This window comes from Eumetopias jubatus, unplaced genomic scaffold (assembly GCF_037043125.1).
Source record: "Eumetopias jubatus isolate StellerSeaLion01/CBP00866 unplaced genomic scaffold, mEumJub1_p1.0 scaffold_6, whole genome shotgun sequence".
Taxonomy (NCBI): Eukaryota; Metazoa; Chordata; class Mammalia; order Carnivora; family Otariidae; genus Eumetopias; species Eumetopias jubatus.
Genome location: NW_028274812.1, coordinates 132321351 through 132583523, shown reverse-complemented (window position 1 = coordinate 132583523; position 262173 = coordinate 132321351). Strand labels below are relative to the sequence as shown.

Here is a 262173-nt window from a genome sequence, read left to right as displayed (position 1 = left end):
GCAGTCGGATGTTGCTCCATGACAATAGGAGGGTTAGTGGCAGGTCAGAGCCAATGTGCCTGGCACCTTCTGCCAGCCATTAAAACGTTTTTAAAAAATTGGCAGCTGCTTCATTTCTGCCTCCCAAATAGCATCCAAAATGTCTCTGTTGGCCAACACGGACCCAGAACCATACCGGAAAGGAAATTCTGGGAAATCCCAGCTTAGCTAAATTGACATAGTACAGAGTCAGAACTCAGTAAGTCATTGAGGACTTTTTTTTTTTTTTTTTTGGAACAGGGAAATACCGGAAATGTTTTAAAAACATTGATCTAGGACGCCTGGGTGGCTCAGTTGGTTAGGTGTCTGCCTTTGGCTCAGGTCATGATCCCAGAGTCCTGGGATGGAGTCCTGAATCAGGCTCCCTGCTCAGCGGGGAACCTGTGGTTCCCCCTGCTTGTGCGAAATCTCTCTCTCTGACAAATAAAGAAATAATGTCTTAAAAAAAATTGATCTGGGGGCACCTGGGTGGTTCAGCCGGTTAACATCTGACTCGGTTTCACCTCAGGTCACGATCTCTGGTCAGCTCCGCGCTCAATAGGGCATCTATTTGAAGGTTTTCTCCCTCTGCCCCTCCCCCCACTTGTTCTCTTGCTCTCTCTCTCTCAAATAAACAAATAAATAAATCTTTAAAAAAACATGGATCTGGCAGCAGAGGGGAGGAGAGATTGGGGGGAATGAAGATGTTAAAAGATCGTTGGCATAATCTAGGAGTCTCTAAACTCTCTTTGATTGTGCTTTTGGTAATTATAGATGAGATAAATAGGGCCAACCCTCTGGCAGAATACAACTTAAAAATCTGAATTGAGAAAAACTCTAAATGTCAAAAGAACTAATAAGATAATGAAGAATAACTGGCCCAAGATTGGAGAAGAGACAGACTTGGAAATCCAGAATCAAGCACTAGCATTTAGGGGCTCCTTTACCCAGAGGTGCATCCAGAGGTCCTGAAGAGAATGCTGAGTAGCTCTGGCCACCACCCTGGGTGGGCAAAGCTGGAGTCCTGGGCTCAGGGCCCTGGAAGACTATCAGGCCCATGAGGCTGAGACACCAGAGAGTCACACTATAGGAGTAAGGGGGGAACCAAAAATAAACAGGCAGCCTGGATCAGCTTTGCCTGATCCGGGCTGACCCAGAAAAGTTCAAATCCTGAAAAGGGATTAAGGAAATCCCCAAGGCCTGGCAGAAACAAATTAAGAAACTCAACATTCTTGGACTCAAATTATTTTTACAAATAACTTTTCAAACACAACTTCCAGCACATACTCAAGCTTTTTTCCTCCTTTTATTGCTTGCCATTCTTAGTTAAAAAAAAAAAAGAGCTCCCCTTTAACACACGTGTATTTGCTTCCAAAGATGAGAGAGACAAAACAAAATATTTAAATTTTTAACATTTTATGTCTAATGGTTAGAAAACACTTTAATATCACGGTTTCATTTACAAGGACCGACGTAACATAGTACCACAAACTGGGTAGTTTAAAATGACAGAACAGTAGTCTCTCACAGTTCTGGAGGTCAGAAGTGCCAAATCAACACGTTGGTTGAGCCTGGCCCCCTTGGAAGCCTCTAGAGGAGAATCCTTCCTTGCCTCTTCCAGCCCCCAATGTGCATTAGCTTCAGGCAGCATAAATCTAATCTCTGCCAACTCTTCACAGGGCTCTTTTCCCTCTTGCCTCTGTCTTCTCTGGTAGGGACTCGTCATTAATTTAACTGAAGTTTATCTTCAACAACCCTATTTCCAAATAAAATCATTGTGAGGTACTAGAGGTGAGGATTTCAAATTATATCTTTGTGGAACACAATTCAACCCATTAACAATCACCAAATAGTCCTCACTGCTATAAAAAAAATCTTTTGAAAATGGTTAATGCTTTGAGATGCAGCAGCTCTATGATCTAAATTCACTTCATCTTACAATTAATTTTAATGTTTGTCATAATTGTAAAAGATGCTACCAAAAGATCCGGATATCCAAATGAAAGCAGAGCATCTCTGCCTGACTTTCTGAATTGTGATACACGTTTATCAACCCCATCCACGTAGTATACAGAGATTTTCATAAATATTCGGTTAGCAAATTTCCATCTTTCCTATGTTCGTTATTCTTGAACATTCATTGGAAGATGTTGCATTTTTATCATTTTTACAAATAAGTTAAAAATCCATGAGGACTCTTTGTTTGGAAAATTTTGGACAAGTGAAAAAAATTCTGGTTTCAAGTTTGTGTGTGACACAACTGTGTAGTTTTTGACAATTAAGTCATATAACGGTGGACATGTTTTCAAAATATCCTCTCCATAGCGTGCATTTCTTTTAAAAGTAACTACTTTCTCCTTTATTAAGATATCTTCTTTATCCTGAGGTAACAGATTAAATGTGGTTATTTTCCCAAACCGTCAACTACATACTATGCCACAGAGAGCCACTCTATCATTTCATTGCAGAAAAGACCAGCAAACTTTGTATAGTTGGCTTCTGGGATGGACACTGATCTACCATCCATATTCACCCACCTCCCAGTGTCACCCAGTGGCTCCTGCTGTAGGGGTTGCTGATCCACCGTTCACTTCAGGGATTGACTCTCCCACACCCTTCCTGGGGTGGCCACATCCAGGGCCTGATCCACATAGGAACACAAAGATATGTCCATCTGAGCACAACTCAAGACAACTTGGAAGGGCCATTCTGGCTCCGGAGCTCCCATGAGGTCAGCCCCAGAGTCACTGGCCTGCAATGCAGCTCGACTTCTCTCTCTGATGTCTCCTGCCTCCCTTTTTCTGCCTTCTACTCTGGTTGAAACCAAGGCCACGGCCTTCATAATCATCCTACAGGCTGTGTCTCAGGGTTTCCTTCCCAGGATCCCAACCTGGACACCATCATTTAAGAGAAAAAAAGAATGCATAATACTTTGCAAAGAAAAAAACCAGAAAACTCCTGTGTGGTACAAAAGATTTGCTGGCCATTCTGGTGATGACATATTTTTAAAGTCTTATTTTTGCAAAATTAAGCCCATAGAAAACCACTCCTAGCAAGGAAACACCAATTCCACTGAGAGTGGAACCTCTAAAATGCGCTCAGGATACTGGCTGTTACTCTATCTGATGCGTGACCATATAGCATAAGGACAAGTCAGGCCCTCAGTGTCAATCCTTATAGTAAATATTAGGAAAGCTTACCTCTCTTTTTTTTTTTTAATATTTATTTATTTGAGTGAGAGAGAAAGAGAGAGAGAGTGAGGCAAGGAGGGGCAGAGGGAAAAGGAGAAAGAAACTCAAGCAGACTCCACGCTCAGTGTGGAGCCTGATGTGGGGCTCACTCTTACAACCATGAGATCATGACCTGAGCCAAAACCAAGAGTCGGACACCCAACCAACTGTGCCACCCAGGTGCCCCACTTACTCTCTTATTAAAATAAAAACATACACCTTCTTGTATTTTCTTGTTATGTTCTTAATGTACTATATTTCACATTCCACTCATCTGGGCAAAAAGCCACAAGAACTGAACATAGGGTTCAGCAAAGGAAGGGCAGAAGGGGCCGACAATGAGGAGACAGGATCCATGAGTTGTCTGTACTGCCAAGGACACAGAAAGAGCCACTGGTAACTTCCAGATAGTTAGCCCAAGTAACTGAATGGAAGTCAGCACCCTGAACAGAAATCTTTGACTTGGGGAACCAGGTAACATTCGCCATGCTGGCTTTCAATCATGGTGGTGGGACCTCTGGATAAAGTCGTTCAGCAGGAAGATCTCCAGGGGCATCTGGAGGCTGTTCATGAGAGCAGTCAGGCCTTGTTGGAAATGTGAAAGCTTAAGGAGGAATGAAAGTCTGAGAAGATGACAAGATCAAAGCAGTGTTTTGAAAAGATTATGCCTCAAAAAGGGGCAGGGGAAGAAATCTTGGGAAAAAAAGAAAAAGAAAGAGAGAGAGATTAGGTCTAGCAGTGGAGTTAAGGATATGTTGGAAAGACCTTAGGTCTTATAGGGCTTCCAAGCATGTTACCCCCAAATAGGCCACTTTGGCATATTGATATTTTGAATTAAAGGCACATGAGAAACAGCATGTACAGGGGAGGCACTCTGATTTTCCTTTTTCCTCGTGAAGCAGAAGAGAAAATTCCCATGGGAGAGGTGCCCTCCCTGTACCAGGAGGAAGGAAGCCATTCCTATCACCAGAGAGGAGAGTTGAGGTCAAGAGAAATCTGAACAAACAAACCTGGTTCAACGAACCCTGATCTTCTAGATACTTCTCCACCATCAACTGCCCTGGCCCCAAACCCTTTGTCTTGTCACATTTTCAGAACTGACTGCTCTTTGTCCACACTGTAAGCTTGGACGCTAAGTGCTCTTTGGGGTCTTGATTTTTCTCACAAAAGCTCCCATGTACATCACTAGACAAAATTTGTATGCTTTCCTCCTGTTAATTTGTCTTATGTCAGTTTAATCCTTAGGCCTATCTGGAGACCCTAAGAGAGCAGAGGAGAAATTTTCCCTCACCTACAAGCCTCAAGGCGACCTCAAGGAGGCTGCAGAGGTACAGCTGTGGGCTAATGTAGTCCAAGGCCAGGGCATGGGGAGGGAAAGGAGAAGATGGGTTCAAGAGATATCACTAAGAAGGGCAAACTGTATGAGTAAAAGCAGTGAGGAACGGGGGAGAGGAAAAGAGTTCAAATCTTCCCTCTAAACATTACTTGGAAAAATATCTTCATTTCAAATACACTGTCCCCTACTCTCATCCTAACCTCCTGGGAATCCACATAAGAATGGTTGAATTTTTAGAAGGGGGTGAAGTTATAGTTAGGCACTGAACACACACCAGTTTCTCTATGGCAACTAAACACAACTAACTCTGGTAACAGATTTTTGTCTATGCAGATAGCAGCAAATTGTCACAAGCAAGAAGGTGCATATGGCTGATACTCATTTCCTTCCTTGGTCTAATCATTCTCATGACAAACAGAATATGTGGCTTTAGAGATTATCAGATTAAAAGATTATATTGTCCCTGATTAGGTTATTTGTTAGTTGTTTTCTTTTTTTAAGGAAAGCCTAAACAATTTAAAACTTTAAAAGAGAGCTATACTATTATTTTCACAATGTAATAGATTGAACATTTATAATGTTCAGTCTGTTTGGGCTGCAATAGCAAAAATTCCACAGACTGGGTGACTTAAACAACAAATACTTAGTTCTCACAGTTCTGGAGGCTCAGAAGTCCAAGACCCAGATACCAGCAGATTCAGTGTCTGGTGAGGGACAACTTTCTGGTTTATAGAAGTCCATCTTTTGGGGCGCCTGGGTGGCTCAGTCATTAAGCATCTGTCTTCTGCTCAGGTCATGGTCCCAGGGTCTTAGGATCGAGCCCCGCATCGGGCTCCCTGCTTGGCGGGAAGCCTGCTACTCCCTCTCCCACTCCCCCTGCTTGTGTTCCTGCTCTCGCTGTCTCTCTCTCTCTCTCTCTGTCAAATAAATAAATAAATAAAATCTTAAAAAATAAAAATAAAAAACCAAGTCTGTCTTTTCATTGAGTCCTCATATGGCAAAAAAAGAAAGAGAGCTCTCTGGGGTCCTTTTTACAAGGGCACTAATCCCATTGGTGAAGGCAACACCCTCATGATCTGATCAACTTCAAAAAGCCCTGTCTCCAAATACCATCATTTTGGGGGTCAGGATTTCAACATATGAATTTGGGGGGACATAAACATTTAGTCCACGACATACCATGCTTCTTTCCTTTGGCAGCTCAGCCTAGCCTATTTCTAAAGTACCACAGCCATTTCTACCTACCAGAAAAATGGGCATTGACAGAGCGAGGCATTAATAAAAAAGAAACAAATTCCTAAATCATGTCATGTTTTCTTTGGTGATACATTGCCTGGAGTTTGCATCCTTCAATTTGAACAATAAAGCCCGATTCTTGTGTTTCCAGAGAAATGTGACATTTTACCAGATCTCTCTTTTTTAATACACAAATTTTCATTTCTGGTAGAATCTTTTTTCCCCCAGGATAGATTTAGCATGTTAATCAGTTGAATAACTAAGTTATTGCAGGTCTATTTGAATCAGGACTGGGGAGAATTGCCTTGGGTAATTACTGAAGACACGCTTATTGGACTTATCATGGCTCAAGTCACTATTTTCAAGCCACTGTTTAAAAAGTACTTGTCAAGGGGGGGCGGAGCAAGATGGCGGAGGAGTAGGAGACCTAGATTTCGTCTGGTCTCAGGAATTCAGCTGAATAGGGATCAAACCATTCTGAACACCTACGAACTCAACAGGAGATCAAAGAGGAGAGTAGCAACAACTCTCTGAACCCAGAAGTGACCACTTACTGGAAGGTAGGACGTGCGGAGAAGTGAATCCGAGGCGATATTCGGGAGGATAGACGGCGGGGGAGGGGCCTCCGCCGGCCGCTTCTGGCAAGTGCTAGAGCCGCGGAGCACAAAATCGGACCTTTTAGAAGTCGGCTCCGCGGAGGGACGTCGCTCCAGTGGCTAAGCGGGGGTGGAACCCTCGCGGGACAGTGGGGTCTCAGGACCCTTGGGGTCACAGAAAGACCGGGGGAGCCTGAGTGCGCCAGAGCTCCCAGATATCAGAGCAGGGAAGCCGGCTGCAGAGACAGAGCCGAGACGCGGGCTCTCAGCTCGGGGTGGCCATAAACTGTGATCCGCGGCCCAGTCAGGCCACTGCTCCTGCAGCAGGGACCCAACAAGCGGCAGAGCCGGGGAGACTCCCCTTCCTTCCCGGGGCGGAGCGGTGCGGGAACGCACCGCAGGGATCTGCTGGGTTTGGAGACTCCACACGGGGTCAGGTGCCAGAGATACAAACGCTCGGTCACAGGCCGGGTGAGCACGGAGTGCGGCCGGAGACCGGGGACAAGGGAGTGACTGCTTTTCTCTGGGGGCGCACTGAGGAGCGGGGCCCCGAGTTCTCAGCTCCTCCGGGTGGAGATTGGGAGGCCACCATTTCTGCCCTGGTCCTCCAAGGCTGTACGGAGAGCTTGCAGGGAACAAAAGCTCCTGAGATCAAACCGGAGCAGCTTGCTTAGCCCGGACCGACAAGGGCGGGGCAATTCAGCCTCCGGCAAAGACATTTGGAAACCACAGCAACAGGCCCCTCCCCCAGAAGATCAGCACGAACAGCCAGCAAGCCAAGACCAAGTTTACCGATCAAGGAGAACGGGAGAACTCCAGCCCTAGGGGAATACTGCACATAGAATTCATGGCTTTTTTTTACCATGATTCATTAGTTCATCAAAGTTAATTTTTGTTAACTGTTTTTTTTTCTTTTTCTTTTTCCCTTTTTCAACCAACATCTCATCAATCTCTTTTTTTAAAAAAAAAAAAACAAAAAAAACACATTTTTTATTTTTCATTTTTAGAGTCATATTTTATCCCTTCATAGTAGTTACCCTTATTTTTGGCATATACATATAAGTTGTTCTCTCTTTAAAATTTTGAGATACAGTTTCTTCTAACAGATAAAAATATACCCTAAATCACTAGTGTATGGTTCTGTTCTAGTCTCCTGCCTGATCACATTCTCTCCCTTTTTTCTTTTTTTTTTTAAATCTTCTTTCTTTTTTCAAACAACTTCTTATCAAGTCCTTTTATAAAATCTTTTATAATTTTCATCTTTACAGTCATCTTCTATCCCTTCATTGTATCAACCCTTATTTTGTACATATATGTCTTTCTTCCTTTAAAATTTTAGGAGGCACTTTTTTCTACCAGACCAAAATACGCCCAAAATCTAGTGTGTGGCACTGATCTATGCACTAGCCTGATCATATTTGATCACATTCTGCTTTTTTTTGTATTGTTCTGTTTTTGTTTTTATCTTTTTTTCTTTTTTCTTTTTTCTTTTTCTCTTTCTTTTTTCTTTCTTTCCCTTTCTTTTCCCATGGTTTCAGGTCTTTTCTGATTTGTATACAGTATATTTGCTGGGGACGTTGTAAACCTGTTAGCATTTTGTTCTCTCATTCATCTAATCTCCTCTGGACAAAATGACAAGACGAAAAAATCACCTCAGCAAAAAGAACAAGAGGTAGTACCGTCAGCCAGGGACTTACTCAATACGGACATTAGTACGATGTCAGACCTAGAGTTCAGAATCATGACTTTAAAGATACTAGCTGGGCTTGAAAAAAGCATGGAAGTTATTAGAGAAACCCTTTCTGGAGAAATAAAAGAACTAAAATCTAACCAAGTCGAAATCAAAAAGGCTATTGATGAGGTGCAATCAAAAATGGGGGCAGTAAATGCTAGGATAAATGAGGCAGAAGAGAGAATCAGTGATATAGAAGACCAAATGATGGAAAGTAAAGAGGCTGAGAAAAAGAGGGAGAAACAACTACAGGATCACGAGGGCAGAATTCGAGAGATAAGTGATTCGATAAGACAAAACAACATTAGAATAATTGGGATCCCAGAAGAAGAAGAAAGAGAGAGAGGGGCAGAAGGTATATTGGAGCAAATAATAGCAGAGAACTTCCCTAATGTGGGGAAGGAAACAGGCATCAAAATCCAGGAGGCACAGAGAACCCCTCTCAAAATCAATAAAAATAGGTCAACACCCCGACATCTAATAGTAAAACTTACGAGTCTCAGAGACAAAGAGAAAATCCTGAAAGCAGCTCGGGAGAAGAGATCTGTAACCTACAATGGTAAAAATATTAGATTGGCAACAGACCTATCCACAGAGACCTGGCAGGCCAGAAAGGACTGGCAAGATATCTTCAGAGCACTAAACGAGAAAAATACGCAGCCAAGAATACTATATCCAGCTAGGCTGTCATTGAAAATAGAAGGAGAGATAAAAAGCTTCCAGGACAAACAAAAACTAAAGGAATTTGCAAACATGAAACCAGCCCTCCAAGAAATATTGAAAGGGGTCCTCTAAGCAAAGAGAGAGCCTAAAAGCAGCAAAGATCAGAAAGGAACACAGACAACATACAGTAACAGTCACCTTACAGGCAATACAATGGCACTAAATTCATACCTTTCAATAGTTACCCTGAATGTAAATGGGCTCAATGCCCCAATCAAAAGACACAGGCTATCAGATTGGATTAAAAAACAAGACCCATCCATATGCTGTCTGCAAGAGACTCATTTTAGACCCAAAGACACCCCCAGATTGAAAGTGAGGGGGTGGAAAACAATTTACCATGCTAATGGACACCAAAAGAAAGCTGGGGTGGCAATCCTTATATCAGACAAACTAGATTTTAAAACAAAGACTGTAATAAGAGACAAGGAAGGACACTATATCCTACTTAAAGGGTCTATCCAACAAGAAGATCTAACAATTGAAAATACCTATGCCCCTAACATGGGAGCAGCCAATTATGTAAGGCAATTAATAACAAAAGCAAAGAAACACATTGACAACAATACAATAATAGTGGGGGACTTTAACACCCCCCTGACTGAAATGGACAGATCATCTAAGCAAAAGATCAACAAGGAAATAAAGACTTTAAATGACACACTGGACCAAACGGACTTCACAGACATATTCAGAACATTCCATCCCAAAGCAACGGAATACACATTCTTCTCTAGTGCCCATGGAACATTCTCCAGAATTGATCACATCCTAGGTCACAAATCAGGTCTCAACTGGTACCAAAAGACTGGGATCATTCCCTGCATACTTTAAGACCACAATGCTTTGAAACTAGAACTCAATCACAAGAGGAAAGTCGGAAAGAACTCAAATACATGGAGGCTAAAGAGCATCCTACTAAAGAATGAATGGGTCAACCAGGAAATTAAAGAAGAATTAAAAAAAAATCATGGAAACCAATGAAAATGAAAACACAACTGTCCAAAATCTTTGGGATACAGCAAAGGCAGTCCTGAGAGGAAAGTATATAGCAATACAAGCCTTTCTCAAGAAACAAGAAAGGTCTCAAATACACAATCTAACCCTACACCTAAAGGAGCTGGAGAAAGAACAGCAAATAAAGCCTAAACCCAGCAGGAGAAGAGAAATAATAAAGATCAGAGCAGAAATCAATGAACTAGAAACCAAAAGAACAGTAGAACAGATCAACGAAACTAGGAGCTGGTTCTTTGAAAGAATTAACAAGATTGATAAACCCCTGGCCAGACTGATCCAAAAGAAAAGAGAAATGACCCAAATCAACAAAATCATGAATGAAAGAGGAGAGATCACAACCAACACCAAAGAAATACAAACAATTATAAGAACATATTACGAGCAACTCTATGCCAGCAAATTAGATAACCTGGAAGAAATGGGTGCATTCCTAGAGATGTATCAACTACCAAAACTGAACCAGGAAGAAATAGAAAACCTGAACAGACCTATAACCACTAAGGAAATTGAAGCAGTCATCAAAAATCTCCCAAGAAACAAAAGCCCAGGGCCAGATGGCTTCCCAGGGGAATTCTATCAGACATTTAAAGAAGAATTAATACCTATTCTCCTGAAACTGTTCCAAAAAATAGAAATGGAAGGAAAACTTCCAAATTCATTTTAGGAGGCCACCATTACCTTGATCCCAAAACCAGACAAAGATCCCATCAAAAAGGAGAATTACAGACCAATATCCTTGATGAACATGGATGCAAAAATTCTCACCAAAATACTAGCCAATAGGATCCAACAGTACATTAAAAGGATTATTCACCACGACCAAGTGGGATTTATCCCTGGGCTGCAAGGCTGGTTCAACATCCGCAAATCAATCAACGTGATACAATACATTAACAAAAGAAAGAACAAGAATCATATGATCCTCTCAATAGATGCAGAAAAAGCATTTGACAAAGTACAGCATCCTTTCTTGATCAAAACTCTTCAGAGTATAGGGATGGAGGGTACATACCTCAATATCATAAAAGCCATCTACGAAAAACCTACAGCGAATATCATTCTCAATGGGGAAAAGCTGAGAGCTTTTCCCCTAAGGTCAGGAACGCGGCAGGGATGTCCACTCTCACCACTGCTATTCAACATAGTATTAGAAGTCCTAGCCACAGCAATCAGACAACAAAAAGAAATCAAAGGCATCCAAATCAGCAAAGAGGAAGTCAAACTCTCACTCTTTGCAGATGATATGCTACTTTATGTGGAAAACCCAAAAGACTCCACCCCAAAACTGCTAGAACTCATACAGGAATTCAGTCAAGTAGCAGGCTATAAAATCAATGCACAGAAATCAGTGGCATTCCTATACACCAACAACAAGACAGAAGAGAGACAAATCAAGGAGTCGATCCCATTCACAATTGCACCCAAAACCATTAGATACCTAGGAATAAATTTAACCAAAGAGGCAAAGGATCTGTACTCAGAAAACTATAAAATACTCATGAAAGAAATTGAAGAAGACACAAAGAAATGGAAAAACATTCCATGCTCATGGATTGGAAGAACCAACATTGTGAAGATGTCAATGCTACCTAGAGCAATCTACACATTCAATGCAATCCCCATCAAAATAGCATCCACTTTTTTTCAAAGAAATGGAACAAATAATCCTAAAATTTGTATGGAACCAGAAGAGACCCCGAACAGCCAGAGGAATATTGAAAAAGAAAAGCAAAGCTGGCGGCATCACAATTTCGGACTTCCAGCTCTATTACAAAGCTGTCATCATCAAGACAGTATGGTACTGGCACAAAAACAGACACATAGATCAATGGAACAGAATCGAGAGCCCAGAAATGGACCCTCAACTCTATGGTCAACTTATCTTTGACAAAGCAGGAAAGAATGTCCAGTGGAAAAAAGACAGTCTCTTCAACAAATGGTGTTGGGAAAATTGGATAGCCACATGCAGAAGAATGAAACTGGACCATTTCCTTACACCACACACAAAAATAGACTCCAAATGGTTGAAAGACCTAAACGTGAGACAGGAGTCCATCCAAATCCTAAAGGAGAACACAGGTAGCAACCTCTTCGACCTCAGCCGCAGCAACTTCTTCCTAGAAACATCACCAAAGGCACAGGAAGCCAGGGCAAAAATGAACTATTGGGATTTCATCAAGATAAAAAGCTTTTGCACAGCAAAAGAAACAGTCCACAAAACCAAAAGACAACCGACAGAATGGGAGAAAATATTTGCAAATGACATATCAGATAAAGGGTTAGTATCCAAAATCTATAAAGAACTTCTTAAAGTCAACACCCAAAGAACAAAGAATCCAATCAAGAAATGGGCAGAAGACATGAACAGACATTTTTCCAAAGAAGACATCCAAATGGCCAACAGGCACATGAAAAAGTGCTCAACATCGCTCGGCATCAGGGAAATCCAAATCAAAACCTCAATGAGATACCACCTCACAGCCGTCAGAAAGGCTAAAATTAACAAGTCAGGGAACGACAGATGTTGGTGGGGATGTGGAGAAAGGGGAACCCTCCTACACTGTTGGTGGGAATGCAAGCTGGTGCAACCCCTCTGGAAAACAGTATGGAGGTTCCTCAAACAGTTGAAATTAGAGCTACCATTCGATCCAGCAATTGCACTACTGGGTATTTACCCCAAAGATACAAATGTAGGGACCCGAAGGGGTACGTGCACCCCAATGTTTATAGCAGCAATGTCCACAATAGCCAAACTGTGGAAAGAGCCAAGATGTCCATCGACGGATGAATGGATAAAGAAGATGTGGTATATATACACAATGGCATATTATGCAGCCATCAAAAGGAATGAGATCTTGCCATTTGCAACGATGTGGATGGAACTGGAGGGTGTTATGCTGAGTGAAATAAGTCAATCAGAGAAAGATATGTATCACATGACCTCACTGATATGAGGAATTCTTAATCTCAGGAACAAACTGAGTGTTGCTGGAGTGGTGGGGGGGTGGGAGGGATGGGGTGGCTGGGTGATGGACATTGGGGAAGATATGTGCTATGGTGAGCGCTGTGAATTGTGTAAGACTGTTGAATCACAGATCTGTACTTCTGAAACAAATAACGCAACATATTTTAAGAAAAAAGAAAAAGAAGAAGATAGCAGGAGAGGAAGAATGAAGGGGAGTAAGTCAGAGGGGGAGATGAACCAGGAGAGATGATGGACTCTGAAAAACAAACTGAGGTTTCTGGAGGGGAGGAGGGTGGGGGGATGGGTTAGCCTGGTGATGGGTATTGAGGAGGGCACATTCTGCATGGAGCACTGGGTGTTATGAACAAACAATGAATCATGGAACAGTACACCAAAACAAATTATGTAATATATGGTGATTAACATAACAATAAAAAAATTTAAAAAAAAAAGTACTTGTCAAGGAGCACCTGGGTGGCTCATTCAGTTAAACATCTGCCTTTGGCTCAGGTCATGATCTCAGGGTCCTGGGATTGAGCCCCGTGTTGGGCTCCCTGCTCAGTGGGGAGTCTGCTTGACATTCTCCTTCTCTCTCTGCACCTCCCCCTGCTCATGCTCTCTCTCTCTCTCTTTCAAATAAATAAATTAAATCTTTTTAAAAAAAAGTACCTGTTCACAGTACTTTTCTACCTTATTATGAAAATGTGAATTTAGATTCAAACTTTTTACATTATAACTTAAGCCTAACAGTAGCTGATAACGTTCCTGCTATACTCGTCTACAATATTAACTCATTTAATCTTCACCCATATTCTTTTAGGTAGAAGCTATTATTAATCCCATTTTATAGATGAGAAGCAGAGGCAGGAGAGGTTAAATGCCTAGAGCAAAGTTACCTTGCTGATAAATGAGAGAGTCAAGATGCAGACCAGACCGTCAACTCCAAGTCTGTGCTCCTAACCACTCTACTATCCTGCCTGTGTGAGTGAGGGGTGCCTGGTTACAGGGGAAAAAACATTCTGGCTTGCCTCCATAAAGTTCTAAGAATCAGACATCAAAAAGCCCTGAAAAACATCACAAGTCTTGTCTGCCATCCAGCCTACCCTGGAATCCCACGTCCAATATTCCATCACACACACTAAGAAAGAAAAACACATGAGTTAGGAACCTAAAGACAACACGGACTTAGGACCTTTCTTTGGTGAAGAGTCATCAAAAACACAAAGACAGAAAGAAAGCTGATAGTGTCCTCGAGTTCAAACTTCAAGTCACCACCCATTCATGAGTTGTGAGAAGCATTTTTTGAATGGATTGCAATAGAATAAACATATCAGAGTATGTTTTGTAAAGATACTGTTTTATTTATGAAATTTTAATTTTTATACAGAATCACAACTTAAAGACATATTTCTTACTGTGGATTGCAAACAAAAAACTTTGATATCTACTGATCTAGTCTATATTCCCTTTTCTGAGACTAGGAGCAAACCTTCACTTAACAATGGCTGTTCATCTGATCTTAAGAGCACTCTTAAAAATTCAGGCCTAGCACTTACCACTTAGTTTGGCAGTTTTTATTGCCTTAAGAATAACTCTAGATTTATATTTAAGACTGTTATTTTAACAGTTGAATCTTCTGCCTTGCAATGTTTTGTTTTGTTTTTACCTAAAACTCTATAGATTAAGCTATAAGTGATTTATAGTTGAGTACTTACAAATAGTAGAGTTTTTACAACAAAATAATTGCCAAAGAACCGGAAAGGACTATCAGAAATCAGCCAGTTCCTTGCTATTCTAAGTGTGGTCCATAGACCACCAGAACTAGCATCAACAATCTCAGGTCCAACCGCAGACCTACTTAATCAGAATCTGCAAGATCCCCAGCTGATGTCATCCTTAAGCATCCCTACAAATCAGGACTTTTAGGTATTAGCAGGAAGAATATTCATCAATTTAGATTTAATAGAGCTTTTCCCCAAATCAGAAAATGGGAAGAGAGAATAGTAGGCACAAGTTATATCTTGCCACATATTTATGATTTTACAAGATACATCTTGCCATATATACATACATATATGTATGTATATATCTGTATATATATGTGTGATTTTAGCTTTATAGACAGGCACGATTATTTATGTCCTCATTTTCTGGGCACCTCACTCACTACTTACTTACCATCTCAACTTCTTGCCCACATGCTCTAATTTGCCTCCCTATTCATTCCCACCTCCTCTTCCTTTATCTACTTTCTACCCCTCTCAACCTAAGCAAAACATTAATTTTGCCCTTTCTGCTCTTAGGATTGCGTGTCTAAATGTATTTATGTGTGTAACTATATCCCTATGAGTGTGTATCTATAGATTTAATAAAATTTATTAGGGGGTCTAATGAAATGTATAATGAAATTTCACTTTAAAATGCATTTATCGAGTTTAGCCCAATGATCCAGTAACTATGGGGAAGAAGTACAAAGATGAGGAGGATATCGTTCCTATCATACTTTTTACAGTCTCGTGGAGAAAGAAGTGTGAAATGTGTTGTGTAGAAATGCAGATCCTATGTTATGGAAGTAGAAGCAGAATTCATTTTGAGGGACTCAGAGAAAAGTTCCCCCAAAGAGGTGGTTTTGCATTGGTCTTTTAAGAATGATTGGCATTTCAGGGTACCTGGCTGGCTCAGTCAGTAGAGCAGGTGGCTCTTGATCTCCGGGTCATGAGTTTGAACTCCAAGTTGGGTTTAAACATTACTTAAATAAACAAACTTTTAAAAATGATTGGCATTTCTATAGGTGGAGAAAGGAGAGGGGAGAAGAAGAATGTGCATTTCAAATGAGCGTGGTGGGTGTTCTCAAGGAACAATAAGCAATCATAGAACCTATGAAAGGGTGAGATTGGAAAAATAGACAGTGACTAGTTGTAGAGAAGTCTAATGCATTGCTCAGCCACTAGGCTCAATTCTAGAGTCTAAGGGAAGCCATTCTTGTTATAGCCAATGTTATTCCTTCTCCAAAACCCAAGGGGAATAATTTCATTTTGAGACACAGAGCCGATGGTGTCCTGCCAGTAGCATCTACCCTACTCACCCCCAACCCCCATTCACCAGCCCCTAGCATTCTTAAGTCCAAGAGCAAAACTCCCTCCCTTGACCCGCAAGCCCTTGGTCTGACCCTGCCACCCGTCCCTCCCCTCACCGCCCTTGATCTCTTTACTGGAAACTTACTGTCTTTCACTACTACAACCAGCCAGGCTCCCTTTCTCAACATGGAGTATTACACCTGCTGCTTTCCGTTCCTGGAATGCTCCCCCACCTCCTGCCCACCCTGCTCTTCAGCTGGCTGGCATCTGCCCATCGACTTCTGTTCATTTCAACCCAATCACTGCTCCGTGACTTAGCGGGTGTAAGTTGGGTCCTTCTGCTGCTTAGTCACAGGAAACTGTATCCTTTGAAATCACATGTTACAGTCCATAATTAAACACTATCTATCTCTTCATTTGGTGAAAAATCAGCTCTGCAATAAGATTGTAAACTCTCAGAGGACAGATTTAACATCCGTTTAGCTGACAATGGAACTCTTGCTCTTAGCACTGTGCCTGTCACATAGCCTGTTGAATGAATAATTGAGAGTGACATAATTTGTAGGGGGATTTGGCAAATAACTCAGAAGACATTATGGAGAGATTGGAAGCTCATAAGCCCTATGTGAGCATGGGAGGCAGGGGTGTTGCCAGGGAGAGAGATATGGTATTACAAATGTCTAATTTTCACCAGGTATATTTTTACATTGTGAAAGTGTAAATTATATACACATTAATGACTGCATGTCTATCTGCATTTCCTTTGCTCCATGATCTGCAGAAGACACATGCCATTGGTAGATGAATAGCTTATTAGAAGGGCATTTGTTTAAAGGAGAAACTTCTTTTAGTACAGAGTGTAAATAATATATTCTCCAGAGCCTCTATTTGAAAAGCACAAGTCAAAAAAGATCACCGAGGCAGGAATCACCCATAGTGATCAAAGGTGCACATAATTTCTTCAGTAGAGGGTGCTAAAATATAACTTTGGCACAGTGAAGCTTGCTTAGCAAAAGTTTGTTTAGTTGAGTCATAGATTTGCCTATTCTGTTCTGTCACATACAGCAAATATATCTGAAAAGGGCTAGTCTTATAGAATATGGGCCTAGGAGATCTTAAGAACCAAAGTTTAAAAGTTTTTTCAATATTAACTACAAGGTTAATTTCCTCCATGTTGTCTTGTCACTTCATAAAATGTTTAATGCTCCGGGGGAAAAAAAAACTTGTTGTAGGGTACCATATTATACATGTTATATAACATATAATACAATATATATTATATATATTATACCTTATGCAAGTTACCAGAAGGTTGGAAAATGAGCCTTTTTGGAAAGTTTGGCAAAATTATCATTAGTCCCTCAAATTTGTAGAGGGTGTTTTATCACATCCATCAACCCAAAAACTTTTTGAAGGTTATCTTACAGGTTATCTGGAGGCTCATTTGTTTAATCCTCAGAAGCTTTTAAGAAACCCTATGTATCAGTCAAGCAAGGCTGGATAACACTGCCGTAACAATCTCAGGGTCAGTGACTTCGACAGCAAAGGTTTATTTCTAGCTCATGCTTTGTGTCCATCATGCTGTTGTCCCGGGGCTCCGGCCACTGTTGTCATAAGGGGAATCAGGTTGATGGAGCAGCCATCACCTTGAAAGTCACCAGTCACCATGGCAGAGGGAAGGAAAAGCATGGGCAGTCATGCATTGGCTCTCAAAGCTTGTCTGGAGGTGGCACTTGTTATCTTTGCTCACATTTTCTTTTTAAAAAGATTTTATTTATTTATGTGACAGAGAGGGAGAGCGCGCACAAGCAGGGGGAGCAGCAGACAAAGAGAGAGGGAGAAGCAGGGAGCCCAATGTGGGACTCGATCCCAGGACCCTGGGGTCCTGACCTGAGCCGAAGGCAAACACTTAACTGACTGAGCCACCCAGACACCGCATTTGCTCACATTTTCCTAACTAAAGCAAATCACATGGCCGTGTCATCTAATGTAGAATTTGGGGGAAAGGATAGGTGCATAGGGGGAGGAAAACCAGAAATATTGGATAGATAGCCTTAGTCACTACCACATGCTACAAATGTTATAATAATAAAAGTCACTGGAAATAATTTAGCCACATTGACTTTGAAGTTCTTTGATCTTCCAAGTAAGGGATTGTAGGCAATGATGTTAACTTTCCTCCCTAATTATAGGAACCGCTAGCATGGATAATTAAACTACTTTGCTTTCGGCTTTTAAATTCATTGCCACATATGATTTGGAGGGGAGGAGTGGATGGTAGATTTACTTCTCTACTTAGGATTTGCTTTGATTAATATTAAAACCTATTTGTCTTTTCTGAGAACACACTCACCCCTGTAGGTGAGAGGAGATGAGAAGGGAAAAGGAAACAACCAGGCTTGGGGAAAAAGGGTCCAGGTGCTGGAGGCTAACCGTTTGCAGTGGATGGGTCACAAAACGAATGAAAATTTGCTGCTCAGCTATCCCTTTTCACTTAACCTTCTAGAGCCAGAAAAACAGGTTTCTCTAATAAAGATGTAAAATGAAGTAGTCCTTCCAAGTGCTGGAATAAGGAGTTCTGTTCCCTAATGTAACAGACCTAAGGGAATCTTGGATGGATCTGCCACTAAGCAGAGGGTTTGACAGCCTCCCACTGTGACAGCCGTCACCCCTCACCAGGAACAATCCAGCGCTGTGATCAGGTTGTAATCAGAGAGGCACAAAACTAGCTCTCCCGGGAACCCAGGCTCTCCTTCCAAGGAGCTGGCAAGTTGCCTGACCTCAGCAAAAGCTGAAGGATGCTTTAGGTCAGATGCAGGCTGAGAAGCTAAATGGCAGCCCAGGACACAAAGGCCACCGCCACTAGTAATCCTAACACAGTCCTGGGCTTTCTAAAACGGACCAGCAGGGGCGCCTGGGCGGCTCAGTTGGTTAAGAGACTGCCTTCTTCTGCTCAGGTCATGATCCTGGGGTCCTGGGATGGAGCCCGGCATTGGGCTCCTTGCTCATTGAGGGGTCTGCTTCTCCCTCTACTCCTCCCCCTGCTCATGCGCTCACACTCGCTTCCTCTCTCACATGGGCTCTCTCTCAAATAAACAAATAAAATCTTAAAAAAGGGGACCAGCAAAGAGTTGATTAGCAGTTGATATGGATGATCAATGTGCCCTTCCTATCATCACCCTAACCTAGATCCTGCCTAGAAAGAGGGTGGAAGCAGGTGAGGAGTTAGCTCCCACCTACCTATGGTGCAAGTTGCTGAGTTGTCGGAAAAGCTGCAAGGAATGTTTTATGCATCTCCACCAAATCAACAGGGGGAAACAAAGGCCCCAAGTAAACGTCATTAGAATGCAGTATTATTCTTTAGTATTCATCCTCTTTAGTCTCCAGCCACCTAAACTTTGTTTGCTAATATCCTACTCATCATTCAGGGGCACTGAAGCTCCCATGTTCTACAAAAGCTTTTTCGAATCTCCCAAGTTAGAATTCTTTTTCTCTCTCTGTTCTGCATCACTTCTCGCTGGTAGCTCCGTGATAGCACGTACCACAGGCCGCTTTTCACGGCATCTGCTTGTGTCTGTCTTCTTCCGCCCCAGCCTCCGGATTGAGAGCATTGGCAAGGCAGTGATCAAACACAGTTTACGGGCTGATTCTGCCCAGCTCCCACCCAGTTCCATGAATACAGAAGGTACTCAGTACATGCCTGCTGATTTGGATAGACCACGGGGACATTTTACCATGGCGTTCAGTTTCTGTTAACCTAAGAAATATTTTGAACATCCACGGAAGTACCGGAATCAGAATGATATGGTATTAAGCCTCAGCAGTTTCTTATTAACTATGTGTTCCCAGGCAAATTACTTCATTTCTTGACCCCTCAGTGTTCTGTTTATAACATGGGGCTGAGCTAACTTGCTGGCTTAGTGTAAGGATTAAGTGGGATAATATATGCAAAGCACTTAGCACCATGCCTGGTTCATAACAAGGCTTCAAAAGGCAGCTGTTGTTAGTATGAATGTATTACCACAAGCTCTTCTAACTCCAAGCATAGGAATCATGAAAGTCAAAAACTATACTGTTTAAAAACTGATGAGAATCACTATATTGTACACCTGAAACTAATAGAACACTGTATGTTAACTACACTGGAATTAAAAGAAAAACTAAAAAAAACCTAAAAAATTTTAAAAATTAAAAATCTCATCAATCAAAACTAAATCAATAAAAAATAAAAACTGATGAGAGAGAACCTCTAGACCAAAAGAGAATTAAAAGGTATATCAATCAGTTGCAATGCAGGGCATCTATTATATAGATCCTAACTGAAACTACCTGAACAATGACTTTGTTGGTATTAGGGAATTATCATTAATTTTTTAAGATGTGGTAATGGTATTGCACTTATGGTCTTTAAAGAGAAGAATTCTTACCTTTTAGAGATCTGTCCTGATACAGGTCACAGATTAAAACTTACAGTTTTGGGGATTGGCTTCAAAATAAACTAGGATCGGGGGGAGGGCGCCTGGGTGGCTCATTTGGTTAAGCGGCTGACTTGATTTTGGCTCAGGTCATGATTTCAGGGTCATGAGATAGGTCCCCTAAAGTGGGCTCCACCCTGGGTGCAGAGTTGGCTTGAGATTCTCTCTCCCTCTCCCTCTGCCCCTCCCCCTGGCTCTCGCTGGAAAAAAAAAAAAAAAAAGCTAGGATGGGTTTAGGGCAAGTCAGTGAGGGTTCAGGTGAAATGCAATTGGCTATTGGTTGATAATTGTTGAAGCTGGGTAATTACTTGTTGTCCATTCTTTGAAATTTTGGAGTTTTCCATAAATATTCAGCTACTCCTTCCCATGGGTCAGTTTTCCCCTGGGAAGCAGTCTCTGGGGAGAAAATTCTCTGGGGAGTGTTCTTGGGATCTGAGTCTGTGAGGGTGTGAAGGAAGGAGCACCAGGCAGTGGGAGGAGGATCCATTCACTTGATCAAGGATAAATATTGGTCAATAGCAACAAACAAACAAAAAAAACCCTTTTTATTCCATTTGAAGTACAGTACCTGCATCTTTCACATCCTTAACAAAGGATGTGAAACATCCTTTGTGTGAAACAAAAAAACACCTTCATAGCAGGTGTTTTATTTTTGTATGTTTTTCTGGAAGTCATTTTTCTCTTGATCATTCTACTTACCAGTTATAGCCTGAGGAGGACATTTCTGTCATTCCATGGAACAGATGCAAGTAAGAGACACATGTCCGCTTATACACTTCTTCGGGTTGATGTGTAGCTTTCTCCTGAAATCTTCCTTGAGAAGGAGCCAGAGGAAGTAAATAAAAGCACTGAAAACTCCTAAATAGTCACATTAATTAACACATTATCGCAACCAGTTTTGGTTTCTACTAAGGCTGAATGGCAGGCTTCTGATTTCAACTCACAAGGGAGTGTCCTCTCACCAAAGCCCAGACACAATGCCCTGGCCCTCTGTGTGCATAACCCGCTAAAGGTGTGTGGCCAGAGAGCAGGGACTCGGTTTCAATGAAGGATAAAGATTAGTCCTTCCTCTCTTGTGCTGCAGTATACTTTTAAAATTTGAATGGAGAAAAAAAATGCAAGTTTTTGTTCAAGATTTTATTTATTTATTTGCCAGAGAGAGAGAGAGAGAGACGGAGAGCACAAGCAAGGGGAGCTGCCGACAGAGGGAGAAGCAGGCTCCCTGCTGAGCACGGAGCCCAATGCGGGAATCCATCCCAGGATTCTGGGATCATGACCGGAGCTGAAGGCAGACACTTAAACGACTGAGCCACCCAGGCGTCCTGCAAGTTTTTTTAACTGACTAAAAATGTTAGGTAGATCCTGAATATCTTGGTGAGTGTAACTAAAGAGGAGGTATAAACTATATTTAATGAAACTCTGTTAGTTGCATATACATAGGAAGATTATTATTGCTAGCTAGTCTATGCAATTTGCTAGTAGACACCTGATCGTCATGAATTACTAGAAAGGAGGAGAACCGGTGCTATGTAATTTTAAGTTTTTCACTCTTATTAAGTAGTCCGTCAGCGGAGTGGGGAGCCATTCTACCTGGGTGCAAGCAATAGGGGGGCGTACTGACAAGAATGAAAAAAAACATTTTTTAAGTGAACTAAACATCTTGACTTTTGTTACCACTATGTGAAAGTATTGGGAACCTGGGCAGGCAGGGATAAGATGGGTGGCTTTCCAGCCGTGTGGAGAATCAGCTGAGGTCACTCAAATGAATTTAGCAGGTAGCTGGGCTGGGATGGAAGGTCCCAGTTTCACTTACACGTCTGGTGCCTAGTGTTCCTCCATATGGCTTTTTCCTCTTCACATGGTATCTCATAATTCAGTAGTATGCTTGAGCTTCTTTACATCCAGATGGCTGGTATCTTCGAGCAAATACAGAAGTTGCCAGTCTTTTTAGAGGCGAGACTTTTAGAGGTGATCACTCCTGCCATATTCATTGGTTATAGCAAGTCACAAGATCAGCCCAAGTTTAAGGGGAGGGGAAATAGATTTTACCTCTTCATGTGTTTACAGGAAAAAAAAAGTAATTAATGACATTCATCTTTAGACACTTCTACCTCAGGCAAAATATTTAAAATCACACATAAATACAGAACAAATGAAAACATAGAATTCATTACCAGAAGACCTGTCCCACAAGAAAAGGTTAAGGAAATTCTACAGGCAAAGGAATATGATGCTTGACAGAAAGGTGGATTTACAAAAAGACATGAAGATCTCCAGAAATGATTAAACTGAAAGTAAATTATAAAAGACATTTTGCTTTTAATTGCTCTAAAAGATAATTGATTATTTAACAATGAATCGTAGAATTGTCGCATATGTAGAAGAAAAGTCTATGCCAACAACAACACAAAAGATAGAAATGGGGAACTTACAATTTGGGAATTTCCAGTGGGGCGTTGGAAGTATACTGTCATAACATTCTTATACTATGTAAGAAGCAGTAGAGTATTATTTAAGGGTAGCCTGTGGTTAATGAAAGATTAGGGCAAACTAAGTATTTCGAACATGTAATACTATGAACCAACTTGCTTAGCTGACACTGGGTGAAGCCAACATTCCACCTCAAAATGCAGAATGCACATTCTTTTCAAGTACAGGCAGAACATTTTCACCAAGATAGGCCATATCCTGGGCTAACTGAATAAATTCATATTCTGAAATGCTTCCATAAATTTAAAAGAATTAAAAAACCACATGAAGTATATTTTCTAGCCGCAACAGAACTAAACTATAAATCCATAACAAAGAAATATCTGGAAAACCCCCAAATCTTTGGAAAAGAAAGATTACTAAATAATACATGGGTAAAAGAGGAAATCATAGGGGAATCAGAAAATATTTTGAATTGGATAAAAATGAAGTCACAATAAATCAAAATGTATGGGGAGTGTAGCTAAAGCAATGCTTAGAGGAAAAGTTACACTATATATGCCGATATCAGAAAACAAGAGAGTCGTAAGTCAATAATCTAAGTTTCTACCTTAAGCAATTGGGAAAGAAAAGTAAATTAACTCAAAGCAAGAGAAGGAGGGAAATAATAAAGGAAAAGCAGAAATCACTGAAATGGAAAACAGAAAAACAATAGAAAAAATAGTGAAACCAAAAGCTAATTCTTTGCCTGTTTTTTTATTTGTTATTTATTTATTTCTTGATATTATTTTTTATTTAAATTCAATTAACATATAGTGTATTATTAGTTTTAGAAGTAGAGTTCAGTGATTCATCAGTTCCATATAACCCCGAGTGCTTATCACATCAAGTGCCCTCCTTAATGCCCATCACCCAGTTACCCCATCCCTCCACCCCCCTACCCTCCAGCAACCCTCAGTTTGTTTCCTATGATTAAGAGTCTCTTATGATTTGTCTCCCTCTCCGATTTCGTCTTGTTTTATTTTTCCCTCTCTTCCCCTATGATCCTCCGTTTTGTTTCTTAAATTCCACTTTTGAGTGAGATCATATGATAATTGTCTTTCTCTAATTGACTTATTTCGCTTAGCATAATACCCTCTAGTTCCATCCATATTGTTGTAAATGGCAAGATTTTTTTTGATGGCTGAGTAATATTCCATTGTGTGTGTGTGTGTGTGTGTGTGTGTGTGTGTGTGTGTGTGTGTGTATATGTATATATATACATATACCACATTTTCTTTATCCATTCATCTGTTGATGGACAGCAGGGCTCTTTCCATAGTACGGCTATTGTGGACATTGCTGCCATAAACATTGGGGAGCAGGTGCCCCTTTGGATCACTACATTTGTATCTTTGGGGTAAATACCCAGTAGTGCAATCGTTGGGTCATAGGGTAGTTCTATTTTCAACTTTGAGGAACCTCCATACTGTTTTCCAGAGTGGCCGCACCAGCTTGCATTCCCACCAACAGTGTAGGAGGGTTCCCCTTTCTCCGCATCCTCGCCAACATCTGTCGTTTCTTGACTTGTTAATTTTCAAAAGCTGGTTCTTTGAAAAGATCCCATAAAGCTGATAAACCTCTAGCCAAAATGACCATGGATATGAGAGGACTCAAATTACCAATATTAAGAATGAAACAGGGAACATCACTGACGACCCTGCGAACATCTAAGGGATGAGAAGGGAACATGATCACGTACAACATTATGCTTATAGACTTGACAATTTAGATAAAATGGACAAATATTCTGAGAGATGCAAATTACCAGAAGAAATAAATGACTGAATGGTCCTAGGTCTTAAAGAAATTGAATTCAAATTTGAAAATTTTCTAAGAAAGAAAACTTTGGGCTCAGATAGGTTCAATGTTATATACTACAAAATATTTTAAAGAAGAAATAGGACCAGTTCTACACAAACTCCTGCAGGAAATAGAAAAGGAGGGAGGGCCTCCCAACTTATTTAATCAAGCCACCTTCATTCTGATACCAAAACCAGACAAAGACATTAGAAGAAAACAACAGAATAATAAGTCTCAAAAACACAGATGTAAAAAAAATTCCTTAACAAAATATCAGAAAATGGAATTCAGCAATGTAGAAGACCAACCGAGCTTTATCCAGGAAATGAAAAGTTAATTCAACATTCAGAAATTAGTCAAGGGGCGCCTGGGTGGCTCAGTTGTTTGAGCATCTGCCTTCGGCTCAGGTCATGATTAAGCCCGGCATCGGGCTCCCTGCTTGGCGGGAAGCCTGCTTCCCTCTCCCACTCCCCCTGCTGTGTTCCTTCTCTTGCTGTCTCTCACTCTCTGTCAAATAAATAAATAAAATCTTTAAAAAAAATTAGTCAGTAAAATTCACCATATCAACAGATATAAAGAAGAAAAAATATATGATTATCTCAATAAACATGGCAAAAAATTTTTACCAAATTCAACATCCATTTGTAATAATAATGTAAATTGATTCTCAGCAAACTAGGAAACTAGGGCATTTCCTCAACCTGATAAAGAACATCTACAAAAACTCCAACAACCATCATTATTCTTAATAGTGAAAGATGGAAAGCTTTACCCCTCATATCAGGTACAAAGAATGAATGTCTGCTGTCATACTCCTATTCAACATTATATTGGAGGTCCTAGTCTGTATAATAAATCAAGAAAAGGAAATAAAAGGAATATAGATGGGAAAGGAAGAAATATAACTGTCTTTATTCACAGATGACATGATCATATATGTAGAAAATCTCAAAGAATCTACAAAAAAGCCTCTAGAACTAATAAGTTTAGCAAGATACAATGTCAATGTACAAAAATCAGTGGTAATTCTCTGTACTAGCAACAATCATAAATTGAAATTTTAAGAAGTCATTTACAATAGCACCAGTAAACATTAAATACTTAGGTATAAATCTAATGAAATACTTGCAAGATGTGCTTAAAATTACAAGACAGTGAAGAAAGAAGTCAAAGAAGATCTAAATAAATGAAAAGAAATACTAGTTCATGATTGAAAAATTCAATATTATTAAGGTGTCAATTCTCCCCAAATTGATCTACAAAATTGACACAATCCCAATTGAACTTTCTGCAAGAATTTTGGTGTAAAGTTAATAAGCTGATTCTAACCATTTATATGGGAAAGCAAAGGCGCTGAAATAGCCAAAACAATTTTGAGAAAGAGAGTGGAAAACTTTCAAAACTTGATTTCAACACTTACCCTAAAGAAATGGTAATCAAGACAGTCTGGTATTGGTGAAAAGGTAGACACATAGATCAATAGAACAGAATAGAAAGTCCAGAAATTTACCCACACATATATGGTCAATTGATTTTTGACAAAGGAGCAAAGCAACTTGAAAGAAAAAAGGATGATCCTTTCAACAGAGGGTACTGGAATAATTGCGCATCCATATACAAGAGAAAAAGAAAGACAGAAAGACAAAAAGAAGGAAGGAAGGAAGGAAGGAAGGAAGGAAGGAAGGAAGGAAGGAAAAAGAAAGAAAGAAAGAAAGAAAGAAAGAAAGAAAGAAAGAAAGAAAGAAAGAAAGAAAGAAAGAGGAAGGGAGGGAGGAAAAAGAAAGAAAAAGAAAGAGAGAAAGAAAGAAAAAAAGAAACGAACTTTGACTTATCTCTTGCACGAAATAGAAAAAGTTACTGGAAATGAACCACATAAACCTAAATGTAAAACATAACACTAGAAAATTCCTAGAAGAAAATAAAGGGGGAAATGTTTGTGACCCTGGGAAGGCAAATATTTCTTATATACAACACCAAAAGCACAATTCATAAAAGAAGAAAAACTTGGCATTCATCAAAATTAAGAATTTCTTCTCTTTGGAAGGCATTGTTGAAAAAAGAAAAAAGAAGCCATAGGCTAGAATGAAGTACTGTACTATACATATATGATAAAGGATTTATATCCAGAATATATGAAGAACTCTCAAAACTCATTAATAGCGAAACAGATAATGCAGTAAAAAATGGGCAAAAGATTTGAAGAGACTTTTTACCAAAGAAGGCACTATGGTGGCAACTACTACACATGCAAAGTGCTCAGAAAAAAACCATTGAATGGATGGATGAAGGAATGAATGAATGAGGCCTGGCTTTCCTGAATGCATTTGCTACATGATTAACTATTTTTTTAAAAGATTTTATTTCATTTATTTATTTTAGAGAGAACGAGTGGGGGAGGGGTGGGGGAGAGGGAGAGGAAGAGGGAAAGAATCCCAAGCAGACTCCGTGCTGAGCAAGGAGCTAGGACACGGGGCTCAATCTCAAGATCCTGAGATCGTGACTGACTGAGTCACCCAGGTACCCCTTGATTAACTGTTTAGAATTCATTTTGATGATTATTCTAGTAACTAGAACAAGTGAAGATTATTCTAGTATAAACATACATACTAAAGCCAGATAAAAACAAGTTGTATCTTTTTCTCTGGACCCTTCTAGTAGGAAAAATAATTTTTAAAAACTTAGCTACATTAAGGTAATTTGGTCCATGTCCTAAGCTTTCTACAAATCTGGCTTAAAGCAGGAGTGGATGTAGACTATTCAAATAAGACTACAAAAATGACAAATCTCCATTAGAAAATTCCTCTCTCAATCAAGCTTTTGATAGATACTAGGTATCAGTGAGTCAAGATAATACTACTAGACAAACAGAGTGTAGATGTGTCCCAGAAGACGCCCCCCCACGACCACCATAACTTGGCCATAGTAGGAGTTTCTGCTTTGTTTCAAAGCTAACAGTTTATTTCCTCAGCTCTCCTCTGCAGAAAGTAGACAAAAATTAGAAGTTGCTATTACCTTCTTCCCACGAAGACTTTATTAGATATCCTTCAGAGGTCTCTGAAATTATGTACTTCTCCCTTGGTCTCTAGTATTTCACATGTTACATTTTGACTTGCAATCTATCTTCTGGCAGAATAAAGGATCTTAACTTAGTCCCATTAAAACATTTTTTTTTTCTATTTGGTTTTTCTTTTTCCTGAAGTAAAGGCATTGACCTGTTAACTCAGCCAGTTCCAAAGGATATCAGTTTGTTTTAAACTATTTGTTTAAGGACTTTTAACTATTTGTTTAAGGAATTCAAAAGGTGATCAGGCCTTTCTGTTTATTCCTATGCTCTGAGTAGTCATATGAGAGAGCATGCTAACGTCCCAGGAGATAGTCTGGCTAATGAATACAGCTTAGTCTGGATGATAAAATCATGTGTAGTCAGTGGTAGAAGTCCATTTAACAAGGTCCAAAGCTATGCAGGACTTGCTAGAGAGTTTGGAGGTGAGGGCGAGGGTTGGGGGGGCAGGATTAATCCTCTATGTGGTAAAAGAGGCCATCTTCCACGTATAGGGTCCTTAATGACTACTCTGTATCAAAGGTAAGAATATAGGGACTTTGGTTCCCTAGAAATGATAGAAATTGGTGTACCAGGAATTCTAACTACTGGCATACTGTCTTTTGAGGCTGTAGAGCTTAATGCAAAAGGGCAGATGAGCACAAATTCAATTGGACCCATCGCCATGCTTCATTCAATTTCCCTATGGGGCAGATGATTGGCACAGGTACACATGAACTGAAGTATGTATCTTTTTAAGGACCAAAAATAGAGAGAAATGCAAAAGAGGTAAATTTTTACCTATTTCATTGGTAAAATTTCTGGGCCACACACTTGCTAGCTAGCCTTATCTCATGCGCTAAAGTATGTAAGTTTCTTGGACCCCTATTCCTAGTTCACTGAATTGCAGCTGTTATTAGAACTCAACAGGCCACCTGGGCACTAGTTCAGGTAGGGTTTCTTCACTGCTTGCACAATGTTCAGGTTCCCCATCAGATAATGGGGAGATAATACTAGAACCTGTGAAACCCCAACTCCTAATGCAGCTGTCATATCACATACATATGTGACAGCTAGAACTATGTCTCCCGTTTTTTTTTTTAAGATTTTATTTATTGATTTGAGAGAGAGAGACAGAGCAAGCACAAGCGAGTGAAGGGGCAGAGGGAGAAGCAGACTCCCTGCTGAGCAGGGAGCCCGATGTGGGGCTCCATCCCAGGACCCTGGAGATCATAACCTGAGCTGAAGGCAGATGCTTCGCCCACTGACCCACTCAGGCGCCCCCCCCCCTTTTTTTTTTGGTAAACTCTTCAGTGTTGGCATGGTACAGGCCTTGACAAAGTAAAGACCACATTTTTTTTTCAGGGTATTGCTTATATCAATGGTATCATTTGCTCAGGAGCTGCATTTCCATTAGCCAATAATAATAATATATTTTTCAAAGGCCTTTGGATCTAATGAGGTTCTCATTAGAATGTCACAGAAACCCTAGGTGGCATGCAGTAACAAAAAAAAGGGAGGAGGGGCAGGTCTGCATTAAATATTAATTGAATGCTTACTATGTGACCAAAGCTAAAAAGACAGTTGAAATGAACATTTTCAGGTAAATTCTGATCTAAGCTGAAGTATTTGTAGAACTAAAGTAATTAAAAATTACCTTTAACAGAACTAGTTACAATGCTGACCAATTATAATCAAGATTATTGTTAAGGGGTACCTGGGTGGCTCAGTCGGTTAAACATCAGGTTGTTCATTTCAGCTCAGGTCATGAATTCGGGGTTGTGAGATTGAGCCCCACATCAGGCTCCAAGCTGGGTGTGGAGCCTGCTTAAGATTCCCTCTCTCCCTCTAACCCTCCCACCTCTAAAAAAAGGTAATTGTCATATGTACTTTTCTATTCAACTAATTCAATGATGGAACCAAATAAGATTCAAAAAAATTCTTCATGACTCATTCTCCTGAATACTGACCTCTTCCCTTGGAAAGGATCAATCACATTAAAGTCTTCTGTTAATTTTTTTCCTTTTCAGAGCTTAGATAAATAAAGAAATCTGTGAAAGTCACTCTAGTTAAGATAGAACACGGTATATTTTAAAAAGCAAGTTGGGCAACAACAGTAAAGGTGTCTTTGTTGACACTGGCAGCTAGCCTGAGTATTTCCAAATGCTATTTATTCTTATCTTCACATTTAAATTTTGAGCCAACTCTGAGTTTTTACATGGGCAGTGAACCAGCTTTTCATTTCAAAGTTTTAATACATTTTGTCTTTCCCGTATGAACAGCCCCGTAGGTAACCAAAGAATACATATGGCCAAATTTCTGGAAGTATTTCAGCAAATAAACGAAGAAGGAATGAGAGTTAGAATGTCACAATTTTGCAACCCCTAATGAATTACTAGATGTAGGCACTGAGCATCACCTGATGCCTAAGCATCACAAAAAGAGTGACAATTGGATGTCATATGCCTCCTGATGGAAACACACAATCACCTCTGAAGTATTCTTGCCAAAAATTTCTAACCTGAGTCTGATCAAGCCTCTAGAGCTAGTTACAGTTAACAATTTACAAAAACACAGAGGTCAGAGCACATGTGAAACTGTACCCTGGGGGTGTGGTCAACAAAATCCAGACTGCAGGAAATGCTACAGTACAAATTGAAAGAAAATGAAAAGAGATGGAGGGGGAGAGTGGAGATTAAAGAAACATAAGAGATGTAGCAACCAATTGCTATGTTAAAAAAAGACAAATTTTGGAAATTTGTGTACTCTGTGTCCATAATTAATGCTGTTTATAAGTTATGGTTAATGTTTAAGGCATTACAATGGCTTTGTCACTTTTTGTGTTTTTTTTGTAAAGTAGGCTCTGTGCCCAACTCTTGACCCTGAGATCAAGACCTGAGCTGAGATCAAGAGTCAAGACACTTAACAGACTGAGCCGCCCCGGGGCCTCTTATGTGTGTTTTTTAAGAGATTTCTTCTCTAGTGATATATACCGACATATATACAGACAAACTACTGTATATGGGATTTGCTTCAAAATGATAGAATGGAAAAAAAAAAACCCAAAATAATAGAACAGGGAAAAGTAGGTAGGGGTATTGATGAAACAAGATTGGTCATGGGTAGATAATTTTTAAAGACAGGTGATGGATGCATTGGAGTTCATTAATCTGTGTACTTTTTTAGATGTTTGGAGTTTTCCATAATTAAAAAAAATTCTGTAAAGTTCATACTCTTTCAAACCACAGAAAGTGAGTTTCTCTGCCAAGTTTATAAGGATTCTTAAAGATAGGATTATTCAAAACAGCATAGTGTCACATGGTGTCATAGAAAAAATCCAACAGGCTTCAGGTTGTATTCTGGCTTCCCCATTTTCCAACTGCCTGACCATGTGACCCTAGGTACACCATTTCCCTTCTTTGGGCCCCGGGTTCCTCATCTGTACAATGGAGCTAGTCACAAATGAGCTACTGCTGTAAGTCATTCAGCATGGTTTATGTTAGATAACCAATGGTTACCTGCAAATACCATATTTGAGCTAAAAGAATGATGAGCTTATAAACTGAGGCTGCCTTCTATAGCTTCTGGATTAATATTAGGATCCCTTTGGTCTGCTTCCCAGACGTAGGAGTTGCTAGGTTGCAACAGTGCATGTGGTTGAAGTCTGGGTCAAGGAAGAGGCTCTTCAAGGCATCTGAACCTCATTTAGGTTCTTCTCCATTCCCTCTAGAAGGCCCATTCATCAATTAACTGCTGAAATAAAATGTTAACTATTTCAGGGTACAGGTCTTTCACCTCCTTCATTAAGTTTATTCCTAGGTATTTTATTCCTATTGGTGCAATTGTAAATGGGATTGTGTTGAATGAACAAAGTGAATGAATGAATGAATGGAACTGACATCAAGTTGTATATTTGGTTTCAGCCTTATGGACACCCTTTATAAAAATATGCCAGCATTAAGTAGAATATAACTTTCTGATTTCCATGGGCATTAGGTCAATAACAATATCAATAATTAGTACTGTTGCTCCAGGCATTTTTCTAATATTTTATTCATACTAATTTAATCCTAATAGCCATATATAATGTGTCATTTTATCCCCATTTTATAGATCAAGAAACTGAAGCCCAGAGAATTAGGTAACTAAGCCAGTATCACATAGCCAGTATGTGGTAGGGTTGACTCCTGAGCCCACTAATGGTGAGATTTTAAGAGACTTGGTTAACAAATACCTACCTGTTCGTGGTACAAGCTATCCACTCCTTATAAGCAAATATGTAACTGATTTTAACACTCCAACTACAGGAAACTCCAAATATTAGGTAATTATATGACAATTAGGAGTTAGCTCGACATCTATGGTTACTCACTTTGCTACTTCACAAAACTGCAAATACATCCGCACTCCTTCAGGTGGGGAATGCTAAGAGTATGTTGCAGGTACCTCCGTGTACAACCGGATGTGGTGTTTTGACTCTGAACAAACACGTTTACCTTTGCTTGCCTTTCAGTTTACCACATCAGCCACATAAAAAAGCAGACATTCTTAATGCTAAAAAAGAGGAAAGGTCATGCAGCACACATAAATCTTCAAAAAATTAAAAGCACAGGATCTTAATTAAGATCCCATACTTTCTGTTCACGATTAAGTGTTCAACTAACCATCGGTGGTATTAGCTAAGAAGGCCCTGGAATAAGATCCTCTGCAGGCAGCGCCTTGTGGAACAAGGAGTCAGTCGCCTGCTCAGACTGATCCGCTCCTGACATTAACGCCAAAAAAACCCTACTGATCCCTGGATCTAAGACACCCACGTCCCGCAAAGCCGCATGAACACGAGCCATCCTCCCCAACCCCCCCCCCCATGTGTGCTTGAAAACCGCGGAGCCCAACGAAGAGAAGGAGCAGGGTCCTGGCCCTCTACAATCCCCAGGTCCTCGCAGCTCCCGCAGCCGCCGCAGCGTCTGGGGGCAGCGGACAGAGGCCAGAGGGGCGGTCCTAGCGGAGGCTCTGCGAACGTTAGGCCACGGCACGCGACGGGAGGCTGCTGGGCCTGCAAATCGCCGCCCGGCCGGCAGGGGGCGCCGCGGGCGGAGCCGGGCGCCCGGGAGGGGGCGCGCGAGGCCGCCCGGGGCCCCGCCTCGTCGGCCACCGCCCCTCCCCCGCCGGCCTCCTCGCGCCGCGGCCGGCGAGCCCCCGGCGAGGGGCGAGCGGCAGGGGGGGTTGGGAGCGGCGGGGCCCCGAAACGGCCCTGGAGCTCGGAGCGTCGCGCGGCAGCAGCGCGAGCCCGAGGGGGCGGGGAGGCGGGCGGGCGTGCGCGCGCCGGGCGTGGGTGTGGGCGTGGGTAAGTAGAGCGGGCGCGGCGGGAGCGCGGGGCAGAGGGACGCTGGCTACCCTGGACAGCGCATCGCCGCCCGCCGGGGTCGCCGCGCCGCAGCCGCCGCGGATCATGGTGAGTGGGCGCCGCGCGCGCCGCCGCCGCCGCCGCCGCCGCCGTCGTTCTCCTTTCTGTCCTCAACCAACGCACTGGGCGGGAAGGCGCCGGGCGGGCAGCGGCGCGGGAGCTGCGGGTTCGACCGCTGGAACCCGTCCTGCTCGGCGGGCCTGGGGAGGGGGCGGTGAACGTTTGGGCGGAGGGGTGGGGGGGCGCGCGGGCCGGGTCGGGGCCGCGGTCTTGGGATCTTTGTCCGGGGCCGCGGTCCCGCCCCAGTACCTCGGGGCACCCGCTCGCGTCCAGCCCCCTGTTGCAAGCACGCGGCCGGCGGAGCGCCCGGCATGCCCGACGAAACCGTCCCCCGTTCCCGTGGCGGCCATTCCGGGTTGCCTCCCACACCCAGCTTCCCGCTCACCCCCGCCCGACCCCCGGCGTGGGGGACGGCGTTTTCCTCGCGCGGTCCCGACCCTGCCTCCGGAAATTCTGGGGTTTTTGTCTCTAACGGTTGAATCCGTGCCTCCTCTCCTCCCTGCACCGTGCCTGCAATCCCGGGGGTGTGTCTGTGTGCTTGCCCCGGCCTCCCTCGGTTTGCATCGTGTCGGGGAGATTCCCATTTGTTTACGGAGACTGGGGCGGGGGGGTCTGTTGTGTTCTTTCCGACAACTACTCTTTCCCAGTTTCCCAGGCCAGTACTCGACTCTGAATTCATACCGCTTTCTGCTGTCCACGGGGCTCTGTCCTGGAGAGAGAGGGGTGCGTGTGTGGCGTGTGTGTCCCCGTGCGTCCGTATCCCATGAACTGCCTGAGAGTTTTGGCAGAAGAACCTGGCTCTGTGACTACAAAAAGAGAAAGTGATGTGGTTTCCATATGGTTCCTTCTCCACTATGGGGCTCGTTAAAATATGCTAATCTCCTTTCTTTTCCCCACTCCAGCTGACACTGATCAGTCCCGGATTTTGCTCTCTCTCCACCCTCTCAGGCACACATCATCTACCTGATTATACGTGAATCCTTCTGTGGCCGCCCTATCTAACATTTCAGTCTTTCCTACCCCACCCACCACAGTTCCTATCACCCTTCCTGCTTCATTTTTTTTTTCTTTATAGCATTTCTTATTTAACATACTCTTTTGTTATGTTTACTGAACGTGTTCCCCACTATGTAAATATCAGCACAGAGATTTTTTCATTTTGTTCACTGCTGTATTTCTAGTACCTACAACAGTGCCTGGCACATAATATGTGCTCTATAAATTAAAGAGAAAACTAACCCAAAAAACCAGCATACTGTTGCTGATGTAGAAATGGGAAGTAGCAATGCAACTATAAGGATTATCCAGTTGACGGTTATAAGGATGAGAATTTCAAGGGAAGATTGAGAGGAGGAATAGTCTTGGAAACGAGGGACTTAGTGTGGTGACCCTCAATGAGAAGAGTAGAGCGGCCATCTCTTAATGCCTGGGTCTGTCACTTCATGCCCTTGACACCTTTGCACTTGGATGGATAAAGCATTTTTAGAGCTAACTGGCTCTCTCCTTGGGGGCCTGAACCTTTGTTACAAAGAATTATAATGGGTAAGAAAAGAAGTCCAAGGATATCACCTTAATTGGAATGGAAGAGTCATGGGAATTTAAAAGTCAAACTAAAGGGCTTGCACTTATTAACTCTACCCTGTACTATTGTGATACTACCTTTTTAGAAAAGCGTTTTCAGAAACTTTGGGTTTTCTGAGGAGATATTTTTATGCATATGTCCACATACAAGTCCTCTCACTTTAAAAAAATTATGCTGGCAGTGGGAGGTTAAATTCCAAAATAAGCTCGTGGGTCAGTTCAGAGAGACAGTGCTTTGGATCCAAGTCCAACATGAATAGTCTCTCACGATGTCTGCTAATTAGTTTTATTCCAAAGCCTGTTTTTCCTTCAAATTCCCCTTTGCTTTTCCATTTCGCCAATATAAATGTATTTGTTTTAAGCCTGGGGACGTGTGTTTTTATAATCTGAACCTAACTGCATAGTAAAATTTACATGGGCAAGTTCCTGAAAATGATGTAATTATAGCCGTCACTCTTCAAGTGTAGCACCTCTGTAATTGCTGTTCTGGCCAGACAGGTAGTAAAGATGAAAGATGGAAAGGAAGGCATAATACGACTGTCTTTGAAATTAAATCCAACCACCAAAAATAAATGCAAGATACCTCATTCTTTTGATCCCAATTTGTATTTGTAGGAGATCTTATGTTACGATTCCAGCCAAAATATCAAGCCATTTTTTTTCTGTCTATTCCTCAAAGCATAGTATTTTCCAAGAAATATAAATCCCCTTTTAAAGTTATCCAGTTGGGTAAGCTTAATTCTCGTTCTTTCAACAAAAAGTTACAATTTCATCCAGCTCCTTTGAAAACTTTTTTTTTTTTTTAATTGCAGTATAACTGACCCCTTCAAAACATTTTAATCACAGTTTGGGAGGTTCGGGTGCTTTCATAGTCTGAAAGAAGGTGTTTAGAATTTAAGTGGCTCCATATCGTAAATTTGTTCTAGTCAGAAAACAGGGTCCTTCTATTGAGGACTCTGCCCAAGATTATCTCCCTTGGACAGTCTACCATCTAACCTGAAAGTTTTGGATATTTAGGGGTAGATGTTGATAAGAGATGAGAGGTTACACCAGTAAGCTCTTATTTAAGCTTAACATGGTGAAAATATGCCAACATGAGTAGCTCAGCAAAATTCTGAAGTTACAAATTTTACACATTTGTATCTTAATCGAATTAGGACATCACTGATATGTCCCTGACTCTGACAATGAACCATTCTAATAAATTGTTAGTTTAAATATAACCATTTAAACTCTAACAATTTAAGAGTTGCAGAGTATACATTGTTCTGGAATTGATGTGGCAGTTTAAACCTTGAGATCTGGAGTGAGTCATGTATTTGAACCCCAACACAAGATTTAACTGTGTGACCTTGGGCAGGTTAACTTCTTTAGAACTTAGGTTTTTTTCTATAAAAGAAGACAGTGATATCATTTCATAAGGTTGTTGGGAGGAACAAAGAAGATACTGAACTAACTGTGGCTAGTGTACTTCTTCGAGCATTCATGAATATTATCTTTTATAATGATGTGCATTCTTTCTCCTATATCTGGCTGTTTTCAGTTGAAATACCTCAGAATAATATCTGTGATTCACTCCTGGATCTCATCCCCTTATGTGATCCTGAAATGGTTCTAGTACTGCTGTATATCAGCACCATCCAGGGGAAATATGCAAACTGCATATGTAATTTAAAATTTTCTAGTGGCACTGGGTATTTACCCCAAAGATACAAATATAGGGATCTGAAGGGGTATGTGCACCCCAATGTTTATAGCAGCAATGTCCACAATAGCCAAACTGTGGAAAGAGCCAAGATGTCCATCGACAGATGAATGGATAAAGAAGATGTGGTATATATACACAATGGAATATTATGCAGCCATCAAAAGGAATGAGATCTTGCCATTTGCAACGACGTGGATGGAACTGGAGGGTGTTATGCTGAGTGAAATAAGTCAATCAGAGAAAGACATGTATCATATGACCTCACCGATATGAGGAATTCTTAATCTCAGGAAACAAACTGAGTGTTGCTGGAGTGGTGGGGGTGGGAGGGATGGGGTGGCTTGGTGATAGACATTGGGGAGGGTATGTGCTATGGTGAGTGCTGTGAATTGTGCAAGATTGTTGAATCACAGATCTGTACTTCTGAAATAATGCAACATATGTTAATAAAAAAGAAAAGATAGCAGGAGGGGAAGAATGAGGGGGAGTAAGTCGGAGGGGGAGACCAACCATGAGAGACGATGGACTCTGAAAAACAAACTGAGGGTTCTAGAGGGGAGGGGGGTGGGGGGGATGGGTTAGCCTGGTGATGGGTATTAAGGAGGGCACATTCTCCGTGGAGCACTGGGTGTTATGCACAAACAATCATGGAACACGACATCAAGAACTAATGATGTAATGTATGGTGATTAACATAACAATAAAAATTAAAAATAAATTCTGTGAAGTCCTCACCAAAAAAATAAATTTTTTTTCTAGTGGCATTGAGAAGTAAAAAGAGAGGTGAGATTAATTTTAATACTAGATTTTATTTAGCCCAATTCATGCAAATATTTCAACATGTAATCAATGTAAAAAAATTAGCTTTCATATATATATATTTTTTCCCCATCTGAAAGCTTCAGCATCTGGTTATGTGTTTTATACTGACAGCACATTCAGTTCAGGTGGGAACCACAATTTCAGGTGTGCAGTAGCCATACCTGGGACAAAACAGCCCCAGATGACACACGTCTTCCAAATTTACCTCGTTGCTAGACCGTTCCCTCTCGTGAGAACCTCACTGCCGCTTTAGACCTAGTGTTACCAAAAGTCAGCTACTCACCTTTCCGACTGTCTGCTCTGTTCCCTTTGGCTGTTAGTAATTCCACCAGCTCTTAAGTCTACTGTGTCTGAAATTGGATTCTTACTTGCCTCTTTTATAGTGTTCATTGTATAATATTCCCACATTTTGAAAATCTCTTTGCATCTTCTCTCTCCTCCAGGGCCCTCTCCACTATTCTTGTCTTTCTTATAGATTTCCTCCTTTGTGGTCTCTTAGTTTTTAACATTTTTACTTGAAGCTCATTACTTTTTCAAGGCCAGAGTCCTCATTTTCCTGTAGTAGCTTAAAGCTGGGGGCGCTCTGGTCCTGATGTTTCCAAGACCTCCCTCTTGACTTCCTCCCTGTGTTGCGCTTCCTTCCTTCTGCAACCCCCCCCCCGCCCCCACCCGGAGAAAGGGAGTTCTCTACCTCCCAGCCACTGGGCTCCACATTCTCGCCATTTTCTCATAGCTCTTTTGTATGTTAAGTTATAAATGCTTTCTATTTTATACCTTATTTCTGTGCTTCACACCTTTATCAAATATCCAAAGAAATAGAATTCCTTTAACTGAAAATCTGATTTTGAAATGACCCACCCAAAGAAGAAAGCACAGATAAAGAGAAAAACCATGGGAAAGGAAAATGAAATTATTCTTTCAGCTTTAACTACCTTTTAAGAAATATGAGTGGACCTGATTAATAATAATAGCAACAGGGCGCCTGGGTGGCTCAGTTGGTTAAGCAACTGCCTTCGGCTCAGGTCATGATCCTGGAGTCCCGGGATCGAGGCCCACATCGGGCTCCCTGCTTGGCGGGGAGTCTGCTTCTCCCTCTGACCCTCTTCCCTCTTGTGCTCTCTATCTCTCATTCTATCTCTCTCAAATAAATAAATAAAATCTTTAAAAAATAATAGCAACAACAACCACAACTATGGTGACCCCTTACTCAGGGCTTTATAGGAAACAGAACACTTTCCTTTAGCCTGGTGGACAAAGGTACGAAACAGGTGCTGGACCAAGAGTCAATAAATCCAGTTTCTTTCTAGTCCTGGCTTTTTTAATTAACTAGCTCTATTGCCTTAATCCCATCACTCAGAAACACTATTTACTCATCTGCAAAATGGGGTATTCTCCTTTCACAAGATTGTTTTGGCAGAATCAGTGGAGCCTTTACACTGGCTCTTCTCTCTGGCTACCTCGCTGGATCTTTCTGCCAGAGAGCTGTATGGCTGTCTTCTTTTTTTTTTTTAATATATATTTTTTTATTATGTTAATCATCATACATCATTAGTTTTTGATGTAGTGTTCCATGATTCATTGTTTTCATATAACACCCAGTGCTCCTTGCAGTAAGCGCCCTCTTTAATACCCATCACCAGGCTAACCCATCCTCCCCTCCCCTCTAGAACCCTCAGTTTGTTTTTCAGAGTCCGTAGTCTCTCACGGTTCATCTCCCCCTCCGATTACCCCCCTTCATTTTTCCCTTCCTGTTATCTTTTTTTTTACATATAATATTTGTTTCAGAGATACAGATCTGTGATTCAACAGTCTTGCACAATTCACAGCGCTCACCATAGCACATACCCTCCCCGATGTCTATCACCCAGCCACCGATCCCTCCCACCCCACGCCCACTCCAGCAACCCTCAGTTTGTTTCCTGAGATTAAGAATTCCTCATATCAGTGAGGTCATATGATACATGTCTTTCTCCGATTGATTTATTTCACTCAGCATAATACCCTCCAGTTCCATCCACGTCGTTGCAAATGGCAAGATCTCATTCCTTTTGATGGCTGCATAATATTCCATTGTGTATATATACCACATCTTCTTTATCTGTTCATCTGTCGATGGACATCTTGGCTCTTTCCACAGTTTGGCTATTGTGGACATTGCTGCTATAAACTTCAGGGTGCATGTACCCCTTCGGATCCCTACATTTGTATCTTTGGGGTAAATACCCTGTAGTGCAATTGCTGGATCATAGGCTAGCTCTATTTTCAACTGTTTGAGGAACCTCCATACTGTTTTCCAGAGTGGTTGCACCAGCTTGCATTCCCACCAACAGTGTAGGAGGGTGCCCCTTTCTTGTATGGCTGTCTTTTTAATACCTTTTTTTTTTTTTCTTTTCTCGTAAGTGTTAAAAGAGAATACGATCTTGGGATCAAAAAGTTTTGGGAAGCAGTAGACAAGACAGGTTTCTTTCTCTCTCTTTTTGAGGTACAGTTGACACACAGTGTTACATTAGTTTCAGGAGTACAACGTAGTGATTCAACAAAATCTATACCTTACACTCTGCTTGCCACAAGCATAGCTCCCATCTGTCCCCATACAGTGCTGTTACAGTACAATACGAACTGACTGTATTCCCAGGCTGTACCTTCATTCTGGTGACTCCTTCATCCCCTAACTGGGAGCCTGTATCTCCTACTCTTCATCCATTTGTCTGTCTTTTTATCCCCCCTTTGCTCTGCAATCACCAGTTCTCTGTATTTATGGATCTGTTTCTGCTTTTCTTTGTTCATTTGCTTTTTTTTTTTTAGATTCCACATATATTTGAAATCACATAGTATGTGTCTTTCTCTGTCAGACTTATTTCACTTAGCATAATACCCTCTACCTACCATATTGTCACAAATGACAAGATCTCATTCCTTTTTTCTTGACTGATCTTGTGAGATATATATATATATATATATCTCACACATCTTATTTATCCACCTGTCGATGGACGCCTGAGTTACTTCCATAGGTTGGTTATTGTAAATGATGCTGCAATAAACATAGAGGTGCATAGATCATTTCAAATTAGTGTTTTCATTTTCCTTGGGTAAATACGCAGTGGTGGAGTTGGTGAATCCTATGATAGTTCTATTTTTCATTTTTTAAGGAGCCTCCATATTCTTTTCCACAGTGGCTGCACCAATTTACATTCCCACAAACAGTGCGTGAGGGTTCTGTTTTCTCCACATCCTCGCCAACACCTGTTTTTTTTTCCATTTTGATACTAGCCATTCTGGCAGGTGTAAGGTGATAGCTCAGTGTGGTTTTGATTTGTATTTCTCTGATGACTAGTGATGTTGAACATATTTTCATGTGTCTGTTGGCCGTCTGTATGTCTTGTTTGGAAAAAATTCTATTCGGGTCCTCTGCCCATTTTTTTGATTGGATTATTTGGGGTTTTTTGGTGTTGAATTGTATAAGTTATTTATATATTTTGGAAATTAACCCTTCATCAGGTGTATCATTTGCAAATATCTTCTTCCATTCAGTAGGTTGCCTTTTTGTTTTGTTTCCTTCATTGTGCAGAAGCTTTTTATTTTGATGTAGTCCCAATAGTGTATTTTTGCCTTTGTTTCCCTTGCCTGACAAGACAGATTCAGAAAAATATTACTAAGGTTGATGTCCAAGAAATTACTGCCTGTGTTTTCTTCTAGCATTTTTATGGTTTTGGGTCTCACATTTAGGTCTTTAATCCATTTTGAGTTTCTTTTTTTGTATGCTGTGAGAAAGTTGGCCAGTTTCATTCTTTTGCCTGTAGCAGTCCAGTTTTCCCAGCACCATTTATTGAAAAGACTGTCTTTCCCCCATTGCATATTCTTGCCTCCTTTGTCCTAGATGAATTAACCTGTATAAGCATTCATTCATTTCTGGGCTCTCTCTCCTGTTCCATTGATCCACATGTCTGTTTTGTGCCAGTACCATACTCTTTCAATTCCCGTAGCTTTGTAGTATATTTTGAAATCAGAGCATGATGCCTCTAGAGAGCTTTGTTCTTCTTTCTCAAGATTGCTTTGACTATGCAGGATCTTCTGTGATTCCATATCAACATTAGGATAGTTTATTCTGAGATGTGTGAAAAATCCTGTTGTATGTTGATAGTAATTGCATTGAATCTATATATTGCTTTGGGTAGTATGGACATTTTAACAATATTATTCCTCCAATCCATGAGCATGATGTATCTTTTCATTTGTGTATGGTGTCTTCAATTTCTTTTATCAGTGTTTTATAGTTTTCAGAGTATAGGTCTTTCACTTCCTTGGTAAGGTTTACTCCTAGGTATTTTATTCTTTTTTGGTGCAGTTACAAGTGGAATTGTTTTCTTAATTTCTCTTTCTGCGTTGTTATTAGTATATAGAAATGCAACAGATTTCTGTATATAAATTTTTTATCTTGCAACCATACTGAATGCATTTATTCTGTTTTGGTGAAGTCTTTAGGGTTATCTATATACAGTACCCTGTCATCTGCAAATAGTGAGTTTTCCTTTTTCCCTACCCATTTGGATACCATTTATTGCTTTTCATTGTGTGATTGCTATGGCTGCGATTTACAGTTCCATGTTAAATCAAAGTGGTAAGAGTGGACATCCTTGTCTTGTTCCCGACCTTAGAGGAAAAGCTTTCAGTTTTTCACCATTGAGTATGATGTTAGCTCTGGTTTGTCATGTATGGCCTTTATTATGTTGAGGTATGTTCCCTCTAAGCACACTTTGTTGAGCATTTTTTATCACGAATGGTTGTTAAATTTTGTCAGATGCTTTTTTGCATTTATTGACATGATCATATTATTATCCTTTGTTTTGTTAATGTGGTATATCACATTGATTTGCAGATATTGACCATCCTTGCTCCCCAGCATAAATCCCACTTGATTGTGGTGATCCTTGTAATGTGTTGATGGGATTGGTTTGCTAATATTTTGTCAAGGATTTTTGCATCTGCTTTCATCAGGTATATTGGCCTATAGTTTTCTTTTTTTGTAGTGTCTGGTTTTAGTGTCAGGGTAATGTTGACCTCATAGAATGTATTTGGAAGCTTGCTTCCTCTTCTGTGTTTTGGAATAGTTTGAGAATTGGTGTTAACTCTTCTTTAAATGTGTGGTAGAATTCACCTGTGAATCCATCTGGTCCTGGGCTTTTGTTTGTTTGGGAGTTTTTTGATTACTGATTGAATTTTGTTATTAGCTTGGTCTGGTCAGATTTTCTATTTCTTCTTGACTGACTTGTGGAAGATTGTACATTTTTTAAATTAACATATTTGTTTCAGGGGTACAGGTCTGTGATTCATCAGTCTCACACAATACACAGTGCTCACCATAACACATACCCTCCCCAGTGTCCAGCACACAGCCACTCCATCCCTCCCACCCCCCGAAGATTGTACCTTTCTAAGAATTTATCCATTTCTTCTAGGTTGTCCAGTTTGTTGGCATATAATTTTTCTTAGTAATCTTTTAATTCTTTTGTATTTCTGTGGTGTTCATTGTTATTTCATTTCTGATGTTATTTATTTGGATCCTCTCTTTTTTTCTTGATGAGTTTGGCTAAAGTTTTATCAATTTTGTTTATCTTTTCAAAAAACCAGTTCTTGGTTTCATTGATTTTTTTTTTTAAGTCTCTATTTCATATATTTCTGCTCCAATCTTTATTATTTCCTTCTATCTGTTGATTTTTCTGCCTGGATGATCTATCCATTGTTGTAAGTGGGTGCTAAAGTCCCCTGCTGTTATTATATTACTGTCAATTTCTCCCTTTATATTTTTCAGTATTTACTTTATTCAAGTGCTCCATTGTTGGGTGTGTATATAATCACAATTATTACATCCTCTTGTTGTGTCGATCCCTTTATCATTATGTAATGCCATTTTTTGTTACCTACCCTAACCACTCTATTTAAAACTAAAACCCGCCCTGTCGTATTCACATATGCCTGATCCCCTTACACTGCTAAATTTTTTCATAGCACTTTGATTTACTCATTTATATAACACTTGGTACCTTTTAATTATGTGAAGTGATTTTTGTTTGTCCCTCATGACATGTCCTTTAATGTCCCCTTTTGTTTGCAAGCTTCACTAGGACAGATTTTTGTTTGCCTTACTCAGTAAAGTATCTCAAGCATCTAGGCTAATGCCTAACCTATAGTAAATGCTAAACTGTTATTTGCTGATAAAGTGAAGGCCAGTGTTGCTGGTTCCCAGTGCAGTGTTCTTTTCTCATCATTCCCATTTACCATCCACAAAGGATTAATTTGGAAACGCACATCTGCTTTGCAAACATATCCATGGTACAGTTCTTTTAAAGACTCTTATAATTATTTATCACAGTTGAGTTTAGGCATGTTTCAGTAATGTAGGTGTTTCATCCATGTACATATGCTTGTGTAACCTTTCCATAAATGATGTATATGTATTCCTACAACTATATTTTTATTTTACAGTCATATTTGTGGAAGGGGTCAGGCTATGTCATTTCTAAGTAATGAAACCTATAACTTTATTATCAGTTACTGAAATTAAATGAATGTGTATACATTTCTATAGTTATATTTGCTTTTCATAAGATAATTTGTAGATGGGGACAGATTATGTTCTTATTTTTACATAATGAAATCTGTAAGTAAAAACATTAAACTTTTGCTGAAATTAAAAATGAACATCTTAATAGTAATATAAACAAAGCTATGATTTGTGAATTTACTCAGTAATTATTTTGATTCTTACATATATATTGTCTTTTTGGGTTTTAGTTATCACTTAAATACATGGCAAGTGTGATAATGAATGTCAGTGGTGCAGTTCTGCTTAAGGAGGGTGCTTTGGGTTATCAGTTATTTTATATTAATCAGTTAATATGTGTAAAAGTGCATTGGAAAGCATTTATCTTTTTTGAAGCCTTACAAGAAACTTGAGAGAGGCAAGTCCTGTAGCAATATACCTACTTTACAGGTGAGAAGATTGAGTTTCAAAGAATAAATGATTTATCTAAGGTCACATACTAGAGGTAGCAAAACCAGGTATAAACCTTCTGCTCCAAAAACATTACCTGTTTTATTCCATATAGGTTTATCCATGAATCAGTGTAAATGTACTCTTATTATATAAATGTGATGAAAGCCATAGTACTCTTCTACATTATCATAGGTGAGAATGGACAAATCAGAATGACTTCCCCATGCAGTTTCTTTCCTGTGAATTATAAGAATAGATGGGTGGATATATTTGTATTTATATACATATCTGTATTTGCATGTTATATAGGTCATACGTATGTATTTACACATATGAACCAATACATGCAACCTAAAAATCCATTTCAAATATATGGAAAGTGGAGCAAGCAAGGAAAAGTGTGGGGTTTTTTTCTGTGTTTTCTTTTTTTTTTTTTTTTAGAGAGAGAGGGAGAGAGACTCTAAAGCCGGCCCCACACCCATCTAGTAGACACTTAAATAATATGCAACTAAGTAAAGCGGTCACTGTTTTTCGATTGAATAACTGTAGTATTAAGACACTAATCAGAGGGGCACCTTCGTTAAGCATCTGATTCTTGGTTTTGGCTCAGGTCATGACCTCAGGATCGTGAGACTGAGCCTTGTGTGGGGCTCTGTGCTCAGTGAGGAGTCTGAGATTCTCTCCCTCTCCTCTTGCCCCTCCCCCCCTCGAATGAATGAATGAATGAAAGAGTAAATAAATCTTTAATAAAATAGACATTGATGAAAGAGACCAATGATAGCTTTGCACATAAACTTTTGTTTCATAATGACAGTTTATCATTTGAGTTTAATTGTAATACTTAAAAGATTTAAATTATTGATTTTTCCATATTGCTAAGCAGAATTTGGTTAATAGAATCTTTGAGTTTAACAGATATTATGACTAGTTGGGGACCCTTAGTGTTTTGGCAGGGTCAAAAGTTTATCAACTGTTACACTGAAGTTAGATTAGTAAGAGTTAGTTAGTTCGAGTCAGATTAAAAATTAACTCAAGCCTTTAAAGTAGAAAACAGAAGGTGTCCATAATGCAAAAATAAAATTAGGCCATTTTTAATTTTCCAGAAAAATTAGTTCTGATCACCTTATTTTCTTTGCCTTTGGGAGGTCTGTGCAGCGTTCTCTGACACAGTGGGAAGAAAGAGGGAGCCTATACTTTGACCTTGTCTGCTCTCTTTGCAGAGGCTTTCCTTAAATTGTTACAGGGAAGGTTCATTCTCTTGGGCCAGTAGCTTCCTTGATTTTGGGAAATGCATATTTGGGGAGTGTTTTAATGTCATTGGTGCAGTTTGCTTAAGGAGGGTGCTTTGGGTTATCAGAACAATACTCAGTTGCATTTTCTTCTAGGACAACCTAATCAAGATTGCCCTTAGAGACTGTTTCACATCCCTCCCTCCATAGGTTAGGGAATTTACTCCTTTGTATTCTTCACAGTAAGCATTACCCCCTTTCCTGTGATCTTTTCTGTACTCAGACTCCTAAAAAGAAATGGCATGTATCATGACTAACTTTGAGATTTAACTGCCTGAAGTCTGTTTCAGACTCACTAGTGCAAAGCAGCCATACTAGTTAAAAAAAAAAAAAAAAAGTCCAAATCTACAGCATGGGTAACTTTTACTTCTTTATTGAGCCAAGAATGTGGTCAGGACCAGGAGGTGGTTGGTAATTGAGGAGGCAAAATCATCAGGATTGATAAGGCTGAGATCAAGTTTGTGTTTGTGACACCAGAGTACTCAGAAGATGAGTCAGTTCAACGAGAGGAGAAAAAAATCAAACCAGTTGTCTGAGAGGTAGCATGAGTAGAAGGAGCAGGAACTTGGGAATTGGACAGACATGTTTAAATGCACATTCCCAGACTAGATGAAGCCGGACCCACTGATTCAGAATCTCTCTGTGAGGGGCTTTGGAATTTGCATGCCAGGAATCAAGTCCACAGAAATCTGAAATACAGTATTCTAGGGGTTCAGAGGAATGAACTAACAAAAATATTTAGTGTATGCTTCATGAAGGAGTTGGGATTGACACTAGATCTTGACTAGGTTGGATTTTGATATATAGGAAGAAGGAGGAATGTAGAATCAAACAGAAGATTCCATTTAGGAGAAATAACTGGGTAAGGAGGGACCCAGAAAGCAATAACAGATATTTGAGAAACACTATTCTGTGAGCACCTTATGGACAAGGCCATCTATTCTTGCAGAGCCTTACATTTAGGAGCTTACATTTAGGTGCTCAGTAAATGTTTTTTGAATTGTGAAGGTTGTGGACCAACAGGAGTATGGAATGGGTCAAGGCAGATTTTTGAAGAGTCTTGAATCTGAGGCCAAGAAGTTCCTTCTTGATTTTGTAAACCAAGTTTTTGAAATGGAGAGTCAAGTGATGAAAGTGTCATTTAGGAAGATTAACCTGGTTTCCATAATACCTGGCCTGAGAGAGCCTGGGTAAGGAGGTTATAAAATAGGTCAATACTCCCTTATTTTCATGTTGTCAACATTTGAAAAAGTGATCTCTTGAGCCACACCCTCCTGGGTTCAATTCTCTACTCCATTTATCTCCTCTGTAAGATGTGTATAGTAACACATGGTGAAGATTGGGTCACATAAGATAACCTGTGTATAAGTTCCTCATAATATACAAGCTAGCTGATAGTGAAAATTCAAAACTTGTGGCTATTGCCCGCAGAAACTTAATCCTGTTCATCTTTACAAACCTAACTTTTTTCTCTGTCTGGAAGAGAGATTTTTTTTTGTTGTTAGGCTAACTTGATTAATCTACATTTGCTTACATTTTTAAAATCTTCATGTTCCTGTGACTATAGATTTAGTTTAACATTCAGGACTTTTCCTGGAGAGACTAAAAGTAATAAAGATTTCATTCTCTGATATTTAGTTCCTTTTTTTTTCAGACAGCACGAGTTTTGTTAATTAGCAAAAAATGAAAGACCAAGCTATGTGCTAGTTTCAAAACTGTTTTTCCTGCTGAATGATTCGCACCTATAGATGCACTCATGTTAGGAAACTGAATGTATTTTGAAAATTGTTTCAAGGATTTGAATCACAATTTTAGAAAATCCCGAGTGCTCCCCATAATCAGATTAAACCTTAGCTGTTTGCCCAACTGCCTACATCAAATTGCCTATGTCTTGAGCTTCTTAATAATGCTTAATCTAATGCCTTAACCCTTAAAAATTTACCCTACAAGAAAACATATCTTCCACTCTCTGTCTTTCCCACTGGATCATCATTATTTCATTACTAAAACCCTAAGTAGAGCAGATTATTGGATTTGTATATTGTATTTGAAATAATGAGGAAAGAGAACGCATATATATACACATAGTTTGTTTTCCTACTTTTTCCCTGTCAGTTTGGAAGTAGTGAAAATTGATTACAAACTTAAGTGTATGGATAAAAATGAAATAAGTGGATAAGATAGGACTTACTTGGCATGACCTAGGAGGAGACAATATTAGAAGAGACTAAGATTAGGTGGGAAAACTGGAAGACCCATCAGATGTGTTGAGGGCAGTGAAGACACCAGCCTGGCTGGTATGAAGCTGTTGCATCAAGGACTGGTCCCAGCAAGGCCGGAGGACTGCTTTGGACCAAATGGAATGAAGTTTCTGGGTTCTGGTTCAAAGTCCATGATGCCCTCCAGCATAAAATTCTTTCCTATCTGCTAGACTTTTTTATCTTGTATGGCTTGACTCCCTATCAGTTCATTTTCAAACAAAATAGAATAATTGCAGCTTCAATTTGTGGGCCACTGCAGAGGAACTTCAGGCAGCATCCCCAGTGGTGATAAAAGAAATGTCCTGTGCTTGTATAACACTTTTCAGTTTGCAGAGCATTTTCACAGCATCCTCTCAGTTGATGTCATTTAGTTAGTTGCTTTTGTATTATCTTTGTTTACTTATTATTTGCTGCCCCCCCCCCCAGACTGCAGTATAAGCTCTGTAAGGGCACAGACTTTGTATATCTTGTTTACCACTGTAATTTCAGCTCTAGGATTGTGCCTGCACATTATAGACACTCAAAGAATACTTGTTGGATAAATGGACGGCTGTGTAGAGTAGCTCTCCCTTGTTTGAGGAAACTGAAACTCAGATTGTCTTATCCAGAGTCCTACAACTAGTAAGTAAGTGGTGGATTGGGGATTCAAACCCTTTTTATACCCGTCTCTTGTCTTCTACCCTGTTGCTTATTTTATTATACCAGTTGGATTTCCTGATACTCATGGTATTTTCAGCATGTCTTGCAAAAACACAAACCATAAAAAGTGACAGGTTTGACCATATCAGAATTTAAAATTGAGACAATAAAAGACACCATAGGTAGTCATTTTAAAAAATCAAGCAACAGGGGCACCTGGGTGGCTCAGTCGGTTAAGTGTCCGACTCTTGATGTCAGCTCAAGTCATGGTCTCGGTTGTGAGATCCAGCCATGCATGGGGTTCCGTGCTCAGCACATAGTCTGCTTGAGATTCTCTCTCTCCCTCTGCCCTTCCCCCTACTTGTGCTTGCTCTAAATAAATAAGTGAGTAAGTAAGTAAGTAAAATCTTTAAAAAAAAATCAAGCAACAGACTAGGAGAAGGTATTTGCAATCTATATTAACAATATAGACTGTTATATATACAAATGATTTTTATAAGTCAATAAACAGAAGACAAGCAATTCATTAGAAGCATACATAAGAGTTATTAAATGGCAGCTCCCTGAAGAGGAAACCTATAGAGTCAGGAAACTTTTAAAGACACATCCCACTGCAGTAATAGGAAATGCAAATTAAAACCATGTCACAACCCTGAACTTGGCAAAAATTTAAAAGATGGACAGTAGCAAGTCCCATAAGTTCATAAGAGCAATATGGTAGTTTTTTTTTTTTTTTTTTTAAAGATTTTATTTATTTATTTGAGAGACAGAGAGAATGAGAGAGAAAGCACATGAGATGGGGGGAGGGTCAGAGGGAGAAGCAGACTCCCTGCTGAGCAGGGAGCCCGATGCGGGACTCGATCCAGGGACTCCAGGATCATGACCTGAGCCGAAGGCAGTCGCTTAACCAACTGAGCCACCCAGGCGCCCAATATGGTAGTTTTTACTAAAATTAAACTTGTATTCCCCAAACAACATAGCAATTCCACAACTAGACTTATTTTCAGAGAAAGTCTGTTATGAAAACAAGGAGATTGTATAAAGCAGCATTGTTTGTAATAGAATAACTGAAAACCTATGATTCCATCATGAGGAAATGGATAAATAACAATATAGAATATTCACATGATGGAATATTACACAGCAGTTACAATGAATGAACTAGGTCTGCATGTATCATCACGAGTAGATTAAGCTAAGCTAAGTATGATATAATTTATATATATCTTTAAAATATGTTAAGTAGTGCTGTTTTTGTGAATATCTGTATATAATTGTATAGAAATACAGATAAGGCCTGAAATCAAATTTATTACAATAGTTATATCTGAGGAAGGAATGAGGGACAAAAGATTAGGGAGATTTGCAAAGGGAATGATGACTTCATCAGTTATACTTTATTCCTTAATTCCCAGTACGTAGTAGGTACATTCGATAAATATTTATTGAATTAATTTGAAAAGACTTGAAACAAATATGACACAATTTCAATGTACGTGATATATTTATTTTGTCATGCTCTACATTTTTTTGCCTTTACATTTTTTCCCAAGTTAAAAATCGGTTTGGATTTGGCATCTGCATTATATTCTCAGGTCAGATCTGTTAAGTATGGCACATGTAGGACAGGTGAGCCACAAGGCAGGAGGGCCTTCCTTTGTTTTCTTAAGCCCTAGTCCTTTCCTCTTGGCTGACCAAATCAACCTAGGACCTTAGAAGGCCAGACTCTAGCATCCATGCAATTTTAGAGAACAAAAGGACTTACTGTACAAGGGCATGTTTGTCATTCTCAGCATCAGTTAAAGGAAAAAGGATATTTTCCCATGTGCAGAAAGAGACTGAAGAGCCATATACTGACAACAATAGCATCTAAGTTGAATTCTTACTGTGTCCCAGGTTCTGAGAACCTTTCCTGTTGTCAGTCATCTTCAAAGCAGCCCTGTGAGTTGGCAGTGTCAATTCTTTTCTTCATACACCAGTTAATAAGAAAAGAAAGGAAAAGAAAAACACCTATGACCCTTACTACTATTGGAGGCAATTTACTCTTTGAGGGAGATACTTTGGATTGAAGTTATCCAATCACCAATCAGCCCATTTGTTTATACCTGCTTCTAGCTGATGATAAAATCTCTTTACCAAAAGTGGCCAGACTGAAGGGTCAATAAATAATAGTTCAATCAAGCAGTAGCTTATCAGGGCAGTCACGACAGGACCATTTTAATATATCATGGAGTTAAAATACTACGTCCAAATCTAAAGCAAAATCAAATCCTCAAAGAAGGAAAAGACATCCTATAATTAAAGCAATTTATGCATTGTTATAAAGAAACTTTATGGTCATCATTTGGTGGATGGAAGAGAAGAGAAATCCATGTGTCTATAGATTCTCCCCACCCCTCCAAAAAAAGTCCAAATTAGGTCCATCTGGAGGAATGGTATCAGAGGGAAAGTTTTTTTCTGGGCACAAGCCAAAAGGAAATGGTTATATTGATAGAAATATGGCTTTCAGAGTATGAGAGGTAATAGTTCTGCCACATTCTGAAAATGTTCACTTCTGAGGGCTCACTTTAAAAAGGATGCTGACAAACTAGAATAAATCCAAAGGAGAACGCCGAAGAGTGTGAGGGTCTAGAGCTTATGTCATAATAGATGGACATGTGTCTAATACCTAATATATTCAACCAATGCTTGTGGGAGGAGGAAGGAAGGAGAGACCAGGCGACACGGTACGGAAGGGAGGGAGGGAAGGAAGGAGGATGGGAGAAGTTGGGCTCACTGCGACTGGTTAGCTAGGGAACGGGAGGCGTGGCGGGAAATGCCTGCTCTCAATGTCTGAAGGGCTCTCAGGTGAAAGGAAAAACACCAGCTATGTATGATTTCAGAGGAAAAAGGTAGGATTGATGGGTAACAGTTGAATAGAGAAGGATTTTTAGTTCAAAGTTTTTCCGAAAACAAAAAACATTTTTAAAACAATGTGCTACCTTACAAAGTAGTGAGAAGTCTTTTTCTGGAGTATTTTCCAGTAAGGTGGGTGAATTTCTACCAGAATTATTGTAGAAAGTGATTATTTCTGACTTTGGGTGGAAAGTTGAGTTAGATGTCTATGATTCTCTGATATTGTGAGAGCCAATAACTGCTCATTGATTCATTTGAGGTTTTAAACATCATTCTGTATTTTTCCTTTCTATGTTTCTATTCATCAGAAAAAGTCTGGACTATGCAGGGCTGATTCTTACAGCTTTATAGTGCTCTGTGATGGGAAAGGAATTGTAATATTATTGTAGTATTTTAAAAGTTATTTTTCACAAGACAAGTTTTGTGTTGTGTGTAAGTTTAAGAAATGGAGAAATAATCACGTAAAAATTTTCAAATATTTTAATTTTACCTAAAGATATTAAATCTCCACATAAGGAAGGACAGTTACTCTTTAGAAGGATAGTTACTCTGTTGGATATAATATTAATACTCCGTATAGCCTTGTTAAAGATCATCTGAAGAAACCAGGCTACGATTTATAAACTGGCAGTAAATCCTGGTATTTCTTTAATTTTTATATGTTGGATACACACAAAGCTAGAGGCTCTTTTGCAGGAGTTAAGAGTGTGGCCAAAGGTTAAATTTCATACTGTTAATCTACTAATTGTGTTGGAATTACACATGAGTAACAGGAGAAAGTTATACTTATTTTACTGATTCTAAAATGTGGTAGGACACTTGAGACATGTCAATGTTCCATGAATACTTGTCATAAAATCTTTGTTTCTAGGTAAATGGCACTCAACAGCAGGTAATTAAGTCATCAGAAGAAGGGAGGGTGGTTTTTTCCTGTATTATGTAAATGAGGTTCCAGATGACAAAACTTAGCGGTGCCAGAGTCAAGACAAGAACCTGGGTTTCTCAATTCATATTCCAGTGCCTTCTGCCTCATTATGATAATTACTGACTTTATAGTGAAGCAGTTATGTTTACTAAGTGGCTGAATGTATGGGCAGTTCCCTTTAAGAGATCCTATGGAATTGGGAAAGCTCATTTTTGTTAAATAGGATTTTTAATTAGTGTATATGACTTTGATTTTATCCTGCATTCTGACATTCTGCTAAGTGCATGAAAGCTATCCTTACAGGTTTGGCAGGAATATGTTTTATTCTGAAAGATTTAAGCTAACGTAACCATTGCTGTCATGGAGTTAAATAGGTTTCTCTGTGAATACATTCAGGTGATTCCTACATTAAAGAATTCTAGAGCCTGAAGGAATAGTAAGCTAGAACGAGCAGTTAGGTGAAAATCAGACTACTCACTCCAGTCCTTCAGGGGGATGAGTTAGAGGAAGTGGCAAATCAGTGTGGTAAGGTTTTCCTTGCAGTTGGAAGGGAACACTGTAAAGTTCGGGGTTTTTTGTATGTTTTTTTTCCTTCTAATTGTTACCAGCTGCTACCTTCGTAAGTCTGTTGGACTTAAGAGTGCTACATTAATGAGACCGTGGATATGAAGAAAATACTGATAAACAGCTTTCATTTCCCCACAGTTCCTAGTTTGTCTAGTGAAACAAAGGAGGCTCTCTCTTTAAGAATCAGGTTCTTGGCTGTCCCAGAGATCTGCAGTGGAACACTTCATCCCCAAGTCCAGCATTAATATGAGTTGGCCTGTTCCGTTACAACCAAGAAAGACCACAAAGGTTTCCTACCACGTGCTGCCCAGCTATGCTGGCGGCCCAGCACAGCATTATCTAACCTTTATGCCTCGTTTGCTACTGGCTGCTGGAGTCACTTACATTCTCAGTCCTAGGGCAACTTTATGCAAACGAGTTGGCTGGACTTTCTCCTTTTAAATAAGAAACAAAAACTTCATAGCCTAACATCTTTAACTTTTCTAATATGTCTAAATGCAACATATTTATTTTCGCACAATCAGGCTAGCAAACTTTCCTTAAGTCATTACTTCTCTGGCTACTAATTTTGGCCGTTATTTGAGAAAGCACTGGAAGCGGTAATCGGTGAGGTCACTAGGGGAAGTGGCCGTGGAAGCCAGGCTCTCAGAACTACTGTTCAGTTGCTGCTTCCACTGTATCTTCCAGAAGGCATGTCTGCTGCCTCCAGCGTGTTCTCAAAGGACACTCAGGACTGTTTTTCAGCCATCCCTTCCCCTGCCCAGAGTCACCGTCCAGTAGTGTACTGACTTCATCCTTTCCTTTTAGGGCTTGGGAGGGAAAACCTTATAGCTGTAGTACCTAACGTTTCTATACTGATACAGTTCTAAAAATTTAACAAGAAAAATAAGCTTTGAGTGCTGAAAAGCTAAAACTGGGTGAAGACTTCTGCCAAGAAAATCTTTTTAAAGTCTAAGGTCATGAAGTTAACAGTCTATTTTGTGTGTGTTTATTTTATGGAAGTTAAAGGAATAGATTGACACACTTACTTTTTAAAGAAAACCTGGTAATAGTCTCTTAAATTATTTATATGACTTAAAGTTGTTGTGCTTCTAACTCTAATTTTTATGATACATCTATAACCATTTCAAATAGGCATTTATTTTAAACTGTTTCTTCTACCTTATTAAAATCACACAGAAGATAAGCATTCAAAGGAAGACCTTGCTTGCTTGCATTAATTGAACTAAAAAATTGTGGAACGAGTGAACTGACCGAGGTAACCTAACTTACTGAGCAGAACTTACCCTGTTAATTTAGAAGGCTAGAGATTTCAGTTTGCCTGATTTCAATCCTACCTGCCCAGTTTACTTCCAAATTATGCATCAGTTCTACATACTTCAGGCATATATAAGGCTAAAATAAATTATCATTTATTTCATTATGTGTTTATATTTCCAGTAGTGGCTTCAGAATTTTTATATGGGCCAAGAATGGGATGGCCATCTGGTTGAACGGAGGATGGGGACTGGGGGATGCTTGAAGTTTGTTTTGCACTTCAAAGAAAATGAGAAAACATTACAAAATTTTTTCTATTCTCCATTGAATAGAAATGATTTGTCAGTAAGAAAAAGGATAGTAATGTTATAAAAGTGCTCATTTAGCAGGGTTCAAACAATAGCTCAAGAAGAACCCAGAGAGAAGATTGTGTGATGCAAAGCTAATAGAAAAAAATGGGAGTCAGACAGTTATATTTCCATAATTTTCTTTATTTTGACACAATACCTTGGCAAAGACAATGGGCTGAGCCACATGTGTATAATTGTGATCATTTTGTCTTCTGCCTCTTATCTGTAAAATAGATAATACTTGTCACCTCTTGATCCACCCCCCATCAACCTCCCTATAGAATTATCTGTCTTCATCCCTTAGCTCAGTGTTTTGGGAGAACAAGTTGGATTGGTGATTAAATGTTGATAAATTACTTAAGGTGAATTAAGGCAATATCCCAGAAGATGCTCAAAATAACAGACATATATATATATATATATATATATATATGATTCACATATATAAAAATAGTTTGTAAAACTTTCTAACCGTCAATAAAAGTTAAGTGGCCATCAACAAAGGCCTTCCCCCCCCCCCCCGCCCCCGCCAACTCAGGCTGCATTTTGCCTTTCCATGACTTACTTTCTTCTTAGAGCCTGCCGATGATGCTCAATTTGATTTTCCATTATCTGGATTAAAATGCTAAGGGAAGGGTATGCTTTACCTTCACCTCTAAAAGACTTCACTCAATGAAGTGTGGATTAATTGTCACTTTATGATAATATACTGCTAAACAGCAAAGTGTGTGATAAGGATTTCATTCATCAGGGAAAGAATCTAGATTGCTCATTAAGTCCCCTTATTGGCTGGGATTATAGCTTGAAAGAAGGAAGATACAGAACAGTCCATAGGACTCACATATTGTCTCTTGCTCAATATTAGCAATAAAATAACACATCTTTTGACTTTACAATAAATCTGTAAACTGTAGATATTTTTAGAATATATAGAAATAGAATACACAGAAATAGATAGGTATGATTATTGCTTAAAAAATTAGGAATAAAATCTGGCTCTTTTTTTCCCAAGAAATCATTAAAACTTTCCTTTGTTTTCATTCAAAAGGAAACCACTTATACATACAGAATAGCCAACCTGCTTCCCCTCTGTTCAGTACTTGATAACCAGGGCACATACAAACAGAATCTCCTTTCATTGCTGTTGTTAATTGTGAAAGAGCTTTATTCTTCTCCATGTCCCCAAATTCAGAAACTGGTACAGTTCCAAGGTGTCCTGAATCCAACTGTCTGGCTTTGGAGTAAATCTCCAAGGAGTTTTGTATTCACTCACTACTTCCTGTGGAAGTAGAAGTTGTAATAATCATTGTGAGGATCTCGGATTGTAACCTTAGCATCATTATTAGCTTTTTTTTTGTTCCTTACATATTCAGTATTGAATCTCTGAATGACGTTATTTTGTAGTTGTGAAATTGACACTCTTTGTTTTCCTGTACAGCAGATTTCATTTTATTCCCTCAAAATTGGCAGTTATTTAATATCTTTTAATGGGCCCAGAATGTTACAAAAGAAATACGGTTTTGGACTTTATTTCCATACTCTTAGAGAGAAGGCCATAATTTGCAAAGTAACTGGAAATAAACTAATATTATATCACTATTAAGAATATAAGTCTGTTCAGTAAAATTTCAGTTTCCTTAAACTTGGTTAAGATCTATGGGCTGGTGAATTAATTCACAAATCATTTAAGCATTGTTAATATATTTTTAAGGTGTTTCAAATCCATTTTTGATACTTAACAAATCAGATATACTTACCTCCTTTTTTAACCAGGGACTGTTCTGTGCTCCAGAGATACACATTTGAGCACTAGCTCACAGTAATTTTATATACTTTTTATGTCTCACCAGTTTTTTTCACCAGCACCTCATGAATTTCCTGTAGTATCCTCTACCTTTGACATACACCCATACCCAGACAGGTTTTCCAAGAGTTCTCTATAATTCACGTCCATGAATAATTCTGGTCCATTATTTCAGGACATCTATGGGCATAGCTCTCTGTCTTGCTTAGATCTCGTTTTTTGGAGTAAGGCCAGTACCACCATACCCACCAAATATCTGCCCCTACATCGAGAGAATGCTGACGGCCAGTGCAGTGGTGCTGGCTGGCGGAGTTCAGTGGTGCTCACGACCGGTATCCCAGACTCTGCTGGGCACCACTGCCGATGCCAAGGAGCCCCACAGGTACCAGATTCCAGGTGCTATTCTGCGGAAAAGTTGAGAATGACCGGTCTCTTGTTTTCTGTTCTGTACGGGAGAGACAGCAAAGCACTCCTCTCCTGCAACCCCAATATCTTATGTAGATTTAATACATCCTATTTTTTGATCACCACATTCTTCCTGGGGACTCACAGACGACTGAACCATGAAGAGTCCCATATAACACCTTTTACTAAATATCAGTGCTCTCATGTCCAAAGTTGTTACCAAGACAACCTTGTAAGTATCTGACCCCTCCACCAGGGAGCCTCCATAGGATGAGTTTCCTCCCAAGATGTTGCTCAGGCTCTTGTGCAAAGTGGGCTGCCCCACCAGTTTGCAGAGAATTCTGGAGCCAAGAGGTGAGCCAGCAGGACCACGCACAATGTAGAGATAGAGCAGCAGGTGACTGAATGCGTATACGTGCCTGATAGCATTCTGGAAAGCTTTTTTTTTTTTTTTTTTTAAGATTTTATTTATTTGAGAACAGAGGGAGAGGGAGAAGCAAACTCCCTGCTGAGGGGAGAGCCTGATGCAGGGCTCCATCCCAGGACCCTGAGATCATGACCTGAGCTGAAGGCAGACGCTTAACCGACTGAGCCACCCAGGTGCCTTCTGGAAAACTTCTTAAAATATGTTATTGAAATTTGTAATTTTTAAACATTGATATTTATCTCTTAAAAAGCTAACAGACATATTTTAGAGTTCTGCTAGTTGTTTTGCACTGAGTCATGGGTCTGTTTACAATTCTGGAATTACTGCAGCCTCAGTATCTGTCTGCTTGAAAATACAGTGATACTTTATCAGATCTGTCAGTGTGTCTATTCTCTCCTCCTACTTCCCAGCACTCTTTACTTGCCATGTGTATATTCATATATACATAATCCTGATAACTCTCCAAACCTGTACAAGAAGAGTGTTGTGAAAGGAAAAAGAGGTCAAAAGTTGTCTGCTTAGCCCCATTTCTGGTATGATTTTGACAGACTCATTCCCTTATTGCTACATGCATTCCACAGATGGTTTTTGAGAGCCTGGTGTGTGCCAGGCACAGAGGATCTTGGCCACTTTGGGAGGAGTGTGGTTAAGGAAAACCAAAGCCTATCTAGAGTCATCCAGGCAAAAGGAAGAACAGCTGCAATGGCACAGACAGAGAGGGTTGCTTTGGGGGAACTTCAGGTAATTAGATAGGCCTAGAGCACAGGGTGCTACACTTTAGGCTTCCGGAAGGAGCGGAAGCTTAGCAAAGTGGGTAGAGCTTGTGAATTTTGGCACAGCCAGCCAAAAAACTTAATAACAATTATTTGATGTTTTAAAAATTCTTCAGGGACGCCTGGGTGGCTCGGTCACGTAAGTGTCTGCCTTCGGCTCAGGTCATGATCCAGGGATGGAGCCCCGGGTCAGGCTCCCTGCTCCCTCTTCCTCTGCGCCCCCTCCCCCCAACTCCTGCTCTCTTTCTTTCTCTCTCAAAGAAAATCTTTAAAAAAATTTAAAAAATAAAAATTCTTTAGATCTTATGCCAAAAAGGATTAAATTTTTCTGCAACATTCAGTTGGATACCAAGAAACTGAGGTTAAAATGCATAGTATACATGTCTCGACTACCTTAGTGTGAGTGTGGTCTGCTAATAAGGTGGACTTTCCTTCCTCTGAGTTCTCCACTGTATTTGTGCTGAATTAAAATATTGGTAATAACAGTAAACACTTGTAATGATAAAAATAATGAGGTGGTCACTAGACTAGGCTTGCTTTGGGGCTTAGATTTTTATATAATTTTAACCTACTAGGGAAAAAATTCTATTTTACTGTTAACAAAACTAATTGGACCAGTACTCTGAGGACACAGACGGTGGCAAACCCATTGAGGGAAGTCCTATGTGGGCTTATTTGTTTTGACTGAAGGAAAATCCTTGGTAGCTTTTTTTGAAGATAGCCTTTCTAACAGGTGTGTGGTTAAGTCTCAATTTTTTTTGTTTTGCAGTTCTCTGATGACTAGTCATGTTGAGCACATGAGCTTACTTGTTTTGATTGAAAGGAGTACGTCATTCTTCAGCCAGACCCCTTTTCCTATGGTGTGTTTGTGGACAAAGCAGAATGTAGTAACTAAAGAGTTGAAGGGTCCTCTTTTTTTTAAAAAATATTTTATTTATTTGATAGAGACACAGGGAGAGAGGGAACACAAGCAGGGGGAGTGGGAGAAGGAGAATCAGGCTTCCTGCCAAGCAGGGAGTCCAATGCGGGGCTTGATCCCAGGACCCTGGGATCATGACCTGAGCCGAAGGCAGATGCTTAATGACTGAGCCACCCAGGTGCCCCTGAAGGGTCCTCTTGTTACCCTTCTCCAGGCATCTCTAAAGACCTATAGAGAAATAATAGAGTAGACAGCTCCTGGTGTTGCTGATCTTTTGAAGATAGTTGAATTTTGGTAGCTTAGCGTATTTTATATAAGATTCAAGATTTAACCAAACACGGCCAATTACTGTAGAGTTGGGCTGATGACTTTTTTCTCCAGCTTTGAGATGTAATTGACCTATGACATTACGTAAGTTTAAGGTGTACAATGTAATGATTTGATGCTCTTCTATATTGCAAAATGATTACCATCATAGCATTAGCTAACTTAACCTTTATCCTGTGTCAATCTTTTCTGTGATGAAAGCATTTAAGATCTACTCTTAACAACTTCCAAGTATTTGATACAGTATTATTAACTATATTCACAGTGCTGTGTATTAGAAGCCCAGAACTTGTTAGTTTGTACCCTTTGACCAATATCTGCCCATTTTCCATACCCCCCCACCCCTGGTGACTACCACTCTATTTCTATGATTTAGCTTTTTTAAGATTCCACATAGATTGATGTCTTTCTCTGATTTATTTCACTTAGCATAATGCCCTCGAGGTTTGTCTGAGTTGTAAGGGCAGGATTTCTGTCTTATAGCTGATATTATTCCATTGAATATATATACCACATCATCTTTATCTATTCATCTGTTGACACTTAAATTGCTTTCATATATTGACTATTACAAATAGTGCTGCAGTGAACATAGGGACACAGATATTTGATATCTTGTTTTCATTTCATTGGATATATATCCAGAAGTGAGATTGCTGGATCCTGGTAGTTCTATTTTTAAGATTTTGAGGGACCTCTGTACTGTTTTTCATAGTGGCTGTGTCAATTGCCATTTCCACCAACAGCACACAAGGGTTTCCTTTCTCCGCATCCTTGTTGACATTTGGTAGGTCTTTTTGAGGATAGCCATTCTAACAAGTGTGTGGTTATGTCTCATAGAGTTTTGCAGTTCTCTGATGACTAGTTATGTTGAGCACATTTTCATGTGCATTCTGGCTATCTGTAGGTCTTCTGTGAAAAAATATCTATTCAGTTCCTTTCTCCATTTTTTTAATCTGGTCGTTTTTGTGCTGAGTTGTATGAGTTGTTTATATATTTTAGGGTATTAACCCTTTACCAGATCTGTGATTTGCAAATGTTTTCTCCCTTTCTGTGCTTTGCCTTTTCATTTTGTTACTGTTTCTTCTGTTTTGCAGAAGTTTCTCAGTTTGATATAGTCCCGCTTACTTATTTTTGCTTTTATTGCTTGTGCTTTTGGTGTCATCCAAAAAAATGTTACCAAGAGCAATGTCAAGGAGCTTTTTGCTTGTGTTTTCTTTTAGGAGTTTTATGGTTTCAGGGCTTAGGTTTAAATCTTTAGCCCATTTTGAGTTAATTTTTGTGAGTATTATAAGAGAGGTCCAACTTCATTCCTCTTCATGTAGTTACTCAGTTTTTACAACACCATTTATTGAAGAGACCCTCTTTCTCTAGTGAGTATTCTTATTCCCTTGTGAAATGTTCATTGACTGTATATGTGAGGGTTTATTTTTAGGCTCTTGTTTCTGTTCCATTGGACTGTTTCTCTTCTGGTATCATACTGTTTTGATTACAATGGCTGTGTAGTATAGTTTGTAGTATGGTTCAAGATGTTTGATGCCTCCAGCTTTGGTCTTCTTTCTCAGGATTGATTTGGCTATTTGGGATCTTTGTGGTTCCATACACATTTTAGGGTTTTCTTTCTATTTCTGTGAAAAATGCCATAGGAATTTTGATAGGGATTGCATTGAATTTATAGATGACTTTGGAGAGTATGGACATTTTAACAATATTAATTCTTCTGATCCATGAACAGGGGTTATCTATTCGCATCTTCAGTCTCTTTCATCAAAATCTTGTAGTTTTCAGTGTACAGATAATTCACTTGGTTAAATTTTTTCCTAATTATTAGTTTTGATGCCATTGTGAATGAAATTATTTTCTTTATTTCTTTTTCAAATGTTTAGTTTTTAGCGTGTAGAAATGCAACTCTGTTGATTTTTGTATCCTGCAACTTTACTGAATCTATTGATTAGCTCTAACAGGTTTTTGATGGGATCTTTAGAATTTTCTATATATAAAATCATATCCTCTGCAAACAAAGATTTCTTCCTTTCTTCTTTGGATGCCTTTTCTTTTTCTTGCCTGATTGCTTTGGCTAGGGTCCAGTACTGTGTGCAATAAGAGATTATTTTCTTTATTTCTTTTTCAAATGTTTAGTTTTTAGCGTGTAGAAATGCAACTCTGTTGATTTTTGTATCCTGCAACTTTACTGAATCTATTGATTAGCTCTAACAGGTTTTTGATGGGATCTTTAGAATTTTCTATATATAAAATCATATCCTCTGCAAACAAAGATTTCTTCCTTTCTTCTTTGGATGCCTTTTCTTTTTCTTGCCTGATTGCTTTGGCTAGGGTCCAGTACTGTGTGCAATAAGAGTGCTTTGGCTAGGGTCCAGTACTGTGTGCAATAAGAGTGGGCACCCTTGTCTTGTTTCTGATTTTAGAGGAAAACCTTTCAGCCTTTCACCATTGAATATAATGTTGGCAGTGGGCTTGTCATAAATGGCCTTTATTGTGTTGAGATGTTTCTTCTATATCCAATTTTTGAGCATTTTTATCATAAAAGGGTGTTGTATTTTGTCAAGGGTTTTCTCTGCGTCTATTGAGATATGATTTTTATCTTCTGTTGATGTGGTATATCACCTTTACTGATTTATGTGTATTGAACCATGCTTGCAACCTGGGGATAAATCCCACTTGATCGTGTATGATCCTTTTCATGTGCTTTCAATGTGAATTCAGTTTGCTAATATTTTGTTTTGAGAAATTTTCATCTATATTCCTCAGGGATATTGGTCTGTAATCTTTTCTTGTAGTTCTTTACCTGGCTTTGGTATCAGTATAATGCTGGCCTTGTAAAATGAGTTTGGGAGTGCCCTGTCTTCATTTTTTGGAAAAGTTTCAGAAATTGGCATTAATTATTCTTTAAATGTCCAGTAGAATTCATCAGTGATACCATCTGGTCTTAGGCTTTTCTGTATCTGAGGGGTTTTGATTACTGATTCAGTCTCCTTACTCCTGTTAGTTTGTTCAGATATCCATTTCTTCATGGCTCAGTCTTGGTGGGTTGTGTTTCTAGGAATTCATCCATTTCTTCTAGGTTATCCAGTTTGTTGGTATATAATTGTTCATAGTAGTCTCTCATGATTGTTTGTGTGTCTGTCATATCAGTTGTGATGTCTCCTCTTTCAGTTATGATTTTGAGTTCTCCCTTTTTTTTTCTGAGTTAGTCTAGCTAAAGGTTTGTCAATTTTGTTTATATTTTGAAAAAAACAGCTTTGGGCTGCTGATTACTGTAATCACTAGTCTTTTTGTATCAATACAAAATAATAAAATATATATTTGAAAATTTAAGTTACCTGTCATGTACTTGGTCAAGAATTTCACATAGGGTTATATTTTTTCATTGTTTTACATCATGATATCATCTATTTGATCTCATTTTTTATTTCATATGAATAGGAAGAGACAAACCTATTCAAAACCATGATATTTTTAAGGAAATTCTATAACTTTCTTTGATACTCATTCCATTAATAATATTTCTCTTTTTAGCTGTAATATTTTAATTACACAATTAATATATTAATAATTTCTTATTAAAAACTAAGACATTAGACATACACAGAGTAAAGAGTCTCTCTTTCCTTTCACCCATTCCCTGCCCCATGTCATTCTCCTTCCCCCCAGAGATAATTGCTATTAACAATTTAATGTGTGTCCTTCCAAAATTTTCCATATATACATATTTGTACATACACAAGCATAGGCAAATAGATTGAGGTTTGTTAAACTGTTTTTTTAAACCAAATCTGATAACATGAAGCTTGTATTGTACTTTACATTAGATGAGTTCACGTCGTGATTTCTTTTCTTACACAGTTATTCTGTAAGGCATTCTTCAGGGCTAGTTTTTTCTTTTTTAGCCAGTTCAAACAGTCATAACAAAATAGCATAGACTGGGCAGCTAAACAATAGAAATTTGTTTTCTCAGTTCTGGAGCCTAAAGTCAGAGCTCAGGTGCCAGCATTGGTCAGGTTCTGATGAAGGTGTTCTTCTGGGCTTGGAGACAGCCACATTCTCATTGTGCCCTAACATGGCTGGGAGAGAAAGCAAACTGTCTGGTGCCTCTTCACATAAGGGCACGAATCCCTCATAGGGCTCCATCCTCAAGACCTCATCTAAATCTACTTCCCAAAATCCTCTTCCAAATACGATCACTCTGGGCATATGAATTTGGGGGGGGGACATAAACTTCCCAAAACTCTCCTCTCCAAATATCCGTATATGAATTTGGGGGGATGTAAACATTCAATCCATAACACTCAGACTTGTGCAACTTTAACTTTGTTTCATTAGTAATTTGAATAAAGGTGCCAAAACTTTTTAAGATACACTAAACCTAAAAAGAAAAAATACATATATTTAGGAATTTGGGAAACCGCTTTTTGAAATTCCAATATAATTAATGTAAAGTGTTATATTATTTTCAAGTGTACAATATAATGATTCAGCAATTTCATACATCACCCAGTGCTCATCATGATAAATGTACTCTTTAATTCCCATCACCTATTCCACCCAACGCCCACCCAACCCCCCTCTGGTAATCACTCAGTTTGTTCTCTATAGTTAAGAACCTGTTTTTTGGTTTCTCTCTCTTTTTTTTTTTGATTGTTTCCTTTCTTAAATTCCACATGTGAGTGAAATGTGGTATTTGTCTTTTCTCTGACTGCCTTATTTCACTTAACATTATACTCTTTAAATCCATCCATGTTCTTGCAAATTGCAAGATTTCATTCCTTTTTATGGGTGAATAATATTCCATTGGATATATATACTACATCTTCTTTATCCATTCATCTATTGATGGTCATTTGGACTGCTTCCATAATTTGGCTATTATCAATAATGCTGCAATAAACATAGGGGTGCATATATCTTTTTGAGTTAGTCTTTTGTTTTCTTTGGGTAAATACCCAGGACCAGAGTTACTGGATCATATGAGAATTCTATTTTTAATTTTTTTGAGGAACCTCCATACTGTTCTCCACAGTGGCTGCACCAGTTTGTATTCTCACCAACAGTGCCCAAGGGTTCCTTTTTCTCCACATCCTCACTAACTCTTGTTGTTTCTAGTGCTTTTGATTTTAGCCATTCTGACAGGTGTGAGGTGATATCTCATTGTGGTTTTGATTTGTATTTCCCTGATGATGACTGATTTTGAGCATTTTTTCCTGTGTCTGTTAGTAATCTATATGTCCTCTTTGGAAAATGTCTGTTCATGTCTTCTGCCTATTTTCCAATTGGATTTTTTTTTTTTTTTTTTGGTGTGGAGTTGTAGAAGTTATTCGTGTATTTTAGATATTAACCCCTTGTCAAGTACATCATTTGCAAATATCTTCTGCCATTCAATAGATTCTTTTTGTTTTGTTTATTGTCCTTTGCTATGCAAAAGCTTTTTATTTTTGTGTATTCCCAGTAGTTTATTTTTGCCTTTGTTTCCCTTGCCTTAGGAGACCTATCTAGAAAAATATTGCTATGGCTGATGTCAGAGAAATTACTGCCAAGAGCTCTTTTATGATTTCAGGTCTCACATTTAGGTTTTTATCCAATTTTAGTGTATTCTTGTTTATGGCATAGGAAAGTGGTCTACTTTCATTCTTTTGCATGTAGCTGTCCAGTTTTCCCACCACAAGTTGTTGAAGAGACTGTCTTTTTCCCTTTGCATATTCTTGCCTCTTTTTTCATAAATTAACTGACCATATAATCATAGGTTTATTTCTGGGCTCTCTATTCTGTTCCATTGATCTATATGTCTCTTTCTGTGTTAGGACCATACTTTTTCAAGATTGCTTTGGCTCTTTGGGGGTCTTCTGTGTTTCCATGCAAAATTTAGGATTATTTGTTCTAGTTCTGTGAAAAATAACTATTGGTATTTTGATAGAGATTCTTTAAACCTGTAGATTACTCTGGATAGTACGGACATTTTAACAGAATTTGTTCTTCCAATCCATGAGCATGGAATAGCTTTCCATTAATTTGTTTCATCTTCAGTTTCTCTTATCATTGTTCTCTCGTTTTCAGAGTACAGGTCTTTCATCTCCTTGGTTATGTTTATTTCTAGGTATTTTATTATTTTTAGTGAAATTATAAATGAGATTGTTTTCTTAATTTCTCTTTCTGCTAATTTGCTGTTAGTGTATAGAAATGCAACAAATTTCTTCCGTATATTGATTTTGTATCCTGCAACTTTACTGAATTCACTTATCAGTTCTAATAGTTGTTTCGTGGGGTCTGTAGGATTTTCTGTATCTAGTATCATGACAACTGCAAATAGTGAACATGTTACCTCTTCTTTACCAATTTGGATACCTTTTGTTTCTTTTCTTCTCTGATTGCTGTGGCTAGGACTTCAGTACTATGTTGGATAAAAGTTGTGAAAGTGGACACGCTTGTCTTGCTCTTGATCTAGGAGAAAAGCTTTCAGTTTTTCATATATGGCCTTTATTATGTTGAGGTATGTTCCCTCTAAACCTATTTTGTTAAGGGTTAATCATTATTCTGCATCTATTGAAATGATCAAATGGTATTTATCCTTTCTCTTGTTGATGCGATATATCATATTTGATTTATGAATATTGAACCATTGCAACCCAGGAACAAATCCCACTTGATTGTGGTGAATGGTTTTTTTAATGTTTTTGGAATTGGTTTGCTAATATTTTGTTGAGGATTTTTGCATCTGTGTTCATCAGAGATATTGGCCTGTAATTCTTTTTTTTTGGTAGTGTTTTTATCTGGTTTTGGTGTAAGGGTAGTGCTGGCCTTATAGAATGAACTTGGAGGCTTTCCTTCCTCTTCTGTTTTTGGAATAGTTTGGGAAGAAGAGGTATTAACTATTCTTTAAATGTCTGGCAAAATTCACCTATGAAGTCATCTGGTCTTGGACTTTTGTTTGTAGGGATTTTTTTTTTTTCCCTGAATACCAGCAGTGAAATTGAAGTAGTAATTTGTTCAGATTTTCTACTTCTTCTTGATTCAGTTTTGGGAGGTGATCTGTTTCTAGGAATTTATTTCTTCTAGGTTGTCCAATTTGTTGGCATATAAATTTTCAGAATATTCTCAAATAATCCTTGTATTTCTGTGGTGTCAGTTATTATTTTGTCTTATTTCTGATTTTATTTGAGTCCTCCATCCCCCCACCTTTTTTTTTTTTTGATGAGTCTGGCTAAAAGGTTATCAATTTTATTGATCTCTTGAGAGAACCAGCTCCTGATTTCATTGATCTGTTCTATTGCTTTGTATTTTCTTTTTTTAGTTTCTATTTTGTTTCTGCTCTAATCTTTATTATTTCTTTCCTTTTACTGGTTTGGAGTTTTGTTCTTTTTATAGCTTTTTTAGGTGTAAAGTTAGGTTCTTATTTGACATTTTTCTTGCCTCTTAAAGTGAGCCTGTATTGCTCTAAACTTCCCTCTTAGAATAGTTTTTGCTTCATCCCAAATATTTTGGACTATTGTGGTTTCCCTTGTATGTAACTTTTTTCTTACTGCTTTTAAAATTCTCTCCTGGGGCACCTGGGTTGCTCAGTTGGTTAAGTGTCTGCCCTCAGCCCAGGTCATGATCTCAGGGTCATGGGATCGAGCCCTGCGTCGGGCTCCCTGCTCAGTGGGTAATCTGCTTCTCCCTCTCCCTCTGTCCCTTCCCCCCTGCTCATGCTCTCTCGCTCTCTCAAATAAGTAAATCTTTAAAAAAAATTTAAAATTCTCTGTCACCCTCTTGCACTATTGATGGAAATGCAAACTGGTGCAGCCACTGTGGAAAACAGAACGGGTTGCCTCAGAAAGTTAAAATGGAACTACCCTATGAGGAGTGCCTAGGTGGCTCAGTCAGTTAAGCATCCAACTCTTGATTTTGGCCCAGGTCATGATCACAGGGTCGTGAGATCAAGCCCAATGTCAGAGTCTGCACTGAGCATGGAGCCTGCTTAGGATTCTCTCTCCCTCTTCCTCTGCCCACCCCTCCTCACCCCCCAACACATGTGTACTCTCTCTAGGGGAAAAAAAAACAAAAAACTAAAAACAACTACCCTATGATCCAGCAATTGCACTACTGGGTATCTGCCCAAAGAATACAGAAACACTAACTTAAAGGGATACATACACCCCTAAGTGTATAGCAGTATTATTTACAATTGCCAAATTATGGAAACATCCCAAGTGTCCCTCCACAGATGAATGCATAAAGAAGTTGTGATATACAGACAATGGAATATGATTCAGCCATAAAAAGAATGCAGTCTTGCCACTTGCAACAACACGGATGGAGTTGGAGTGTATAATGCTAAGGGAAGTAAGTCAGAGAAAGACAAATACCATATGATTTCACTCATGTGAAATTTAAGAAACAAAAGGAAAAAAAAAAGAGACAAACCAAGAAATGGACTCTTACTATAAAGAACTAATGTCACCAGAAAGGAAGTGCGTGGGAGGATGGGTGAAATAGGTGATGGGGTTTAAGGAGTGCACTTGTGATAAGCACCGGGTGCTTTAAAAAAAAAAAAAAAAAAAAAAAACCTTAAAAACAAACCTTAAAATAAAAAATATAGATCTTTTAAAGTGTTCTTTAGCCCCAAATAGAAAGCTATATTATTTTACCCTTGCAAAAAACTTAACTTCCCATTAAAAAATAAGAATTCTCTGTCACTACTTTTTGCCATTTTAATTACTACTGTGTCTTGGTGTGGACCTCCTTGGGTTGATTTTGTTAGTGGGGGGGCTCTCTATGCCTCCTGGACCTGGATGTTTGTTTCCTTACACATATTTGGGAAGTTTTCAGCTATTTTTTCTTCAAATAAATTTTCTGCACCTTTTCCTCTCTCTCCTCCTTCTTGGGTCCCTATAATGTGAATGTTGTTACACTTGATGGTGTTGCTGAGTTCCCTTCATGTGTTCTCATTTGTTATTCTTTTTATTCCCTTGTTCAACTTGATTGCTTTCCATTACTCTCTCCTCCCGGTTGCTGATCCATTGTTTTGCTTCCTCTATTTATTCCATCTAGTGTATTTTTAATTTCATTTATTGAGATCTTTATCTCTGGTTCTTTTTTATGTTTTCTCTCTTTGGTGAGGGTCTCACTGAAATCCCCCACTCTTTTCTCAAGCCTGGGGAGTATCCACCAATACTTTAAATGCTTTATTAAGCATATTACTTAATCTCTGTTTTGTTTATTAGCTCCTTTGCTGTGATTTTGTCCTGTTCTTTCATAGGGGACATATTCCTCTGTCTCATTTTGTCTAATTCCTTGTGTCTGTTTCTACATGTTAGGAAAGTCAGCTATGTCTTCTGCTCTGGAAAGTAGAGGCCTTATGAAGAAGAGGTCCTGTAGTGCCCTGCAGTGCTGTGTCCCATTTATCAGAACCTGGCCCTTCAGGGATGTCTCGTGTGTTGTGTGCACCCTGCTGTTGTGACTGAGCCTCATTTGTTTTCAGTCTAGTTATTTAATGGCTCTCTTTGCCTGCCATGGGCAGGGTTTAGTCCCTGTGTTGTTAGTGAGCCCATCTGGGGCCACGCTGGGCTTGAGTTGAGTCAGACCAGGCACAGGCCCAGGATGCAGTGGCACCAAACTGTGGGGTGCTCTCCCTGAGAAGCTTTTGTATGTGGCCAGGGCCTGCAGGCAGACCAGATGTCTGCCCCCAGCCCATGGCTGGGGCTGCAGTAGGGCAGGGGTGTGTGGCTATCTTCCCTTACCCCAGTGTAGGCGTCACTTTGGAGTGCTGCTGGGCCCCGGTGGGGCTGCTTCACATTGCCAGGTTTGTGGCACCACTTTGGATGGGTTCTGGTCCAGGGCATATTGGAGGGGTCGGGTTCACAGGAGAATGAGTGGGTTGGGGAGGGAAATGGCACCTGCCAGCTCATTTGTTCTTGGAGAAGTCTCCTAAAGATCTTGCCTGGGGGCACCTGGGTGGCTCAGTCAGTTAAGCGGCTGCATTCGGCTCAGGTCATAATCCCAGGGTCCTGGGATCAAGCCCCACATCAGTCTTCTTGCTCAGCGGGGAGTCTGCTTCTCCCCTGCTTGCCATTCCCCGTTTGTGCTTGCTCTCTCTCTCTCTCTTTCGCTGTCACTCTCTCTGGGTCAAATAAATAAGTAAAATCTTAAAAAAAAAAAAAAAAAAGATCCCGGCCTGTCCAGCACACACTCTGAGAGGAGAATACAAATCTCCCTCCCATATATCCCAGGGGTCTTCAAGTTGCTGCTTCTACACTGCAGCTCTGTGGGCTGTCTGTTGTGCTGTCTTTTTAAGGTTAAAAACTCAGTTTCCTCTCATACTCTGGCTCTCCCAGAGCCAGCCAGCTGACTTAGAAGTTCCAGGTGTTAAGCCCCACTGATTGTAAGAACTCATGAAGTTAAGTCTCTCTGGTTTTCAAAGCCAAATGTTATGGAGATTTGTCTTCCCAGCGTGGGGCCCCTGTGTCTGGGGTGCCTGGTGTGGGAGCTGCTCCTCTCCCTTCCTCCCAAGGACAGTCTCATGGGTCAGTTTTGTTCCCGACTGTGTTTCGGCCCTTCCTAATGTGGCCTCTTCTCTACATTTAGCTGTGGAGAGTCTGTTCTGCCAGTCTTTGGGTCATTTTCTGGGTTATTTACGTGGATGTGGTTGTTTATCTACTTGTATCCACGGGATGAGGTGAGCTTAGGGTCCTTGTACTCCACCGTTTTCCCAGGAAGACCGGAATTTGGATAATCTTAACAGAGCACAAAGTTGGGGCTGAAATGAAAAAGATAAATTCAAAAAGAACAAAAGCTTAAAATCCCATTTAAGTAAAAAAAAAAATGAGTTGTATAAGTATAGGATGGATAAGGTTTGAATTTGACAGCAATTAACATGAAAATCACCTGATAATGTTTGTTGACAAGTGCTGCTGATGCAGCGTGTGAATGCAATCTCATGATACCTTAATAGAAACAATCTCATCAGAAGAGGCCACCAGTCCTTCTGCACGGCTCCCTGAGTAGGCCCTTTCAGAATACCATATTCCAATACAGCAAATATAAGGAAAAATACAACTGAAGTAGTGATTTCATTTCTGTCTGGAATACTGTGGATACTGAGTTTGTAGCGTTAATTACTAAATTCCTGTGAAGTGAGTGGTGATATAATTAGTATAAAATAAGTTTGAATTTCATAGAGTAGTATATGTAATAAAATACTTGGTAGATTTGTAGAAAGTAAGCAACAACTTGGTATTTTTATAATAAAAGTGCATAGTTAATTCCTTGATTATATTCCACATAAGTTTCAAGAGACCATGGTCTAAATCCTTGCTACTCAAAGTGTGGTCTGTGGACCAGTAGCATCAACCTCACCCAGGAGTTTGGTAGAAATGCAGATGTTTGGGCCCCGTCCCGGACCAAGTTAATGAAAACTTGTACTTTAGCAAGATCCTCAGGCAATTTGTATGATAATTAAAGTTTAAGAGCATGAAAAATTCTGGAACCTTCAAGTGTGTTCAGTGAGAGCTTTAAAAAGCTATAAAGGGGCCACTAAATTTCTTTTATATTATCTTAAAGCACGATGCCTTTCCTTGGATAGAATAATAAAAATGAAGGACAGTGCATTAGTGATGACTTGTGATTATTTCATTGTCCTTCTAGGCAGTTCCGTCATTCTTACATTTTCATAGTTCTTTTTCTTTTCTTAGCACAAATTTAAATGCCTGAGTAGTAATGAGATAATTTCTGGGATGATTAAATAACAAGATGTTTTAAAATATAGAAAATATAAAATCACTAAGATCCCACAACGTATCTTAGATTTATAAAAGAGTCCACAGGACTCATGTTAAATGCAAAATAGAATGAGTTTTATTCTACTTTAAAAATATACAGGTTTTTTTTCTTTGTTTTTTGGAAGAAAGAATCGTCTGAAAAAGAAATTCAAAAAATTGGGTCTAGTACACCCTGATGCCTTATCCGGTGTTAAGAGGGTTAAGGATCTTATGCAATGTACTGGAAACCACATCACACATATGAAAATCTAGGTAGGAATGCAAAGTAATATAAAATATAAGTATCAAGTGAATCCTGTAAAGATTGAGAACAATGAGAGTTTCATTAATTCATTCACTAATTATTACGCAGTAGCTATGCACCAGGCATTGTTCTTAGAACTGGGGATAAAGTGGCCTATTGGAGACCTATTGGAAGGGCCAGACAATAAACTAGCCAGTGAAAGTTTGTATAATAAGTGCTATCCAGGAAAAACAGAGCAGGTAAAGAGACAGAGATTCTGCATCACAGATCAGGACACCACAAGGCAAACGCTTTCCTCTTCCCTTTGTAATTAGGCCCATGAGAGATGGATCCGGAAAGCGCTGGAGGAGGAGTTTCCCTTTGACCAGACACTGAGTGAAATGAGATAAAGAGCCATGTGGGGGAAAACAGAATGTAGCAAACAAAACTGCAGTGATCTGTTCTAAATAAACCTTTCATCTCCTTAATTGAGGGAAGCTGCCCTGCAGCCTCAGGGCTCCCCAGGATGTAGCTAAAATCATCCCCTCTTTTTTTGGTCCCCTTACTGTTCTGAGATGTGCTGCAGCATAGGAAACGTAAGTGGGAGCTCTACAAAGAGCCCTACCTCTGCCACCCCAGCTCTGAAACCTTTCACTCGGAAGGGATAAAAGACACCGATTGTTACTGAACTTCGTTCACACTTCACACAGCAGCCAGTCATGAGCTCACGGTCTCAATTCGTCTGTAAACTGTGAAAAATATGCAACTTGCAGGACTGTTGTGAAAATCCTAGATAATATATATCCCATGCCTAGCATACCGGTGTTTGGTAAACAGGTGCTGTTATCATTACTCATTGTTATGGTTCATTTATATTTCTTTTCAGTTGTGGTAACAAAATACGTCCCCCCAGATGCTTCAATACCTGACCTAGATGGTTTCAGTCTCGTGAAAATTACTCTGTAAGACAGACAATAACAATTCAGAGTTCCTCTAAATGAGTGAGAATTCCCTACCTATTTTGTGTCCTCAGCCGCTCCCTCCAGGGCACCGTGCTGGGAGGTAGATGGTGAGTGGGTTTGCAAATTCGTGTAAAATACGCATAAGTACACCTTATGGGAAGTCAGCTGCACGAAAGCCAGAGAATTTCATATGTCTACTTCTAGCCATTCTCTAAACTTTCTAGTTTGGTTCACAAATGTAAACACATTCCGATTCTCTTCAGACACACGAGAGACTGGCTAAGAACCATCCCTCAGGGGTCACCAAAAGAAGGGTCAACGTTAGGCAGCCATCTGGAGCCTTGGGAACAAAACAGAGGTGTCGCTGTGAGACTGTACTCCGCTTTGTGTCCCTTGTCCTCTGGAAGGAGATGCCATCTCCCTCTCAGTTCTGTACAACTCAGCCTTGACCCTGAGGGTCCCAGGAAGGTTTCAGAGTTGTATCTGGTTAGTCTAAGAAGGATGTATTCCTGAGCTGGTTGGATCCCATTTCCTGACCTGCCATTATCAAATGCTTCGGATTTCGTTTTCTCTGAAAAAAATTTTTTTTTTAAGGCAAAGATTTGGATACCGTGTCGTCTTACAAACTCAACAGTCTGTCTTATGACCGTAATGACTTTTGCTCATTTTAAAAAGAAGTGAGGAAAGAGTTGGTGGTGGGAAATAACTATTCTGATCAAATAAGTGTCCTTAAAATGTTCTATAAACTGTATCAACAAAATAGGACAAACACCAAGATCTTGAATCACCGCATTATACAATACAATGCCCGTGATTGATAAATGCTAAAACCCCCAAAACGCCTAAAACATAAATAAAGGAAGGGGCATGAAGAAGAAGGAGTGAAGGCATGAGGGAGGGAAGAGAGGAAGGGAAAGGGAGGAAGGAGCTGAGCTCCAGCCAGCATAGCTGGGAGGGGGTGCGAGGCCCAGTCAGCACTGTGCTGGCTTAAAAAGTAGGTATGCTTTTCATGGCTCTCCTGTTTCCAAGTACTCTCAGAAAAAGGTAGCTGAGGCCGGAGCGCCTGGCCAGCCTGTCGACCAGCACTGCGAGCTGCATGGCACAGAGCCAGGAAGACCATCTCAGCTTTGTGTAAGGAGTCAGCCCAGTGGGTTTGCCTCGGATGGGTCACCACTGCCTCCAAGTGGTGGTCTTCCTAGTGGCAGTAGAACAAGGAGCAGGGGCAGGACATCATCTGGGTGTTGTGCAGCCCTGCCCCTCTGGTAGAGATGAGCATGGTGTGAGGAGTGAGGATGGCAGGTACAGTGCACGTCACGAGGTGGGTGGAGGCTAGCTTGCTCTGAGTTCCGGCTCGTCCATTAGAAAGATCTGTTTCTGGTGCTCTTGATGCTTTTCTGTAAATCCTTTCTGTATAGAATCATTTCCCTTGGCACAAAGAACATCTTCAGTTTACATTGTAGCACACTTCTGCTGGCTACAAACTCTCTCACTGTGGCATCACATGAAAATGGTCTTATTTCACCTTCATTTTTGAAGGATATACTGTTCGACCTTGCAGTCCCCAAGCAACCACTGATTTGCTTTCTGTCACATATGTTTATATTTCCTAGAATTTCATGTAAATGGAAACAGTGTGTTCTCTCTCAGTCTAGCTTCTTCGTAATTTTGAGATCCATCTGTGTTGTGTGTGCATCAATAGTTCTTTTTTTTTTTAAAGATTTTATTTATTTGAGAGAGAGAGAGAGAGAGCACATGAGAGGGGGGAGGGTCAGAGGGAGAAGCAGACTCCCTGCCAAGCAATAGTTCTTTTATTTTGTTGAGTAGTATTTCATTGTACAGATACGCCACAATTTATCCATTCACCTGTTGATGGACATTTGGAAGGTTTCCATTTTTTTAGCTATTAAAAATAAAGCTTCCATGAATATTTGTATAAAAGTCTTTGCAAGCATACATGCTTTACTTTTTCTTGGGTAAATACACCTAGAAGTAGTATGCTGGATCATATGGTAGGTGAATATTGATGTTTTTACCAAACTGCTAAACTATTTTTCAACGTGGTTGCTCCATTTTACATTCTTAGTAGCTGTGGTAAGCAAGCAGGGATACACAAATAAAGCTCCACTTGCTTCTGATCTTTCTATCCTTCAGCCATTGTTATACACAGCCATAAATTAAACTTAGGCATGGAATATTCCACTGGGTGGTTACCCAAAGAAAACAAAAACACTAATTCAAAAAGATATATGCACCCCTCTGCTTATTGCACCACTATTAACAATGGCCAAGATATGGAAGCAGCCCAAGTGTCCATCAATGTATGAATGGATAAAGAAGATGTGGTATATATCTACAGTGGAATACTATTCAGCCATAAAAAATGAGATCTTGCCATTTGTGACAACATGGATAGACCTAGAGGGTGTTATGCTAAGTGAAAGAAGTCTGACAGAGAAAGACAAATACCATATGATTTCACTTAGATGTGGAATCTAAAAAACAAAAGCAGAAACAGAACCACAGAGAACAAACTGATGGTTGCCAGAGGGGAGGTGGGGGAGGGGAAGGGCCAAGTGGATGAAGGGGAGTAGGAGATACAAGCTTCCGGTTCTGGAACGAAGAAGTCATGGGCTTGAAAGATAGCACACACGGAATATTGTCAGTGGTCCTGTAACAGCATGGACACGTAGCATTACAGTGACATTGTAACAGCACTGTATGGGGACAGATGGTAGCTGCACTTGTGGGGAGCACAGCATAGCTTACAGAGTTGTCAGATCACTATGTCGTATGCCTGAAACCAATGTAACATTGTGTGTCACTTGTACTTCAATAAAATAAATAAAACTAAAGACCTGGAACATGGACTTTACTCTGCGGGCAAGAAGAAATCCCTGAAGTTGTTCTAGAGGTGGGGATGGAGAATTGTTTGGCAGAGAATTATGTGGCCTGGGGAATTTGGATCACAGTCTGGAGAGGAAGCCATGGCCATGGATGGGCGTCTTCCTTGGTTCCTAGGATTTCCTGTGTAGAGCTGCACAGCCACGGCATGGCTAGTATGGGGTTCAGGACAACATTCCTCTTGCCGAGGTGTAAGGGCAGTTCTGTTGCCCTCTTTTCATCTGTCCAAATAACCATCTTTAAAAACTCACCTTAAGCCCCCCCCAGCAGGGTCCTCTGTCATTGTGGCAGTTCTGTGTATCTCTTCCTACTCAGTCATTTGCTGTTTGCCTTTCTCTGTATGTGTCATTTTCACAATTTGTAAGCTTCTGAGTCCCTTTTGTCCTATGGCTGAATATTTTCTTCCTCTCTGTTCTTAACAGTACATGCCTGAAGCTTCTCTCATATTTAAGACATTAATATTGTAATTATTGATTTACTTGTCAGTATCCTGTGTAAAGATGAGTACCATGTCTCATTGGACTTCGTATTTCAGCATCTAACATAGTGCTGGCACATAGTAATGTTCAGAAAATTGGTTAATCAATACATTAATAACTGAAAGACTGGAATGTCCCTTCTATTTTATTTATTGAAGTATAATTTAGATACAATGTTATATGAGTGTACAATGTATTGATTCAATTCTATACATTACTCAGTGCTAACCATGATAAATGTAGTCACCATCTGTCACCATACAACGTTATTACAATATTATTGACTGTATCCCCTATGCTGTACTTTTCATCCCTGTGACTTATTTCTTTTATAACTGGGAGTTTGTACCTCTTTATCCTGTATATTTTGCCCATCCCCCCACCTGCCTTCCCTCTGGCAACCACCAGTTTGTTCTCTGTATTTAAGAAGTCCATTTTCTTTTTTTGTGTTTTAGATTCCACATACAAGTGAAATTATATGGTATTTGTCTTTCTCTGTCAGACTTCTTTCACTTAGCATAATATCCTCTAGGTCCATCCATGTTGTCGCAGATGACACGATCTCTGTTTTATGGCTGCATGATAATCCATTGCATATATACACCACATCTTCTTGATCCACTCATGTGTTGATGAACAGTTGGGTTGCTTCCATAACTTGGCTATTGTAAATAATACTGCAATAAACATAGGGGTGCATGTATCTTTTCAAATTAGTGTTTTTGTTTTCTTTGGGTAGATGCCCAGTAATGGGATTACTGGATCCTGTGCTATTTCAGTTTTAACTTGGGGGGGAATCTCCATACTGTTTTCCACAGTCGTTGCACCAATTTAATTTCCCATGAACAGTGCATGAGGGTTCCCTTTTCTCCACATCCTTACCAAAACTTGTTATTTGTCTTTTTGATACTAGCCATCTGACAAGTGTGAGGTGGTATCTCCTTATGTTTTCAGTTGGTTTTCCCTGACAGTGATGTTGAACATCTTTTCACGTGTCTTTTGGCCATCTGTATATCTTCTTTGGAATAATGTCTATTGACATCCTCTGCCCATTTTTAAATTGGAGTATTTGTTTTTGGGTAGGGAGTTGTATGAATTCTTCATATATTTTGGGTATTAACTCCTTACTAGATATATCATTTGAAAATATCTTCTCCCATTCAGTAGATTGTCTTTTTGTTTTGTTGATGGTTTCTTTTGCTGTGCAAAATCTTTTTATTTTAGTATAGTCCCAGTAGTTTAGTTTGCTTTGTTTCCCTTGCCTAAGGAGACACATCCATAAATATATTGCTAAGGGCAATGCCCAAGAGATTACTGCCTGTGTTTTCTTTTAGGAGTTTTATGATTTCAGGTCTCACATTTAGGTCTTTAATCCATTTTGAGTTTAGTTTTCTCTAGCTTTGTTCTTAAAATTACTTTGGCTGTTTGAGGTCTTTTGTGGTTCCATACAAATTTCAGTATTTACTCTATTTCTGTGAAAAACACTAAAGGTATTTTGATCGTGATTGCATTGATCTATAGATTGCTCTGGGTAGTATAGACATTTTAACACTATTAATTCTCCTAATCCACGAGCATGGTGTATCTTTCCATTTGTTTGTGTCACCAGTTTATCAGTGTCTTACCAACTTTCATCAGTTGTCTTATTAAAGTTTTCAGAGTATAGGTCTTTTCACCTCCTTGGTTAAATTTATTTCTAGGTATTTTATTCTTTTTGGTGCAACTGTAAATGGGATTGTTTTTTAGATTTCTCTTTCTGCTACTTCGTTATTAGTGTATAGAAATGCAACAGATTTCTGTATGTTAATTTTGTATCTTGCAACTTTACTGGATTTATTTATCCATTTTAATAGATTTTGGTGGCGTCTTTAGGATTTTCCATCTGTAGCATCATGTCATCTGCAAATAGTGACAGTTTTACTTCTTCCTTACCAATTTGGATGCCTTTTGCTGCTTTTTCTTGCCTGATTCCTGCAGCTACAACTTCACAGAACCATACTGAATAAATGTGGTGAGAGTGCACATCTTTGTCTTGTTCCTGATCTTAGAGGAAAAGCTTTCAGCTTTTCACTGCCAAGTATGATGTTAGCTCCTAGGGGGGTTTTCAGATACAGCCCCTATTATGTTAAGGTATGGACCCTCTGAACCCACTTTGTTGAGAGCCTTCTTCATGAATGGATGTTGTATTTTGTCAAATGCTTTTTCGACACCTATTGAGATGATCATATGGTTTTTATTCTTCCTCGTTAATGGGATATATCAGATTGATTTGCAAATATTGAACCACCCGTGCATCTCTGGAATAAACCCCACTTGATCCTTTTTAACGTGTTGTTGGAATCGATTGCTAATATTCCATTGAGGATTTTTGTGTCTATGTTCATCAGATACTGGCCTCTGGGGTTTTTTGTTGTTGTGTTATTTTGTTCTGTTTTTATAGTGTCCTCTGGTTTTGTTACCAGGGTAATGGTGTGGAATGCCCTTTGTTATTCAGTTTTTCCACTCTGCTCTCTCTCCATATCTTCCCCTCTCTTTTATTTCTGGTCTTCCACTGTGACTAAATTTCTGCAATATTATAGAACTAGTACAAGCTTTGTAACCTTTAGAGTTTTCTTAGACCTACAGATGTGAGAAAATGGATTTTGGACCATAGCAGACAGACTGAAAAAGTTTAAACATGTGTGGGTGTGTGGGTGGATGTGGCAATGAAAGGAAGATTTCATTGGTAATTTGTTATGAGGATGGGTTCATCAGTGAGGTTAACATTCTTTGCTCAAGAATGAGAGGCCTTAGGATTGATCTGCTCTTTTCTAATGGCAACACAAACTTACTCTGTCACACTGACATGTGAGGTAGGTGACCTTTCTCAAGTCTAGAGGTCTCCCAAGGTGTCCTTCATATAAACCAAAACACTGGATAAAAACTTCCATGCTTGGTTTAGCCCAGATACTTTTTATAGAGCTACAACAAAATAATAAAGGTCCTAATACATGGCCAGCAGGTGTAGGTGCTAACAAATGTCAGCCACTAATCCTCATCCACTCTCTCAAGCTTCCTAAAGTCCCCAAAGATCTAAGTTTCCTTGAAATTTTCTCAGGATCAAAGTCACAAACAAGAAATAGTTCTAAATGGGGGCACCTGGGTGGCTCAGTCGTTAAGTGTCTGCCTTCGGCTCGGTCATGATCCCAGGGTCCTGGGATCGAGCCCTGCATGGTGAGAAGCCTGCTTCTCCCTCTCCCCCTACTTGTGTTTCTTCTCTTGCTGTCTCTTTCTCTGTCAAATAAATAAATAAAATCTTAAAAAAAAAAAAAAAGAAATAGGTCTAAATGGTAGGTGCCAATCACCAAAAGTACAGATCCTTTTCAGATGCCAGTAACTCAGTTCTCCTCTTTGGCACTTATACTTTCTTTGAGAATGAGATGCTTTGACTGCACTCCCACTGTTGATTATACAGAATGTTCTAGATGAACGTCCTGGGGGCTGTCACACTCAGCTCACCAATCCACTGGCCCCAAACTCCTCTTCAAAGATCCCTTTCCTAGGAACACTGCAACCATAAGATTCTTAGCAGAAATTCTCCTATCCCAACCCAAATCCACTTAAAGTGGCAGTAATAATCTGATATACCCTAGTGACACTGCTTACTGTGATATTAAATATATATTCATGTATAGAAACGTTTTGAAAACAAAATATGAAGGTTATGAAAAATAAGTCCCCTTTAATTAAAGCTTTAGATTCAGCTTTGTAAAATACAACTCAGTTGAATTTTCATTTAACAATTACATTATATCCTGTAGGTATAGACCCTCCCTGTTGTTTGCACACAACTTCTGTTAATTGCAACAATAGACGTTGCTTATGGGAAAGCTTATGCCTCAAAGCATTTTAGGGGGAAATGAAATTAAGGCCAATAACCCTTCAGTGTTTAAAGGTACCAAGCCTGTTTTCCAGAACTCCTGTTGCCTAAGGAAAGAAAAAGGAATTGTTTCCTTCCAAATCCACACAAGCTCGTGAAGGGTGAGGCTGCATTTAACTCGTCCATTTTCCTAAAGTCTTTATAGCCGAAATCCCTGAAGCTAGGACTGGGAGATTCTGGCCACTGTTCTGTTGGTAGTGGTCTGTTTTGAGAGTTTCCCCCAAAACCCCACTTCAGTCATTTTTTCTTTATCTTTTCAGGAGCATCTAAAGGCCTTTGATGATGAAATCAATGCTCTTTTGGACAGTATGTTTGGACCTCGAGGTAAGTAAGCGACTCGAGGACTTCGCGTCGAAGACGGTTTCGTCACTTCTGGGTGTCTTTTAAACAGGATGGTGCTCAACATTTAGAGATTTAACTTCCCTCACCTTTGATATCCTTCTCCCGGAACATCCAGAAAGCCTCAGTTCTGCTCAACCTTCCTGGGATGAAAGTCCTGGAGCCGCAAGCAGGGACGGAGCGTGGTGCGGTGCTCTGCTTTGGTGCCTCACGGCTACCAACGCAGTCGCCGCCGTCCTGCCCTCCGCGCCTTCCTCAGCTCTCGCCGCCGCCCCTCCCCGCCCACCTTCCGCACCTGCGCAGTCAGCCGTAGTCTCTGCGCTTGCGTATCTCAGCGGGGCGCGCGCTGGCGTTGCCCAGGCTGTGGCTGGAGTGGCTGCGCGCCTGCCCACTCGACCGTCCCCAGTCACCAGGGTCTCACCGCGGGGCACCGTGCCGTCCAGCGCCTGTCAGGGCGCCAGGGACATCGTAGTCACCCTACACAGCTTGCAGATGAATGAGTATTTCCCAAACAACATGCTTTCGCTTGAGCCCTGCTGGTTCACAAACTGGAAAATCTGTGGTTCTCTACAGGGTATTTCCCCAGCACTGTTGGGTAGGGGGTGGAGGGAAAGGAGGTTTTCTGGTCTTTCAAAAATCTTTAAATAGAATCATGTAGAGATGATTTAGACCACTTCAGTCTCTATATAGGCTTTACAAGCTATCCTAAATTAATGACTGTATAATTTTAATATAATGATACTGTGATTGTATAGAGCTTTAAAAAAAAAAAAAGATTTTAAGTAATCCCTGCATCCAACATGGGGCTCAAACTCACACCCCCGAGATCAAGAATCACCCGCTCCACTAACTGAGCCAGCCAGGTGCCCCTGTATGGAGCTTGTAAAAATTTTCACATAGCCTTTTTTCCCCCCAGTTTATCTTTGTGACGATCCTCTGGGGTAGGCAGGATATCTGTATCTCATAAGCTTTAATGACTGGTCTCTGCCTCACAGTTCTCGTGGGTGGGAAGGAGAACGGTTCATGCAGAGGGCACAGTGCTCTAACTTGGGCATGCGGGGTTTCTTGGTGTCTGTGGCTTTCTATTTGACACTGCCACTAGAGAGTGAAACAGTGGTTTCTCTGACCCGAGTTCACCTGAGCTTTGTGTTTACTAAGATCACCATGATCTGGAATTCTGCGGATGGGGAGTCACAGAAGGATCGGCTTGCAGTAGTTTACTCAGCTCTGGTCCGTTTTATGGAAAATTCTTTTGTAGCGAGGAGATTGTAAGATTGACTGTTGACAACTGGATCGGGTGACCTCCACAATGACAGGGAATCTAGCACCTGGGCCATCGGGAATCTGTTTTCCTTTACTAAAAGTGGCACAAGCTTAAGTTGACTGGCAGGCCAGCTCATAGACTTCTGGGTGTTCCCTCGTCTCTTGCCTATTTACTTATTCCATATTACCATTAAGGGATATTGTTGGGCGCAGATATCTGACACAGATGCAGAGCTAACACTTATGTCCCAAAGATAATCTTATTACAAGTATTTATTTCTATCTTTTGGTTGGGACAGTTACTCTGCTTGACCAATGTGGTGAACATTTACAGGACCATGACAAAACAAACAACTTTAGGTGCTGTGTTAGTTTTGTAATATGTGCTTGACCCATTGTACCAGTTGATCTATATTTAATGACTCAGAACTAAGTGGCTGCATAAGTGAGACAGAGGAGAAGTAGAAGGCCTGGGCCCTCTCTCACAGAGCATATATTGTGGGGCGGGGGAGGTCAAACCACCCCATCCGAAACAACTGGAAAGCAAGAAAGTAAACCATGTGTACTGGTTTTCTAGGGCGACAGTAACAAAGTACCACAAGCTCCATGGCTTAAAGCAACAATGATTATTGTCTCACAGTTCTGGAGGCTATAAGTCTGAAATCAAGGTGTTGGAAGGGCCGTGTTCCCTCTGAGGTTCTAGGGAACAGCCTGTTCCCTGCCTCTCTCCCAGCTTCTGGTGGTGTCAGTAATCTTTGGCATTGCTTGGTTTGGAGATGTCTCTCCTCAGTCTCTGCCTTCATCGTCACATGGCTTCTCCTCCCTGTGTCCCTGTGTCCAAATCTCCCCTTGTTATATAGGGCACCCGTCACTGGGCTAGAGCCCACCTGATCTAGTATGACATCATCTTAACTTGGTCATACCTGCAAAGACCCTATTTCCAAGTAAGGTCACAGTCACACAGGTCTCAGGAGTTAGGACTTGAACATACCTTCTGGGGGACAGAGTTCAATCCATAACACTGTAACAGGAGGTAGGGTAGCAGTTTAGGGCAAATATTTAACTTTTTTACTCTCTGTGCCTCAATTTTTCTCAGGCCTTAACTGGGGATAATAATATCACCTATATGGTGGATGTGTCTATTACCTTGACTGTGGTAATGGCATCGTGGGTGTTTGCTTAAGTCCAAACACATCAAATTGTACACATTAAATATGTGCATGTATATCAATTATACCTCAGTAAAACTGTTAGAAATATCATCTACATCATTAGATTGCTCTGAGAATTAAATACGTGAATGCATGTAAAAGGCTTAGTGCTCTGTAAATGTTAGTTGTAATAACAGTTACAGCCATAATAATAATTCTAAAATGAGACTTGTAGGTTGCCTGGTGGCTCAGTGGGTTAAGTGTCTGCCTTTGGCTCAGGTCATGATCCCAGGGTCCTGGGATCGAGTCCCGCATCGGGCTCCTTGCTACGTGAGGAGCCTGCTTCTCCCTGAGCCTGCCATTCCCCTGCTTGTCTCCACGCCCCCCCCACCCCTTTCTCTCTGACAAGTAAATAAAATCTTTATAAAAAAAATAAAATGAGAATTGTTATGCAGATGAGGAGCTGTAGTTAATGAAAGAGCACTAGGAAATGGCTCCCTTCAAAAGGCAGGATGTTTATCTGGTCTTGAGAGGCTGTGTAGGATTTAGATATGGAGGTGGACATTAGGAAGTGGCAGGCACATAGCACAGACTTTTATGACTAGTGATTACCAGCCAGTTCTATGAAAGTTAATCTCTATTAGTCACATGGACGCTGAGATGAGCCCCTTTCCTACCTTGTTATCTCTGTCACAACCAGAGGGGTTTCCAGAACAGGAGATGGGACAGTGAGGGCTTGAGAAGGCACTTTCCTTGGTACTGTCTGTCCGGTGGGGTGGAGTAAGGGAAGCTGGGGTGCACAGAGTAGGTAGAGTGGAGCAGAAAGAGGGGCAGAGATGTGGGAAAAGCAGAGACAGGAAGAAAAGGGCATGATCTGCTGGAGAAATCTGTTCCTTCCAACTCTATTTACAGAGATTAAAAACAGCTTGCTATTTTTTTAAACTAATTTATTTGTCAGCGAGCACAAGCAGGGGGGAGGAGCAGAGGGAGAGGGAGAAGCAGACTCCCCACAGAGCAGGGAGCCTGATGTAGGGCTGGATCCCAGGACCCGGGATCATGACCTGAGCCGAAGGCAGCCGCTTAACCGGCTGAGCCACCCAGGCATCCCACAGCATGCTATTTTTTATAATTGTGGGCCAAATTATTTTCTTTATGTAAACAATGAAAAAGATCAGAATAGAGAACTCAGATCATTTTGTGCCTCTAGTTCTTTTCAGATGTTACTAATTATAGAACTATTCTGTGTATTTTATTTAGATTTTTACATTTTCACTCTCCAGACTAAGGAACGCTTGGTGTATCTTGGTCCTTCCTCTTGGCTGTTTATACTTCTAGTCCATGGTCAGGTTTAGGTCCTCGGTTGTATTCTCTACCGACATGTCTGAATCATCAGCAACGGGGCTTTGCCTTGACTGTCTTGAGCTTCCCCAACTTGCTGTGCAGTCCCATGGCTCTGGCTCCGCTGAACTCTAAGCTCAGCCTGGTTTACCGCATAGTAGTCGTCGGTGAGCTCCACAGAGTGTGGGTTTTATGAAGGTAGCATACACTATCCATACCCCTTCTCTCCTGCCTACTCCAAACTTCCCCAAAGGAGGCAGCAGCAGGTGTAATGGGCTGGGCATCAGACGGGAATTCAGATCCCGACTCTGCTGTCCACTATTGTGTGGTCTTGGCAAGTTACTGTGGCTTTCTGAGCTGGTTTTCACCCACAAAATGACATAGGAATACTTCCTATTTATTGAGTTGGAGTAAATAAACATCGTAACTGTTTCAACGAAGAAGATAGAACTACTACCTCCCACCTTAATTACTTGTCCCTGTCACTCCGGGTTCAGCCTAAGCTCTCTTTGCTCCACAAAACCTTCCTTAACTACTCCCACCCCCATGGGGTGGTTCTTCGGAACTGTAACCCAAATCCAGCTTAGTCAATGCCGGACTCTTTCTTGTTGTATTGGGTATGTACAAATAAAATATACGTGACAGTAGGCCTTAAAAGTTCTCATCAAAGAAAAAACATTTTTGTGACTAAGGTGATGGATGTTAACTAGACCTACTGTGGTGATCGTTTTGCGATGTATTTGCAAATATTGAATCATGCCATACACCTGAAACTCGTATGTTGTATGTCAGGCATACCCCCGTTAAAAAAAAAAAAAAAAACCAAAAAACCCAAAAAGTTTTAAATATATGTGATAAAATTTTATAACTAAACAGAAGTGCTACTTTTCAGGATTCTCACTGTATGTGTTTCTTTTCAGATTCTCGAGTCAGAGGATGGTTCCTGTTGGATTCTTACCTTCCCACCTTTTTTCTTACTGTCCTATATCTGCTTTCCATATGGCTGGGTAACAAATACATGAAGAACAGACCTGCTCTTTCCCTCAAGGGTGTCCTCACCTTGTACAATCTTGGAATCACACTTCTGTCCATGTATATGTTGGTTGAGGTAAGTATTTGCATCGCAGAGCTGGTGGCCAGAGAGCGTGCGGGCGAGCAGAGCTGGTGGCCGGGGAGGTGGTGCACGGGCGAGCAGAGCTGGTGGCCAGGGAGGCAGCATGCCGGTGAGCAGAGCTGGCCTGCCACAGCGGTCTGCGCTCGCTCTCAGTACTCCGCTCTTTAGATCTCCAGAACTGTTCCAGTGTTTGCTCTTACTCCTTCTGAAAGTCTTGGAAGTCTTTCTCACTTCAATTTTTCTCATCCCTTCAGTCCTTAGTCTTTCACTGTAATTTAAAATCACAATTTAGATCTGAATGGGCCTTTAAAGTTCAGATGTTCTGATTTTCTCCTTTTAAAAAGATCAATACTGAGGCTTGGAAAACGTACGTGATTTGCCAGAGAATAGATCGCTGTTGAATGACTGACAGGGTAGTTTTTAAGTTGACTTAAGTATCGAATGCAGTTGGTTTGAAATACAAATACATAGTCCCTTTGAGACCACTGCCCGCATCTTTGGGGCCCCTGTGACAGCGACAGCGGTGGTGGGGCTGTTTCTCAGGACTGACCACGGAGGCTGGGCCGACATTCCAGCCCAGCTCCGGCTGCCCCATTACATCACGCATCACCCATTCCTTTGCAACGTGCCAAACTCAAGTAATTCTGCAAGAAGAAGAACAAGTAACAGTTGCCCTGCCTGTAAACCAAAGGCTGTTTCAGTCCACTGCAAAGGACAATCAAAAAGTGCCAAATTAAACTGCTCCAGCAAGCAACCTCAGGGGGAGGGAAGACAAAAACATGAGGAAACCTGAGGGAACGGGATAAAGTCATTCGTGTTTGGTTATAAATGTCTGATTATGGCACAAGTGTAGTTGCCTTCCTGGTCCTTGAATTCTAAAAGAACATAGATCCTTGCCTAACATCTGTATCCTCCCCAGAGTTTAATCTGTGCCTTGTTCAGGTATGCACCATTCTGAGAACGGTTCCTAACTGTTACTTTCCATGCCTACCACCCTGTGATTGGAGAACCGGCGATGGACTCTGGGGGCAGGAAAGCCAATCTGCAATCCTCTCACATCGCTTCTCCTAATTTCCCTCACTCTGAAAGGGGAATCCCTAGTTAGCTTTGCAAGTAGGTAAGTTTCCCTTCACTAGATGAGCTCGCAGGATCTAGCAATTGACAGGATTCATTTCTCTGGGAAGAACCAAAGGGAGAGATTCTCTTCCTTGGATTGTTTCCAGAAGCAGCACCTGTGTCAGAAGGGCATCCTGAACATCTCACTACATCGGAAGCTCTAGCACCTGCCGGATTCAGAAGGCCCGAATTCAGGAGTCACTGTTGCTCTCGCTATAATTGGAGAGCAGTAACTTAGGCTTTCTGACCCTTAGGCAATTTACCTTTAAAATGGAGATCCGGAACTTGTCCTCCTTAACTCATGAGGGAGCTGAAAGGATTAATCCGTTCTGTTCGGCCGACGTTCTGTGAGCACCTATTCAGTGCTGTGAATTGTACTAATAAGCCAAGGAGATAGGAAGCTGAGTAACACGTGACTTCTGGACTTGAAAAGCTCACAGACTAGTACACAGTAGGAGTTAGTAAAAACAAAAATGCTGTATAAATGTTAAAGTGCATCATAATCACCATTAAAGGAACAGGAACAAAAGGTTAGTGTTTGAACAAGTAAATGGTTTCTGCTCCTTTTTAGGGAGGACATCTGCCCTGAGCCCATTCCCTGCTGTGAATTTTATCTATTGTTTATCCGCTGTTGCTCTTCTCAGGCTTCTGTACCTCGTGGTTCAAAATCGCTACTTTTGATTGCCTCCTAGTTTCCTGAGACTGTAGCCTCCTCCAGGCCAGGCATAAGGTCTTGGACAATTTTGGGGTATATTTAATAGCCACTAGTTGAGTGATAGGTTGATTTAACCTTGCTAATTTGTTAGGCCCAGTTCAGATGTTTGCATAGGCCAGGAAGTTACTGCTAAAATTGTTAATGTTCTTTCAACAAATATGTGGATTTCCTACACTGTGTCAGATTCTCTTCTAGATTCTACAGCACAGCCTTTCCCTTGTACAGCGGTGAGTGGTGGGCTGGTGGTGGGGCAGGAAGGCCTCTCTGAGCATGTGATATTTGAGCAGAAACTGAATGATGAAGATCAAGCATATGAAGATTTGGGGAGAGTGTGTTTATGCAGAAGGAGCAGCAAACATAAAGGCCTCGAGGCAGGAACAAACTCGGGGTATTCAAAGACCATAAAAAGAAGCAGTGCAGCTAGAACATCCTGGACAGAGGAGGGAATGATCCACAGTGAGGTGGAGAGGTGGCAGATTCATGGAGGGTCTTGGAAAGTATTTGCCTTTTATTCTGAATAAAATGGCAAGCCGTTAGAGGATTTTCACTCTCTCTCTCTCTCTCTCCCTCCCTCTCCCCCCTCTCCCCCTCCCCCTCTCTCCCCCCTCTCCCTCCCTCTCCCCCTCTCTCTCTCTCCCTCCCTCCCTCCTTCTCTCCCTCTCCCTTTCTTTCTTTCTTTCTTTCTTTCTTTTAAAGCCTGCAGAGGGGCGGGGCAGCGGGAGAGAGGTCGACTCCCTGTTGAGCGCAGAGCCTGACAGCAGGCCTCCATCCACCACCCTGATGAGATCATGACCTGAGCTGAAATCAAGAGTTGGCTGCTTAACTGGGTGAGCCACCCAGGAGCTCCAGCTGCTTAATTCTGTTTAGATTTTAAATTGTCAGGTAGTTTTAAACAATCTAAATGGTTTTTTTTAGTAGTTCAGCTGTTTCTAATGTTCAGTTTTAACACGCCATCCCTCTGTGTTGTATTTCAACAGAGCTATACCTTTACACATCTCTGTTAAGCAGCCATAATTAGTAGGCCTTTGCTTAGTTTATGTAATATGTTAACTAATCGTGGTGATCATTTCACAATATACACAAATATCAAATTTCAAAGGCCTTGTCAGACTTGTCAGATGTATAGGTTTCTTTTCATATCCAGAGATATTTTTCATTCAGCAATTGTAAATGACTACCTGCTCCATGTTATTGAAGTTGGAAAGGTTAAAAATTTTCTCATAAATTAAGAAAAAATTTCCCCTAAATAAAATTTGATGAAGGGGGAAAATGCCTTATATACATGCTTTATATTCTAGAATTTTAAGTTTTTGCAATAATAGCAGGAAAGAAAAGACAGAACTTCTTTGGCAGAATTTTCCACAAAGAATTTTAAAAGTTCATTTTCTCATATGTATTTATTGAGTGCCTTCAATGTGCTGGGCATTGGGCAAGGAACCGTGGATTCAAAGATGAGCAAAAAAGGCATAGACCTTTATAGAGCCTTTTGTTTTTTCAACATGAGGGATATAGATATTAATCATTTATAATCACACAAATGATTGATTACCAAGGGGCATAAATACAATGAAGAAAATGACTTAAGAACCTTTGAGCCCTGGTTTCACATCTGTAAAATGGTAATAAATATGTACTTCATAAAATTATGGAGATCAATTAAGATAAGCATAAGCCAGTACAAAGTATTAATAATTAAATATTAAGTAATATTAAATAATTATTGAATAATACTGGGTGGCTCTTGATTTTGGCTCAGGTCATAATCTCAGGGTCATGAGATCAAGTCCCATGTCAGGCTCTGTGCTCAGCAGAGAGCCTGCTTGAGATTCTCTCTCTCTGCCCCTTCCCCCACTCTCTCTCTCAAATAAGTAAATAAATCTTTAAAGAAAATTTTTAGGGTTTTCTCGGTTGTTTGCATGTAATTCTACATTTCACCTGTAGAAACATAGGACTTGATGATCCCTTACATGAAATATTTTGTTACTCAAATCGTAGCCAAATTCTGTTCCTTTGGGCCACTGTAAAGGATAGAAGTAAATTATACCAAATCAGGAATACAACCATTGGTATCTTCAACAGCAAGAATGAAATCCTTTGATCACATGTGTTTGAGGACAGGACTGAGAAATTCAAGTGCAGGGTTCCTACTCAGACCTTGAGGAGATGCCCATCAGAAACATGAATAGGAAATTCCATTCTCTTCCAAATTTTAGTGTTAACTTTTCCTCCTTTGTTTCTTTGGCAGCTTATTCTCTCCAGTTGGGAAGGAGGCTACAACTTACAGTGTCAAGATCTCGCCAGTGCCGGGGAAGCCGATGTCCGGGTGAGTCCTGAGAAGCTGACTGCCCTCTGCAACCATTTCTCTTCAAAAAGGAGAGGAGGTTTTCTCCTTTCAGATATGAGGATGGGGCTGGGATTACATAAGAAAGGGAGTCCTCCTGTTCTAATAGAAACGCTTGGTAACAAAAATATTTTCCGAACGTCCAGCAGTGGGGGACTGACTGAATAAACCATGGCACATCCAGAAATGGATCCCTTTGCAAAATGGAAGGAGGAAGATCTCTATACTGCTAGAGCCATTACTGGGACATTCTCTAAACAAAAACAACGTGCAGACTGTGTTTGTAGTATAGTACAAGAAGTGATAGGAGTGTGTGTGTGTGTGTGTGTTTATGGTTTTGAAAAGAAACAGTGGCAGAATAAACCAAAACCTAACAAAGTGGTCTCCTTTTGGGTGAAGGAACTAGGCAGAGGGGAATAGGGATGGAAGCTGGGCTTCTCTGAATGTACCTTGTGTCATATTTGATTTTGAAACCATTAAGTGTTTTACATAAAGTTTAAAAAGAAAGCAAGGTAGCCTTCCTCCCCAAACTTGGAAACTAAAATAAATGGATACACCCCTATATTAAGTTGGTGACATAACCACCTGTAGAATTATTTCAAGGGACTTAAAAACAGTGTTTTGACTGAAATTCCCTAGGGGGATATATCTTAACAGTATTCTGTAATTTTTTTGGTTTCTATTAATAAAAATATTAGTATTGCTTTTTGGAGACTGTTATAGGTACAATGTAGAATAAAGTAAGTACATATGTTAATATCATTACAACTAGTATTTTAAACATAGTTTAACTTTTTTATTAGTATCTCTTTTCTAACATTAATCATAGAGTCAAATAGGAAATATCAGAATTAACGTTATTCTAAACACAAATGTGTTTTTTAGCTCTTATCTCCAGAAAAGGCCTAGTTAGTCTCTGACAACCCAGTGCAGTGAGCAATGAATACCCAGATTGTGCTTTCTAAATATAATTTTCCACCAGAAGGGATTAGGGTTCTTAGAGAATTGGCCAATTCCCGGTTTGGGGTGGGAAAAGTGTATAAGCAGAATCCAGGACATCTTGTGACAGAAAGCAAGCAAGCTGTCCAGGACTACTCCGGTCATTACGAAAAGATGTAGGAGCCACCTTGAAGGGGACTCCCAGTGCTCAAGATGGGACAATTCAAAAGATTACTGATGAAACATATTACATTTATTTAAAAACCATGAGCTTAAAAAGATACCAAAAAACACATTGTTGACGTCTGAAGGTTGCTAGAACACCAATTCATTCTAGGGAAGAAAAGTTAAACATTTATCTTTGCTTTTCATATGTGAATTTCCAAATAGAGAAGAGCTCTTTCTCTAGAGAAAAATGCATAACAAGAGAATTAGAAAATCACCCTTTTGCAAGTCCTGGTGAAATGATGGCTCTGTTCAGCAGTCATCCATAAGTGATAAAACTGTTGGGTAAAAAACAAGGTGAATGGAAAAACTTCATAATGGGGGCACCTGGGTGGCTCGGTTGGTTAAGCGTCTGCCTTTGGCTTAGGTCATGATCCCAAGGACCTGAAGTCCAGCCCTGCATCAGGCTCCCTGCTCAGTGGGGAGCCTGCTTCTCCCTCTGCCTCTCCACCCCCCGCCCCGCCCCGTTCGTGTGCACGTGCACTCAAAGAAAGAAAGAAAGAAAAGGAAAGGAAGGAAAGAAAGAAACTTCATAATGATTGGACTAGGCTGTTAATGTCTGAACTCTCTGTCCATGAATGTCCGTGAGACACCCTGAATTCTGTGCCTCCCAGTATGATGCACCAGGAAGTACACAGAACCACCGGCAAAGTACTCCTGCCCAAACCCCTAAATCTCAGTCTATCAAGCCTCTAATTGCTAGTTATAGAAAATGTGGGGGATAGAGAAACAAGTTAAATAGCACTAGGAATCCATAGTAGTAGGAATTCTATCCAACAGCTGATCTAGTTTTTGTGAGGAAAAGACCTGGAAAAAGGAAAGGGGACTGTTACTGATCAGGAGACCAGAGAACCATATCACATCAGTGCAAGCTGGACCTTGTTTGCATCCGGATTTACATCAATTATAAAAAGACATTTTTGAGACAGATTTGAAAACAGAGGAGGCTATTAGTAGATATTAAGGAGCCATTAATTTTATTAGCTGATGACATGGTGGTTATGTTGAAAGAAAAAAAAGTGTTAGTAGTTTTTATAGATAAAATGATAGCTTGCATTTGCTTATAATATGCTACACCCCCTGAAAATGTTTAGAAATAGAATTGATTCAACAATTTGAATCATATTAAAAACTTTGAAGCTTAGTGATACACAGGTTCTATAATTTATACTTCCTCTCCTTGCATTTATGGATGTTTGACAACTTCCATAGCAAAAAACCTGCTTATTAGATAGTAGAAAGCTTTGGGCGCCTGGGTGGCTCAGTTGGTTAAGCGACTGCCTTCGGCTCAGGTCATGATCCTGGAGTCCCGGGATCGAGTCCCACATCGGGCTCCCTGCTCAGCAGGGAGTCTGCTTCTCCCTCTGACCCTCTTCCCTCTCGTGTTCTCTATCTCATTCTTTCTCTCTCAAATAAATAAATAAAATCTTTAAAAAAAAAAGATAGTAGAAAGCTTTTAATTAAAATCTTTAATATTAAGATGTACATTTTTGCATCCTCTTTAAAAAACATCTTCAAAGCTATAATACAAAATAAGGTATATAGATTTCTCTGCACCCATTTTTTTGGCACCCATTTATTTCTAATTTATTTCTATCACAGACCAGCATGTTTTGGGATACCATACAATTCTCTAAGGGTTGTTGTTTTACATTTATATTTGGCTTAATGCCTGTGAAGTTCCATTATACCCTTAAACATTAGGGTGGAAGCCACCACACCTTATTATGTTCTTGGGAAGCAGACAATAGAGTATGATATTCTAACTTCAAAGTTTCTGTTACACTTTCCTCATATGTTTCAATGTTAGTGCTAAAACCACAGCACCATTCAGGTATTCCCCCTGTAGCTGAGACTTCGTAAGGGGCTCAGGAGGGAAGGGGCAAAATCTGGACCCACCACTTCAGTGAGGAGGAAGATTTGATTTTAAGTTTTTATTTAAATTCCAGTTAGTTAACATACGGTGTAATAGTAGTTTCAGGTGTATAGTGTAGTGATTCAGCACTTCATACAACCCTGGAGGCATCTTGATTTTAAATCTGAGGAGGAGATGCGAAAGAACTAATCTTCTACGTACAGACGGCTCCTGGGCCCTGTAACAGTTAAGAGACAAAAACATACGTAGGTTAGAGGGAGAGGGGAAAAAGTGAAAACCTAGCATTAAAGAACAGTAGTGATCTGTTCAGTGCTCAGCACGGAGCAAAGATGGGCCAGTCCCTGCCCTGTGTGATGGGCCGTCGGCTGCCTAACCTTTACTGCCCTGGCCTGCTTCCTGTGCACAGAGGCAGAGTCATTGGGGAACGCAAAGGAAGCAGCGGCTGATGAGGCCTGAGAAAAGCAAGGAGAGGGTTAGGTAGAGTTCCAGAGGAGAGAAGGGTGCATGTGGGGAGGAGGGGCTAGGAAGCCCAGAGCACAGACAGCAGCAAGTGCTGCAGGGAGAGTGTGTAGAGCACCTGGACAGTGCACGGTGGGGCGCTGGCAGAGGAGGGGTGGGGCGCTCCCAGAGGAGTTCAGGAAGTGGCAGCCAGGGCAAGCCGGGAAAGAGCCTGTGCTCTGCAGGTGCACAGGAGTACCTTGATCAGATCTGCGTGTTGGAGGTGTAACTCGTTTTCACTGGAGTGGGGTGGATTGCTGGGAATAGGGAGAACTGGAGGCAGAGATGCCAGGAAGGTGATTGTGTGATTTCCCGAGAGAGAAACGCACACTAGTGAAACCCAGTGTCCCCCAGGTTGCGGAGAGGTAAGGGAGGGCAGCAAGAGGGGCATTTTCATTGCTCACCTTTTCTCTTTCCTGTTTCCACATTCTTACAGGTAGCTAAGGTGTTATGGTGGTACTACTTCTCCAAATCAGTAGAGTTCCTGGACACAATTTTCTTTGTTTTGCGGAAAAAAACCAGTCAGATTACTTTTCTTCATGTATACCATCATGCCTCCATGTTTAACATCTGGTGGTGTGTTTTGAACTGGATACCTTGTGGGCAAAGTAAGTGATTTTGCTATTTTTCAGTTCTCTGTAATTGCTCTTCTAAGACCTCCAGTGAGTGTCTTCTATTGAATATTGCATATATCAGGAGAGAGAAAAGGGAGGCCACGGGGTGACCTGTGTTGTTACACAGGGAAGCACCTATTTGCCAGTGGCTGGTTATTTCCGGTCTTTGATTCTGGCAAAATCTGAGTATTACCTTAAATTTTAAACACATTTTTTTTTTCTATGCACCAAAGGTCTGAGGGCCAGAAGCATGTACGCCAGCTGGAGCAATTGTCCTCCAACCCCGGGGGCTGAAAGACTCCTGCAGAAATAAATATGGCACCTTCCACAGTCACCACCTGGCCACGCTACAGCTTGGGGTCCTTCAACTCCTAGGACTTTTTTTCCATTCTGAAAAATTAAGGTCACATCTCTGTGTGGCTTTCAATATTTTTCTTTACTGAGAACTACAGTACACGTTATATCCCAGCCTCTTTACATGTATATACTTTGTATGAAACAAGAATTTCAGGAACTGTTTCCCTCGGCTCTGGGGGATGCACTTTGGGTTTTGTTGTTGTTAATTCTGTTGCACTTTTTCAAGAAGCTGATGATGACTCTCACAACAGGGATTTCATAGTTTACTAATGGGTCCCTTATGCCCTGCAGTAGAGACAGGAGTACTTTCGGATTGTCTTATATCCCCAAATCCAAAAATGTTCCGTGAAAACTCAGAACAGGTAAAACTTCAGTGAAAATGATTTGGGGAGGGCTGCTGGGAAGATGGCGGATCAGGACGTCCCTGGGCTGACCTCTTGCCGCGTGGCCGCCTAGAGAGCACCCAGGTCGGCATAAATAACCCAGAAAGCAGCCCGAAAACTGGCAGAACAGACTCTCCGCAGCCCGGCATAGACAAGAGGCCACAGCGAAGCAGATACTACCCCTTCTGATCGCTCTTGGCAAGATCCCGTCAAAGCGGTGCCACAAGCCTGGCAGTGTGTGTGCGGCCCAGACAAGGTCAGCACCACTCCAGAGTGAGTCCTGCTGCAGGGAGAGGGGAAGATAACCACACACCCGTCTGACTGTGACCCCAGCAGTGGGATGGGGGCAGGCAGTGGGTCGGACTGCAGGCCCCACCCACCAACAAAAGCTTCTCCGGGGACAACACAGGGACAGTGCCTGCAGTTTGGTGCTACTGCATCTCTGGTAAACACCTGGTCTGACTCGACTCAAGCCCGAGGCAGCCCCGGAGCAGCCTACTAACACCACGGGCACCAGACTCTGCCCCTAACAGGCAGGGAGCCATCGCAGACAACAGGACTGAAGGCAAACACATCCCAGCCACAACGGTAGGACACCCCCTGGAGCAACACACATAGGAGACACCCCCTGAAGCACCAGGTTCTGGGGAACAGACATTGCACTGCAGGACCTCTTCTTCATAGAGCCACTACTTTCAAGTGCAGGAGACGGAGCTGACTTTCCTAACACAAAAAAAAACAGACAATGCAAAAGACCGAATGAGGAGACAGAGGAATATGTCCCAAATCAAAGAACAGGACAAAATCAGAGCAGTAGACCTAAGTGAAACAGAGGTAAGTAATATGTCTGATAGCGAATTTAAAGTAATGCTCATAAAGATACTCGCTAGAATTGAGGAAGGAGTGCAGGACCTCCATGAGACCCTCCACCAAGAGATAGAAGACGTAAAAAAGGACCAGTTTGAGCTATTGGACTCACTAAATGGAAATAAAAATAGACCATCTGGAATAAATAGCAAGCAAGAGGAAGTAGAAGGAAGGATCAGCCACCTGGAGGACAGAGTCATGGAAAGTAATCAAGCCGAGCAGATGAGAGGGGGGAAAAATATGCAAAATGAAAATAGACCCAGGGAACTCAGCAACACACTCTCAGGTATAACAGTCACATGATAGGGATCCCAGAAGGAGAAGAGTGAGAAACGGGGGCAGAAGATTTGTCTGAAGAAATAATAGCTGAAAACTTCCTGAATTTGGGGAAGGAAAGAGAAAGCCAGATCCAGGAGGCACAGAGCGCCCCCAAAACAACCAACCCAAAGAGGTCTGCACCAAGACACAAAGTAAATAAGATGGCCAAAAGTAATGATAAAGAGAGTTTTAAAAGCAGCAAGAGAAAGGAAAGCAGGTACATACAGGGGAAGCCCCATATGGCTATCAGTGGGTTTCAGCAGAAACTCTGCAGGCCAGAAGAAAGTGGCATGATAAATTCCAAGTGCTAAAAGGAAAAAATCTACAGCCAAGAATACTCTATCCAGCAAGGCTTTCATTTAGAATAGAGGGAGAGATCGAGTTTCCCAGAAAAACAAAAATTAAAAGCAAAACCAGCCACGTCCCTGTCATACATGATGCCATCGGCCTGTGTGTCCCCAGTTCAGTCCAGCTGCCCTCCTGCCCGAGTCAGCATGCACAGCCTGCCACCTGCTAAATGCCAAGTCAACATGCCTTCACCTCAGATTGCCAAGGGCTCAAACTGACACTCTTCCCCTCAAGTTTCAGCCCCTGTGCTCAAGTTTATGCACAAAGTGGGCATAATTATAACAGCAGAATGAAGCAACCCAAACATCTATTTCTATGGAATACAGAATGGATAAAAGGAGTGTGCTAGGCTGAGAACATCTCCAACAAGCACATCAAAGAACAATACATGCAGCATGATTCTGGTTAGTAAAAAAACCTGAGAAGAATAAAACAAGATGAAACCAGAGAGGGAGACAAACCATAAGAGACTTCTTAAGCATAGGAAAGAAACTGAGGCCTGTTGGAGGGGAGGTGGAGGGGGATGGGGTAACTGGGTGGTGGGAATGAAGGAGGGCACGTGATGGAATGAGCACTGGGTGGTGTATGCAACCGATGAATCACTGAACTCTACCTCTGAAACTAATAATACACTGTATTGTTAATTGAACTTAAAAAAGAAAACCCCCCAAAAAAAGAAAGAAAATGATTTGGGGACCTTAGAGATATATCCCAAACATTCTTGACGTTTTAAGAAACATCAGTGACTATGAAGATGCAAATTGAAACCAGAGTGTGAAGAAGGAAATTGCTGGGGGTGCAGGAGTCAGAAAGAGATGGGTCTTTTATACCTCTCCTGGACCGAATCTAGTTTCTTGAGTTTTGTTATTAAGACGATGATAGACTTATGCTTAATCAATATAAAGCCCATAATCAATATTAAAGAATTATCAAGGTTAAGTATTTTTTGTGCTTATCAGCTGTCTCATTACAAATCACTAAGCATCTGAATGACAGTCTCACATAATCTCTGTGTAAAGACATCGGATTCCTGTTGATAAGATGCTGTGTGTGACAATTTCTAGTGAACCTAAAATATTATAAAATTATAACCAACCACTCCTTTTGCATTCATTCATGGTAATGAAAACTCAGGTGAGTAAAGAAATACCACTGACCTTATGGTAGCTGATACTCTGAAACTCTGTGTTTTCATGTAAATCCAAGCCCTGTAACAAGTTATTCCAGCCTGTGTTTGCGGAGGACTTACTGGATGCGAGTGTTGTTTTCATTTCTTATTCGTTGATTTGCATTTATCTAACCAGACCTCTGATCTAGAATTGGAAAACCAGGCTAGAGAATTTAAATTGATTAACCAGCATAGGTGCGGTACTTTTCAGTTTATATAGTATTATTCAGTCAATCCCATCATGCCCATTTTCCAGATGGCAAAATCAAAATTTACCAAGTAAAATGGATGTATCCAAGGGGACCCAGCTAGTAGGGGTCCTCTAGCTCCACAGCCCCTTCACCGCAGGACTCAGCTCCATCTGGATCCCAAGGTAGCACGTAGGTGGTATTCACTTTGCTGGACACTATTGTAAGCACTTTGCATGTATGTATTGATTTACTCCTCATGACAGTGAGTATCCCAGTTCCCAACAAAGAACCCGTCTCTGACATCTCACCTCTTACAGCTAAATCGCTTTGCTGCTTAGTTGAGCCAACGTAGAACTTAATTTTTGCCTTTGGTTTCCCAAAACACCATTCACCCCCATTGATGGCAGCTACAGGGACTTCAGGAAGGGAGGGGCGGGGAGGGGCACAGCACAGGTCCTCAAATTAGATTTTAGACATTCTTTGTCCTAGAAGTCCATGAGATGGCCCAGCCACTGCGAAATCTCAGTGGCAGGTCCCTCTTCTGTCCCAGCCTTCTGTCCTGCGGGACCTTCTCTCGCCTTCCCCCAGCATCTCCTGCTTCCTAGGTCCCTCTCAGGTTGAATTTATAAATATAAAGAGCAACATACTGTCCTTGACTCTAGAACACTTTGTTCAGCCTCATACTGGCGGCTTTCTTTCCACAATCAAAATGGTTCATCCAAGGTTTAGCAAAAGCGGAGACACCTCTCTTTCAAAGGAGTTCTGCCACCAGTTTTAAGCCAACATTTCGTTTTTTTCCCAGATTAGTGGATAATGATGGTGTAAGAGACAGTAAAACCTTTGCAGATCAGGAATTACCTGTTTGGTTGACACTCTGACTGAAAAACCATCCCAGTTTTGTCTTGTCTCGGTGACTTTTGCTGAATCCTGGAGTAATAGCACAGAAGCGAAGGTGAATATGTCCGTGTGAAATTCTGGTATCTGCTAGTCCCGGAGTTGTTACTCATCTTCAGTGATGATGTACAGGAAGAACCAGTCTCTCTGGATAAAGAATGAACAGTAATTTTTATACTGTACTTTCACAGGTTTCTTTGGACCCACCCTGAACAGTTTTATCCACATTCTTATGTACTCCTACTATGGCCTTTCTGTGTTTCCATCTATGCACAAGTATCTTTGGTGGAAGAAATATCTCACACAGGCTCAACTGGTATGTTATCCCTTCTTTCCGCTTTTCTCCATGTGAAGCATCTAAATATTCTCAGGGATGGAGGAAAAAAATCTGTCATCCTCGACAGAGGCTTTTCTGTGTGAGGAGGCTGCCTATTTTTCTCTAAAATTGCCTTTTAAGCATTAAACCTGGGGTGTTAAAATGTCCTCTGTGGATACAGTTAGCTTATTCCTTGCTTTGAAATGTAGATGCTTTTAACCCAGACATTAATTTTAACAGATTCATTTTTATCTAACGAATTTCAACTGCTACTCTTTCATGAGAAAACTAGTGGGCAATTATATATACCGACTAGTGTCATTTCAAAGAAAACATCTGGATAGGATAGTGGGCTGCTGCAGCATTGTATGTCTGCGAATCTTAGGGAGTACTAGAAGTTGAGTTCTCAGTGTATAACATTTCAAAATGGATTTTCTGTGGCTTGCCTGGTTGCCTCACCTGCTGCCTCCCCACCCCCTCCCCCAGGTACAGTTTGTGCTCACCATCACGCACACCATGAGTGCAGTGGTGAAACCCTGTGGCTTCCCCCTGGGCTGTCTCATCTTCCAGTCTTCCTACATGCTGACGTTAGTCATCCTCTTCTTAAATTTTTATGTGCAGGTAAGTGACCCGTAAGTCTTCAGCGGCAAAACATAGTAGACTGGGCTTTTGCCTCACATAGAGGTTTAATTTTGCCAATTAAATAACGTAGCACAGACTTGTGCCTAATAGAGGCACCCAAAGGAAACAGAGAAATGTGCATTCCTAACTCCACACCCCGCATCCTCCCCTTGAAGGATAACCCCTGTTCGAGCCTAGTGGGCATTTTATTAGAGTTCAGTCAGGTCACACATCTGGTTGATGTATTTGCACCATGCTACCCAAGTCTTATATGTGAATGCAGGAAATATGTTTGAATGGAGAAAAACAGAAGCTAAATGAATTTAGTATTAAAAAATTGTTTCTATATTAGCACTGTGATACTATAAATTTACTATTTGGAAAAAAATCTTTTAAGGCCAGCCATCGTAGAAAGGTCACATTGGCTTTTTCTTCACTAAGTGTCATTTTCTTTTAATCAACAATTTAAATGGAACAGAGCTTCAAAACAATTTCAGAGCAACTCTGTTAAGACAAAAACTGATGAAAGCCGTAGCAGGGCACAGGCCTTAGGTGATTGTAGATTTTAAATTACTCTCCTGTGTGGGCGAGGGACAGAGAAATTAAGCTTCATGAAAAAGAAATGAGAACATACAGTTCTATTGAAAACAGCACTTTTGAAATTGTAATCAAGTGTGTATTTCTTTCTTCAGACAACAAGTGCTTTTTTTTTTTTTAGTTTGTGTTTGCTGAAAGTTAACCCACAGGGGCTTCATACAGAGCCCAGCTGTGGGAACCTGAACCTCTGACAAGCTTTTAAGCCCCCGTGTCTCTGAAATTGGACTGGCTAGCCTTTGTCTTCTATAAGAGATAAGTTTCCTCTGAGAATTTCTAGAGAAATAACCATTGATAGAACCAAACAAAGCCACCCAAACAAAAACAAACCGAAACAGACTGTTCCAGGAAAGCTCAGGAAGTCCACGTGGTGCTTGGGGTCGGACCTTGAGGACAGCAGCATGCGGCCCAGCAGGGTGGGTGCTGGGCGCCCAGAACTTCAACCCTACTTGTTGGTTCAAATGGAATCTTACTCCTTTAGAGTTGAGTATGTAATTTCAGTCTTGACCCTTGTTAATACCATTGCTTAAAAAAAGGTAAAGATGCGATGAAATCAGGTATTTTGTCAGAATTAGGAAGGATATGCCAAAACCCAAATCAAGCCAGAATCCAGGGTACTGGTACTTTTAAAATAACAGGACCTTTTCAACTTGAACTGGAAAAGGATCTCATTTTTAGGAACTACAAGGAAGCAACTAATGCAGAATAATTTGGATGCTCATCCCATAATACGTAAATCCTAACCAGTGTTGATAAGGTGAAAGAAAACAACCTTTCATTGGAATTCATATTTGTCTTGGGTTTTACCTCTTTATTTTTAACCATTAGCTTAAAAATTGTCCTGTTACAAAAATTCTTATTTGTCCAATATGCAATAAAATCATGAACTGTTTTAGATTATATGCCAATGTCAGAGTTAAAGTCTTATTCAAGAACCCTTTTTTTTCCCCCATCTTTGAAATATACACATCCAACAGACATACCGGAAAAAGCCAGTGAAGAAGAATATGGAAGAGCCACCTGCAGGGAAAGAAGTTAAGAATGGTTTTTCCAAAGCCTACTTCACCGCGACTAATGGGGTCATCAACAAGAAAGCGCAATAAACGTCAAGTGACAGACAAAGCATATATAATAGCCTAACAGATTCGCTTGTTTTAAAGCAAAGACTGAATTGAAAGTTATATATGTTTTAGCATAAACTAATTTCTTTTGAGTTTATAAATCATTTGTACCTGGAATGTATTAATATAATCTGTTAACTGAATGCTCCCGTCAGCACACCGTGTCACCTCAGACACCGAGCTCTGTAGACCTCAGACCTGGTGCAGCTTCTCTCTCCTCCTCCCCACAAACTGAACCCCTCACCAGAAACTGTCTCCATTAACGCCTTATACACATACAAAGCCAGGAAACATGGAGCCTTGTTTTCTGAAGCCAGTCTTCAACTAAAAAGTTTTATTCAGATTGAAATGTTTAAAACAAAATGTTAATTACCTTCTAACCACAGGGTCTTAATCTATATTAAGCAATAATTGCTTAGTGCTTATTAAGCAATAAAGTCATTAGTCCATTTGTTCCATTAGGACTCAACCCCAGAAAATATTAAAATGGATTATACATGGAAGACAGGAAAATCTAGCACAACTTTTTTCTTTTAAGGTGCAGTCTGTCAAATTCCTACACTAAGTCTCAACTTAGTGATACGGTAATGAAATTTGTACTTTATTTTGATGATTACTTTTTCTAAGAAGAAAAAAATCATCTGCCAAATCCTCATAGCTCAGGGGCTTCGGATAGGAGTTGAGTTGTTCCTCAGTTTTAATTTGGTTTCCGTGACTATTCATATATTCATGTCTACCTCCTATGTTAAATTCCCCTACTTTAGGTTGTAAACACACACTTTGCTCAGTTTTGAAAGCAGGGTCTAAATCTGGCTTCCTTTCTGATCAAGGAATCTTCCCTTCTCCCTAGAAGGATAAGCCACTGGAATATTCATAAATCAGAGCAGTTGGGGCAAAACAGACATTGAGTTGTTCCACTGTTTCTTGTGAGCCCGCTTGTGAATACTACCCCCAAATACCCGCTGTCACTCTTTGCAGGTTAAGGTTTTGAAAATGGGACGAGGGGGATGGAAAGAGTCCAGCGCTGAGCCAGGGGGTGGTAATGAGCCTCCGTCAAAAGTGCCAATTTGGCAAACTTGGCACATCCCTTCCCTGCCCAGGTAACACGCTTTCTACTGAGAACAAGCACAAAAGCAGAGGAAAGCAGCAGTGAAGATTCTTTCTTCTCCCTAAGTATTGGACCTTTACCATTCACTTGCACCAAGAAAGGAAACAATATTTTTTAAAGATGTGAGGAAGATTTATACCCTTTAAGACAAGACTTGCCACCTTTGACACTTACTCTTTCCTAGCTTCTCTTTAAAAGAACTTGTAGGTTGTGATGTTGAGGTCAGAGGCACAAGCACCAGAGAGGCGTGCTTCCCGCTGCCTGGGCCCCACCCCGTCTGTCGGGGATGCCTTTCTGTCCTCCTTACCCCCTCGCTTTCTAGTGTTTGTTAAAATTCTTTTCTGTTTAAAAAAGAGCACAGACTCTGGTACGACACTGAACATGGACTACGTTTGTGTTTTCTCACTTCTCGCTCACGTCCACTACGCTCTCAGGACCTGGCCCGCTGTGTGGAAGGTAACGGGTCTTAGCTGTTTGTTGTGGTAGATGTAGACGCGCTGTGCATATGTGTACGTCACAGGTGGGCACTTGGTCCATTTTTATTGAACACACATTTCTGACACCCACTTACTCTTGGATTTATTTTTCTAAAAAGTTTTCTAAAACTGATTTTTCTAGGGTGCTTCATCCCCACTTCTTCCATCCCATCCTAACAGTATTGAGTATCGTTCTCTCCCAGAAATTCATTTTAAGGTAAGGGCTAGCCCCAAGCGTACCTCTGATTACTCCTCTGTAACAAACATGGGTTGGACTAAGGAGGAAGTCCCTCAGAGCAACTGGACTCTAGTTCAGTTTTAGGTCCCAAGTGAGGGCTAAAAATCTGTTCTCAAAGTGCATTCCGGGGAAAAATGAGACCCAGGGAGAAGCCATCTCTCACTGGGCCTTCGTGTTTGCAGCTGGTTCTCAAATGTCAGGAAGGCCAGAAAGTCTCCCCCCGCCCCGCCCTGCGTTTACCTGCAACTTTGGTGCTTTCCTGGACTTGGTATTGGCAGAGCAAGGAGGGAAGCCATCCTTCGGCAGAATGAGCGAGCCCACCAGCTGTAAGTACAAGGCAGGTGGAAGCCTCTCAGAACAAAGGGAAAAACTGGGGTAGTTTGCACTTTCCAGCTCCATGTAGAGGTTTCAGGACGCTGTGTCCCATTGGGTCTTTAATTCTAATCAAACACTTCTAGCCTTAAGCCATTCAAGGGCTGATAAAAATACACAGCGCTATGAAATCTTAGCCACAAAAAGTGAATCAGGTAAATAACCTGTTATTATTGGAACTTTAAAAAGCAAAATGTCTACCTTTAATGTGATTTTCCTAAAACTGTAAAAAAAAAAAAAAGCCTATATACATTAGAAAAATGAAAACTTTTTGTTCCCGAATTTCCTTTTACTCATAAGAATGAAAATATGTAATACTATAAGCACATGTTAAAAATTCGTTGTTTTTTTAAACAAAATGGAATGTTAAATGGAAATGAAGTGACATTTTCAACCCATCAAAATGATATATTGAAGCCTTCAGTCATATTGAGAGAGAAGGTCCGGATCCATATCCCCATCAGAGAGGTACTTATTTTTATTTGTAAGGCAAAATGATACTTACTGTGATGGGCAGAACAGCACTTTGTAAGAGACCATGCTGATTCTTCCATATAATTTTATGATGTTTCTGGGGACTTCCTTATTTAGAAAATGTGGATATCACTTTTTGGTTTTCCTTTGAAAATACTTGAGAACATAATATCATGATTGGGGTGGACAGGGATGCAGGAGAAGCCATTTTTCTTTGTAGACCGATAAGCATTCTGTATGATTGTTGTATAATAAATTGATTTTTACACTGAAGCACAGCATGTTGGGATTGTTCTTACTTGGTTCAAAGACATTAAAATGTGTGTCTGCATGGTATTCCAAATGATTACTCAGGAATTTTTTTTAATAAAGGGATATTTTAGCAATTTTAAATGTTTAATTCTTCATTTCAACAAGCACTGCATGGCCTTTTATGTAACAGTATTAGCTTTACATAATATATACCAAGTGAAACTCTTTCAGAATATGGTTATTACAAGAAAAATTTAAGACCAATTAGATGAGCAGAGGATATAGTGGTTATAACAAGCAGATTTGCTCTATAGAATAACCCAAGGAGGAGCACTGGCCTGGTTGAGGGGACAGTGTGAGGCAGAAACCTCTTCCCAGGCTCTGGAGCTGCAGACTCTCCCCCTGCAGAGGACCCAGACAGGCAGAGAGGAGGCTGCGCCAGCTCAGGAGTGGGAGGTGAGCTGAGACTTGACCATGATGAAGCCCCACAGAGACGGAAGTCAAGGTCGTCCAGCAGGATCACTGATTGGTTCTATTGTGTCAGTGTAGCATTCTGAACGGTGACATTAGAACAAGCCAAGTCCAAAAGATGTGCTCAAAGTCCGCTTATGAAATTGCTTAAATCCCTAGATAGTAACAGGGATGGGGCAGGAGGGGAAACGAGATGGAGAGGTGGCACAGAAAGAGGGGACTTCAATTTAGCTACCTGACTGGGGCAGGGACAAGACATTTTCAAGAGCCTCCTCTTAACCCACTGGGATTTCATTTTAAACGGGGGGTGGAATCAATTCATGCTTAAAAATAAAAGAAATCCTTTTGTCTCTAAAGCAAGGCCTAAGAATTTGTTGCAAAGTAAAAGAGCTGCTTATACGTGGTAAGCGTTCACCCAGATGCGTTTCTTAGTTTCTTTATATAAAGAAAACTGTGTGTTTTTATTACAGCGGGTTTTCAAAATCAATTACATTCACATATATAAGGAAGAGTTCTATTCCGAGGCACACAAAGAAATCAGCTCTCTCGTGAGACTGCAGTTACCTAAAATATCCCTTGACCTTCAGTAAAACATGACTCTCGGTCATGGAAGAGTGTAGGTCCTTTTTCCGTTTTAAGAAACTGTGTGGAGGGAACACTGCAATAACAGCATGAGGACAAGCAGTTTGTAAGTACAGTCATTATGGATCTTAGGAGCCACTCACTGGGAGCCCATTGTGAAGGCGTCTGAGGCCAGGTCACGTTTGGCAGCCTGGGTGAGGCCAAGCTCGCTCCAAGCTCCTGGCACCTACCTACCTTTGCCGTTGGCACACACCACAGCCTGGAGCCTGGGGAGCAGACCTGTGCTCTAGTATTTGCCAGTCACACTTAGGACTCACCCATCTGCCTTCAGCCAACATACCTAGCTGACCCCGAAGGCATTTGGGTCTGTGACTCCTGAGCATTGAACAGAAGGAAAAATTTTGCAATGTTGCCTGGGTTCATGTCCTATATTAGGAGGGAAATGAACTTCACATCCCTTAGTAACAAGTATTAGAAGTTGCAAATTTCTCAAAGATTTGAGCACTCTACCTGAGCTAGCCCATGTAGACCTAGCCGCCTTTTTTTTTTTTTCTTCAAGATTTTGAGAGAGCGTGCGTGTGCACACATGAACGGGGCAGGGTGGGAGGGAGGGAGAGGAAGAAGCAGACTCCCCGCCAAGCAGGGAACCTGTCATCACATCATGACCTGAGCCAAAGGCAGATGCTGGGCTTAACCGAGTAAGTCACCCAGGTGCCCCTAGCCCTCATAAAAGCTAGTTTAGTCCTATGGGATTTGGATAAACTCTGGAAATAGTAATGTTCACTTAATATTTGTCAAATCTACCTTGCCCAGTGCTGTGTATTACACTAGAGATACAGAAGTGATTCCGGTGATATATCTGCCCTTAGAGTTCAGAGTCTAGTAAAATAGATGGAGAAATGTTTAGTTATAAAATAATAGAAGTATTAAAAAACAGCTTACTGAGAAAATGTAGAAAACTAAAGGAGGCAATACCTGAGCTTAGTTTCGATGGATGAGAAATTCTCCATATAGATGAGGGGTCTTTGTTCCAGAAAATTCCAGAGGTTAAACACCTAGGATTCCAGTAGAGTCCCCATTCCCTCAGCAACTATTTGAGTGCCTCCTATGTGCCAGGCATTGCCCAGGGTTTGGAATAAAATGTAAAGAGGACAGACAGGTTCTCTGCTTTTAAGAAGCTCTTGTGTCATGGACACCTCCTAGAGAGAAAACAGGCAGTTACCATGCTCTGTAAATGTGCTGTTTATGCTGTTAAACATGTCTGGGCTCACAGACTCCTATCACATACATGGGGGCCCTGACTGTGAAGGCCAAGACCCCTATTCCTGACTGAGCTCACACCACCTGGCTTGAGAAAAGCAGCAAAAACCATCGAAACTTCACTAAGTGTGAATTATGCTTTTGAAGCATATTTTAAGTTCTTGTGGGGGAGGAAAGGACTATTGCCCTGTGGATTAGGGCCCAGGATTTCAGCAGCAGAACCTCTATGGAGATACCCACACATGTCCATAAAGGGGTTCATGCCAGGGATTTGACCCTATACACTTGTGGCAGTGATTAAGAAGCTTCTGTAAGGCTGCTGTCATCCTGTCCAGTGTTAGGGCTCGAAGTCCACCAGGTGGGGAGGCAGTCAGGAAGGGGGGGTGGTTAGAGAATGGGGAGATCAAGAGCGAGCTGGAGCCCACAGCATAAGCTGGAGCCCACAAGAGAATCTACAGGTTCAGCGCAATCTCTATCAAAACACCAACAGCATTTTTCACAGAACTAGAATACTACTAAAATTGTATGGAACCAAAGATGACCCTGCATGACAGAAGCATTATTGAGAAAGAAGAGCAGAGCTGAAGGTATCACAATTCCAGATTTCAAGATATACTACAAAGCTGGAGTAATCAACAGTCCGGTACTGGTAGAGAAACAGTGACACAGATCAATGGATTAGAGACCCCCAGATAAACCCACATTTGTATAATTAATCTAGGACAAAGGAGGCAAGAATATACAATGGGGGAAAAGACAGTCTTTTCAGTAAATGGTGCTGGATAAAACTGAACAGCTACATGCAAAAGAATGAAACTGGATTACTTTCTAACATTATAGACAAAAAAAAAAAAAAACCTCCAAATGGATTAAAAACCTAAATGTTAGACATGAAACCATAAAAATCCTAGAAGAGGGCACTGGTGGTAATTTCTCTGACATCAACGGTAGCAACATTTTTCTAGATCGGTCTCCTAAGGCAAGGGAAACAAAAGCAAAAATAAACTAGTGGGACGAATCAAAATAAAAAGTTTTTGCACGGCAAAAGAAACCACCAACAAAACAAAAAGATAATGTATTGAGTGGGAGAAGATATTTGCAAGTGATATATCTAATAAAGGATTAATATCTAAAATATACAGAGAACTCATACAACTCAACACCAAAAAAAAAAAAAAAAAACCCACAACAATCTGATTAAAAAATAAGCAGAGGACCTGAATAGACATTTTTCCAAAGAAATACAGATGGCGGACAGACACATGAAGAGATGTGTCTCAACATCACTCATCATCAGTGAAATGTAAATCAAAATCACACTGAGATATCACCTCACACCTATTAGATTGCTAAAATCAAGAAGATGAGAAACAAGAGGTGTTGGCGAGGATGTGGAGAAAACGGAACCCTCGTGCACCGTTGGTGGGAATGTAAGCTGGTGCAGCCACTGTGGAAGAGTATGGAGACTCCTCAAGAAGTTAAAAATGGAAATACCATATGATCCAATAATTCCATTATTGGGGGTATATTTACCTGGGGAAAATGAAAACAGTAACTTGAAAAGATATATGCACCCCTGTGTGTGTTGCAGCATTATTTACAACAGCCAAGATGTGGGAGCAACCCAGGCGTCCATCAATAGATGAATGGATAAGGAAGATGTAGTATAGAAATATATCCAGTGAAATAACACATGGCCATAAGAATGGATGAGATCATGCCATTTGAGACAGAGATGGACATTGAGGGTATTATGCTAAGTGCAATTAGACTGAGAAAGACAAATGCCATACGATTCCACTCATAAATGGAATCTTAAAAAATGAACACATGAACAAAAAACAGAATCAGAACTATAAACAGATGGGGTGCCAGACAGGAGGAGGATGGAGGGTTGGGCAAAATGGGTGAAGGGAAAAGGGAGATGCAGGCTTCCAGTTATGGAATGAGTAAGTCATGGCAATAAACCGCAGAGCATAAAGAATACAGTCAATGATATTGTAGTAGTGATGTGTGGGGACAGATGGTACCTACAGTTGTGGTGAACACAGCTTTATGTAGAGAGTTGTCAAACCACTAAGTTGCACACCTGAGACTAACGTAACATTGTGTGTCAACCACAGAGAGAGAGAGAGAGAGAGAGAGAGAGAGAGAGAGAGAGAGAACAGAGGCCAGGAGATAATCTGCATGGAAGAGGGGTGAGGATCACAGTAAATACTGGGAAGAGCCACTGTGGAGGATGGAAGTTTACAGTTCAGAGGAATGTTGGAAATCTCAAATGAGGTCAAGGCCACAGCTTGGTCCCACAGTTCGCTGAGGTGGGCACAGGGCTGCTCTCAGTAGAGAGGAGGTGAACTCTGGTCCAAGCTGTTCTCCATATTTGTGTAATTGTCCCCATCAGAGAGCTAGCTCCTTGAGGTCCTTGACGATAACAACATTGAACCCTCAGCACCACGCACAGAGCTTGGTTGTGTATACAGTTAGTGCTGAATAAGGATTTGCAGAATAAGATAATGTTGAATGAAAACTTCCTGGGGAATATTTCTAAAGAGATATCCCCCAGTATCTCAAGTTCATGGCTCTTGCAACTTCCATCAACTCAACCTCAAGCTTAGCTCTTAAAAATCCCCTACCTGCCATGAGCTAGCATACCTGCTCCCTCCTTTACATTCTGTCCTAAGGGAGGCCTTTACTGCTGTTAAACCCTCCGAGTAGATTGCATTTAGTCTTCATACTACTAGTGGATTAATCTTCCTAAACCATCATGTTCGTTTATCATTCTCTGCTAAGTCTTCAGTGACTCATTCTCACCAAAGAATAAAGTCCTTCTAATCAAGGCCGTGAAGACAGTAAAGGTGGTTTGAACCTTCATTTCCACTAATACTCCATAGTATTCAGCCTCAAACCAATTCTGCATCCCTCTGCCTCTGTGCCACTAGTCTCGTTAGTCCCTCTTTGTTAACCCTAGAAAAACTCTTCCCAGCCTTCAGGAGCTCAAGTGGCGCTTTTCCTCCAGGAAGCTGTCCCCGATCAACCCCACAAAAAGGACCTCTCCCTCCTCTAAACCCTGCTGGTGCTCAGTTTATACCTCATTTATGGCACTTGTCACACACAGCCTGGAGATTTTTCAGTTACCTGGTGTCTTAAGGCTAAGTTCTTACTAGCTAAGATCACACCTTACCCATCCTAACCTCTACCACATGAGCTCGCTGAAGGCTGGACAGAACAGCCCTCCAATATATGTTTACCCATTACCAGAAGTCATATATACTCTTTAGACGTCCTTCACTGAAGACAATCAATGTAATGGCACTGAAATCCACAATATGCCAGGTCACCAGGAATCTCGAGCCCTAAACTGGATATACCCAAATGAGATGAGGTTAATTAGACACTTTGGACTTAAAGAAAAAGTGCTCTTGGGGTGCCTGGGTGGCTCAGTCGGTTAAGCGACTGCCTTCGGCTCAGGTCATGATCCTGGGGTCCTGCGATCGAGCCCCATGTCCGGCTCTCTGCTCAGCAGAGAGCCTGCTCCTCCCTCTCCCGCTGCCTGCCACTCTGCCTACTTGTGCTCTCTACCTGTCAAATAAATAAATAAAATCTTTAAAAAAAAAAAAAAGAAAAAGTGCTCTTACACTCTGTAAAGCTTGCAATAATATACTAAACCACAGCTTGTTAAAAAATCCTATATAAAAAAGATGACACACTGGGGTTGTAAACATTTGTTTTGGCAGATTTAATATGTAATACATAAAATACATTACGTCACTAAGTTATACCATACAATGAATAAACTGTTTTCAGTCCGCAGTCTTTCACTGTGCTTATCCAGTTTGTGAACGGTTACTTTGTAAATGGCCTCAAATTAGATTTTATTTTTCCAAAATAAATCCACTCAACTGTACATGCAAATTTCATGCACTCAGACTTTATTAGAGCATTTAGTAATTACCATGTGAGTCTATCTCTTCTGTTCAAGCTGGCGGTTTTGTGAAAGTGCTGAATAAACTAGAATATTTGTGGATCAAGTGAAATAGTAACTATTTCAAAATATGCCTTTTTCATCTGAACTCTTTTTATCACAAATTAAATTCTTCCTCAGATATACCAAATAGCATGGACACAGGTGTTAAGATTTTCTTTCCCCCACAAAACTTGAGGACCCTCCTCAAATAAAAATCAATATTACTTTGAAATCATTAAAAAAAAAAAAAAGCAACACTCTAAGTTGGTAAACATTCTGAACTTCCTATTTTCTGACCAAATTTTGATACAGAAGGTTAACTTTTGTGAACAAAGGGACAATAACACAATGGCAAACTACCAACATATTCTATTCTATTCCAACTCAAGGGTTCCATTTGGAGTGAAGCAAAATGAATAAGCCAGAGCACTAAAGCACCATTGTGTGGCCCAAGCCAGCTTTATCGTCCTCAGGTGGCTCAGACTGCTGGGAAGAAAATAAAAAGAACGGTAGTTAGTTGAGCCTGAACTAGCCCCCACTTGGTCCCTCAGAACCCAGTGAGCCAACATGAACGTCACTATGTTTCATCAGCTACATCCCTAGCTCAGATATTCAGTGAAGTTGCATCTTCTGTGGCCAGGAGCAGCTGAAGTCAGTGCACTGGGTGAAAGCTGGCCAGAGTCAAAATCACCCTTAAAAATGGGCGCCTGGGTGGTTCAGTGGGTTAAGTGGCTGGTTCTTGATTTTGGCTCAGGTCATGATCTCAGGGTCCTGGGATCGAGCCCCGCGTTGGGCTCTGGGCTCAGTGGGGAGTCTGCTTGGGATTCTCTCTCTCCCTCTGCTCTTCCCCCTGCATGCATGCAGGCGCTCTGTCTCAAATAAATGACTACCTTTAAAAAAAAAAAAAAAGGACTTAATGTGCTGCTTTGAAGATGTGCCTGCTCTCTCTTAATAGTCAGACACAGCAGGATATTTTTTCCTCCACTGTTGGAGAAAAGCCAGTTATTTCTTGGGTGGAGTACCAGAGGCAGTGGCTGGGCTGGCTTTTGGGGCCATGCTGTATGAAAACTGCACGTTAACAACCAGACTGGGACTGAGCCCAGTTCGATCCTCATAAAACAAGAGGTAGATAAGAGCTGATATCAATGAGGGAATAGGTTTTCCCATCCTGATGCAAACACTTGGGTGCGTGCTCATTCCAAAGAATGGCACACAGAATCACCTGTGTGATTTAAGTCCTTTTTTTTTTTCTTCTGTTCAGCACATGTAATTTGATTCAGGCTTGATAGACATTACTAGATACCTATTCAACATCTGTTCTCCTTTTCTTATTTACAGATCCCCACTTTTTGAGAAGACATTAACAGTTAAATTCTCCCCATATTCCTTTTCCACCATGGAGGGCCACGTGACCCAGTTCGGGTCAGTAAGATGGAGACAAATGTCTGTTGGTTTGGGCTTCCATGAAAACTGTTTTCTTAATTTAGAAAAAAGGAAGGTGAAGGTAGATTCTCCTGGCACACCTCTTTTACCTTTCACCCATCCCCCGCTTCCTACCTGGAGTGTAGAAGAGATTCCAGAAGTAGAGCAATCACTATAAAGCCCAAAGCCATATGAAGGATGGCTGAGGCAGAAGCTCAAAGAACCTGGTCTCTGATGGCCACTTCATGCTATTGCCTCACCAGCCCTAGATAACCCCCTTCCCTCTGGGCTGCAGCTTACAGGGGATAAAGAGAACACCAATTTGGTTTAGCTGCTGGAGCCTGATTCCTGTTACATGTGACCAACTGTCACATGTACATTTAATTCTCATGTGATCCAATTCCCCATTAGGGCTGGGAATTATGCTAATATTCTTAACCCAGATTAGTCTTTTTTCTATATCCTCTTTTAGTACTATTTTGATTTGAAGATTTGCAATTTTTTTTTCCCCAAAATAGTAATTTTTTTCCTGGCGTGCCTGGGTGGATCAGTCAGTTAAGCATCTGCCTTCAGCTCAGGTCACGATCTAGGAGCTGGGGTCTGGGGTCTGGGGTCTGGCCCCACATGGGTGGGGCTCAGCGGGGAGTCTGCTTCTCTCTCTCCCTCTGCCCCTCCCTCCCTGCTCCTATGTGCGCGCTCTCGCTCTCTGAAATAAAATCTTCTTTAAAAATAGTAATTTTTTCCTGATAAGTGATTCAAGATATATGTAAAAGGATATTCACTACAGAGTTATTTGTAACAGTAATTTAAAATAACCTGGATGTACATCAATAGGGAATCCAATGTATGCGTTATAGCATGTCCGTAAACTAGAATATTTTACAGTTAATAAAAAAAAGTGAATCTATATTATTGACTTAGAAAGGATTCCTACTTTTATTGCTCAGAGAAAATATGCCTATTTTAGTATAATATTTGTGTTACTTAAAAATATACATATGTATCCTTACACAGACATCTGTATACATTCTTCTAAGCATTGACAAAGTGTCTGGAAGAATACGAACCAAACTATAAAGAGGTAGTTACCTCTGGATCACAGATAAGAAGGAGGGTTAGGGAAAGGGGAAAAAAACAACTCTTTATAAATGTTATGCTATTTGAATTTATTCCACAAAAGTAATTCATATCTTGGACTAAATTCTAAAAATACAGAAGTAGCCTAAGATAAGAAGATTCACCTAAAATGTCACCACACCGAAATAACCACAGTTGGCATTTTGGTGAATATCTTTTAGAACCTAGACTCTCACTGTGTATATATGCACGTATATACACACAAACTCGCTTGTACCACCACCCTCCTTGCTATCTCATTGCCCAACCCCTCCTCCTCTGCTGGCTTCATCTCCCTTACCTTCCTTTAACACATTGGAACAGCCCAAGGACTTTGTCCTGGCACTTCCCTCTATACTCAGTGTCCAAGTCAGCTCAGCCAGTCTCATGCTCAGCCCTCTGCCATGAGTCTTAGTCTCCAATATCCAGTTACCCCCTTGCCAACTCCATTCAGATGCTGAAATCACACGTCGAATATACATTCCAAATTAAATTTTTAAGACCTATCCCCAACCTCTCCTTCACCCTACCAGCTAAATCAGACCTTTCCCTATCTCTTTAAGTGAAACCAATTTCCACCAGGTTGCTCAAACCCCAACCCTGGAAGTTGCCCTTCACCCTCCAACTACACAACTCATCAGCAACCCTTCCAGCTCCCTCTACACTGCCCGCATCATCCAATCCCCCACCCCAACACATACGCAGAGGGCCTTCAAAGTAATCCTTTACTATGACAACGTTCACTGCCACTGGAAGAAAATCCTTCCACAGCCCATAAGGTCACCACCACCACCCCCCCCCCACCACGCACAGCACACCCCCCAACCTCCTCTTATACTACTCTGCCCTCACTCCTGTTGTTTGGCCCTCACTGAATTCCTAGAACATATCAAGCTGTTTATGACCTCGGACATTGGTCTTGGCCATTCCCTCTGAAATACCCTTCCCTGCTCTCCCACCCTTCAAGTTTTAGCTCAAATGTCACTTCCTTAGAGAGGTTTGACTGGATTCTCCTTCCACACCATCAGTCTCTGTCATTACACTTTTTTCCTTCTTACCACGTATCACTGTCATGAATTCTTATCTGTTTACCCTTCACTGTCTATCTTACTAAAGTGTACTCTCTACGCGGTCAAGGACCTCTTGGGTATTGTTCTAGTCTTCGATGGGCATCGAAGACAGTACCTGGCACTTCATAGACTCAGCAGTTTCTTAAGTGAATGAACATATACATCTAAAACATATTCTGTTCTATTCCAACTCTGCAGTTCTCAGGGGTTCCACTGGGAGCAAAACAAAATGAATAAGCCAGACCACTAAAGCACCACTGTGTGGCCCAAGCCAGCTTTATCGTCGGAATTAAAACAAATGGAATCATGTAGTATACAATGCTTTGCAACAAGCTTTTACTTTTTACTCAGTTAAATGTCTTCCCAAGTTAATTATTCTAACCTAATCATTCTTTTTAATGGCGATGTGGCATATCATGTAAATCTATCAATCTATTTAACCAAGCTCTAGCTGGGCATTCAGGCATTTTCCAACATCTCCTTATTAGAATTGTTTGTGATACACACCACTGTACATATCCTTGCACAGTCTAATTTAATCATTAAGATAACTTCCTAGAAGTGGAATTGCTAGGTCAAAAATCACAAAGCACAGCTTTAGACACTGGAGTTCTTAAAAATCACCCACTTCAACTAAAATGAAACAAAATACATGTGTTTTTAAATAACACTATAAGATACATGGAATTGTATTCTTATGAAAATGTATTTGGATATGGTCTACTTAGGGAATCAACTTTAGACCTCTAAGTTGAAGAAAATTTCAAGTTGATAGCTGTATAAAAAGCCCCATTATTAAATACTGTGGGAATGAACAAAATATTCAAAGAACCCAACTGAGCAAGAGGGGTACTGTCTCTACAGTGACTGTATCTAAGAACAGAAGAGTTGGTGGTTGTTCAACACATTCCATATTTATTTACTCAGTGGGACTCACAACAAGGTCAGAAAGCTTGTGGAGTGGTAGCCGCACGAGCTGCTGGACCATCTAGGGAAGCATTAGGGCTCACAGTAATAATTCTACAAACTTCTTCCTTTTTAAAAAAATTTTTTTAAGGTTTTATTTATTTATTTGACAGACAGCAAGAGAGGGAACACAAGCAGAGGGAGAGGGAGGGGGAGAAGCAGGCCTCCCGCCGAGCAGCCCCACAAACTTCTTCCTTTAAAAATCTCTCCAAATCAGGGGCGCCTCGGTGGCTCAGTCGTTAAGCATCTGCCTTCGGCTCAGGTCATGATCCCGGGGTCCTGGGATTGAGCCCCGCATCGGGCTCCCTGATCAGTGGGGAACCTGCTTCTTCCTCTCCCTCTGCCTCCTCCCCCCTGCTCATGCTTTGTCTCTGTCTCTCTTAATCAAATAAATTTTTAAAAATCTCTCTGAATCAACCCCATCCTGTCTCAAATCCCTGCCTTAATAACTGCTAAAAGGTGACCATTATCACCCACATTCTCACCTGATGATGCCTATACATATTTCCCCTGCGCTAGCTTGCTTCCCAGTATCCTCAGCCTCTTGTTAAAAGAAAAGGTCTCCCTGCCTCATCCTTTTAACTAAAAGGCAGCCGACTTCTGAGGGTACCACCTTTCCCAGTACGCTCTGTCAATTAAAAGTTTTTCCTTCTCTGTTATCCCGGCCAGGTAGAGAGGCAGGTATTCTCCTTGCTCTGAACTACCAAACACAGGAATTGCTCCCTCTCCTGCAGACATTTCTCTGCAGATGTTTATGCCAGCCATCCGAATTATCATCCATCATCCTGGCCCCTCTGTTCACCTGGCCCTGGTTACTGTCAGCCTTAGTAGGTAACTGAAACTCCATCATGAGGGACCCATCTTCATGCTCTGGCTTCTCAGTTCTTTCACCTTCTCACCGCCTCTAGCATTTTCTTCAATTCCACCACAGCTATGCACTCTCAGATTTTTGTCATCACTGACTTCCCACTTCTAAAACCTTGATTCTCAACATCCCATTTTCTAACCACACCTATCAGGTCTTTCTAAGCCACCTGCTCTCCCTTCCCTCACTGTCCCAACTTTTGATTCCACTGAAGTGGTCAATCCATTGACACTATTTGTGGACGGAATGTTTGTGTCACTCCACCCCATTTAATTACTGAAATCTGCCCACCCCCCACCCCGCACCCATGTGATGTAGGAAGTAGAGCTTCAGGGAAGTAATCAGGATGACATAAGGTCATGAGATGCCCTCACAAGTGGGATTCGTGCTCTTAGAAAAGTCAGGAAAGAGCTTGCTTTCTCTGCTCTCCACCCCGGGAGAACTGACTTTTTTTTACTGAGTCTCCCCATTGGTTTGCCCTGAAATTAGTAATAATGCATTTAGAGTTTCTCCATTAAGTGTAAGAGCGGCTTTTGGACTGAGATTTATCAAACTACAGAATATCTAGTTATGACTATTTTATGTGGGTTTATGTAAATCTAAACACAGATGTAGAATTTTTTCAATGCCTTTTGAAATATATGGAGAAAATCATTATTTTTCTCCCTAGATTGATTAGCAATTAGTGTATTAATGGATTCCCTAATATCAAACCATCTTTGCATTGCTTGGATAAATCTCACTTGATCATGACATATTATTCCTTTAATAAGCTGCAAAATGATATTTGCCAACATTTTACTTCGTATTTTGGCTTAGTTATTTTGAATGAGATTGTTCTATGGTTCTCTGTGCAATTCTCATTGAATTTTGGCATTATAACGCAAGAAGCAGAAGAATTGGGGAATTTTCGTTCTTCTATGTGCTGGACTACTAAAGTTACCCTTTAGTCCCCATTTAGTCACTAGCACTGAAGTTATCCTTTGCTAAAGGACCAGTAGAATTCCTCTGTGACACAACCTGAATCATACACATCTGCATGGTAGTTCATTAACTCTCTCGCTCTACTTCTTCTATGAATATCTCCCATCTATGTAGGAGTCCACTTTATTAAATTATATTTTCCTGGAAAATTGTTCATTACTTCAAGTTCTCATAAAAACTTGAACATGCATAGACATTTGAAAGTTACCATGTTAACAAATCAACCCTAGTTCCTGCTGGACCAACATATCCCTCCCACCCCAGGTCTTCCCCTTATCTCCCTACTGGGCAGCACCGTCCATCCAACTGCTAGAAAACAGAAACCCAGGAGTCATCCTTACTTCTCCTTCCTTCACCCATCACTTCCGTCTGTCAGTGATTAATTCTGGCCCCCAAATGTACCTGGAGTATCCCCATTTCTCACCATCTCCAAAGCCCTCCATCCAGTTCAGCTCCCTTCTTCTGTTTCTCACTTCTCCAGTCAATTCTCAATATGGCCGTTAGGATGATTTTCTTAAAATCTGAATCAGATTACACTATCCTCACCCCCAATGCCTTTGCTCAGAACCCACCCATATTTTCCTTCACCTGTAGTATGAAATTCAAACTCCTCAGTATGCTCAGTGAGGCCTTTCCCTCACTGAGAGTCAGTCATGGTCCCAGCTTCAAGTAACTGTCCTCTGAAATACCACTCTGAGCTAAGAACTTTCAGTTTTTCAAACATGTCATGTTCTCCCCTCCCCAATCCTGTTGCTTTAAACCGTTCCTAAGTCTGCTTCCTTCCTTTGCTTGAAACTCCATCTTAAATGTCGCTTCCTCAGAGAGACCTTTGATGACCATCCTATCTGAAGCCAATACTTCACACCATCACTCTCCGCCAAAGCACCCCTTGTCAGTATCCCTCAAACCACTAGTAAACTTTTTTTTCCTTGTCTACCTTTGTGGAGGTGTTTTCTGGGTTGGCAGGAAATTTATTTTTAAGTATTTCCTCAAAACTCCGAGGCTAGTACTCAGTCACATGGCCACAGCTACAGGAGTAATATAGGAAATACCGTTCATCTGTGTGTCCAGGTAAGTAAGGGACTGTTTTTTTTTTTAAAGATTTTATTTATTTATTAAAAAAAAGATTTTATTTATTTGAGAGAGAGAGAATGAGAGACTGAGAGCACGAGAGGGAAGAGGGTCAGAGGGAGAAACAGACCCCCCGCTGAGCAGGGAGCCCAACGTGGGACTCGATCCCGGGACTCCAGGATCATGACCTGAGCCGAAGGCAGTCGCTAAACAACTGAGCCACCCAGGCGCCCAGCACTAGTAAACTTTTAATTATTTTATTTCTTCACTTGTCTTTTTCTGTCTTCCTTCAAGGAATTTATTTTTATTATGGAGGCAGGAACAGATCTCTGTGTTAACCATTGTATCTTTATGTTTAGCATGGTGACTGTTGCAGAGCAAGCACTCAGTTATAAGTATTTACTGAATGAAAAGACCAGATCCAAAAGGATAATTTCTAGGATGGGAGATATTGTGAAAGAGGAGAAGACTTCGTGGAACATGGGCAAAATGTCAGAGTATCTTAGTGCCTACTTCCTCCACCCCAATTCCATCAAAGTAAACCTTTGCACCTACCCCAGGAATGCAGTAGTAACACTGGGCTTTGGCTTTCCTCATGAAGGCTGATCTGGATTAAGCCTGGAAGAAATTGGTCCGTCTCATTACATTTAAACAATTTAAAAATAAGAACATACATATATGTACATATATACACCATAGAGTTATTTCATAGATCATTGACTTACTAAATGTTACCTGAGGAGGGTCAATGGCCAACTCAGAATATCAACCTAAGCAATTAATATTTTCACTTGATTCTATTTCATGTACTATATCTGTCAATGCTACTAGCCTACAACATAGGTAGAGGTATTTCATGAGAACCATTCAAAGTATTGAATCACTTCCTGATGTCCCAGTTGGTTAGATAAATAGATTTAAATAAAATAAAATAAAAAATGTATTGAATCCCTATCTCCTTGTAGCACTGCACTAGGGACTGAAATAATCCAGTCCAAGAAATGTCCTTCTCATTCTCTAGCAAAATATGTAAAACTATCACTGATGTGCAAACATGTCAAAAGGACACTGGGTACCAACCAGATCCAGATACTGGATCTCAACCAAGCTCATTAACCTAAGTCTCACAGATACTTCCAGCCTGGTACCCAGTAAGCAATCAGCTTGAGCTAAAAGCATCATCATCATCTCTCCTCTGCAAGCCACAGCATGGTTTCCTTAGGTGTCTGGAAGAGAGGAGAGCAAAGGCAAAACCCAGGGAGATGTATATTTTGGAGGAATTTTTGTTCTTTGAGGTATTCTAAATGCATACAAGGGGCCTATTATAAGAAGATGAAAGCAAAGAGTAATTAATATCCTACAATGTAATCTGTATGAACTAAAGAGACAGTTATCTAAAGTCTGGAGGTTGGTCAAAATAATTCTCCAGGTTTCAGAAGACTAGGGGTATAATCTGCCCTAATTCTTAATATAGCATGGATTTATATCAGCAGTTCTCAATGTGTAAACCTTTAGGACCCTTAAGGGACCCCTTTTCTTGGAGACCCCTAAGCATCCAAAGGTTCTGTGAATCCAAAACTATTTTGCTAATAATGGTAAGTAATACTAAGACTTCATTTGCTTTTTTCATTCTTACTCTCACAAAAAGAGAGTGGAGTTTTCCATTACATGATGTGTGATATCACAACAGATTGAATTCAGAAGCAGATATGACAAAGCAGCTACCTTCTGTGAAGCCTGACATTTAAGAGATTTGCAAAAACAAAACAATGCTACTCCTCTCACATGTTTGTTTTGAAAAGTCTGGTTATTTTTCATAAAAATCTGTTACTTACATCAATATGTAAATTTTTTTCATTAGTCGTTCTATTTTTCATAAACCAGTCTTTTTAATATGTTCAGCCATGAGTGCAAAAGACTCATTATCATCTGAATTATAACCTACGTATATGGTGACAAGTTTTTTAGAGAGGGAACCCAGAACAAACCCATACCAGTAAAACAAAAACCACCAAAACACCCTTCCAAACAATAAATATATTATAAATATATACACATATGTTAATTTAACATAACATATATAAAGTAAGTTATTGGAAATTATCCTGAGTTATTTCTTTGTGTCATAAATTCTATTTTTAAATTGTTTTCATTTTTTTTAAGTATAGTTGACACACGTTACATTAGTTTCAGGTGTACAACATGGTGGAATTAACAACTCTATGCATTACTCTAGGCTCACAACTGTGCAGCTACCATCTGTTACCATACAGCGCTATTACATACCACAGACTATATTTCCTATGTTTTACCTTTCATCCTTATGACTTATTCATTCCATAATGGGAAGCCTGTACCTCCCACTCCCCTTCACACATTTTGGCCATCCCCCTATAACTCCACCCTCTGACAACCACCAGTTTCTTCTCAATACTTTAGGAGTCTTTGGGATTTGTTTATTTATTTATTTTTAAAGATGTTATTTATTTATTTGACAGAGAGAGAGACAGTGAGAGGGGGAACACAAGCAGGGGGAGTGGGAGAGGGAGAAGCAGGCTCCCCGCTGAGCAGGGAGCCCCATGCGGGGCTCGATCCCAGGACCCCAGGATCACGACCCGACCCGAAGGCAGACGCTTAACCGACTGAGCCACCCAGGCGCCCGTTTTGTTTTTCAGATTCCACATACAAGAGAAATCATATGGTATTTCTTTCTCTGTCTGGCTTATTTCTCTTAGAATACCCTTTAGGTCCATCCATGTTCTCACAAAGGGGAGATTTCATTCTTCTTATGGACGAGTAATATTCTGGTGTGTGTGTGTGTGTGTGTGTGTGTGTACCCCACATCTTCATCCATTCACCTACTGATGGACACAGGCTGCTTCCATATCTTGGCTATTGTAAATCATATTGCAATAAACATAGGGTTATGTGTATCCTTTTGAATTTGTTTTCATTTTCATTACATACCCAGTAGCAGAATTTCTGGTCATATGGTAGTTCTATTTTTAATTTTGAGGAACCTCCATACGGTTTTCCACAGTGGTTGCACCAATTTAGATTCCCACCAACAGTACATGAGGGTTCCTTTTTTTGCCCCCGCATCCTCACCAACACCTGTTATTTCTTGCTTTGTGATACTATCCATTTTGACAGGTATAAAGTGATATCTCATTGGATTTAGAATTGCATTTCTCTAATAATTAGTGATGTCGAACATCTTTTTATGTGTCTGTTGGCCATCTGGATGTTTTCTTTGGAAAAATGTCTATTCAGGCCCTCTGCCTATATTTTAATTGGAGTATTTGGTTTTTTGGTGTGGAGTTGTGAGAGTTCTTCATATATTTTGGGGGATATTAACCCCTTATCAGATATGTCATTTGCAAATATCTTCTTCCATTCAGTAGACTGCCTAACATTATGCTGATGGTTTCTTTTGCTGTGCAAAACCTTTTCATTTTGGTGTAGTCCGAATAGTTTATTTTGGCTTTTATGTCCCTTGTCTGAGGAAACATAGGGTGATGCCCAGGAGATTACTGCCTATGTGTTCTTCCAAGAGTTTTATGGTTTCAGGTCTCTCCTTTATTTAGGTCTTTAATCCATTTTGAATTTATTTGTATGGATGGTATAAGAATGTGTTCTAGTTTTCCCAACACTATTTATTGAAGAGATAGTCTTTTCCCTATTGTATATTCTTCTTTGTCAGACAAAATAATTGACAAAAGCAGCATGGATTTCTGAGCTCTATTCTGTTCCATTGATCTATGTGTCTATTTTTGTGTCAGTACCATACTGTTTTGAATACCACAGTTTTGTAGTATAGTTTGAAATTGGGATTGTTATACCTCCATCTTTGTTTTTTCTCAAGACTGCTTTTGCTATTCAGGGTTTTTGTTTCCATATAAATTTTAGGATTATTAGTTCTAGTTCTATAAAAACGTTGCTGGTATTCTGATTGAATCTGTAAGTTATTTTGAGTAGTATGGACATTTTAACAATGCTAATTATTCCAACTCATGAGCATGTATATCTTTCCATTTGTTTTTGTCTTCAATTTTTTTCAACAATATTTTATAGTTTTCAGAGTATAGGTCTTTCCTTCCTTGGTTAAGTTTATTCCTAGGTTTTAATTCTTTGTGATTTAATTGTAAATGAGATTGTTTTCTTAATTTATCTTTCTACTACTTCATTATTAGTGTATATAAATGTAACAGACTTCTGTATATTAATTTTATATTCTGCAACTTTACTGAATTAATAGGTTCTAATAGTTTTTTTGGTGGAATCTTTAGGATTTTCTGGATATAGTATCATGTCTTAAGCAAATGGTGACAATTCCACTTTTTCCTTACAAATTTGGGTACCTTTTACTTCTTTTTCTTCTGATTACTGTGTAAGACTCCCATTAACTACGTTGAATAAAAGCAGTGAGTGTGGACACCCTTGTCTTTTTCCTGATCTTAGAGAAAACGTTCTCAGTTTTTTATCATTATGATGTTAGCTCTGGGTTTATCGTATATGGCCTTTATTATGTTGAGGTATGTTCCCTCTAAATCCACTTTTGAGAGTTTTTAATCAGTAATGAAATTGAATTTTGTCAAATGGTTTTTCTGCATCTACTGAGATGATGATTTTTATCCTTCATTTTATAAATGTAGTATATCCTGTTGATTAATTTGTGCATATGGAACCATCCTTGAACCCCCAGAATAAATCCCACTTGATCTTGGGGAATGATCCTTTTAACATTCTGTTGAATGCAGTTTACTAATATCTTGTTGAGGATTTTTTTCATCTGCATTCATCAGAATGCAGGGATATCAGCCTATAGTTCCCTTTTTTGTAATGTCTTTGGTTTTGATATCACAGAAATGCTGGTCTAGTAGAATGTATTCAGAAGCTTTCCTTTCTCTTCTATTTTTTGAAATAGTTTGAGAGCAACAGGTATTAAATCTTTTTAAAATGTTAGAAGTCGCCTGTAAATCCATCTGGTCCTGGACTTTTGTTTATTGTTGTTGTTTTAACATACAGTGTTATATTCATTTCAGGTTTACAACACAATGATTCAACAATTCAACATACATTACTTTGTTTATCAAGATAAGTGCACTATTTTTTTTTTTTTTTTGAGAGAGAGAGTTTTTGTGTGAGCTAAGGGTAGGAGCAGAGAGAGAGAGGGGGAGAATCTTAAGCAGACTCCATGCTGAACATGGAGCCCAATACGGGGCTCAATCTCATGATCCTGAGATCATGACCTGAGCTGAAATCAAGAGTTGGATGCTTAACCCACTGAGCCACCCAGGTGCCCCAATAGAAGTGTACTTTTAGTCCCCTCACCTGTTTCACACATCCTCTCCACCCACCTCCCCTCTGGTAGCTATCAGTTTGTTCTCTAGAGTTAAGAGTCCGTTTTTTTTGGTCTCTTGTTTTTTCCCTTTATTTGTTTCTTAAGTTCCACATGAGGAAAATCATATGGTATTTGTCTTTCTCTGACTGCCTTATTTTGCTTAGCAGTATACCCTCTAGATTTATCCATGTTGTAATGGCAAGATTTCATTCTTTTTTATGGTTGAATAATAATCTATTGTATACATACACCACGTATTCTTTATTCATCTATTGATGAACACTTAGGTTGCTTCCATAAAGTGTCTATTGTAATTAATGTTGCAATAAACGTAGGGGTGCATATATCCCTTTGAATCATTGTTTTTGTATTCTTTGGGCAGATGCCCAGTATTGCAATTACTGGGTCATAGGATAGTTCTATTTTTAAGTTTTTGAGGAACCTCCATATTGTCTTCCACAGTGGCTACACCAGTTTGCATTCCCACCAACAGTGCAAGAGGGTTTCTATTTCTCCACATCCTCACCAATATTTGTTTTTTCTTGTTTTTGATTTTGGTCATTCTGACAGGTGTGAGGTGATATCTCATTGTAGTTTTAATTTGCATTTCCCTAATGATGAGTGATGTTGAGCATCTTTTCATGTATCTATTGGCCATCTGTATGTCCTCTTTGGAAGAATGTCTGTTCATGTGTCTTCTGCCCATTTTTTAAACTGGATTATTTGTTTTGGATGTTGAGTTGTATAAGTTCTTTATATATTTTGGACACTAACCCTTTATCAGATATATCATTTGCAAATTTCGTCTGCCATTCAGTAGGTTGTCTCTTAGTTTTGTTGGTTGTTTCTTCACTGTGCAAAAGCTTTTTATCTTGATGAAGTCCCAATAGTTAATATTTGCTTTTTTATTTTGTTTCCCTTGTTTCAGGAAACATATCTAGAAAGATGTTATGACTGATGTCAGAGAAATTACTGCCTGTGCTCTTTTCTAGGATTTTTACAGTTTCAGGTCTTACATTTAGGTCCTTAATCCATTTTCAGTTTACTTTTGTGTATGGTATAAGAAAGTGGTCCAGTTTCATTCTTTTGTATGTAGCTGTCCAGTTTTTCCAGCACCATTTGTTGAAGACACTGTCTTTTTCACTGCATATTCCTGCTTCCTTTGTCAAAGATTAATTGACCATATAATTGTGCATTACCCTGATTCCAAAAACCATATAAAGACACAACAAAAAAAGAGAACTACAGGCCACTCTCTCTCTGATGAACATAGATGCAAAATTCCTCAACAAAATATTAGCAAACATAATCCAGCAATACATTTTTAAAAAGCATTCATCATGATCAAGTGTGATTTATTCCTGGGATACAACAGTGGTTCAATATTTGTGATATATCACATCAATAAGGGAAAGGATACAAACCATATGAACATTTCAGTAGATGCAAAAAAAAAAAGTATCTGACAAAGTACAACATCCATTCATGATAAAAACAAAGTAGGTTTAAAGGGACCATACCTCAACATAATAAAGGACTTACATGAAAAACCCACAGCTAACATCATACTCAATGGGGAAGAACTGAAAGTTTTTCTCCCTAAGATCAGTAGCAAGACAAGGATGTCCACTCTTACCACTGTTATTTAACATAGTACTGGAAGTCCTAGCCACAGTAATCTGACAAGAATAAAAGGCATTCAAATTGGTAAGGAAGAAGTGAAACTTTTACTATTTGCAGATGACATGATACTATACATAGAAAACCCTAACGACTCCACCAAAAAACTACTAAACTGATCAATTCAGTAGAGTTGTGAGATATAAAATTAATGTACACAAATATGTTGCATTTCTATACACTAATAATGAAGAAGCAGAAAGAGAAATTAAGAAAACAATCCATTCACAATTGCACCCAAAATAATAAAATATCTACAAATAAATTAATCAAAGAATTGAAAGATCTGTACTCTGAAAACTATAGAACCCCGATGAAAGAAATTGAAGATGATACAAAGAAATAGACATTCTATGTTCATGGGTTAGAAGAACAAATATTGTTAAAATATCTATACCACCCAAAGCAATCTACAGATTTAATGCAATTCCTATCAAAACACCAGCAGCATTTTTCACAGAACTAGAACAAACCATCCTAAAATTTTTATGAAATTGCAAAAGACCCTAAATAGCCTAAGCAATCTTGAAAAACAAAACTGGAGGCATCACAATTCTAGACTTCAAGTTATATTACAAAGCTGTAGTAATCAACAGAGTATGGGTTTTTAAATTACCAATTCAAGTTTGTTACTACGATTCAATTTCATTGCTAGTAACTGGTCTGTTCAATATTTCTATTTCTTGCTGATTCACTCTTGGAAGATTTTAATTTTTTTAGGAATTAATCCATTTCTTCTAGATTGTCCAATTTGTTGGCATATTTCTTTTATTTTACAATAAATATATATTTAAATCTCAGTCTCGATTTTTAATATGGAAAATATTCACAGATATAACCCATGAAACAAAAGCTCTTTGGGGAACCTTAATAAATTTTCAAAGTGTTAAGAGGTCCTGATTCCAAGAAGTTTGAGAGCCCTTCACAACCAACCAGGAGCGCTCAGTGAAGAGGTTATGAAAGGATATCTCCTTTAATCATCTGTTGAAAGAGTTTTGAAAATCTATTTACCTACTCTCATTATTATTAATTGTGTTAACTGGAGTAACAGAAGGATGGGTAATTCAAATTTTAAACTTTTTGTTATTTGAAAAGTATGGTGTGATCAGAATAATGGCCTTCCTAAAACTACCGGACTTAGATATCTGTGACAGAAGCTGATTCTGAACTGGTAGATAAAACTTTAGGCCATTACAAGGATTCTTTTTAATTGTCCAAGCAGAAACAAACAAAACAAAAAACACTAGAATTTCTCCCAGGGCAGAAGGTTTTCCCACTCCCTACAGTCTATTTTCCCACGCCCTACACTCCAGAGAATCAGATGGTATTCTACATGAATAGAAGCAACAGCCTCAGAATGCACACTGAGTAATCACACTGAAAGGAATGTGTAGCAGGATAAACTCATTGGCTGTTTTATATACACTATATATTTTTTAATATAGAATATATTCTACAAGACCAAAATTCAGTATATATCTAAATATTTTTCTCAGAATATACTCATTTTAATTTTTTTGTAATATTGCTTAAAAATAAAACAGTTTGGATCAAAAACACTGACATTTGTATAATTCTGTTTACGCTTTTCAAAATTTACACTTCTAGATTGATACCCTAAGATACAATCTTTGCTCAGGGAGTGCCACAAAAGTAATTGGTTTGAAAAGATGCAGCTTCATAGCTACTTACATGCAGTTTTACCATCATCAATGACTCATACTATAGCTAAAGCACTACCCTTATCCTTCAACTAAGATACTTCTAGAAAGAATACTTTGAAAAAAATACCTCAGCACTTGCAGATCACAGAATGATTTCAAATCATCAGACTGTTTTTCCCAAAATTCCTAAAATTGAACAAAAGTTTTAAGTAGTTAACAGTTACTCTACTCTGGAACAGATCCTCTTAAGTCACAAAGAATATTCCAAAAGTGGGGGTCACTTACCAGAACATCCTTCTCAAGGTATTTCAGAGCCTGAATATCCTTCTCAAGATTGTTCAGCTCTTGAAGAACAAAACTGTGGAACTGTTCTAGTTTATTCAGTCTGATAAATGTAAAAAGCAACAGATTTCATTGGAACTGCTTGACTGTAACAAGAGACAATCCTCTTTTTATAAGAATACTTCTTATTCTTCTCTAGACTTTTTTTATTTTTAACTTAAATTCAAGTTGGTTAACATATACTGTATTATAAGTTTCAGGGACAGAATTTAGTGATTCATCAGCTGCACATAACACCCAGTGCTCATTATATCAAGTGCCCTCCTGAATGCCCATCACCCAGTTACCCCATCCCCCCACCCAACTCCCCTCCAGCAACCCTCTGTTTGTTTCCTAGAGTTAAGTCTCTTATGCTTTTCCTCCTTCTCTGTTCTTATTTTTCCTTCCCTTCCCCTATGTTCATCTGTTTTTTTCTTAAATTCCGCACGAGTGAAATCCTATGGTATTTGTCTCCTTCCAACTGACTTATTTCGCTTAGCATAATACCATCCAGTTCCAACCATGTCACTGCAAATGGCAAGATTTCATTCTTTTTGATGACTGATATTCGTGTGTGTGTGTGTGTGTGTGTGTGTGTGTGTGACATCTTCTTTATCCATTCATCAGTCAATGGACATCTGGACCCTTTCCACAGTTTGGCTATTGTGGACATTGCTGCAATAAACACTGGGGTGCATGTGTCCCTTCGAATCACTATGTTTGTATCCTTTGGATAAATACCCAGTAGTGCAATTGCTGGATCGTATGGTAGCTCTATTTTCAACTTTTTGAGGAACCTCCATACTGTTTTCCAGAGTGGCTGCACCAGCTTGCATTCCCACCAACAGTGTAGGAGGGTTCCCCTTTCTCCACATCCTTGCCAACTTTTGTTTTAAGAGCACATCTCTCTCTTCTTCCCTTCCCTCATTGCATGACCATTCTCTTCCCCAGAAACTATGAAAACTTTGATTTATCCTTTCAACAGAAGTGCAGAGGAAGCTGGGATTTTAACATCATACTTAGAGCAAAGGAGAGATGACTCTAGGGAAAAGGACACAGAGGCCAGACCTGGCCTAGAAGCCATTATACCACCAATCATGGCTCCCCATCACTTCCAAACTTCCACTTGCTCCCCTCCTCTCTTGCCTTAAGCTGGTCCTGAAAGCGGAAATTGGCTAATAAACTCTGTCTTCTACATGTTAGTTCTAAAGTTTCCAACATCTGCTATTCTGTGTCAACCACCACATAAACTGCTTGCTTGCTTGTTTATTGTCTGTCTTCTCCATTAGGGCTGAAAGTTCTATGAAGGCAAGAAGCTCCCAAAGCTTGTTGTCACTGCTCTCCTGCACTTAGCACAGGGCCTGGCACCTTGTGCTGCTCAATGTGCATTTGTTGAATGAAAATGGCTGAATACGTAACCCCTACAAGACAATGGAAGTTCTACAAGTCCAAAGTCCTTCTTGGGCTTGTTTTGAGAATCAAATGACATTGCATGTATCAAAGTTTGAAAAAAAAATCATAATTCCTATTCACATTATATTTTCTGCCCTAAGAAATTTCCTCCTTCAGTCAAGCTAACCAACCTGCCATTGTTTTCTTTCTCTCCTTCATCTACAGGCCATTTTCTCCAACAAGGAACAATCTCTATACACACCTTCTGTATACCATTCAAACCTTTGTTTCCAAAACCACTACAAAAGCACTTCCGTTGTAATGGTTCTAGATTAACTCTAATCACCACAGAAACCTATCTCCATTCACCTTTCCTATCCTTCCTATCTCATGGTCATCTGAGTGTGTTTGCATACGTGTGCATGTGTGCACACAAGTGCATAGCACTCTTTATTGTGGCAATATATATAATGTAACATTCACCCTTTTAGCCATTTTTAAGTGGACGATTCAGTGGCATTAAGTACATTCACAATGTCATGCAACCATACCACCATCCGTCTCTAGAACTTTTCCGTCGTCCAAACAGAAACTCCATACTGATTAAACACAAACTTATTTCCCACTCCCTCAGCCTCTAGTAATCTCTATTCTGCTTTCCTTCTCTAGGAATTTGCCTCTTCTAAGTACCTCATATAAGTGAAATCATGCACAACTTGTCCTTTTGTATCTGGCTTATTTCATTTTGCATAACGTCCTCGAGGTTCATCCATGATGTAGCATGTGTTAGAATTTCATTCCTTCTTTAGGCTGAATAATATTCCACTGCACATGCATGACACATAGCACTTACCCAGCGTTTTTCCATATATACCCATGCTGGCTCTGTCTTCATAATTCGATTATAAATTTTTTTAAAATAGTGTTTTAGGATCATACCATGGCAGACCATGAAGAGGCTTAAGGAAGGCCTTACCCCATCATCTTATGAATGAAGAACTAGAAACTAGACAGGTTACGTGGTGTATCAGACCTCACATCTGCTCAAGCTTCAGGTCTTCATGACCCTAGCACAGTGGGCATGACACAAATGTTTATGAGTGATGACACTTTTATGACTTTTTTTCGAAACCCAACACTTACCTGCATTGATGTATCTGGTTTAAAAGTTGGATTAAGCAATCTGGTGCTTGCTTTGCATCTTCTGAATAAAGTGGACTCCCTTTGTACCTAAGCTAAACCATAACAACAATAACAAAATGATCACACTTGAATTAACCATAACTACCTAAATGGAGTTCAGGCTTTGTGTGAAAATGATGCTACCAGCACATTATATTCATAGCAAACATTACTGCTAAACAACTGTGATAAGACACCCTGCTACACGCTTTCTATGTATTACCTCAGGTTCAGTACCAACAAAGAACAATACACTAAAATAGGAAAACATATTCATGCTATCAAAACACATATTAAATATTATGAACAAATTTCCATTATAAACTAGCTTACATTGGTATTGCAAAAAATATGATAAGACTTTGGCGATTTTCCAAATTAGTTAAATGAATATATTTCAGGGTAAGATACTTTTCTCAAATGTGCTAATAAGTAACTCTTTGGGGATTTATAAACAATAGTACATAAAAGGAGAGAACGGAAATGCTTCCAAAGTTCATCCTGCAGACAAGATTTTGGGACAGCCTACATATGCACTGCCCAGCTGTACTCAGGTTTGCCACCACTCAGCTGACCATCTACCCAAAGCCCACCTCCATCTTTGTCCTGGACACCTCTCTCATCCACATGGTCCCCCCCCCTTGCCTATCGTTATGACTGAATCATTGCCTTCTGGTACTTCCGTTGTCTGAGAATTGCTCTCAATGAAACCAAACCATGAGTCTGATTTCCATGTAGGTCCATCTGGTCCCACTGTAGCAAATGGACATGGAACAACTTCTTACAATACAAACCACAATTCACAAAGGCACCACAATCAGTACCCATAGCTAAGGCAAATATACCTCCCCTAAAGCCTCAGGAGCACCTTCACATATGAAGGATAACAACACTACTGATGAATAACATGAACTTGTTACTTTAAGCTCATGACAAGCCAGCTCTTCATTTTTAGTGGACCATTACCTCGGATTTTCTTTTCAGTTCTCTAGTGAAGTTTTCGAGGGCTGTGATAACAGCAGAACTCTTCGAATTCTCTGGTACAACTGCTAGGGATGGAGTAGAAATGCCTTCTGAACAATAAAAATAGAACATTAAGTAAAACTAACACAGGGTTCAAAATAGATGTGCTCAGTCCATCAGCTGCCTGGAGAATGGAGAGTCAGGCGGGAGGCATAGATATACTCCAAAGTCATCCCAAGGGGGCCTGACTCTGGCTGACAAGGCCAGCTTAGAACCGAGAGTCCTCGTGGTGGGCACTTCCGGCTGCTTCCAGTCAAACCTCAGTCTCTGGCAAGGGCTCATTTCCTCCAAAGTTTCCCAGCACTTTAAACTGTGGCAGCTGATATTATGTCTAAGAAGCAGGATGAAGAAGGTGTCATAAGAGGTTTTAAGGAGGACATGACAGGTAGGACTTTTCTACAGGGGCAACAGAGTTTTATGAGGGCTCTGGCACTATTCTAAGGGATTTGAAAGTATTGACTTGTGTAATCCACACAAAAACCATGTCAAGTAGGCGCTGTTGTGCATACTGAACAGAAGGATCAGATAACTTGTTCGAGCTCACACCAACAGCGCCAGGATTGGAACCCAGGCCAACTGGTTCTTAATCACCAACCTCTAGGATCTCTGAGCTTCCAAATTTGCCCTCTTGGAGCCTTTTGTTTTGGAACAGAGTGGCATCACTTATGCAGATCGCCAACCCCACATATGCAGATATTTTGGATCATTCTCCTTTGTATAGAGTGGATATTTCTAATAAAAACTTAGTTAATAACTACCAACTAAAGCAGAGACCTAGACATTTAAGAACCTTAGGCCCTGAAAATTGCCATAAAGAAGAGTGAAGAGGCAGAAATCAAAATGCTAGAAAGGATATGGTGCTTACTTGCTTTTATCTATAATTTGTGCAACAATTTACTTGGCTTTGAAAGGACAAAATGTTTAGTTATTAGGGTTCTGCAGCAACTTTGATCTTCGAAATGCAACCCCTTTGTAGTGCATGCTGGTACATTCAGTGCTGACAAGTTTGTCACACTCTTGCTTGAATGGCTGGCTGGGCACATAATGTTACCTAAGTCTGTCTCTTCTGTCACTGAGGCGAGGGATTCTGGAGCAGCACCTTCTTCCAATTTTGACTGTTTTGACTTAGCAAAACTGCCATCTGTTATGTCTGAAAGTAAGCACAGCACATTAATAACCACACACATGTTCCTTTTGTCCCGATTTTATCTTGTCTTCTTTTCACCAGTTAATACCTAACTTTGATAAGCAGCAAAGAAAACTTGTTTGCTGTTACTAATTACTTATCAGTTGACATGCTAAGAACAGCACAAGCATCAAAGCACTTAGTCTACTAATGCCTGAAAGAGGACACATGGGAACAGGCATCCCTTTGATGAGCTCTGTAACGTCTAGGAACGATCTGCTTAGCAAAGTACAGACTGGCTCAAACAAAACAGTAGTGAGACAAGTTTCTCTTTCTGTACTTTGTTTCTCTATATAGTCTCCCAGGGGTGCCTCGGACACCTCAGGCATGTTCTCATCTCAAAGCCTTTGCTCTTGCGGCTCCTCTGGACTTGAATCCTTTACCCCATAGATCTGCATTAAGGTTCCCTCTGGCCAACCAACATAAGATTTCAGTACCACCCCCCAACTTTTAAATATCTTTCCATGCTTGATTTTTTCCCTAGCCTTTATCACAAAATAACATACTACATGTTTTACTTTTCTTATATATTACTTGCCCCCCACACACTGAAAGATAAACTCCAGCAAAGGTCAGCATTTTGTCTGTTTTGTTCATCAGAATATCTGACCCTTAGAAAAGTGCCTCGTCCACAGTAGACGCTCAGTAGATGTTCACTGAATGAATAAATGAATGCTACAAAATATCCAAGTTCCTATGAAAAAAGAACATAAGATACCTTAGGGGTTCCTAAAGTGGCAACGTAGGAAGACTCACCTCCTTCACAGACACACACATTTATAGAGCAATTGAAGAATGGAGGGTTGACTAAACAGCTTCTGCACAACAAAAGAGAGACCACATAGAGAACAGCAAGAGGGAGACATGGTAATGAAGGAGCCCCCATCCCCCGCAGGGTGTACTGCAGTGGGGAGGGATAGTACTAAGGGATGGGGAGGAGATTCCTCTGCCCTGGGACATAAAATAAAAGCTGTGGTTTTAAAGGACAACTAGAATAAAAAAAGATCTAGCCCTAGGATCCTGCCAAACAGTGGGGGAGCTACTGGAACTCACTCTGGATGAGAGGGGCTGGCGAGTGCCATGGTTTATGTTCACCCTCTACCTTGATAGCACAGAGGGAAGTAGGGTTGGGCTGCCATAGCTGACCTACCTCCACACCAGCCCCAGCCATCCCATCGAGGTGGCGCCAGTGCAGCACATACCAGGACACCCCTGGTCAGCAGTCACTACGGCCCCAACTAACTCATCAAGACACAAAACATCCCAGAACACATCAGGCCTGAACCACTTCACCTCCAGACAACTTGCCAGGGCACCCTGCACAGAGTGCCCGGAAACCTCTGTGCCCATGCCTGCTTTGGTTCCAGGGTACCCCCCTGCATGGAGCTTCCCAGGACACCCCAGCCTGCATCAACTTCAGTTTCAACCATCCTACCAGGGTGCCCTCTACTTAGGGAGCCCAGGGATGTAGAAAAAGGAACCCTCTTGCACTGTTGGTGGGAACGCAAACTGGTGTAGCCACTGTGGACAACAGTATGGGGGTTCCTCAAAAAGGTAAAAATAGAACTACCCAATGATCCAGTGTGGGTATTTACACACAAAAAATACCAAAACACTAATTCAAAGGGATACATGTACCCCTATCTGTATAGTGACATTATTTACAATACTTAAATTATGGAAGCAACCCAAGTGTCCATTGACAAATGAATGGGTAAAGGTGTGGAATATATATACACAATGGAATGTTACTGAGCCATAAACAAGAATGAAATCTTGTCATTTGCAACAACATGGGTAGAGTTAGAGAATATAATGCCAAGCAAAATAAGTCAGAGAAAGACATAAATACCGTATGATTTCACTCATATGTAGAATTTAAGAAACAAATGAACAAAGGGGAAAAAAGAGAGAGACACAAACCAAAAAGCAGACCCTTAACTATAGAGAACAAACTCATGGTACCAGAGCGGAGGTAGGTGAAATAGATCAAGGGGATTAAGCATACACTTACCTTGTTGAGCACTGAGAAATGTATGGAAGTGTTGAATCACTATATTGTACACCCGAACCTAACACAGCACTCTATGTTAACTCTACTGGAATTAAAAATAAAAGTAGCAACAGAAAAAAAAAAAATTCCCACATAGAAGGGAACCTCCATAAGGTTTACCTCTGTTTATATTGGGCATATATCACCAAATTATTACAGGTATAGTTATTTTATATTATCTGTCAGCAGATTTCTTATCAGAAATTTTACAGGCTGAGACAAATGGAATGATATAAAGTGCTGAAAGAAAAACATTGCCAACCATGAATACTTGATCTGGAAAAGTTGCCCTACAGAAATGAAGGAGCAATAAAGACTTTCCCAGACAAATAAAAGCTAAGGGAGTTTATCGTCACAAGATCTGCCTTATAAGAAATGCCGAAAGTAGTTCATCAAGTCAAAATGAAGGGGTGATAATTAGTAACATGAGAACACAGGAAAATATGCCACAATTATGAACACATAGTTAATATCAGAATACTATAATATGATGGTGTGTGAACCACTTAAATCTAGTATAAAGGATGAAAATATTGAAAATAATTATACATGAAATAATTTGGTGATGTATGCCCAATATAAACAGAGGCAAATTGTGACAACAAAAACATAAAATTTAGGGGAAGCAAAAGGTGTAGTTTTGTATGCAATAAAACTTGTTATCAGCTTGAAATAGACTATTTGGTATCTAAAACATTATATGTAAGCCTCATGGTAATCACAAAGCAAAACCTACCCAAAAGTAGATACACAAAAGATAAAGGAAATAAAAAAATACCACTATGAAAAATCACCAATTCACAAAAGAGAGGAAGAGATTAACAAGGGAACTACAAAACAGCCAGAAAACAACAAGATGACATTAGTAATTCCTTACCTATCAATGACTACTTTAAGTATTAGTAGACTGACCAATTTAAAAAGGGGCAGAGGATCCAAATAGACATTTTTCCAAAGAAGATATACAGATGGCCAGCAATCACATGAAAAGATGCTCAATGTCCCTTACCAGGGAAATGAAAATCAAAACCACAGTGAGATATCACCTCACACCTGTTAGATTGCCTAAAATTAAGAAGATAAGAAACAAGTGTTGGTGAGGATGTGGGGAAAAAAAGGAACCCTCATGTACTGTTGGTAAGAATGTAAATTGTTATAGCCACTGTGGAGAACAGTATGGAGGTTCCTCAAAAAATTAAAAATAGAAATACCATATAGGGGCGCCTGGGTGGCTCAGTTGGTTAAGCGTCTGACTTTGGCTCAGGTCATGATCTCAGGCTTCTGAGATAGAGCCCCACACTGGACTCCCCGCTCAGCGGGAAGTCGGCTTCTCCCTCTCCCCCTGCCCCTCCCCCTGCTCATGTTCTCTCTCTCAAATAAATAAAATTTTTCTTTAAAAAAGAAATACCATATGATCCAATAATTCCACTATTGGGGGATATTTGCCAAAGGAAAATGAACATACTAACTCAAAAAGATCTATGCACCCCTATGTTTATTGCAGCATTATTTACAACAGCCAAGATGTGGAAGCAACCTAAGTGTCCATCAATAGAAGAATGGATAAGGAAAATTATGCTCCACACACAGAGGAATATTATGCAGCTATAAAAAAGGATGAGATCATGCCATTTGAGAAAACATGGATGGACCTAGAGGGTATTAAGTGAAATAAGACAGAGAAAGACAAATACCATATGATTCCACTTACAAATGGAATCTTAAAAAAAAAAATGAAAAGTAGGATCAGAATTATAAATACAGAGAACAAACTGATGTTTTTTTTTTTAACTTGTATTTATTCTATGCAGAATTTACTCCCGGGCCATAAGGTTTTATTTCTTCAGTTTCTTCTGGGATACCTTTTTCTTCTGTGCAACCTCCTCTTCTGGTTTAGGAACAATCTGCTCTTTTTTAGTAAGGATTTTTTTTTTTTTAAAGATTTTGTTTATTTATTTGAGAGACAGAGAATGAGAGAGAGAGAAAGCACATGGGGGGGAGTGGTCAGAGGGAGAAGCAGACTCCCTGCCGAGTGGGGAGCCTGATGCGGGACTCGATCCAGGGACTCCAGGATCATGACCTGAGCCGAAGGCAGTCGCTTAACCAACTGAGCCACCCAGGCGCCCAGTAAGGATCATCTTGATGAGGCAGGGAGAGCTCATGTATGGGTTAATTCGACCATGAGCCCTGTACGTTCTATGCCACATCTTGGGGGCTTTGTTCACCTGGATGTGCTCAATGACCAGAGAATCTATACCTAATCCCTTCAGCTCAGCATTATTCTCTGTATTTTTAAGCATGTGCAGTAAAAATTCAGCACTCTACTTGGGCCACCAACCCTGTGTGCAGCCCCACTGTTTGGCCTGGGCACACCTATCACCTCCACCATTGTAGCAATGGAATAGCACACCCTGCTTCTGCAGAGTGACGTCTTTCAGATACCCAGCGGCTTTTTGGATCTGCAGACCCTTGGTGGTCTGGGCAGTTTCACGTGTATTCTTAAAGTGAACAAGAAGATTTGAACCTCTTGATTTGCATGATTTTGTAGGGTTTTCTGGGTTAAGCAAATAATGAACCATTCTCAGAGGTCACCTCAGACCACTTAGGGGAAGAGCGAGAACAAACTGTTGACTGCCAGAGGGGAGGTAAGTGGAGGGGGTTGGACAAAATGGTGAAGAAGAAAGGAAGACATGGGCCTCCAGTTATGGAATGAGTAAGTCGCAGGAATAAAAAGCAGAGCATAAGGAGTACAGTCCATGATATTGTAATAGCACTGTATGGTGACAGATGGTAGCTATACTTGTAGTGAACATAGTATAATATATAAACTTGTCAAATCACTAAGTTGTACACCTAAAACTAATGTAATACCGTGTGTCAAGATACTCAAAAATTTTTTGAATTAAAATGCAAATGGATTGAATTCTTCAATCCACAGGAATATAGTAGCTGAATGGATTAAACAAACAAACAAAGACTTAACTATATGCTACCCACAAGAGATTTAGTTCACTTTTAAGGATGTGCACAGGCTCAAAGGAAAAAAATATTCCATGCAAATAGAAACTAAAAGAAAATAGAAGTAGCTATCATCAGACAAAATAGACTTTTGTCTATTTTACACACAAAATGTATTTTACATCAGACAAAATAGGCTTTAAGTCAAAAGTGGTAATAAGAGACTAAGAAATTATATAATGATAAAGGGATCAATTCATCAAGAGGATACAGCAACAATAAATATAAATGTACCCAACATCAGCGTACCTAAATATATTAAGGAAATACTAATGTGTGGGAAGGGATAAGTAGACAATGCAATAATAGTAGTAGACCTCAATACCACACTTTCAACAATAGATAAATCATACAGACAAAAAATTCAACACGGAAACACTGAACTTGATTTTACTTTACACCAAATAGACCTAACAGACATAGATCATTCTGTCCAAAAGCAGAATACCAATTCTTTTCAAGGACACATGGAACACATGGTATGTTTTCTAGGATACACATGTTAGGTCACAAAACAAGTCTCAGGAAACTTAAGAAGACTGAAATCATGCCAAGAATCTTTTCTGACCACAGTGATATGAAACTAGAAATACCAGGAAGAAACTGGAAAAATCACAAATATGTGGAAATTAAGAGCACACTCCTGAACATTTGGGTCAAAGAAATCAAAAGGAAAATAAAAAAATATCTTGATATAATTGAAAATGAAGAAAATCTACAAAAAATTTGGAGTTCAGTAAAAGTAGTACTGAGAGAAATTTATAGCCATAAATGCCTACATTAAGGGAAAAAAATCCAAATAAACTACCTAATCTTACATCTTAAAACTAGAAAAAGAAGATCGAACTAAGCCTTTGCAGAAGGAAAGAAAAATCAAACCAGAAATAAATGAAATAGAGATCAGAAAAATAGAAAAATCAATGGTTTTTTTTAAAAGATAAGTTGACAACCTTTTAACTAGATTAAGGAAAGAAAGACTCAAATAAAATCAGAAATAAGAGACATTACAACTGATACCACAAAAATACAAAGGACTGTGGGAGACTACTATGAGAAATTACGCACCAAAAACTTGGATAGTTAGAAGAAATGGGTAAATTCTTAGAAACATACCACCTACTAAGACTGAATCATGAATAGAAAATCTGAATAGACCAGTAATGAGTAAGGAATAGATCAATGAATTCTACCAAACATTTAAAGAAGAATTTATATTAATCCTTCTCAAACTTCCAAAAGTGGAATGAAAGTAAAAACTCTCAAACCATTTTATGAGGCCATCATTACTCTGATACCAAAACCAGATAAGGATACTATAAAAACAAACAAAACTACAGGACAATATGCCTGATAAATATAGATGCAAAAATTCTCAACAAAATACTAACAAATATACTCCAACAGCACATTAAAAGGATCATACACTGTGATCAAGTAGGATTTATCCCTGGGAAGCAAGGAGGTGTCAACACCCACAAATCATTAAATGCGATCATCTATGTTAATAGAAAGATAAAAATCATATGATCATTTCAATAGATGCAAAAAAAAAGAGCATTTGACAAAATTCAACATCTTTTCATGAAAAGAAAGTGCTCAACAGATTGGGTATAGAGGGAATTTACCTCAACATAATGAAGACCATATATGACAGGCCCACAGCTAATGGCATATTCAATGGTGAAAGGTTGAAAGTTTTCCTCTAAGACCGGGAGCAAGACAAGGGTGCCACTTCTACTACTTTTATTTAACATAGTACTAGGAATTCTAGCCAGAGCAATAAGAAAAAAAAAAAGTCATCTAAATTGGAAAGGGGAAAATAACATTGTCTCTTTGTAGATGATATGATCTCACATAGAGAAAATTCTAAGGATTCCACCAAAAAAACTGTTAAAACTAATCAATGAATTCAGTAAAGTTGAAGGATATGAAAATCAATATACATAAATCAGTTTCATGTCTATTTACTAAAAAAAAAAAATCTGAAAAATAAAAAACAATCCCATTACAGTAGTATCAAAACCAATAATATACTTAGGAATAAAATTAACCAAAGAGGTGAGAGATCTATACACTAAATACTGTAAGATATTAATGAAAGAAATTGAAGACACAAATAAATGGAAAGATAACTCATGTCCATGAGCCAGAAGAATGAGTATTAAGATGTGCCTACTACCCAAAGCCATCTATAGATTCAGTACAATCCCTATAAAATAAACTCCAAAAACATTATGGATCCACAAAAGACCCAGAATAGCAAAAGAAATTCTGCGAGAAGAACAAAGCTGGAGACACCACATATCTAGATTTCAACCTATACTACAATGCTATAATAATCAAAACAATATGGTATTATGCAATGGAATACTATTAATAAAAAAGAATGAAATCTTGCTCTTTGCAACAACATAGGTGGATCTAGAGAGTATAATGCTAAGTGAAATAAGTCAGTCAGAAAAAGACAAACACCATATGATTTTACTCATATGCAGAATTTAAGGAACAAATGAGCAAAGGGGGGGAAAGAGAGACAAACCAAGAAACAGACTCTTAACTATAGAGAACAAACTGATGGTCACCAGAGGGGAGGGTGGGGGGATGGGTGAAATAGGTGATAGGAGGGATTAAGGAGTGCACTTGTCGTGATAAGCACCGGGTGATGTATGAATTGCTGAATCTCTATATTGTACACCTGGAACTAATATAACACTGTACGTTAACCACACTGAAATTAAAAACAAAAAAACGACCAAGAGAATCAACTAATAAACTGTTAGACCTCACAAGAATTTTCAAAGTTTGACACAGAATAGCATATTTTCACTGTAGCATAATCATTTTAAAAAGAGTAATAACAAAACTATGAATATCTAGGAATTATCTAGGAGAAAACTTTCGAACTCTATAAATGACATAGCCAATGATAAAAATCAATGGACACATTCTGTACAGTGTAAGATGATTAAATATTTTATTATCTTTTTAAATTTATTTTTTTAAGTAATCTCTACACCCAACGTGGGACTCAAACTCACAACCCTGAGATCGAGTCACATGCTCTTCCAACTGAGCCAGGTAGACACCAAGATGATTAAATATTTTAAAGATATTTAAAGTTAATATCAAGTTAATCTATGTATTTAATGCAATCCCTATCAAAATTTTAGTGAACTTGGGGTGCCTGGGTGGCTCCGTCAGTTGGGCATCTGTCTTCAGCTCGGGTCATGATCCCAGGGTCCTGGGATTGAGGCTCGCATTGGGTTCCCTGCTCAGTGGAGAGCCTGCTTCTCCCTCTCCCTCTGCCTGCCGCTCTGCCTATCTGTGCTCATTCTCTATGTCTCTGTCAAATACATAAATAAAATCTAAAAAACAAAATTTTTTTTTTTAGTAAACTTAAGTAACCTGATCTATTACTCTAAAACTACATGAAATGGTCCAACAGGTCACTTTTGGATATATATCCTAGGAAATGAAATCATTATCTCTAGGAGATATCTGCACCCTCATGTTCACTGTAGCATTATTAACAATAGCCAAGACATGGAAACAATGTAAGTGTCCACTCACAGACAAAAGGACAAGGAATATGTGGTATGTATACACTATGGGATATTATTCAGCCATTAAAAGATGGAAATCCTGGCATGTGTGACAACATGGATGGACCTGAAGGCACTATGTTAAGTCAGACAGAGAAAGACAAACATTATATGATTTCTATCACTACATGATGAGATATATGAAATCTAAAAACTGAACTCCCAGAAAGATAAATTGTGGGTTTCTAATAGTAGGCGAGGGGGGGAGTAATGGGTGAAAGTGGTCAAAGTGTATGTATTTCATGTTATAAGATGAGTAAGTTTTGGGAATGTAATGTAGAGCATGATGACTAATAGTTAACAATACTATACTGTATATTTGAAAGTAGCTGAAAGAGTAGATCTTAAAAATTCTCACTAAAAAGTATTTTAATATTGTAACTATGTGAAGTGACATATGTATGGACTTTATTGTGGTAATCCTTTTGAAATACATGCATACATCATATTGTACACCTTAAACTTATTCAATGTTATTTGTCAATTAAAGCTCAATAAAGCTAGAAAATAAAATTTATATAAGTATCAAAGTTCCTTGAACAACTATGTCAGCCTTAATGAAGAGTAAAGAGAGGGGCGCCTGGGTGGCTCAGCTGGTTAAGAATCCGGCTCTTGATTTCAGCTCAGGTCATGGTCTCAGGGTCCTGGAATTGAACCCCACATCGGGCTCTGTGCTCAGTGGGAAGTCTGCTTAAGGATTCTCCCTCCCCCTCCCTCTGCCCCCACTTCTAAATAAATCTTAAAAAAAAAAAAAAGAGAATCAACTTTTCCTGTTAGATATCAAGACCTGCTATGAAATTCCAGTAATAAAAAAAGATAGTATAAGAATCCAGACAAACGGACCCACAAAATGCTAAAGATAAGCCAGAGATTCACCCACATTTATATAGGAACTTAATATTTGACAAAGAAGGCATTTTGATGCAAGGGCGATGATAAAAATTATTTAGAGATAATACAGTAAACATAAAATGAAAAACTTATACCATGCAAATGCTTAACAAAAGAAATAAACTTCAAGACAAAAACATTACTGGAGATAAAGGGAGTCACTTTATAATGATAAAAGTTTCAATATTTCTTTTTTTTTTTTAATTTTTATTTATTTGACAGAGAGAGACACAGCAAGAGAGGGAACACAAGCAGGGGGAGTGGGAGAGGGAGAAGCAGGCTTCCCGCGGAGCAGGGAGCCCGATGCGGGGCTCGATCCCAGGACCCTGGGATCATGACCTGAGCCGAAGGCAGACGCTTAACGACTGAGCCACCCAGGTGCCCCAAAAGTTTCAATATTTCATATGGATATACTATTTTACATTTATAAGCACATAAATATATTATTTTATTTAATGCAAAATTGAACAGAACCAGAAATAGAAGTTGGTAAGCCCACAATCATAATGAGAGGTTTTAACATACTACTCTCAACAATTGACAGAACAATTAGACTGAAAAAAATTAATATAAAATATTTGAAGAACATAATTAAGAAAAGTGACTTAATGGATGTATATTTATATAGATGTTACAGTGATTGTGGATTATACTCTTTTAACCACAAGATAATCTTTAAAAAAAATTGACATATACTGGGTCAGAAAGTACATCTCAAAATTTCAAAGGTTTAAGTTATACAGACTATGTTCTCTAGCCACAGTGCAATCAAACTAGAAAACAGTAACAGAATCATAGCTTTAAAAAATCCCTTACTATTGAGAAATAATCTGTGGGTCAAAGAAATGAAAACAAAAAATAGAAAATATTTTAAAGTGATGATATATATTACAACATGTGGCACTCACCTCTAGCAGTACTTAGAAATGCACCGCATTAAATGTATATATTATGGGAAACAAAAGATAAATAATTTAGAATTCATTAAAATTAAAAACTAAAAACTTTATCCAAAAAGCAGCTGTAAAGACCTACAGTGAGAGCATCAAACAGAGAAGTGCAAACCACACGGTGGAAGGAGACATTTTCAAGTCCTGAACATATGAAGAGTTCCTAGGAACTGATACCAAAGGACAATCCTCCAAACAAATGGGCAAGACATTTTAGACACTACACAAAAGAGGAAATTCAAATGGCTAACATATAAAAATGATGCTTAACCTTAATCAGGGATATTCAATCAAACTAAAACTTCAATTTGTACACACATACACACACACACACACACACAGAGGAATTTTAAATTCCCAAGTGCTGGAGAATGTGAAGCAACAGACCTCTTTTCTGGTGGGAAAGTAAATTGATACAACCAGTTTGGAAAAACAGTTCGGCACATTTAAAACTGGTAAGGATATATAAACTCTGTGGCTGTTTTATTCCTAAAAATATACCTAGAGAATATTTTGCAAATATGTATCAGGAGAAATGTACATAACTCGGCATAGTGGCATTATCTATAACAACCAAAACTGCTAGCAATCCAAATATCCCACAGCACTAGAACAGATAAATATAGTCCGTTCATATCACTGAATGTTATGCTGTGATGAAAATAAATATACTTCACCTACATCCATCAGCATAGATTTTACATGATTTTGAGAAGCAGGCCACACATTTTTTATACAGTATGATGTCATTTGTTTGCATTGTACACAAGATAAAACTAAACTACATATTATTTAGGGATGCATACAAAGAAAGCATTATAAAGAAAAGCAACAGAAAGCTTTTCATGCAAGTCAGGACTGTCATTATCTCTCTCCGAGATGGAGGGAAGTAACAGGGTTATGACCCAGTGTGGAAAGATTCTAGGTCAGTGACAGTATCCCAGTTCTCAGACTGGGTTGTAGTTACATAGGTGTTCACCTTATAACTGTTCTTTAAACTGTACACATATTTGACATTCTCTTCTGAAGGTATGATATTTTTCACAATGCAAAAGTGAAAAAAATAAAAACAGTGGAATCAAACACCAAATTACGGTTAATGGGTCCCTGTGAAGGGGGAAGTGGGGCAGGGATGAATTTAGGGTAGAACCTACCAAGATTCTGAAATAGCAATGTTTATTTTCTTAACCCGGGTGTTGGTCCACAGATGTTTGTTGTGTTGATATCCTAAATAGGCTGCACATAATATACAGCTATTTGAATCTTCCTGATATTTCATTTAAGATGTTAAGAGAAAACAAGCAGTTCAAGAACATCCTAAAGAGTGGCTAGGTGCTCTGCTAAATCACAATCCTGTGAACGGGCTCGAAAACCTTTTTATCGCAGTTACCATAAGAAAACGAATTGGGAAGTTTCAATACTTGGCCACACCATTTTTTTTTAGAACATTGCTTTATAAACTGCAAGGGACCTACTTACTCAGGGATAGAAAGAGCCCCTGGACCAGATCCTTAGGAAAGTGCCCCCACTGAGCCCTCCTTTGAGGCCAAAGAGGAAGCAGCGGGTCCCAGGCTATACGTTTCTTGAAACAAGACACTCTTGTTCCTGAGTGAAGCCCCATGTCCCTCCCCTCGACCCTCATGCACTTTTGTCATTTTTTTTTTTTTTATTCATTTGAGACACAGAGATAGAGAGCGAGCAAGCATGAGCAGGGGGAGGGGGAGAGGCAGAGGGAGAGGGAGAGGAAGAAGCAGGCTCCCCGCCGAGCCAGGAGCCCGATGCAGGGCTCGATCCCAGGACCCCGGGACCACGACCCGAGCCGAAGGCAGACGCTCAACCATCTGAGCCACCCAGGCGCCCTGACCTCATGCACTTTTGGTAAGCAGATCCCACTGCTCTCTCCAACACCTGGTGTCACTCTGTAAAGTGATTTTTTTTTATCTGCTGTGATTAGAGTAACAGTCCAGCCTGCCAGAATCCAATCAATTTACTTTATTCTGCAGAGTTTAGTACTCTCTCACCTCCGTCTTCCAAGTTTTGCAGTTTATGTTTGAAGCTAGTACTTTTCATCAAGGACTCTTGGTCTACAGCCTCAAAGAAAAAAAGCCATAAATATGTGTTAAAATAAGAAACAAATGGTGCTACATAATCCCTTAAGAAGAAATAAGTACATGATGCAAATATAACATTAACTCTGGAAAACCAGATGAATAACCAACAATAAATAGTACCTTCGATACATTTTCCTTAGATATATTTTCTTCAACTTCTGAATGCTCCAAGGATGACAGATCGCTCGGTGGGTGGGGACTTTGAGGTTCTGAGTGTTAGAACAGTTTCCAGGGAATCAACATGCTAAGAAGCAACTTCGGGTGATAACATTTCACTAGCACATTAAATCTTATAAAAAAAAAAAGATATTAAAAATAAACCCCTTTGGATCTTTCAGGGCATGTATGGTTACTAGGTTTGTATATCTGTGGATAAAATGAAGAACCTCAACTAAATCAGTACCTTTCATAGCTGCCCATCTGGCCCCCAATACACAGGCAAATCTCCTACTACCTCAAGCTTGTGACCCTTCTCTTTCTTTTCTCTTCTAGTTCTACTAACTTATATCCTCTTACTCTCTAATGCAATATTTTTTCTCTCTCTTTTCCTTACTCCTTTTCTCCCAGGGCAGCCAAGCTAAGAAGTTGTCAGTTACCTGCTTACTGACGGCTATCGTTTGCCTGGCAATGTGCTAAAGCTGCAGAATGATAAAAGTGAACAAACCAAAATCCCTAGCCTTACAAAAGATATGCATAGTTTTAATAAAATACAAATAGAGGTTAAGATACACCTAACAGGACAAGGGTTGGCAAACTCTGGCCCCTCAAGTCAAATCCAGTCCACCGCTTGGTTTTATAAATAAAGTTTTATGGAAACACAGCCATGCACGTTGGTTTACATCTGGTCTGTGGCTGGTTTGGAGCTACAACTGCAGAGTTGCCAAAAAGCAAAAAAAAATAAAAAAATAAAAATAAAAAAATAAACTTACCGTCTGGTGCTTTACAGAAAAAGTTTACCAATCCTTGCTATAAGTCATCATTTGAGTCTTCTTGCTTCTTTAAAAGTGCAAGAGGACAAGCTAATCTCAAATGTTAATGCAAAATTAAGACACAATGTCCTCTATCTTTTGCTAAAGAGGACAGTAAAGAGCATATATTCACACTTTCTTCGACAGATATTAAAAGAAAAAAATTGTTTAGTTCGAACTACTTTTCCTAAAATATATTTTTTGTCTATGTAAGTCAAGAGAAAATCAGGTACCTGTTTTCTGGGCAGAATCTTCCACAGTTAAAAAGTCAGAACTACCCTGAAGTTTTGTTCCAGAAATTTTTGAAGGTGTGGAATTATTCTGCCTGGAGGTATCTTTCCATAATGGTGTTAGAAGTTTAGCCTAAAATATAGTATTTTTTAAGAGTGTTAACATTCATAACCATTCAAAGTGTTTTCAAAAAATTCCAATACATTTCTAATGTCCTTTAAAAGTGGTTTAAGTATTGGATTTGCTCCATTTGAAAACAAACACTAAGACCATGAGATCCTACAGTTGAGAGCACACTAAGTCATATATCAATTCATAATTCTAACTCAAAAATAACTCTAAATTAAAGTTCTCAAAGCAGGGCCCCCACATCAGAACAGAGCATCAGCAACACCCGGACACTTGATGGAAATACAAATTTATCCAGGAACTATGGGGACAAAACCTGCATTTAAACAAACCACACTGTTCATTCTGATGATCACTACAGTTTGAGAATCACTGCTCTAAATCAGGAATCCGCAAACTACAGCTCACTGGACTTCTTATAAATAAAATTTTATTGGAATGCAACAAACCCATTCACTTAGGTATTGTCCATGGCTCCTTTCATGCTACAGTGGAAGAGCTGAATAGTCCCCACAGAAAATATTTATGATCTCATATGCCCAAAATATTTACAACATTTACTATCTGACCCTTTACAGAACATGTTTGCTGAGTCCTGCCCGAAATTATTCTCTTACATGCCAACACAGAGGAGTGAATTTTGAATGCTAATATTTGTACAAAGTCAGCAATGCCCTCACTGAAATAGCGACGGACTTCCTGCCAGTTGCATAGCTTAAATTTATGGATGCTCAGAGCTTTGATGTTTCTTTGGTGCTTACTTAAACAAAAGCTGTGTTTACTTTAAATTTGTCTTTTGGCCTATTTTTTTAAATTTTTTTAATTAACATATAATGTATTATTTGTTTCAGGGGTACAGGTCTGTGATTCATCAGTCTTGCACAATTCACAGCACTCACCATAGCACATACCCTCCCCAGTGTCCGTCACCCAGCCACCCCATCCTTCCCACCCCACCCCCACTCCAGCAACCCTCAGTTTGTGTCCTGAGATTAAGAGTCTCTCAGGGTTTGTCTCCCTCTCTGGTTTCATCTTGTTTCATTTTTCCCCTCCCTTCCCCTATGATCCTCTGTCTTGTTTCTCAAATTCCTCCTAACAGTGAGATCATATAGTAGTTGTCTTTCTCTGATTGGCTTATTTTGCTTAGCATAATACCCTCTAGTTCCAACCACATCATTGCAAATGGCAAGATTTCATTTTTTGATGGTTGCATAATATTCCATTGTATATATATTCTAACTGATATCTCATATTGGTTTGAAGTATTCAACATATATTTAGGTTCTTACTCTGGCTCACAGGTTTAAACTATGAACTTTGTCAGTACAGAATATGACAGCCCCTTAGATTCACAGAGAGCAGCTGTTAGAAGGGAACAGGTGGGGAGAGACAACTGTGATTGGAGTTCTAACCACAATATATTTCTGCATGGGGTGGGGGCAGGGTGCTGTTGATGCCATCAGAATCCCAGCAACCACCCCCTTAGAAAACACATGGACTTGGCACTGTATCTGCAGTCTTTATGAATCTCATTTGACAAGAAACAAAAACCAACTGTTGAGAGGGGTGATTCAGCTATTAAGAGGAAAATGTGGCTTTGAATTTGTCTGGACAACACCAGTGTTCATATTTTTAGCTATGTTGCTTTAGACAAGGAAAACCAAAATGAATTAAGAAACTCTGAGGATTTATTCAATATTCATATAAGCCTGAAGTCGTTTCAACCACTTACAAAATAAAGATTTAAATGTTTAAATCATTAAAAACTTTAGAAGTAACATGTCAGCAAACTGAAAAGTAAGGGAAGAATTAAACCAAGAAGTTCATTTTAAAATGTAAATTGAAAGAGCAGATATTTACAGGAATATAGCCCAGATTTTAGCATCATCCATAATAAACATCTTGCAACAAATCTGGGAACAATGAAGAAAGATCCTAAGTCTTCTTTACCCAAGATTTAAACTAAACTTTTACAAGTCCTTGCAGTTTCTATTGACAGTGATTTACGTACCAACAAAGTGGTTTGTTATCCTCATAATCCTGAAAGGAGGTTTTTTTTGTTTTTTGTTTTTTGTTTTGAGAAATAAATGAAATTTAACCCTAAACAGATTGACCTGTTTCATGCTCATGCTAATGGCCACACGGCAGCCCAGATAAATTTACTTACTTGGTCTTTCTCATGGTCACTGCCACTGCTGGGAGGGGAAAATGGCAAAACTAAAAGAAAAAGAAGTGTACAATGGATAAGTTTGCTCATGAGCAATAACAACAACAACAAAAAACCCAGCTCATTTCCCCCTTTCCCGAGTATTCCTGTCCATGCTAGAAGCCATTCCCAAATCCTGAAGCTTGCTCAAACGCCTAGCTCTTAAGATCCCTTTCTAATTATCTACCTTGTTCCTGAGCTCCTACCACCAGTGTGAATTCTCTGCTCTAGACCCTGCCTCTGATGCTCTCCTCATGTCAATTTGTCCTTGAACTTTTACCTAATTTAGAATGCTTCCCCTTCTGCACACCTCTTTGCATACTATTCTTTCCCAAGGCTTGGCTCAAATCCTACCCGCCTCTTCCTGGAAGCTTTTCCTAATGATTCCAGCTCATGTTAGATTCTTATCTGAACTCCTAACTCCATTTATCTATAGCTCATATTTAACAATTATTGGTCAATTCCCTATTCTTTTGCACTGTTTCATGTATGTACATTTTGTCTTTCTAATGTAACTGTAGCAGGGAAGGGGGATCGCATAATCACTTTTTCTTTGGTACCCTCCTTCCACCACATAACTGAAAAATTATTTGAAAAATGACTTGAAAGAAGACATGTACCAAACTTACCTCTTAGGCTCTTTCTGATTCTTGTCTTTTTTCTACTAGAATATGGTTTTAGGGATTTCTTTTTTTGGTGACTGGTCCAAGATAGTTCACTGGTACTACTACTTGAATCTTGATTACTCTCTGAGAATAGGTGTTTCCTGTAATTAGACTTTTATGAACATGGATGATAAATGAGTGCTATTAAAAAGGTGCTATTTCCCTTTATGTACAATTAAACATATCACTACAAAGTTAGACAAAAGAGAAGTACCTCCTTCTAGAAGACTGGGATCTCATATAATAAAAAGGCACAGTGGTAAGGAGAGGGGAGGAAAAAGAAGAAACAGATTTCATTAGTCAATTCTCAACCAAGCTGCTATTGTAAAGGATGACAGGGGAAAAAAAAAAAAAAAAAAGAATCCTCTCTCATCAATTAGTTTCAACTGAAAGGATCATACATAGGTAATTCTTCAAAAGCTGATGCACCTGCATATCATGCTAACACTATACCTTCAAAATATTAACCAAAATGACAAAAGAATTTATAAAAATAATTTTTGCAATGACAAGCTTGTCTACATTTTAAGGAAACTAAAATAAAACAAGGGGGTCATTTCTATTTAAACCTGAAATATTTTGAAATTAAGACTAGACTGTCAAGGTAAATTTAATCTCTTCAATGATTTAACTGGCTTTGTGTATTTTTTAAGTCTTTTTCTGTTTTTGGATTAGTTTTTGTAAATGCTGTGACAAAGAATATTTATGCTTAATTTTAACGTGGAATTTGTTTTTATTTTAACAAAAAGAATACTCTAGTTGAACTCTGATTTGCCCCTCCAGGGGGCCCAGTCCTAAATCACCAGTGCCTCAATAGAAACTGTACCATTCAGCTGGTAACAGCTCATTCTTGCTTTAAGGCAGGGAGGATTCTTACAAATCCAAACATATTAAGTGGTGACGTAGCTCAAATAGTCTTCTCAAATATGAAATGCATCAGCTGGAAGAGACACCCTGTGCCTGGGATAGCAAAATGCAGAGCCATCTCCAAGGCCATCACTACATCAGGATGAAACCAGGCACCACCCTTGTTTATGATGGCATGACCCACAACTTTTAAGGTGGGTGAGGGTAAGTGATCTATTTTTGAAATGAATTGATTGTTGAAGACCCAATTATTCCTACTGTAAAATGTTTAGCAGTTCAACATTTTCTAGAGAAGGTCACTTTTAAAAGGAATCTTACAAGTGAGGCCTATTTGCAATTTATACTTATGGGGGAATAGCTTGGCGGGGGGGGCCCCACATTTGTTCCACAGTTCAGCCCAGAGTCTTATAAAGAGCAAACATTACTTCATTTCATGCACACAATTAAAAAAAAAAACCACGCAACAAGGCTTTGCCAGTTTCTTTGGTTTATATAAAAAGGTGTTGAAAGTTAATTACAAAACAAAAATCTAGACCAGTGGCTCTTAAATTTGGCTACATATTAGAATCATCAGAGGGGGCTTTAAAAAGAATCCCTGTGTCTTGAGCATTACCCCAGATCAATTAAGTTAGAATCTTTGGGGGGAAGGGATCCAGTCTTCAGTAGTCTCATCAACTTTCCTGGTGGGATTCCAACTCAAGCCTAAGCAGCAGAGAGTGAGAGCCATCGCTAAAAGCAAGCCAGATCTCAATTTTTTTTTTTAAGATTTTTTTATTTATCTGAGAGGGAGGGAGGGAGAGAGAGAGAGAACGCTCGTGCACACGCAAAACAGCACCAGCAGCGGGAGCAGCAGAGGGAGAGGGAGAAGCCCACTTCCTGCTGAGCAGGGAGCCTGATGTGGGACTCTATCCCAGAACTCTGGGATCATGACCTGAGCAGAAGGCAGACACTTAATGACTGAGCCACCCAGGTGCCCTGAAAAGAATTTCTTTTCAACTCATTAACATTTCTGGTTCTATTCAGGATAAATTTCAGGTAACGGAGGATCTTTAACACTTCTACTTATCTTAACAAAGCAAGAATCAACTTTCCATTTAAAAGTGAAATAATTTTATAATAACTTTAAGATAAATGTAATTGGAGATAATAAAGACCAGAGCAGTGACAAATTTTCAAGATGACACGCAAATAACTGAAATTTAGGAAGTACCGCCTTAAAACAAGAAAGGTTACTCCCTTACCAACATCCTTGTTTCCTGCTTTCTCTCACCCTGCGAAGTAGAATCTGCCCTAAAACAAATTAGATCAAATGAACAGAACAGCACCAACACCAGCTTCTTCCTCCCTCATCACCCAGCCCTAACTTTTTTTTTTTTCCTTTCTGTGCCCTTTGTCTGATCAGGAGCCCAGTGCTTGGGTAGTACCCCATCCTGCAGACAGACTTCCCTTGCAATCCATTTCCATAGATTCTCTGCCAGATAACAACTGGTCATTTAAAACAAAGCAACCTTTGTGGAGCCCCTTCTCTGTCAGGCATACAAAGAACAGGAAGGCCAAGTTAAAATCAGTATGGAAGCAGGGTGGTGTAGCAATGCTACAGAGTGGTATTTTCTGGCTGGCTTTTCCTTAGAATCAAAAGGGGAATTTAACCAAGAACACTTTTCTCAATAATCAGTGAATATTGAGCAATTTTTCATATACCTGTTGGCCATTTGTAAGTCTTTGGAGAAATGTCTATTCAAGTCCTTTGCCCACGTTTTAAATTGGGCTTATTTTTAGCTATTGAGTTGTAGGAGTTCTTCAGATATTTTGGAAATTAACTCCTTATTGGATATATGGTATGATATTATTTTTAAAAATAAAACCCAAATAACAAGTATTGGTGAAAACGTGGAGAAATTGGAACACTTACACATTGTTTGTAGGAGTGTAAAATGGTATAGCCACCATGAAAAACAAGTTCCTCCAAAAAAAAAAATTAAAAATAGAACTATCCTATGATCCAGCATCCCAATTCTGGGTATATATCCAAAAGAAGCATTATTTACAATAGCTAAGTTATGGAAACCATCTAAATGTCCATCAGTGGGTAAACGGATAAAATGAGGTGTATGTATATTATACACACATGAACACTATTCAGCCTTAAAAAGGAAATCCTGAAATATGCACCAACATGGATAAACTTGGAAGATATTTTAATTCATGAAATAATCCAGTCACAAAAGGACAAATACAACATGATTCTGCTTATAGGGGATATCTAAAATAGTTAAACAATAGCAATAGAATAGAAAGGTGAGTAAAAGGGGCTGGAGAAATATAGAGTTGTTGTTCAACAGGTATAAAGTTTTGCAAGATGCAAGATAAGTTTTAGAGATCCGTTGTTTAGCACTGTGCCTGCAGTTAACAACACCATGTTCTGCACTTAAAAATGTGTTAAGATGGTAGAACTCATGTTAAGTGTTGTCATAATGAAAAACAGAAAGAAATGAAAAAGCTAATGCACCCATATTTCTGGGCAACCATTGACCTACTTTGTCTCTATAAATTAGTTCGCATTTTCTAGTATTTTATATGAATGGAATCATACAACATGTGCACTTTTTTGTCTCGTTTCTTTCATTTGGAGATTCATTCATGTTCTATACGTCTGTCTGTCTGTCTGTCTATCTATCTATCTATCTATCTCGGTTGTTTTTTCCTTTTTATTTCTGAGTAGTAGTCCATCATATGGATATACCAAAATCTGTTTATGCACTCATCTATTAATGGACATTTGGGTTGTTTTTAGTTTGGGATTTTTACAAATAAAGCTGCTATAAACATTCATTTGTGTGGACATATGGTGTCACTTGTCTTGGGTAGACAGCTAGAATTGGGATAACTAGACCATAAAATATGTGCATATTTACCATTTTAAAAAACCACCAACAGTGTATAAATTTCCAGTTGCTTCATATCCTCACCAGCACTTGGTATAATCTGTATTTCTCATTTTAGCTGCTCTACTACATGTATGGAAGCATCTTATAATTTTAGTTTATATTTCCTTAATAGCTAATAAGGTTGAACAAGTACTTATCTACCAACTATAGCTCTTTCTTAATGAAAGAGCTGGTCAAGCCTTTTGCCAATATTTTTGTTGGGTTGTATTTTTGTTATTGAATTTTGAGAGTACTTAATATATTTTGGGTACAAGTACTTTATCAAATATTTGCTCTACAATATTTTCTTTGGAGTGACTGGGTGGCTCAGTTGGTTAAGCATCTAACTCTTGGTTTCAGCTCATGATCTTTTGGCCATGGGGTCAAGCCCCGAGTCGGGCTCTGTGCTCAGTGCAGAGTCTGCTTCAGTTTCTCTTTCCCTCTCCCTCACTCACTAATAAATAAAATCTTTAAAAACAAAAAACAAATATTTTCTTCAAGTGTGTGGCTGGTCCCTTAAGTCTCCCAAGAGTGTTTTTGTTTTTGAAAAGTAGTTTTTAGGGCGCCTGGGTGGCTCAGTTGGTTAAGCGACTGCCTTTGGCTCAGGTCACGATCCTGGAGTCCCGGGATCAAGTCCCGCATCGGGCTCCCTGCTCGGCGGGGAGTCTGCTTCTCCCTCTGACCCCCCCCACCATGTGCTCTCTCTCATTCTCTCTCTCAAAATAAATAAAATCTTTTTTTAAAGAAAGTAGTTTTTAATTTTGATTAAGCTCAATTTATCAGTTTGTTTCTTTATGGGCCATACATTGGTGTTATAGCTAAAAAATCTTTGCCTAATGGAAGGTCACAAAGATTTTTTTCTTATGCTTTCTTTCAAATAGGTTTTTACATTTGAATCCATTTTTAGTTATTTTTTTATATGGTGGAATGTAAAGACTTAAGATAATTGATTTTGTTGTATATATGGAGAGTCAATGGTTCCAGGGCCATTTGTTGGAAAAAAGTGATCATTTCTCCACTGAACGATCCTTGCATCTTTGTCACATGTCAACTGTCCATATATGCATGGGAAGACTGGCCTGCTCTGTTGTACTTATTTATCTACCTTTATGGCAGCAACATACTCTCTTGATTACTGTAGCTTTATACAAAGTCTTGAAACATAGAGTGTATTAGCCATTTTGTATTTATTTTTGAAATTTGTTTTGGAGGTATAGGTCCCTTAAATTCCCATCTGAAATCTAAAAATACCTTGCCAATTTTTAAAAACAAAAACAACCATCTCTGCTAGAATTTGAATTAGGTTTGTATTAAGCCTATAGATCAATTTGAGAAGAATTGGCATCTTACCAATATGGATTGAGTCTGCCATCCCATGAACACAGTATCTCTCTCCATTTATTTAGATCTTCCTTAATAGCTCTCAGCAATACACTGTACTTTTCAGTGTAAAAGTCTTACAAATCTTTTGCCAAATTAATCCTTAAGTATGTCATTTTTCATACTTTTGTAAATGGTGTTACTTTTCAAAAAAATTTGTTGCTAGCATATAGAAAGTTGATTTTTGTATATCAATCTTGTATCCTTTAATTTTGTTAAATTTACTTATTAGGCCTTTAATAATTAATTGCAACAAAGTTGCAGGATACAAAATGAACACACAAAAGTCAGTTGTGTTTCTATACACGAACAAAGAGCAATCTGCAAAGGAAATTAAGACAATTTCATTTACAATAGCATTAAAAATAATACATTACTTAGGCATATACTCAAGGAGGCAAAAAATGGAAAGACAGTCCACGTCCATGGATTGGAAGACAATATTAAGATGTCAATACTACACAAAGCAATCTACAAATTCAATTCAATCCTATAAAAATCCCAATTTTTTTTCAGAAAGAGGAGAACCCATTCTAATAGTCATAGGATGTCCCAAGGGACCTAGAAATGCCAAACAATCTTAAGAAACAAGAACACAGTTGAAGATCCCACACTTCCTGATTTTAAAACTTACTACAAAATCATACAATGGAATATTACTCAATCTTAAAAAGGAAATTCTAACTAAAGTTACAACACGAATAAATCTTGAAGACATTATGCTAAGTGCACTTAGCATAATGAAATAAGCCAGACACAAAAGGACAAACACTGTAGGATTCCATTTATATGGTACACATACTGTAGTCAAATTCAGAGACAGAAATTAATTGGTAGTTGCCAGGGGATAGGGGAGGGGAAAGTAGGGAACTATAGTTTAATGGGTACAGAGTTACATTACAAAAAGAAAAAGGAAAAAAAAAACCAGACCAATATTCCTGATGAACATAGATGCAAAAATGCTCAAAGAAAATCAGCAAACTGAATTCAATACATGGAAAGGATCATTGACCACAATCAAGTGGTATTTATTTCAGGGATGCAAAGATGGTTCAATATCCACAAATCAACCACATTAACCAAATGAAGGATAAAAGTAATATGATCACCTCAAAAGATGCAGAAAAAGCATTTGACAAAATTCTACATCTAGTCATGATAAAAACTCTCAATAAAGTTTAAAGGGAACATACCTCAGCATAATAAAGACTATATATGATAAACCCCCAGCTAACATCAAACTCAATGGTGAAAGGCTGACACCTTAGAGTACTAAGATCAGAATCAAGACAAAAATAAGGATGTCCGCTGTCACCACTTTTATTCAACATAATACTGGAAGACCCAGCTGCAGCAATCAGACAAGAAATGAATACAAATTCATAAGAAGTAAAACTGTCACTATTTGCAGATGACATACCATATATAGACTGTAAAGACTAGAATGATTATTAGAATAAATGAATTCAGTAAAGTTGCAGATACAAAATATACAGAAATCTATTGCATTTTTACACATTAATAACAAACTAGCAGGGAGGTTAATAAAACAACCCATATACAATTGCACCAAAAAAATACCCAAAAATAAATTTAACCAAAGAAGTGAAAGACCTGTACTCTGAAAACTATATGACACTAGTGAAAGATAATAAAGATGACACAAATAAATGGAAAGTCATAAGTGCTCCTGGATTAGAATATTGTTAAAATGTCCATACTATCCAAAGCACTCTACAGATTCAATACAATCTCCATCAAAATACCATAGTATTTTTAACTAGAACAAATAATCCTGAGATTTGTATGGAAACACAAAAGACCCCAAATAGCCAAAGCAATCTTGAGAAATAAGAAGAAAAATGGAGGTATCACAATCCCAGATTTCAAACTATACTACAAAGCTGTAGTAATAGAAACAGTATGGTACTGGCACACAAACAGACACATAGATCAATAGAACAGACAGTCCAGAAATAAGCCCAGACTTATATGGTCAATTAATCTACAGTAAAGGAGAGAAGAACATACTATGGGGAAAAGACAGTCTCTTCAATAAATGGTGTTGATGAAAACAATGAATCATGGAACACTACATCAAAAACTAATGACGTACTGTATGGTGACTAACATAATAAAATCAAATTAAATTAAAAAATAAATAAAATAAATGGTGTTGAGAAAACTGGATAGCTACATGCAAAAGGATGAAACTGGACCACTATCTTATGTCATACAAAAAAAATAAACTCAAATAGAATAAAGACCTAAATAGAAGACCTGAAACCATAAAACCCCTAGAAGGAAGCATAAGCAGTAAACTCTTGGACATTGGCTATAACAATGTTTTTCTTGATCTGTCACAGCTCAAAGGAAGGGAAACAAAAGCAAAAGCAAAACGTTGGGACAATACCAAAATAAAAAGCTTTTGCACAGCAAAAGAAACCATCAACAAAAGGAAAAGAAAACCTACTTAACAAAAGGAAAAGAAAACCTACTTAATGCAAGTGATTTATCTTGTAGGGAGTTAGTAATCAAAATATATAAAGAACTCATATAAGTCAACACCAAAAAGACAAATAATTACAAAATAGGTGGAGGACCTGAATAGACATTTTCCCAAAACCAACATACAGATGACCATCACTCATCATCAGGGAAATGCAAATCAAAACTGCAATGAGATATCACCTCACACATGTCGGAATGCATGCCTAGTATCAAACAAGAAATAAGTGTTGGTGAGGATGTGGAGAAAAAGTGGGAATGTAAATTGGTACAGCCACTATGGAAAACAGTATGGCATTTCCTCAAAAAATTAAAATAGAAATACCATATAATCCAGCAATTCCACTTCTGGGTATTTACCTGAATAAAACAAAAACACTAATTTGAAAGATATATGTGCCCCTATGTTTACTGCAGCATTATTTATAATAGCCAAGATATGGAAGAAACCTAAATGTCCACCAATAGATAAAAGGATAAAGACGATGTGGTATATATACGCAATGGAATATTACTCAGCCATAAAATGATGGAATCTTGCCATTTGTGACAACACGGATGGACCCAGAGGGTATTCTGCTAAGTGAAATAAATCAAAGAGAAATACCATAGGATTTCACTTACATGTGGAATCTAAAATAAATAAAACAGATTCTTGAATACAGCAACAAACTTGTGGTTGCCTGGGGGGGCGGGGGAGGGGCAAAATAGGTAAAGGAGATTAAAAGGTACAACCCCCCCCGTTATAAAATCAATCGTGGGGATGAAAAGTACAGCACAGGAAATGTAGTGAATAATATTGTAATGATTTTGTACGGTGACAGATGGTAAGTACACATGGTGAGCATTTTGTAATGTATATAATTATTGAATCACTGTTGTACACCTGAAACTAATGTTGTATGTCAACTATACAAAACAATGGATAAAGAGTTTGTTTTGCAAGATGAAAGGGTTCTGTGGATTAACTAGTGGGGATGATCGCACAATGTAAATGTACTTAATGCTACTGAAATGTACACCTAGAAATGGTTGAGATAATAAATTTTATGTTGTGCATTTTAAAACTTTTAAAAATATACATGTTAAAAATTATTAGTTCACAATTGATGGACACTTGGGCTGCTTCCATAGTTTGGTTATTGTAAATAATGCTGCTATAAACACAGGGGTGCATATATCCCTTTGAATTAGTGTTTTTATATTTTTTGGGTAAATATCCAATAGTGAGATTGCTGGATCATAGGGTTGTGTTATTTTTAACATTTTCAGACACCTCTATACTGTTTTCGACAATGGCTGCACCGATTAGCATTCCCACCAACAGTGCAAGGGGGTTCCTTTTCCCCCACATCCTCACCAGCACTTGTTGTGTCTTGTGTTTTTGATTTTGGCCATTCTGACAGATGTGAAGTGATAGCTCATTGTGGTTTTGATTTGCATCTCCCTGATGATGAGGGATGTTGAACATCTTTTCATGTGTCTATTGGCCATCTGGATGTCTTCTTTGGAGAACTATCTGTTTATGGCTTCTCATTTTTAATGTGATTATTTGTTTTTTGGGCGTTAAGCTTTTATCAGTTCTTTATATATTTTGGATACTAACCCTTTCAGATAGGTCATTTGCAAATATCTTCTCCCATTCCATAGGCTGTCTTTTAGTTTCTTTGGTTTCCTTCACTGTGCAGTTTTTTATTTTGCTATAGTCCCAGTTTATTTTTGCTTTTATTTCCCTTGTCTCCAGAGACATATCTAGAAAAATGCTGCTATGGCTGTGTGCTCTTCTAGGATTTCTATGGTTTCAGGTCTTACATTTAGGTCTTGGATATATTTTGAACTTATTGTTGTGTATGGCAAAAGAAAGTGGTCCAGTTTTATTCTTTTACATGTGGCTGCCCATCCACTTTTCGCAACACCATTTGTTGAAAAGACTTGTTCCCATTGTATATTCATTTCTCCTTTGTCAAAGATTAATTGACCATATAATTGAGGGCTTATTTCTGGGTGTTGTTCTATTCCACTAAGCTGTGTCAATTTTTATGCCAGTACCATACTGTTTTGATTACTGCTTTGTAATATAAACTGAAATCTGGAATTGTGTTACCTCCACTTTCATTTTTTTCAAGATTGCTTTGGCTATTCACTGCCTTTTGTGGTTCCATACAAATTTTAGGATTGTTCTAGTTCTGTGAAAAATGCTGTTGGTATTTTGATAGGGATTGCATTAAGGCTGTAGATTACTTTGGGCAATTTAGACATTTTAATATTTGTTCTTCCAACCCATGAGCATGGAATGTCCTTCCATTTCTTTGCATCATCTTGAATTTCTTTTGCCAATGATTTATAGTTTTTAGAGTATAGGTTTTTCACCTCTTTGGTTAAGTTTATTCCTAAGTATTTTATTTTCTTTTTTAAAGATTTTATTTGAGAGAAAGTATGACAGAGAAAGGGGAACCCTCCTACACTGTTAGTGGGAATGCAAGGTGGTGCAGCCACTCTGGAAAACAGTATGGAGGTTCCTCAAAAAGTTGAAAATAGAGCTACTCTATCACCCAACAATTGCACTACTGGGTAGTTACCCCAAAGATACAAATGTAGTGATCTGAAGGGGTACGTGCACCCCAATGTTTATAGCAGCAATGTCCACAATAGCCAAACTATGGAAAGAGCCAAGATATCCATCAACAGATGAATGGATAAAGAAGATGTGGTACATGCATACCATGGATTATGCAGCCATCAAAAATATGAAATCTTGCCATTTGCAATGACATGGATGGAACTAGTATTATGCTAAGTGAAATAAGTCAATCAGAGAAAGACAAGTATCATATGGTCTCACTGATATGAGGAATTCTTAATCTCAGGAAACTGAGGGTTGGAGTGGTGGAGGGTGGGAGGAATGGGGTGGCTGGGTGATGGACATTGGGGAGGGTATGTGCAATGGTCAGCACTGTGAATTGTGTAAGACTGATGAATCACAGACCTGTACCTCTGAAACAAATACGTTATATGTTAAAAAAAAAAAAAAAAAAGGAAGAAGATAGTAGGAAGGGAAAAATGGAGGGGAGATCGGAGGGGGAGATGAACCATGAGAGACTATGGACTCTGAGAAACAAACTGAGGGTTTTAGAGGGGAGGGAGGTGGGGGAATGGGTTAGCCCGGTGATGGGTATTAAGGAGGGCACGTATTGAATGGAGCACTGGTGTTATACACAAACAAGGAATCATGGAACACTACAGGAAAAACTAATGATGTAATATATGGTAACTAACATAAAATTAACAAAAGAAAAAAAAGAGCATGAGCAATGGGGAGGGACAGAGGGAGGGAGAAGCAGACTCCACACTAAGCAGGGAGTCTGAGGTGGGGCTCAATCCTGCAACCCTGAGATCATGACCTGAGCCAAAGGTAGACACTTAACAGACTGAGCCACACAGATGCCCCAATATTTTACTGTTTTTGGTACAATTGTCAATGGGATTGTTTTAATTTCACTTTGTGCAGTTTATTATTGTATAGAAATGCAACAGACTTCTGTACATTGATTCTGTATCTTGTGACTTTACTGAATTCATTTACCAGGTCTAGTATTTTTTTGGTGGAATCCATAGGATTTTCTCTATATAGCATCATTTATTTTTTAATCATGATAAATGTATTTTTTGAGACGTGTACTCTTTAATCCCCATCTCCTATTTCCCCCATCCCCTACCCATCTCTTCTCTGGTAACCATCAGTTTGAGAAGTTGGCTGGGAAGAGGACAAGAGTAGGAGGGCTCTAAGCTCACTTTGTCCCATGAATACAACTAGATAACACCCATGTCAGCATAAGTAATCCCCCCCACAAAAAAAATAAACAACGCAAAGAATGACAGAACAAACTACACAAAGGCAGGGAAGAGGTCACATGAAAGAAGGGAATGAAATAGACAGGGGCCAACCAACCGCAGGGGAGACTGGGCCAGTGTTGCAGAGAAGGGCAGAAACCAGACTTTCACACTGGGGGGCCCATGGACAGGAAGGCCAAATCTCCGTAATATTTGCTTTTGAAAATGAGAGGCTATATTTGTAAGTTTTTAAAACCAGCAGGACTCAAAGCTTGGAATTTTAAAAATTGGCAGGCTTGGATCTGAGAAGTAGAGTCCCCATTCTCAAAGAGACAGCAGGAGAAATAGCCTGTGCATATACAGCATAGAACTAGGAGCTTGGATAATGCTGGGGACTGATGGGAGGGTGTTTTGCCCGTCTCAGAGTGGCCTAGAGGGACAGGGATCATGAGGGGACCCCCTCCAGGAAGAAGGGAGCTGGCAGATGCCATTTCCCTCTCCCATGCCCCGACATAACCAATGGCCACCTAAGCATCCCTGACACCACTTACCTAACTTGCTTGCACCAAACCCCAACTCCCTGTACTCCCACCCTACACACTTCAGTGAATCATCCCTTCCCAGTCACACCTGCCTCAGTCTTGGCACTACAGGCCCCCTTCCCTAGAAGACCAGCACAAACACTGCCAACACCACATCTCCTGACTCCCACATCTCGTAGGAACTCAGAGCAGTGGCAAGGGCAGGTCTTGTTTTGCAAACAGACCACCATACACCTTGCTGCTCACAATAGGCGGAGAGTGTCTACAGACAACTGAAGGTAAGAGAGGCCAAAACTCAAAAGCAGAGCATACACAAAACACAAGACACTCCCTGAAGTGTTAGTCCCTGGGAAATGGGACACTGTACTGCAGGGCACTACAGAACCTCCTCTTCATAAGGCTATTATCATTAGGAGCAAGAGAAGTAACTGACTTTCCTAACACATAGAAACAGACACAGAAAGCCAGACAGAATGAGGAGACAGAGAAACTACTTTCAAATGAAAGAACAGGACAAAACCACAGTAAGAGACCAAAGCAACACAGATATAAGTAATATGCCTGCTAGAGAATTTAAAGTAATGATCATAAAGATAATCACTGGACTTGAGAAAAAAGTGGAGAACATCAGTAAGCCCCTTAACACAGAGATTAGAAAGAACCAATCAGATAAAAAAAATTCAATACATGAAATTTTAAAAATACAGTGATGGAATAAATAGCAGTCTAGATGAAGCAGAGGAATAAATTAATGACCTAGAAGAGTAATGGAAAGCAATAAAGCTAAATGAAAGAGAAGAATTATGCTAAACAGAATAGACTGAGGGAACTCAGTGACTTCATCAAAATACTAACATTCATATTATAGGAGTTCTAGAAGAAGAGAGAAAAGGGGGCAGAAAATTTATCTGAAGAGATCATACCTGAAAACTTCCCTAATCTGGGGAAGGATAAAGATATCCAGACCCAGGAGGCACAGAGATCCACATAAAAATTCAACCCAAGGAGGTCCACACCAAGACACAAAGTAATTAAAATGGCAAAAAGTAGTGGTAAAGAAAAAAAATAAATAAAGCAGCAAGAGAAAAGACAGTTACATACAAAAGAAACCCCTTAAGGCCATGGGCAAATTTTTCAGCAGGAACTTTGCAAGCCAGAAAGGAGTAACAGGATATATTCAACATGCTAAAAGAAAAAACTTGCAACCAAGAATACTCTATCCAGCAAGGCTGCAATTCAGAATAGAAGGAGAGATAAAGAGTTTCCCAGACAAAAACTAAAGGATGTCAAGTCACCTCTAAACCAGCCCTACAAGAAATATTAAAGGGAACTCTTCGAGTGGGAAGGAAGACTATAAGTAAAAAATGAAAAACAAAAGCAGTAAAAATAAAATTTCTATAAAATTCAGAAAGGGATTCATAAAAGGTTGTAAAATATGATACCATATACATAAAATGTGGGCGACAGAGGTTTAAGTTTAATCACTAAAGAATGGGTTTAAACTCAAGTGACCATCAAGTTAATATAGACTGCTATATGCAGAAGATATTATATACAAATCAAATGGTAACCACAAATCAAAAACTACTATGCAAGGAATAAAGAGAAAGGAACCCAAGCATATCACTAAAGAAAGCCAACAAACCATGAAAGAGAGCAAGAGATTTTCAGAGAAAATCTATAGAAACAAAACAAGAAAATGGCAATAAATACATATTTATCAATAATTTTGAATGTAAATGGACTAAATGCTCTTCTTAAAAGAGGATGACAGGTGGACAAAAAAACAAGACCCATCCATGTACTGCCTACAAGAGACTCATTTCAGACCTAAAGACACCTGCAGATTGCAAGTGAGGGAATGGAGGAACATTTATCATGCAAATGGATGCCAAAGGAAAGCCAGGGTAACAATACTTATATCAAACAAAATAGACTTTAAAACAAAGGCTGTAACATGAGACAAAGAAGGACACTATATAATAATAAAGGGGACAATCCAACAAGAGGATATAACAATTGTACATACTTATGCACCCAACATGGGAGCACCCAAATACATAAAAAAAAACATAAAATAAATGATAGTACTACAGTAACAGTAGGGGACTTTTACTCCCCACTTATATCAATGGACAGATCATCCAAACAGAAAATCAACAAGGAAACCGTGGCTTTGAATGACACACTGGACCAGATGGATTTAACAGACATTCAGAATATTCCATCCTAAACCTGTAGAATTCATATCCTTTGAGTGCTCATGGAACATTTTCCAGAATAGATCATGTATTGGGTCACAAAACAAGTCTCAACAAATTAAAAAAAAAATAGAAGTTCTACCATGCATCTTTTCTGACTACAGTGCTATGAAACTAGAAATCAATGACAAGTAAAAGTCTGGAAAGAATACAAATATGTGGAGGTTAAATAACATGCTATTAAGTAATGAATGGGTCAACCAAGAAATCAAAGAAATTACATGAAAAAATTACATGAAAATGGAAACATAGCTCTCCAAAATCTGTGGGATGCAGCAAAAGTGATTCCAAGAGGAAATTTTTTGCAATACAGGCCTACCTCAAGGAGCAAGAAAAATCTTAAATGGCCCAACCTTGCACATAAGCTAGAAAAAGAACAAACAAAACCCAAACCTAGCAAAAGGAAGGAAATAGTAAAGACTAGGGCAGAAATAAATGATATAGAATCTAAAACAAAAAACAGATCTATGAAACCAGAAGATGATTCTTTGAAAAGATTAATAAAATTGATAAACCTCTAGCAAGACTCATTAGAGAGATAAAGGACCCAAATAAAATTACTAATGGAAGAGGAGAAACCACCACCAACACCCCAGAAATACAATTGTATAAGGGAATATTATGAAAAACTACATGCCAACAAATTGGACAACCTAGAAGAAATGGATAAATTCCTAACATAATCTACCAAAACTAAAGCAGGAAGAAATAGAAAATTAGAACAGACAAATCACCAGCAATGAAATTGGATCAGTAGTCAAAAAACTACCCACCTCCCCCCCAGAAAAAGTCCAGGACCAAACAGCTTCACAGGCAAAGTCTACCAAACATTTAAAGAGGAGTTAATTCCTATTCTTCTCAAACTATTCAAAAAAATAAAAGCGGAAGGAAAATTTCCAAATTCATTCAATGATGCCAGTATCACCCTTATACCAAAGCCGATAAAGACACCAGAAAAAGAAGAGAACTAGAGGCCAATATCTCTGATGAATATAGATGCAAAAATCTTCAACAAAGTATTAGCAAACCAAATCCAATACATTAAAAAATCATACACCATTATCAAATAGAATTTATTCCTGGGATGTGAGGGTGATTCAATATTTGCAGAATGATCTATGTGGTATGTCATTTCTAATAAAAATAAAACAACAAATTGAAAGAACCAGGAAGAATTTACAGGAAAGAATTTTCACCTGCCCTGCAAATGTGACAGAAAATTTGTAACAGGCACTTTATGGATGTGATCCTATTGTGTTTTTTCAACAACCCTAAGAGAGGGATTCTGCTATTATCACACATTACAGATGAAGACATGGAGGCCTAGAGGAATTAGTACTGTGTCCAAGTTACATATAAAGCAAAGATTTGAACCCATGTATTTTACCTGGGAACCCAAACTCTTAACCAGATGCTATAGTTGATATTTGCACATATATGGTCAGAATGGGTTAGAAAGCTGCATTTGGGTTTGTGAAGAAATGAAAAAGGTGTTAGATTTGTGTCTTCTACACTCTATTTTTATATTAAACCCCAAGTGCATAAATTTGGGTCAGTCATAATATGTAGCTCCTGACAGACTCTTATGATTGGCCCATTCATGGCCAGCCTACTTTCATTCATTTGTTCTTAATAAGGTAATAAACACCAACAAAACCATCACACAACATCAGAACTTGAGCCCTGACAAGGACCCACATCTCTCTTTGTGGTCTTCCCTGAACTGGTGGTCCTCCTGACCCCCTTATCTGAGGTCATCACTATTCTGAATTTGTTTATTATCCCCTTGGTTTCCTTTTTATATAGCCTTTTCATGACTAATATTTTAGAAGTTATTTTTTGTTTTATAAAAAGAGTATCATGCCATATGTAATCTTTTGGGATTTTTCCACTTACATTCACAACTTTACAACCAGAAGTTACAATTTCAAAGCCAGATGAAGTCATCTGCAGAAGAAAGGAGGTGGAAGACGGGAAGACGCACTTCCTGGGGGCAATACAAGGTAGCTGTCACCTTTCACTTTGGCTCAATCCCCTGCAAGTCTTCATCAAACTTAGAATAAAAGCTGGTTCCTTACCTTGGTTTCTACTAAGGCCAATCCAGTGTGGACCTTGACTATCTCGCTGACCTTCCCTTGCACCATGTCCCCCTCACTTGCTATGCTTACCAGTGTGGTCCTTTTTCTGTTCCTTAGCCATTCTTGCTTCAGAGCCTGAGCTAGCTGTCCTGTTCTACTTGCTTTTCAGTTTCACCTTAACTGTTACCTTCTCAGAGGAGCCTTTAATGACCACCCAAGCTAAGAAAGCCCCTGTCACACAGCCCTGATTTATTTTGGTTTTAGCGCCCCAGGCATTTTTTGTTTATTATCTGATTTTCCCCTCTATAAGAAGAAAATCTTGTATAAGTTAAGCTTAATATCTAGTGTAAATCTCTGGGGACCCCCAACACCCATTCAGAAGTTCATAAAGTCAGAAACAACTTCAGAAGACTTTATTTGCACTTTTCACTGTGTTGACATTTACTCTGTTGGTGCAAAAGCAAGGATGTCTAGATCTCATGATGCCTTAACATGGGTCATGGTAGTCCTGTACTAGCGGTCATTGGGTGTTTTACCATCTCACACTTGCAAGGAAAAAGAAAAACCAGTCCAGTTTCACTTAAGAATACCTTGGGAAAGCAGTAAAAATTATCACCTTTATTAAATCTCAACCCTTGAGTATGTGTCTTTTTATATTCTGTGGGATTAAACGTGAGAGACACATAGAGCACTTCTGTTACACACATAAGTACAAAGGTTGTCTCAAGGAAAAGGACCTCTGTGATCATTTGAGTCACGAGATGGACTAGCAATTTTTCTTCTCCATGAAACACTAATTTTAGGTGAAAGAATAACTGACAGCTGATGGCAGAGATTTTCTCAAAAACAAATGAAGTGAGCCTAACAGAACTGATGATATATTTTGCCAAGGATAAAATTCAAGCTTTTCAGTAAAAATGAGTTTGAAAAATTCAGATCTGCCAACACAACACTTCCCAATACTTAAGGCATTTCTGATGAAATTGACGGTGATATTAATGTGATTTTTTTATCTTGGATAATAAAATGCATCCAAATTTTTAAAAGCTAAGATTTTATAATCAGCTAATCAATGATGTCACAAAATCTTACATTTGTAGAAGATCGATTCAAATTGCAAGACAGACCAATGGATTTTAATGAAACTAATAAATTCATCGAGACAAAATGCAGGGGAAGATGGTGGAATAGGAGGATCCTAAGCTCACTTCATTCCACGAATGCACCTAGATAACAACCACATCGGTGCAACTAACCCAGAAAGTGGCCCAAAGACTAGCAGAACAGACTGTCCATGGTTAATCAGAGAGAGGAAGCCACATCAAAAACAGTGAGAAGGGCATAGTGGGGATATCAGGAACCGAACTCCCATCAAGGATACCACACGGATGGAGAAGGAAGAGAAGTAGACTCCACACCAGGCACCCCAGGCATGGGGGACCTGCATAGGGAAGAGGAGTCCCCACAACATTTGGCTGTGAAAACCAGTTGGGCTTACCTCTGCGAGTTTTTACAATTAGTGGCATTTAATTCTGGGTACTCTAAAAATCAGTGGGCTTGGCTCTCGGAAGGCTGGAGAGGTGGTGTGATAGGAAACAGTCTCCACCATCAAAGACCCAGTATAATAAACAATCCCTCCAAGATACAGCACAGAAGCAGCAGTTTGAATGGCACTTGGGGTATAGAGGAAGATTTATTGTAATCTCAGAATGGGCACTGGAGGACCAGGGATCTTTAGGAGACTTCTCCAAGAACAAAAGAGCTGGTTGGCACCATTCCTCTCCCTCCTCCCCAGCCTAGATACCTGGACACCTGCAGGCATCTAACTTGCTAACCTCATGGACCCCACCCCCACATTCTCCTGTGGATCCATCCATCCCGTTCAACTCACATCCCCCTCAGCAGGAGTCTCTCAAAAGCAGTGCCTGATGCATCTCATTGTGCAAGCGGCCCCAACAGCAACCAACACCATTTCAAAATGACTCTTGCTCTGGGGAAAACAGGAAGATAACAATACACACCAGTTTTACTGCAGTCCCAGCAGTAAAGCGCTGGGGGCAGACATCTGATCTGACTGCTGGCCCTGCCCACCAATAAAAACCTCAGAGGGGCAGCACAAGGAAAGAGCCCTATAGCTCGGTGGTCACTGCAACCCTGTACTGGGGCAGACATGACTGCAGACCCTACCCACCAACAAAAGCCACTCAGGGAGAGCGCTCTGCAGTTCAGTGCACCTGCAGGCCCAGCAGATGGTCTGAGGACAGGTATCTGGTCTGACCCAACTGTGCCCAACACTGGTCCCTTAACAGCACAGGAACCAAACATGACACACAATAGGCAAAGTGAGCTATTATAGCTAACTGAAGGTAAACATGGCTCAGCAACAATAGTAGGGTACACACAATACACACAGACATCCCTGAAATGTCTGGTTCTAGTGAATAGGAGACGTTGCACTATAAGACTTCTGTATAAGGCCACTACTTTCAAGAGCAGGAGACACAGCTGACTCTCCTAACACAGAGAAATATACACAGAAGGGTAGACAAAATGAGAAGACAGAGGAATACGTCACAAATGAAAGAACAGGACAAAATCAAAGCAAAAGAACTAAATGAAACGGATAAGCAATATGCTTGATAGAGTATTCAAAGTAATGGTCATAAAGATACTTACTGGACTTGAGCAAAGAGTGGAGGATCTCAATGAAACCAACAAAGAGAAAATATAAGGGACCAATCAGAGATGAAGAACTCAAATGAAATTAAAATACACTAGATGGAATAGTAGACTAGAGAGAGAAGAACAGATCAGTGAACTGGAAGACAGAAATGGAAAGCAACCAAGCTGAACAACAAAAAGAAAAATAAAAAACGAGAATAGGTTAAGGGAACTCAGAAACATCATTAAGCTAAATAACAGTTGCATATATTATAGGGGTCTCAGAAGGAGAAGAGAGAAAAGGGAGCAGAAAATTTATTTAATTTATTTGAACAAATCATAGCTGAAAACTTCCCTAATTTGGGGAAGGAAACAGACATCTAGATCCAAGAGGCACAGAGAAACACCAGCAAAAATCAACCCAAGGCAGCCCACACCAAGCCATAATAACTAAAATGACAAAAAGTAGTGATAGAATTTTAAGAGCATCAAGAGAAAAGAAAACAGTTACATAAAAGGGAAACACCATAAAGCTATCAGCTGATCTTTCAGCAGAAACTTTTTAGGCCAGAGGAGGGTGGCACGATATGTTCAAAGTGCTGAAAGGAGAAAACCTGCAGTCAAGAATACTCTATTCAGCAAGACTATCATTCAGAATAGGAGAGATAAAGAGTTTCCCAAAAAAAGTTAACGAGCTCATCACCACTAAACCAGCCTTACCAGAAAACATTAAAGGGAATTTTTTTGAGTGGAAAGAAAAGGCCATAATCAGAAGTAAATTAGGAAAACTTTTCACATGTAAATGCAAAATAATAAAAATAGTAGGTTAATCACTTATAAAACCAGTACAGAGGTTAAGCACAAAAGCAGTAATATCAATTATACTTTAAAAAAAAAAAAAGGCCCAGGAATTCACAAAACAAAAACATGTAAAGTACAACATCATATACATAAAATGGGGAGGGCGTAAGGGCTCCTGAGCAGCTCAGTCAGATGAGTGTTCAACTCTTGGCTTTGGTTCAGGTCATGATTTCATGGGTTGTGAGATCAAGCCCCATGATGGGCTTCACGCTCAGTGGCGAGTCTGCTTGAAGATTGTCATGCTCTGCCCCTCCCCCCTTTCAAATAAATCTTTAAAAAAACAAAACAAAAAAAACAACGGGAGGGGGATAAAAATTTAGTACCTTTAGAATTGGTTAAAACTTAGGTGGCTATTAATAATAGGATGTTATATACAAACCTAATGGTAATTACAGATCAAAAACCTGTGATATACTAAAAATAAATAGAAAGGAATCCAAGCATATCACTAAAGAAAGCCATCAAACCACAAGGGAAGAGAAACAAAGAACTACAAAATATCCATAAAATAAGTAACAAAATGGCAATAAGTACATTATCAATTACTTTGAATATAAATGGACTAAATGTTCCAATAAAAAGACATAAGGTAACTGAATGGATAAAATGAGATCCATTCATATGTTGCCTATAAGAGACTCTCTTCAGACCTAAAGACACATGTAAAATGAAAGTAAAGGGATGGAAAAACATTATGCAAATGGAACTGAAAACAAAGCTGAGGTAGCAATACTCATTTCAGACAAAATAGACTGTAAAACAGGCTATAACAAGAGACAACACTACTTGATAAAGGGAACAATCCAACAGGAAGATATAACAATTATAAATATTTATGCACCCAACATAGAAGCATCCAAACACATAAAGCAACTATATCAAACATAAAGAAGACAGCAGCTGTCATTCAATAATAGTAGGGGACTTTAACACACCACTAACGGCAATGTATAGATCATTCAGACAGAAAGTCAACAAGGAAATAGCTTTGAATGACACATTGGAACAGATCAACCTAACAGATATTCTATCCTAAAACATGGACTACACCTTTTTAAGTGCACATAGAACATTCTCTATAATAGAGCACATGTTAAGCCACAAAACAAGTCTCAACAAATTTAAAAAGGTTGAAATCCTAGTACGCATTTTTTCCCCACCATAATGATATGAAATTAGAAATCAATAAGAAAAAAATCTGGAAAGAATACTAATACGTGGAGGTTAAGTAAGTCACTAAATAACAAATGCATCAACTGGGAAATCAAAGGAAATAAAAAAATACGTGGAGACAAACGAAAATAAAAACACAATAGTCCAAAATCTGTGGGATGAAAAAGCTGTCCAAGAGTGAGGATTATAGCAATATAGGCCTACCTTAAAAAACAAGAAAAATCTCAAACTTGCACCTAAAGGAGCTCGTAAAAGAAAAATAAAGTCCAAACCAATAGAAGGAAGGAAATAAATATTAAAGCAGAAATAAATAAGAGATAGAAAAAAACCTCCAATAGAACAAATTAATGAAACCAGGAACTGATTCTTTGAGAAGACCAACAAAATTGATAAACTTTTAGCCCAGACTCATCAAAAAAACAGGGAAAAAAAGAGAACTAAAAAAATCAGAAATGAAGAAATAACACCACAGAAATACAAAGGATTGGGGCACCTGGGAGGCTCAGTCAGTTAAGCTTCTGCCTTCAGCTCAGGTCATGATATCAGGGTCCTGGGATTGAGCCCTTTGGTGGGCTCCCTGCTCAGTGGGGAGTCTGCTTCTCCCTCTTCCCCTCTCTCCACTCATGCTCTCTCTCTCATGCTAATAAAAATCTTTAAATTAAAATAAAATGAAATAAACAAAATTACTCTTAAGTTAGTCATATAGCCAGAATTTATACATAAATCTTCTAAATAAAAGCCTGTTTTAAAAAAAATACAAAGAATTATAAGAGTATGAAAAATCATATGCCAACAAATTGGATAATGGACAATTTCCTAGAAACCTATAACCTAAAACTGAATCAGGAAGAAATTGAAAATTTGAACAGACTAGTTACTAACAATGAAATTAAATCAGTAATAAAAAAAAAAAAAAAACTCTCTCAACAAACAAAAATCTGGGACCAGAGAGCTTCATAGGTGAATTCCACCAACACTTAAAGTTCAGATAATATTGATTTTTCTCAAACTAGTCCCAAAAGTAAAAGAGAAATTAAAGATTCTAAATTCATTCTACAAGGCAAGCATTACCCTGGTACCAAAAACACCCACACACACAAAAAAAGAAAGAAAAAGAGAGAACTGCACCCTATGCTTTACAAGATTATTTTTAAAGTCAAGTGACAAAGCAGTTAAGTTTGAATGAAACAAGGTCAAAGACCTATCAGTATTTTGAATAAAATTCTAAAAGGCCAAGCCATCTTATCAAATAAGAGCCTAAAAGAGAAAGTGGATAGGAAAAATGGCAGAATCAGAATTCAAAAAGGCAAGTTGAAGAAAAAGCAGAGATGTTAATATAAATATCTTATACAATTTTAGTTTGCATAGATAGAATAGCAGAAACTAAAAGCCAAAAAATTAATAGCCAATTGCTTTAACCAGACCATGCTTAGGATATAGGGTTCAGTAATGAGGACCATACTTCAAAAGCAATAGTTATCAAATCAAGTGCAATGATGATGATGCCTAAAACATCTAGATACTGTGTCATTTGAGTTTCTATCTCTAATCCAGATCTTTCCCTTAAGCCCCCAACCATGGCTAACATATCCTGGCACCCACATTCAACACTTACAGATCATCTTCCTGAAACCTGAACTTTCCTGTGTTCCCCAATTATTCAGTTAGCCAAGCTAAATTACCTCAGGGGTTTACGTAGTCTCCACCTCCTCCTTTACTCTACAATATCCACTCTACCTTGCAGTGAATCCATCCTTCCTCCAGAAACTCCTGAATAGAATTACCAGTATCTCTTGCCTGGATAACTTCTAGAGTCATGAATCAGCTTTCCTGCCTTTTGCTCTATCTGCCAACCCTTCCAACATACTGCCTATATTAGGAATTTTAAGCTACAGTTTTTCTAAACTGTAAGTCATGATCCATGAGTAAAATAAGGTTAGTGAGCAACTTTTAATGGAATAGTTTAGATCTTACAATAGAACTTAAAGAAATTATTGTACATAGTAATAGATTACTGTGAAACTTGTTTCAAAAACATATTCATGGGTATATCTGAGAATGTGCACTGAGTCACAATTTAAATGTATTTCTTAGGGTCTCACTACAACAACTGGAGAAGCATTAGCTCTCGTTGATGAGTAATCTCAAATTATAAGACAACTACTCAATGCTTAATGTTCTTCAAAGCTCTCCATTATCCTTCAGATAAATTACAAATTCCTTAGTGCTCTGCACAGGGGTTTCATGACCTGGCCTCTGCCCACCTCCCAGGGTTCAATTCTTACCACTCCCCAGTCTGAATTCTGTGGCCCAGAGAACCAGCTTCCTCCCAGTTCCCTGACGGGGCTTGGCGCACTCACACTTTTTTGACTGCACACGCCTTTCTCCCTTCCTGGGACGTCCTCTTCTCCCCCCCTTTATTGTACCTGAGTAACATCCATCAAAGAGTCCTCTCAGATGTCATCTTCTCCACATGCTTGTTGACTCTCTCAATTTGCTGTTGCTCTGAGCACATCTACATAATATATTTACTTCCCTGCAATTACGGCCGTGTCTGCTTAACTACAGATCTGCAAGGTCCTTAACAAAAGTGTCGTGTCTTGGGTGTCTATATTCCTAGCACGGATCTCAAACAGGTGGCCCTAAATATTTCCAGAAAAAAATAATTCAGAACATCAATGGGACTAATAAATCCTACTCTTACATGTCAGTGGACTAACCACTTATTAAATAATTCTACCAGAAATTTTTTTTTATAAGTAATCATTAGAAATGTGTAATGTTGAAACAGAATATCGCAGATGGTTGGTTCCGAGGTAGGAAGCAGGGAGCCCTGATTCCACGGGCAGATATCAGAGGATAAACAGCAGCGGGAGGGAGCCTGGCCGTGGGGATCCTACACCGCCGGTGAGCGACAGCCTCACGCGGCCTGGGGACCGGGCACAGACTCACAGACCGGTAGCAGCGGGGAAAGGATTTTAGGGCAGCCCCTGGGGCAGAAACCCGGAGCGGTGGGGTCACGCGTGCAAACTGGGAGCAGCTGGCGGTTTTAGAAGCACAAAGGGCAGAGACGTGCTCCGACCTGGAGGCAGGACTGGGGGCGCTGCAGAGGGGTGCACAACCCAGGCCGCTGCAGTTTATAGCAGCACGGACAGAGACGGAGAGACTGTGGCCTGGAGAACTCACTGAAGAACAGACTGCAATCTCTCTGCTCTGAGGCAGAGGGTTGGAAATGGTCTCCTCTGCTCTGACTCTCGAAGAGATGCAGAAAGCCGCCAGGGAAAGCTGCCAGAGAACAAAAGCCCCCAAAACTGGTTCCCACTGAGCCCATCCCCTGCCACAGAGGGGTAGGGCAACTCTGCCCAAACACCGTTGCCTGAGTAATGGCGCAGCAGGCCCCTCCCCCCGAAGACAGGCTGGGAGAACAAGAGGCCAGCAACCCTAAGGTCCCTGGAAAACAGGTGCATCTTGCTTGGGCTGTGGTCAATAATTTGGAATCTATACATTCCCTCAACCACCCTCAACAGAATGACTAGAAGAACCCCCAAAATAGCGAAGACTGAGATTATGACCTATGCCACAGATTTACCAATGGATTCAGATATAACCAAGATGTCGGAGATGGAATTCAGGCTAACAATTGTGAGGACAATAGCTAGAATGGAGAAATCAATTAATGGCAACATAGAGTCTCTAAGGGCAGAAATGAAAGCTGAATTGGCAGAACTTAAAAATGCTATCAATGAGATCCAATCTAATCTAGATAATCTAACAGCTAGGGTAAGTGAGGCAGGAGAACAAATCAGTGACCTGGAAGATAATTTAATAGATAAAAAGGGAAAAGAGGAGGCCAGGGAAAAACAACTCAGAATCCAAGAAAATAGAATCAGAGAAATAAGTGACACCATGAAGCATTCCAATGTCAGAATTATTGGAATCCCAAAGGGAGTGGGGAGAGAGAGAGAGAGAGAGGACTAGAAGATATATTTGAGCAAATCATAGCTGAGAACTTCCCTAATCTGAGGAATGAAACAAACATTTGTGTCCTAGAGGCAGAGAGGACCCCTCCCAAGATCAAGGAAAACAGGCCAACAACCCCGGCATGAAATAGTAAAATTCTCAAATCTTAGAACCAAGGAAACCATCTTAAGGGCAGTTAGGGGGAAGAGATTCCTTACGTACAGAAGGAGGAACAACAGAATAACGTCAGACTTATGCACAGAGACCTGGCAAGCCAGAAAGGCCTGGCAAGACATATTCAGGGTACTAAAGAAGAACATGCAGCCAAGAATACTTTATATGGCAAGACTGTCATTTAGAAAGGATGGAGAGATGCAGAGCTTCCAAGACCCACAGAAATGGAAAGAATATGTTACCACTAAGCCGGCCCTGCAAGAAATATTAAGGGGGGGTTCTATAAAAGGAGAAAGACCCCAAGAATGATATACAACAGAAATTTACAGGGACAATCTATAAAAACATCTTCACAGGACGACTCCATTTACAATAGCACCAAAACCCATAAGATACCTCAGAATAAACCTAACCAAAGAGGTAAAGGATTTATACTCTAGAACTACAGAACACTCATGAAAGAAATTGAAGACGACACAAAAAGATGGAAAAATATTCCATGCTCATGGATCGGAAGAATAAACATTGTTAAAATGTCTATGCTACCCAGAGCAATCTATACCTTCAATGCCATCCCAATCAAAATTCCAGTGACATTTTTCAAAGTGCTGGAACAAACAATCCTAACATTTGTATGGAATCAGAAAAGACCCCGAATCACCAAAGAAATGTTGAAAAAGAAAAACAAAGCTGGGGGCACCACGTTGCCAGATTTCAAGCTATATTACAAAGCTGTGATCACCAAGACAGCATGGTACTGGCACAAAAACAGACATATAGACAAATGGAACAGAACAGAGAACCCAGATATGGAACCTCAACACTATGGTCAAATAATCTTCGACAAAGCCGGAAAAAGCATGCAATGGAATAAAGACAGTCTCTTCAGTAAATGGTGCTGGGAAAATTGAACAGCCACATGCAGAAGAATGAAACTCGACCATTCTCTATCACCATACACCATACAAAGATAAACTCAAAATGGATGAAAGACCTCAATGTGAGACAGGAATCCATCAAAATCCTAGAGGACATAGGCAGTAACCTCTTTGACATTGGCCACAGCAACTTCTTTCAAGATACATCTCCAAAAGCTAGTGAAACAAAAGCAAAAATGAACTTTTGGGACTTCATCAAGATAAAAAACTTCTGCACAGCAAAGGAAACCATCAACAAAACAAAGAGGCAACCCACAGAATGGGAGAAGGTATTTGCATATGATACTACAGATAAAGGGCTGGTATCCAAGATCTATAAAGAACTTCTCAAACTCAACACCCAAAAAACAAATAATCAAGTCAAAACATGGGCAGAAGACATGAAAAGACACTTCTCTGACGACATACAAATGGCTAACAGACACATGAAAAAATGTTCATCGTCATTAGCCATCAGGGAAATTCAAATCAAAACCACATTGAGATGCCACCTTACACCAGTTAGAATGGCAAAAATGGACAGGGAAAGAAACAAATGTTGGAGAGGTTTTGGAGAAAGGGGAACCCTCTTCCACTGTTGGTGGGAATACAAGTTGGTGCAGCAGCCACTTTGGAAAACAGTGTAGAGGTTCCTCAAAAATTTAAAAATAGAGCTACCCTATGACCCAGCAATTGCACTCCTGGGTATTTACCCCAAAGACACAGATGTAGAGAAAAGAAGGGCCATATGCACCCCAATGTTCATAGCAGCAATGTCCGCAGGAACCAAACTGTGGAAAGAGCCGAGATGCCCTTCAACAGATGAGTGGATAAAGAAGATGTGGTCCATATACACAATGGAATATTACTCAGCCATCAGAAAGGATGAATACCCAACTTTTACATCAACACGGATGGGACTGGAGATGATGCTAAGTGAAATAAGTCAAGCAGAGAAAGTCAATTATCATATGGTTTCACTTATTTGTGGAACATAAGGAACAGCAGGGAGGACATTAGGAGAAGGAAGGGAAACATGAAGGGGAGTAAGTCGGAGGGGGAGACGAACCATGAGAGACTATGGACTCCGAGAAACAAACAGGGTTCTAGAGGGGAGGGGGGTGGGGGGATGGGTTAGCCCGGTGATGGGTACTAAGGAGGGCACGTCCTGCATGGAGCACTGGGTTATACGAAAACAATGAATTGTGGATCACTACATCAAAAACTAATGATGTGCTGTATGGTGACTAACATAATAAAATTTATTAAAAAAAAAAAGAAATGTGTAATGTTAAAAGAAACATTTTAAACCCCATTATGAGTGAGCTTCCGCTGCCCCCTGCCCGTTGCTCATACTGCTTGTTCCCTTTATTCACAATTCACTTTGCCATATGTAGTATGGAAATTTGATTTGGATTTGATTTAGCTGTCTGCCTGAAGCAACTACAAAACCAGATAGAACATATGTTTTCCAGATGTCATACATCAAGCAACACAAAATAGTGACTGTTAAGAAAGAGTAAACAGGTGAAGGGAGTGCTACACTTGCTTCAGCACACTGCTGGGAGAGACTCCCCGGGCTGCAGCGCAGGGAGAAGAAACAGGCGAAGCTCAACAATCTCCCTAAATAGGGGAGAGACAAATGTGGTTAAGAGTTTGCAAGAAAGAAAACCAGAGAGGAGAGAGCTACAGAGGGTGTGTGTTCTCAAGATCTGCAAAGGATTCTTCTCAAGTCTTGAGTGGAATATCGTGATAGTGAATTTTATTTGTCAGGTTGACTGGAGCCAGGAGGAGCCCAGATTAAATATTTCTAGGTATGTCCATGAGGATGATTCTGGAGGAAACTGGCAATTGAATCAGTGGATTCAGATTGCTCTCCCTGACATGGGTGAGCATTATCCAATTCACTGAAGACCTGAATGGAAAAGTGAAAGAGAACACATTACCCCTTCTGCTGCCTCCCTGTCTGCTTAAGCTGGGACATTGGTCTTCTCATGCCTTTGGACTGGGATCTACACCATTTACACGGTTCTCAGGCCTCCTTTGGACTCTTGTACTTGGAATTACATCACTGACTTTCCTGGGTCTCCAGCTTGCAGATGGCAGATGTGGGACTTCTCAACTTTCATAATCATGTGAGCCAATTCCTCATAATAAATTTCCTTCCTATACATTTATCATATTCGTTCCGTTTTCCTGGAGAACCCTAATACAAGTACCAATCATGCATATAAAACCACCTGCAGCTGGGAAAAGAACTGTTTTAAGGAGAGAGAGATAATCCCCAGAACTCAAAGGACTGGGAACAGTTTGTGTTTTTATTGGTCATGGAGAAACCTTTTAATTCATGGGGCATTAGGTACAGTATTCACAAGAATATTGGATCAGTGGTAAGGGAAAATCATCCCTAAATTACAGGTTGCATTACTCTCACCTAACAAGGCTTAAAAGCAAACCTCAAAAGGATCACTTGGCCTTAAAATAACTAAGCCATATCCTAAAGTACAAGGAATTTACTGGAATACACAAATATCCAATTACCAACCAGGTAGAAACTCATGAATTCTATCATCAAAAATTATGAGGCATGCAAAAAAGCAGAAAAACAATGCATCATGAGAAGGAAAATCAATTGACTGGAATCAACTTAATGTCACAAGAGATATTAGCAGACAAGTATGTTAAAAACAGTTATAACAACTATATTCCATAAGGTGAAGAAGGTTGAGGGTAGCCTGAAGATGTTAAGTAGTGACATTAAAGATAAAAACCTCAAAAAAGAACTTCTAGAGATGAAAACCAATGTCTGAGATGACAAGTATACTGAAAGGGATTAAGAACAGTTCGGTACTATAGAAGATTAGTAAACTTGGAAATATGGCAATAAAAACTATCTAAAATGAAACAGGAAAAAAAAAGCCTAACATATGTATATTGGAGAACTTAAAGGAGAGGAAAAAGAAAGGCTAAATCTTTAAAGAAATAATGACTGAATTTTTTATTTAAAAAAAAATGTTTTGTTTATGTGTCAGAGAGAGCGCACGCACACACAAGCAGGGGGAGCAGCAGAGGGAGAGGGAGAAGCAGGCTCCCTGCTGAGCAGGAAGCCCGATTTGGGGGGCAGGACAGCGCAGCTATCCCAGGACCCTGGGATCATGACCTGAGCCAAAGGTAGATGCTTAACCGCCTGAGCCACCCAGGCGCCCCTGAATTTTCTACATTTAATAAAAATCTATAAACCAACATATCCAAGAAGCTTAACAACCCCGAAGCTCAAGAAACATGGAAAAGAAAAAAGAAAAACCTACACCAAATCATGTCACAAATTGTTGAAAATTATTAATAAAGAGAAAACCTGAAAAGCACTCCAGAGGGGAAAAAAGCCACCTTACATATAAGGGAACAAATATAAGAAATATAACAGACTTCTCATCAGAAACAATCAAGTGATGGTGTAACTAACAGGCCACAAGAACTCGATGAGGCTGTTCTCAGGCGTTTCATCAAACAGGTATATGTGTCTTTCCCAAATGAGGAGACACAACTACTTTAACTTAAAAATCTATTATGTAAACAAGGAAGCCCATTGACCCAAAAAGAGCTAGCACAATTTGCTAGAATGACCGATGGATATTCAGGAAGTGAGCTAACAGCTTTGGCAAAAGATGCAGCACTGAGTTCTATCCGAGAACTGAAACCAGAACAAGTAAAGAATATGTCTGCCAGTGAGATGACAAATATTCGATGATCTGACTTCACTGAATCCTTGAAAAAGATAAAATGCAGCATGAGCCCTCAAACCTTAGAAGCGTACATACGTTGGAACAAGGACTTTGGCGATACCACTGTTTAAGACCTTTGTAAGCCTGCAGAACATTTTGCTTTCGAAGAGAGAAGCACACCATCTTCACTGAATAGTTATCAGCTACAGAAATTGAGCCCAAGTTTACAGGACTTTTCAGAGTCTTAGAATTACTTGTGCACCCCAGCAGATGCACCATAAAACAAAATTTAAATAAAATATACAATGCAAATGGGCAAAAAAAAAAAACAATCAAGTGAGAAGACAATGAAGAAAGATCTTTAAATTACTGAAATAGAAAACTGTTAGGCTAGAAATTCTATACCCAGTATCAAACACGTAATAGTTATAAGAATTAATCACCAAGAGACCTGCACAAGAATATTAAAGTCTTTCAAGCAAAGGAAAATAACAGATGAAAATTTCTATCTGTACAAAGGAATGAAGAACAGTAGAAATGGTAAATGTGAAAAACAAAGTAAATTTTCTTATTTTTTAAGTGTTTTAAAATTATAATTTTAAACAGCAATAATAAAATTAGAGATTTATAACATATGTAAAAGTAAATTATATTATAAAAGTAGCAAAAACCTGGAGTTGTGTTTTTTTAAAGATTTTATTTATTTGACAGAGAGAGAGACAGCAAGAGAGGGAACACAAGCAGGGGGAGTGGGTGAGGGAGAAGCAGGCTTCCCAGCGAGCAGGGAGCCCGATGCGGGGCTCAATCCCAGGACCCTGAGATCATGACCTGAACCGAAGGCAGATGCTTAACCTACTGAGCCACCCAGGCGCCCCTGGAGTTGTGTTTAAGGGCTTATGTGTAAAGCAATATAATGTTATCTGAAGGCTAAGAGTGTTAAGTTGAACATATACATAATATGTGTGTGTGTATACATATAGCACACACACTATATATATATATATCACACACACTATAACACACACAACACTCACACACACACATATATATATAAGGTAACCACAAAAACAAAGTTATACCAAATAAACTGACAAAGGAGATAAAATGCCCATAAGAATATATTCCATTTATCCAAAACACATCAGAAAAAGGAAAAGGGGAAAAAACAGACACGACAAATAGAAAACAAATAAGATAATATGATAGACATAAACACAATCATATCATATAAAATATAAATGGTCTAAATATCCAAGACCAGAGACTATCATATTGAGGTAAATAGCAAAGCAAAAGCAAATGCTGCCTATAATAAGCCCACCTTAAACGTATAGATCCAAAAAGGTTAAAAGTAAAATAACGGGGAAAGATGTGCCATACTTTAAAAGAAAGCAGTAGTGGCCATATTAACATCATACAAAATAGCTTGCAGAACAAAGAATATTGCTAGAGATAATTCTGACATATTTGGTCAACTAATATTTGACAAGGGCGCCAGGAACGCTTGATGGGGAAATAGTCTCTTCAATAAGAGATGCGGGGAAACTGGATAACCACATTCAAAAGAATTAAATGGGAATCCTCTTACAATACTATTAATTCAAATGGATTAAAGACTTAAACATAAGACTTGAGACCATAAATTTCCTAGGGGAAAAAAAGCGCACAGGGACAAACCTTCTTGACATTGGTCTTGGCAAAAATGTTTTGTATGTAACACCAAAGGAAAAGGAACAAAAACAAAAATTGAAAAAACTGAGACTACATCAAACTAAAAAGGCTTCTGCACAGCAAAAGAAGCAATTAACAAGATAAAAATGCAACTTACAGAAAGGGCGGAAGTATTTGCAAATCATACCTTGGTAAGGGGTTAATAACCAAAATTTAAAAAGAACTACAACTCAACAGCAAAAAACCAAGCAACCGGATTTAAATATATGCAGGGAATCTGAAATTTTTTCCAGAGAAGATAATCACATAGCTAATATATACATGCAAAGGTGCTCAGCATCACTAATCAGGGAGATAAAAATCAAAACCACAATGAGGTATTACTTCATACCTGTTAGAATTCCTATAAAAAAGAGAGTACAAGTGTTGGTGAGGATGTGGAAAGAAAGAAAACCCTAGTGCACTATTAGTAGAAATGTAAATTGTACACCCACCATGGAAAGTTAAACAGCTAGTATGGCGGTCCCTCAAAAATCCTAAAATAGCAATGAATCAGCAATTCCACTTCTGGGTATATATCCAAAGGGAACTAAATCACTGTTGAAGAGATATCTGCATCCTCATGTTTATCATAGTGTTATTTACAATAGCCAAGATATGGAAACAACTTATCTATTGATAAATGGATAAAGATGTGGTATACTAATCCTAAAAATGCAAATCTTGCAATGTGCAATGACAGATGGACTTTGAGGACATTGTGCTAACTGAAATAAGTCAGAGAACACAAATACTATTTAATTCTACTTATATATGGAATTTAAAAGGCCCATCTTAAAACTACAACACAAATGCCCATTGAAAAATGAATGTATGGGGCACCTGGGTGGCTCAGTCGTTAAGCGTCTGCCTTCAGCTCAGGTCATGATCCCAGGGTCCTGGGATCGAGCCCTGCATCAGGCTCCCTGCTTGGCAGGAAGCCTGTTTCTCCCTCTCCCACTCCCCCTGCTTGTGTTCCCTCTCTCGCTGTGTCTCTGTCAAATAAATAAATAAATAATCTTAAGAAAAATGAACGTATAAGGAAAATGTGGTATATATGGACGTTAGAGTATTAACCATAAAAAAAACTTGCCATTTGCAACAACATGGATGGACCTAGAGGGTACAATAAGTGAAATAACTCAAAGAAACACAAATACCATATGATTTCACTCATATGTTGAACTTAAGAAACAAAAAAGGAAATAAAAACCAGACACTGAAATATAAAGAACTAGTGGTTGGCAGAAGGGAGGTAGGTGGGGAAATGGGTGAAACAGATAAAGACCGTTAACAGAACACTTATCTTGATGAGCACTAAGAAATGTATAGAATTGTTGAATCATATTTTATTCCTGAACCTAATATGACATTGTATAGTATAATTGAATAAAAAAAAAAACAAAAAACCCAGGGGCGCCTGGGTGGCTCAGTTGGTTAAGCGACTGCCTTCGGCTCAGGTCATGATCCTGGAGTCCTGGGATCGAGTCCCGCATTGGGCTCCCTGCTCGGCAAGGAGCCTGCTTCTCCCTCTAACCCTCCCCCCTCTCATGTACTCTTTCTGTCTCTCTCATTCTCAGTCTCTCAAAATAAATAAATATTAAAAAAAAAAAAAAACTCACAGAAAAAAATATCAGTTTTGTGGTTACCAGAGGTGTAAGTTGGGAGGGTAAGGGTGGTCGAAAGTGGTTAAAAGTTTCAAACTTCTAATTATAAGATAAATAAATACTGGGGATGTAATGTACATATGGTATATCTGAAAGTTGCCAAGAGTAGATCCTAAAAGTTCTCCTTGCAAGGGAAAAAAAAATAATTTCATGAGGAGCTTCGTGTTAATTGGAATTACTATGGTAATCATTTTGCAATATATGTATGTGAAGTCATTATGCTGTATACCTAAAACTTCTATAGATTTGTATGGTAATTATACCTCAAAACAGAAAAAAATCTAACGTGGCTCCTCATGAATGTCGAGCAATGAGAAGGTCAAAGTAATATGTTCATTTATGTGGTATAACAGGTGGCGTGTCCACAACTGTTTCTGGGGATGTACTGTAGGAGTAAGAAAAAGCTGTTTATTGCTTATACTTTATTGGAAATTTAGTATTTAAAATGTGCATAGCAATAAAATTCTATCAGATGGATTATATGAGAAGTATTAAGTTGGTTTAGCAAAGTTGTAAGATATATGACCAACATACACAAATCAACTCCATGTCTGTAAGAAACCAGAAATGGAAATTTTTAAGGATTATAAGAATATGAAATACTTTTGTATATATTTTGCTAAATTTATCCAAGTTATATATTTAAAACTATAAAATATTACTGAGAGAAATCGAAGTCCTACATAAATGAAGAGATACACCGTTTGAGACCATGAAAACACTGTTACATCAATTCTTCTCCAAATGACCTATAAATTTAATACAATTTCAGTCAAAACCTGGAAGACTTTTTATAAAGTTGATTCTAAAATTGATATGGAGATGCAAAGGACTAAGTATAGTAAAAAAAAAAAAAAACTTAAAAGAGTTGAAGACCAACACTACCTCAATTCAAAATGAGATACAGTAGCTTTACCACTGTAAAGCTACAGTAATTCAGGTAATATATGAAGTCAGATAAGTAGATCAATGTAACAGAATACAGACATTACTTATTTTATTGCCCTTGGATTTATTGCCCTTCATAGATACTATGGGCTTTTCTTTTGTTTTTGCAAATTAAAGGTTTATAGCAAACCTATATTGAACAAGTCTATTGCCACCATTTTTCCAACAGCATTTGCTCTCTTTTAGGTCTTTGTGCAACATTTTGGTAATTCTTGTAATATTTCAAACTTTTTCATTTTATTTGTTATTGGTGGTCTGTGAGCTTTGATGTTACTATCGTAATTGTTTTGAGGCGCCACCAAATATTCCCCATCTGTTCTGCCATCTCTTTCTTCAGGCCTCCCTATTCTGAGACACAACAATATTGAAATTAGGCCAATAACCCTATAATGGCCCCTAAGTGTTCAAGTGAAAGAAAGAGTTGCAGGTGTCCCACTTTAAATCAAAAGCTAGAAATGACTAAACTTAGTGAGGGACACCTGTTGAAAGTTGAGACAGGCTCAGCGCTAGGTCTCTTGCATCAGTTAGCCAAATTGTGAATATAAAGGAAAACTTCTGGAAGGAAATTAAAAGTGGTATTCCAGTGAACACACAAATGACAAAAAAAAGCAAAAGTCCTATTGCATATATGGAGAATATTTTAGTGGTTTAGTTAGAAGATCAAACCAGCCACAACATTCCTTTAAGCCATGATGGCTTAGAGAGCTGAGAAAGCGTCAAGAGAAAAGGTAGAATCTACCAGAAGTTGGTTCATGAGATTTAAGGGCGGGGCGGGGGGGGGGGAACATCTCCATAATATAAAAGTGTAAGGTAAAGCAGCGGGTTCTGATGTAGAAGATGCAGTAAATTATCTAGATGTAGCTAAAATAGTTACTGAAGGTGGCTACGCTAAACAGGTTTTCAATGTAGACACAGCCTTCATTTGGAAGAAGATGCCATCTAGGACTTTTAAAGCTAGAGGGGAAAACTCAATTCCTGGCTTCAAAAGACAGGCTGAGTCTCTTGTTAGGGAATAATACAGCTGCTGATTTTAACTTAAAGGCAATGTTCATTTAGCACTCCAAAATCCCAGAGCCCTTAAGAATTTTTAGATCTACTCTGCTTATGCTCTATAAATGGAACAAAGCCTGGATGACAGCACATCTGTTTATAACATGGTTTACTGAATATTTTAAGCCCACTGTTGAGACTTGCTGCTCAGAAGAAAAGATTCCTTTCAAAATATTACTGCCCGCTGACTGTATACCTGGTCACCCAAGAGCTCTGGTGGAGATGAGCAACAAGATAAATGTCTTTTCAGGCCTGCTAACAATGTCATTCTTCAACCCATAGATCAAGGAGTCATTTCAACTTTAGTCTTATTTAAGAATGTATTTCCTAAGGCTATGGCTGCCATGGATATTGATTCCTCTGATGTATCTGGGAAAAGTCAATTGAAAACCTTCTAGAAGGATTCACCATTCTAGATGCCAGTAATACCATTCATGATTCATGGGAAGAGGTTAAAATATCAACATTAACAGAAGTTTGGAAGAAGTTGATTCCAATCCTCATGGATGACTTTGAAGGGCTCAAGATTCTAGTGGGAAAAGTAACTGCAGATGTGATGGATATAGCAAGAGAATGAGAAGTGGAGCTTGAAGATGGGACTCAGCTGCTGGAATCTCATATTAAAATTTGAACAGATGAGGTGTTGCTTCTTATGAATGAGCAAAGAAAGTGGTTTCTTTAGATGGAATCTATTCATGGTGAAGAGGTTTATGAAGATCCTTGAGATATCAACAAAGGATTTAGATTATATAAGCTTAGTTAATAAAGCAGGATTTGGAAGGATTGACTCCAACTTTGAGAGAAGTTTTACTGTGAGTAAACTGCTATTAAAGAGCATCTCATGCTACAGAGAAATTGTTCATGAAAGGAAGTGTTAATGTGGCAAACTTCATTGTTGCCCTATCTGAATAAATTGCCAGTCACCCCACCTTCAGGAACCACCACTCTGCCTGGCATCAACATGGAGGCAAGAGCCACTATCAGCAAAAAGATTGATTCACTTAAAGCTCAGATAGCATTTTTAAGCAATAAAATACTTAAAGTATATACAGTGTGTGTCTGTATGATGCTACTGCATACTTAATAGACTACAGTATAATGTAATCCTAACCTTTGTATGCACTGGGAAGCCAAGTCATTTGACTTGCTTTATTGCAATATTCCCCTTATTGTAGTGATCTGGAACTGAATTTGCAGTATCTCAAAGTCATGCCTGTATGCAGTCCAGAAATAGAGCTACACGTACATGGTCAAATGATTTCTTCAAAGTTTCCAGGAAAACTCAATGGGGGAAAAATAATTGTTTCAATAAATGATCTGGAATAATTGGACAGCCATGTGAAAGAAAAGAAAGGAGAGAAAGAAGGGGGGGAAAAACCCTTTTTTCACACAATATAAAAATACAAAATGATTCACAACTGAAATAAGATCTAGAACTATAGAACTCCTAGAAGAAAATGTAGGGGAAAAAAGAAAATGTGGGAACTGATCATGAGTTTGCCTAAGTTTTCTTAAGCACATCACCAAAAAAAAAAGCCTAAGGTATAAAAGAAAAAAAAAATCAATTGAGCTTAATAAAAACTAAGAAATTTTGCTCTTTAAAGACATATTATAGTTAAGCCAATACTTTCTAGGGATATGTCCTTAAGTTCTGTTGCCTTCATTTCCTCCTTTAGCAAATGGAGGTAAAAATAATACATTCCTTAGGAATATGGTGAAGACTGAGTAATATATGGAATTGGATGCATTTAGTAAAGGTTATTAGGTATCTAACAATAAGCTGTATTAGCTATGTACAGCAGGCCTTCAATAATTATGCATGAAAGATAAAAAAAAAGACAAAAATAAAAAGGTAAGCCACAGGGAGAAAATGTAAAACATATCTAATAAAGGACTTCTATGTATATAGAATATATAAAGAACACTTTTAACTCAAAGCAAATAATGTATTTTTAATAGTGAAAGATTTGAAGATATATTACCTGAGAGAGAAAGATGGAAAATACATGAAAAGATGCTCAACACCATTAGTCATTACAGAAATGCAAATCAAAACCACAATGAAATATCACATTTCCACTGGAATGGCTAAGATTAAAAAGACTAACATTACCAAGTATTAACAAGAATGTGAGGAACTAGAACTCTCGAAGACTTGGTGGGAATGTTCAATGGTTTAACCACTTTAGAAAACATTTTGGCAGGGGTTGTTTTTTGGTTTTTTAGAAGTTAAACATACACCAGCAATGATCCAGTCATTCCACTCCTATGTATTTACTCAAGAGAAAATACACATCCATACAAAGGTTTAAATATGATCCCAAATGCTTTACTTAAAAAAAAAAAAAAAAAACTGGGACCTCAAATGACCATCAATGGGTGAATGGATCAACCAACTGTGGTATATCCATGAAGGAACTATTACTTGTCAATATAGAAGAATGAACTACTGATACACATAATATGGATAAACCTCAAAATAATTATGCTGAATGAAAGAAGCTGGTAGACCAAAAAAAAGTACATGCTCTTTGATTCCATTTATATCAGACTTTTTTTTTTTTTTTTTTTTTTTTTAAGATTTTTATTTGAGAGAGCACGCACGAGAGCAGGAACGCAAGCAGGGTGAGAGAGAGGGAGAAGCAGGCTTCCCACCAAGCGTGGAGCCCGATGCGGGGCTTGATCCCAGGACCCTCGGATCATGACCTGAGCCATAGGCAGACGCTTAACGACTGAGCCACCCAGGTGCCCCTATATCAGATTTTTAAATTGCAAACTCATCTATTGTTGCAAAAAGATGATCAGTGATTGTAAGGGGCAGGTAAGGGAGACAGAAAGGGCAGGAGGGAAGAATTTCAAAGGGGCAAGAATATCTTGGAGATGTTGGATAGGTACATTATCTCGATTGTAGTGATGGTCCTTGGTATAGACATATGTCAAAACTCAAATGGCATACTTTAAATATGCACAGTTTATTCCAATTGTCTCTCTATATAAAGCTATAAAAAATTACTTGTCCTATGACCCATTCTTCATAGGCCTACATGGAAAAGTAGCAAGTTAATGCCAGGTGATACATGTTTCCTGGCTGGGGAAAACTACATCACCAAGCATATCACTGGGGGTATAATGGTAGAGACCTGTAGGTGAGGAGAACATCCCAGCCCTGCTCAAATCATTCCACAGAACACTGCACACAATGTTCTCTCCTTGTGTGGCGTGTGGCCAGATGAAGATGGAAAGACAGTTGACTTATACATTAACTAGTCACGTTAATAGCAATCAACATGGTTTAATTTTGAAAAATCGCATACCTAGATTTGTCATTTAACTTAGGATCCTGAATTTTCGCTGACGGTTCTTGTAAATCTGAAGAATATTCATGTTTTGAAGTGACTTCCAATCATGAAAATTAAAAAACAAAAATTGTTAAGCTTCTCAGACATTTAAGTATACTACTCAAGTCTTGTGAAAGATTTTTTTTAAAAAGCTGACCTTGTTGTAGGTCATCCAGTTTCAATTTTTCAGGTGAACTATCTGCTGTATTTGTTTGCTGTAGAAAAAAAATTGTGATTCTGAAGTCCCTCTTATAAAATTCTTTTAGAGTCATGTTACATATTCAAAGAAAAGCATTTCTACTAAATACTAATATACCAGGCTTTTTATTCATTAGACTTGACTCCTCATGACTGTTGGCTGCTGCTGCAAAAAAATTATTTTTCTGCCCTCAGATTTGTCAGTTCCAAAAACACTATCGTTACACTTCTGTATAATGTCCATGTAATCAAATATAAGAAAACGAGGACCGGTCTGAACACCTGTATATGCCAACAGTACGTTAGGATTAAAAACAAAATGTATAGTACCTAAGAGGGTTACAGCATGAACCAGCTATTACCTCCATTTTATAGATGAGAAGCCTCAGACTCAGTGATATTAACTTTCCCAAGTTCCTATATCTTAGGTCTGACTGCAAATATCAGACTCTTTTCCCTTTATCTTGGTCTTCAGATCCCAAGTGAGGGAATGAGGCAGAGCCAGCCAAGTCACACATTCCATGGGAGAGCCAAGTTGTGTGAAAGAAGAGAACGTATAAACATGTCAGGCAAAAGTGATCTAAAGGAGAGGATGGTCCCAAAAAAATGGAGAAATAGCTGGTTAGGGGGAAAAAATAGACTGCAAGCCAGGAGAGGTGACTTCCCCCTATCAGCATCCTGGTAGACACAGTTCAGAATCTTATACCCAGCATCCCATACTCACAGGTTCAGACTGGTCATTTAAGGGGAGAGTTATTGGGCAATGGTCATCTCTGGGATTCATTAACTCTGCCAGCTTGGTGGATTCTTCTTTCTGGCCTATACACAGAGAACAGAGCATTAAAAGTGTTAACAATAACCACGCACCACAGTGAACACATTCTCCAATTGCTCTTCAGGGGAGCCCACACTGCAGGTACATCGCCATCTATTGGTAAGATCTGGTAATTACATCCTACGTTAAACTCCCAAATCCAAAATCTGTGGGCACTTTGAGAAACAGCTTTGGGATGTAACTCCCAATAGATACAGGATCTGTTCAGGGTCAGCTTTATAGGTAGCTAGGCTCTTCCATGCCCCCATCTTCTGCCTCCAGCCATGACTATCATTTTTTCTCCTTTGTCATTTCCAATTGACCCATAAGACAATGTATTGGGTAGGGAAAATGATTCAAGGTGGCTACCAACTTCGTTCTCTGCAGGTACAATGGCATATTTAACACTCTCATGCACCACAGGCTTGCAGTGATCTCTTCCAAGTAAGGTTTTATTGTTTTTAAAAAGGAATTCAGAGTACAAAATGTTACTACCCAGTTACCTGTCTCTCTTTCAAGGCTGCTAAGAATGTCAGGGTCTTCTTTCTCAAGTTTACCAGAAAGTCCTGAGGAGCTTCTTGTCTGGTCAGGCAACATCTGAAATGTAAGCCAAAATCCCCATGACCTTAAAAGAGTAAACTCTTAAAAATTTTGTTAAGGAGAACTTAAGGCTCAGAACACAACAAACATAAATTAGAAGAAGTTAATCTTACTGCCAAGTGTAAATAATCAACCCAAAGTTAAAAGCCCTTCCTTATACAGTTAGGTAATTTTAAACACACAAAACCCTTCGTCAGAGGCAACAAGGGGGTGAGGGGAGGGTATGCTTCCTCATCTGGGAGGAGAGACTACTTTGTTTGTGAAGGAGCTCCTTTCTTCTAGACTTAATAAATCTTTGTCCCTTTCTCTACATGGCTTGCTCTTGAATTCATTCTCCCATAAAACCAAGAACCCTCTTGGTGAGGAGCTGGAGGCCCTCCCTCTTGGGGCCTCAGCCAGTCGAGCATCAGTGTTAGGCCAATTCATATGTAACATGATTTTTTTTTTTTTTTTATTAAGTGACTGATTCTACTCTATTTCTCATCCTCATCCATGAAATGGTCTTTTCATGGGGTGAGTCTTCAGAAACCCTACTGCAGAGCACTTTATAGAATATAACAGGTCTTCATACACAACTCAATACCAAAAGGAAATGGGCCCTAGGCTTCTTTCCTCTGGTCTCTGACCTCTTAATTCAACCTTCTAATGGCCACTACCACAGTATCTTAGGTCTTTTTGTCACAAGTATCTTTGCTCTGTCTGCCATCAGTGATAAAGGCATTGTGTTTGTTTTATTTTTTTGTTGTTCTTTTTAATAAAGGGTGTAAATTTTTTTTGTTTTTATAGATTTTGTCAGAGCACGCACCTGCACAAGCAGGGTGAGTGGCAAGCAGAGGGAGAAGCAGACTCCTTGCTGAGCAGGGAGCCCGACACGGGACTTGATCCGAAGGCAGACACTTAACCAACCGAGCCACCCAGGCGTTCCCAAGACACTGTGCTCTTGTATATAAATAGGACACAGTATAGTTAGTGATATGGAGGCCACAGCAGTCTAGAAGATGTGCAGACCATTTCACCTTAACCCCAGGAGACAGAACTTCAGTGAAACTCCCTAAGAGATGCTATTTCGAGTAATTCCCCCTCAGTTCTCAAGGGTTGGAGAGAGAGAAGGAAATGCTAAGAAGGCCACAGCAAGTATCCTCAAAACTTCAGGAAGAATGTGGTGAGGTTGTGATGTTACCCTAGAAAATTTAACTGTTCGCAATAAACGGGATAAAGCATTTTGAGGTAGAAAGAGGCTTTGTGTCCTACATAAGGCAATAATATATGAAAAGAACTGGGATTAGAAGCCAGATTTTTCAATTCTTATTACATGATGTTCCGAAGATCAAGTTATCAGCTGGAGCAAATATTCACATCAAAACCCAACAAGGAAGTTAGATAGGGAAACATACTAAAATATTTGCAAATAAACAAGAACTAAATCTGCCACCTGTTTATCTTCTCCTAAAGCTTCAATGGAAGCTTGTGATATGTTGAATTGCAAATCAAAATGGATTTCTATTTTCATCACTTCTTTGTTGCCAATATTAATAGGCTTCTTCAGGCAAATAATGAGGATCTTCCTATTTTCAGTTTCTAACAAAAAACAAAGTATACATATGCATATCAACATACTAAAAAATTATAAGATTCTATAATTGTAAATAACTGCACTGGGATATTGTCAACTGTTTAGATTTTTCTGCAATAAGATAAAAAGAAATTAAAGTTACTTTGAAATTATTTTTGTTAGACACACATTTGTGCCTGTATTTATACATGCAAATACCCACAACATGATTATGTGGTTGATCTTGTAAAGATAGGAAGTAACTTACCTTAGAAGCAAAGCACTGGAGAGGATTTTGACTTCTATAGAATTCAATCTGATTTGTAAGGAGCATTTTTTGAACACAAAGCTTTCACCTGCAGCAGGTATTTTACTCCCCAATATATTAGACACAACATTCATTCTCATTATCTCAGATGTCACTCACTGCTAAAAATTCAAAATAAAAATCACTAGTCCCCATACGCAAAAATGGAATAATCCTCCTTCATTTCAATAGACTCCACTTAAGGAGGAGGCACCTGTGTCTCAGATGATAACATTCTCCTTGAGGGCCTCCTACCAGGACATAGCTCTCTGACAAATAGTAATTGGTTTTGGCAAACAGTTTAGACCAAAATTCATAAGGAGTTCAACAATAAGCCACAGTAACTACAAGCTGAGTCACAACCTGCAGGAGAGCAAAGAGTAAACTGCCTGAAAGAACAGGCAAAACTAAGGGTCACAGATTGAGGAGAATGAAGAGAAGATGGAGACACACATGGGTCTGGATGTGTGGCCCCTAAACACCTGAAACATGGCTAGTGCAAACTGCTATGTGCTATAAGCATGAAACACATAACCAGTTTGTGAAGACTCACACAAAAAAGAGCAGGCAGAACAGCTCACTTTTTATAGTGATGACATGCTTAAATATTAATATTTAGGATATATCAGGTAAAATACAATATGTTGAGATCTACTTTTTACCCTTTTCAGTAGGCTACTATAGAATTTTTAACATGTATCTGACTCAATGGCACCACACATCCCACCCCTGCATTCTCCTGAAGACCGGCTCACTCTAATATGCCCCTGGCTGGAGCCCATCCAAGGAGGCATCACAAGCCTAGCAGCGTGCAAGCAGCCTCAAGAGCCACTATCACTCCAAAGTGACTCCTGCTCTACAGAGAGAGAAAGATAACCACATATACCAGTCCCACTGTGGGGGAGTCGGGGGCAGACATCTAGTCTGACTGCAGGCCCCTCCAACCAATGAAAGCTTCTCAAGCTACAATAAGGGGAAAGTGCCCTGCACTTTGGTACCATGCCATTTCACAAACCCCCGGTCTGACTCAATTCAAGCCCAAGGCTGCCCCAAATAGGCCCACTAAAAACACAGGGACCAAAACCTGCCACAACAGGGAAAGGGAACCACTGCAGACAACTGGACTGAAGGCAAATGTGGCTTAGCCACCACAATAGGACACAGGCAACAAATAAGGGGGATACTCATGAAGTATCAGATTCCAGTGAACAGGGGACATTGCACTGCAGGGCACTACAGGACCTCTTCTTCATAAGGCCACTACTTCCGAGAGCAAGAGACATAGCTGACTTTCCTAACACATAGAAACAGACACAGACAAAATGAGACAGAGGAATAAGTCTCATATGAAAGAACAAAATTACAGCAAGAGCTAAATTAAATAGATAAGTAATATTCCTGATAGAAAATTTAAAGTAATGGTCTTAAAGATACTCCTTGGATTTGAGAAAAGCATTGGAGACCTCAGTGAGACCATCAACAAAGACAAAAAAACAAAGAACCAATCAGAGATGAAGACCTTAACAACTGAAATTAAAAATGCAGTAGATGGAATAAATAGATTAAAAGAAGCAGAAGATTAGATCAGTGACCTGGAGGACAGAGTAATGGAAAGCAATCAAGTGGAACAGGAGAAAAATAAAAAATGAAAATAGACTAAGGTAACTCAGCAACACCACCAAGTATAACATTCACATTATAAGAATACCAGAAGGAGGGACACCTGGGTGGCTCAGTCAGTTAGGCGTCTGCCTTTGGCTCAGGTCATGATCCCAGGGTCCTGGGATCAAGCCCCACATTGGGCTCCCTGCTCAGGGGAGAGCCTGCTTCCTTCTCTCCCTCTGCCTGCCGCCCTGCCTACTTGTGCTCTCTCTAGCTCTCTGTCAAATAAATAAAATCTTTAAAAAAAAATCTATTAAAAAAAAAAAAGAATCCCGGGAGAAGAGAAAAAAGGGGACAGAAAATCTATTTGAAGAAATAATAGCTGGAAATTTCCCTAATCTGGGGAAGGAAACATATCTAGATCCAAGAGGCATAAAGTCACCAACAAAAATCAAGCCAAGGAGGTCCACAACAAGATACATGATTAAAATGGCAAGAAGTAGTGATAAAGAATTTTAGAAGCAGCAAAACAGTTACATACAAAGGAAACCCCATGAGGTTATTACCTGATTTTTCAACAGAAATTCTACAAGCCAGAGAGAGTGGCATGATATATTTTAAAGTGCTAGAAGAAAAATCTTGCAACCAAGAACACTCCATCCAGCAGGGCTACCATTCAGAATAGAAGGAGAAATAATTTCCTCAGAAACAAAAGTTAAAGGAATTCATGACTACTAAACCAGTCCTACAAAAAATGTTAAAAGACGCTGAGTGGAAAGGAAAGACCATTAACAGTAAGACAAGTGGGAAACGCAAAAGCAGTGAAATTAAGTACATCTATACAACTCAGTCAAGGGATTCACAAAACAAACATAAGAGACCATCACCTTAGTATAGATTACTATATGTATAAGATGTTCTAAACCTAATGGTAAATAAAAAATAGATTTATAAAAAATAAAGAGAAAGGAATCCAAGCATACGACTCCAAAAAGCCAGCAAACTGAAAGAGCAAAAGAGAACACAGAAGAATTACATAAACAACCAAAAGACAAATAAAATGGCAATAAGTACATACCTCAGTAATTCTTTGAATGTAAATGTACTAAACACTCCAATCAAAAGCAGGTGACAGAATGGATTAAAAAAAGCAAGACACATCTACATGCTGCCTACGAGAGACTCATTTCAGACCTAAAGACACACGCAGATTAAAGGCAAAGGGATGGAAAAGTATTTGTCATGCAAATGGATGCGAAAAGAAAGCTGAGGTAGCAATATTTCTATCAGACAAAAGAGACCTTAAAACAAACACTTGCTCTTTCTGCACTCTGCTTTGACCTCCTTGTGTGGCCCCTGGAGGATCTGAGGAATGATGTTATGAATGCACATTGTTGAGGATAAAGAAGAAGTGGTATATACACACAATGGAATATTACGCAGCCATCAAAAGGAATGAGATCTTGCCATTTGCAACGACGTGGATGGAACTGGAGGGTGTTATGCTGAGTGAAATAAGTCAATCAGAGAAAGACATGTATCATATGACCTCACTGATATGAGGAATTCTTAAGCTCAGGAAACAAACTGAGGGTTGCTGGAGTGGTGGGGGGTGGGAGGGATGGGGTGGCTGGGTGATAGACATTGGGGAGGGTATGTGCTATGGTGAGCGCTGTGAATTGTGCAAGACTGTTGAATCACAGATCTGTACCTCTGAAACAAATAATGCAATATATGTTAAGAAAAAAAAAAAGAAGATAGCAGGAGGGGAAGAGTGAAGGGGGGAAATTGGAGGGGGAGACAAACCATGAGAGACGATGGACTCTGAAAAACAAACTGAGGGTTCTAGAGGGGAGGGGGGTGGGGGGATGGGTTAGCCTGGTGATGGGTATTAAAGAGGGCACATTCTGCGTGGAGCACTGGGTGTTGTGCACAAACAATGAATCATGGAACACTACATCAAAAACTAATGATGTAATGTATGGTGATTAACATAATAAAAAATTTTAAAGAAAAAAAAATGAACGCACATTGTTGAGAAAAGATGGTGGTGGAATAAGAGGACCTTAGGCTTATCTCATCCCACAAAAATGACTAGGTAACTATCAAATCATGCTAAATACCCCAAAGATTGGCCTGAGGGGTGGACAAACTCCACAACTAGAGAGGGAGAAGCAGCCACACTGAAGGTGGGATGTGTGGCTCCCTGGTGCCGTGGAGGGGAGCGAGCCGTGGTCTCAATGAAGGGCAAGAGAGAACACACAGGGAGCACACAATGGAACATTTCCCCAAAGCCATTGGCTTGGAAAATGAGAAGGGCTGAATTCTGTGAGGTCTGACAACCAGCAGGCCTTAAAGCCTGGAAGTTTTAAACGTCACTGGGCTTGGATGGGATAGAGCCCAGAGGGCACTGACTGCTTCTGGAGAGAAGGCAGGAAAACAACTTGGGGGCAGGCTCCATCAGTTAAGCATCATCCGACTCTTGGTTTCAGCTCAGGTCATGACCTCACAGTGGTGAAACTGAGCCCCACATCGTGCTCCATGCTCAGCATGGAGTTGGCTTGAAATTCCCATTCTGGTAATAAGTACCTGCCCTCCTTCTCCCAATTTTTTAATTGTGGCACAAAACATTTACCATGTTAACCATTTTAAAATATATTGTTTAGTATCATGTATATTTATATCATTGTACAACAGATCTCTGGAATTTTATCTTGCTAATCTAAAACTCTACCCATTAAATAGCAGCTCCCCATTTCCTCCACCCCCCAGTCCCTGATAACCACTACTCTACTTCCTATCACTTTAATTGAAATATACCTCATAAGTGGAATCATACTATTTGTTTTTCTGATTAGCCTATTCACTTAGGATAATGTTCTGAAGGTTCATCCATGTTGCAGCATATGTCAGACTTTCCTTCCCTTTTAAAGCTGAATAGTATTCCATCATACATATATACTACTTTTTTTTTTTTTTTTAGATGGACGTTTGGGTCACTTCTCCCTCTTGGCTACTGTGAATGATATTGCAATGAACATCAGTATGCCAATCTTCCTTCAAGTCTGCTATCTAGAAGTGAAATTGCTGGCTCATATGGTGATTCTATTTTAAAGTTTTTGAGTAACTATTTTTACAATGAAAAAACCAGGCAAGTAATTGAATCTAAAGTCACAAATGAAGGAGTCCCCAACCCTGTGCCCTGCATCCTGGCCCTGAGTAGTGTTCCTTCCACCACACTCTACCATCTCCCTCCTACCTCAAAGGACAAGGTCTGCTCTAGAATCAGAACTAAATGTGCGGTAGTTCGGAATTATCTTACCTGTTATGCTGAAATTAATCACTGCTTCCTTCAAAAGTCTTACTGAGTCCCACAGAGCACTCTTGGAAAAAAATAAGTTACATTCATGAGCACATAACATATTTGCATATTAACAATCGCTAAGCACTTAGGTTTAAGTAGGAATCAAACACAGTTACCTTAGTGTTGTTTATATAAAAAGTTACACTCTGACTTCTGAGGTTGAAGTCTATCCAAAATTTCTCTAGTTTTTCATCTTCTGGTTTCCTCATCTGTAAGATAATTTCATCATGAACTGTATACATATCCTGTTAAAGGGTCAGAGGGAAATTATTCCACTAAAAACAACTTCTGCTTTTCTTGGAAAAACACTACTTTAATATTATAGGAGGTCTTTATTGCCTTACTTCTGCAAAACAGGAGGAAGGTCTTAACTTTATATAACTAAGCTCTTTCTGGAAGAAAAAAAAACCACCTTAGCTTAATGTTTTTTTACCATTTTTTATTGTTATGTTAATCACCATATATTATGACCTCACCGATATGAGGAATTCTTAATCTCAGGAACAAACTGAGTGTTACTGGAGTGGTTGGGGGTGGGAGGGATGGGGTGGCTGGGTGATGGACATCGGGGAGGGTATGTGCTACGGTGAGCGCTGTGAATTGTGCAAGACTGTTGAATCACAGATCTGTACTTCTGAAACAACCTTAGCTTAATGTTTAAAAGATGTTTAAATGTGTCAGAGGACTCTATCCACATAAACCTTTTTTCCCCCCAGAGAGACTCATGAGAAAATAGTCCTGTGTTGAAGCAGAAACAATCCATACTGCATAGGGATGGAAACTTCGAGAAGGAGGTATTATCAAATATAAGTGATTATTTGCCATCTACCTTACTATATCCATTAAAGTAGAGCTAAGACTTGAAGATTTCAAATTACCTTCATTTTAATTGATTGCAAAATAAATATGTGCTTATAGTAAAAAAGCTTCAAACAGTATTGTGTTTATAGAAACAGTAAAGGTCTCCTTCTCTGCCCTTCAACTTCCCATAGATACCTTTCCAGAGACACATTAACAATGCCTTTGTTTCCTCCCAGATGTTTCCTAGACATCAGAAAGTATATGAAGAGTTTTTATACCTTAAGAATGGAAAAAAATAGACCACTTGCTTTTATGAAGATGGCATTTCTTAGACATCTTTCCATCATATATGCCTACTTTTTACAACTATATAGAGTTGAATGAAGGTTTTAACCTATAATGTATGCTACTGGAAGCCAGTTTAAGGGCCCTGATTGAAGAGGATAGAAATTTAGAAGTAAAACAAAACAAAACAGAAAACAAAAAAACCAAAAACCTACCACCAAGCAGATACTGGAACCTTCAGATAACCAGAAGAAAAAAAGAATAGAGATACAGAAAATCAATCAGGCTACTAAAATCAGTCCTAGGGAAAAAAACTTGTGGCATAGTCAGGGGTTAAAGGCTCAGCTCCCAGAGGCCAAGAAACAGCCTCTAAACCCAAAGCAATGTTTGATTAGGACATTTTGAAGACAAGGTCCAGGAACCCTCAACTGAGTCAAGGTTTAGAGGTCTTTGAAAAATTTATCCCCTGTGGAGATGATGTAGGTTGACCTTGTTCATTTAGAAACCAAAGAAGATGGTAAAAAGAAACTGCTCACCCTTAAACTATAAAGTACAAGGTAGAAGTATCTAGTGAAAAGAGTACCCCCTATTTCTATGGATAAAGTGGGGAGCATCAAATGGATGGAAAGAAGCAAGGGAATTGCCCTTTTCCCTACAATACAGACATGAATAATAGTACCCATTAGTAGGGTAAAATAATGCCAGATTTCTGTAATAGAGCTCATGAACACAGTATCAACCCTAAAATTCCTGTATCTGGAATATTATGTTAATACTGGTATTAACAGTAGGGCCCTTAAATTTATTAGTAATGCATCCCAGTTATGGTAGGAGAGAAGACAAGTGAAGAAAGGCTTCAGAACTGAGGTCTCTAAAAGTAAGCTTCCTTTTCTAAAAAGCCCTTTGTAGGGAGAGCAGTTTGGCCTAATTATGTATACCTAACTTAGGGTCTATGAGACCCATATATACCCCTCACAGTCCCCAGAGACGAACATACCTCGTGCCCATCAGCAAAGGCAGCAATACACGGAAATGAATAGACCCTGCAAAACACGTGACAATGTAAAAAAAATATATAATTGGGTCAATCCCAAACACAACCTACAGATGTGCTATAATGAGCATTTTTATCTAGGTTATGCTATTAAATCTCTTTGCACAAAGTATGGAAGAGGGTCTCAAACCTGCAAATGGATACTACTCTGGGTAGATTTCTAGTCTCCATCTGGCAAGTGTACAAGCCAAGTGTAGTGGTCTACAAGCCAGGCTTACTGGTACTGTATCTCTGCCGGGTTGCTGGGCAAGATTCCAATGAGGAGTGAATTTAGCAAATTCTCAAGAACTTTGTAACAAACCTATCCCCACCGACTTCATAAAATCTCCCAGGAAACATGTTAAAAATATTCCAAATCATTAAGTAAATATGCTAAAAACAAAAAAGCAGATAGAGATCATTTTTAAACACATACAAATGAATCACTATGGAGAATGGATCTAATCTCCTGATATTTCTATTCAATGGATAATAGAGTAGTGATAAGTTATGTATCTTCTATTCTCTCCTGAAATAAAACATATCCTAGATTTCTAATATTAGACATTTTCAAAATAAGACTAGTCAATAAAATGATACCCAGAGACATACTTACCTCCTTTCATCTCCAAGTCTGTTGTTTAGGTAATTGAGAAACCGTCTACTATCCTTCAAAGAAATAATGCAAACTTTAAGAAAAAAAGTTTTAAATATTTTTACCAGCATTCAGACGCTAGTGTTTGCTTCTAAATTCCCAGGATCCAGTAACATCACAAGGTTCCACCAAGATTCATTATTACAGGTTAATTAAAAATACTTTGTATTAGAAAGAGGAAGCTTCAGACCCAAATTCTGGAAGGAACCCCCAGCCAGGAGGTTTTCGGCTGAGGAATGCTTTAAGTCTCCAAAGGTTATGAGCACAGTTACATTTCACTGGGTTAAGAGGAAAAGAAATATATTTAACTAGTGACCTAGATTATAGTTTTGCTAACCCATTCGCATCTATCTTGCTAACATCTGCCCAGAACGAGCCAACCCACAAACCCATAAATTTATCAATTTTGGGGTTATTCTGGGTGCATTATCCACTGCCTGTTTTCTTTATGAGGAGTTTTCTATTTCTATGCCATTCCTTCCTGGTTTCTCTCTCCTCATACAGGTTCAGAGAATAAGGATTATTTTTAGAGAGTTCTGCTGACCAGAAGCAAGTAAGAAGGTAAATTTGTTACCTCCAAAATACTAAAGCTGAACAGACACTGACCCAGGCTTTTGTTCCTTTTCTTAGGGAGGACTGGCTATTGTAGTCCATCCTTACACTCTGCATCTTTATGCAGCACTAAATAGACAGCAGTAATGTAAGCTTTGACCTAAAAGTAGTTCCATTAAGAAGTCAATGGCTCTGGTGGGGAAAGGATTTGAAAAATGTTACTTTTGACCTATTTTCATGAAATTTCCCTGACCATGAGAGAATGACATAGAGGGGAAAAAGGGAACTAACCTCTGAGTTTAACATCCCAGGCATGTTGGTTTCTCTCATTCAGTTCTCACAACTTTATGGTGGGTTTTATTCCCATTTCACAGATAATGACACTAAGGCTTTGTACATCAACTACCTTACCGAAAGGCATACATCATGTAAGTCAGGGAGTAGTACTCAAACCTGAGCCTTATGGTCTTCCAATTTAGATCAAATTCAGTACTGGCTAAACAACTACTTATCTGGTAGTCAATATTTTTAATAATATATTTTTTAAATTTTTATGTTAATCACCATACATCATTAGTTTTGGATGTAGTGTTCCATGATTCATTGTTTGTGCCTAACACCCAGTGCTCCACGTAGAACGTGCCCTCTTTAATACCCATCACCAGGCTAACCCATCCCCCCACCCCCCTCCCCTCTAGAACCCTCAGTTTTTCAGAGTTTTAATAATATATTTACAATTTCAGATTTAATAAAATTCTAATTGCATAGCAGTTTTGACCAGAAAAGCTTGGTTCAACATGAGCATGGTTATTAAGAATTTTACCTTTTCTAAGGACCTAACCTTCATTTTAGGAACTTTTAGAAAGAATAGGAAAAATATTTTAGCCATTTTAGGATGGAGGTGAGTATGCAGCAAAGCTACAAGCTATTTTTGTGCTATTTGGGAATACAGTCACCGTGAGCCCAGATTGCATGGAAAACACTGGATATTATTATTCCTCTAAAATAGAGAGGCCGAATGGCTCAAAACACAACTACCTATAATACCCCCCTGCAACTAGAACACCCCATGCCAATTTCAACCTCCCCTCATTGCCCCAGCTGCTCTGTGCTGAAATGCACATTTTCTCTTCCAGTTCTCCCTACCATCTGAGATGCACTGAAAATTGCTCCCCACTCCATGACATTTTCTTGGACTGGATCCACCATATTCACATTGTCTGTCTCCAGTCCAAATTACCTTAAAAAAAGTTTTATCTGTACGCCCATATTTGGTGCACAGATTTTCTGTTCATATAGTCCTCAGATCATTTCACATAAATGGGAAACAGGAAGCTTAAGAATAGCTACTTATTCACTTAAACCATTTCTTAATTTAAGAAAAATTCCTCCCCTGAGCCCAGTGTTGAAGAAAACACTGAGGAGATTTAATAAGTATTGGTTAAATGGACTTTTGATGACCAGGAATCTCACCGTCTCAAATTCTCGATCCTTAATTTCTTTGAAAGCTTCAGCAATGACATCATCTTCAAACCACTCATGGACAAGCTCACCCCTTGATTTTTTCAAGGTCAGCCTACACAGTGCTTCAGAAAGAGCAACCTGCTGGTCATAATCTAGAGATTAAGAACATGGTAGATCATTCTGGGATGGGCATAAAGCAAAAGAAAAAAAAGGGGGGGAGTTCTACAGATTAGCACTTGTTCCAAGAAATTCCATCTTAGAAGATTAGCATTGTACATTACAGTTATAAGCAGTAAGATGTATCCTAGAGCATTTTACTTAAATTCAATATTTAAGAAACATTAGCAGAAAATCTAAATAGGCCAGCATGTAACAAAACATACTTCTGCACTTTTATATTAAAACATTCATCAAAAGCAACTCAAACAGGCTTAAAAATATTTCTATTACAAAAATAAGATAAATTATGATATTTCATGACTGATAAAAACTATGTATAACATGTTTAAATTTCAAATGATTTTAAAAGTAAAAAGCAAGTTGCAGCTGGATACGTACAATTGGAGGACATTTACAGAATGCTTTTAAAATATGCAAAACAATGTATGAAGTGACAAATCACTGAATTCTACTCCTGAGACTAATATTACACTATATGTTAACTAGAATTTAAATAAAATTAGAAAAAAAAATCTTGTTTATGAATATGTAGAACAAAAGTAGAAAAACATACTTTTGAATGAAAAACAAATCCAAGAAGGATTACCTCTACTAATGGATCGGAAAATGGGATCAGGGACATGTATACCAGGGGCTTTACCTGTAACTGATTTTACTTAAAGATGAAGTAAATGTGGCAAAATGATAAAATTTGACTAGGCTGGTTGGTGAGGAAATAAGTATTCATGAATTATTCTTTATGGCTTTCAGCATGCTAAAACTTTTCATAATAAATTAAAAATGAAGTGCTATTCCTATTTTCAACTTGACCATAATTTTTACCCATAGTTTTAAGATGCTCACAAAACCCCCCAAGAGTCCAATATGTAATACACTAATATTTAAAATTCTAAACACTTCTTACCACCCACAGTCAAGATTGTCCTTGCCAGGTCTCTCCTGAAACATTTAGATAAATTACATTTTACTGAAATGTACATAAAACTTTACTATATTGGTATTAAAATTTTAAACCAAGATGTATATTTTTAATATTTTTTAAAGATTTTATTTATTAGGGGAGAGCACATGCATGAACTGAGGGGAGGGGCAGAGGGAAAGGGAGAAGCAGACTCCCACCTGAGCAGGCAGCCCAACACAGGCTCGATCCAGGACCCTGAGATCATGACCTGAACCAAAGGCAGATGCTTAACTGACTGAGCCACCCATGGCCCCCCACCATGTGCATTTTTGAAATTATTTCAAATTCATCATCAGAATTTCTTAAATGTCAAGAATACATCTTTATGGAAAAATTAATGACTTAAATGTACTTTTTTAAAAGAAGCTAGAGTTATTATACATTCAGAGGTTCTATTTTTCCTTCTGTAAAGTGAATTCAATTGGAGGATGTCTGAAGATTATCAAATGCTAAGATTCTGGAATTTTATAGTCACCTCACCAACTTCCATGTATATATTTTTTGTATAATCTTTTTAAAAACATAGTTGATACCTGGAAGAAATACTACAGTAGGTGCTGTGAGTCTTTCCAGTGAGCTCTTGAACTGCTTTGAAAAACTGATAAGTTTATTATTTATCATGTAATAACCTAACCCTATTACATTTAACAACAGACTCCCATATCCTATATTCATTTAACAATTTCAACTAAATGCTAACAAGTATGATACTGGTCTCTTAATGTCTGAAATAACTCCCATTTTAAAGAATAGATTGGCCAAGAAATCTCGTAGTTCAGTTTCTCATAAACAGATTGATTTGTTACTATTAAAAAGAAGCCTTAAAATAGCACCACTGCTTTGTGCTTGCAGACTTTACATCTAACCTGAAGTCCAGAACATTCCAGACTTTCTATAACACACAAACAATAAGGCAGGATCATAGGATTAGTTTGAAAACTTATGAGAAAACATCAGGTCAGTTGTTCTCTAATTCTAAATATAACATTAAGAGTAATGATTAAATTAATGTAGTCAAATATTTTTAAAGAAATATTCAGTAGAAAAACTGCATGCTGCAAACATTAGTTAAATGGACAAACATGAAAGCAGTGGGCTCCATGCTCACCATCACTTCATTTAGGCCTACAATAGGACAAGCTTGGTTGCCCTTCCTCTCATCAGTCATGGCTGCTTGTCACATGAATGATGGCATGCCACAATACATCAATGAGGCTGGTTAGTGGTTAATTCAGTAACATTTAGTTTCAAATTTTAAAATGGGTGCTGGTTTTACTCTTTCCATGGCCACACATTATAATTTTACCTCCAAATTTCAATGTCCCAAGAACTACATAATTATAACGGTCATCAAAACACAAAAATCCACTGTTTTTCCATTGTTGAAAAGCAATACAAATTACACTGGCATAGCTAAAAGTTGGTAGCCTTTGAGAATTTGCTACTTAGTAACATGCTCATCACTTTCAGTGGGTTGCTTAAGTCAACCTGTATAATAACTATCAATCAAGGGATTATGGTTGGCTCCATTTTAGTGAGCAAAGGGGTGGCAAAACCAGGATTTGGAGCCCAGCAGTCTGGCTCCAGAGTCTGTACTCTTAACATTCTCTATGAGTCACTAATTTAACTCACATTCACAGAGAAAACAATAACCTATGGCCCAAGAAAGCATCTCAACTCAAAAACTTGATAAACATACTACTAAAGAAGAACTTAGCAAAGTCTAGCTTTTTCCTTTACTCCTCCTTCGCTGCTTAGCACAATGCCTGTATACAGTAGGCACACATTTACTGAAAGAAGCAATGAAGGTGTTAGGTCTAAGGAGAACAAAGACAGAGGTAGTACAATCCAGAGAGGTTTGACCCTTACATCATCCCATAATCAAGTACAAGGTCACTTACATAAGATGACGTGGGCCTTCCAACAAGGACAGTTGTCTTCGCTCTTCCCGAGGCACGGCACGCAAAATGGAGTTCAAAGTTTTCAAAGCCTGGAGTCGGAGAAAATATTTACAGGGAAGAAACATGGAGGCCTATTGCACAACCCTCTCTAAGGTCTTTAGAGCAGCTGTTATCAGTTTTGTTATTTGCAACTCACCTCCTGCTGAATGAAATGATTTACAGTCTTTTCTGTCACCAGAAATCCTAAGGTAAATATGAAGGAATCCAACATCTGAATTTTCCCTGAAAGCATAATTTTAGAAGAATTAAATTGATGCTAAAAAGAATAAGGAAAGGACTCCCACAAAACAGGAAGTGGCAGACTGGAAAAGCCATGAGAGCAATAACCATTTTAGAAATTAAAACAGTCTGGGCAATAAAACAGGGACAAAATACACTTGCATTGCATAGACCCTCAGTGAGGAAAAGAACAGCATACACAAAGTGTGACTGTGTGTGATTACCCTATCTTAAGCAAAGCTACTTTTTTGTCCAGACAGATATACAAAGAGTAGCTACTGCACAGTTTTCTGTTCTTACATTGTATGTTTTTTTAAAATAAAAATTTTGAGGTCTTATGCTAACAGAAGTAGGGTTTGAACAAAGTATTGGCCTTTATTAAACAGCATAATTATGGAAACTTCAGTTATTTATAGGTCAGTACATAGTAAAACGAATGGGTATAAGATTATCCTCTATGCTAATTAAACTGATTTCATTTATGCACATTAAGATAAAATGACAGTATACACTTACGAAGGGTACAAAAATTTATGGTAAGATCCTAGCATTACTTTCATAGGTTCAAATGTGCAATTTTTATATATGGATTATTCATCACATGTCATATTTACCCCCCATAGAACTCATGAGATTGTAGGAACCCAAAACCAGAAAACAGAAGTAAAAAAAGATTCCTCTTCCATTAAAAAAAAGCCAGATTGATACTGCTGAATGATCTCTGGAAACCAGAAATTTGGCTAGGAGCTATGCCAACAACTTGCCTGCCAGTTTAAAACTTGAAGATTTCAACACAACCCAGATGGACAGAAGATCCTCAAGACATTTATGTACCCTGTTAGTTAGCAAATATCAGGTGTCAGTCTTCTCATTTACATAGTAAAGAAAACAAATAGAGCCCTGCAAAAGGGAAAGAGGAACACTGCCATTAAGTAGCAGAAAAGGGACTTTTTAAAAAGTGCTTACCTCAGGAAAGATTTAAGAAGCACATGACTTATCACAAAAACATAAAAGAACACGAATTCTACAAAAGAGTCCCCACCTTCAAAGAGTCAGCATAATAACCTGGCCTGAGACATGGCAAAAAAGTAGCTGTTTCAAAACCACCTGGGGCATACATTGAAGAGATTTATTTACTAATCTCAGAATATGTGGTGGAGGAGCAGGAATCTTTAGGAGACTTCTCCAAGAACAAAAATGCTGGTGGGCACCATTGCTGTTCCTCTCCCTCAGCTTACATAGCTGGACAATTATGGGAGCCTGCGGTGACACTCTCCTCCAATCTTGCTAGCACCACATGCCCCACCCCCAATGCTCCCTTATAGACCTGCCCCATCCAAACCACCTGCCTCAGCAGCCATCCCTACAAAGTCGCTCCTACCCCACCACACCAAGCAAGCTGCCCCAGTGGGGACCAGCACCACTCCAAAGTGACTACTGCCCTGGAGAGGAGGAGGAAATAATCCCACACACCAGTTTGCCCACAGTTCTAGCAGCCAAGCCTTTTAGCCAATCACACAGGGAGAAAGCCCGCTATTAGGTGTGCTTGCAACAAACAGGTTGGTTGCAGATACCTAGTCTGACTGCCAACCCCGCCCACGAATGAAAGCCTCTGAGCCACATGGGGAGAAAGGCTGGTCATCTGATATACTCACACAGAGGTGCTAATTCCAGACAACTAGCCTGACTGCTGATCCTGCCCACCTATAAGCCCACAGAGGCCTTACACAGGCCCCTCAATGCTGCATGGACCAAACCCTGCCCAGTGCACCCACAGTAGGCAAAGTGGGTCATTGCAGCTAACTGGGCTGAAAACAAACACAGCTAGACACAACAGAAAGGTATACACAACCCACATAGGAGACACCACTAGCTTGTGTGGTTCTGATGACTAGAGGGCATGGCACTATAGGGAACCACTGAACTTCTATACAAGGCAACTACTCAAGACTAGGAGACACAGCTGTCCTCCCTAACACAGAAAAAGATAAAGTGAGGAAAATAGGAATATGCCCAAATGAAAGAACAGGACAAAAATCACAGCACAAGAACTAAAAGAAATGGAGATAAGCAATATGATAGAGAATTCAAAGTAATGGTCACAGAAATACTCACTGGACTTAAGAGTGGATGAGAGTGAGATCATCAACAAAGACAGAAAATATAAAAACAATCAGATGAATTCAGTAACAAGAACAAAAACTAAAGGGAATCAATAGCATATTAGAGGAGACAAAAGAACAGCTCACTGATCTGGAAGACAGGGTAATGGAAAAGAACCAAGCTGAACAGCAAAAGGTGAAAAATAATAGGTTAAGGGAACTCAGCAGCATCATCAAGCATATAAAATTCACATTGTAGGAATCCCAGAAGGAGATAAGGGGTGGAAAGTTTATTTGAAGAAATAACTAAAAAACTTCCCTAAACTGGAGAAGGAAGCAGACATCCAGATCCAGGAAACAGAGATCCTAATAAGATGAACCTGAAGAGGTCCACATCAAGACACATGAATACCAAAAATGGCAAAATGGAGTAAGAGGATTTTAAAAGCAGCAAAGAGAAATAGTTACATATAAGGGAAACCCCACAAAACCATCAGCTTATTTTCCAGCAGAAACTTTGTGGGCCAGAAGGGAATGGAATGATCTATTCAAATTGCTGATAGGAAAAAACCTACAACCAAGAATACCCTACCCAGCAAGGTTATCATTCAGAATAGAAGAGATAAAAAGTTTCCTAGACAAAAGCTAAGGGTGTTCATCACCCCTAAACCAGCCTTATAAGAAAGGTTAAAGGGAATTATCTGAGTAGAAAGAAAAGGCCATAACTAGAAGAAAATAAGAGGAAAAAAATTCACAGTAAAAGTAATCATATAATTAAGGTAGTAGATTCAACTATAAAGCCAGTTTGTTCACACACAAAAATAGTAAAATCTGCTATATCTACAAAAAAACCAGTCCAGGATATACAAAATAAGATGATGCAAAATATGACATCATATACAGAAAATATGGAAGGGGGATGAAAAATTAGGTGCTTTTAGAATGTGTTCAAACTTAAGTGACTATCAACTTAATAAAGACTGCTGTATACACAAGATGACATATGAACCTAATGGTAATCATAAATCAAAAACCTCTAATACACATACACAAAGAAAAAGGAATCCAAGCATAACCCTAAAGAACGCCTTCCAAGCACAAGGGACGAAAGCAGAAGATACAGAACTACAAAAACAACTGAAAAAGAATGAACAAAATGTCAATACGTACCTGCAATAATTACTTTAAATGCAAATGGACTATTTCCAATCATAGGGAAAATGGAGTGTAAAAGAACCCTAAGGTGACCTCATCCCACAGATAAAAATGGATAACACTCAACAGCATAAATAACCCAGAAAACAACCTGAAGACTGGCACAACAGACTCCACAAAAGTATACAAGAGGCCATATTGGAGAGAATAAGAAGGGCAGTGGGGAGCAAAACTGACTGTAGCCTTTCATGGGGTGTGAGGAGCCCCAGAAATGGAGAGAAATCACACCAGGGATCCCACACACACAAAAAAGATGAATCCCCACAACAGCAGGGCACACACAACACACATATGGGACACCTCCTGAAGCACCAGGTTCTAGTGAAGAGGGGACACTGCACTGCAGGATAATACAGAACCTTTCCTTCATAAGGCTTTTATTTTTAAGAGCAGGAGACATAGCTGACTTTCCAAACACAGAAACAGACACAGAATTAGACAAAATGAGACAGGAATGTCCCAAATGAAAGGACAGGTAAAGACCACAACAAAAGACTTAAGCAAAGTGAAGTAATATGCCTGATAAAAAATTTAAAGTAATGATCATAAAGATACTCAATGCACTTAAGAATGGAGGATATCAGAGATATTAACAGAAAGATTTAAAAACAAGACAAAACAAAACAGACACCAGAGGGTCCCATGGGTAGTGCAGTTAATTAAGCATCTGACTCTTGCTTTCAGCTCAGGTTGTGATCTCAGGCTTGTGAGATCAAGCCCTGCACTGGGCTCTGGGCTCAGCATGGACTCTGCTTGTGACTGTCTCTCCCTCTCTCTGCCTCTCCCCCCACTACATGCATGCACATGCACTCTAAAATAAATAAATCTTAAAAGATGAAAGAACTGGAGATGAACACAAATGAAATTTAAAAATATACTAGATGGAATAAGAGCCTAAAGGAGAGGAGCCAGTTAACAACATGGAAGACAGTAATAATGGAAAGTAATCAAGCTGAACAGGTGAGGAAAAAAATTAGACAAAATGAGAACAGACTTAGGGAGCTCAGTAACCCCATAAAGCATAATATTCACATTAAGAGATCCCAGAAGGAGAAGAGAGAAAAGGGATCAGAAAAGTCTATTTGAAGAAACCACTAAAAATTTCCCTAATCTGGGGAAGGAAACCTATCCAGATCCAGGAGGCACAGAGAGTTCCCAACAAAAATAAACCCAAGGAAGTCCACACCAAAACGCATAGTAATTAAAATGGCAAAATGTTGTGATAGAGAATTTTAAGAGCAGCAAAATAGTTACATATATATTAAAAAAAAAAAAAAACATAAGGTTATAAGCTGATCTTTAAGCAGAAATTTTTTAGGCCAGAAGAGAGTGGCATGATATATTCAAAGTGCTGAAAGGAAAAACTTTGCAACCAATGGTACTTTATCCAGCAAGGCCATCATTCAGAATAAGAGAGTTTCCCAACTACCATCACCACGAAACTTGCCCTACAAGAAATGATAACAGGGACTCCAAGTGGAAAGAAAGACTATAAGTAAGAATAAAAGAAGGAAGCACAAAAGCAGTAAAAATAAGTATGCCTGTAAAAAAATCAGTCAAGGGATTCACAAAATAAAAGGATGTAAAATAGGGCATAGCAGGGGTGGGAGGAAAGAAATAAAGAATGGGTTCAAACTTAAGTGACCATCAACTTTAAATAGACCACTGTATGCAGATGTTATATACAAACCTAATGGAAACCACAAATCAAAACCTAGTAATAGATATACTTAGATTCCTTTCTAGTTTTGACATATCACTAAAGACAACTAACAGAGAAGAGAGCAAGAAAGAACACAAAAACCATAAAAATCACAACAAGTAACAAAATAGCAATAAATACATACCTATCAACAATTACTTTGGAGTGTCTAGTCCATTTATATTCAATGAAAAGACATAGGGTGATGGAATGGATAAAAAAAAAACAAGACCCATCTATATGCTGCCAACAACACACTCATTTCAGACCTAAAGATACCTGCAGATTGAAAGTGAGAGGATGGAGAAATATTTATCATGCAAATAGATGTAAAAAGATGGGCTAGCAATACTTATACAGGAAAAAATAAACTTTAAAACAAAAGCTAATAAGAAACCAAGGACACTATATAATCATAAAAGGAACTATCCAAGAAAACATAACTATAAATATTTATACACCCAACATGGTAGCACCCAAATACATAAGTCAGTTAATAACAAGCATAAGGGAAGTAATCAATAGTAATACAATAGCAGGGGACTTAACAGTCCACTTACATCAATGGACAGATCATCAAAACAGAAAAAACAAGAAAATAGTGGCTTTGAATGACACACTGGACCAGATAGACTTAATGGATATATTCAGAACATTCTATCCTGGAACGCTTGGGTGGCTCAGTTGGTTAAGCATCTGCCTTTGGCTCAGGCCATGATATCCAGGTCCTGGGGTCAAGTCATGCATTGGGCTCCTTGCTCAGCAGGGAGCCTGCTTCTCCCTCTGCCTGCCACTCCCCCTGCTTGTGCTGACAAAATCTTAAGAAAAAAAGAACATTGAATTCTAAAACAGTGGAATATGTATTCTTTAATGCACACAGGACATTCTCCAGAATAGACCACATATTAGGCCACAAAACAATCCTCAACAAATTTGAAGAGACTGAAGTCCTACCATGCACCTTATCTGAAACTAGAAATTGGCCACCAGAAAAAAAAAATCTGTAAAGAGCACAAATACATGGAGGTTAAACAACATGCTACTGAACAATGAATGAGTCAACCAATAAATCAAAGAAATAAAGGCAGGTGAAAATGGAAACATAATGGTCCAAAATCTTTGGGATGCAACAAAAGCTGTTCTAAGAGGGAAGTTTATAGCAATACAGGCCTACCTCAAGAAAAAATCTCAAACATAACCTTATATCAAAGGAGCTAGGGAAAAAACCCAAAACAAACCTAAAACCAGAAGTAAAGAATAAATATTAGAGCAGAAATAAAATACTAAAAAATAGGGCAGATCAATGAAACCAAGAGCTGGTTCTTTGAAGAGATCAACAAAATTGATAAACCTCTAGCTAGACTCAAACAGTAACAGCAACAAAAACCCACACCCAAACAAAATCACAAGTGAAATAAACAGCACAGAAATACAAACAATGGTAAGAGATTATAAAAAAAATATGCCAACAAACCGAACAATCTAGAAGAAATATATAATTCCTAGAAACATAACCTTCCAAAACTGAATCGGGAAGAAATAGAAAATTTGAACAGACCAATTACCAGCAATGAAATTGAAGTAGTGATCAAAAAAAATTCCCCCAAAAAACCCAAAATTCCACAACCAGATGGCCTCATGGGAGAATCTACCAAACATTTAAAGAAGAGTTAATACTGGGGCACCTGGTCAGGTATTTAAGCATCTGACTCGATTTAGCTCAGGTCATGATCTCAGGGTCCTGAGATCAAGCCTGGTGATGGGCTCTGCACTGGGCATAGAGCCCGCTTAAGATTCTCTCTCCCCTGTCTCTCCTCCCAACCCACCCCCCACCCTGACTCACACTAAAAAGGAGGGGGGGTGGGGAAAAGAAGAGTTTACACCTATTCTTCTCAAACTATTCCAAATAACAGAAGAGGAAGGAAAACTTCCAAGTTCATTCTAGGAGGCCAACATTCCCCCGATACCAAAACCAGATAAAGATACCACATATACCCACAAGTGTGAACAAGCCAATTATCTCTCATGAACATGGACACAAAAATCTTCAAAATATTAGCAAAGTGAAACCAATAATACATTAAAAAAAAAAAGTCATTCACCCTGATCAGGTGAGATTTATTCCTGGAATAAAAGGGTGGTTCACTCTTTTACAAATCAATGGGAAATAAAAACATTTTAATAGATGTAGAAAAAGCATTTGACAAAGTACATCCATTCATGATAAAAAAAAAAACCCTCAAGAAAGTAGGTTTAGAGGGAAAACACCTCAACATAATAAAGGCCTTTTATGAAACACCCAGATCATACTCAATGGGGGAAAACAGAGCTTTTCCCCTAAGGTCAGGAAAAAGACAAGGATGCCCACTTTCACCTTTTATGTAACATAGTACAGGAGTCCTAGCCACAGCAATTAGACAACATAAAGAAATAAAAGGCATCCAAATTGGAAAGGAAGAACTAAAACACGGTATTTGCACATGACAATACTCTATATAGAAAACTCTGAAGACTCCACCAAAAAACTAGAACTGATAAATCAACTCAGTAAAGTTGAATAAAAAAAAAAATCAGTGTACAGAAATCCATTACATTTCTATACAATGAAGCAACAAAAAAGAAACATTAACGATCCTATTGACAATTGCCCCAAACAAAATACTTAGGACTAAACTTAAGTGGTGAAAGACCCATAATCTGAAAACTAAAAAATACTGATGAAAGAAATTGAAGAGGACAAGAACATATGGAAAGGTATTCCATGCTTATAGATTGGAAGACTCCTAAAATGTCCGTAGTACCCAAAGCAATCTACAGATTTATGCAATCCTTATCAAAATACCAACAGCATTTTTCACAGAACTACAACAATTCTAAAATTTGTATTGAACCACATGAGATCCCAAATCACCAAAGCTACCTTGAAAAAGCTAGAGGCATCACAATTCCAGTTCAAGTTATACTACAAACTAATAAACAAAACAGGAGGTAACTGGCACAAAAATAGACACACAGATCAACAGACAGAGTAGAAAGTCTACAAACAAACCCATGATCATATGGTTAATCTTTGACAAAGGAGGCAGGAATATGCAATGGGAAAAAGATAGTCTAGTCTTTTCAACACATAGTGCTAGGAAAACTGGACAGCTACATGTAAAAGAATGAAACTGGATGACTGTTTCACCATACACAAAAATAAACTCAAAATAGATTCAAGACCTAAATGTGAGATCTGTAATGATAAAAACCCTGGAAAAGAGCATAGGTGGTAAGGCCTCTGACATCAGCCATAACATTTTTCTAGATAGTTCTCCTGAGGCAAGGGAAACAAAAGCAAAACTAAAGTACTGGGACTTCATCAACATAAAAAGCTTCTGCACAGTGAAGGAAACAACCAATGAAACTAAAAGACAACCTACTGAATGGAAGAAGATATTTGCAAATGACATATCCAGTAAAGGGTAATGTCCAAAATATATAAAGAACTTATACAACTCAAATAATTCAAAGCCAGTCATAGAAAGACAAATACCATATGATCTCACTTCTATGTGGAATTGAAGAAAAACAAAGGAAAAAAAAGACAAACTAAAAAAACAAATGCTTAACTACAGAGAACAAACAGGGTAGGTGGGCAGGGGGATGGTGAAATACGTGAACGGGATTACGAGTATACTTATGGTGAGCACTGAGTCATGTATAGAATTGTTGAATCACTATATTGTACACCTAAAACTAATATAACACTGTATGTTAACTATACTGGAATTAAATTTTTTAAAAAGGGCAGAAAAGCTGAAAAAAAATAAAAAAAATTCACAAATTTTCAGGCTACAAAAATATGTAGAAGTCTGTTGTGTTTCTACACTAATAATGAGCTAACAGAAAGACAAATTAAGAAAATCCCATTTATAATTGCATTAAGACACTTAGGAATAAATTTAACCAAGGAGGTGATAGACCTGTACTCTAAGAACAGTAAGATATTAACGGGAAGAAAAAAAAAAAAAAACTGAAGACACAAATAAATGGATATACTGTGCTCACAGACTGGAAGAATATTGTTTAAATGGCCATACTACCCAAACCAATCTACAAATTCAACGCAATTCCTAGCAAAATACCAATGGTATTTTTCACAGAACTAGGATAATCTTAAAGTTTGTATGGAACAAAAAAAAAAAAGAAAGAAAGAAGAAAAAGAAAGATACCAAATAGCCAAAACAATCTTGAGAAAGAAGATGGAGGTATCATGCTTCCAGATTTCAAACCATATTACAAAGCTACAGTAATCAAAGCAGTATGGTACTAGCACAAAAATAAATGCATAGTGCAAAGAACAGAACACAGAGCCCAGGGATAAACTCCCACTCATCTAGTCAATCTACAACAAAGGATGCAGGAATATACAAGGTGGATATTGGTGAGGATGTGGAGAAAAGGGGACACTTGTGCATGGTCGGTGGGAATGCCAACTGGTAGAGCCACTCTGGAGAACAGTATGGAGGTTCCTCAAAGAGTTACAAATACCACATGATCTAGTCATTTCACTACTAGGTATTTACTCAAAGAAAATGAAAACACTAATTTGAAAAGATATGCACCCCTATGTTTATAGCAGCATTATTTATAACAGCTACACAATGGAAGCAACTCAAGGGTCCATCAGTAGATGAATGGATAAAGAAGATATGGTATATACTATGGAATATAAATCATTTAAAAAAAAGGTAGAATCTTGCCATTTACAACATGGATGGACCTAGAGGGTATTATGCTAAGTGAAATAAATCAGAAATACCACATGATTTCACTTCTACGTGGAATCCAGAAAACAAATGAACAGCAACAACAACAAAAAACAAAAACACCAGATTCTTAAATGCAAAGAACAAAGGTGGTTGCCAGAGGGGAGGTGGTGGGGGGATGGGCAAAATAGATAGAGGATCAAGAGTTACAAAGTTTCTGTCACAAGTCACGGAGATGAGAATTACAACTGCAGGAGTGCGGACAACACTAACACCATCTTGGCCTTCCGTCTTGCTCTCTTGTTCCTAGCCACACAATGACCTGCCCCGGGGCTCCATGCTCCCTGCCCCATGGAGGATAAGGTGTGTCCTGGCTGGAATGCGCACGGTCTCATTCTGACCATCTCTGAAGTAACGCACAGAAGGTCCCGCTGCAGAGAACTAGTACAGATCCTCTGGCGAACAGATGGCACCACTTGAGATAACTAGCCCGAGACCTCACCACCATGCCCCTCACTCTATACAGGCTGGGGATTAAGGTCCGGACTTGGCAGCAAATAGCTGCATAGCTCAGGGATCCTTTGCCCGATCCCACCTCCCACCCCCCATCAGTAAGTTATCCTGAATAAAACTGTGTAAACAGTAGGGAGTGCTTGCTTTGTTTTTGGTCTTAGAGTGCCTTCGCAGACTGGAGAATATAAACAACACTGCAGTAATGTTCTGTGATGACGGAGTGGCTACACTCATAGCGAGCATTACGGGTTGTACACAATGGTCAAATCGCTATGTTGTACACCTGAAACTAGAGGTCAACTGTACTTATATTAAAAATATTTAAGACTTTATTTGACAGAGTGCTCACAAGCAGGGGATAGTGGGAGAGCGCATGCCTAGCAGGGAGCCCCATGTGGAAATCAATTCCAGGACCCTGGGATCATGATCTGAGCCCAAGGCAGACGCTTAACCAACTGAGCCACCCAGGCACCCCCTCATTAAAAATATTTAAGACAAAATAAAATGGACCTCAGGCAAACCAAGACATACTTTACAACAAAATCTCTACATTGCCATAGGACTACCCTGAGATGGTGAATAAAGCCAAACACTGAAACCTGTTTTATGTCATTTAGACAAATATTTATATCAGAATATTCTAATGAAGAGTAAATAGTCAATTAGTGGTAAATAATATACTTACCTTTACTACTGCTCCTGGAAATAACCTAGAAGAAAAAGTAAAGCTTGTATTATTTTTAAAAACCATTATCAACTCTAACATTAATTCATCAGTGCTGATAGTTCTCTAACAGGCAGGAGTCGACTTTCATTAGTAGAAAAAACTGAGAAATCCTATTTGACCTTCAATCGTATTAAAATCAGCTTATCGCCCTTAAACAGGTGAATGATGTATGCATGAAAATAAACCACTTCATTTTTCTATAGCACTGGTTAGATATGGTTTCTACTTCATATAATGTTCTAATAAAATATGAGAGTCTTGGTAAAACCCACATCTTAGAAAACATAAGTTTTATAAATAACTGAAGATTCCTACAAATAATCAATGGTATGTATTCAGTGAGGCATCCAGCCTCATCCTTACCAAGGCTGTATCAAAGAAGTCTTCTATAACATCAGTCAGGGATGTGTCAGATGCTGGATCTGCCATGGTCAGAAATTCTGTTGTTTTTTCAAACCAGGAAACCATGTACATAAGAGAAAAAACACTGATGGAAACTTCTATGACTATATAACAACTGCCTATTCGATAGTTTCATAAGTCTTTTACCAGAGCAAAATATTTTTAAGATTGGTTTCTATAACATTTCAATTAGACCTAGTTCTAAGGCCTCCATCTAGAACTCTCCAGAATGAAGTCCTACTGCTATAGAGTTGTACTAATAAGTTCTCAGATACCAGCAAGAGTTGGCCAGGATTAATGCCAGAAAGTCCTATATGGGGGCTAGTGATTAAAGATTAAGAGATAAATGAGCCTCCCCAACACTGCAGCAATTCTTGTCATCTGAGAGGCTGTAGAAAACAAACTAATAAAAGGAGATGGAGAACTTGGAAAGCACTCCAGAAGTATGTTAGTACAGTATATGTATGTCTCAAGCCTTTCTCTTGTCAAAAGCTTCCAGCTAACTGGAGATTTGTTTTCCTGTAGGAATGTATATCCACATTCATATTAAGTTGCTAGGATTGATAGGATTTAAAATAAACTCCTATAAACCCTCCAAGAACATTTATTCAAAAAAGCAAAGGCCATCTTTGGACCATTTTTTTGCTTATAAAAAAAATTCTGCATGCGCAGTTTGAAATTATCAATTGAACATGTAGTAAGAGGAGTTTGTAATGAAAAACGCTTACAGGAATGAGCCTTGGAAACTTGGTCCACCTTGGAGCCAAGAACCCAAAGCACCCCACTGGGGACCATGGACAAACCAAATGTTCGCAACCTTGACTGCACATTAGGAAAACCTGGGGAGCTTTGAAACACCCTGACACCCAGGACCCATCACAGACCCAGTATGTAGCAATCTCTGGTGGTGGGACCCAGAGAGTGCTTGTTAAAGCTCTCCAGGGGATTCTGGTGCACAGCAAGGGTGGCAGGCCACTATTAAGTTCCAAGTGATGTTTTTGATCTCAAATGAGGCAAAGATTTGTGCTAGACTGCATCATCCATGTTCTGAGGCAAACTTTTCTCCAACAGCCTAAGGGAAAAAATCCTTCTATACAACGGAACTCACCGCTAAGGTGATATCCACCCCCCAGATCCATACTGAATTTTACACTTTTAAGTAAATTTTTGTCACTATTCCATTTACCACCCCAATCCTATCCGCCCCCCCTCAGCATACCAAAATATATTGAGCATAGATACAGAGAAGTGAGGGCAATGCCACATTTGATCAAGACTTGGAACTAGAAAGTCACTCTCTGGGGGCGCCTGGGTGGCTCAGTCGTTAAGCATCTGCCTTCGGCTCAGGTCGTGATCCCAGGGTCCTGGGATGGAGCCCCACATCAGGCTCCCTGCTCTGCAGGAGGCCTGCTTCTCCCCCTCCCACTCCCCCTGCTTGTGTTCTCTCACTGTGTCTGTCAGATAAATAAATAAAATCTTTAAAAAAAAAAAAAGTTGAAAATAGAGCTACCCTACAACCCAGCAATTGCACTACTAGGTATTTACCCCAAAGATACAAATGTAGGGATCCGAAGGGGTACGTGCACCCCAACGTTTATAGCAGCAATATCCACAATAGCCAAACTGTGGAAAGAGCCAAGATGTCCATCAACAGATGAATGGTTAAAGCACACACATATACATGCGTATGCGCATACAACCATCAAAAAACCCGAAATCTTGCCATTTGCAACCATGAAGATGGACCTAGAGGGTATTATGCTAAGCGAAATAAGTCAATCAGAGAAAGACAAGTAGCATATGATCTCGCTGATATGGTCCTCTGTCTTGGTTCTCAAATTCCTCATAGGGGAAGGGAGGAAAAGGTGAAACACGATGAAACCAGAGAGGGAGACAAACCATAAGAGACTCTTAATCTCAGGAAACAAACTGAGGGTTGCTGGAGTGGTGGGGGGTGGGAGGGATGGGGTGGCTGGGTGATGGACATTGGGGAGGGTATGTGCTATGGTGAGTGCTGTGAATTGTGCAAGACTGCTGAATCAGAGACCTGTACCCCTGAAACAAATACATTCTATGTTAATAAAAAAAGATAGTAGGAAGGGAAAAATGAAGGGGGGGAAATCGGAGGGGGAGATGAACCATGAGAGACTATGGACTCGGAGAAACAAACAGGGTTTTAGAGGGGAGGGGGGTGGTGGGATGTGTTAGCCGGTGATGGGTATTAAGGAGGGTACATTTTGCATGGAGCACTGGGTGTTATGCACAAACAATGGAACACTACATCAAAAACTAATGATGTAGTGTATGGTGACTAACAATAAAATAAAATTAATTTTTAAAAAGTAAAATAAAGGAAAATGGGCTGTGGCAAGGGGAAGTATTTGATCATTTATCTAGATTCAATCTTGTTACTAATGTCTATTAAAAGTTTTAGGGCGCCTGGGTGGCTCAGTTGGTTAAGCGACTGCCTTGGGCTCAGGTCATGATCCTGGAGTCCTGGGATCGAGTCCCACATCGGGCTTCCTGCTCAGCAGGGAGTCTGCTTCTCCCTCTGACCCTCTTCCCTCTCGTGCTCTCTATCTCTCATTCTCTCTCTCTCAAATAAATAAATAAAATCTTTAAAAAATAAAAAAATAAAAAATAAAAGTTTTAGAGCCTTTGGTGGGGGTTGTGGGGGGCATATAATTTATTCCCTACTCATTCTCTATTCCCAAGTTAAATTCACTAAAATAATTAAAACATGTGATTACAGCATTGGCTTGTCAAGGGGAGAAGACAGTAGGTCTGACTCATTCCTGCACACTCCCAAAGTGCTCAGCACATATCAGGAAACCTATACTGAACTTCATCTTTGACTGATATAGGCAATAAGCATCATGACCAATTTCTTTCCAAATTTGGTTTCAAAGGAACAGAAACTATCAAACTAGATAACTAGTTTCATTCCAGTTCTTTAAATGACCCAAAGCCATACAAAATTAAAACAAGACACTTATCTTTGGGATCAGTCCCTGCTGAATTAGCAAAGGTTCATCTTCTTTGAGGCCATCCATGAAGAATCGCTGAACACATTTCAGCAACAGCGAAACATACCGAAACTCATTTTTCTCCAGTTCCTGGGTATTAGACCACACTAAGTTAAAACCTTACAATGAAAGTTATTAAGGGAGTGGATCCTAAAAGTTCTCATCACAAGGAAATTTTTTTTTGTTTAGGTTTTATTTAAGTAATCTCTATACCCGACGTGGAGCTCGAACTCACAACCCCTTGCTTTCCTGCCTAAGCCAGCCGGGTGCCCTTCATCACAAGGAAATCTTTTCTCTATTTTTATCTATAGGAGATGATGGATGTTAACTTATTGTGGTGATCATTTCACAATACAAGTCAAATCACTATACTGTACACCTTAAAGTTACAGTGCTGTGTATCAATTATACCTCAATAAAACTTGGGGGCAGGGAGGGGGGACCTTCCAAATAATTACACATTGGTATTCTCCCCACAAAAAACTTTACTTGCCTTATTTATTGATCTGTCAAGATGATAGAATACAAGATGATTGTATTTTTGAGGAATGTGGCTTGCTCTCTGTTGAAAATATTCTTCTATTTTCTGAAATCCTTTATCATGGAATGTATCAATAATAAGTGACTGAAGCTGGAAAGTTAATAGTTTGCAAATTATTTTCCCCTAAGAACATTTACTTCATAGTAATATTTCTACCATCAATAATTCAGTGTGGAGGGGCACCTGGGTGGCTCAGTCATTAATCGTCTGCCTTCGGCTCAGGTCATGATCCCAGGGTCCTGGGATCGCCCCGCATCAGGCTCCCTGCTCCGCAGGGAGTCTGCTTCTCCCTCTCCCACTCCCTCTGCTTGTGTTCCCTCTCTCGCTGTGTCTCTGTCAAATAAATAAAATCTTTAAAAAAATAAAAAAATAATTCAGTGTGGAATTAATAGAGGATAAATAGTTATATCTTGAACAGATCATTTAGCCAATGATTGAGCTTGTTGGGTGAAGACAGTTTGCAAAATGTGGTTTGTGGACCACCAGCAGCATGGGCATCACCTGGGGACTGATTAGGAATCAAACACTGGGGGAGAGGGGGTGGCCCGCAGGTAGCCTTCAGGGGATTCTCTTGTATGCTAAGTTGGAGAGCCACTCACTTAGGGAGAACTACATTTGAAGTACAGATATCTGGAGAAAAGACTTTACCTCAGTAATGTTAGAAATTCTAAGACACTAAAAAAATGCAAACCTATTATAAGTGACATAAATGATCAGAAGAAAATGAATTCCACAATTACAGATAGTTGACTAAGTATGCAAATTGTCATAACAAATGAAATTTTTTCCACCTAAACATCAGCCAAGAACTACTTCTAAATACATTTGAACAGAGACATAAGTATCTGTACTAAAAAGATAGGATTTTTTTCATTTTTAAAAATTCAGTTCATTCTTACAGGCTAAATTACCAATATACAATATTATTTTAATAAGGAGGCATTTTACTGTATACAGCTCCAAATTCCACATATTCTTAGTACTGATTTAAATGGAGAGATAGCATTTGAAATTAAACACGTGAACAGAATTATTTTTAAGTTAGCACATTTTTAAGTGAACCTTTTTGTGCCAAGAGTGTTGAGTGTTCCACAGATGTTCTCATGTGATCCTTACCACCACCCTGACAGGACAGATTCTTTATCTGGGGAGAATAGAAAGGCTGGGAAAGGTTAAGTACTTGCATGAGATCACCCAGGTGAGATTTACACTCAGATTCTCTGACTCAAAAGCTCAGGCCTCTGCCTAAAACTCCACTTGGCTTCCCTGCATTCAGAATAATTCCAAACCCTTTGCCTCGGTCTTCAGGGCTCTGCATGATTTGATCTGTCAACTTCTTCTGCCTGACTTCCCTACTAATAAGTCAAAAACAACAACAACAACAATAAAAAAAACTAAAGTTAACTTACATTAAAATAAAAAAAAACAATAAATCAAATTCTGCCTTGCCTCAGGGCCTTTGCACTGACTGTTCTATGCCTAGACTGCTTCTTCCCTTTGGTTGGTAACCTGTTTCTTTGGCTCTGCACCAGGCTGTAAGCTCCACGTGGGCAGGAATCGTATCTGTTTGTTCAATACTGTCTACCTAGAACAGTACCTGGCCCAAGAAAATTTAGACTAAGATATTGGTAGGATACTCAAAGGCATGGTGATAAACTGAATGTAGGAGATTAGGGAAGGGGAAGGAGCAAAGATTTCTCTGCCCCTGGCTTGAGCAACTGAGGAACAATTGTGCAGTTCTGTGTGTACACAGCAAACACAGAACTAGAAAGAGAGCACACACACCCTCTCCCTCCCCACCCCAAAAAATTAGCTTGATCTTTACATAGAAAGCATCCAGAGCAATTCCACTCCCAGCGTCTTCCTTAACAGACTGCAAAGGACCTTCCTCTTCCTGTGTACAAAAAAAATGTTTAAAAAAAGTCTCAAAGAAATGCATCTCAAGTTTTAAAAATAAAATGAAGCTTCATATTGTCATCCCGAACAAAAACGTTTTGTTTGCTCATGCCGCTGATTATAGATCTAAGTAACATACTACTTAGAAATAATTTTTCTTTCTTCAGTACTATGACAAATACAGACTATCACAAGAAGCAAAGCAAACATTGTTGTAATCAACAATCACACAAAATAGACAAACTCTATAGTGATAACTATAGAATAGATGGCTTTGGATTAATGAACCATTTTTAGAATGAGAGTTTGTAAAATGAAATTTTGGAAAGCGTGTTTCAAGCCCAGTCATGAGATTGAGCTTTAGGTTTCTGACTTTGGTGAGTTTTAAATACTCCTCTGGGACTTTTAGCACAGCTTCAAGGATCAAATATTAACAACCACCACGAGAGAATTCACAAGACATTTAGTAGTGGATTGTTAACACCTTTTCCTCGAGAGTAATCCCTGGGTCTGCCACCTTGGTTTTCACAACACATTATGCCACATTAAATAACAGCATTTCATCTGCTCACTTCATCCCAACAATTATTTAAAAGTACAACACACCAAAAACTAGACTTCAAATATCTTCTAGAGAGGTTTTTTTTAAAAATTTAGCTTGGGCTCGCAGTCTTACTTCTATATGTACTTGACCAAGATCTTTGAATGTCAGCATATGATACAATATCATTATTTACAAATATGAAAAGTTGGGTGAATTCAAAGACCCAGATCCAGGCTTGTTTATTTTTTCACCAGCAGTGATTTGGGTTAAATGAATGTTGAGAAGTGGAAGCACTGGGGGTACCAATCCACCCCCAAATCCGGGGCCCCGGGCGTTTTAGGGACCTTTATCTACAGTGCGAGTAGCCCAAGTCCCCGCATTTGGGACCGTAGGTCTGGGGCCCAGATGGGTTAATGTCACTGAAAGGTCTACGCAGCAACAGGGGCTGGGAAAACATCCGGAGCAAATCGAGAAGGATCTCATTGCCTTCTAAACATTAATTCTCCGGTTTCCTCTTCTCTGAGCAAGGGATCAGAGGCTTCTATCCTGCCTGGTTGCCTCACTGAAAGCTCCCAATAAACTCCAATTAAACCTAAGGAGGTTGAAGGGTTCAAGAGGCCCCCCAACCCGCTCTTCCCACCCCCCCACTTCCCGCCCCCCCCCCCCGGCGTCAGGGCATGGTAGCAGATGCCGCGTCTCTGGGGGTACACACCAGCCTCTGCCCCCAGAGCCCGACAGACCACGCGCCCTTGGGCCCCCCTCGAACCGCGGAGAAAGGGCCCAGACTAAACCCGGACCCGGACTCGGACCCCCCCCGCCCCCGGCTCACTCACCGCCTGCATCCCGAGGCTCCCGGCCCAGAGCGCACCTCGCAAGTGCGCCGCGTTCAGCCTCCTGCGGTTCTGCTGCCCAAAACCCGGACGGGCTGGGCTGCGCTGCGGCGAGGGCTGGTGTAGCCTCGCGGCTTTTGAGTTCCAATCCTCGCCCAGAACGCTAATCAATTAACCCGCACCTGAATTTACTAAGCCCCTATTTGAGACGCAAGATACCCTTGCAGGTAATTAGCAATCCTGGTCAGACCACCTGGGCGCACGCACGCACAGTTTAAAGCGATTTCTCAAGAGTCTGTGAACAACGTCATGTAAACATTCTTTATTTGCGGAATTCGAAACTGATAGATAGCCCCTTTGCGGAAGCCGGCAGTTTTCTCTCCACCTTTAACAGCTGGGTGAGCGGTCTTTGGTCTATTGATTCTGATATCGACTAAAACTGGATTTTCCCCTAGGAAGCAGATTTGTACCTGAAATTGTGAGAATATTCCTGAATTCACAAAAGGTTTTTTTGTTTGTTTCATTAACCTGGTGTACTCAGTCAAAAACAAAACCAAACAAAACGGGGTGGGGGGAGCAAACAAATAACTTCATCCACTCTGCTTGTTTTCTACCTACTTCCTTTAACCCAACTAGAGTGTGTACTAATGGCCAGGTTTCCGCCGGTAAGTAGCCTGTTTATGTGAACACAGTGGCAAAAATAAATTGGACTGGCGTTTTCTTAAAAACAAAAAAAAAGACCCCTCAGATCTAAACTTTCCTTGTGTAAAAATCAATTTGTGTTATGATTACAAACTATGGGTATTTCGTGTCAAGACATTTACAGAAGATACCTGTTTACATCAAAGCAAGACCCAGTAGAACCAGAATCTCTGCTAGGTCAGCGCATACACCTGCGGTCCATTCAAAATGATACGTATTTCAAAGACCATGATGTCTGTTTCCTGGTCAATACGATGTAAATATACTTACATTAATTTCCTGATTTTCATCTAAGCTTAGCAAATGCAAAGCCTTCTTCCTTTGCTTTTGAATTAATGAGGTTTTACTATATCAAAATAGTAATGAAGAGCCAGCTGTGAATATAAAGTGTTCTGAATCAATGAAAATACTAGTGCAGAAAAAAATGGAAGGATAGTAACAAACAATAATCAAAATACAGTTTAAGTGCATTTGATTTTACAGAATAAAATAATATGAGAATATAATAAACAATATAATAAAATTACAGTTTGCTTAATAATAGGCAAAAGCTTTATAATCAGTTATTTACAGAATTTTTGGGGAAAATATATCCTTCCAAACTATAGGGTTGCTAATGCATTCAAATTTTCTGGAGAAATGTAAGACAACACAATAAACACCACCACTACTTAATTATTTTTATTTTCAAATTTTCACTTCAATCAGTTTTTGAATTTTTTTTAAGTAGGCTCCATACCCAATGTGTGGCTTAATTAAGCTAACAAGCCTGAGATCAAGACCTTAGCTGAGATTGAACCAGATGCGCAACTAATTGACCCACCCAGGCACCCCTCGATTAGCTTCTTTTACTAACATGTTTTACTGAACCATACTTTTAGGGCAACTTGGAATAAAGATTTTAATTCTTCTGAAACTAAATATGGCAGAGAGTCTGTGACATTTCTTTGGACACCAGAATACATTTAGAAAAAAAGTATGTAATTAATTGATTTGGCTTTAACGTTAAAAAATTGTATGCATTTGTATTGTTAAAGGTTAAAGACTCCTTAGGAACATTCCAAGATTATAGAGACAAGAAAGATTCTAATAATCTGTACAATAAGACCCGAAATTAACGTCTATATAGTCTCAGAGGTGATTTTGAATTATTTCTGAAGTTATGTTAAAACATTTTAAAGTATACATTATCTTAACCTATCACAATTAAAGAAATATGTGTGTAAAAGAAAAGTGTGAATAAGTTTGACGTTTGGAAGACAAACAGCATAAAAACAACTGAAGGACAGGAGTGGCCAGACCTTCGGCAGTCGGTTAATACGATAAAAATCTGCCGACAAAACTCCTGGGGGAAGAGTGGACACTCTCTTCGTTTCCTCCCCGAGCCTCGTGGCGACTACGCGAGAGTGATTTTAATCGGAAACCCTGACCTACACGATCTTTCAGAAAGAGAACTTTGGGGGAAGAGAGGCAGAGGGATGACCAAGTCACTTTTTTTCTGCGTGGACTTTCCGCCTCTGGTTGGGAGGAGCAGCCAGCTTGAAATTAGAGAAAGAAGAAAATTCGTGAAACTGCCCAAAGTTGGCATTTTTCGTCACCGGAGTTCTCCGCTGCCCGTAGCTGGCGGCTCTGAAAAGCATCTCACTATTGGATTGACTTTCCTAACAAATCTGACTGTGCCCTTGACCGGAGGTGAGAGAACAGCGAGCGCGGACAATTATTTAGCGCAAGATGTGGGTTTAAGGAGCATCTGCTTTTTCCGCCTTTGGCCAAAGTGAGAGACTGGTCCGGCAAGAGGCGCTGGCCTGGGCGCGCTCCCGGCCGGGTCCCACGCACCATCAGTCGGTGCTCCCGGAGCCTGCTGGGCAGTGCCCAGGTCCCTCGCGCGCCGGCTTCGGGGTTTGGAGGGATAGAGGTCCGAGCACCCCCCTCTAACAGTGATTGGCCTTCGGGGGCGGCTCTTCTCTGGATACGGCTGGGAACCGAAGCGTGCCGCCTGCAGAACAAAGGCACGAGAAAAAACTCCGGGAAAACACTTCCCTCGCCGCTCAGACTGGCTACAAAGAGATTTAAGTCATTTCAAACGATCTCTTTTATTGGACGCTTCCAGGTACCGGAATCACCCTAATGAGGCGGAAGAACAGACGAAGACTTGGTGTCGGTCCCGGCGGATCCATAGCATCCTGCGCCCCCTCACCTGGTTCCTCCAGGCTCCAGAAAACCTCCCCAGATGGAATGGGGTATTTCCATGACAATACCAATAAAGACGATCTTTAAAACTTTGTTTCCGGTGGGTGGCTACTGAGAATTCACTGAGTCCCAGTCCCCTTTTTAAACAGATAAGGAAACTGATGCCCAGAGGGAGTTGAGACGAGAGAGAGAGAGAGAGAGAGAGAGAGAGAGAGAGAGAGAGAGAGAGAGAGAGAGAATGAGAGAGAGAGAGAGAGAGAGAGAGCGCGCGCGCTAAGTGTCCTGCTTACGCGCCCGGGGCCCGCAGAGCCCACCCACCCCCTCCTCGTCCAGCTACCCTTAGGTCATCTCCCCCCCTCCTTCTCCAGGTTCACTTTCAGGGACTTTTCGTCCCACTGGGCCACGTCCCTTGCGCAGCCCCTCTGGAGCATAGGTACACCTAGACCTGCGAGCTCACGGGGACCTCCGGCATTCCTTCGGACTCCACTCCTCCACCCCCTACCCCCATCCCCCACCCCCTGGAAAAAAGCACAGACAGCTCTGACAAAGCCCGAGAGCAGAAGCCGAAAGCTAGTTGGCGCGGGCGCAGTTACCCAGACTAGGGCGCCCTACCGCCAAGGTCCTACAAACGGTGTCTAGGAATTGAGGGTCAGTTCTCTGGGGACTTTGCTGGAAAGCCTCTGTCTCAAAACCTTCCATCTAAATGCAATCCGAAACCCCAGAGGCGAGGCGAGGTTAGGGAAAAAAAAAAAAAGATTTCAACTTAAATGAGACATTCCAACTCCCCACCCCCCACCCTCGCCCCTTGACATCTTGCCTTCAGTTTCCCGAGGGCTCGGGTCAACTTCCCCCTCCGTTCCTAGGTCTGTCCGGGCGGGGGTGACCCGCCTTGCTGGTGCCGGGAGGGTGGGAGCTGGCGAGAGCGAGGAAAGGCGGAGCCTGGGCAGGTGTGTCATTATAAATGTGCGGGCACAGCCGCGCGCCGCCGCTGCGGTTTTCAGCACCCGGGCTGAGAACAGAGCTCTTAACCCTTGTCCACCACTTCTGGATTTCTAAGTAAATTCTCTCTCTCTGTCTCTCTGTGGGTCTCTGTCTCTCCATCTCCATCCAGTTCATTGTTAGAGGGAAAACATCACCTTGCCCATCTAGGTTTTTTTCTTCTTTCAGGATCGTTGGCGGAGAGCGCAGGCAAGGTGGGGCAGATGGTGGCGGAAGTGGGGCAGAAGGCTGACCGCGTGTGCTCCTACGGGATGAAGCTCAGCTGGGACATCAACGATCCGCAGATGCCTCAGGTGCGTGAAACCGGGTGTGTGCGCACACATGGCTCTGTCCATCCAGAAAAGGGCTGGTGGCATTCAAGTTCTTGCCGAGACTGAGGAGAGACCTCCTCCCCACACCCCCACATCCCTAAGAGTCCTCGATTTTTAGAGGGATGCCACAAACGGCAGTTGGGTTTAGTGATGTGTCTTCTTGCACTTGTCTGAAACACACCAATAGTCCCAAGAACTGTAGATTAGGCTGCAAGTTCCCAGTCGTCTGGTGAGAGCAGGACACCTGTCGCTCGCTTTCCTTTATCCAAGGTAGAAATCAGGTGATTCTCTCGTCCATTCTTTGAAATCTATGAGAAGGGTACAGCGAATGTAGATACCACTGCTTCTTATGCAGCAAAACTGTAAGATACTACTGTAAATCACGGTGACCCGAATCTTAACAAATAGCATGACTTGGGTGATTTATCCAGATGCCCGTGGCTTGCCTGGATGGTCATGCTAACCAGACCATAGGCGACAAGAGAGCCTCTGGAATCTGGATTCTGGATCTAACTTCTGATCTTACTTCTCTAACTTCTGGTCTTACTTTTGATCTTACTTCTCCTTTTAGGGTGATTTTGTTTTATTTTGTTTTGTTTTAATGGAACAAAGTAGTTTAGAGCCGAGTCCAGGGAATGAGCTGGACGGTTATGCTTGGTCATACTGGTTTGGGGCAAAAACTGAGGAGTGATTTTGAAGTCCTGGGTGTAGGTAGAAGGCGAGAGGAGTGGCTTCCCAAGTATTTGCAACGGTGGGCTTCCAGCAATGTTGTGGCACAGGGAAAGAGACTATCATGTGCCATATAGATTTTCAGACAGCTAGCAATTCATTAGCAAGGTCATGCATCCTCTCAAAGAGATCAGCACTTTTTTTTTTTTTTGGATGGATATATGTGTAGTAATTTGTTCTACTTGTTTGTTTCAAAGTCTGCTACTTTACCAGTCACCCTGTACCATTTGTGGGAAAGTGGACCATAGCACAGCAAGGACACCTCATTCACACTGACTTCTATCCAGAAAATCTTCATAAGAAAATAATCTTGCATTTTAGAAAAGAGCCACTTCCAAATAATGGAAATATGGGTCTTCCTTCATGCCTTTTCTAGACTTCCTGTGCAAATGTGAACTATTTTCCCTTTGCAAGACTGGTTCTTAAGCAGGGAATGTGTGTAATATCTCAAAAAGGCAGGTGTACTGGGAAACAGAAGTGGAGAAACAGGATCCTAGCCTTGCTCCAGCTGACTGAAGGAGAAAGAGCTAAACTGGCTGCATGACCTTGAGATAGTTCCTGAATTTGCCTTAGTTGCAGGCTAAGATGACCTGTCATCGAGTGGTGGAACTAAATAACAATCTTGAACTAGATAACAATCTTAAACTATCAGCCAGATTTTCTGTCATGTTCAGTGTTTGCATGCTTGTCTGAATGTGTACATGTACGCTTTAGAATAGAAGCAACCCAATCCTTGAATCCTCCATTTTTGTTTTGATTTAAAAATAGGGTCTCAGTGGCTTCATTTTCAGTGTTGCTGCTTTAGTAGCAGGTATGAGACATGGGGGGTGATTCTCTACCCTCATAGGGGGACACTAACGGAATACTCTCTTCTGGAAGATTGTCTAACTAAATCCTTAGATTGAAATGTTCACTTTAAAAACAAAGATATTAGCATTAACATAAACTTGGGAGTTAATAGTACATCATTATATATTTCATTTGTGGCTTACCTTAAGTCAATGTATTAATTTATGGCAATTATAATATTTCTGAGAAAAGATAAATGATTATTTATTAGTAATAACAATGATTTCAACAATATCCCTGTGGGTTTTAGAAACAAAAGTGTCCATTTACCTATTATTGTTAGAATGCATAATACTAACTGATGTATCCAAGTCTGAATTACCCAACTGAGAATGTTCAATCTAATGTCCCTGGGGTGGTGGGAGGGAGAGAAGGTGCAAATGGCTTATGACTGTGATAATATTCTTCTGAGCCTCTACCATAGCAGGAAAGCCAGTGGAACCTGGCTGCCACAGATCTGTTTGAATCCCAGGTATGCCAGTCTAGAAGGTTCTCTCTCTAACTTCCACTTCCTTATCTATGAAATAAGAGTATGCATGCCCATCATGGAAGGTTGTCGTGAGCATCACTGAGACTCCATAATGGGGCTCTGCAGGCCATGCTGTCTCTGTGCCAAAAGCCCAATTCCGCCATAGAGAGAAAACAGCCATAGCCAGTATTTAGACAGATGTGTTTGGCCATGTCCCAATACAACCATATTTATGGGTCTTGAAATTTGAATTTTAGATAATTTCCATTATGTCATGAAATCTAATTCTTTGGATTTTCCCCCAACCATTAAAAAATATAAAAGTCACTCTTAGCTCGTAGACTGTCCTAAAACAAGTGACAGGCTGGATTGGGCCCCGGATTCCTAGTGTGCTGACCCCTGCCCTAGAGAGTACCTGCTAAATATTAAGTGCTTAGTACAGGGCAATTTTATATTAAACTTCTGTACAAGAAAGACATTGCAGTATAGATAATGCATATCATGGGCAAAGACCACCAATGATAGATATTGAAGGAGTGCTCAGTTTTTTAGATATAACTTATTATTTCAGCCAGGTGGCTCTTTGTTGAGAAGAGCGACAATCCACATTGCTTTGGGGAGAGGTCCAGGGCTCAGCGGGTTCCACCCCATACTTGGGTTTACCTTTATAGCTAGGTCCTTCATCACCGTGCCCCTATAAACTGGGAGAGCTAAGTTGGGAGGAGCAAGGGAAGCTGTTCTTGTCTCTCTAATGTTGCTCTGGGTATCACTGCTGATGTAACTGACAGGTTTGGGGTAGAGGCAAGAGCTTTAGAAGAAAAAGCACTGGATCAAAGTGGAGATATTTACAGACTGAATTGCATTTCAGTGATAGAGCATTGCAATCGCTTTTTGCCCTGGCACGTTGATGCTTAATTTGAAAATGTTTTCATTTGTAACTTAACATTTAAACGTACCCAGAAGTGGTCTACCGTGATGGTAAGGAAAACAGTCTCTGGAGTCAAACTGCTAGGGCTCAAATCCTAGAGCCAGTTCTTACTAGCAGTGTGACCTTGGGCAAGTCATTTGACCTCTCTGACCTCCGTGTCCTATTGGATTAACTACAGATTATAATAGTACCTATTTTCTGTGTGAGTTGGGAAGGCTAGATGACCTAGGACACGTACAGCATTTAGAAGATAAGAACTTTATAAACATCAATGAATAGCCAGTTGTCAGAACAGCATGCACAGACGGGATGGGTGATGTTTTGTGATGGCACAGTTTGTGGCTCTTAGGACACTTCTGGAATTAAAAAGAACCAGTTTTTATTCTAATGTGCTTGGGAAAAATGAAAAGCGTGGTGTGCCCGGGTGGGGCTTGATCCACTTGCCCATCCTTCCCTTTTGTGCGCCCTCCCAGGAGCCGGCCCACTTCGACCACTTCTGTGAGTGGCCCGACGGCTACGTGCGCTTCATCTACCGCAGCGATGAGAAGAAGGCTCAGCGCCACCTGAGCGGCTGGGCCATGCGCAACACCAACAACCACAACGGCCACATCCTCAAGAAGTCGTGCCTGGGTGTGGTGGTGTGCGCTCGGGCCTGCGCCCTGCCTGACGGCTCCCGCCTGCAGCTGCGGCCTGCCATCTGTGACAAGGCTCGCCTGAAGCAGCAGAGTGAGCACCCCAGGCCAGGACCGGGGCGGGGGGGGGGTGGCGGGCAGGGGGTAGCTCGTGGCCCCGAGTTCCCTTTTCCCCAGGAATTGTTTTCCCTTTCTTCCTTCAAAAGTACCTGGGGTCCTAGTTGTTATTAATATTTCTCTCTCCCGCTGGCTTGGCAGAGAAAGCATGTCCCAACTGTCATTCCGCTTTGGAGTTGATTCCCTGTCGAGGGCACAGCGGATACCCTGTAACCAACTTCTGGCGGCTTGATGGCAACGCGATATTTTTCCAAGTAGGTGGAGGGGACATCACAGTTTGTGGTGGGTATTTTCATCAAGCCATAGGGTCCAGACCACCTGCTGTGTGCCTTAGGAACTCTGGACTCACCCAAATAGAGCTTCATGGTCAGAACTCGGGGCTGGGGCTCCCAGAGCCTTACTGGGCTCCGAGGAATAAGCTCTGCTTCCATAGACTCTGTAAGGGCGAGAGATGGTAAACCAAATTATAGTTAATATGGGGAAAGGATTGTTAGGTAATCTTTTAAGATTTCTATTAGCCATGCTGTTTTATTAGTTCAATAATTTTTTCTGTCATTTTGGAAAAACAAAAAACAATCTGAGATCTTGGGAAAGATAATTTATTTTTGACAAACGTCACCAGCTTCCTTCAGCAGGATAAATATATGATTTATTAATGCAGGCCAAGGGAGTTCATGATCACCCAAGACCAGAGAGCAAATCAGAGACAGAAGCTAGAAGAAGTGCCATCAAGAGACAAATGGCCTCTTTTTACCAACCCCAGAAAAAGAGAATCCGAGAACCAGAGGTAATGGGGAGCTGACATGACACTGTGGTCTGTGTTCATTTTCATCACAAAATATACTGCGAATTATGTAAACTATGAATGTCATAAATTAATTAGAAAGGTTTTATGTGAAAATTATATCTCCAAAAAAATGGCATTGAATCCACATTTTGGATACAGTTCCTCATTTCTTCTTCTTAAAAAAAAAAAAGCAAACTCTCTCTATAGTCAATGATAGGGTGAGGGTGTGTGCTGACAGCCTGATACAAGGGCAGGTATCCAGTTTTAATAAAGAGAGAAAGAGGGGCATGCCAACAGTGAATTAATTAGCAGTGCATCCTTGAGAGCATCCTTTGCATTATTTACACAGAACAAATAAAACTTCTTGGGGCAACCTGATCCAGTTTGGCTTTTCAACCAAAACATGCCAAGCAGGCAGTGCTAGTCCGGAGATAAGAGAAACTGGTATTTGAGCGCTTTCTATGTGCCAGGCACATAGGAGCTAAGGGTTTCGCACATGAAATGGTCACAAAGACCTTAAGAAGAGGTGGTTGTTACTGTAATGTTTACAATTAGGACTCTGAGGTTCAGAGAGGTTAAGTAACTTGTTCCATTCATGAGGGACAGAGTCAGGATTTGAACCCAGGTCTGTGTCAGGCTCCTTGGCTCCGGTATTATGAACATAGGATGAGGAAACACAGAGCCATCTGCCACTCAGACCCACCCTGCCTGGCTGCCATGAACTCTCATTCGGCAGTGTGGTGTTCATGCCTGAGCAAGCTCAAGTTCTGCAGCCCTTGGACCCTGCGCCCAAAATCACGTACCTGAGCAGTGCAGTGTTCACAACACACAATCAACCCATTGGAAGTCTGTCTGTATTTGGTTGGTTGGCTACTGTTACTAATGAGGGCACCCAGGTGATTTACATTTTTATTTACAAATAAAAATTTATATCTTTTTTTAGGCTGGAGAGAATCAAGACAACAGTGGACATTTCAACAACATGCCTCCCTTGGAAAATCCAGAAGAGTTTGATCTAATTGCTGACACCGGCTTCCCTATCTCAGGGCAGCCTTGCTTTTCCTTCCCAAGCTCCGAGGCTTACAAAGCTACCTGTGACCTAGCCACCTTCCAAGGAGACGTAATGCCACCCTTTCAGAAATACCCAAACCCAAGGATTCTTTTGCCTAGGCCACCTTGCAGCTATGAATTAGCAGGTCCTAGTTACACAAATTCAAACTCACATCCCACCCTTTATACAAATTCCAGCAGCATCCCTAATGACATGGACTGGGTTCATCTGAATGCACTACAATATAACGTCAATTCCTACAGCAGCTTTGAGAGAAGCTTTGATTTCACCAGTAAACAACACGGCTGGAAACCAGCTCTTGGAGCACCTGGCCTTGGGGAGAGGCCAGACCATGGACAATTCCAGGCTGTGGCCACTCACCCTTATTATAACCCAGAGCTTCCCTGCAGGTACCTCACGGCTTCCCCAGCAGGTCCTCCAGCCCTACAGACCGTGATCACCACCACCACCAAAGTGTCCTACCAGGCCTACCAGCCCCCTGCTCTGAAATACTGCGACAGCATACAAGAAGTGAAGAGCCTTTCAGGGTGCAACTATGCTTCTGAAAACATCCCCCTGTCCATCTATCCGGAAGGCTTGGACTTCCCAGCCACGGTAGCCAGGGCAGCCTCACCAGCTGGGTCACTTCCTTTGAAAATTTCAGGCGATTGCCGAGCCATCAGACCCATGCTGGCCTTTCCTCAGGAGTCCACTCCCTCTAGGACAGACGGAGCAGAGACTTGGGACGTGTGTCCATCGAGGTTGGGGTCTGCAATCAGTTATCCAGACGGGGTTAGTCCGTTCGTTTGCTATGACAATGAGGACTTTTGAACAGTCCTGGGCACGACATAATAGCGGCGTCCATGCGTGCAGTGAAATGTGGAATAGAAGCTCTCTCTTGTTTGAGCTGGGGGATTGATCTAGCGGACATATATAATAATAATAATGCTGATCAGTTGAGAAAATTACGGGTTGGAAATGTTTAGATAGTATAGGGAAATTTTTGCACAGCATTTTAAAACCTACTGCACTACAGGGGCGCCTGGGTGGCTCAGTGAGTTAAGCCTCCAACGTGATTTTGGCTCAGGTCAGGATCTCAGGGTTGTAAGATCAAGCCCCATGTCGGCCTCCATGCTTGGTGCAGAGTCTGCTTGAGATTCTCTGTCTCCCTCTCCCTCTGCCCCTCTCCCTGCTCCCTCTCTCAAATAAATAAATAAATAAATACCATCTTCAAGGAAAAAAAAACCTACCGCACTACATAGGATTAGGTCTGAAATGTGACTCTCCCAAATGAACAAATAAGCAAGTTGGATACCATGATGAGTAATAAGCTAAATTCACTGGAGTAGAAGCCAAGAATTCTGGTTCTCATTCTAAGCCCTTTCCCATTTGACCATAGGGAATTTTACAAATCCTTATCTGGCCTTTAGAGGTTGTCGCAATAGTTTCAGGAAGAAGTCTTTACAATCTTATCTCCTGAGTCATTTCTTAAAATTTTTATTTAGCATTTACCATCTATTACAAGAGCTTCAGGAAATAAATTTGACCATTTTATCCCCAAGTATATAACCAACTTTTAAAAAAAAATTTACAATATTGCAATGATAATGTGCAATTGTTTTTAAGAGAATTTTGTTTTCCAGTGTCAGCTGAATACCTTTTCTTAACATCAATGAACGTTTTCATAACAGAAACAGCGTAACAATGATGTGTATTTAAGATTATTATTGTGCTAAAATATGTTTTTTCTGATTAAGTTTCAGAATTAGAATTGAGATGTTTTATTCAAACACAGGTTTACTGTTTGTTACTCCTTATAAATGTAATTGATAATATTTGGGTGAATGTAATAAAGAAGTTTTAAGGTAATGTTGCTGATGCTTGAGTTATTTCAAAAAGGAGATAGGAAATAATTGTGTTCCTATTATGACCTGCAAAACTGTTGCTATAATATACAAAATCATATTAGTTCATTTAACAGTTTTATAGTTTATTTCATTTTATTTTTTGTACCTTTTGACCCCCTTCACCCACTCACCCATTCTGCTCACTCCCCTCCCCTCCCCTCTGGCAACCACCAATCTGTTCTCTGTATCTATGAACTCCCGTTTTTTGTTATTTTAGATTCCACATGTAAGTGAGACCATATGGCATTTGTCTTTCCCTGTCTTATTTTACTTAGCATAATGCCCCCAAGATCCATCCATGGTGTCACAAATAGCAAGACTTCACTCCATGGTATCTATACGCCACATTTTCTTTATCCATTCATCCCTAGGGAGACAACTACTTAGGTTGTTTCTGGGACTTGGCTACTGTAAATGATGCTACAGTGAACATGGGGGTGCATACAGCTTTTCAAATTAGTGTTTTCATTTTCTTAGGATAGATACCCAGCAAAGGAATTGCTGGATCACATGGTAGATCTATTTTTAATTTTTTGAGGAAACTTCATGCTGTTTTCCACGGTAATTGTACCAATTGGCACTCTCCCCAACAGTGCACAAGGGTTCCCCTTTTATCTACATCCGCGCCAGCACTTATTTCTTGTCTTCTTAATAATAGTCATTCTAAAGGTGTGAGGTGATATCTCATTGTGGTTCTGATTTCTATTTCCCTGATGATGGGTGATTCTGAGCATCTTTTCACTTACCTATTGGGTCATCTGTGTGTCTTCTTTAGAAATGTCCATTCAGATCCTCTGCCCATTTTTTAATTGGATTTTTTTTTTTTTTGCTATTGACCTGTATGAGTTTTTTAAATATATTTTGGATATTAACCCCTTATTAGATAAATGATTCGTAAATATTCTCTCCCATTCAGTAAGTTGCCTTTTCCTTGTGTTGATGATTTCCCTCGCTGTGCAAAAACCTTTAAGTTTGATTGTCATTTCACTTGTTTATTTTTGTTTTTGGTGTCAAATCCAAGAAATCATCACCAAGACCAATGTCAAGGAGTTTATTGCCTCTGGTTTTTTTTTTTCTAGGAATTTTATAGTTTCAGTCTTATATTTAAGTTCTGAATCCACTTGAGTTAATTTTTGTGTATGGTGTAAGACAGTGGTCCAGTTTCATTCTTTGGATCTAGCTGTCCCAGTGCAATTTATTGAAGAGACTGTCCTTTCCCCATTGTATATTCTTGGCTCCTTTGTTATAAGTTAATTGCCCATATATGTATGGATTTATTCCTGGGCTCTCTGTTCTGTTCCATTGATTTATGTGTCTGTTTTTATGCCACTACCATACTGTTTGTTTACTATAGCTTTGAAATATAGTTTGAAATCAGAGCGAATAATGCCTTCAGCTTTGTTCTTTTTCAAGACTACTTTGGTTTTTGAGGTCTCTTGCGGTTCCACACAAATTTTAGAGTTGTTTTTTCTATTTCTGTGGAAAATGCCATTGGAATGTTGGTAGGAATTTTGCACTGAATCTGTAGATTGCTTTGAGTAATATGGATATTTTAACAATATGAATTCTTCTGATTCACGAGCTTGGAATATCCACTTATTTGTGTCTTCTTCAATTTCTTTCATTAATGCCTTATAGTTTTCAGTGTGCAGGTCAGGTCTTTCACTTTCTCAGTTAAATTTATTTCTAGGTATTTCAGTCGTTTATTTTAGAAAGAATTATTTGCTATACTGATAACAAAAAGCCTATTCAAAACATTCAGAATGCATGCACACACACACACACACATACACACACACACACACATTTTGCACAGCTCATGGTATTTACTAAAATCATTCAGTTTTCAAATTAATACAAAGTACATAAATTTCTTTTGAGAATGGAAAGGAATGAAATGGAATTTGCATAGAATACTCAATTTGCATAACTAAATGACAGCAAGTCAGATAGATGCCATTTTAAATTATTGAGTGTTATATATTTTTTACCTGATTCATAAAGCCCTAATACCCTGATGTAATAAATACATGGAGTTCTGGCCTCCAGATTAAATAAATATGAGTACACTCCTATGATTCCCTAGCCAACTCTTTCTCTGAGGAAAGGATGCCTAGCACACTCACAGACTACTTTTTTCTTTCGACTTCTATTGCCTGAACTCACAGCTTATAATAATGTCTAACATTTATATGGCACTTGCAGGGACCAGACACTGTTCCAAGCTTTAAACATATGCTAATGTGTTTAATCCTCACATTAGTTCTCTGAGCTACCTGAGAGACATGCAGTGACTTACACAGTAAGTAGCAGCTGGGATTTGAATTCAGGTCACCTCCAGAATCTATGCTCTGAACCACCACATGACGTTAGCTTTGACTGGAGTCATCTATCAGTGAAATTCCATTTGTACTTAGCACATGTGTACTTGGCATCGAGCAGGGAGTCCTAAGTACATATGTCCCAACACAGGACCTGAGGCATTCCATGTAGGACAGGCAGAAAGGGGCAGGGCAGGGGTGGAAGTGAACACACTCGGGGTGGAGGCCCTGAGGCAGACATTTCCCAAAGTGTGGTACAAGGGTGCCCTGGTTCTGGGGCAATTCTAAATAGTCTGCAGATATTTTATGTGAATAGTCATGGATTAATCTTAATGTATAATAGGGAAAAATACAAGGAACACTTCAAATCTATGATTTCAAAATATTTTTTCCTAGCCAAAGCAAGATAGTATGGGGATGTTTGCTTGTTTGTTTGTTTGTTTGAAGGCAAGGCAACTTACAAAGAGATATTACACAACCAATAGTGCAGATATTACAAGGAAATGCCAAAGAGTGATTAAAACGGATCACAATAAGGGAGAACTACTGACTAGTGAGACACATTTTCCTGGAGCAAGGGGACAGTGCGTGGCTCAGGTAGAAAGGGTCAGTGGTGATGACAATGAGATTGTAGAAAGCGGGAGCCAATGAGGAAAACAAACACATACGTGACTTTTGACATCTGGAAGTTTAACCACAGTGCTGAAGAGTCTAGACAGTGGGCAGTACTCAGGAGCCAGGATGTGGGAGTTGATCCCAGGAGAGGTGGGTAAAGAAACATACCTCAATTGTCAGCCAGGGTCCCCCAGCCATGCCATCCTCCAAGGAGCCAAGATAGAAAGCAGGGTGGCTGTATAGCACAGATCAGTTCTTGTGAACTGGGCCATCTGAGGAAGGCACAAAAAGGTTTAGACTCGGGCGCCTGGGTGGCTCAGTTGGTTAAGCGACTGCCTTCGGCTCAGGTCATGATCCTGGAGTCCCGGGATCGAGTCCCGCATCGGGCTCCCCGCTCAGCGGGGGGTCTGCTTCTCCCTCTGACCCTCCCCCCTCTCATGTGCTCTCGCTTTCTCACTGTCTCAAATAAACAAATAAAATCTTTACAAAAAAAAAAAAAGGTTTAGACTCTGGATCATATTTACTGCTTAGAAAAACCAACTGGTTAGGGAGCAACTAGTTTTGTGGAAAATGCATGGAAGTAGGAAACTTACAAAGGCCTAGCTGCCATATTGTTATTAATATGAAATATTAATTATGAATGCTAGTTATTAATAACTCTTTGCTTACAAATTTATTATCAGTTTTTAAATATGGGGAGTATAAGTTAGAGCAGCCAAAGTTTCTGACATACTTTGCTCTGCTCAGCTGATGAACCAGGAAGGGCCCAAGCCTGCAGCTAGACCCAGGCCAACATTAGCTGTTGAGCACAGAGGGAGATAAAGCAAAGGAGGTGAGGCCAGGTTGGTAGCTGACAGCTTTGATCAAGGCAGAGGATAGCAATTAGACTTACCAGCGCCAAGGGACACTAAACAGAAACATGAGTTATTCACTTGCTAATCATTCATTCCTCTTCATGAATAGTGCATAGTCTGGAAGTGGACTTACCTGGAAGAATCTTAGATACTGAATCCAACCTCTGACAGTTTCAATGGAACATTTGTCAGAAAAGCTAATGGGCTTTTTCCATAATTAAAAATCTTATAAAACTCTATTAACTAATCTGTGAGACGTTGCATTAAGAACAGCATAGCAAAGAGAATTCACAACTGACAAAATGATTTGAAAAACAGTTTCTCCCCGCATCCATCCTTCTTTGGTCCACAACTTTGCTCTGTGATATGCAGCGTGGCTACACGTTAGAATCTCCTGGGCAGCTGTAACAGTCCTAGCGTGCAGGATGCACCTCAGACCAATTAAATCTATGGGGATGAAACCCAGCCAGCATATTTTAAAGCTTCCCAGATAATTCCAAAACGCAGTCCTTGTCTATAATTTGCCAGAAAAGTACTGGAAACCTCTTTAGTGTCTCACTAGGAAGCTGAAAGCAATATGGTCCTGTGGCGACTTGAAAGACACTATTCTCAGTGTAATTAATCTTTATTACCTCTGACTTTTCCCTGGATGCCATTGTTGTGTTCATTGAATGAAAATGGGAAGATGTTGGCAGGAGCCAAGTCATCCACTTGTTGCCATTTAAAATACAAATTAAAAACTGGATTTTGAAAACAATAAAATAAGATATAATACCCTGCGTATAAGTCAAAGCATGAGCTCATTCATTCATTCATTCATTCATCATTCAACAAATATTTATCGAGCTCTACTAGCATCAGTGATGTGCTACTATTAGATAGATACAGGGAGTTACATAGAAGCCTCTGCCCTCTTGGAGCTCATAGACTTGTGCGCTACATAGACATTAAAGAGACAAGCACACAACGTAAAGGAGAAAACAGTCTCTATGCTGATGTGGAAAATAAGGAAATGGAAGCGAACCCAATGAGATAAGTGGTTAGGGGAGAGCTCCCTGAAGTACTGAGTTAAGAGCCAAAGAGTAAGAAAAGGCTGTCCAGGTAAATAGCTGGGGAAGACACTGCAGGTGAGAAATAGCAAGTGAAAAAGGCCCTGGGGCAGCAGAACATATGTTGTCCCAGAAGGTCTAGTGCAAAGAGACAAGAAGAAACTCAGAATAAGGGTTGGAAGGGAAGCAGGGTCTAGATTCTTGAAGTCCAAAACAAGGAATTGACATTTTATTCCAAAAGCAATGGCAAAACATGCAAGAATTGTAAGCAGAAAAGTGACGTGATCTAACTCACGTTTTGAGAGGATTATATTGAAACTATGCAGATAGTGGACTTAAGGGGGGGTTCAAGAGGCAGGGAGACTATTGTGAGTCATCCAGGCAGGACATAATGGTAGTTTGGATTGGGTGGTAGCAGTGGAGATGAAGGGAAGTGGACAGATTCAAAATGCAAGTTGGAGGTAGACTCAATAGAAGTTACAGTTTGGATGTGAGATAGTAAGGAAAAGGAAAAAATCAAGAACTCTCATTTTCTAGGTTCAACAAACCGAGTGCCATTGGTGCCATTGTCTGAATAGCGGCAGCTGAGGAAAGAACAGTTATGATCAGTCAGTGCTTGTGAGTCATCTGAGTTATCAAATGAATATAACCCTGCAGCTCTGTGGGGAGATCTGAGCTACAGATAAAACCCAGGAACTTGCAAGTCTAAAGCTGTTTTTTAATAGCTCACCTTGTAAGATAGCCTGGAGTTGTGCTGTCCAATACGGTAGCCACTGGCTTTATGTGGCAATATAAATTAATTAAATAAAATTAAAAATTCAGTTCCTGAGTCATACTAACCGATTTCCTCAGCAGCCATGTTTAGCTAGTGGCTGCTGTGTGGTTAAGTGCATATATGGGATATTTCCATCCTCACAGAACTTTCTATTGGACAGTGTTGGTATAGAAGGAGAAGAAAGGGGAATCTGGTATGGGCCATAAGGAATTCCCAATTTGTAGTTAGAGTAAGAGGATCTGACAGAGGAATGAGAATTAGTGGTCAGATAGGGAGAAAACCAGGACAGAGAAGGGGGTCACAGGAGCCAAAGATGAGGAGAGGAAAGTGTTCACTGGATCTGACCATATGCAAATCATTGGTGACCATGACAAAAGCCCTTTCCGGGGTGGGATGGGGCTCAATGAGGTGGATTGGAATGGGCTGCAAGCCAATGAGATGCAAGGAGCCAGACACCTCTACTCCATGGATCACATAAAGTTGATTTCACAGTATAAATAAAAGCCAATGTGTTTTATTAAAAGCTATGTTGAGGGGCACCTGGGTGGCTCAGTCAGTTAAGTATCCAACTCTTGGTTTTGGCTCAGGTCATGATCTCAGGGTCGTGAGATCGGGGCCCATGTCAGGTTTCTCAGTCAGCGTGGAGTCTGCTTGTCGCTATCTCTCTGCTCCTCTCTCTCCCTCTCAAATAAATAAAAAAATAAATTTTTTTCTAAAAAAAAGAAGAAAAGAAATAAGTAAAAGCTCTGTTGATAGCTTCAAATTTCTTCGAGAAAAATTTGCCTTGGTGATAGGGTTGCCAGAGTTAAGAAATAATATAAAAGATTCCCTGTTAAATTGGAAATAAGATAAATAACAAGTACATTTTGAATAAAAGTATATTCCAAATATTGCATGGACCTACAGGAAATATTCACTATTTGTCTAAAATTCAAATTTAACTGGTTATCCTTTATCTGGCACTCCTACTTGGTGGGGATATTATAATTTCATTGTTGTTCAAAATACGGTAAATGAGATTTGATGAACTAAGAAATTAAAAATGTCTTTACAGGGGCACCTGGGTGGCTCAGTCAGTTAAACGTCTGCCTTTAGCTCAGGTCATGATCCTGGGGTCCTGGAATCAAGCCCTACATCAGGCTTCCTGCTCAGCAGAGAGCCTGCCTCTCCCTCTTCCTTCTGCCTGCCATTCATTTCCTCTTGCTTGAGTTCTTTCCTTCTGTCTCTCTCTCTCTCTCTCTCTCAAATAAATAAATAAAATATTTTAAAACATAAAAATAAAATAAAAATGTCTTTACATAAAATGATTTCGTTGTTGAACTTCTATAAGGAAAAAATATGTATTTTAACTTAGTCTACTTAATGGGAGAGGATGTATTTTTATTATCTTTTTTAAAAGAATTTATTTATTTGAGAGACAGAGATAGTGAGAAAGAGCATGAGTCAGTGGTGGGGGGGGGAAGGGAGAAGCAGGCTCCCTGGGAGCCCATCGTGGGGCTCCATCCCAGAACCCCGGGATCATGACCTGAGCCAAATGCAGCTACCTAACCAACTGAGCCACCCAGGTGCCCCATACTTTTATTATCTTTTAAAGTATAAATATCATAAATAAACTTACTAAACACTTCAAAAACCAAAAATCACCCTTTAACATTTCTATTTACAAACTACACAGAACAGACAACCAGTGTTCCTACCACTAACTTCTTCTGCTGATAGTCACCCTATTTATTCATATTTCCATACCACTTGGTTAAAGCAAAAAAATAGTCTTCTTATCCTACATCAGTAATGGATTTTCCATTAATCAGCCCATTAGAGCTGGATCTTCTGATCCTCTCTCAGACAGCTGAGCTACCCATATAACTTTGCGTTTTACGATTGGTCTGATAAGTCTTTTTTTTTTTTTTAAAGATTTTATTTATTTATTCATGAGAGACAGAGAAAGAGAGAGAGAGGTAGAGGGAGAAGCAGGCTCCCAAGGAGCAGGGAGCCTGATGTGGGACTCGATCGTAGGACCCTGGGATCGTGACCTGAGCTGAAGGCAGACGCCCAACCATCTGAGCCACCCAGGCGCCCACTGATAAGTCTTTTGAAACATGAGGCATTCTGGGGCCCATGGAGTGAGAGAAGAGGTTGAAGAAGCCCCTTTCTGACTGTAGCCACCTGTGACTCTCCTGACTGATGCACCAGAAGGGCACTACTGAGTAAAAATGCCACCTGGCTGCCTGTGGAGACCTTTGCATGTGGTAAATAAACATTCTCTTTCGTAATGCTTCTTAAGGGTGAGGTTTTAAAAACCCCAATTGAAAAAGCCTTGTGTCCCCAGATGGCCTATTTAATAAACTATATTACTGATCCAGGTTTCCATAAGCCACCTGAATTCCTTCTCTTAACCACCCTAAGCACTATGCTTTTAAAGATCTTTTTTGGCGATTGCCAAGATGGAGCAATAAAACCCCTTAATTCAAGGGCACCCAGAATTACAACACCATAAAGGGATGTACAGAGGTCATCTACGGAGGTCTCTGTCTTCAGGCTTGAGTGCTGGCCCTGCGGGCTTCTGAACAGAGACCCATCATCCAGTTCTGCTTTGGGTGTCACTATCCTTGTTGCAAGAATATCACAATCATCATGGAACTCTAACACAGCCTTTTAAAATAAAGGTACAACCTTACGTTTTGATTTTGTGATTTAAAAAAAAAAAAATGAAGTTCATCTCAGACAACATATCTGCCAAAATGACTGAAAAAAATTGTGACATATTCAACAGAATATATTCTTTCACCAGCTATATGCTAAGTGCTCAGTATAGGAATTATACAAAGAAGCACAAAATGTGGTCTCTGCCTTCAAGAAATTTCTAGTAAGCAAGAGAAGTAAGACATGCCAAATCTCATGTTACATAGCAGTGAAGGCTCTCCACGATCACATGCATTTATAATATTTTAGAAATTTAAACATATAATGATGTCTCTAAGAATTTTCCCTTGCTAATTTTAGAGTGGACACCCACTGGGCACCCACCCCTGGTTGAAGCTGAGACACTTGAGAGCTTGTACTGTAAAAAGGAGAAGAGAAAGGAGACCACTAAAAGGCTGCCCACAGTCTGAAAGTAGAGGAGAGCCTTTCAACCATGCTGTTGGATTTGGTTAAGGGGATCTTAGCCTGCTGCCCGTGTGCCAGGGTCTTATACAGCTTCAGGAGACAGCTCTCCTCCACTTCCAGGTGGACAAGATGAGCCTGGAGCATTTCGTGGTGGTAGAAAGTAAGTGCTAAACTAACAAACCAACCAAGAACAACAAAACTCCCCAACAATGGGATCATGTCAAAAGGACACAAAAGTCAACTGAAAGAGGTCCCAATGGCCAAAGCTGGAACAATTTTTTAAAAAATAGTCTTGTATTATAATGCAAAATATTTTTACAAATCTATGAGTCCATCCTGATGTAAATATGATCGAATAAAGAAATAAACTAACAAATGGGAGAAGAGACAAATGCCCAGAATAATTCCAAATAATTTATATGGATACTCCACCCTCAAGAAGATGGAGCATAACTCCCCATTCTTTACCTGTGGGCCGTGCACTGTGATTTCCTTCCAAATAATACTACACAGAAAGGGAAAAAGAGTAACTTTATAGTGGAAAAGTCTGACAAGCTCTCCCTCAGCCAGGTAAGCCAGGCTAAAATCAACAATGAGCAGTCATGATGACAGTATGTGCCCTTGATGTGATGTGATGAAAATGTCACTTCACCTCTGCGCTTTTCCTCCCCTCCAAAATCAGAATCCCAGTCTAATCATGAGAAAAACAACAGATGAGGGGCATTGTACAAAATACCTGGCCAGTCTTCCTAAAAACTGTCAAGGTCACCAAAACAAGGACAGTTTGAGAAGCTCACCATCTGGAAGAGTCTAAAGAGAAATGGCAAGTAAACATAATATGGTAATCTGGATGGCATCCTGGAAAAAAAACAAAAAACAAAAAACAGGACACTGGGTAAATATTAAGGAAGTCTGAATAAAGTATGAACTTTAGTTAACAATAATGTATCAATTAATTATAACAAATGTACCACACTAATGTAAGATGGTAATAATATGGGAAACTGAGGACGCCTGGGTGGCTCAGTCGTTAAGCGTCTGCCCTCGGTTCAGGTCATGATCCCGGGTCCTGGGATCGAGCCCCGCGTCGGGCTCCCTGCTCTGCCGGGAGCCTGCTTCTCCTGCTCCCTCTGCTCCTCGCCCACCCCACTCGTCATGCTCTCTCTCTCAAATAAATAAATAAAATCTTTAAAATAAAAATAGGGGAAGCTGGGTGCTGGCATATGTGAACTCTATACTATTTTCTCAGTAATTTTGTAACTCTAAAGCTGTTCTAAAAACTAAGGTTTATATAAAGTAAAAAATAAACATTCCTCCTTCCTGGATCCCAACTTTGATAGCAGAATCTCATGCACAAAGGAATGATGGAGCAGAGCCTTTCACTAGAAGGGCAAAAATGTCCTTTTCTATGTGCCTAAAACCTTATTATTTCCCACTTCAGTGTCTATTTGAAGGCATTTTCCCATCTAGGATTTTGATCAGACTAGGGCACTGGACCAAATTTAGCAAGATGAAATTCAATGTAGTACAAGTCTTACCCTGCTATTTGGGTGGGGGGTCCAACAAACAGACGAATGCAGGTTGGAATTGGTGGGTCATCAGCAGCCCCTGTGGAAAGAACTCGGGTTTAGCAGGCACTGTGATTCAACGGTGTAACAAGGCTACTCGCCGACAGCAGCTTGTGAAGCAGACAGGAGCATGGCTGGACAAGATGTGGCCACAGTTACAATGAGCCACTATTGTCCCGATCATCCTCCTTGGGGGGACGTTCCTCTCTCTTGTCACCTCCAGGCCCAGTTGCATGTCGGTCATGCCCCAGATATGCCCATTTTGTGTGGGGGTGCTCCAGACAACCAAAATGTCATTCCCAGGCTGACAGCCTTTGTTATTGAAAAAGCCAGAGCAACCTTAGAGGACATGAATAGAATTACGCACTCAAGATAACAGCTAACATTTCTTAAGTGATTATTCTATGCCAGGCACTATGCTAAATACTTTTCACATATGACCCAATTTTATCCTCTGTCAAAAGGTATGACCACTCATCATGGAATGTGCTTGAGATTTTTCTCTTCCTCTCCCCAACTCTCCTGCTTGTGCTCTCTTCTTCTGTCTCTCTCTCTCTCTCTCTCAAATAAATAAATTAAAAAAAAAAAAGACATGACCACTGTTCAATGCCTGAAACAAAAAGCTGAAATTACTGCTGAACAAGGGATAGCTGTGCTTACAAACCACACAGTCTCTGAGCAAGGCTGTGAGCTGCACTTGTATAGGGTTTGGGCAAACGTCAAGTACAGAGACAGCGCATGTTCAGAAGCAGAGGTCTTAGGAATGGGTTGTTATTTAGCTCTGGAGACAGAGTAATTCAAGTAAGACAGTTGTTGGTTGGCTGACCTTCAGAAGTATGGTCAGTGCTGTGAGGCTGTTGCTAGTTGGCTGTTTTTGAGAACTGTGATCTGTCACTGATTGGTTTACTGGTTATTGTAGCAAGTTGTCATTGATCAATTAGGATTACCTGTTGCCAAAGCCACAGAATGACTGGTACTTTCCTTAAAGTGGAGTTATCTTTTTTATTCTCACACCACAGAATCCCATGATTCAGTTCCATTATCATCCTCTTCCAGAGATTTAAGAAACTGAGACTAAAAGAAGTAACTTGTTTCAGTCACAGAATTATAAGATGGAGGCTTAAATCCAGCTCTCTCAATTGCCAAGGCTCTGTTCTTTTTTTTTTTAAAAGATTTTATTTATTTATTTGACAGAGAGAGACACAGTGAGAGAGGGAACACAAGCAGGGGGAGTGGGAGAGGGAGAAGCAGGCTTCCCGCTGAGCAGGGAGGCCAATGTGGGGCTCGATCCCAGGACCCTGGGATCATGACCCGAGCCGAAGGCAGACACTTAACGACTGAGCCACCCAGGGGCCCCAAGGCTCTGTTCTTAAGCAGTGAGTTATATACACTTACTGATACCAGAGATAGGACAAGGTGGAAAAGATACTGCTCTACCTGGCACTCATCATACCTTGAGTATATTAGGTGAGGTAATAGTAACCTGGATCATATTCAGAAAATAATGAGGAAGGATGGGAAAATGAAAATAGTTTGTTGTTTGGTGTATTAGGGTTCTTCAGAGAGACAGAACCAATAGATAAATTTCTAGAAATATATAAGAGAGAATGAGAGAGAGAGAGAGAGAGAATGAAAGAGAGATTTTAGGGAATTGGCCAACATGATTGCAGGGCTTGGCAAATCAGAAATCTGTCAAGCAGGCCCACAGGCTGGAAATTCTGGCAAGAGTTGATGTTGGAATCATCTTGAGTCCAAATTCCACAGGGCAGCAGGCTGAAAACTCAGGCAGGGTTTCTATGCTACAATTTTGAGGCAGACTTGGATCTTTGGGCAACTTTAGTCTTTCCTCTTAAGGCCTTCACCTGACTGGTTGAGGCTCCTTCACCTGATAGAGGGTAACATGCTTTACTCGAAGTCTACTGATTTAATGTTAATCACATCTATGAATACCTTCACCGAAACATCTAGAATAATTTTTGACCGAACAACTAGGGACCATAGCCTAGCCAAGTTACTCATAAAATTAACCGTCACACTTGATAAAGGTGGATTCAAGGGACCAGGGATATTTAGCTAGAAGAAAAGACTTAGATAGGACATGGTAAAGTCTAGAAATATTTAGATGTAATCTCACACAGAGATGGAATTAAGTACTATAGTGCGGAGCTTAGGGGCATGGTCTTCACAAAAAACTGCAAATAGTGAGCATAAGAAAGGATGCTGCCCATGCCTGCACAGCGGTATAGTGGGGGCTGGTGTTTGGGCCCAGCACTTTTGTGCACTGTGAACACGGGGCAGGCAGCTCCTTTTGTGGGAAGACTGGAGGGCTGCAGCCCCTTTCCCTCAGGGTATCTCAAATCTCTCCTTCTTGCTTATGGACAAATGTCCTAAATTACTTGGAAGACTTGTATGGCAACATAGGAAATATGTGCTTTACAATCTGAAATAAGTAAGAGTGAAGGTGGGACAGAAAACAGGATGTCTTCTAGAAGTTTCCTCAGAAGCAACCCATTGAAGGTAAAGAGGAAAAGACTGGAGAAAAATGCACCGGATTAAGCAAAAGTATTTTGTTATCATAGAGCCTTTTCCACGGGCCTTGGAATCCACGAATCAAGCCAAGCCCTCTGAAACTGAGCACATCCTTAGAAGGAAGATAGGAGGTGAGACTCCAGCATTTCAAATATCGATTCCCATCACACATCCCCTGTTTTGTATCCCTTCGTGACGTGTTTAGTACAAGAGCTCAGCTCCAATTTACAAACTGCCTATCCATAAAACATAGCTTAAAACACTTACACTTTGGAGTTTGGATATGTTTTGACAAAACTTAATTAGCATAACATAAGATTAGATAAGATTATGCATTGTAAAAACTAAAACATTTTATATGGAGAAGAAAAGAGGACTAATAATATGCAAAGGTAATACAAAAGACCTTGTCTACTCATCAAAATGGTAAGTTTACTGTAGTTATCTGTAATTCTTACTCTGCTACTAGCAATCTGGTAGCCAATGACATTCTTCTACACTCTGCACTGCTGGTGGAAAATACTGGAGATACATCTGTGATTGTCAGCTACGGCCAGGAGACCCTGGAGGTTCAGTTCTCTGGTGAGAAAGTTGCCTTGAGTTTGTGAAATGAGCCATTTGCTGAGTTTGAAGGGAGTAGCAAGTGGTGACAGAATACCAAAAGCTATCGGTGACCTGTATCAGTTGTGCAAATGCCAGGAAAATAATTTCAAGGTGATTTCTCAGGTATTTGTAATAGATTATAAATCAAAAATGGCTGCTGGCTGATAACATCATGCACTTCACCTTGAACGTGTAGGGTATTCTTTGGACTGTAGGTATGGAAGCTCTCAAAAGACATAAACATGTCTTTTTTAATCCAGCAAAGAATGGAAAAATCTAATTTGAACTTCTATAACTACCTCTTCTTCTTTAAACTGTTCTCCAAGGGAAATTCTCAAGTAAGAAACCAATTCTAAAATGTAAAAATAGAGTAAGGGATGAAATCTCCATTCTTTTACTGGACATTTGCAATGGTAGGTGACCCTGCTACACTGCAGGATTCAATGGACAGCAAGGGATATTTGTGAAGTAGGAATACTTTCTAAAAGTTGCATTCACAGCTTTTTGGGTCCCTAAATAATTCTGGCATCGTAACCTGTTAGAGTCTACTCTCCACTCCCACTCAATTGGCTGTGGAATCACAGATTCTTCATGCCAGGTTATGCAGACGCTCCCAGGAAGAGGTCTGTGAAAGTCAGGGTTCTCCAGAGAAACCAAGAGGATGTGGATATAGGTATATATGTGTGTATATATGAATGCAGGTACTACATACACATACACATACACACACACATTTACTTTAAGGAATTGCCTTGTGTGATGTGGGGGCTGGCAAGTCTGAAATCTGTAGAGTAGGCTGGCAGGCTGGAAACTCAGCAGGATTTGATTCTACCTCAGTAGTCTTGAGGTAGAACTCCTTCTCAGAGAAACCTGTTTTTCCTCTTAAGGTGTTCAACTGATTAGATGAGACCCACTCACTTTTGGAGGGTAATCTCCTTCAAGGTTAACTGATTGTGAATGTTAATCACATTGACAAACTACCTTCACAGCACATCCAGGTTAGTGTTTGACTAAACAACTGGGCATCAGAGCCTAGTCCAGTGGACACATACTTCAAATGTGACCCCATCACAGGGTCATTGGCTGAGGGCGCTCCAACGTCCACTCTTGTCCCAACTGCCTGGAATACCCTTCCCTGAGATACTCACACGGCTGGTTCTTCTGGTCATTTCATTCTCAGCTCAAATGTTGTCTTCACAGGAGTTTCCATGACCATCTATTCTTATCCAGCTCCCTTTCCACCTCCCTTCTTTCTATCCCCACGCCCTGTTTCATTTTCTTCATGGAAATTTTATTTTCTTCGTGGAGTTGTGTTTTTTTTTTTTTTTTTATTGTTTCTCTGTCCCACCAGAATGTAAGGTCTATTACAGCAGGTCCATGACTATCTCATTCATCATTTGCTCATGTCCAGAACAGTCCTGGCATAGAACAGGTACTCACGCAGTCAGTGTCTGTACAATTAATCAATAGAGCCAACGAGGCATGTAACTCATTCTATTGTTAAATAGCTAATTTACAAGAAACTTATGAAAATGTTGTTACTTACGCTGACCTGAAATTGCCTCTAGATGAAAAGTCATCCCTTAGTCCTAGATTTATCTTTTGGACCACCCAAAATTATTCTGTTTCTCATTCTATATCTTTAAGCATTTGGATACAGTATTTTTGGCTCCTATTAATTGTTTCCTCTCCAGGCTAAATGGCTTCAATACCTCCTATATTATGGTTTTCAGAGTCTCCCCTGATTTGTTTGTATCCAAATGAAAGACTGCTCTCTTAAGGCAAGCCTGCCAGAGTGGGACATAATATTCTGGGCATGTTGTGAGCAGCACAAGTAGTAAGATTGCTACTTCCAAGACCCGAGCATTGTAACTCTATTAATTTGACCTAATGGATCATTATAATTTGTAGGAGTCATATCACACTCCTAAATACACAGAAACATGCTTCTTGATGGTGGCTAGAAATTTACTGAACACCTGTCTGTGCTGAGCACAGTACATTGTGGGATTTTAAAATATATGTATCTGTCTCAAGAAGTTTATAATCCAAGAAGAAGAAAAAACTACTACACATAATCAGAATTTTCAGAGCTGGAAGAAAGTTTCAAGGACATCTAGCCTCATCCTCTCTGTTGATGGAAAAGGCAGTGGGGCCCCAGGGTAGCCAGTGATGAAATGATAATAAGCAAGACAGAAGAGAATGTAATTGAGTGATCAATCATGTGGTGTGGACAATAAGAGCAGTAAAAGAAATTCAGAGGGGTAAGAAAATCAGTGGCACTTTGAGTGGCTGGTAAGAACCTCACAGAAGAAGGAAGCCTGGGCCTTGGGGTATGGAGAGAATTTGACAGATGGAGGACAGAGAAAGCTTTTGGGAAAAGTGAGCCCTGAGAGGCCACCAAACAGGACAGAGCATGGCATGTTCTTGAGACAAACTCACAAGAACAGATGGTATTTATATAAAATACCAATGTGTTACATAACATGTAATTAATTAAATTATAAAAATAGACTTTGTAAATGTAATATTAAGGTTTTACAGAAAGCCTACAGACTAGGGAGAGCCCTTAGCAGACACCAGATAATATGAGCTAAACTCTATGGATAATTCAAATGTAAGTATCAAGAAGAAGCTGTGAACAGTCATAACTAACCACATATCAAAAAATGTGTATATCACTGTGTTATTTATATGATGTTTTTCTTCTAAAGCCCTAAGAGTACTAGAGAGTAGCAACAGTCCAGTGAACATGGTAGAAAAATAACAGTGTTTAGAAAAGAAGAAACTGATTCACAGAAAAGAATTTGGGTTCTCTTAAGTTTTCTTCTGACTTTATTCTCTACAATTGTCGTAGCACAATCTGAAAAAAGGAAAAGAGAAAGAGAGAGGGGAGGAGGAAGGAAGGAGGAAGAGGAAGGAAAAAGGGAAGGAAAGAAGGATTTAAATCCTGTGTTCTAGAGGTGGTTGCACAACATTGTGAATGTATTAAGTGCCACTGAATTGTTCACTTTAAAATGGCTAATTTATATTATGTAAATATCAGCTCAATTTTTAAAAAATCTGTGTTACAAGTTCAGAGGAGGTATTATAATAATATGGAAATAGAGACACCTACAATTTTTTCTCTTATTGGTTTATAAAAATAACGCCTACATTTACTCATTGGATTCAGATGATTCAGTAGCACACTGGTCTCGAATGTGGGGTGGAGCAGTATAGTGCTACGGAAATACCTCTCAATCCAGAATTAAAAAAAACCAAAACCCTGTATATAATTATGGTCTTGAAATTGGCTATGTACCTTAGATTGAGTCATGTAATCACCTTAAATGTACTTTCTGCATTAGTACAATGGAGATAGAACTGTTGTAAGGATCAGCTATGGCAATGCTATGTATATTCATTCAACAAATGCTTGGAGCTCCTACTGTGTGCTAGACATTGCCTTGACACTGGAGATAGAGCAGAGGACAGCTGGCTCAAATCCCTGCCCTCACTGAGTTTACATGCCTGTCATGGAGATTGATGATGTACAAGATCTCAATACGAAAATATATAGTATGGCATCTAGTGATAACTGCTAAATAAGGAAACAGAGCAGACAAGGGAGATTGAAAAGCACGTGTTAGTAGGAGGTGTGCACATTTAGATGGAGAGGCCACTAAGAATGAGCCCTTTGGGTTAAGATCTGAAGAAAATGCAAAGGCTGGCCATGTAGACAAATGGGGTAAGAACGTTCCAGGAGAGAGAATAGCCAGTGTTCAGCATGTTTGGAACAGCCAGTTTGCTGTACCTGGATAAGTAAGGGGACAGTAGTACAGACAAGGTAGGGCCTTTTAGATCTTTATAAGAACTGTGACATAGGACTTACAGAAGAAAACATTGGAGGGTTTTGAGCAGAGGGTCTTCATCTAATATGTGTTTTAACAGAATTGCTCCAGCTGTTGTGTTGGGAAGAGATTGAAGACGGATAAGCATAGAAGCAGAGCAACAAGTTGGAAGGTTACTGCAATGACATGGGTGAGAAATGATGGTGGTTTGAACCAGGGGTGCTGAGATGTGGTCAAGTTCAGGGCATATCACAAAGGTAAAGCCTTTGGATTTTGCTGTAAAGAGGAGGAGAGAGAAGATTCGAGGATGACACACCAAATATTTAATCTGACAACTGAAATCATGGGATTGCCATTAGCTGAGATAGGAAAGGCTGATGGAGGAACACTTTGGGCAAATGCAGAAGGAGAGAGTATCAGGAGCTCAGTTTTGAACATGTTAAGTTCAAGCTATTAGATTTCTAAGTGAAGCATTGAAGAGGCAGTTGGGTATATGAGCCTAGAGTTCAGGACGGAGGCACAGGCTGGAGACACAAATTTGGGAATCGTTGGCATATAATGATACTTGGCATTCACAGATTGTAAAATGCTATTCCAATATACAACATTGTTACCTAGCCATTACTCATGAATATAACACAGCAGCAATCACTGCCCCACTTATTTTTTCTTGCTGGAAAATAGGGCATATGCAAGTGTTAAGTTTTTCTTGTTCTTCTCAACTACTTTATTGCTGATCTTAAATACTAAGAAGTTCAGAGGTTCATAATAAGCTTTAGGCTTGCAAAGTATTATCAATTGGAAGTTCTGAAAAGGCCCTGTAATGTCACCCTCTTCAAGAATGCTTATCTTCCTAGGGACTGAAAAGCTTAGATGTGAAATGCACAGTCTTAAAGAAGCCTTAAGCTGCTAGATCAGCCATTGTCTTGATAGTAATCACGTACTGAAGGATATACTGCCAATCTTTGATAAGAAATATGCTGGTAGTTAAAAACGTACACACTTTTGAACATTCTATTCCATAAAAAGAATTGAAAGAAACCTCTGCTAAGATTTAACCACTGAAAAAATGATTTGAGGATGAAACAAAAATGTAAAACACAAGGATGAAAGTATATGGAGGAATTCCAAGAATACTGATTCTATTAAACCACTGAAATCTTGATTTATGTTGAGAATCAGAATATATATTTTGCCATCTTGCTATTATAGATCTACATGTCAATTCAAAAAAATACAAATAGAAATATTTGGGGATCAGAAAATACAATATTGTTCTGAAATTTTTGAAGTATCACTACTTAAAAAGCAAATTCTTGAATTTCTTGTTCTGGAAATGGTGGAGTGGCTTGTATTGGACTCACTCTCTTTCAGGTAACAGTTCAAAACTCTGGGCAAATACAAAGTTTAATTATCTGAAGATCCTGGAAAGTCACCAACTTTAGGTAGATATCGGAAGGGCATTGGACCCTGGAGAGAAAGGACCCACGCCGGCTGTAGTTCTTGTTAATACAGCTCCTCTCCTGAGAGCACGCCCTAGTCCACAGGATGAGAAGCAGCTAGAACCAGAGCGTGACGCTGTGATGTTTTTGGCTTGTCAGAGGATGGGGTGTGGGGCTGGCAAAGCAGCTGGAAATTGAGGGCGGAGTCTTGGAAAATCAGGAGCCACGGAGAGTATACCCCAAATTTGTATAAACTCACACTGAATTCTTGCCTGAACCCTGAACTTGTGCTTGCCTAAGTAGACCAGCATAAAGCAACAGATGGAAACTTGTAAAAAGCTGAGCAAAGAATCCTCTGCTGCCCACTGCATGGGACACCAAATTCGGAGTTTGCATCTGTGCAAGTTGGAAGGGTCTCATAAACACTGTAGGCTTTCCACCAAAACCCTACAAGGGCCACAAGGAGTAAAGGTTATATTCTAGTTCTAAAGAATTTACCCTAAAATTTATGGCAAAACTAAAACAAACCCATCTTTGGCTTCAAGCATAAATTAAGTCCATATGTACAAAGCGAACGTGGAAATAATGAAGCAATGAGTGATAGAATTCAAGTTGCCCCAAAGTTAAAAATCTGGAACTGTGTTTGTCAAGGTGAGGAAGTGGGGAGCTGTTGAATTGGTTGCTCTCTTCATTTCTAGTAAGAATAACAGCAACATGCTTTCAGAACTCTCATTTCTCATAAGTAATTGTGGGCCAATTGCTTTATTGTATAATCATGGTTAGCTAGCAGAAGCAGCTTAGTCTTAGCTCAGCAGCAAATATTTCCAGTTTTCAAACTCTAAACATATTTCAGCTGGCTCTAAGATAATTCACTAAGAAGCCAGACAACATAAAGAATTCCTTAGAATTAGTATTTTGACATAACCAAATCCCCACTGCAATAGGCAATGTGACCAGGAAGCCATTACATTTTGAAAGCTACTTTTAATTTATTTTCTAAAAGTACTTTTTTCTTTATATATCATATAGGAAATATATGTACTTTATGTAGTTCTTAAAACTTAAATAAACACATATCAAAATAAATACCTCTAAAATCTCTGCATGAAGCTGATTAAAAACTACGCTTACCAATCAAAGACTTGTGTGGTATTTTTAAAATATGAATTTACCTCCTGTGCCTAAAAAAGCTGCATTGATTTCTTGAGGTTTTTTTTTTTTTAACATAATCTCCCCCAAATATGACCCAAATCAAGAAGTATGCTTCTTAAGAAATCAAAAAAGCTAGGAATAAAATTTGGAATTTCAATAGTCACTTGTCTTGATGATGTCCCACTAGCATTTTTAAGATTTTATTTCAGAGGTTTTAAACTTCATTTTGGGCAAGACCTTGATGACATATCATCTTACAGTAAAATCGTCTAAGTCAGTGAATAAAACATAAACAAAGTTGCTGGACCTAGAAACATATTGATAAAGATCTGTTCCACAAATCCGTATGACAGAAGCAAACATACTTGAGGTGATATAATTTATTACTTCCTCCGAAGCAGGACAGTCTCTAGACTTTTTGTGACAGAAATGAAGTGAACTGAAGAGTCTGTTTAAAACATAACTCAGTGAAGTAGTGCTTCTTGACAGATAGGCCAGATCTCAGGTTCCCATCCCTGCCCTGTGGCCCTTCAAGGCAGTTATGGTCATCCACAGGGATGTTTTGTGCCTGAAGCTCCAATCAAGTGTTCTGAGTTTAATGTCTTTTGATCTCCTAGATATGGGCCCTCCCTGGAAACCTCTGGGACCTCCCTGAGGAGGGTACAAAGGGTCCCAGTACTGGGATGGCGCTTAACCAAGATGCTGTTGTGTATCACTGAGTGACACTGATATCCTTGCTCCGGTAAAAAGCTACAAGCAGTGAATGTTGGTAAAAACCAACACCTCCAAAAAAACCAAACCAAACTAAAACAACAACAAAAACAAAACAAAAAAACACAACACATTCACATATATTCTTGCTTCTGGGGAAAATCTACTTACATGGTGACATAGAGTGGTTTTCTTTGTTTAGAGTTGAAAATTGTTTGTTTAAGGAACTGGTTTCTTCAGTGATACCAGCTTTTATTTTATAATAAAATTTTTGTTTTAAAAATAAAGTGGAAAGTGTTGCCTGGGTGGCTCAGTCCGTTAAGCGACTGCCTTTGGCTCAGGTCATGATCCTGGAGTCCCAAGATAGAGTCCTGAATAAGGCTCCCTGCTCACCGGGGAGTCTGCTTCTCCCTCTGACCCTCCCCCTTCTTGTGCCCTCTCTCTCTCTCTCTCAATCATATAAGTCAATAAATAAATAAATAAAATCTTTAAAAAAAATAAAGTGGAAAGAAATCCAGCAAAAGTAACCGTAAACACAGGAAGACAATATTTATTCTCTCCTTTTAAACTTGCCTGTGTTTTCCAATTAGTTTATATTTTAAAAAGTGAAAATAAATGTTAATTTTTTTAAATAAAATTTTAAGTGCTTCTAACGCAAAGCAGTTGCTCAGAAAAACAGATCCAAGAAGGAAGTTTTTTTTTTTTTAAAGATTTTATTTATTTACTTGACAGAGAGAGAGAGACAACGCGAGAGAAGGAACACAAGCAGGGGGAGTGGGAGAGGAAGAAGCAGGCTTCCCGCTGAGCGGGGAGCCCGATGCGGGGCTCGATCCCAGGACCCTGGGATCATGACCTGAGCTGAAGGCAGACGCTTAACGACTGAGCCACCCAGGTGCCCCCCAAGAAGGAAGTTAAGAATATCTCTATAAAAACATAAGTGAATCAAACCTAAAAGATGTAGCACTTACTAAACTGTACATTTCTCCAGAAAAATGCAAATTCCTTTTCTAAGAACATGAGCTGCTAAAGGACAGAATCTGTATCATTCATTCATTCATTCAACAAATGTTTATTAAGTACGTACTATGTGCCAGGCACTCTTCTAGACGTTATAAAAACAACAATGAACAAATCACATGAAATCTCTGCCCTCTGAGACTATAATCTGGTGGGGATGGAGGGGAAAACAAACCATAAGCAAAATGAAAAATTAATTATACAGCATATTATAAAGTGGGTACGTGGTAGGAAGAAAAATAAAGCAAGTAGGGTCATTCTTAAAATTATGACCATGTAAAATTTGCTTTGAGTTTAGCTAAAATTTGACCATGCTCTTATATAGTTGATAAATTTCTGTAGAAAATAATTTAATTTAAATCCAAATCATTTGAGGTTAGCTGGGTCAGAGTTGGGAGCTGAGGAAAAAGTTAAAGAGGACAGCATGGTAAAAAGTGTATTGAACCAGGAATGTTCTGAGCGAGGGCACTAACTGAACTTCATGGCACGTATTTGGCATTGAGACTGAGGGAAGAATTGAATGGGGGGGGGCTGGACTGACTGGATGGCCCTACATCCTGCATTCCGGGGTGCTAGGGGAAGGCATGGAAAGATGGGACAGCTAACTTCAAACACTGGAAAGGTTAACACGTGAGAGAAAATGTAAGTCTTCTCTATGGTCCTGTATAAGTCAGGAACACTTGGATCTGTAAGTGGAAATGAAAATCAAATGACTAAGCAATAGGAGGAATTTTCTAGCTCTTACAGTTGAAAAGACCAACAGATTCAGGCATGGCTCTCTGCAGGTGCTCAAATGCTGTCGTCTGGAAACTGTCTCATTCCCTCAGAGCCCTGCATTCTGCTGTGTTCGTTCTCAGCAAGGACATGAGCAAAGATGGCCCCCAGCCAGTCTGTCCTCATTTTATGCTAAGGATCTGTAGCAGAAAAGGAACACCTTTTCCCCAGTATCTCACAATCCTGTGCCCATCTACATAATCCAGTCTCTGAGAGTGAGTAGCTCACATGCCATCCCTAAAGCTGAACCACACAGACAAGCGTCAGAGGTGTCTCCCCAGGAAGACTTGAGGGGGAGAAGTAAATGCTAGACAGGCAAAAACAAGGGATCCACTGCAGATCATACAGGGTGAAATTCAGAGTAAGCTCAGGATCTACAAAGTAACATGCTGCCATTCAATAAAAGGACAATGTAAGCCATCAGAACCCACACAAATTCAGACTAGAGGAGGTAGTGAGTTCTGTCAGAGTAAGTTCAATCAAAGACTTGCATTTCTAAGATTGCTAAGGTTTCACTCAGTCCACTGACTCACTCAATCAATCAACGGATTGCTTTGTGATTGGACACCGCAACACCTATCTGTCTCTACTGCTCATTCAAAACTATTTCTCCATCCTACCATCATATCTCACTGCAAATGTCTCTTGGCTAGCCTCCCTATTCCCCGCTTGTCTCCCTACAGTCCATTCTCCACAGGGCAGCCAGAGGTAACATCCATTTACTCACTCAACAAATACTTATCGAGCACCCGGTATGTGCCAGGTACTGCTCAAGGGAAAAATACATTGGTGACCAAATACATAAACCTCTGTCTTCAGGGAGTTTCTGTTCCAGTGGGGGGAGGCAGAAAGAAAACAACATAAGCCAGTAACATATATGATATATTAAATGGTGAGAGATGCTAAAAAGAAAAAATAGTGGTGCCTGGGTGGCTCAGTCGGTTAAGCATCCGACTCTTGATTTCAGCTCCGGTCTTGATCTCAGGGTTGTGGCATTGAGCTCCTCATCACGCTCCACACCCAGCACGGAATATACTTCTCCCTTTCCCTCTGCTCCTCCCCCAGCTTGTATTCTCTCTCTCTCTCTCTCAAGTAAATAAATAAAAATAAATGAATGAATGAATGAACAAATAAGTAAAATAGAAAAAAGAGAGCAAATGGGTGTGCATGAAGTATTAGCAGTGGGTAGTAAGGATGGTCAGAGAAGACTTCACCGAGAAAGCTATTTTTTAAACAAAGACTAAAAGGAAGTGGGGGACTGAGCCACACAGAAATCTGCGGGACGAGGATTCCATGCAGGGGGAAAGCCAGAGCACACACCCAGAGGCAGGAGCTTTGTAAGCAACAGTGAGAAGGCCAGTGTGGTGAAGCAGAGCAAATAAATGGAGACTATGAAGACATGAAGTCACCCAGGGAGAAAGGTGGCCAGAGAAACTTTAAGGTTTTAGAGGTCATGATAAGGACCACAAAACAGAGAGGGGAGCTGTCGCAGGGTTTTAAACAAAGTGATGAAATCTGTCTTGTGTTTTAACAGGAGCACTTGACTGCTGTGAGAATAAACTGGAAGTGAGCAAGGGTGGAAACTGATGTCCAGTTAGGAGACTATCGCAATAATCCAGGTGAGGGCTGAGGTTGGCTTGAGTTAGGACAGTGACAGTTGGCAGGGAGGGGAGGGGGCTGGTGTTCAAAATGTAAATCTGATTCTATCACACCCTACTTAATTCCCTGCAAAATAATTTATCTTATGACACACACAAAATATCTAAACTCTTCCCCAGACCCACAAGGCTCTATGTCATATAGGTATTGCCTCCTTTTCCAACCTCGTCCCCTACCGTTCTCGCCCGCTAGCAGCTGCCCTTCCTGTCCTTTCCTCCGCCATACCCTTCCCCCTAGTCTGTCTCCTTTTCTCCTGCAGGTCTCGCCTTACGTGTTTGTCTCAGACAGGACTTTGAGAGTAAACTTCTGGGAGTCTTGTTCAATATTGTACTCCCCAGTACCTAGAACAGTGCCCGACACATAGTAGATGCTCAATGAGGTCTTGTTAAATAATTGTACTGCAGATGGATAACTATTTTCCCTTTAGCTTCTGAAGAAATAGCACATAGACAGGTAGATAGATAAAGAGACAGATAAGGAGGAAATGACACCACTGATGATGCTTCCATAGGAAACAGAGCCCACCTGTACGTACACAGACTCTGAATTTATAAAATGCAAACACAATCAGGACCATAATAACTGCCAAGTTCTCTACACTTACTTCAGACGAGAGTTATTTTTCCCCCTGTCCAAGGCTAATTCTTCCTCCAGCCCCAGTTCATCTTCACAGCCCCACTCCTTACTCCAGGTTCTTGCTCAGTTATTCTTCCCCCTCATATGTCTCCATTGTCTCTCACTACCAGTTATGCTCCCAACCTTCTAAACATCCTGAAATCTTTCTTTTTGAAGAAGAGTGTCTTTTCTCCCCTTTACTAATTCATCCCTTTTCCCTTTCTTCACAACAAAACTATTTTCAACTCCTTGTACCATGTACACTACCCAACCCACTTCAGTCTCGCCTCCATTTCATTAAAATAATGAATGAATGAATGAATAATTAATGATAATGATGGTGGTGTTAATTGTGAGGGTCATGATACATATTAAGGTCTGACTAGTATGAGCTGGGCAGTATTCGATTTCCTCTCACAACTTTCAAAGTTATGCATCATTAGCCCATTTCACAGAAAAGAACATGGAGTGTCAGAGATACTAAGTACTTTGCCCAGAGAAAAATAATAACCATAGTCAGTAAAAGGCAGTAGAGAGATTAAAACAAAAGTCTACATACCTTCAATCAAACCATCTACCCCCACTGAAATTTTCATCCCTGAGGTCATAAACAAATTCTAGATAACAATCCTAATGAACACATTTTATTCTCTTTGCAAGCTATGTCCTAAAGTATCAGGAAAGTCTAAGAAAGCCTATTTTTGGGGGGTGGGGTGGGAATGTTTAAAAAATTTTCCATATATTGGGGCGCCTGGGTGTCTCAGTTGGTTAAGCGACTGCCTTCGGCTCAGGTCATGATCCTGGAGTCTCGGGATCGAGTCCCACATCAGGCTCCCTGCTCAGCAGGGAGTCTGCTTCTCCCTCTGACCCTCTTCCCTCTCGTGCTCTCTATCTCTCATTCTCTCTCTCTCAAATAAATAAATAAAATCTTTAAAAAAATAAAAATAATAAAAAATAAAAATTTTTCCATATAAATTAATGGTAATTGTTTCTTTGCTTTATGCCATTTCCAAAGCTTCATAGGAATGCTCTCCTTTTGGATAACAGGCGAAACCTGTATTGTGGTTCATATTATTAACTCCATACATTATTTTTAGTAATAGTTACTAGTAACCTGTTTTACACTGAGAGTATTTTTACATTTATACATGTATCGGTTTCTTTGGTCATACTATCTTTTTGCAGCTCTGGGATTACATTCCTTCTTCCTAAAGTACAGTTTCCTTCTACCTAAAGTACAGTTTCTCTTTCAGAGTAGGTCTGTTATAAAAGGTCTCATTTTTTTTTTTAATCTGAAAATGTGTCTATTTGCTGTTGCTCTTGAAAAATAGTTTTCTTAGGTACAATTCTAGTTTGACAGTTATTTCTTCTCATTACTTTGAACAAAAGTGTTCATTATTTTCATTTAAGGGGGAATTTTTTTTTAAGATTTATTTATTTAATTTTATAGAGAGCAAGAGCACAAGCAGGGGGAGGGGCAGAAGGAGAGAGAGAATCAAGAAATCAAGAACGGGACAGAGCCACCCAGGCGCCCAGTGAGGTGGAACTTTCATGTCATCTTCCAGCTTTCATTTTTACTATGGACAGGTCTGCTTGTCAGTCTATTGCTCTTCCTTTCTAGGTCATCTCTCTTTTCTTCCAGGATGCTTTTAAATTTGCTTTGTCTTTAGCATTCTCCAGTTTTGCAAGTTTGTGACTCGATGTGATTATCTCTTAACTTGCCCAGCTTGGCATTCATCGTGCCTTCTTTATCTGTGGATTCATTATCTTTAATTGATTGTAGAAAGTACTCAGCCATAATTTTGCAAAAATTGCCTCTTCTCCGATCTCTTTATTCGCTACTTCTTAGACTCTACTTAGGTATGTATTAGACTTTCTTGTTCTTTCCATCATATCTCTTAGCCTGTCATTAACATCTCCTATCTCTTGTCTTTGTGGTACATTCTGAGCGATTTTTGCCGATTTTGTTCCAGTTTCCCAACTCTTTGGATCTAATACACTGTTTAACTAATTTGCTTTTTTAAAAATGTATGTCAATAATTATTATTTTCATTTTCAACAGTTTTTCCTAATATTCCTGGTCAATCTTTGTTCATTTTTGTGATTCTGTATACTTTTCTGTATACTTTCCCACACATGATTATTTTATATTCAAGCTGATATCTCCAATTTCTGAAGCCCTCAAAAGTCTAAACATATTATTGCTTTTTCTGCTAATTCTCATTTGAGGGGGTTCATTTTTCATGTGGCTATAAGCTGATACTTTGTGAAAAATCTGGGTGCCTAAATTGAAGATGCTTTGTCCAGAGATGATTTGTGTTCTTCTGGAATTTAGATGGCACTACTGCCCTGAGACCATTTTGGCCCCTTCCCAGTTTCTCTGGTTAATTTTCTGGTTTCTGGTTCCGCTCAGCCCCATGGCCACTGGTCCGGAGCTTCATCTTCCATGTTGCTGAAAGTAGATTTGCCTTTGGGCCAGTTTAGCCTTTCACATATGTTTATTGTTCCTAGTCGAGTATCAGGTACCTCTTAGAAGGAGCTGGGAGTGCCTGGAGATCTGTTCTTCCTATTGCAACAACGAATTTAAAAACCGTGCCTTAAGCACGATGGCCTTGTTTCAAATCAAGAAGGCTCTTCAAATGATCTAGTCTACCATCATACCCTCTTCTTGCTTTCCTCCTGGCTTCTTTTTTTTTTTAACCTACCTGTTTTCATTCTGAAATATCTTTTTTTTTAAGATTTTATTTATTTATTTGAGAGAGAGAGAATGAGAGATAGAGAGCACGAGAGGGAAGAGGGGCAGAGGGAGAAGCAGACTCCCTGCTGAGCAGGGAGCCCGATGTGGGACTCGATCCCGGGACTCCAGGATCATGACCTGAGCCGAAGGCAGTCGCTTAACCAACTGAGCCACCCAGGCCTCCCATTCTGAAATATCTTTTTTTTTTTTTTCCAGGAATCTCCTGCTACTTCTCTGAATTTTCTTTTTCAGTCCTTCTCTCTTCCACATCTCTGTTTTTCTTCCCCACCCTTTACAGTATTTTTAAAATATTTAAAGAGTTTTCCAGAATCCCAGTTCTCCTTTCTTCCTAGCTTATCTCATCCACACCCTTGGACTTCAGCTATCGTTTCAGCTCTTCCAACTCTAAGTTATAAATCTGTTTCAAATTACCCTCTCGTAACCTCCATTTGGACTCAAACTCAAGATTTTCACAACTGGCCTTATGATCTCTCCCATACAGTACCTACAAATCTGCTTCTCTTCCAACATTTCTCAACTCGGTTTTGGACACCACTGTCCACCACTCACCTAAGCTGGATGGGCCTGTTGATTTTAACACCTAAATTAAGTTCTGTCCCTTTCTCTTCTGTTTCCATCATCCCTGCTGCACAGTCGGATCATCATCATTTCTTCCTGATCAACTGACATCACCTGCTTTTCTTTCTCTTGCCTCCAGACTCACAGCTAAAATTTGCCCTACTCACTGCTGCTTTTGTGATCTTTCTGAAATGCAGATATGAACACATCACTCCTCTGTGGAAAATTTTTCATTAGTTCCCCCGTTAATGCGTGGTAAGTCCTAGGCTTCATATCTGGTCATATAAGACCTCCATGATGTAACTTTAAAAGCTTTTTACTTTTCTGCCTATTTTTTCTTTATACTGCAAGAGGGCCAAGAGCATATCTGTCTTGTTTACTGTGGCATTATTCTAGTGCCAAGCCCAGGGCCGATACCTCATAGATAATTATTAAATGGATACATCACTGCCTTGTCTCTCATGCTTCTGATTCATGGACCCTTCTTGCTAGCCAATCTGGACATTTTTTCGCAGTAACACAAGTTTGTCCTCCTCTCACAACTCTAGACTAGTTACTATTTACTCATTTACACAAACATAGTGGTTTATCTTGGAATTACCACTAACACTCTAACTGGTACTTAGTAGGTTCTCTGAATGAATAAATGAAAACAAACTTAGAAGTGCGGCCTAGGAGGTAACATACCCGAACAGTTGACTGATACAAGGGACTGCAATCCAAGAGCAATTTTCCCCCAGGTGGTAGACGCACAAGCAAATACAAGTAAAGGCCAACATGTACCTTTCTTCTGCCCTTTCCAAGTCTGCAAACCAGATTTAACGAATCAAGTTCTTTTGTAGAATGAATCCAAGCAAAACCAAAACAGAATAAAGGGCAAACAAACCAACTTCCTACAAAAAAAAACTGTAAAGGTAACCAAGACTTTCTGAAGCCCCAATTACAGAGAGCACTAGCTCTAGAGGCGCCCAGGTGTTAACGGAAGCCCTGCCCCGAGAGAGGCGGGGCTTGCAGGACAGGGCGGGGTTTGTCCGGATTGACCACGCCCCTGTGGGCGGGGCGTAAGCAGGCGGAAAGCTCAGTAGCCAGCGCACCGCCCCCGCCGTTTCCTAGGAGACGAAACACACAAGACGCCTGAGCTTCACATGCAAGCGAAAGAGGTAAGCGCCGGGGGCCGGGCAGGTAATCCCGAGCCGGCTGCGGGGCCGCCACCCTCTGTCCGATCCAACTCGAGCCTGTCCTGCGAGGCCCGCCCGGCATGTCCCCTCGGCGCCCCGTCCTACCTGGGCCAACCCCCGCCGAGAGAAGTGGCCTGGACACTGGTAGGGGGAGGGACGGGAGGGAGAAGGACCCGGGGGACGAGGGCGAAGCGGGGGAGGGTCCTTCTGCGCCTACTTCGTTCCTTGCTCTCCGAGGTCCCCTGGACCACTTTTCCGCGCTCCTTGACGGAGGGCTAGATTCCGGGTGGGAGGAAGACGGCAGGCATACCTCAGTGTGAGGACCCCGGCCCCGGAACCTCTCCGTTTTGATCCCCTACGCCCCCCACCCCACCCCCCTCCACCGTTCGCTCTACTGCTGGGGCTGGAGGGGAAACTAGGAATGAGAATAGGAGTGAGAAGCGAGATCCCGTCTCGGGAAGGCAGCGGAATTGAGCTCACAACTACAAAATAAAAAAGGAAGGAAAAGAAAGAAAACCGGGTCTAAATTCCGTCCTCATTCGTGCATCCCAAATGACTCCCAGCAGAATCCCGGCGCAGGGTGGCTCTGGGGGCAGCCAGAAGTGGCCCGCCAGACCG

The 262173-nt window shown here is 39.7% G+C and overlaps 3 protein-coding genes across 4 annotated transcripts; 2 read left to right on the top strand and 1 right to left on the bottom strand.

The window, feature by feature from the left end:
* Positions 1-71252: 71252 nt before the first annotated feature.
* ELOVL2 (ELOVL fatty acid elongase 2) lies at positions 71253-100070 on the top strand. Its single transcript, XM_088023775.1, has 10 exons — positions 71253-71378; positions 73110-73284; positions 77901-77923; positions 79640-79703; positions 84391-84578; positions 88661-88738; positions 92731-92902; positions 97626-97750; positions 98237-98371; positions 99943-100070. The coding sequence occupies exons 1-10, from the start codon at positions 71253-71255 to the stop codon at positions 100066-100068; spliced, it is 1212 nt and encodes a 403-aa protein (XP_087879901.1). The 3' UTR covers positions 100069-100070.
* A 17300-nt stretch (positions 100071-117370) lies between these two features.
* SYCP2L (synaptonemal complex protein 2 like) lies at positions 117371-219386 on the bottom strand. 2 transcript variants are annotated; one of them, XM_088024390.1, is made up of 30 exons: positions 219321-219386; positions 217448-217585; positions 216925-217044; positions 213890-213994; positions 213485-213509; positions 202434-202519; positions 202238-202326; positions 200280-200314; positions 199205-199347; positions 197141-197193; positions 196489-196534; positions 194522-194614; positions 194364-194424; positions 189013-189158; positions 187484-187577; positions 186891-186985; positions 186126-186183; positions 185945-186026; positions 149502-149550; positions 147358-147505; positions 146686-146739; positions 144396-144497; positions 143324-143403; positions 143105-143174; positions 130435-130533; positions 129327-129409; positions 128322-128413; positions 125751-125850; positions 125593-125651; positions 117371-117395 (listed from the first exon to the last, which is right to left on the bottom strand). In XM_088024390.1, exons 3-30 carry the CDS (start codon positions 216979-216981, stop codon positions 117371-117373), a joined length of 2229 nt encoding a protein of 742 aa, XP_087880516.1. In that variant the 5' UTR covers positions 216982-217044; positions 217448-217585; positions 219321-219386. The 2 variants fall into 2 exon arrangements, with proteins under 2 accessions (XP_087880516.1, XP_087880515.1); XM_088024389.1 differs by lacking the exons at positions 216925-217044; positions 217448-217585; positions 219321-219386 and having other exon boundaries at positions 129327-129433; positions 144396-144525; positions 146690-146739; positions 186873-186985; positions 187538-187577.
* A 5473-nt stretch (positions 219387-224859) lies between these two features.
* Positions 224860-231360, top strand: GCM2 (GCM transcription factor 2). The gene is made up of 5 exons (XM_028107569.2): positions 224860-224949; positions 228416-228668; positions 228833-228945; positions 229353-229478; positions 230422-231360. Exons 1-5 carry the CDS (start codon positions 224860-224862, stop codon positions 231358-231360), a joined length of 1521 nt encoding a protein of 506 aa, XP_027963370.2.
* Positions 231361-262173: the final 30813 nt, after the last annotated feature.

Bases quoted from the DNA above. Each gene is read 5' to 3' on its own strand.
- GCM2 (XM_028107569.2), top strand. From the start codon at position 224,860: ATGGTGGCGGAAGTGGGGCAGAAGGCTGACCGCGTGTGCTCCTACGGG. The intron at 228,669-228,832 runs GTGAGCACCCCA...CTGGCTTGGCAG, and splicing joins GGCTCGCCTGAAGCAGCAGA to AGAAAGCATGTCCCAACTGT. The intron at 229,479-230,421 runs GTAATGGGGAGC...ATCTTTTTTTAG, and splicing joins AGAGAATCCGAGAACCAGAG to GCTGGAGAGAATCAAGACAA.
- SYCP2L (XM_088024390.1), bottom strand. From the start codon at position 216,981: ATGGATGGCCTCAAAGAAGATGAACCTTTGCTAATTCAGCAGGGACTG. The intron at 199,348-200,279 runs GTAAGAAGTGTT...CTTAATCTCTAG, and splicing joins GACAATCTTGACTGTGGGTG to ATTATGACCAGCAGGTTGCT. The intron at 186,027-186,125 runs GTCAGCTTTTTA...CATGATTGGAAG, and splicing joins ACTGGATGACCTACAACAAG to TCACTTCAAAACATGAATAT.
- ELOVL2 (XM_088023775.1), top strand. From the start codon at position 71,253: ATGCACCAGGCATTGTTCTTAGAACTGGGGATAAAGTGGCCTATTGGA. The intron at 77,924-79,639 runs GTAATGGTGTGG...TTATCTTTTCAG, and splicing joins CCTCTGGTTTTGTTACCAGG to GAGCATCTAAAGGCCTTTGA. The intron at 98,372-99,942 runs GTAAGTGACCCG...CACATCCAACAG, and splicing joins TCTTAAATTTTTATGTGCAG to ACATACCGGAAAAAGCCAGT.